A 288,358-nucleotide genomic window follows, 5' to 3' on the forward strand; every position below is an offset into this window, starting at 1 on the left:
GATAATTATTCTGAAAAGAACAAGCTTTAAAGAATTTTCTAGTTTACTTGAGACTTTCTCTCATTTTCCTCAGTGCTTTCTTTAGCCCTGGGCCTTTATCTTTCCCAGAACCTTTCAAGCTTCCTGCAACACTTTTCTCAAAAATCAGGTGAATACACCTATACCTAAGAGCCAGAGAGTTCCTGAATTTGGAAAGATTCTGCCACTTTCAACTTGGTGGACCTGGGGAGCATTTCTTAACCTAATTTGGTCTCAATTTCATTACCTAAAAAAATCTTTTTATTACAACAAAATGAAATTAAAAGGTTTTTTTGTGGAGAAGAAATGCAATAATGCATAACAAAACACCCAATAGAGTGACTAATAAATATTAAACTCTCAACAAATGGTAGCTCCTTCTCTCCCATCCTGCACATGTCAGTAGTAATTCCTAGTACTGATAAGGACCCTTCAGTGGAGCAGTACTGAATTCCAAGCACCAGGATGCATCAAAACCTGCATCCTAGTCCTAGGTGAGCTATTTAGTCGGTTATGACCCTGGCTAGCTTCTCAACTAGGGCCTTCATTAGCATGACTGTTGGCCAAGAGCAGTGGTTGCTAATTTCTACCACCAAGGAATGTTTTGTCCTCTCTTCATGCCCTCCGTCTTTTGAAAGATTTTTCTACTGATCTGCAGTTTGTTAAATCATTGATTCATTTCTTATGTGATCACCAAAATTACAAAACTGGATTGATAGAGGTATCAAAGCAGATTAGATAGACTTGATATAAGAAATTGTGCAATAGCTATTAGGATCTTAAAACAAGAAATATGGCATATGGACACAATGACAATAGCTTGGAATGTTAGATTCCAGGTGGACACCACTAGACAAGATAAGTTGATCTCAATGTTTCCCTCTAATGCTCTCTGAATCCATAAAGGAGTTTAGGGTTCCTGCTATATGCCTTTTGGAGGACTCAATTATTGGTTTTACTCTTAAAGGCAGTAATTTAATGTAGTAGACAAAACATCTAAACATTCAGTATGATGGGCAATCAGAACAGATATTAGTGTGGGGTAGAGTAGTCAGATACAATAGATGTTTACAGGAAGTAGAGTTTTCACCAGTTTTTTAATGATGGTTAAATTTTAAGTAGCCTGAAAAGGAAAGGGAGGCAAAGACTGGGGAAGGAAAAGTATCATAATAGGATGTACAGAAAAGAGAGGCCAATGGGAAAGAATCATTGTTCTCATTCTCCCAAATAAAAAAAAAGCATCTACCTCTGCACCCTTAGTTTTGGACTCAGAAGTCCTTACTTCTGGATTCAGAGGAAAAAGCCCCAAATGCTTTGTGATTGAAGTCATTCTTTCTCTCTAGCTTCATTTCTAGCCTCTTTCTTCCCAAACTCCATGCTCTAGCCATGTCAGAAGATAATAACCCATCCACCAAGTATCTCCAGTCAATACTAGGGGGGGTCTTGATTGGAGGGGACTGGATCATCTTGATTCCTCCCTTACCCTATCCCCTCCTCCCCAATCAATCTTCCAGAGAGACCTATATATTCCATCTCTAGAATTTCCACCTCATGTTTATAAAATGCAAACCCGATCAGTCATTTCTCTGCTTAAAATATTTAATGGCTCTCCATCAGCTACAGAATTAAGTCAAAACTTCTTATCCTGGCATGCAGACTGTTTATAATCTAGTCACTGATTACCTTTCCAACATTATCTCCTTTGATTTCTTTGCTCCATGGAAAAATCTATTGGATAGGAAGCTTGAAATGTCTGGAAAAGACATAGGGGCTAAGAGCTAAACCTCTTCAAGTATCATACTTTCCAAGTATTAAAGAGACAATGAGAGCTTAAAGTAACATAACAGTAATAAGGACAGTGATGAGAATATGGATTTAAGAAATATTTAGAATACAGGGTAGAACAGAGATGATTTAATGATGAGTTAGATTTAAGGATAAAAAGAAAAAGGCAAAGCTGGGATGATGACGATGATGGTGGTGGTGGCGATGATGATGATGGTGATGATGGCAACATCCAGAGATGTCTGCAACAATAACATTTTCTGTGCACTTACAATATACAAAGCATTATTCTAAAGGTGACATGTGTTAACTCATTAAATCTCCAAATTACTCCTATCAGATAGAATCTGTTTTTATCCACATTTTACATGTAGGAAAACAGAGGCACAGAGAGGTTAAATAACTTGTCTAAAATCACACAGGGAGTAAGAGCCAAATTTGTACCCATATAGTTTGGCTTTGGATCCTGCACAATTAAGCACAACACAAAACTGCCTATTTTGTCTTGTCAGACCAACTGCCATCTCCAAAATATGTCATACTCCTTTGGGTCTTCAAGTCCTCCCCATTCTTTGTGTATGAAATGCCCTTATCTTTTCCTTGGAGTAGAAAACTTCTGTAGGACACAGATCGATTGTTACTTCCCCTGAGAATCTCTGTGTTCTCCCCCAAGTGCAGCTATTTACTCCTTATTCCATTGTACCATAATACAGTTTGCATAATTCCACTGGTGCATTACATGACGTGGCAATTACTTGTTAATGTGTCTATCTCCCCTAACTATACTGTGAACTGCTCAACAGCAGAACCTGTGTCATATTCATCTCTCAACCCCCAGGCTCTAGGATCCTACTATGGCCTCTGGTTCTTGATCCACAGTAGGCATTCAATGTTTCTTTTTTTTTTTTTAATTTTTTTAATGTTTATTTATTTTTGAGAAAGAGAGAGACAGAGCATGAGCAGGGGAGGGGCAGAGAAAGAAGGAGACAGAATCTGAAGCAGGCTCCAGGCTCTGAGCTGTCAGCACAGAGCCCAACACGGAGCTTGAACCCACAGACTGCGAGATCATGACCTGAGCTGAAGTCAGTTGCTTTACCGACTGAGCCACCCAGGCGCCCCAGCACTCAATGTTTAAGTGAATGGATAAGTGAATGAATATATGAATAAAAATATGGAGGTGAGAATTGCTCCACACTGCCCTGTACTGATTGGTGATGGTGTGAGCTCTTAATGCAAAACTGGGCCAGAGATGGATAGTAGTGTAGTGATCAGTTAGAGTGGAGAGGTCAGAGATGAACTTGAGACTGGGCATGCCTGAAGAGATTAGCAACATGACCTCCAGAATAGCCAAGTAGAGGAATATTTTTCCATTTTTTTGTGTGTGTCTTCTTCAATTTCTTTCATGAGCTTTCTATAGTTTTCAGTGTATAGATATTTCACCTCTTTGATTATGTTTATTCCTAGGTATTTTATGGTTTTTGGTGCAATTGTAAATGGGATCGATTCCTTGATTTCTCTTTCTGTTGTTTCATTATTGGTGTATAAGAATGCAAACAATTTTTGGGCACTGATTTTATATCCTGTGACTTTGCTGAATTAATGGATCAGTTCTAGAAGTCATTGTTAAAATGTTGATACTACCCAAAGCAATCTACATATTCAATGCAATACCTATCAAAATAACACCAGCATTCTTCACAGAGCTAGAACAAATATTCCTAAAATTTGTATGGAACCAGAAAAGATCCTGAATAGCCAAAGCAATCTTGAAAAAGAAAACTGAAGCTGAAGAATCACACTCCCAGACTTCAAGACATATTACAAAGCTGTAATCATCAAGACAGTATGGTACTGGCACAAGAACAGACACTCAGATCAATGGAACAGAATAGAGAACCCAGAAATGGACCCACAAACGCAGGGCCAACTAATCTTTGACAAAGCAGGAAAGAAGGCCCAATGGAATAAAGACAGTCTCTTCAGCAAGTGGTGCTGGGAAAACTGGACAGCAACATGCAGAAAAATGAACCTGGGCCACTTTTTTACACCATACACAGAAAGAAACTCAAAATGGATGAAAAACCTGAATGTAAGAGAGGAAGCCATCAAACTCCTAGAGGAGAAAGCAGGCAAAAGCCTGTTGACCTCAGCTGCAGCAACTTCTTACTCAACATGTCTCTGGAGGCAAGGGAAACAAAAGCAAAAATGAACTATTGGGACTTCATCAAAATAAAAGCTTCTGCACAGAGAACGAAACAATCAGCAAAACTAAAAGGCAACCGACGGGATGGGAGAAGATATTTGCAAATGACATATCAGATAAAGGCTTAGTATCCAAAATCTATAAAGAACTTTTCAAACTCAACACCCAAAAAACAAATAATCCAATGAAGAAATGGGCAAAAGACATGAATAGACACTTCTTCAAATAAGACATCCAGAGGGCCAACTGACACATGAAAAAATGCTCAACATCACTCATCATCAGGGAAATACAAATCAAAACCACAATAAGATACCACCTTACACCTGTCAGAATGGCTAACATTAACAACTCGGGCAACAACAGATGTAGGTGAGGATGCAGAGAAAGAGGATCTCTTTTGCATTGTTGGTGGGAATGCAAGCTGGTGCAGCCACTCTGGAAAACAGTATGGAGGTTCCTCAAAAAATTGAAAATAGGATTACCCTACGACCCAGCAATTGCACTACTAGGTATTTATCCAAGGGATAAATAAAACAGGTGTGCTGTTTTGAAGGAGCACATGCACCCCAATGTTTACAGCAGCGCTATTGACAATAGCCAAAGTATGGAAAGAGCCCAAATGTCCATCGACGGATGAATGGATAAAGAAGATGTGGTATGTATATACAATGGAGTATTACTTGGCAATCCAAAAGAATGAAATCTTGCCATTTGCAACTACATGGATGGAACTGGAGAGTATTATGCTAAGCAAAATTAGCCAGTCAGAGAAAGACAAATATCATATGACTTCATTCATATGAGGACTTTAAGATATAAAACAGATGAACACAAGGGCAGGGAAGCAAAAATAATACAAAAACAGGGAGGGGGACAAAACATAAGAGACTCTTAAATATAGAGAACAAACAGAGGGTTACTGGAGGGGTTGTGGGACAGGGGTTGGTCTAAATGGGTAAGAGGCTTTAAGGAATCTACTCCTGAAATCAATTTTGCACCATATGCTAACTAACTTGGATGTAAATTAAGCAATAAATGAATTTAAAAAAAAATAGCCAAGTAGAGGATGCTAAAGTCTGAGGAGGCAACTTGGGGAAGTAGGCGCATTGAGAGCATCTTAAGATCAAGTCTGAAAGGAGGGAAAAAACTGATATTATTCTGGTTTCTGGACATTGGTTTCACCAATTCCCCTGCCATTTACTACCTGGAATATGACTGTCGTTTGCTTATTTCCTCTTTTCCAGAGCTTCTGAAAATATGTGAACTGTGGAATAGACACCATTACCAAAATTATCTGGAGAAGAAATCAACCAACTTTTGGAACTATCATGTAACAACCATCAAGTCAACATTTCCAGATGGAAGCCAAAATTGCTTGGATCCCCAAATATAATATCTGATCATTCATTTTACTCTCATGGCTGAATGGGCAGGATGCTCCTTTGGGCAGTCTTTATCTTCCATATCTCTCCACCCACTACTGTGGACACCATCTTATAGGACTTTCTAAGATCTTAAATGACCATTGTTTGTGAAAGGACCTTCCTTGTGTGCTTGGCTGCTGGAGCCATTTTGTAATCTGTTTCTCAAACTTTTCAGAAGAAGTAGGTTAGCTCCCTTTCTCTGTGCGTGTTAATATCATCTTCCTTTCTCTCCATCGATTTTATCAGTGCTGGCAACAGAGTCACTTTGGATCCCCATTTGGAACTCTCTTCTGTTACTGGAATTCTAAGAATTTTTCTGCACAGCCCTCTACCCAAATGCCCCTGTGTAGTAAACATGTCTGTGCAAGAACTAGGGTTTAGTCCTAGTCCAGTGGTTCTCAAAATGAAATCCCTGTGCTAGCAGCATCAGTATCACCTGAACTTATACAACGGAATATTACTCAGCCATCAAACAGAATGAAATCTTGCCATTTGCAACAATGTGGATGGAGCTAGAGTGTATTATGCTAAGCAAAATAAATCAGTCAGAGAAAGGCAAATATCAGATGATTTCACTTATTTGTGGAATTTAAGAAACAAAACAGATGAACATAGGGGAAAGGAAGCAAAACTAAGATAAAAACAGAGAAGGAGAAATATCATAAGAGACTCTTAAATACAGAGAACAGACTGAGGGTTGCTGGCAGGGTGTTGGGTGGGGGGATGGGCTAAAAGGGGCCCTTAAGAAGGGCACTTGTTGGGATGAGCACTGGGTGTTATATGTAAGCGATGAATCACTAAATTCTCTTCCTGAAAAAAAAAATCAAAAGAAAGAGAGAGAGGGAGAGAGAGAGAGAGAGAAAAAAAAGAAAGAGAAAGAAAGAAAAAGAGAGAAAGAAGGAAAGAAAGAAAGAAGGAAAGAAAGAAGGAAAGAAAGAAGGAAAAGAAAGAAAGAAAGAAAGATAGAAGGAAAAGAAAGAAAGAAAGAAAGAAAGAGAAAGAAAGAAAGGAAGAAAAGAAGGAAGGAAAGAAGGAAGGAAGGAAGGAAGGAAGGAAGGAAGGAAGGAAGGAAGGAAGGAAGAAATGTCAATTCTCTGGCCCCATCCCAGAGACATGCCAAAGACAGGGACAGGTGATTCTGAGGTGGCCTAAAATTTGACAGCTGCTTCCTTCATCAAGGTACTCTCCCACTCTCTGAGACAATTTTACACTTTTCTCTCTCCTCCAACGTCAAATAGCCCCTCCCTCAATGCATTCACAACTTCTTAGATTCTTAATTCGTTAAGAAAATTTGAAGAGAACTTTCGCGTGCTCCCAGCCCCAATTCCCCTGAGGAACCTGTGCCAGTACTCACACGTGGCTCCCTCCCTGCCACGGTGACCGGCCCAGCACTCACCAGTTCTGCAAAGAGGACCCCAGCCTCACCTGCTTGAGCTTGTAAGGTCCTGCCTTTGTCCTTCTCTCCCTTCCTACTGAGATGTTCCTGTCAGCACTGTGTATCTCCCGAGCTCTTTTTAAAAAGAAAAGGAAAGAAAAACAGAACTGTTCCCTTAACTCCACATCCGCCTTCAGCTACTGTTCATTTCTGTGATGCCCTTTAAGCAAGACTTCATGGGCTTATCTTTGACACAGTGGCTTGCACACAAGAGGCTCTTAATAACCCACTGTTAAGTGAACGGCTGTGTGAGTACACGTGAACCAACTGGGAAGGGGGAAACTGCCATTTCAAGCAAACAAAAGAAAATCTGGCCGTAGGTGCTTCCAGCTTCTTAAGAGGTGGCGTATTCTTTATTACGGAAGAATAGACTTTTATCCTGCTCCCTTCCCACTTAAGAAGACTGATGTGCCAACGAGTTTGATCTTACTCGAGCAAAGACTAATTTCTCAGCCTCTATGGGTACTCTGTGCTACTAAAGGGCAAATATCCTGAGAGAATGGTCTTTTGTTTAGAAAAGAGGCTTAATGAGGTTAAGGATTTACCAAGGGAGGCTTTCACGAGTTCAGAGCAGTGAAGTGGAGAATAAAACTGTTCTACATTAAAATGAGCGGTGTCTTACTTTGCTCGGGCTGCCATAACAAAGTAAAACAGACCGGGTGGATTTAAATAACAGAAATTTCTTTTCTCACAGTTCTGGAGGCGAAGTCCAAGATTAGTGTGCCAGCAGGCTTGGCTTCTTCTGAGGCCTCTCATCGGCTCGTACATGACCATCTTTTCGCTGTGTCTTCACATGGTCTTTCCTTTGCATATGCCTGTGTCCTAATTACCTCTTCTTATAAGGACACCAGTCATATTGAATTAGGACCCACTTTAATGACCTCATTTTAACTTGATTGCCTCGTTAAAGACCCTATCTTGCCTTCTGTGACTGGCTTATTTCACTTACCATGAAATCCTTCAGGTTGACCATATGAACCTGGATTTGGTTGTTGCATATGACAGGGTTTCCTTCTTTTAAAAGGCTGAATAATATGCCATTGTATGCATATGTTGGAGGAGGTCATCAAGAGGCTGTGACTGTCAGTTGACCCATGAACCGGCCCTGGGCAACTGGAGGCTTCTTACAGCCCTCTCTGGTTCTTACAACGTGGGTTCTGCTTGCCTTCCCTGCTCTCAGAGGCTTCCCCAAGGACATACCCTTGTGATAATGTTGTGCTATTGAGACCATCTGGATGGTATATATGACTGAACCCAGTTAAGCCTCTATATAAACTTTAAGGATTTGGTAGGTGGGTGCAGAAATTTAGTTATCTTGCTGCAGCCCAGGACAAGCCTTGTATGTAAGTTTCCGTGCTTATTAAATCTGCCACCTACCAATCTGAAGTGGCCTGCCTCTTTTTTCCCTCTCTCCCTGCCCTTCACTATGGGGGCCAATTTCAGATTACACCTGGGGAGCTTGCAAATCAACAATATAAACAACATTTTCTTTATCCATTCAACCATCAGCAGACACTTAGGTAGTTTCTGTATTTTGGCTATTATAAATAACGCTGCAATATACATGAGAATTTAGATATCTCTTTGAGATCCTGATGCCAATTCTTTTGGGTATATACTGAAAAGTGGGATTGCTGAATTATATGGTAGTTCTATTTTTAATTTTGTTGAGGAGCTTCCATACTGTTTTCTATAACAGCTGTAACCAGTTTTACATTCCCCCCCCCACACACACCATACAAGCATTCCAGTTTCTCCACATCCTCACCAACATTTGTCTTTTGGTTTTTTTGTTTTGGTTTTTTTGTTTGTTTGTTTTTTGTTTGTTTGTTTGTTTGTTTGTTTTGGTAATAGCCAACCTCACAGTTGGGAGGTGATATCTCACTATGATCCCAGTATATAAAGAGTCTAAAATAGTCAAATACATAGGAGCAAAGTAGAATGGTGACCACCAGGGGTGGGAGGGAGGAGGAAATGGGGAGTTGTTGCTCAAGGGGTATAAACTTTCAGTTATGCAAGACGAATAAATTCTAGAGCTCTGCTGTACAACATAGTGTCTGTAGCTAACAATACTGTAATATACACTGAAAAATTTGTTAAGAGGGTAGACTCAAGACTGTTATGCAAGAGTGTAACAAACATGTACCTCATCAGTCCTGTGTTTTGGAGACTGTCGTGGCAGTCTGTTACCTAACTGACAAAGACAGCAAAATATCTTCATGATCTCGTGATCAATGTATTTTTTAAACTCTTATGAAAACTATATAACTTAAATAAAAATCACAAAAATGGTATAATTAACCCTATGTAACCATCTAGTTTTAGACTTTATCAACTTTTCACCACATTTACTGCATCTATTTTTCCCCCAGGTTTTTTAAGAGGAGGATTTTTTTTTTTTTTGAGAGAAAGCGAGAGCATGAGCAGGGGAGGGGCAGACAGAGAGAGAGAGAGAGAGGGAGAGAGAATCCCATGCCCAGCGTGGAGCCCAACGCAGGACTTGATCTCACCACCCCGTGATCATAACCTGAGCCAAAATCAAGAGTCGGATGCTTAAGTGACTGAGCTGACCAGGCACCCCAAGAAGAAGCATGTTTTATCTTGAAATCATCTGCTGTGCTGTTTGGCATCATGCACGTACTGGTTATCTTAAACTTTGATAAATGCCTTGCTACATATGAACTTTTGGCATTGATGAGAAAATCAGAGAAACGTGTACTGTTTTTCCCTTATACAGTAACAAAGGATGGAGAGGAGAGAAGAACCACAGAAATGGAATGTAAGGTGGACTGAGAGTTTAGTGGGACCAGGAAGTCTGGGCAAGGAGTGAGCACAGCAATGGTTGCAGCTTGGGGTTTGCAGAAATCTTGGGAAAGGCACTGAACTCTCCACAGTGTAAGATAGAGACTCGAGCCACTTCTGTTTCAACATTAAATATATAAGCAACTACATAGACTAGAGGACTTAGGGACACCAAGATGACAGTCAGCATGTGTTTAGGATGTACACTAATGAAGAAATGGATGATAGAAAGGACCTACTGGTGTGCTACTGAGTACCATACCAACTTTGGTATTTAAGCCCAGAGGGCCATCCCAGAACAAGAGAAAAGCATACTAAGTGGGGCATACGTGTACAATTCCTCTCAGTATGGAGACCTGTAATCTAGAATTTTATCTGATGCTCCTTCACCTGGGTCTGTAGTGAAACTTCATTTGGCTTGGCCTTTGCAATCACTGACCCTCAGCTTCTGTCTCCACCTCTGTCACAGCTATGAAGTGGGAAGCTATCTAGGAGGCTGAACTTCCACCTGTTTGTAATGTTCAATTTTCCTCATTTGACCAATTTATCTCCCGTTTGCGAGTAAATACATCCACCATGAGCTCTCAGGAGCAATCCCACCAGATCATGAATATTTTTATTTCCTTTTTTTTTTTAATTTTTTTAATTAAAAAATTTTTTTAATGTTTATTTTTGATAGGGAGAGAGAGAGACAGAGCACAAGTGGGGGAGGGACAGAGAGAGAGGGAGAAACAGAATCGGAAGCAGGCTCCAGGCTCTGATCTGTCCACACACAACCCCACGCAGGGCTTGAACTCACAAACTGTGAGATCATGACCTGAGCTGAAATCAGATGTTCAATGGACTGAGCCACCCCATGAATATTTTTATTTCTCATCTTTACTGAACCAAAAGTGATACATCAGGCTTCCTAATATAAAGTGTTAGGATGAAATATCCAAATAGAAGCACAATGTGTCCAAGAGACAGGTGGGGGCCAGATAACAGGGGTATTGGTTTTTACAGGTTTTTTTTTCCCCATGATTTTCAGGCTTTCCTACTTGGGGCTATAAAGTCCATAATCAGATGTGTGTTTGTCTGATTTTGAAATCCAAAACCGATTCCTTCCTACAGAAACCCTAGCTTCTGAGTAGCAGCCCATTTGCACATCCATCTCAAGTTGGGGAGCCAAAGGCTTGTGACAAGGTTTCCCGGACGACGCGCCTGGCTAACCTGCCACAATTACAATCCATGGGGAAAACCAGAAATTCCAGTGCCTATTATGTTGTTCCAATGCCCACGAATTGGGTTGGGGGACTGTCTGAAAACAGTATTTTTAGTTTGGCAGTAGTTTATAGTGTCATTTGGCAGGAAATGTCTGAAATTCAGTTATTCAAATTCACTTTTTAAGCCAGTCAGTAGAGCCTGTGTAGAGGATCAGATTGTACAGATGGAATTCTTGGCAAAATCTCTGGAAACTTCCAGGATTATCTGATTCTACAGGGGTCTGTGTCTTTCACTGCCCTTGACTATTTTGCCAGTCTGTAGAGACTGAAGTTAACCTGTAAAAGGCTGACAGAGATGCAAATAATTCCCACCTAAGGAATGCAAATGAATTTTGTCCAATGAGGATGTATTGATTTCTACTTATTGCAAGAGGCCAGTTTTGCCTCTATCAGCAAATTCAATTCAATATTCCAGATTACCTGTAGATATGTTTTCCTTGGAGTCTCCTTAGAATGAGTTTTTTATTTTTATTTATTTTATTTATTTATTTATTTTTAATGTTTATTTATTTTTTAGAGAGAGAGAGAGAGAGAGAGAGAGAGAGAGAGAACATGAGCAGAGGAGGGGCAGAGAGAGAGGGAGACACAGAATCAGAGGCAGGCTCCAGGCTAGGCTCCGAGCTGTCAGCACAGAGCCCGACACGGGGCTCGAACTCACGAACTGTGAGATCATGACCTGAGCCAAAGTCGGACACTCAACCGACTGAGCCACCCAGGTGCCCCTCCTTAGAACGAGTTTTTATTTCTTACTAGTTTCCTCATTAAAGAATGAGTAAAATAAAATCTTTGACACGTACTCATTTCATATTTGTATGAATCACATTTTTATTTTTTTTTATTTTTTTAATTTTTTTTTAACGTTTATTTATTTTTGAGACAGAGAGAGACAGAGCATGAATGGGGGAGGGTCAGAGAGAGAGGGAGACACAGAATCCGAAGCAGGCTCCAGGTTCTGAGCCATCAGCCCAGAGCCCGACACGGGGCTCGAACTCACGGACCGTGAGATCGTGACCTGAGCTGAAGTCGGATGCTTAACCAACTGAGCCACCCAGGCGCCCCTGTATGAATCACATTTTTAAAAATTACCTTTAACACCTTGGTTCTCTAGCAACTTAGTTCATCCCCAAAAGTGAGGTCAAGGAGCACCTGGGTGGCTCAGTTGGTTAAGCTTCCGACTTGTGCTCAGGTCATGAGCTTGCAGTTAATGAGTTGGAGTCCCACATTAGGCTCTCTGCTATCAGCGTGAAGACTGCTTCAGATCCTCTGTCCCCCTCTCTCTCTGCCCCACCCCACATCCACTTGCATCCTTTTTCTCTCTCTCAAAAAATAAACTTAAAAAAAAATCAAAAGTGGGGTTGACAAGGAGTGAGGGGAGAACCCTGAATTTTTGACTGAGTATTTACCCAGAAGTGACTAGTGGAATGAGCTACTTGAAAAAATAAGATAATATTTACCCTTATTCCTGGATATAGAGGTTCTAGATTTGGGTTGATTTCAGTATAGAATTATAAAAGCATTTTATGTTTGTATAGGCAAATTTGAGGACTGCTGTGATTCTCCTTTTTTTTTTTTTAAATCCTACCATTTTAACTTGTTCACTTATATAACAAAAAAAAAATGGTAATAACAGATGTGCTAGGCTTAAGAAGCAGGATGGAAACTTGAACACCATTGGATATCACTCTGTCTCTGCCTCCATCTCTGCGGCCTGCCCCCCCTCACCTCTCCAGCACCTGTTCCCGTGTTAATTTCACTCTCCCAGGCTGCCTTCTCCATCAGTTGTGGTCCGGCTGCTAGCATCTCAGCACCTCTTACTCATATTCTCTGTGGAAAAAAACAAGAGCACCATTAGCATAAGTCTTTTTCAAAACTGTCGGCATGAGAAGGAGCGTTCTAACTTGAGAAGGAGGTGGAATCTTGTATAAGGCTTCAGCAGGCAGGGTCAGCTGAAGTTCAGCTAGTTTCAAGAATATTTGTTCAAGGGTGGTACTCAGGGAAGGGAGCAATTATTCTGGTTAATGAACAGCCGTGTTTGGACAATTTGGATTTTACGAAGAGAAGTGGAAGGAACAGTGAGGGGCTGAGGTCATGTGCAAGAGGGGGTGCAAGCTACAGTGGACAGGGACACGGAGGGCCACAATGGACACGTTAGAGTTCTTCAGTGTCTCTTACACCTCATAGTCCTCAGACCAGAGAGACCATTTTCCCCACATGCAATTGGCTAAATCCTAGGGATGAATTTTGATTGATCGTGCTTATTTCTGGACCACTCACTGTGCTCAGGGAGTCAGAGCCAAGAATGAAGAGGCTGTTCCTAGGCAGATCCAAAGGCTAGAACAAGGGAGGAACAGCTCTTATAAGGAAGGAGTAGCCCAGACCTGGCCCATGGGGGCATCACAGTGAGTGGGACAGCCCCCACCCCTCATCCTCATCTGTGTTCACAAAACCTCCTTTTCCTCCTTCCAGGTGAACAGCTCAATTTTGCCTTTAGAGGACACTGCTTAGGGGAGGACCACTCAGAGATCTATTTGCCTAATGCGCAGAGATGAAAATCCTTCTGAGAGCAGCCCTAAGCATAAAAGCTGGACTCGGCCCTCATGCCCAGATTTCTTCCACAATCCTGAGAACTGTCTAAATGATCACCATGGACACTTAGGGAAGATAAACAAGTTTGGTTTAAATAAACATCCCAATATTGGCAGTGTTCCCCGCCTCTTCATTCTTTTCTCTCTCCCCTTTCAGGTATTCAGTGCCCATAACCCCTTCTCTCCTATTATAGGGGCCAAGGGCAGGCTGCCCCAAGATGGGCCACTTTGGCATAAAGATTATTTTGAGTTAAAAGTAATCAAAACCCAACAGATGCAGGAAAAGCTCTCTGCCTCCCCCTCAGCTGCCTAAATTTATATTGAAAAGGAGAGTCTGTACCAGGAAGAGAGCTATTAAGAGACTCTCCTTTACCTAAGAAACTTATCTGCATAATAGAGCAAACTTGCTTTTCCAAACATCTTTCACCTTCCTGCTAATGGGTTTTCTCCCCTTTGCATCCTCAGACTCTACCCCATCTTTAGCTCATATAAACTCCACGTTGCCTCATCGTCTTTGCAATTTCATGTTTGGGTGGATTCCTTATATGTGTTCCTATTAAATTTGATTTTCTCCTGTTAATCTGTCTCATGTCAATTTGCTTCTAAGTCCAGCTGGGGCAGAGCAAGGCCTTCCTTCCCAACACGGTAAAAGTAAGACAGATCTACCCTACAAACATAGTTAAAACAATTAAGATTCAGGGGAAGGAAATATTTGTCCTTATTATTTATATTTTGCTAGAAGAACAAGTTGGTGACATATCATGGACTTTAAAGTTCAAATCCCCAGAATATGAATCTTAACTTCCCACTTACTTGCTCCATGATTGTGGGCAAATACTTAACCTCAGTAAGTTCCAGTATTCTCATTTGGGAAATGGATAGTAGTGCCCACCTCACAATTTAAAGGGATTATGGATATAAAGAATATATGGAGTATATTAAAATCCAGTCACTATCATTTTTTTCTGGTGATGATGTGGTGATAATTATGAAGGCACTAAAACCTACTCACCTATATGTTTTCATCCCCACTTACTATTTTTAAAATGGAATTTCGGGAATAGAAAGGAACTTGCAGATGACCTCAGCCAGTGGTCAAGCCTTTCTCAAGAGATCTCTGTCGCTCCAGGGCCAGGAAGGAGGGGAATAGGGTAAGGACTCATGGATGGAGAAGAGTAAACCTCTGTCCTGCAGAGCGGTGCTAGTGAGCCAGGGACAAAGGAATGCTCATTTTAGAGAATTGGATCCAGACTTGCTCTGTGTGTGTGTGTGTGTGTGTGTGTGTGTGTGCGCGCGCCCACGCGCGCACGTGCGTGATCATGGTGTATGTATCCATGTATGCCTGTGTGTCTGGATCTGTGTATGTTCACAGGACGTGGCTGTTAAATGGAATAGGACATCAAGAAGTTATCAACACTGACACTGATTACAGATACTGGCAAATTAGCAGTATAGAAAGGGGAAATGAAATTTGGCTTAGCTGTGTAAAAGTAATACTAATTATAGTCACTTACATCAGCCCCTCACCATTTATGCCTAATTACTGTGCAGCACAATCATAATCATGTGTGACATTAAGTATATGCCCAGTTAACTTTCATGTAACCTGTCTTGGTTAGGATCAACATATCTGTTCCACTTAGACACCTGCTTGGAGATACACCGCCTATAGTCTTTGCTACTTTCGGGGCTAACAAGAGGGACTTGACTCCCTGGAGTTCTAGAACTGCCTACCAGGTTGTACTGACAGTTACTCTAGTTTGGGAAAGCAGTCCTCTCAAACATACCCGAATGCAGGAGGAGGCACAAAGGATCTGAGGTTTTTTCCCTCTCCTTCCACACCAGAAGGTCTTCAGAGGGCCCAGGGAGTTCATCTCCCACAGCTGAGGGGACAGAGACAGAGAGAGTGAGAGAGTATGAGCAAGAGATAGCAACAGAGAGATATAGAGATAAACAAAGACACGCAGGCCAAGAAACAAGGAGCCGGTCAGAAAAAGGCGAAGGAGATTCAGAGACACAGACAGAGGTGGCGACAGAGGAGAAAGTAGACAGAGATAGATATAAAAAGTGGGGGTAGAGGCCCAGAGTCAGTTCAGTGAGGAGAGTGAATTCAGATGCCTCTGCAGGCCTGGTTGATTTTCTCTGATAATTTATGATACAAAATAGTTCCCAGAAGCAGGCTCAGACAATTCATTGGAGGGTCCCTCATTGTCCTGGATGGTGAGGAAACAGGAGGAGCAAGGTGAAAAGAAATGGGAGGTAGAGAGAAGATAGACAAAGACAGAAAAACAGAGAGATGGGGTAAGACCGATAGACATGGAGGGGTCAGGGAAAGGGAAGAGGGGAGTGAGGGGGTTAGTGACTCTTCTGGATGCTTGGTCAGTACCAGGCTGTGGAGACAGAGAAACGGGGATATATTCATGACTTCCTTGTGGTGATAAAAATTTCCATGTCCTTAATGCACAGTGGGGATATGATTCGTTTATTGGGCATCAACTATGCACTGGAACCAGGCTAAATGTTTTTACCTATACTGACTCATTGAATCCTCAAAATGACACTAGCTGGCAGGTACTATCATGATGCCCATATTATAGAAAAGGAAACTGAGGCATGTAACCCGCCCAAAGTCACCCAGGTAGTAAATGAGATTCAAATCCTGCCATCTGGCTGTAGATCCTATGTTCTCAGCCATGACGTATCACCAGCAAAGCTAGCAGTAAAAACCAGTTAAGGGATCCATGATTTCAAAACATTCTTGCTTAATGATAATTAATTTTTAACTTTTAGAGAGAAAGAGCTAGTGGGGTAGGGGAGCAGAGGGAGAGGGAGAATCTTAAGCAGGCTTCACGCTCAATGCAGAGCCCAATGTGGGGCTCAAACACAAAACCCTGGGATCGTGACCTGAGCCAAAATTAAGAGTCAGATGCTAGGGGCGCCTGGGTGGCGCAGTCGGTTAAGTGTCCGACTTCAGCCAGGTCACGATCTCACGGTCCGTGGGTTCGAGCCCCGCGTCGGGCTCTGGGCTGATGGCTCAGAGCCTGGAGCCTGCTTCCGATTCTGTGTCTCCCTCTCTCTCTGCCCCTCTCCCGTTCATGCTCTGTCTCTCTCTGTCCCAAAAATAAATAAACGTTGAAAAAAAAAAAAAAAGAGTCAGATGCTCAACTGACTGAGCCACCCAGGTGTTCCAATTTTATTAATTTAATATGCAAGTCAATCAACATTTCCAGAATGTAACATTTCATTCGCATGAAGACTTCAAATCTTGTTAGCAAGAGAAGCAGGGGCAGAACCCTAGTGTTGTGGCTGACAAAGAAATAGAAGGCTGTAGGGGTCTTATTCCCTCATGACTTTCACACAGTGAGATGGGCAGATTGCCGTGTCTCACCTCGGTAGGTCCTACTTCCGCAGTGCGTGTGGCTCCTGTTGCTTTTCCATTAAGTGACCTTGAAGAGACTGGAATTTGGTTTCTCAGTGACTCCAGTTTTCCCTGTGGAAACTCAAGCAAAATCTCTTCATCAGCTTTCTGATCTGGTAATAAATAATGATAATTTGTAAAAGAACTCATTTGGTTATCATCCTTGGAGATTGAGTAATTAATTTTAACCAAGTGCTTATGAAATATAAAGTGCTTCATAACTCTTAAGGATTTATGCTCCAGTGTTCTTATTAGGCCGGCAGGGCAGAGATCCTCTGCTTCGAAATGAGAAGCTGATTATGAATGCCCCTGATCAGGGCTGTTTCTCACTAGACTGCACCAATCCCCACTCAAGAACTCATCGGGAAGGCAGATGATTGTCATTTTTTACTTGCCAGACTGAAACTCTGAGCACTGAACTGCAAATTGGAAGGAACCAGAGAGAATTTGGCTTCCTGGTTACTCAATTGCTGGTCGCGTGTGCACCATATTGATTTTTCAGTAGGGGGGATCTTTTCTGGGAGTGGTGGTGCTGGTGTAAATGGCTTCCTATGTCCGCGGAACCCTTGCCACACCAAGCACCAGGGGATACTGGCATGATTGTAGCCCGTGCTTCCTTTCCATCACTGCTCACTTTTGAACATACTGACAACTAACACACACAAAAGGCAAGAAGGTGACCGTATTAGTTAGTGATTGAAACATAAACTTTGGAGTCATACAGGCTGGGTTTGAATCTGGCATAACTGTTCCCCACCTCCCACCGTTTCTTCTGTGCAGATAACGCCTCAGTTCAACTTATATTATTGTAAAAAATGACTATGCTAGAATCTTTAGAGAACTTGGTGACTGTGGTAGACAGAGCCAAAAAGATCTGTCCACGTCTGAATCCCCAGAACCTGTGAATATTATACGGCAAAAACATATATGGGTTACCCGATCATGGCAAACGATGTGATTATGTTAAGGGTTTTTTTAAGGAGGTGTTTACCTAGGATTATCCACGTGGGCTGTAAATAATCCAGTGGCAAGTGTCCTTATAAGAGTGAGGCAGAGGGAGATTTGACAGAAGAGGAGGAAGCGGCAATGTGACCATGGAAGCAAGGATTGGAGTACTGTGGTCACAAACCAAGAAAGCCCTGGAGCCACTAGAAGCTGGAAGGGGTAAAGGACAGATTATCCCTGGAGTCTCCAGAGGGAGCACAGCCCTCTTGCCCCCTTGACTTCAGACTTCTGAGCTCCACAGCTGCAAGACAATACATTTCTGTTGTCTTATGCCATTCAATTCGTGGTAGTTTAGGGCAGCCACAGGAAACTAACACGGTGACTAATGGGATGAGGGAAGTGGTAACAGGGAAACTCGTTTTGCTTGGTACCTGTTAGTGGCGTTGCAACGAAATAGTGGTCTCTTAAATACGCTGTGAAGTATTCTTGTTGATCTTAGAACGGCATTCACACAACAATGTCTTTTCAGAATAAAGATAGAGCAACCAAAAAGTCAGCATTTACATTAGAGCGACTTGATTTATTACCTTTGAAATTTTCCCTCCCTTCAGGCGTCACATCGTTGTGAGGACATGTTCCTTAAAATGCCAAAAATGATACTATATGTAGTTGACTTTGATATGTGTTTATTCCCCCTGCAGAACACACACACTCACATTGAACTCACTCCTACGGACTGTGTGCAGGGTTTAGCTACAGCACTGCTAGATAGGTTAAATTTCCTTAGGACACTCTTCTGTTGATATTGCAGGCGTTAAACTTGTTGGGGAGAAATCCAAACCCATATGGTAGAAAAATTCAATGTTATGGTACCCCTCCATTAAAGTGCCTGCATAAAAGCATATTTTTTTTAACTCAGGTTTATTGAGATGTAATTTATATGTAGCAAAACTTACCCTCTTTAGTCTACAGTTCTGTGAGTTTGAACAAATGCATAGTCTTATAACCACCACTGCAATCAAGATACAGAACAGTCTGTCATCCCCAAAAGTTCTTTCACACCCCTTTGCGGTCAGCTCTGCTTCCTAGCAACCAGGGTCTCATGACAGACACAGATAAGCAGGTGAGTTACCTCTCCTGCCTTCGTGCACAGTGCTTCCTTGGCCATGGCCACACCAGCCTTATTGGGTCCCTTGTCCTCTCCACGCCTCCACCCTCAAGTTTTACCCCTCTTGTCCCTTTCAGCTGGAATACTCTTCTCTTTCTTCTGCACCTAGGCAGCCCCTACTCATCCTTGAGATCTCAGCTTTGACACCTTTTCCTCAGAGAAGGCTTTCCTGAGTAGTTCCAATCCCTCTCTGTTGCACTGAACACATGTCAAATGGCGATTTCACATTTGTTTGTGTATTCTTTGGTTAGTCTTCCCTTTAAACCGTAAGCTTCCTGAGGGCGGGGACTGGGTTTTGCTCACGATCTAATGCTTAGCATATAATACAGTAGTAGGGGGGCACCTGGGTGGCTCAGTCGGTTAAGCGTCCTACTTCAGCTCAGGTCACGATCTCGCAGTCGGTGAGTTCGAGCCCCGCATTGGGCTCTGGGCTGATGGCTCAGAACCTGGAGCCTGCTTCGGATTCTGTGTCTCCCTCTCTCTCTGCCCCTCCCCCATTCATGCTCTGTCTCTGTCTCAAAAATAAATAAACGTTAAAAAAAATTAAAAAAAATACAGTAGTAGGTACTCAATAAATACTAAGTAAATGAATCCATACTTTGAAACTAGTAATGTTCTAGATGTTTACTTTTGATTCTTTAAGATCAATATTATCATTGCTGTTTCATGATTTTTTTTCTGATGTGATGATCTTAAACCATACATTGTTAGACATTCCTCCTTTTACAAGGTGGACTCTAATTCCTCTCCCACTGGATGTAAGCTGACTCAGTGACTCACTTCTAATAAACAGAATACAGCAGAAGCGACAGTATCATAAAAGGTATGGCACTTTCTCCTTGCTTCCTCTGGGGACACTCAGCCTGCGGTAAGCCAGCTGCCATGTCATGCAGACAATTCAGCAGGCTTATGAAGCCCGCGCAGTGAGTAACGGAGGCCGTCTGCCAACAGCCATGTCGGGGAGGGAATTGGATCCTTCAGGCCCCCGTCAAGCCTTCACACGGCAGCCCTGGCTGTAACCTCACTGTCACCTCATGAAAGACCCTGAGCCAGAACAACCCAGCTAAGGCCCCTCCCAGATTCCTAACCCAAGGAAACTGTGTGAGAGGATAAATGTTGGCTGTTCCACGCTAGTAAGTTTGAAGATGATTTGTTACACAAGAGAAGCTGAAAGAGGTGATGAGGGAAGAAAAGAACAGCAAGCGTAAGTAACTTGTTTTAAGGTCACACAACCAGTAAATGGCAGGTGCGAGATCCAAACACAGGTCACGTGGCTCCAAAGCGTGCTTCTCTGTGTCACACCATGCTGCCTCCTAAAGGTGCTTAGCATGACAAACGCAAAATCGTTGGGCTGCTTTACAAAATCTTTGCAGATTTGTTCATGTTACAGTTTCAGGAGGCTGCTTTCTGGATTTCCAAAGAAGCTGCTGACTGGAGGAGTTTCTCAGAGAAGAGTAAGTCAAAAGGCAATTCTAATGGAGAAGTTTAAGTGTACTGAACTATTTAAAGACGTTCTGTTGGATGAATGAATTGAAGCAAGTTTGTTATAAATTTAAAAAGAGAAAGTTTAAAAACCTGAAAGTAACTTTTTTTTCCTTTAGCTCACTATTGTGGTGTAGTAAAATAGTTTTCACACTGTGAATGCATTATACTAGATTGCTCAATTTTTCATATATTCTACGTATTGATGTGTTTAATATTTTATATACTACACATCTTTAATAAATATTTATAAATATATATGGTATATATGATATATATATATGGTGTATATATATATGGTGTGTGTATATATATATATATATGATGTGCATATATATATGTATATATATATGGTATACATGAGGGAGTAACTGAAATTTGGTATTTCACTCAGATTTCCTAGTTATTATTCCAAAGGTCCATACCTTGCAGTAGGCAAAGATTTCTTCAACAGGACACGAAAGCAGGGATCTCAACATACAACCTTATTTAGCCATTGCAAGCTATTTACATGCCTGGTGCCCAGTGGTTTTGCAGTCTATGCTGATTAGAACTAATATCTTCATTCCATCACCCTGGAACAACTCATTTCCCTTTCTCCTTCTATTCCTTCCCTCTTCTCAAATTAACAAAACATTTTTTTCATCTAATCACTCCACTCATCTTTACTGTCTTTCTTTATTAAAGCATTGTCACTAGTTTCCTCCTCACGAGTATTGGACTCTTTAAGCTAATTTATGACGAGATCCCCTGGCACCTGAAGCAGGAATGTTGCTGCTCCATGGAAAGTTCTGCAATTGTGAACCAGAGAGATGTCTCTCTATCCCTTGTATGTGATGCCATCTTCATGTCTGTGCAGGAGATTTAACTTGAGAATTGCTCCTCGGTGGCAAGGAACATGGAACACTTTGGTTCTCCCAATAACTTTGCTTTTTAAGAATCTCAAATCACCCTGGAGCTGGAAAAAAAAATTAATAATGCCAAGTAACAGCACCTAGGTCTCCTTGGCTAAATAAAGCCCATTCCAGTGGTTGCTTTTTTTTTAGTTTTTAAAAATATTTTACTTATTTTTGAGAGCGAGAGACAGAGGCAGAGTATGAGCACAGAGAGGGAGATGCAGAATCTGAAGCAAGCTCCAGGCTCTGAGCTGTCAGCACACTGCACAATGCGGGCTCGAACTCGTGAACTGTGAGATCATGACCTGAACTGAAGGCAGACGCTCACCCGACTAAGCTACCCAGGCGCCCTCCAGTGGTTACTTTTGGAGCCGATAACTAAAATCTCAGAATCCTGTCCTCTTCACAGCCCATTCCCCAACGGGAGCTCAGTTGTCTGTGACGTGGAGTTTGGCCTCTCTTTTCCACTCCTCTCCTGGGGCCTACTTCCCAGCTGGTGGGGTGAGGAGAGGTGGGAGAGGGTTCAGGCACGTGTAGATGTGAGTGCTGGCACACTGGAGGTGATGGTGGGGACATGAGTAGTTCCAATTGGTCCTCACTGCTTATTTACTGACCCTTGGCAATAAAAAGCTGGTGATGTCTCTGGCAGGGATGGGACTTTTGGGGACTCAGTAAACAACTCCCCTCTCACTGGGAGGCAGACCTGGGACTCAGGCTGGGGGAGACAGGAACACCTGATAATGCTTATACTGGTCTGCAGGGCTTAAGGAGCTAAGTGAAGCAGACGAATGGATACTCCATCTCTGCCTCAGACACATGGACCCAGTCTCGATCCCCAGCCTTGCCGATTTCTGTTGCAGGCCTGCAGGGGTGAGGCTGACCATGCTTCCTTTCTCATAACCAAGAGAAAGAAAGGGAGTGCTGAGTAAACACATAAAATTCTTCTACCCACACTCACCAGTCGGGCAAGTCCCTCTGCCTCCTGGGATGGGCAGTGAGTGAGACAAGAGCTGAGGGAAGTCTCAACCAAGAAAGTAAAAAACAATCCGAAGGCACATGTAGGAATATGTATGCACATTTTTATCTGGTTTTGTAAGCAGCAGAGTGAGAGATATGGAAGTATACCTGGTAAGTAGTTCATAGGATTGCCCAGTTTGGCGGGTGGTGGCTGGGATACAATGTGAAAGGAGAAGAGGAACAGAGTATAGAGAGATAAGCAAAATGGGAAAAATCACCAAAACCCAATATTACGGTGTCACCACAATATATATATTATTGTAGTAAGAAGTGATATTCAGGGCACCTGGTTGGCTCAGTCAGAAGAGCATGCGACTCTTGATCTCAAGATCATGAGTTCAAGCCCCATGTTGGGTGTAGAGCTTAAATAAATTTTTAAAAATCTTAAAAAAAACAAAAAACAAAAAAAGAAGTGATATTCACAATATTTCAACCTGTATGGCATGATTAATACTCTACCAATTAAAGTAGATACCAGGGGCGCCTGGGTGGCTCAGTCAGTTAAGCATCCAACTTTGGCTCAGGTCATGATCTCATGGTACATGAGTTTGGGCCTCACGTTGGGCTCTTTGCTGTCAGCGCAGAGCCTACTTCAGATCCTCTGTCTCCCTCTCTCTCTGCCCCTCCCATGACCATGCACACGGTGCTTTCTCTCTCTTTCTCTCTCAAAAAATAAACATTAAAAGAATAAATAAAATGATGTTTAAAAAAATAGAGTAGATACTGAAAAACTGGGGCAGGATCCCTGAAAATTCCCTCACTGAACCAGGCGTTAATCTGAATTGTAGGGTGCTCCAAGGGGTCCTGGGAGGAGACCGGGAGACCAGGGTGGTAGGACGTGATTTTAAGGATTGCAGGGAGGGTGGCAGCACTTGAAAGGCTCAAGACCATAGCTATTTACTAAACCACTTCAGAAGCACGTCAATGTTTTGACAACGTGTACAGCTCTATCAAGGCATTCCACTTAAATAACATACTTGTTGACTTACTCATAAATTAACAGCAAATCCTTAAAATATAACTGGAAAGTTTTCTTCCTATACTATGTTATCTAATTCAACTGGGAATAGGCATAGCTTGTATGAAGAAAACCTTTGAATTCTGGGTGCTGGAGGATCACTTTAAAGCCTCACTCAAATGACTGGAAAGTTGATGCTTCGCTGTTGGCTGGAAACTTCATCAGGGCTGTGGATTAGGCCTTAGTTCTTCTCCATCTGGGCCTCTCCTCAAGCTGCTTGAGCTTCCTTACAGCATGGTGGTTGGGTTCCAAGAGAACCAGGAGGTGGCCTTTTATAATCTAAGAAGTCACACAGTGTCAGTTCATTATAGTCTATTGGGCAGGGTAATCACAAGGGCTCGTCCAATTTTTAGGGGAGGGGACCACTCCATGGGAAGAGTGTCAAGGTCTTACCATAAGAAGAGCATATGGCTTCAGATTCTGTGTCCCTCTCCCTCCCCACCCCACACACTCTTATCTCTCAAAAATAAATAAACATAAAAAAAAAATAAAGAAGAGCATATGGCAAGGAAAATATGGGAGGAAATACAATACGCCACAACAAATTTCTGCTATGTCTGTGATATCCATAGTCCATGCTGGCATGGGTCCCAAAAGTCTCTGCTTTTTTCCATGCTGCCACATGAAGGGCAGCGATTAGCTTGTATAATTGAAAAATTGGAGGAAGAAGGGAAAAGTTAGTATTTTATAGTCAACCAAAGGAAGAAATAAAGTTAACATTTGTTAAGTTCCTATTTAACAACATGGCAGGCTTTGTGTTGGGCACCTGTCATGGATCTTTATTAATTTCAAGATCCTTATTAATCTTTACCATATAATATGTACTATTACTACTTCATAGATGAGGAAATTAAGATAGAAGAGGTATTTAGCAACTTGTCCAGCTATACAACCAGTAACTGATGGAGTCAGGATGGCAATACTGGTCTGCTTGACTTCAAAGACTATGTTCTTTCTGCCATGCTGTGCCTCAGAATGTAGACTATAAACACAGTCTGTAAAATGTCCCTATTTTGTTTTTTCTATGTAGTTAATTTTGTTTCTTCTTATGCATACATAAAAGATCTTTTCTTACTTCTCAAAAGGGTTAGAGTAAAATATGGCAAATAGTATAAATGTATGAATGGACTTCTTTTTTCTAAATAACCAACAAAGTCTTCTCAAGGAGCATTTAATATAACTCCCTTCTCAATTAATGCCCACGTTATCATTTGTCCATGTAGGAAAGTAGAAATTACTACATGGGGGAATTCTATGAGAAACCCACATTAAGGGCACCTGGGTAGCTCAGCTGGTTAAGTGTTCGACTTTGGCTCAGGTCATGATCTCATGGTCAGTGTGTTGAAGCCCTGTGTTGGGCTCTGTGTTGACAGCTCAGAGCCTGGAACCTGCTTCAGAGTCTGTGTCTCCCTCTCTCCCTGCCCCTCCCCCACTCTCACTCTGTCTCTCTCTCTCAAAAATAAATAAACATTAAAAAAAAAAAATAGAAACCTATGCTAATTATTATGCTAATTATATTGTAAGGTAATGTAAATTTTAAGACATATAGAGGAATTCAGTATGGGAGTTAATTAAGTACAAAATGATGGGTAAATTGAGATACAACTTCCACGTTTTGTACATATGTACTTTAGGAATACATATTAATATTAAATATACCATGGGACACCCTGTGTAGAGAAAATGGACATTTCTGTTGTTGCAGCAGAGATTTCCCTATAGTGGGGCACAGATAATGGAGTTCATCATAATTAGAACCCCTCAGTCATCAATTAGGTGTGTTTAATCTGGGTGTAAGGACCTCTGTTGCAATGATCAGGGAGGTTTTCACTCAGATATCTATTTATAAGATCTGGCACTGGTGATGGCGGGGATAAGAATGCCCCTCTCTTACGTGGTGCTAAATCCAAATCTAAAGGAGTAGTGAATGACAGAGACTGAAAGAATTACACATACTTTACCATACTGTTAACCCAAGCAGGAATGCGATTCAACCGTAACACAGTATGTCATCAATCCATGCTGCTGAGAGGCTTTTGACACTGACTTGGAAATAAAATTTCCTACTGAAACCTACTCTTTATTTTATTTATTTATTTTTTTATGTTTATTTATTTTGAGACAGAGAAAGAGAGCAGGGGAGGGGCAGAGAGAGAGGGAGAGAGAGAGAATCCGAAGCAGGTTCTGTGCCATTAGCACAGAGCTCTATGTGGGGCTCAATCTCACACACGGTGAGATTATGACTTGAGCGGAAATCAAGAGTCAGACGCTTAACCAATGGAACCGTTAGGCACCCCGTGGTCTACTCTTTAAAATGAATAAATGATTGTTCGGAATGGCGATATGCTAAGTCACTTGGAGGGAACAGAATGGCTTCCAGGCCAGCAGGGCTTTGCGGTGATTTACTGTTTTACGAAAACACCATCGTCCATCAGAATTTAGGCGGCTTTGAACACAAACAAAAATGGTCATTGAGGCAAATGTTGGTTGGGTCTATTTGATCATTGTTCAGGAGGAGGAAGCCTTAGTCTTTTAAATGGTCCACTCTTATTCATTCATTAACTGAACTTTATCAAGAGCCTACCCGGTCAGGTATTACCCTAAATGATGGAAACATGGAAGTAAAGAAGTCAAAGTCCTTATGGAGTCTACATTCTAGTGGGGAAGGCAGTCAATACAAAAAAATAAACACACATACCAATAACATGTGCTCCGAAAAAAAGCTTAAGAAGGTAGGAAGACTGTGAATGAGGGCAGTGATGAGGAAGGAAATGGCATTATTTTAGATTAAAAGGTCAAGAAAGGCACATCTGAACAGGTAACCTTAAGGCAGAGATTCTTGAATTAAATAAGAAAATGAGCCATATAAAGATTAGTGGGGAAGAGAGTTCTAAGTAAACACAACAGCAAGTAGAAAGCTCAGAGGTTGGAATGAATTTGTATGTTCAAGGAACAGAAAGGCCAGTTTGGGTACTCATTAGTGCTATTTGCCAAATGTGCTGGTTCTCTCTCCTTCTAGGTACAAGGTAAGATTGCATTAGCTAGTTCTTCTGTGCATAGGTAGGACCATATGACTTATTTTAGACAGCGAATCATGAGCAGAAATGACATGTGCCATTTAACGGACAGGGTGAATGCAAGGCTGTCTACAACTCTTTTTTCTCTTTCTGGCATGATGATTGGAAATACTTCAGACAGTGACTGCTCCATCATCCAGAATCTAAGAATGAGGAAGAAAACAATGGGGGCAAAGTTCCCAGCTGACCCCTAATAGACATAAATATGAGCAAGAAACAAATTGTATTGCGCCAAGCCTCTGAGATTTGGAGTTTTTGCCTCAGTATAGCATAACCTGTCCTAGTTGATATAGTCGGCATAACTGATGGAAGAAAGCTAGAGGGAGAGAGGTAGGAGATGTCATCTAAAGGATAAGCGGTGGGCAGATCATGTGGAGCCTTGTAGATTATGATACATTTGGATTTCATTCTGCATGAAAGAAAACTCTTTGGAGAGCTTCAAGCTGGAGAATGACATAACGACTTGCATTTTAAAAGAATCATTGGGAGCATCTGGGTGGCTCAGTCAGTTAAGCATCTGACTCTTGATTTCAGCTCAGGTCATGATCTCACAGTCATGGGATCAAGCCCCACGTTGGGCTGTGTGCTGAGGGTGGAGCCTGCTTGGGATTCTCTCCCTCTCCATCTGCCCCTTCCTTCCTAAAAAAAAAAAAAAAAACAAAAAAACAAAAACAAAAAGAACCATGCAGTCATGTAGGGGAGTCCTTATTCATGGGAAATACATAGTGAGGTATTTAGGGATAAAGTATAATGTCCTCAACTTACTTTCAGTATGTTCAGTATGGTTTAGTAAAACGTGTGTTTGCATGTATGTGCATGTGCACGTGGACAAAGGGGTAAAATGGCAGTTGGGAAATCTAGATGAAGGGTATGTAGGTGTTCATTGTATGGTTTTTTCAACATTTTTGTGGATTAAACATTTTTAAATCAGGGTGCCTGGGTGGCTCAGTCGGTTAAGCGCCAACTTCGGCTCAGGTCATGATCTCGTGGTTCATGAGTTCGAGCCTTGCATCAGGCTCTGTCCTGCAGCCTGCTTCGGCTTCTGTCTCCCTCTCTCTGCTCCTTCCCTACTTGTGCTCTGTCTCTCTCTGTCTCTCAAAAATAAACATTAAACAGAATTTTAAAAATAAATAAAAAATTTTAAATAAAAAAATTGGGGGGAAATAACTCAAGAGAAGTACAAGATGAGACAGAAACAAAGGCTGTAGGAGGCTGCTGCAGGTCAGAGATGAGGTGATTTGGGCCGCACCAACAATTGTGAGGATCTGAAATCTATTTTATATGTGGAACCAGAGGATTTGCTGATAGACTGGCTGTGGGATGTGAAGTTTAGAGTCAAGTTGTCTCTTCAGGTTTTGTCCTGAGCATTGTGGACAGGTGGTGGATACCATTAACTTACGACAGGACAGCAGGGAGAGAACCAGGTTTAGGGGATGGGAAATAGCAATCCTGTTTTGGACAAGTTAAGGGTGAGTCTTCAAGTAGAGACTAGGTTGGCAGTTCAGTGAGTGAGCCGAGGCTTCAGAGAAGAGGCTGGCTGGGAAAACAAAATTTGTAATAACCAGCACATAGTGGCATACTGAGAAACTACCTTTCTACCTCTTCCCTATGTATGTTCCTCCCCAAATTACTGCCCCTACCCCTTTTAGTTTGTGTATCCACTTAGAGTTTAGATTGTCACCAATCTCTTTCTTACAAAGCTGCAAGGGGTAACTATAACATGATAGACAGACAGATAGATGGCTCCTGAGCTGTAGTTTTTGTTTTCTCTGCTGCGCTGTGATGATGGGAAAGACATATTCTATTCCTTTTGAGAGGGGGTAAGTAGTATCTGATGAAAGTTCAGGCTGCAATTGCATTCCTCTTCCCTCCCCTAGCGTGACACATGGACACCATGCCACTCCACTTCCAGTGTAAAGTGATTAAATAGCTCCCTTGGCTTCAAAGAGTTAGGGCTATTCAACAATCTAATGCCTATTGTTTAGGGGATAAAAATAGCTTGTGCTGGCCCAGTGGAAAAAAATCAGGAGGTTCACAAAAGTTATCAGGGAAATGCATTTGTGGGAAGGGGTCATGTAACTTCAGGACACAATAATAAAAATCCCAGTTGAGAAGTTAGCACGTATTTGTCCTTTTCTCCCTTCCATGGTGTGGCAGATTGTATTTTCCAAAGATAGCTGCCTCAACGTATCTCATCCCACATGATCTTCTAATAATGTGACATTGACACTCTTGCCATTGAGTGGTGGGGCCTGTGTTCCCTCTCCTTGAACTTCAGCTGAACTTTGTGATTGCCTGAACCAACAGAATACAGTGGAAGCTGTCCAGCTAAGGTTGGGTAACCCCCACAACCATGGGAGGTAATAATATAGTAGTTCAAATCTAGTTAGTTTTAAGTTATTCACTATGCAGCAACAGAAAATAGGAACATGGGCTTGACTTCATCTTTGATATTTTCTTTGGTCTTGATTCTTTAATTTATATTCAGATTTTACAGTAATTTTGTCTGCTCTTGCTGCAGGCAGGCCATCTCAAATTCTTTGTGGAAGAGGGTTTAAATACAATGTAATTACATTTTTAAAAGTGCTCTCCTGTCTAACCCGGTGATGTAAACTCCCTGGTGTTATTCTGTTAAACGATAAAGACAACCCATGAAAGCTCTATCACCATTTTTAAGGGATATTTTTTTAAAGAGATTAGAAGAGATTTAAAAGAAAAAAGATTGCTTCGTGTAGACCTGTTCTACATTTTCTGCTCTTTCTCCCCCAAAACAGATTCTTTCCCATGAATCTTTGACAGAAATAATTATGACCTCATCTATGAGGATCAAATGACTGATTCAGTCAACAAATAGTTCTTCAACAGACATTTATTGGCTACTATTGTGTGCCAGATATTAGACCAGGTGCCAAACATACAAAGACCCAGGCCCAGCTTACAAAGGGGCTTCTGGACTCCTGATTATTTATAGCTATAAAATGCCTACCATATGCAAGGACATATGTCTGGGCAAGGACATATGTCTGGGCACGGCTAGAAAAGCCTTTGAATGCCTTCAATGACGGTGTATTTAAAATAGCAACAATAAAATAAAGTAAAACTATCTAATGATCTAACAGGCAATTTAAAAAGTGAATGGAAAAAATTGTACAGCAATATTACAGTAGGTTCATACATCTATGAATTCAGTACAAGAAACAGAATTAATTTACTCTCTCCATCTCAGAAATGAAATAATGCTATCATATGGCATAAACCTTAAAAAAATGAAATTACAGTTAATTTAAAAGATCATGAGATACTGCAAGATGTTAGTTTAATATGTTCTTAGTCATCGCTTTTTCAAGTTTTACTGTAATTAAAATTTTTAAATCAGGTTTCCTAAATTCAGTATCAATCCAAGATAGTGTCATTACCTTTTCAGGAAAGGGGTATGGAGGCAGGAACTACAGTTTACCACAGTGGAGTCAGCATTTGGCACATGAAAAGCACTCATTAAGAATTTGTTGACTTTGTGAGGTGCCTGCGTGGCTCAGTGGGCTAAGTGACCAACTTCAGCTCAGGTCATGATCTCGTGGTTCCTGAGTTCGAGCCTCGCATCTGGCTCTGTGCTGATAGCTCGGAGCCTGGAGCCTGCTTCAGATTCTGTCTCCCTCTCTCTCTGCCCCTTCCCCACTTGTGCTCTGTTTCTCTCTGTCTCTTGAAAATAAATAAAAACATTAAAAAAAAAAAAAGAATTTGTTGACTTCATAAGTTGGAAACATGTACTTAGGAGAATGGATTAAGGTAACAGTTTTATTCAACAGGCACTTCTGAATACTTGGTATAAACATAGTGGTGTTTTGGGTGTTACAGAGAACTATTAAAAGTAGAGGACACTGTCCTTATCTACGGCTAGATGCACATCATTCGCACTTATAAACCTTTATAATAAAATATAAATATATGAAATTCACATTAGAAATAAATAATTTTCAAATTCTTTATTACAAATGAACTCTGGCTATGCACCAAATATAAGAAAAACCAGCAAATACGTGAATTATTTTTACAAGCTCTTAGAGAACAGGAGAAAATACAGTATGAATTTCATAAGCTTTCTGAAATTAACTTTTAACTACAGAAATGAAAGCAAGTTTGCAATGCACAAAGTCATATTTCTAGTTACATATTCAGTGGTGTATGGACAGTGAAAAAAATATATCCAGGCTTTTCCACATAAAACAGAAATAAATAAGGGGATATATAAAAGTAAAAACTAATTTAGTTTATATGCTTCTTGAGAAAAGAAATCAAGACTTTTTATTCATTGCTTTTTAGAAATTAGGAATAGAGAAAATACATTATTTTAAATGAAGCAAATAATGTTTAATATTATAAACAATTAGAATAGGATGACATTTGAAGACCTTATCCAAATCTCAGATTAAATAATCCTATGAACTAAATAAATACAGAAAGGCAAGGAGGACAGATGAAGAGAGTGAAAAAATGTACAGAAAAGTAAGAAGGACTATAAAGGAACACCCTCTCGCATATACACGGACTAACACAGAGCTGAGACACAGGGAAATTTAAGGGGAAGAAAGACACACAGTCATATCTTGGCTTCCATCATGTGGAAGGCTTCCTCCTCAGAACAGTTCCAGAATGTTGTCTAATATTTGGTCTGAATGTCTGCTAGCCTCTTACTGTAGTTCTTCTAAAGATTTTTTTTAAGTTTTGATGTTTTCCTAACTAGACCAAATTGATTTGAGAATCAGTGGTCACATTTTGTACTTTATGGCTTGAGTTGGGTTAAAATTTTGGTTAATAAAAAAACTTCCAATTTTATACTTCCTCTTCTGAATCTTGATCATAAACTTCCTGAGGTTGTCTCTTAATATTGATTACCAAATCAATGGTTAAAATTTTTGTTAAACATTGAAGAACGGAAGTTAGTAATTGGTATTTACTAGCTACCGATTCCAAACCTGTCTGACTGCTTACCATGGGTTGATGGGTTTGTATCGCATGGAGAGTTCTTACATATATTTGTGGAAAGCTATAGTTTCCCTTCTTAGACTTATACAGGATTTTGGGAATGCCTAAAAGAGCATTAGCTATTATCACGCTAACCATAGTTTCTTCTGATTGGTGACATTTTTTGGCGTAGTTAAGAAGATAGTAATGTAACAAAAACTCAAAATTACCACCCGCTGGCAAAACACAACCTGCTGGTATAGATGAGAAGCAGTAACCGTGGGATGTACACATCTCCAGTGACTTCTCTCTCACTGCTAACATGCTTCCCCTTCCAGCAATTTCTGTGACTTGTAAATTTTCATAAGAAATTTCTATTCTAGTGTTTTCTGTTGTTGAATTAGCAGAATTACTCTCCATAAATGGTTCACTGTCATCAACTATCCTGGTTTTGGCTAGAGATAAATATCTCAATGTTTCATCTGTCTGGTATGTATCTGTTGGTGTCACTTTTGGTATTGAACGTGGAATATGTGTTTCTAATTCTATACTTGGAACTACAAAATTTGAATAGACTTTTAAATATGTTTGAGTTGTTGCCAGCTTACCTTTGTTCTCTACAACTGTGCCCTGATATGGGCTTTGCATTGAGCCATTAACAATTTCTGGCAATGGCGTACTTTCTCTGTTATTCTTGTAGGTAAGAGGACTTGATGCATAATTTTGATCACTGGCTTGTAACATGTAATTTAGATCAAGGTCTTTAAATAACTGCCGAAGCATTTTAAATGCTCCATGTAAAGCACTTTTATGCTGTTCCACAAGACCCTGCACTGGTGCACAAAGTACTATACAGTGTGGTATAAACGAACATGTGCCAATCAAGCCAAGATGAACATACCTTTTGGATCTAAGGATAAGGGGCTTACAAAAATTCATCAAAGCAGTGTTACAGATTTCATACCGCAAAGAGGTATGCGGCAATACAAAGGGAGAAAGACCAACAACCCTCTGGATAAGAGATACTTCTTCAGAGGATAAACACTCCACGACAGATATGCCATTCAGTCCTGCATAATAAATAACTAAATCTGGTTGTTTCACACTAGACAGCAGCAATTTTACATTCTGACTCTGTAAATGTTTCATGATTGCTTTTGTCCTTTCCATAATCCAAAACTGAGATGTCCGAAACTGTGCTTCTGAATTTAAAATAAACTCTGATCCAGAAGTTGAAAAAGGGGGCTGAATAGTCTCTGTTACTATCACTATTCTTATGTCACCATCTGCTGGACAGTAGACAGAAAAGTCTCTATGAAGCACAAGCCCAGCTATGATCCTGGAATCTGAGACAGGAAGGCCAGTGACACCAACGTTCAACTCTATAAAATAGTCATCCACTAACTCAAATACTTCTTCACATCCACTTTCACAAGCCATACACTTGAAAAAGTAGTCACACATCAATTGTGAAATAAAGTTTTGATTATTTCTTCCCACTCTTCCACAAAAGTATGCTTCTAAGAGCAACTCTAAAGAGCTTCTACACAATGTTCTCTCTTTAGTGGATGAAGAAAAGATGGACAAAAAGTGTTTGCTTAAGTAGTGGCCCATAATATAATCTAATACTTGTGTCTGAAACTTCAGAAGAGCCTGAGAAATAAATTTCCACTGACAACAATTTTTCCAATGCCTTCTATGGGTTTGAATATTTTTGGAAATCAAAGAATCCTGTTCTTTGTCTGTTACTGCATGAAGTCCTCTGAGTAAGTGACAAAGAAAGATAATAAATGTTTTAGCACCATCTCCTGTTTTTCTTAGATGACTGGAAACACAGGCTACCATCATCCTGTACAAAAAAAGAAATAAAGCAACTCAGAATTTCAGCGGGCTGCCTTCTTACAAATAAATCAAGTCGAAACCATGGCTTCACAGGTAAAGGCATAAAATAATACTGTCCTTTTGATGTCTTTAGTATTACTTTTTCCTTTTTTTCAAGTTACTTTGTTCTATTTCAAGATTCTGGGGTTAGGTGGAACAGGGAGGAGGGGGAATCAATGTTCTTGGAAGTTTGGTAAGATTTGACGTCCCCAAGAACATTCCATTGCACACCGCTCGAACCCTGAGCATACAATAGTCTCACCCGAGGTCAGTCTTCCCAATAGTACATTCTAAGGAAGGGTCAGGAGATAGGCTGCGGTGCCCGGCTCTGGGCAGGAGAATGGGACAATAGTACCTGGCTAAGGGACACTATAACGAGCTGGAACGCGGGACACGGGTACCTGGCTATGGGATGTTCTAAGTGTAGCGCCTCCAGAAGGCAGCCTCCATCCCGACTGATCAGCACCTCGCCGGTGGGCTTCGTACACAGAACTTGCCGCCCCTCAGGGCCCACGCAGCAGCTCACGATGGTCTCCAGCACTTCCGCCACCCGCAACGCCACCTTCGCGGACCCCGCGGCGGCCATAGGGCGTAAGAGCTGCGTGGCTTCCGGCCGCCGGCGGCGAAGCCCTAGCACCACCAGGAGGGAGGAGCCCGACGGAAGCGGAAGGGGCGGGGAGGGGGCTGTCAGCTGGCCCAGCTGGGCTCACTCCCCCCTATGACCCACTAGCGGAGTAGCCTGCTGTTCGGCCACCTGGGACTAGCGTTCCAATAGCTCGCGAAGCTAGGAAAGAGGTCAAGACTTCCCGGGAGCTAGCTGTTCCTGGAGCGGAAACTGCTGGCCCTTTCCCAGTTCCCTGGGTAAATTCATTCCCTGCAGCGGCTTCAGCTGCCACCAAATCTCTCCGTCTCCCAGGAAACGTCCTTCCTCTCTGGAAGTCGGCACGCCTGGGGAGCGTATGTGAAGGAGGGAATGGGCACCGCGGGCGGACCTGGGCTCGTGCCCCACCCCTGACAAAACCTCCGCGTTGGACTCATGAATATTATGTCCACAGTATCATCAGTTGCTTTTCTTCCCATCACAGAGGCCGGCTCGGGATGCAGGACGGATGGGCAAAGGCCTGGCCTTCACGGTCACGAGCTGCAGGCTTCATGCTTTCCGCAGGGGGCTTTGCCAGATTTCCTTGACGTGGATATCACTTTAAGTCCCCCAGTCACCACAACTTACTTTTTCTTTAGCAGAAGGGATAGATGGGAAGACTTAGCTACACTAGTGATCACTAGTATGCCTTTAAAGCACATAAAGCACAGGGGCGCCTGGGTGGCTCAGTCGGCTCAGGTCATGATCTCATGGTCCGTGGGTTCAAGCCCCGCGTAGGGCTCTGTGCTGACAGCTCAGAGTCTGGAGCCTGTTTCAGATTCTGTGTCTCCCTCTGTCTCTGACCCTCCCCTGTTCATGCTCTGTCTCAAAAATAAATAACTGTTTAAAAAAAAATTAAAGAAAGCACAGTGGCCTAAGATTGTTGGGTGCAACTGCAGAAGAAAACAGGCAGAAAGAACATACACCTGGGTTTGCGATGACACTTATCTGCGACATTCAGTAAGTAACCTCTTCCATCTCCAGTTTAAAAAAAAAAAAAAGATAGTAGTATATAAAAGAAAACCTCACGAAGAGTGACAATGTTTGCAAAGAGCTTTTTTTTTTTTTCATGGTGCCTGGCATATATTAAGCACTCAACGATTATTTACAGCACCCTCCCCCCCCAATAACTGTGATATTCAGTCGCGTATTGACCCACTCTCTCTACAAGAAAAGGATATTTTGTAAATTGCAGAAGAGCCAATTAGGATGATAGCACAACACAGGACGCCTATTACAGTGCAGTCAATATTAGTAACAAAATTACTTACCTTGCAGCTTTTTCATTGAGGTTGAAGAATGAGGGGCTGTTCTCCTTTCCTCTCATTCCTATACATAGGCTAGGGAAAATCTGTAATGCCCTCCTTTCCATTCCCCCCAATTAGTAAGACAGAACCAACTATTAGCCAGAAGCAAGTGGATTCTGAGGAGAGAGCGAAAATGGAAGGGGAGAAGGACAGAGGAAAAGAGAGGAAAACCAGGCAGGAATGATTTGGAACTCACCTGATGTTGACTCAGTATGGACTAGTAAGTGATTTGAGGGGGGTGGGGGGAGAAAAAACTTCTATATAGGTTTTGTATATATACTTGTTTAATGGTAACATTTTTTCTGGTTCTACCCACCACAAAGCAGCAGTGGATATAGCTAATAGTATACTGATTGAAGCAGTGGATTAATCTAAACATTTAAAAGTGCTACCATCAGAGTTCTACTTAAGCATACAGTGGAAGGAGAGTGGATATTGATGTCAGACATGGACTCAAACTTATGCTTGCTATCACTTTTACTGTATAGCTTTTGGAGTCATTTAACTTCTCTGAGTCTCAGACTCTTCATCTATAAAGTCGGGCTAACTTCCACTTAGCTTAAGGTTATTATGAGTAGTTAAGAAGAATGAATATAAAGCACCAAGGAAAGCATACAGTAGGGATTCTAACTATTAAATCCCTTCCCAGCCCTTCACCCTCCTTCACAACTACCCCTACAAAAAAAGATTTTTTTTTTCAATTTAAAAATTAGGATGAAGTAATTCAGTCACTATATGTTATATTCAAAGTCATTTGATCACAGTTTACTCTTTTTAAGAATTTTATTCAGAATGCCTACCTGTAGAAGTTAGCATAATTTTACAGATTAGAAAAATTCAATTCTTTTGTCTCTGCAAACATTTATAATAGGTTAGGAATAACAGATTAGAAATGTAATACATTACAAAACAGTTGCCTATGACTATCTGTACATCTACTATGCACCTTAGGGAAAGGATGTGACAGTGTGCTGTACTTACACTGCAGATAACACACTTTTTATTCTATTATACAAAACTGACCAGTGGTAGTGTCTGAATTTATAAATGGCTATTAAACAGGATATTTAACTTAAATGTATATTTAGCATGCTAAAAAGTGAAAAATTTTTCAACTGAAGTAATTCTGTGGCTCATCAATTCAAATGTTTCATGGCATTTTTCTTTAAATAAACATCAATATTGTAATACTAAATAATTTTACATGATAAATGCAAAAAGATAAAATTTTCTAAACATTTTAGAAAGTATGTTCACATTCATTTTGTCATGGGTTTCTTGTGGCTCTTCTAAATATGTTAATCATATTAAGGAGACACTGGTCCTATACGATTTTAACAGTCCATCTTCAATTAAAAACTGTAACCAAACAAACAGTATATTAAAGAGTAACAAAAAGTAACTTAAATACACTAAATTCACACACTATACGTAAACAAAATCAAGTCAAATTACATAAAGTCAAATGACACAATAGTGGCAGGTTATACATTTTAAAGAATTTCTTTATCCATGTAGTCACATGAAATAGAAGCTGAAATGTAAACTCAGTGATTTGTGTGGTGTTACCCCTTACTGGTTCAAATTGGAAAATTTGGTATAAATGCTAATATTAGTATTTTATTTCTGTACATTTAACATAATTCAAAATCATCTACAGCATCAGGTATGGCTCATCAATTTTGCCATCATCACCGTATATCAACCAAAAAAAAAAAAACTCAAAAATATATTCATTGCTCGTTAGAAATGCTAAACACCGGAAAAAAATGGAATTTTGTTTTCTTAAATAGTTGACTAAGATATTCTTCAAAAAGTTAAAACTGCCTTCCACAGAATTTTATGTGTAGTATGGCACAAGTTGACACCCAAAACAGTGTGAATTCCATCAAAAAGGCACTGTTTACAATACTCAGAATAATCTGACAAATCTACTTCAATGATGTCTGAGAGTGAAGAATATACTTGAAATAGTTAAATAGACAAACCCTTATAAAAGTACAGCATTACTGTTTAAATATACTATAGCTATATAAAAGGAAATAAAATGACACAGAGAAATGACCCTTTATGGCAGTTAAGCCTATAAACACTTAGAATCATATTGTAGTTCTGTAACACAAAAATAACAAAAAGTAGTTTCTTAAAGGCACAAAAGCGTGAATACTAAATGAGTGTTGTATTTTACAAGGCCAACTTTTTCAATGGAATGGTGACAAAGATTACACTGTACCTTTATAAGTGATGCAAAAAAGTACTGACATGAAATACAAGTGAAGTAGCTATTGCTGAAACTTACTTATTTCACATGCCCTATTTATTATCTGTTCCTGGGCCAGCTACACCTCACTAAATGGTGGATAATTGAAGGCATAGTACATTTCATAACTAAAACAAATGCACATGTCGATAATTATTACTCATGTAAATTTTCATGTGAAAAAATAAAATTTTTGATCAAATGAAAAAAAAAGTGGTCATAAGATCTTAAATCCTAGAAACCATCATGAGGCTCTCAAACAACTGGGAACTGTAAATCACAATTTTTATGAATCCATGTTTGAAGGAGTATTAATCTCAGGTAGGGAACATTCAAAGTCAATTACATATATGGCTACATACAAAGTTAATTACGTGTCTTAAAGGATTCACATACTAAGCCTAGTATAACCACTGATCTAAAAACTAAGCCACCAATTCCTGAGTTTTGTGTTCAGTTCACAGAAAGGAACTCATACAACTAAAAGCATAAGAAGACTATTAGATTAGATGTATGCTTTCAGTGTATAAGAAACAGTCATGAGTAACCCTGCTCTTTTTCATGAAAGTTTTTGACTCCTTGGGTAATAAGAACCCAAAACATCTGCTCTAAAAAGAAAAACATAAAGAACATAACTACCTTCCCAGTCTTAGAAGATACCTATACAAATAAAACACTATTTCGACCAAATGAAAAGAACACACAAGTGGGTAGGACTAAAACCCCAAAAGGGGGTTATCAGCAAAAAATTTTAAGTTTTCAGGGTTTAATGATGAAATTATTTTTGTGATCAGCCAATCAACTTATATATAAATACTAATTGAAACCATAAAAAGGATCAAATTGTACAATATTTACAAAATATCATATATCAATCAATAGGCAGTTGAGCATGACATTGGTAACAGAGTGAGGACAAAAACGACACAAGTATGAAATACAAACAAATCTCACCTGTTCTAGTGTAGACATATCTATACTTATACCAGGTATAGGTATCTTATTTATATTTCAGTCAATTAAAAAAAGTGCTTTCACATGTACATATGGAATACAGCATTATTTTGCCCAAACTATATGGCTCTTCTTAAAACCGAAGACTATTAAGATAGCTAAATTGGTAAGGGAGAAAAAAAGCAGGCTCTTTATCACTTTCAATTTTTGTAATTTAGCAATCATTCCTTGACTGTATATATCTTGGCATAAACAGTTGATTGTAATTTTGCTAGTGTCTCACAGTCTCTTCTTAGTCAAAGGCAAATGTAGTCAGAATAATTATTCTGACTTTTCATTAATAACCATTCCAAAAGGTATACTTTCAGGATTCTAAGACATATCTTAGGACAACATGTTCCTAAACTTAGCTACATTTGCAAAAATTGCTTCTGAGGGCTATAAATATTTATGACAAACATTAAAATATTAACCTGAAAAAAAATTAGGAAAAAGTGTGCCTGAGTTCGAACAAAAAAATCTTGAAGTGTGGTTTGTCACAGAATGAAGTTACTGAGAACAAAGGAATAAAGAATTAAACCTCAGAACTTGATGCTCTTCTTAGATGCTCAACTTATTGCACATTTTAAAGAAATAAATTTTAATGTACACATAAATGCTACGACACAAAGTTTTTCTTACTGCCTTTCTCTTATTTGGCTTTTGAAGTAAAATATTGGTTATAATTTTTTCTATTCTATTTACTCACTGAATACACTAAGTTCTAAACGAAAGCTAAAATAAGTTTTTCATAATGAAAAACATAAATTATCATATGCCCTATAAACAACTCTAGAATTTGGCCTATGCTACTGGACCAACAGGGTTACAAGAAACAAAAATAAGAAAAAAGGACAGCAATTTTGACCACAATTTTTTAAGCAAGTGCTTAAGGTGGTATTATATAGGTATAAGAAAGATATAATCAATAGATCCAAATAGCTGCATATCGGTTTTTTATGTCGATAAACACACACACAGATTTATACCTGTCTCTATAAATATTAAAATTCTAGGGGTTAAAAAAACTGTGTGTAAACCTTTAAAAAAGCAATCTGCCACCTTGTCTCTCTCAGTACACCAATTTCGACTACACTTTTTTCTTGCTGTTTCTAAGAACACAATTGAGCTGGGTGCTTTGGAAATGATATTTCTAACAGGACAGTGTTTTGAACTATTTATAATATGTCTATTATGCCATCATTTCCCATTCTGTAATTCCTTATTGATAAAAGTCTTGTGCCTGTTGTATGAAGAAAATAGATTGCTATGTATATATTTTATAAGATTGATAGCATTTTTGTTATGAATGTTAATGTTATATCTCAGAACACACTATAGAATACAAAGACTACTGTCAGGTATACATAAGACACAATTGTGTATACATGTGGACTTATTATACTCACATGTAAACACACTGTCACAAAAGCTAGAAATGTTCTGGCACTTAACACATAGCTCACTTTAATGACCAAGAGTTCTTATTTCAGGTTAAGGAAAAAAGGTATGAAAGGTCAACACCTCTACATTTATCTCTAAATGTATTTTTGTTTTAGAAATATTGTGACATTTTAACAAAGACCAAACCAACTTGAACATTGGTCCCAGGCCAAATTTGATCATTCCAGTTCATTGATTCAACTGTAAGGAACTTCTACTTAAACATGAAGTTTATTATGACTTGAAGCAAAATCAGGAGGAAAATGATGAAGTAGTCTTTTTGTTGCAGAAAATAATCTGTGGCAGGTGTGCTTGAAACTAAATGATTTCGAAGAGCCATAATATTTCTACAAAAATAAGAAACAATAAATTTTAAAATTATTTGTCAAAATGTTAGCATATAAATCACAATTTGATACGTGAGACTTAATTAGTAAAGTCTTAGTTAAGAGAACACTTAATTACATTATCTAAGGTAACTTGTTTAATCAATTACTACTACAACATCAACAGGAAGCTGATTATGTTACGTGAAGCCGTTATTAGGTCTTGTCTAAATCTACATTCCACATTGTACCAAATATATTACTCGATGATGTGCATCAAACAGAATTATTAAAGTTAGAGGATATAAAAATATACCACTTTTCTCTGTTATCACAGTGGTTTTAAAACAAAAATTGTGTTTCTTAGTTGGTCTAGTAAAGTTCTTTTATCTTTACTTTGGGGAAGATAGAAGTAGATTTGGAGAAAAATTCTAAAATCTCTAAGAAAACATAATACAACAGATTTCATGACATTCCTAATTTGAAAAATGCTACATAGGCATTTCATATACTAATGAAAATAAAATGTTAATTTAGTCATTAAATGAGCTTACATTATCCTCATGCCATCCTAAATGCTTTTGGATAAAAAAAAAAAAAAAAAAAAAAAAAGCTGATTTCATTCCGCCCCCCCTGACTTCTACACTGGTATACCAGTATACCAGAAAGGAGGCAAATGAACAAGTAGGCTCATTAATTTATAAAGATGATTAAACTAGGAAATGAGCATTTTATATAAGGGCTGATGATATCAAGATGCAGAAGACATGTTCCCTCCTCTAAAGGAGCTCATTGTCCAGTTGCGGGAGGGGGTGGTGGTCGTGTGGTAAACAGACACACACAATAACAACTCTGTAATCCAATAAACGCTCAAAAGTAGCATGCATAGGGAACTGTACAAGGACAGTGCAGGGATTAATAACTCTACAGGGCAATGTGGGTAATTAGAAATGTTACAAAAAGGGTGGCATTTGAATTATATTCTGAAGGATAAACAGGGATTTTCTTGATGGGCAGGGTGGGAGGAAGAACAATCTAAAAAGTGGATTCAGTGTGGGCAAAGCTCCAAAGATGAGACAGTACAGTATATTCTGGAGGTGTAAGGAGTTTCACAGAACTGGAGCATGGGCCAGGCACAGGGGAATGGCAGGAGATAAGGCTATAAATGAAAAAAACAACTAAATGTAAGCTGTAAGATCACTAAGAACTGAGAAAATCTTTTTCTTTTTTTTAATCCTCTAATATAGTAATGGGAGGAAACCAATCTACACTCCTACTAGCCTTAGCAATGGGGCAGAAAGAATCAGGAGTTCTCCTCCAAGGAGTTTTCTTTTCTTTTCTTTTTTTTTTTTTAATGTTTATTTATTTTTGAGAGAGAAAGAGAGAGAGAATATGAATGAGTTGGGAGGGGCAGAGAGAGAGGGAGACAGGGAGTCCCAAGCAGGCTCTGGGATGTCAGTACAGAGCCCAATGTAGGGCTCGATCTCATGAACTGTGAGATCATGACCTGAGCCCACTTAACTGACTGAGCCACTCAGGTGCCTCCTTCAAAGAACCTTCCTAAGTGTTAATGATTTTTTGTTGCTGGATCTGGGGAGGAATGTGTGAGGAAGGGTCTAGGACTACAAAAAGAGCCCTCAAAGGTCTCAGGGTGGTGGCTATTTACCCCTTGCTATGGAAGCATTTCAATATGTCAACACATGATGCACTCCTATTAAATATTAGCCAGGTACAAAGGGACTGCAGAAACCTTTGCTAGCCAACTTTCTCAGAAACCACCCCTCTACCACATCCAACACACCTACATTTCTAGGTATGCTACAGCAGTAAGATAAAGAGATTCCACTTGTATAATCACAGAGGAGAAATCACCACTCTCCCCCAATATTTGAATGGTGATGGAATTTCACAAGTTGCAGTCGTCAGGCGACAGAAGCCAATCTATCTTAATAGCTCAACAATGTTATAAAAATGTAAAGTTTGCATATGATTTCCTACATAACAGATTCTTAACTACCTCTCTAGACTTAAATAGCCACTGTCCATATATATTACCTTTTAATTTCTTCCTGCGTTTGTTTTATAGATTCGATGGAATTTTGAATGTCTCCCAGTTCTATCCCTTTCTTTCTTCTCGTATTTGGTTTTACTGATTGAGCTAAAAAGACATTTGGAATAAAGTTGATGAAAATAGCAAACACATTTAATTATAAACAATTTACATTTCAGCTTAATGAGTCTTATATAATAACATTTTTCCTAGGCATTATTTTTATGGCTTAGAATGTAACATAATAATAGTAATACTCTGCATTTAAAAAAAATGTTTAGTTTTGAGGGGGTGGGGGAGAGGGGTGGAGAGAGAGACAGAATCTGAAGCAGGCTCCAGGCTCTGAGCTGTCAGCACAGAGCCTGATGCAGGGCTCAAACCCACGAGCCATGAGATTATGACCCGAGCTGAAGTCAGACGCTTAACTGACTGAGCCACCCAGGCACCCCAATCCTCTGCATTTTTAAAGTTTCAATCATTAGTTGAATTTTTTTGTGGCATCAGTTTCATTTTTTTTAACTAAATGAAATAGACAACAAACAGTTCATTAAAAATACATATATTAATTTGGGGGAAGGTATTATTCTCGTGTCTCTTGTCCATTTGCTTACTTCTGAAGAAGTCAGCTTCTTAAGTTCCCTTTTCAGTGTTTCATTAATTGTTATCTTTATTTCCCTGGTCACCCCAATTTTAAGGCTTTTCAGTTGTTTTGCTACCTCTTCTACAAATTTTTACCTTCAACCAGTAAACTTTTTTTTTTTTTTTTTTTTACCTTCAAACCTCTCATATCATTCCTTCCTTTCCATTTTTGTTCGTTTTGGTTCTCATTTGTAAAATAGGGATAATAATACTACTCAAACTCCACATGGTTGTGGTATGGTATGTTAAACATCTAGCTTGGCACATGTTAAGTGTTATTTACCTTATAAATTACAGGTAAATAGTGCAGTGGATAAGAGAGTGAATTAAGGAGCCGAAATATCTTCATATATTACATGTATATATACTGTCTTATGGGATATGTGACCTTGTGCAGGTTAACCTGTATCTCAATTTCCTTTTCTGTAAAATGGGAACAAAACAGCGTAACTAATATTCCCCGTCTAGCACATTGGTTCCATATGACTCCTACTTTTAAACTTTTATTCCTTTTTGACTGCAGTATCTCTTGATCCCACCCACATCCCTCAAGCTTAGACTGCTGTAATCCATTAGAAATCCTAATAATTCATCAGGGTTCTTTTAAAAACTGCCCTCAAAGTGAATTCAGCTCCCTCTGCTTTAAACTATTATTTGTTATCTACTCATTTCCCGGCATTTATCATGTATTCACTTCTATTGTCATCTCTGTAAAAATAAGCTCCCAGCTTAGAGTGAGCTTAGTAGAGAACTATGGCTTTAAAAAACTGTATTTTCTCAGACATTCATTACTTTAATCCTTTCTTGATTATATGTCAGTGTAATTCAAGACATTTTACACATTATCTGGCTTGTACAAGAATGGCATACTAGTTAATCTAGTTCATAATTTTGATATATTTTTACTTGTCTGTGACTTATAAACACTACAATAATTTAATCTAAAAGTGAAAATTTTTTTTGAAGCATGGAACTGAGTTCAAAGCTCAAAAACTGGTCCCTGCATTGAATCTAGGAAACCATCAACAACTTTTCAGGAGCTAACAAGATGTAAAAAGAACTAGTACTACAATGTGGTTCTTGATTTGCATGTTTTCCCTCACCTTTCCCTTGTGGCCTGGTCTTGCAATTTATCTATAATCTAAAACTGCTTTTTAGGCACACCATCTCTGTCCCCACCAAAACTCCCAAATTATCTTGAGTTAATATGAAAAATGCTTTTTTATACATTAAACATAATACAGTAATATCCTTTTAAAAGTTTAGACGCTTATAGTGAATAGTCTGCAGTAAACATTTTTACCTTCACTTCCAGATGAGTCTTGGATATCAGGTTCTGGGGAAGAATAGCCTTTTGCCACTTTCTTCTGTTGCCTGGTTGGCTTATGTTTCATTTTTGGGACACTAACCTGAAGAAAAAGCCCAAACTATAATGTGAATTTGCAATGAGTTTTGTAATTAAATACCATTGTTGTAAAACTGTCAAAACTATCAGTTCATGGGCACTTTAAGTATACTGAAATAAAAACAAAGATGAAATAGTCTAATTAAAATCTAACAAGAGGTGGTAACACTTATACAATCATTTAATCTTAATAGGAAATATTAATTCAGCACAAACAAGAAAAATATTAAAAAATATACAATGAAGAGTTTCCCTTCACTCCTGACCTCTACTAGCAATGCAGTATCTCCATCACAAAATAGATACTGCTATTAGTTTGTATATCCTTCAAAAGACAATTTTATGTACAAATGTGAATACAGATGCCACCCCCCCCCCCCCCGCCAAGCTTCTAATTGCACCAGTCAGTACCTTTTTCAGTCATACTTATCTTATTCCCAACATTAGAAACATTCCCATTGGATGATGTTGGGTTTCCAATAAAATTATTTATTTACTTTTAATAATATCTGGATATTGCAGAAAGCATCTTATAATAAATAAAAATATTATTTGGCAGAGCATGATTTAAACCTACAGAAAGCATTTGAGTGCATGCACAAGATTCAGAAGTATATTAAATGTTCAACTAGGACTAAATTTTTCTTAAAATAATATACTTCAGAGTCTACCCTATTAATAGGCTTGCAATTCTGAAGGTCAATCCTAAATATAAAAATTCAAATTCAAGAGGAGAAACTAGAATTAGAAGGGTAAGGTAATTTACATGCTTAGAAAGAGGGAACCAGTCATCGTAAGTCTTTAACTCTATTCAGACCTGTTTACTATTCTAAATAGGAATTATCCTCTATTACCTATTCTTTTACAAAATTTTATTCAAAAGATTGAAATTAAAATAAAATTTCTATAATTTTATTATAGAAAATAAACAATGAGCAGGTAAGTTCTGGATTCAGCCTGTATTATGCCCTGTTACTTCAAGTCATAGAGACCGAACACTGTTACATTAGAATCCAAATCCACCTTAGAGTAGGTTCAAATTGGAGATTGATGAAGACCGGTGAGAAGTATTTAAAATGGCAAAGGGAGTCAATAAGCTATGTCTCTGTATGCAAAGATTTACTGTCATCAATAAACTCTACTTTTAGGAGGAAATACAGAAGCCCTGTCTGTCTCTACCATGTTAGTGTTGTTGAAGGAAGAAACAAAATTTTAAAATGTTTTAAAGTTTCTAAATTGTCATTAACATGTGTGTGTGTACATATATATATATATATATATATATATATATATATACGTACACACAATAAATTTTGTCATCTTAGCCATTTTTAAGTGTACAATTCAGTAGTATTAAGTAGATTCACAATATTGTGTAAATATCACAGCTACTTCCAAAACATTTTCATCATCCCAAAGAAAGACTGTTAACAATTAAGCAATGACTTCCCATTCCCTCTTCCCTATAGTCAATAGTAACCTCTTTTTCACTTTAGTTATTGTATTTTTGAACCTCAGAAGTTGTTTGGTTCCTTTATATATTTTCTCTTTGTTGATATCCTAATTTTGTTTATGTATCTTTTTCTTGATTTTCTTTTGTTCTTTGTTCCTGTTTCATTTAACTCTTTGGCCACATTTAAGACAACTGTTTTTGAAGTCCTTGTCTGCTAAGTCTCGTGTCTAGATTTCATCAGGGATGGTTTCTGTCAATTTACTTTGTCCCGTTTAATGGGTCATGCTTTCATGCTTCTTTCTATGCCTTGTAATTCTTCATGGAAAACCCTGGACATCTGAGTGTGATAATGTGGTAACTCTGGAAATCAGATTCTCCACCTTCCCCAGGGTTTTTCTGTTTCCTGGATTGATGAAAGCTATAGTACTCCATTTGTTCACAGAAGTTCCTAAACTATTTCTGCAAAGACTGTAATGTTGTTCATGGTTACTGAAATTTCTGTTCTTTAGCTTATGTTCGGTTAGCATTTTGACAGAAACTTCCTTGAACACCAGTAGCCAAATAAACCAAAACAAAAGACAAAAACGAAAACAAAAAAATACTCTCCCACTCTTAGCAGACTGTTCAGTGTAGGGGCACTAAGCCAGGCTTGCACTGAGCTTAGGTGTTAGCTCAGTGTTCTTTCACTGTTCTTTTCTGAGCATAAGCACCTTACCTTGGACATTTGGTTTTCTAAAATCCCTGGTGCCCCAGTTTTCCAAACAATCTCTCCCCAGCTTTTGTTCCTAGGCCTTACACAGTCTATTGTATTGTTTCAACGACAGTCTTTTGCCCCAAGTGTGTGCAGGATGTCAGTATGGTTCATAGCACTTCCAAGAAATGCCTGCAGCCTTTCTGCCTGGGCTCTGAGTTATCAGCAAAAACAGAAATGCCTGCCCTGTCAGCATACTTAAAGTAGCCCCTAGACAGGTTAAAATAGACGTACACAATTTGTGAATAAGATCTACTCTGTTCCCTCTGGAGCCAGGGCTCTCATTGAGAATGTGGGGGCCCTTCAAGACAACCAGTGCATCAGTGAGGAGTTGGGGCAAGGGCAAGTAAAAATAACTGCTTTGAAGTCACTTCTCTCTTGATTCATTATTCACTCTGTTGCTGCAAACCTGACTATTTTCCATAGTTTTGGCAAATTTGGTTCTGACAGCTCCTGCTTGCTTTTTTGTTTCTTTGAAGGGAAAAGACCTTGGAGCTGCCTATTCTGCCATTTTGCTGACTCAACATTTTAAATTTTGAAGTTAAATTTTAAACATTGGCTGCCAAAGATACTATGGGTTTGAAAAGTTCATATGCCTTGCAGATCTTGTTATTTTTTTTATTACATACCATTGGAGTGCGATGTTTCACTTTGGTCTGGATAACACCATCTTTTTCAAACTGTATCATATCATTAAGTGGGTCCCACGGTCTAGTACTGCATAAATGAAAAAAAAACCATTTATCTAATAACTAAACACTCAAATACTTTTCCAAAAATGTTGTCTATAATTAGATTTTCATTAGTAATTATGAACCTAGCTGTAAGATTAAGAATTGTCATATCTAATCTTCTGATCCTCAGCTTACTTTATAGACCACTCTCATGGCATCAAATTTACAATGAATGAAACATCAAATTTAAAATCTCATACTAATTTATAGATAGGGCTTAATAAAAAAAATACCCCAACAGTAAAAATTCTAGAAATAAAGGCAAAAAACAATGCTCATATACTGTTTGTTATTTATGTTTTAATTACTTACTCTGCAAACTTGTAATGCCATTCTCCTGTGAGTGAATCAAGCTCAAATAACTTGCACGCCCACTCTTCACTTTTTGTTTTCCGATCTCTGGCAGCTTGTCTTTGAGCTTCTTCTAAAACGTACTTCTCTTGAGTAGCTTCTGTTTGGTCTTTGGCATTTATGGCTCGAGTTACCCGCTGCCAGAGTCTAATACGTGTGCAAAAATAGCATTAAAAAAGCAAAAGAAAATCAAATCTACATAGAATAGACTTGAATCTCCTTGAGAGAAAAATGATGCCTACGTGGGTTTTTGGTTTTGACAAAGCTTATGCTCACAGGCTTAGAAATGAGTCAAGATATAAAAAGTGGTGTCTTGAGTAGAAATACACAGTGGAAACTAAGTTTCTTCTTGCCAAGGAAAAGTTTTTACCTGGGTTCTTAAACATATGGTGATGAATGGTGCTGATCCAAGATAATAAGAATGTACTGAACGCTCAAGAATCTACATTTTTAAGTTCTTTGGATGATTCTTATACACACTGTGTAAGATCCACTAGCCTCACTGTAATGCCATGCTTTTCAACTTTGAATGTAGGAATTATCAGAGAACTTTAAAAATCAGAATCTTGGAAGTAGGCCCAAGTACTGGTTTTTTAAATGTTTTCTGGGTGATTTTAACGTGTAGCCAATGTTGAGAATCACTGACTGAGGTAAAATCTTTTCCCCTACTAAAGTTTAGTTTTTTATTAGACAAATAAAACTATGACATCTATATTACTCTACCTGTGAAGACAGCATGTTGTGACTGAAAGAACACAGGTTTTGGAATCAGACAGACTTGGGTTGAATCCTGTTTCTGTCACTGCTTGGCTGGTGAACTAAAAGTTACTTATCCTAAGACTTGTTTCCTCATCTTTAAAATATGTGAAATTACATTCACACCTCAAAAATTGTTGTATGCTTTGCAAAGCTTCACCCTGGATAGAGGGCATCATGTGGTTACAGCTGAAACCATTTTTAGAAATGCCGCATGCATATTCTTTCATTTCTGACAGCCCCAATTTTGGGTGCAAAAGAAAAGTACACAGACTTGAATCGCCATGACAAAGAATGATATGCATGTGAGAACATGTAGTGAGGACTAAACTAATGTGTAAAAAGTACCTGGTAGAGTGTGTTTTACACAGAAAACTTCTAACACAAATAAATATAGTAAGAATAAAACTGGGCAATATTCATATAATTTTTTGGTTCAAAAGCATAAGAGATCCAGCAAGAATTCCATGACTTAAGAACAGAAACTATGTCTTTAATTATTGCTCAACTAATGGAAGTCCTCTAGAAGCCTGCATATCCAGTGACATAGTTCATATATTTTGCAAATCAAGAATAGTGGCGCAGTCGGTTAAGCGTCCGACTTCAGCCAGGTCACGATCTCGCGGTCCGTGAGTTCGAGCCCCGCGTCAGGCTCTGGGCTGATGGCTCAGAGCCTGGAGCCTGTTTCCGATTCTGTGTCTCCCTCTCTCTCTGCCCCTCCCCCGTTCATGCTCTGTCTCTCTCTGTCCCAAAAATAAATAAACGTTGAAAAAAAAAAATTTTAAAAAAAGAATAATTAGTCCCATAATTTTATACAAACAAAAGCTTTTGTTTTTAAATAGGCCCTGGAGCAGATAAGAGAAAGGAAAAAATGGGAAGTTTTAGTTTAGAGCTGCAGAAAACCAGTACGATTTTTTTAACTAGTATGATTTGCATATTTATTTGACATTCACATATACAAAAAAAAAAAATCCTGTCACATCGCACAAATGTTAAACTATTTTTGCTGAATTAAAATGTGACTGAAAAGTGACAGAGAAAAGTGGCCAACTATTGAGGGGTTAAAAAATACTCTTCGATGCTCATGAAGTTGGCTGAAAAATGGTATACTTACTTCTCTGATTCAAAATCTCCCTGCTCTTCAAATTTTACAGTGTGCCTTATTAATCTCCACTGCTTAATGTCTGGTGTTGGATTCCAGAAGACCTCTGAATTATCAGTCTTTTTGTCATTAATAAAAACTTCACTGTCCTGTATTTAAAGAAATTAAAAATTAAAGAACTATCATTATTTAAATTAGGATTATTTAGTATAGTAATATAAAAATTTTTTCCTGTATTTAATCCCACAGTTAAACACATTTCTAAAACAAATACAACTAGCACTTTTCTAAAAGCTCCAAATGTCTTGTCATTTCATAAAACCATTAAATAAGTACTTCTAGTCATTTAAAACTTTTGGTTGAACACACAAAAAAGTTCAGGAGATTTCACAAGTTTTACTTAATAAACAAATTTCCAACAATTACTTGCAAAACCTCAACAACGATTTCTGAATTGTCACAGAGGAGCACAGTATTTGCTAACAGCTACAATGAGATGCTGCTATCTACGTACTCAACACAAACCTCAAAGAACCTTTCTTAGCATTAAAAATTTGAGTACAATGTTAGAAATTTCATTTTTTAAAAAAAGATAGTTCTATCTTTTTTTCCAAATGATTTTTAGATAGAAGTAAAATTTTAAAATTACAGAGCATATGCTACAGAGCATATGCGGCCTCTTGGTTGAATCTCCAGATCCAGTTTCACTTTCTCATCACATTTCTCATCATTTTCTGATTATAATGCAGAAAACAGCATACACTCAGTGTTCACAGTGACAGTGCATCTAGGCAGTACCATGATATACCCTTTTTCATTTAAAATCCTCTTAACAAAATTAGGTAAGTGCGAATTTAGGTCAGCAGAGAAATAAATAAAAGCTGTTGCTTCCAAATACCACTATACCCTTTCCATGTCCCTGAAAAGGAACTGTAACTCTAAATGGAAATGCCTCTTTCTTCTAGGTGAGGGGCAGGACACTGCTCCGAGAAGCAGCCAGCCCTGGAGCCAGAGTGCACAGGCTGGAACTCTTGCTCCATCACTTTGAGCAAACTGTTTAAACTCTCTGTGCCTCAGTGTCCTCCTCTGTAATACGGAAACAGTATTACCCACTTCATACAGTTATTCAGTATCAAATGAGTCAATACGAGTAACATTTTTAAACAATGCAGTATATTCTAAATGATAAGTGTTAGCTATTTTTATTGAATTAAACTTTTGGAAAGGTAAAGTATTATTACAAGACACTAAATATTGTTGATAACAGATCAATGCCAAAATATTTGTTAAGCTGAAGCTTATAGTGAATAGTGATGTTTTTAGCAATGGAATAAGTGAACTTTTAAAATGTGATTTTTAATTTTTTTCACAGAATAAAATTCTTTTTGTTAAAGCTAAAATAGAAAAATACTTACCCAATGGCCTTCCAAAGTAGCTAGGACTTCTTTTCCCAATTTAAGTTTCCCTGATATTTGATTAACACAGTCACTACTACCTAGAAATGGCTTTTAAAAGAGAAAATGTTACAGAAAGAGTTTACTTTTATCTTATATTTACATATAATGTAGACAAAAACAAACAAAAGAAGTAAGTATATAGTTACAGTGCTACTAAAGCATGAAGGGTGAAATGCTGACTCAAATTTTAGTCAGAAACGTTCAATGAAATCGGAATTTGTTGCTGTGGAAAAAATAGGTAAAAATAAACAGACTGTGTGAAGTCCAAATAAACATGTTGAGAAAGATCACAAATGATAACTCATGCTCTCTGCTCTCTCCTGACTCAACTGAGCTGTCAATGCTACGGTATGTTTAAGCAATAACAATTCAGTAGACTTAAGGGACTTAACTCATCTGTTAGAAGTAATAATACCCCTGCCTTCAAAACTAAACAGTAAAACAATACTTAACCAAAAATCCTCCAAAATTAAGTTATAAGGAAAACACTTTGAGTTACTATATTGCCTTACTAATGTCGCTCATCTGTGACAAAATTTTTTTTTTTTTTTTAATTTTTTTTTTTTTCAACGTTTATTTATTTTTGGGACAGAGAGAGACAGAGCATGAACGGGGGAGGGGCAGAGAGAGAGGGAGACACAGAATCAGAAACAGGCTCCAGGCTCTGAGCCATCAGCCCAGAGCCTGACGCGGGGCTCGAACTCCCGGACCGCGAGATCGTGACCTGGCTGAAGTCGGACGCTTAACCGACTGCGCCACCCAGGCGCCCCTGTGACAAAATTTTGATGTTCCAATCTAACCCTTAAAAGTATCATAAATTACTTAAAACATCTTTTAGTCATGATTTTCAAATAACACTATCACCATACAAAAAAAAAATTGCTAAGATTAAAAAAAAAAAAACAACAAAGGGCACTGCACCAAATAATACTTAAAAGAGATACTTTTTATTAGAATAAAGTTGCTGATCGGCTAGATAGCAACATAGGAGAAATTTAACAAATATTAAACAGTTCATAGAAATATTCTTTGAATATAATATATTGTCCTATACCAATAGCAGCCATGGTGAAAAGGTCTTAAATTTCCCTTTCACTCAGAGGCAGAGAGAATTTTCCAAAGATGGCCATCTTCCCACTGAGAAGTGGGGTCCATATCTCTTCCCCTTGAAGTTTTTTTTTTTTTAATTTATTTATTTTGAGAGAGAAAGTGCAAGTGGGGGAGGGTCAGGGACAGAGAATCCCAAGCAGGCCCTGTACTGTCAGCGCAGAGCCTGACATGGGGCTCAAACTCATGAAGCGTGAGATCATGACCTGAGCCGAAGTTGGATGCTTAACCAACTGAGCCACCCAGGTGCCCCTTCCCCTTGAATCTGAGTGAGCTTATAACTCTTCAACTAATAGAAAATGGTGGAAGTGATGTAATTTGACTTCTGAGACCAGGTCATGGATGGCAATACAGCTTCCACCCTGGTCACAACAACACTTGCACTTGGAACCCTGAGCCACCAAGTAAGAAGTCTGACTACCTTGAAGCCACTATGCTGTAAGGAAGCCAAGCCAAATGGAAAGGCCATATATACTAGGTGCTCAGATCAGTAGTTCCAGTCTTTTAGTCTTCCCAGTCCAGGCACCAGACATGGAAGTGACTGAGCCTTCAGATTATTGGCCCCAGTTGCTGAGTCACTCACAACCTGCAAGGCTTCCCAACTAAGGCCCCAAACATGATGTGGCAGAGATAAGCCATCCGCAATATGCCCTGTCCAAATTATAGAACCCCTATGGATCAGAACAAGGTTGTTTTTAAGGCTGTGAGTTTTGGAGTAAATTGTTAGGCATACAATTCTTAGTGTACACAACTATAGCTCAAGCTGATACATGCTTGGTGGTATTTTGTAATGTTTTAATTTACTGAGAAATTTCTATCCATTTACTCAATATATCTCATTTGTTATATTATACCAACAGTTTTATTAATTAAAATTAAAACAAAAAAAAAATGATGGTTTTGTGTGGATTTGGATCTGCCACGGCTGTCTTTTGATGAATTCTGTGTTCTTATATTTATTTATTTATTTATTTATTTATTTATTTTATTTTTTTTTTTAAATTTTTTTTCAATGTTTATTTATTTTTGGGACAGAGAGAGACAGAGCATGAACGGGGGAGGGGCAGAGAGAGAGGGAGACACAGAATCGGAAGCAGGCTCCAGGCTCCGAGCCATCAGCCCGGAGCCTGACGCGGGGCTCGAACTCCCGGACCGCGAGATCGTGACCTGGCTGAAGTCGGACGCTTAACCGACTGCGCCACCCAGGCGCCCCATTATATTTATTTTTTAATAAGGAACTAAACTGTGCTCTTTGTTCAATATTTATAGCACAGATCTTCTTTAATTGGGTGATACCTTTTATCCCTACTAACCTTTAGTTTGAATTCAAGTATTGCACTGTATCCAGTTTTTTGACACGTAATATTGACTATTCCACCAAGCTCCAGTGTCATTGTGCCATAAAGAATTCCTAAAGAAAAAAAACAATTTCGACAAAAGGTTGGAGAGACAGCAACACTGGCTAGTAACCAGCAGAACTTTATAATCTAATCTCCTTCTAGGAAAAACCAATAATTCAAGAGCATTCTGTCCCACCCAATAACAATCAGTAGCATACACATAAAGTTGTTTCTGTAGGACTTAAATACAGGATATAATTATTTACAGATTCCATTCCATTTGTAGATGGAACTATTTCAGAATTCACATTCTTACTAAAATATATTAGCAATCCCCAAATAAATACTCACAGCACTTTTGTAATCATTCATGGACATGCACAGAGTGGTGAAAAATTTGAGTTGTCCAATGTGCAAACTGCCAGCTGAGGTTGAACAAGGTAACACTGCCTTCTGGTTTCATCTCTCATTTGGTAAACAAGTGCCTTTTTTGCAGTATATTTAAGTGCCACATTTTTCACATTTTGGTGCTTTTTGTTGGGGATTTTGTTGTTTAAAAATGACCCCCAAATGGAGTGCTAATGTACTGTATAGCATTTCTAAGTACAGAAGGCTATAATGTATCTTGTTAAAGCTTGACTCAGGCATGAGTTATAGTGCTGTTGGCTGTCAGTTCAATGTTAATGAATCAATAATATACAATAAGGTGTCTTTGAATAGAAACAAGGTTAGGTATTGACTGATTGATGAAAATGTGTCAAGAGGCTCACAGGAACCTAGCCTTGCGTTTCCCCTAGGATCAATAGTTTAGTATTCTTTAAAACAGTGTTTGTGATGACTTTATGGAACATAGCTATTACAAATAACAAGAATCAACTGTATAAATAAGACAAACATATAAAAAATTCCCTCAAAAATAGGTTCTGTGGTGAAAAATTGAGAAAATTCATTTAACTCTGTTAAACCGTGTGTGTTCTTGTATGAAACTGTTAAAGCTGCCTTTAATATGCAAATGTACAATGTTAATTTCCAAGAGGGGACCAGACTATGCAACGTTTCTCATACTTATTTGGCTATGGAACTCCTTTTGTAAAGCAATTTGTGAGATTAATGATTTGGGGAACACATCTTAGAAAATACACAAGGATAGAAAGCAATCATTATTTCCTATGCTCATTCACAAAGGGGTTATTATAATCTCCTTTTTCATGCCAAAAAAAAAAGCCACTGGCATTGGGTATCTATATAAAATATCATTTTGTTTATTCTAAATGATATAAAATTTAAAAATATATTTCTTATCAATTCCATTCATAATTTCAGATATTTCACTTCATGTCTATTTTAAGAATCACACATGAAGCTCTAAGAGTTATCCAGCCTGAGGCCACAAGGTGGCCACTCCTGTACTTCACACAAAGTAGGTCCATGTTACAGTTGATAGGAGTCAACAAGCCTAGAGTTTAGTCTCAACGTTCTTACTAAGTAGCTGATTTGGCCTTAGGTAAGATTCTTAAAACTCTCGGTTTTTGTTTCTGTGAAATGAGGCCACATTAAATAATTTCCATGTTTACATGAATCAGTCCCTAAAAGAGGATAAGTACCCAAAAAAGTTATTTTTAAAAAATGGGCTGGAAAGGAGTATACAGATAATGACCAAGCTGATGCCCTATAGTGTAGTAGTGCAGGTCACAAAGATCTTGACTCTGCAACATCCTAGCTATGTGATCTCTGGCAAATTAACTTCTGTGTGCCTCATTTTCCACATCCATAAAACAGAGACAATATTATCTACTTTATAGGGCTGCTGGAATGATTAAATGAGTTGATAAATGTAAATGCACAGAATGGCCGGGTACCTGGCCTGTTGTAAATGATAGTTTAGTATCTTTATTTTAATTTTAACTATCTTTAACAATGGGGGGAAAGTATAATACATTAGTTTTTAAGAAATTGCCAAATGAGAATAAGAAACATTTTTAAAGTATTTAGTACACTGAGAAGCAGGAAATTAAAATTTTAATAGGGGGTGGTAGTACAAGAAAATGAAAATCACTTTTGAAGATTTTGAAATAATGGGCAGTTTCATCAATTTTAAAACCTGCACATTAGGCAAATGAAATTCGATTATTATAAATCAGCCTCTTCCAACTAGGTATGTTTTATAAAAAGTCTGATGTAGGTGAATTAATTCACCACAGAAATATTCAGCAGATGATAGCAATAATCTTCAGTACCTATAAACCAAGGACACTTTCAAATGAAAGGCTGACTCCATCAATCAGAAAACACAACAGATTACAGCCATATACATTTACTTAAACAGGTTTAAGGAATATCTAACTCAAGCATGGGAAATACTTACCTTTACAATGAGCATACGGCATTGTCATGACATAATCTTCGCCTCTATTCAAGAAAGTTAATCGTGCTTCTCCTTCTAATATTGCGGATAATGAATTTCCTAAATTAAATATTATTTATTAAATTTAACAAAACCAATGCAACCAATTCAAAATAAAATATATTTAGGACACCCTTCATAGATCTACAGTGGAATGTCTTAAAAACGTCTCAATCTCAATGTGCCCAAATATATATTTGTTATCTTATATCCAAAACATACATGACCCATATTCCTGGTCTTATAAAATGAGCACGTTAAAAAGGTACAGTTATGTGCTTATTATGTTATTTTATATGAGGCTCTTAAAAATCTTAGAAGTGTGGGACATGCAATAAAACATTGCTTTATGGTATGGCTTAATGTATCTAATATTTAAATAAAAACATTATTACTTATCTGCAAGTTACATAGTTAAGTCCCAAGCTTTAAGTACTAAAACGGACACAATACTACTATAGATAATTTAGAAAAAGAAAACATAAGCACAAACCATCAAAATGCAATTGATGATAGAATTTCATGGTATTTTCTTCTAGCTTTTCTCCCAAGTGTATTTTTCTTTTCCCCTATCATCAGTTTTATTGAGGTACAATTTACATACAATAAGTGACCCACTTTAAGTGTGTATTTTGATACTCTTGACAACTGTATACAGTCACGTAACCATCACCATCACAATCAAGATATGGAACTTTGCATCAGCCCCATAGAGTTCCCCCTTCCTCCAGTCTCAGGAAAAGACTGGTCTGTTTTTTATCACTGTAGTTTTACCTATTCTAGAATTTGTATAGATGGAATCATAAAATAGTTTACAGTGTCTGACTTCTTTTACTTAGCAAAATGTTTCCCAGATTCATCCATGCTGTCGTACCAACATTTCATACCATTTTAACAACATTTATTTAAATTCTCTTTAATTTCCTCACCAATGCTTTTTAGTTTTTCAGTGTACAAGTCTTATACATCTATTATTTTATTCCTGAATATTTTATTTTCACATAGTATTATAATTAATGAGTTGTTTTTTAAATTTCATTCTGCAAGTGTTCATTTTGAGTATACAGAAATACAACTGACTTTTTATTTTGGCCTTGTATCCAGCAACCTTACTAAACTCATTTATTAGTTCTAGTAGTGCTTGGTATACTCTTGAGAATTTTCTATATAGATTAGGTATGCATATGGTTTTTAACTTCCTCCTTTCTAATCTGTATGCTTTTTCTTTAACTTGCCTACTGCATTGGCTACAACCTCTAATAACAATTTTATAAAGAAGTAGTGAGAGTCAACATCTTTGCCTTGTTCCTGGTCTTAAGTAAAAATTATTTAATTTTCACCTTAAGAGTATGAAGCTGGCTATTATTTTTCACAGATACCTTTAATCTAGTCCTAGTTTGTTAAGAGATTTGATTATGAGTGGGTGTTGAAATTTGTCGAATGCTTTTTCTGCGTTTATTAAAATATAGTTTTCTTTTATTCTATTAACATGAACTACACCAATTTTCAATGATATACCAACCTGTGCCTTTAAGATAAATCCCACTTGATAAACTGATCACGATATGTATCATTTTAATATATCCTTTTATGTGTATACTACTCTTCATAAATACTGATTTGTTACTAATTTGGTAAGGATTTTTGCATGTACTATATATTCATGAGAGATAATCATATGTACTTTTCCTATAATATCTGGTTTTGGGATTAGGGTATATAGGCCTCATAAAATGAGCTGAGAAACATTTCCTCTTATTTTCTATAAACAGTTGTATAGAACTGGGTTTTTTTTTTGTTTTTGATATTATTTCTTTGGTATATATTTTGGCATTATATACATTAAAATTTTTTAATGATTTTTAATTTTTTTCTTCCAAAAATTTTTTTTTTTTTTTAAATTTTTTTTTTTCAACGTTTATTTATTTTTGGGACAGAGACAGACAGAGCATGAATGGGGGAGGGGCAGAGAGAGAGGGAGACACAGAATCGGAAACAGGCTCCAGGCTCCGAGCCATCAGCCCAGAGCCCGACGCGGGGCTCGAACTCACGGACCGCGAGATCGTGACCTGGCTGAAGTCGGACCCTTAACCGACTGCGCCACCCAGGCGCCCCTCAAAAATTTTTTTAATGTTTATATATTTTTGAGACACAGGGTGCCAGTGGGGAAGGGGAAGAGAGAGAAGGAGACACAGAATCTGAAGCAGGCTCCAGGCTTCAAGCTGTCAGCACAGAGTCTGATGAGGGACTCGAACCCATGAACCATGAGATCATGACCTGAGCCGAAGTCTGATGCTTAACTGACTGAGCCACCTAGGTGCCCCATAATGTTTATTTTTGAGACAGAGAGAGACAAAGAGCATGAGCAGGCAAGGGGCAGAGAAAGATGGAGACACAGAATCCGAAGCAGGCTCCAGACTCAGAGCTGGCAGCACAGAGCCCGATGTGGGGCTCAAATTCATGAGCCGTGAGATCATGATCTGAGCCGAATTCGGATGTTCAACTGAGCCACCCAGATGCCGTGGTGTAATTTCTTCTTTAAATGTTTAGAAGAACTGAAAACATCTGGAACTGGAATATATCTCTGAAGGAAGACTTTAAATTACTAATTCAATTTCTTTCCCTGATTTAAGACTATTAAAATTTTATGCCTTTTTTGGGTCAGTTTGGTAATTTTTATTTTTCAAGGGATTTGCCCAATTCATCTAAGCTGTTCTAAGGAACATTATTGTTCATAATGTTTCCTTATCATTCTTTCAGTATCTGTAGGATCAGTAGTGATTCTGCTCATTTATTCCTGATTTGTACCTTTTTTTTGATCAGTCTACAATCAACTCTTATAATTTCTGATTTTCTGTACTGTTTGTCTACATTCTACACTGACGTCTGCTCTTATTTCCTTTCTTCTACTTAGTTTGAACTTAACTAGCTCTTTTTCTAATTTCATAGGGTAGATCACTGATTTAGATCTTTCTTCTTTTCTAACTTAAAGTTATAAATTCCCCTCTCAACACCACTTTTGCCGCATCTCACCAATTTTGGTATGTTGCATTTTTATTATCATTTAGTTTAAAATACCTTCTAATTTCTCTTGCAATTTCTTCTTTGGTCCATGGATTGTAGAAGTGTGTTGTTGAATTACTAAATATTTGGAGCTTAACTTGGTATCTTATTATTCATTTCTAATTCTATTTCCTTGAGGGGCGCCTGGGTGGCGTCCGACTTTGGCTCAGGTCATGATCTCACAGCTCATGAGTTAGAGCCCCATGTCGGGCTCTGTGCTGACAGCTCGGAACCTGGATGAAGCCTGCTTCGGATTCTGTGTCTCCCTTTCTCTCTGCCCCTAACCCACTCGCATTCTGTCTCCATCTCTCTCAAAAATAAACATTAAAAAAAATTAATTCTATTTCCTTGAGGTTGCAAAACATACTCTGTATGAATTCTTTTAAAATTTATGGAGAGTTATTTTGTCATCAAATATCATCATTACCAGTGAAAATACCATATATATACTTAAAAATAATGTGTATTCTGTCATTGTCTGTTGTAATATTTTAGAAATATCAATTAGGGTAAGGTGGTTGATAGTGTTCTTCAGGTCTTACATGTCTTTGCTGATCTTTTATCTAGTTGTCTCATGTTCTAGAATTGCCTATTTCTCCCCTTAATTCTATTTTTGCTTCATGTATTTTGAAGTTCTGTGGTTAGGCATACATTTATTATTATGGTGATGTATTAAACCTTTTATCTTTATGAAATGTTCTTACTCTGTTAATACTTTGTCTTAAAATGTATTAATATAGCCACTCAACTGTACTTAATGCTTGCGTAACACACCTTTTAAATTTTTCATTAACTACAAAACGTCAAGAAAGAAACAGAAACTACATGTTAAGAGGAATACACTCTATCCAGATTTAGATGGAAAATAGCTAAGAAGAAATATTGGGATGGGAGAATTAAATTTAAAAATAATGAGGCCAAAAAGTACAGTATCCGGTTACCTAGTTGTGAATGCACAGACAGGTCTAATTACTGCCAAAGGTTCAGAAAGGCATCAAATTTGAGATTAATTTAGAAAGATAAGGAAGACCTTGAATGCCAGACAAACAGGTGTAAAATCTGATTTAGGGACTAGGAAAAAAAAATGAATTCCTAGACCAATATAAACTATCAACTCACCTAGCAGTTTCTGTACAAACAATTCAAAAACCAAATGGAAGAAGGAAGTTATCAAAAAAGTGCCCCTACAAGGCCTGAATTTTGTAAATTTTTTCAAAATATAAAGTAACAGAGAGCTCTGATATACACAAATCATAATGTAACAGAAAAAAACAAGGCTAACTGCTGAAGTAATCCCAGAAAGTGAGCGATGCACTTGGTACTCATAAAAATTTCTCAAGTGCAGAACACATGCTCATAAAAGTCATTTATGTTATAATCAGAGGAGGGGCATGGAGGGACGGGAGGTAAGCGGGGAGAGAACAACCTAAATATAGAAGAAAAAAAATCATCTTCTGAAACAAGCAAAATGTAAAACTAGGCAAAAAACCAAAATCAAGACCCCAAACATCAAAACACATAAAGGATACCTTAAAGAAAAATAAAGGCATATACCATATTCTTTTATCAAAAACTATTGTTAGATTTCCCTGTTATAGACCCATCTATGGTTCTCCACTCTATCAGGTAACCAGACCCTTAGTTTCTGTTGACATATTTTCCCAATCTTACAATAATTATTTTTTTTCTCTCAGATTTAAAATTCTTCATTTAATTCATTGATTTTTCTCCATTTAAAAATTAATTTTAAAAAACAAAAGCAATTAAGGTTAAATACGTTCTACTAGTATACAGCTTTAGCCATTTGCTTGTTTGAATTGTCATAGTTTTTAGATTAAGGTTTCCTACAGTAACCATATTTCACTATTTTCCCTTATACTAATGAAAGTTTTTATTAGTATGTTGTTTGGTCCAAGATTAATTATCATTACTGACTGACCCTGGACCAAGTATTCTAACTGTACTTGTATTCTTTCCCTCTTTATTCAAAGACTAAATAGAATGACCAACCCCTCAGATACAATGAGATAGAACAAAAACCTTCAGTGGGACTAAAAGCAAAAAAATACATTATGCACTAAAATGGCTAAGAGTGGTCATTCTGTCTTTTGATAAATGGTGCTTGTGATGAATTTACATATATGTGAATACTTAGACAAAATGAGTCCTATTTATGAATCATACTTATGAATGGGCAAAGAAAAACACTACAAAGGAAAGACCATTATCCAAGTAAAGATGATACTTAAAATGACATATAAATTCCTTTCTGAAAACAACCCAAGACATTGTCTATAGAAAAGCTCACCAGGAAATACTACCTTCCAGAAAAAAGGGGCAGACTGAGACAAGGGGAAACTCACCATAGAACTTGGACTTAGCCAGGATACTACCACTAAGGCAAAATCCATCCTTTCGGTTACTAACATAAAAGGCAGATATTGGTGGATGATGGGACACCTATTGAACACAGAAAAAAACATAAAATACAGTAACATAAGCATATTATTGTACTATTGTCAAAGTTCAAGTCTTAACTGTATACTCTAATAATTAGTACGAAGAAATGTTTGGTAAGTGGTAAAATTAAACATTGATTATAGTAACCAGCCTCCAAGATATCTCCCAAGGAAACCACCTTCTGGTATTCACACATTAGATAGGCTCCTCTTACAGTGTACCAAACCAAGTTTGTATAAAAGTGATAGTATGTCACTTCTGAAATTAAGCTATAATGCACCATCCATTTTGGTCTCTTTCTCTCTCAGATCATTAGCTCTGAGCAGCCAGCTTCCATGTTGTGAACAACTCTACAGAGAAGCCCATATGGAGGGGAACTGAGTGCTCTTGTCAAAAGCCACATGATGAGCTTGGAAGTGATATCTTTCAGCCCAGCTAAGTCTTTAGATGACTGCAAAGCTGGCTGACATCTTGACTGCACACTCATGAGAGACCCTGAGCCAGAACCACCCGGCTAAGCAGCTCTCAGATTGGTAAACCTCACTGTAGGAGCTAATAAATGTTTGTTTTGAGCCATTAAATTTTGGAAGCCATTTATTTATACAGCAATGGATAACTAATACAGTGGCTATTTTTGTATAGATTACTTAATAGGCTGTAGGAAACAAAAGTTTTAACAAATGTTACTTCAGTAATCTAATATTTTCAAATATATATACACATTGTTTTCTGAAATGAGTCAAAGCTAAAATCAAACTCTTCTCAAGCTTCTCAATTTAGCAAGGATTTACAATGAACTAAAATGCAAGGTGGCATAATCAATAATTAAAAAATTAATACACAGATAAGTGGTTTCAATTTGAAAGGTATATCAAAATTTCTAGGGAAGAGGAAGGTTTTTCAAATGAAACATAGTCTCCTCATTCTTCTTAAACTTCTCGTGAGAATTATTATAGTAAGGGGTCACTGTTATTGAGAAATAATGTCATATTCCTCAGGACCAGGGAGCAAAGGGGAGGACAGGGGAAAGATTGAGAATCATGAGTAAGATGTATATATGTCTAAATTAATGAAAGATTAAAACCAAGAAAAAAATTTGAAAGATATTTTATCTCTACCCTCAACGTGGGGCTCGAACTCACAACCCTATGGTCAAGAGTTGCATGCTTCACTGACAGAGCCAGCCAGGAGTCCCAAAATTAAGAAATATTTTTGACTCCCTACTATGTATACAACAAAAAGAGAGATTTGTAGGAAGGGCATTCCTTCGAGGAGCTGACAATTTGATTAGGGAAATAAATATTCTGCAAAAAGTTAATGTAAGTGTTAAAATAACAGCTTAATGGAGATCACAAAAAAGAATACAGAAGAGAGAAATCAGTGGTAGGTGTAGTCACTTGGATCATGAAAGAGGAGTAGGTTAGGGTTGATTTAGATGGAAAATAGCTAAGAAGAAATATTGGGATGGGAGAATTAAATTTAAAAATAATGAGGCCAAAAAGTACAGTATCCGGTTACCTAGTTGTGAATGCACAGACAGGTCTAATTACTGCCAAAGGTTCAGAAAGGCATCAAATTTGAGATTAATTTAGAAAGATAAGGAAGACCTTGAATGCCAGACAAACAGGTGTAAAATCTGATTTAGGGACTAGGAAACCACTAAACAATTTTGGTCACAAAGAAGACAAAACCAGTGTGGGAGGATGGCTCAGGAAACATAAAGATTTATTTTTGGTCACAGGATTCCATGACCATAATAGTAATACCTGTAAGTATGGTATTTAGTCATATTCAGTACTAAATGATTAAATGCTTACCAAATGTTCACTAATAAGAAAGGTTAATAATCAACAGTGAGTTTACTGAGTTAATATTTTTTATTAAAATATCCCAGTAACTTCTGAACCAGTTTTGTTTCTGTAACATGCACTTCTAATACCTGTTCAGCAATATAAAATGTTTTGCTGTTTGTTCTGGGATGAATCCATAAACAACGGAAAGTCTCACCAAGTATAGGATTGTAAGGTTTCTTCAGTCCCTAGGAAAAAAACATACAAGTTTCAAAATACACATCTGGAAGATTTCACCTCCTCCCAGTCAAAATGGGTTTAACTCTTATCCTTATAAAATTTCACAGTAGAGACAGGAAATAAAGTGAAGTAACTTCAATCATAATATAGGTCTAAATGATTAAGTATTTTACAATTTTTCTAACTCAGAGGCCCTGAAATGCTTTTCAATAGATAAAGATAACATAAAAATAAAGAACTCATATTAGGCTAAAGAAAGTTAAATATAAACATTACCTTTGGCTTTTTATAGAATCCTGACAAATACCATTTCACTACTTTCTTCAAACGGAAGTAAGGATTTTCTTCAAGGGCAGCCCTAAAAACACAAAATGGTATAAACAAAACCTTTACAAAATATCTCACAAATTCTCCCTCGTATTTATCAAGTAAACCAACTGAGTATATGATTGGAAAGTGTAAGTCATATTTAAAAAAAATTTTTTTTTTTTAAACATTTATTTATTTTTGAGAGACAGAGGGAGACAGAGTACAAGTGGAGGAGCGGCAGAGAGAGAAGGAGACACAGAATCCGAAGCAGGCTCCAGGCTCGGAGCTGTCAGCACAGAGCCCGATGCAGGGCTCAAACTCACAAACCATAAGATCATGACCTGAGCCACCCAGGCGCCCCAAGTATAAGTCATATTTAAAACAGATGGCAAAAACAACCATGTAAATCAGTCTGTAAGAATAACTTTTCATAATCTGGTTATTTTTCTCCCCATTTTTCCCCATTGTTTGATACACTGCCCAGGTCTTTGTTCAAGTAGTTTTTACAAATTCTCCAAACCAAGGTTTTTCAAGTGGGGTTCTGGAGAGCCTTAGATATTGCCAGGGGTTCTGTGAGAAATTATGATTGAAAAAAATGAATGTATTTTGAGATTCAAGAACTGCGTGATGCCTAGTATTTGCAATGATGGGGCAATGGCCAAGCAGCCTCATCAACAATTTTGTGAGAGGTGTTCAGTTCCATATGTCAGAGAAGGATCACGTTCATTTGATTTAGTCTATTCTCAGTCACTTATTTCAATTAGAGGAGATTAAGGATAACTGGTGAATGCTGCCCTACAAGAAGGGAGGACAAGAGGTTGATATTAGCCTCTCCCATGCAAAATGCCCCCCTAGGAATAGGACTGTATATCCCTTGAGCTCCTATTACAAAATAGAGAAGTTTCAAATCACAAATATGAAGTTTTAAGATAATTTAAGTCAATCAGCGCTATTTTTAGCCTTCAACCCTAAGTGCTACCAAATGATTTTCCAGAGTAAATAAATTCGATCATTGTAACAGATAATCAAAGAACAATTTTCATTTTAAAGAAATTTTTAGAAGCCATGACTCAGCTACCCCTTTACCCTTTTGCTATTGCTCTAAACTGCAAAATGTTGCAAAACATTGTAGATGTCAGAAGTGAATTCTGAGTTTTCACATGTATACGTATGCATATATAATACATATAATATATACATTACAACTTCGTACATACGTATATTACAATTTAATTATTTATTATTTCCTTCAAGCATGTCTGAAGGTTCAGTGTGTGATTTTTGAAGATGAAGTGTGAAATGGAAGAGACCAGGCTTAGGTTTACTGACCACTGTGCCAAGTTGAAACGCTTCTCTTTTTTTTTTTTTTTTTTTTAAAGTTTTTTAACGTTTATTTATTTTTGGGACAGAGAGAGACAGAGCATGAACGGGGGAGGGGCAGAGAGAGAGGGAGACACAGAATCGGAAACAGGCTCCAGGCTCTGAGCCATCAGCCCAGAGCCTGACGCGGGGCTTGAACTCACGGACCGCAAGATCGTGACCTGGCTGAAGTCGGACGTTTAACCGACTGCGCCACCCAGGCGCCCCGAAACGCTTCTCTTAAAGGGAGTAGCAACCTTCTGTGCTCTTCCTATCTTGATTTAAATTCTCTTGCTATTCAACTTTACTTACTATTTTGTATTTGCATAGTTCAGAACGCAAAGCAACATGGAGAAGTATACATGTCTTGCTATTGTCCCATCTCTGCATATAGGCAACTTTTTTCTTTTTTTAGCTTTTTTTAATAAACAGTTTTCTTTAAGCATAAAGAAGCAAATAAAAATACGCAGCCTTCCTTTTCTTAAAAAGATAAAAAAGGAAACAAACCACGTATTTTTTGTACCTTGCCTTTTTCACATACACATAATCCTGGAGATCCCTCCAAATCAGGTTACAAACTTCTTCCTTATATGTAAATGCACCGTATGTTATTAACCCACCAGTCAACTGTGGCTCAATACTTGAGTTATCTAATCTTTTTCTATTACAAGCCCTACCACAACAATCTTGTATATATGTCATTTTGAATATGTAGAGATATATTTGTAGGGGCTATTCCCAGAAGCAGAATTACTGGAGCAAAGGACTGACTGCATCTATAATTCTGGTAAATACTGCCAGGTTCTTTTCAAAAGCACTGTGCTGGTTTGTGTCACGCAGCGTGGCAGCAGCAGCAGCATACAAGTGCCTGCTGCCCCACAGAGCCTTGGCAACAGGGTGTGTAGCCACAAAACTGCAACCTTTCAACTTAGGAAAGTGGGCATCTCTCAGGAAGATCTCACTGTCATTCATAGGAACCTGCCTCACACTCAGAGAAATGAATTTCTACAGAGATAAAAGAACTATAATATATAAAGCAAAACTGGGGTATAAAAGCTTTTGGATTTTGGTCATTGTGATTGATAAAAAACTATCTTTTTGTTTGAATCTGCACTTTTCATATTTTGAGTGAGATTTACACATTTAAGCACTGTTTCTATTCATCTTTGAAGTACCTGGTCATTTCCTCTACTCCTTTTTCTATTAGGTTGCTGGTCATTTTCATTAAATTTCTAAGAGCCCTTTTTATTTTAGGGAGATTAACAATTTGGGTATGCCTTAATTTGCAAAAAATCTCCCAGTTTTTCAATTATCTTTTGATTCAGCTTATGACTTTTGCAACGTTCACTAATGCAACTAATAGCCTAATAAAGCAACTAATAAATTTAATACAGATATTGATAAAGAATCTAAAAGCCAGGCCACAGGACCAGAACCTAGCATCTCAGAACACGCAGTGTCTTGAACAGCTGGAATGGGGGCAGCATGTGAAACCTGGAAAGGTGTACATAAAGTTGATGTCTTTTACTGGTTCCCCAAGAAACCGCTGGGAAAGAGATCGGCAGCTCCTCCTCCACCTCCTTTACGCCTGCCTTCCCCAGAATTACATCCAGGATCAGCTGGCAGGAAACAAAGCAAAGATGAAAGTGGGGATTTATACTGTGAGCCAGCAACTGGCGGAGAATTCTGGTTGTGGAAAGCAGCACATCCCTCATGAGCATGCAGACAGGATAAGCACAAACAGAAGCACAAGCCCCAGGATGGGACCTGAACAAGAGCTTAGGTGACCTGGGGGAGAACAAGGAATGCTACCACCTCTCCCCATGTTAGGTCAGGAAACAGGTCAGGGAGCCTGTGAAAGCAGTACTGTCTGTCAGGTAAGGGACAGACTCCTTGTCTTCCTCACACTTGTGATCCCTCAATTCAACTGCATAAATGGAAACATTAGAGCAAAGTATTAAGTATTCTTCTTATTAAGGTCAACTGTAGAACTGGTGGAGAGAGGGACATCTCATTAGAGCCTAGTTTTGGTAAGGCATAACCACTGTAATTTGCACTCTGAAAAAAAAAATCTCTTAAAACCATGAAACATCTTTCATTTTAAGAAATGAGAATCTACTTACTCAGATAAGAAATCTGCATGATAGTAATAATCTGAAAGTTTATCCAGGAAAGAACGAGGTTCCAAAATAAATGTCGGCAGAACCACCCTGGACAGGTCCATGCCAGGACGGACTTGTTTCAACAGTGTCCAGATAAGGCTTTTGTTTTCTTCAGACACAGTTTCTGTTTGAGAAGCCTCACCCGCCTTTAGCAATTGACAAAAAAATACTCAAATATCATATTTATCTCAGACACATTAGATATGTAAAAAAACAGCTGATGTTGAAATATGCATATGTAAGACTATCCCAAGCATTCTTAAAATGGGAAATAACGCATTAGGTAATAAGTCTATAGCTATAAAACTTAGGTAAAAAGAGTAGTCGTTAAGAGACATCAAAGTGAAGGATATACACAAAGAATTCATTACAAAAAATATTACATGCAATTATTTTATACCATATTCACTTCTAAGAATTAGCGATACCAGGAACATTACAAACTCATGTGTCCTTGCAATTCACATTGTACCTGGCAATGACATTAAGGAGTACTAGTACTATCCTATTTCAAAAACAAACCTGAAGAAAATGTAAACTTTAAATTTAATAGAATTTATTGGTACTCATGTGAGTACACATGTTATTTATAAATCCTGAGATATTTCACGTGTATGCAATTTTTAAAATAAAATAGGTATCATCTAAATGTTCTCTTTCAGAAAAATAAGCAATAGGTCAAAGAAACGTCTTCAATTTCAGCTGAAAATTTCCAAGGATCAGAAAACCAATATCCCTGAAAATCATAGACTTTTACCTCTCCTAGTTCTTCATGGCTCTGTTCAGTGTAGGTAGTCTCCTTTAAAGGCTCCACGGGCTCAGGTTCGATATAAGAGTCATCTTGCCTTTCGGATGTATCTGTGTCACTTTCTTCACTTTTCCCCATCACCTCATTGTCAGACTCATCATGTTCTTGATCATTTTCTTTATCAGATTTATCAGAATACATATCTTGGTCCTTAAAATGCTGCCGTTCAATTTCACTATCATTTAACCTTGAAGGTAAGAAATATTAAGAGAAAGAATAAAAGAGACAAAGAATATTTAATTTATAAATCAGAATGATATGAACATTTATTCAGAATTTGAGTGTCAGGCACTGTTCTGTGTTTTAGATAATTTTACTCAGTTAACACTCAAAAATAATCCTATGAGATAAGTAATATTATTATTCTCACTTTACAGATTAATAAATAAAAGCACAGAGAAATTAAATAACCTGGGAAATATTACAAAAGAACACTCTGAACTCTGCCTCTTTACCATTTAGGGCAAAAAGCTTTCAACAGTAAAGTTTTGGACTTTGCCTTGCTAGATTTTTTTCTTGGTTTTACAAACATCATCACTTGAATCAACCTGTCACTTCTGGCCTAAAGAAAAACTTCCAAGTCAAGATTATCAGATTCTCAAGTGAACTCAAATGAATTATGACTTTCCCTCTGTAAAGGTCTCTCCAAAGTCACTTGAAGTGAGTGAAAATGTAAAAGGTAAGTAATTATATCTCTTTAATACTTGACTCACAGGTTTAATCTTGAGAAAAAAAATCCAAGGAGAACTAGAAATGGATATTTCAGTTTATGGAAATAAACCTATAGCCTAAACAGATTAAGATGCTACCCCCACCCTATTCATACAGTGATTAGGGTTAATAATCTGTACAAAATAGAACTTATAAAAAAACTCACTTCCAGCTTCAAAAAATTAAAAAAACTTTTTCCAAAATCTTCATTTGGATTCTAACCAAAGAATTTCTAATAGAAATTCATTCTTATGGTAATTATTTTCTTTCTTTCCCTTTATAATCATGTATTTTTTTTAAGTTTCTTTATGTATTTTGAGAGAAAACAAGCATGTGTGTGAGGGAGGGGGAGAGAGACAGGGAGAGAGAATCCCAAGTAGGTTCCTCGCTGTCAGCAGAGATCCCAATGCAGGGATCGATCTCACAAACCGGGAGATCATGAACTGAGCCAGTTAAGAGTCGGATGCTTAACCCACTGAGCCATCTAGGCACCCCTATAATCATATATTTTAAAATAGCAGTCTAAAATTGCTGTCTCTGCTTTCTTATCACCTATTCACTCTTTAATCTCTCATGATCTGGTTTTCACTCCCCTAAATCCACTGAATCTGTTCCTTTAAAGGTAACTAATGACAGCTTAGTTGACAAATCCAGTGGCCTTGTATAATCTTCACCTTCTGTGACTTCTCTGCATTACAGGATTGTGACAATTATTTTTCTTAAAATGGTATTAGTGCCTCGGTTCCATGTAACTGTGGTTTGACTTTTTGAGCTCTCTGATCCTTTTTACTTCCTTCCATCTGTAAGGTATTTTAATCTTCCTTGACCCTCTTTTATTTTCTCTGTCCTCTCTCCCCTTTGGCAGGCTTGCCAGTTGCAAGCCTTCACCATCATTTGTTTGATTTTCAAACCCATGCATGCAGAAATAAGCTTCAGACCCATGTTTTTAAACGCTTGGCTGATATCACTTATATGTCCTGGGGCCAATGCATCCTCAACATGTGCAATTATTTAATATATTATCATCTCCCAACATGGTCCTTTATTTTACTATCATCTGAGATTTAAAACTTGTAATCTTCTTTAATTTTACCCACTCCCTGTCCCTTACATCTAGGCAGACTATGTATCTCAAAGGTAGGCCTCCACTTCCCTGGTCTCTGCATCTCTTAGCTCATGTTTTGTCATACAGCCAAATGAAAATGTTGCTATGTTGACTACCTTTGTAAAAATCTGTTATACTGATCTTCCCTCTGATTCCCTAGCTGAATGTTATCTTTCCAACTTCTAAATTCTCCTGACCCTGTATTACCCTACAGCATCTCTCCTTTGGTTGTTTGTGTCATTCTTATCTTCCTATCATTTATAGTTGCCTGGCATTTTATAGGTTTTAAACAAAATAAAACATCTCTCCAGGATCAGAAAGCTAGTATGCTGTTGCACTGTATTCAAATTTAGGATCATATCTGATACATCTCCCTATTTATAATGCAGTGAATAATACAGCAAAGTGTATGTCTCATACACAAAAGAGGCTCAAAAATTTAAACGAATAAATATGTGCAGATGAATTTTTAAGATTCCAAAATAAGAGCATTTAAAAATTATCTTGTATTCAATAAAAATAATGGACTATTTACAGCTGAAGAGCTTCAAGGGAAAAATCTTGGGAAGGGGCGCCAACAAACACCCATTCCTAACTTTGAGGAAAGTAACCTCAGTGCTGTTGGGAATAAGTAGCTTCAGAGCAGAGGCTGAATACTGGGGCAAGGGAGGAGAAGTCTAAGTTTCCCTCCAAAGCAACAAAAGAGATTTGAACCTCAACTAAGGTACTTGTTTGTTTCCCAAGGGAAATATTTTTTTTTAGTATTAACTACAATGAATGTTTCAGGGTATAAAACCACAAATAGGATACAGTTCCAACTTGAAACACCTGTGGTATAACAGGAGCATTCCACAAATACCAAGCAGAGCAAGTCAAGTGTCATTACAAAAAAAATTAAAAAGTGCTACAAAACAGTAATAGAAGAACAGATTATATCTCACTATTGTGAAGCAAGAAACGCTTTGCATTTGATGTAATATTTGAGATTGGTCTTGAAGAATGGGATTATGAAAGGAAAAAAGAGCAAGGAGGACTAGAAAACATTCTTTTTTTTTTTTAACGTTTATTTATTTTTGAGACAGAGAGAGACAGAGCATGAACAGGGGAGGGGCAGAGAGAGAGGGAGACACAGAATCGGAAGCAGGCTCCAGGCTCTGAGCCGTCAGCCCAGAGCCCGACGCGGGGCTCGAACTCACGGACCGCGAGATCGTGACCTGAGCCGAAGTCGGACGCTTAACCGACTGAGCCACCCAGGTGCCCCTAGAAAACATTCTTAATGGAGGGAACACCATGTATAAAGAAAAGGTATGTATTTGGGAAAGAACAACTACTTCACATTAGCTGAAATAAAGGAAATAACTTTCTATACCTTATTACAGCAAATAAGCAAATAGTAAATCAGGCCTCAGACCATATAATGGGAAGAAAACAGCCATGTTGAATTCTAGATACACCATAAAAATTCTAGGCCTGCCACTAACCTAGTGAATAACATCGTCCCTTCTAAAAACCACCAAATTAGTGGCAATAGCTACTTACTGAAAGTTGTCACCACTGTGGAGATTGTTAGCACGTAATAAGCCATACAAAGTCACATGTGTGCTCTCTGATGAAATGCTCAGGTCATGTTCCTTTCCTTCTCTGATCATTGTACGTTTAAGAAGACTAGAACATTTCAAGGCCAACTCCAAAGCATCCATCCAGCACCTTCCTAGAAGAACACAGATTCATAAGCAATATAGTTCAAGAAACTATAAAAACAAGGATCCATCTTAATTTACTACTGTTAACCTTTAATCATACTATTATTTCTTTGAGAAACATTCACTGGAAAAGTTCACGTGAATATAAAATCTTGCAAGGATTTTTTAATGCAGTTTTTCAGTTTAGCAAGTGCTTTTCACAGACCAAGCATCTAAAAACCATGGGTAAATGAACAGTATATAGAACACATTAGAAAGTACACCTAATCTAAAATAAACACACTTTACTTCTAAAATCTTAGAACATTAACAGGTAGTATAATTCGTAGCTACCAACAAAGGTACAGAAAATACACTAAAGGGGTTATGCTTCTACTATAAACAAACTTATCAAATTAATATTTTGTTTCTGATAAAAGGTCTAACCTCAGGTTTACTACCATCCACTTTACTTATAGGTACGAAAATCTGAAGTCATGGAAATAAATGCCTGTACAATATTGTCATTAACTGCTGCATTAGTAGAAACACTAGTAACTTTATTTTTAAATTAAAATTTAGAACTGTATTAGCAAAATAAAAGTTAGTTGCTCTTAAAATGTATATATATATTTCCATATCTGTTGAAAACATCAGCCAAGTAAAGCGCTTTTCATAACATAAGCTTGTGCCTATGACATTTTAAAAATAGTCATCAGGTAAAAGTAAACTCTAAAAGGCTACAAGATTCCCTAGGTTAAGTTAGTCTAAACTATAAAACATAAAAGTGAGGAAGAAATCCATTATCAATTATTAAGGTTTTAAAGTTAGTGTGGCTTTCCCATTAAATAAGTTTTACCCTCTCCATATTGCTTCAAGAATTAAATATTAAGTTACTAACTGCAGAAAAATTTGTATTTGAATCTTCTATATAAAAAAACTCAAAACAGTATATACGTGTATAAATGTTAATTTTTAATAACAAAATACAAATAATATTAAATGTACCTCTAAAAGTACAAAACCTAGTGAGTTACCACAAAGAACACTAACGAAAGTAAAAAGAGTGTTAACATATCAATGGAGGATGAAGAAGAAAACTTTCGCTAATTCATCACTCAATTATACAGTGCTTCCTTCCTATCAGATTTTTGTCTACAAAGTTAATGTTTTTAGTATTATAAGCAATTTATAATTACAATATGTCTGCTCCAGTACCATACTAAAGAGATTTTCCCCAAAGGAAAATACACAGTGGCATATAAAATAAACCCTTAAAAAAAATGAGGGCCAAAATCAAATCCATCAAAATCTGTATTTACCATCTGACTCTGAAGTAGCTCGGATGATCAAGTAACTGCTAGGTAAGGGTTGAGTTATAGATCCAACTGCTTCGCCTTTGGGGCCCTGCAAAGCAAAGCAAAGCAAAGCAAAGCAAAGCAAAGCAAAGGTGTACAGTTCATATTATGAAATCTCAACTTCATATTATCCACTATTACCTACAATAATCTAAAAGCAAACAAGCTTTAATTTTATGCTTAAAAAATATTAGGTAAAGTTTTAAGAAAGTAAGTATTAAGGAAAGTTTTCCTCCTCCAGCAAGTATACATCTTTAATAGAAAGTTGAACAACTTAGAGCTATCATTAAACATGATCTCTATTTATGGTTCACATAGTAAAGAAAAACTTGCAACTTATTATACTAGACCAAAGTTTAATTTAACAGAGAATTTCCATCCAAAAGATACTAAGTAACATTAAATTTCTAGAGGCCTAAAAAAAAGCTGGAAATAAAATTTATAAGAAAAAGAGAAATGAATTTTGAATAGGTCTAGGGGAAAAAAAATCTCTGTTTTACAACCATTGATATACTTGTTATAAAATACTTGTTATGAAATACTAATTAAAAAAGTTAATTTTATTTTTCCAGAAATAAAATGGAATTTTTTTCTTTGTTGTTGTTGGCAAGGGTTATTTGTTTTAGGAGTATACAACACCAAGAACCCTAAATAATTAGTATCACCAAGGCTAATCTTAGGTGAACACAGTTATTCTTTGGGAAGGAAATCTGAGGATGAACTCACAGTATAATTTTGATAGTAAAGCATAATTTTAAGTTGTAAGATCAAAGAATAAAATGAATTTGAGAAGCATAAACATAAAGAAGGTAAAGATTCAAAATGAAAAAGTAGAAAAAGTCAATTTTAACTAATACTGTAATATCCCTTGGGTATTTTCAAATAGCTTTCTAATTTATGGGCCAGTTCCTAGAACCATCACAGAGTAGGATTTGGTCACACTGCTTAGGTTTCAAGCTGTTCCATGCTAGAAAAATTTCTTAGGTAAACTCTTTAGGCCTTAATCTCTTTACCTAGGTAACAGGGGAAAATTATAACCTCCTTAAAGGTATGAGAATTAAAAAAGAGTCCATATAAAATGTTCGAGTCCCTAATACAAAGTAAAAACTCACAAATATTACTTTTACTTAATCATAGATACTGACTTTGAAGGTGTTTAAACAATATCCTGAGCATATTTTGCTTGTGGAAAATATTCTGATGATTGTCTAACTGTACAAATTTTCCTCCCACCAGTATTGGGAATTCAATAAATTTGACATTAAAAATTTTTAATAATTTAAAAATTCATTAAAATTCTGGGGCACCTGGGAGGCTCAGCTGGTTGAGCATTCGACCTTGGCTCAGGTCATGATCTCACGGTTTGTGGGTTTAAGCCCTGCATTAGGCTCTCTCTGCTGTCACCAGAGAACCTGCTTCAAATCCTCTGTCCCCTTCCCCAGTCACATGCTCTCAAAAATAAATAAAACATTAAAAAAAAATAAAAATTCATTATAATCCTTACAATTCCTAAGAGTAGTAGTAAAGAATACTGTACATAAAAGGTTTTGAAAGTGGTTTTTTTTTTTTTTCTTACTTGAGAATCACATGATATATAGTTAACAGAGGTTCTATGGGTTAAATTCTTTCCCTATGGGAAGTACCTAATTCCAGAATGAAACTAACTCTCTAATCCTAAATTTATTCCTGGTATGACTACAGACTACTGAAATAAAGGTTAAAAGTCCAGGTTTTTAAGAGGTGTATGTATACTGCCTAATTAAGCAACACTAAAAAAAAAAAAAAAATTAAGCTGAAGCTATTTTAACTCTATATCTCAATTAGGTGGTTTTCCTTAAGGGAGAACATCTAAACCCTTTATTCATGTATAACTGATCTTCTTAGAAACTGAAACAATTATTGCTTTGTAAGAATTTAACTAAATTCATTATTTCCGTTAGCGTATATGGAATGTCTAATGTTTGTAGAATCCCTTGGTAGTTAATCAAATAAGGCGTTTCTATTTTCCTGATTAAGTTTCTGCTTTTATAACACAGGAGGGATCACAGTTATGATTTTAGCTTTATTATTTTTTAAATATTTTTATTTATTTTTGAGAGAGCATGAGTGGGGCAGGGGCAGAGAGAAACCAAGACACAGAATCTGAAGCAGGCTCTAGGTTCTGAGCTATCTGCATAGATCCTGACGTGGGGCTTGAATCCACAAACTGTGAGATCATGAACTGAGTCGAAGTTGGACACCTAACCAATTGAGCCACGCAGGTGCTCTGGTAATTGCAAATTTTTAAAAACACACTACAAACTGAATCCCCATGGATAAGAGTTTATAAGGTACAGAGTAAATTTGGGAAACATTTTCCTCAAAAAATTTTAAGTCAGATCTTTTTATAGTTTTTTTTAATGCTTATTTATTTTTGAAAGAAAGAGAGACAGCTTGCTCACATGCAAGTGGGGGAGGGGCAGAGAGACAGGGAGACACAAAATCTGAAGCAGGCTCCAGGTTCTGAGCTGTCAGCACAAAGCCCCATGTGTGGCTTGAACTCACGAACCACGAGATCATGCCCTAGCTGAAGTCGGACACTTAACTGACTGAGTCACCCAGGTGGCTTAAGATCCCTTAAGTTAGATCTTAATGGTAAACAAAGCCTTTTGGTACACAATTCATTGTGGGTAGAGAAAAAAGAGGAATAATGCACTTGAAAACAAGCAAATTTAGAAGTGCTTGCAGAGGTTAACAGTCATTAGGTTAATTGATTTATCTCCATTCTACTCACAGATTGTCATCTTTACCTTTCACCTATATAACAGAGTGCTTACCTTCACTGCCCAAATAGACTGCTCCAAAGGATGAAAAAGTTTGAAACAAAAGCCGTCCTTTTTTGATGGACGCTCAATGATTTCACAGGCATTCAGAAGGACTGTTCCTACCCACTGACCATTTTTCTGGGTTTTATAAATCAGTAGCACCCCAGGTTTCAAAACACACCACAACTTGGTCCAACTCTTTAAAGTACCACGAATCTACAGAAAGATAAGTTAATTTAGGAAATAAAGCTGTTTTTATCTTTTTTGCTCCACAAGATACAAATTCAGTAATGGCAAATATCTAACATTTCTACAACATATACACTTAAGATTCAATAGATTTTTTTTTTTAAGCTACTAGATGTCAAGGACTGCACAGAAAGACAAAAAGCATGGCTCCTGCTTCTGAAGAACTTAAAGTCTACCTAGAGGCTAGGTCAACAGTTTCAAAGTAATGTGCCAAGTAGAATAGAATGCTTTTCCTAACCCTCCACGCCAGCTCAGGGGCCATTAAAATATACTTTTCCTAGTCCCAAGATTCTTTTCTTCTTACCGTCTATTGTAATTTTATTTGTGGGAGTATAAGATTATTCCATCTTTTAAGATTCTTTCCCCTTTTACCCCCTACATCGACAGTACTGAAGTCACTGCCAGCATGCACACCAGGCATTCCCTAAATATTCACTGAGTGGTAGGAAGAGGGAAGAACCTCCTTCGAGCCCCTAAAATTACCTTTTTTAAGTTACTTTGTTCTTAGTAATTACATAAAATGTGCCATTTAAGTTCTTGGAAAAATTTTAAAACACAGTTACATGAATCTCTCTCTAGTCTCAAAATGTTCCTCATCCCAGGGTTTAAGGCTATGTCAATAGTAGGTCTATAATTGGTTTTTCCTATCAATGTCTATTTCTGTCATCCGTCAAAAATGTTTCTATGCAAATCACTGAATTCACAATACTGAAAAGAATGCTAATCTACTTAGAATAAAAACTAGGATTATCCTCACTTTTATTTACTATAAAACATCTGCTCTCTCAAAGCACTTACCTGAATTATGAAATAAATATAGGGCTCCCTAACCCCTGAAATAGGCATACCACAATAACTCTAAACAAGAAAAAGTTAGAAATGGGGAGTTTGGAGTCAGGAATGAAGAAGAGAGAAAATCTTTGAGAAAAGTACATGTTTTGTAAAAGAAACGGAGAGATAAGAGAAGCAAATGGAAGAGTTACCCTGAGATAACATTTTGTATTTGGGACATGTGACAGTATAACATGGATGGAAAATGATCAGAATGAAGGTTATGATTTAGAAAGTCAGCCAGGGGATGTGTTAGGGACACTTTAGGGGGTTGGCTGCAGAAATCCTATGTCAGAAGAGGAAGCTTAGCTCTGAAAAACCCACATGAGATATACAGCATAAAGATTTCCAAGTAGAGTCAATATAAGTCAGAACGTGTCTTTAGCACAACACTGAAGAAGATCCCAGCACTACCTGAACTAACAAGGAAACTATCATTGGGCTCCCATTTTAGTAAGAGAACTTTGACAAAAGATCTCATAAGGATTATACGTTGGAGGCTGGACCAATGTTTTGGGAGAATAGAAAGCTTTCAGGGCTGGGGTGACTTTTAGATTAATGCCAGATACTAAAATTTGCTGGGAGACAGAGTCTCATTAGATCATTCTTACACTTTGCATTTAGTCTGAAAGATTCCTACCAAAGAAGAATGAGAAAGAAAGAGTAGGATGATAAAAAAGTAAATAAAAGTAAGTGGAAATAACCAGAGGCCAAAACAAGGTATGGAAACAGCAATATGCATGTTTTTCCGAAAATTAATCCTTTCCAAATAACAATTTTTATATTAACTTTGTTTCATATCTTCTCAATAATGCATGCCACACCTATAAAAATACTAATAATTTAAACAGCAAAATTAGATTATATAAATGTCACACAAATCAAAAAGCCCTTTAAAAAGAACTGCTATCCATTTTCAATGTTAAGACAATATTAAGTTTCCTTCTCCCCATTATGACTAGAACATAGAACCTCTGGGATACAATTCATAGTTTGCCAGTGAAAAACAATCATCCCAGGAGTTGTTTTTGTCTCGTAGGCTGTAGGTGCTCTTTGGGCTTTCCTATTCCTGTAGGTAAACATCCAGCAATTTGAATTCAAGCTTCAATACAAACTGACCTTCAACCAATCAGCCATAACAATAACAGAAGGATCTGTGATTGTACTGAGTAACTCCTTTGTGGCTCTTTTCTTTTCTTCTCGGTAATTTTTCTTTTGCACCTATTTTACAGAAATAATAGAAAAATTAAAAATTCACTAGAAATGGGCAATTTCTTTCCAAATTTTTTTAGGTCTATAGAATGTAGAGCATACAATTCTAAACCTCTTTTAGAATTCTAGCTTCTTAGGATAAAAGAACTTTTAAAGAGCTGATAGGAATTTTTAGAGTTTAGAATCTTGTTTTTCTGATCACTAGCTCTGTATGTTTTTGAGGAATTTTACTTTTAGTTACACAATACTACATGAATCCAATCTCATGGTTAGAATTTCAAACAACACAAATAAAACTAAAGCTGTCTTTATTATACCCTATCCTATTCCAATCCTCAGAACTGACCACTGTTAACACTTCCAGAAAACACTATCCTTTCAGGCTTTTTCTATGTATACAACCTAAAAAATATACAGCTTTTGTGGTTCTGCCTTTTTAAACACATTTTTTAAAAAGGTTCTTCTATTCAATATTTTTTGGAGCATTTCCATGCCTATCTCAGTAAGAGCTAATATTTACTGGGCATATTCTGTGCACCAATAACTGTGCTAATAAGCACTTTACATGTACTACCTCATTTAATCTTTGAAATAACCTCGGAAGTAGGCCAATTATTATCTTTATTTTACAGATGAGAGAACTGAGGCACAGAGAGTAACTTGCCCAGGATCACACAGCTAGTAAGTCATGCAGGCACAACTCAGAGGCAGACTGGCTCTAAAAGACATGGTCTTAACCACCATGCTATACTGCTTCTATAATTTTTCTTAGTAAGTTCTCTCACTGATGGAAATCCACTCTGTTACCAGTTTTTCATTTTACAAACAATGCTATGATTATTTGCAACTGGCAATTTTGTTCTTTCTTTGTACTATGATGTAAGAAATAATTAAGAAACCACAAAGTGGTATTTATTCAATCAAAATATTAAAGTTTTACTTTCAGAAGTCACCTGTGAGATAGTCTAGGAAGGCAGGAGTGGATTAACATAGTCTCATTATTGCTCTGTTGTTATTACACAGATGAGAGAAGAGTAGTGGAAAACTCCCAGTGATGAACTTCTCTTAGCTATAAAACCTTCCTAGTTGCACTTAATAGTAAAGAAGTTTTAATAATTATACAACCAAAATACTTCAGACTTTGGTCTTTATTAATATTCATATCTGAATTAACAGATTTAATATGGGATTGCAAATACAAATGCATATAGGATCAGATATAAGGAAAAAAAGGGGGGTAAAATAGACCATGCAGGGACTTAGAGTGGACTGGAAAGCATGTTATTTCTTAAGGTCAAGGATCTGTGGTCATTCTGGAAGACAGTCCAAAGGCAGTATTTCTTAGACAGGGGCTGGAAATCTGAACTTGTAACTGTTACTGCAAATTTTTAAACCATTGTGTGGGTCAAACAAAATATCTATCTGTGGGCCAAATTCAGCCCATGACTTTTAGTAAACTTGAAAGTCAAAAAGCATCACAGCTTCCCATCATGTGTTCTACAACACAGTGATATGCCTAACTCAGGTACAATTGTGCAGATACACCAGTCCTCAGCCTCTGGACGGCAAGGTGAGGCCTGAAGCGGCACTGGATGGTCATCAAGTAGCCTTTTCAGTTGACTCCAGTGTGCCACACAAATAGTAACAGTTTTTATGTGTGCCTGTCTGACATTATTTTTCTTTCTTTAGGAGATACATCTCTTTCTGTTATCCTACTTTCAAAAGCACATGCAAAGCATAATGTTATTTATGAAATAGCTGTAGAAACTAACCTTGAGAGATTCTTTTTTTGTGAGCTTGCTTGAAGCTGAACTATCCTTCTCCGAGCCATTATAAAGTTTAGATTCAGACTGAAATCACAGGGAAATGAACAAAAAAGAAATAATAATTAAAACCTTCACTTATTCTATACATACAGCATATAAAAATTAATGTTAAAGCTATGTTTGTGACATTCTTCCCATTTATCACTGTGATACAGCCTATACAAATTATATACATTATACACAAATTATATACAGCATATACAGCCAAATACAAATTTTCAAATGTCAATTTTCCCTATAAAGCATTTGTGTTTAAAAACTAATCCATGTTAAACCCACAAAAGTACTAAAATAAATGCTAATCAGGGGCGCCTGGCTGGCTCAGTCAGAAAAGGATGCAACTCTTGATCTTGGGGTCTTGAGTCTGAGCCCCACATTGGGTGTGGAGATTACTAAAAAAACAGACTTAAAAAAAACCTAGTCAATAAATTAAACCACAATATAAGATTAAATAAGATCATTTGTAAATTTTTGCATTCTATTTTCTAGACAATTTCTAGGAAACATATGCAATTATTTATTCTTAAAACAAAAGTATCCAAAGGAATGTTAATTTTTTAACACTTAAAATATTCCAAATCAAAAAACCAAACCACGTGTATTCTAGCAAGTTACCGCACGTACTGCCCTATTGCTACTTCTCCAATGGAAAGAAATATATAGATCTTCAGAAATTAGTATTAAAACACTATCTCATTTGTAGTGTTTAAAAACCAATATTCCTAACATCTATTTCTTCCTACCTATCCAGTGCCCCTTGAGTATTATGGTCTTAAACTTGTTTCCAGACTTTGTTTATATTTGTTTTCATTTGATCTTCACAAGAACCTTGAAAAATACATTTAACAAGTGGTTTTATCTCCATTTTACAAATCATGATCTTCTAAACTAACAATAAAAAAATATACAGGGATATCTAGGTCTCTTAATCCAACATTCTTTTAAGGAAACTACATTCTTTAACCAGAATAAAAGAGCATAAACATGAAAACTGCTTCTGTAAATCTTGGAACAATACAATTAAACATGTTTAGTGCTTTGTGTTCTATGATTTTCATTTTTATCTATTGTTTTATCTATTGTTAGACACAGGTACTTAAAGTTCTAAGTGTGACTCCTAGTGCCAAGAAAGTATGGGGGGCTTGATCCAAATGGTGGTTTTCAAATGCTGAATTGCCAATGTGCATATCACTAGGTGTGCTCACGGATAAAAAAAAAAACAAAAAAACAAAAAACTTGGGGTATAAACTCCCTCACTCAATTTTAAAAACCATGAAGGCAGGGACCATATTTTTTCACCAATGATACCCAGGTAACACCTGGGGAAAAGAAAGGGCTCACCAAATACCTGATGAATTAATAAAATGAAAATTAAACTAGCATTTGCAACTCACTTCTTTTACCTCTCCTGAAAATGCTTCTGCTACTAGGTATAAAATATGGGTTATTACAGTGGTGGTAATAATAACTGGCTGAACTAGACAGAAGAGAACTACAAACTACTAGAGGTGGGGGTTAAACCAATTAAATTTTTGTTGAAGTCACTCCTTTCAGGACTAGACTTGAAACACCATACAATTTACTCTGAGAATGGCACAGATTATGATATCAAAACAATTTTACAAAATTCCTCAAGCCAAACAGGTCTCTGTCTTCTTCTTGCCACTGAGAACCCAAGGATGGCAAAGGTACTGTCAGAAGAACAGGATGATTTCTATTTCCCACAGTTTAAAAGGAAAATGTGTATTATAATGTACTTCTTAGATACTGGTAAATGAAGAATAAATGCTAATGAAAATTAATGACTACTTATTCTTTACCAAAAACTATTCTAAATACTTCATCCTCACAGCAACCCTATGAGATAGTAGTAGTATCTCCCCTTTGCTAATAAGGAAACCAAGACTAACCAACTAAAAATAACTTCTCAAAGTCACAGAGGCAGTAAGTAGATGAGCTGGGATTTGTTCCCTGGTCTACCTAATTCCCAGTCTCAGGCTCTTGGCCACCTTTTTAATGATTTCTCACCTTTTAAAATTATTCACACAGACTCTCAGCCAGACTCAAATTTAAGATTTATCTTCACGAACAACAGGAATTAATGATTCCTTTGATGATTAAATGAGGTAGTGTATATGATGTGTATAGCGTAGTTGTATGTACTGTGTTTCAGGTTTGTGACTATCTCCTAGATTGCAAATGCTGTCAAAAATTTGACCTTTAAATGAACATTATATGAGAATACTTTCAACTTGCTTTGAAAACTAAAAAATACTACATATATAAGGGATGATGATGATGATGATGGTGATGATGATGATAATAAGTTACTATGACTATATCAGATATTCTGATTTGGAAAGTCCTTTTAAATGTCCAAGTAAATATATTTTTTATAGCAAGTGATAGATGATTCAGAGTATCTATAGATGGGCAGATGTACGGCTGAGGGGAACATCAAGTCAATAAATAGATCTTGGCTCAAAAACCCACTATCCTTGTAAAAGGATTCCTTTTATCCCACTAGACACAGTACCCTTGCTGGTAACTCCTTCTGTTGAGATGGACAACATTTCTTTTAGGGGCGCCTGGGTGGCTCTGTCAGTTAAGCACCTGACTTCAGGTCAGATTATGATCTCAGGGTTCTTTAGTTGAAGTCCCACCTCTGGCTTCATGCTGACAATGCAGAGCCCGCTTGGGATTCTTTCTCTTTTCCTTCCTCTCTCTCTTTGCCCCTCCCCACTCCCCCTCTCTCAAAATAAATAAACTAAAAACAAATTTTTAAAGTAAAAATTCTTTTAAAAATGCTAACAGGGTGGCACCTGGGTGGCTCAGTTGGTTAAGCATCCAACTTTGGCTCAGGTCATGACCTCATGGTTCATGAGTTCAAGCCCCACATCGGGCTCTGTGCTGACAGCTCAGAGTCTTGAGCCTGTTTCAGATTCTGTGTCTCCCTCTCTCTCTGCCCCTCCCTCACTCGCGTTCGGTCTCTCTCTCAAAAGTAAATAAACATTAAAATAAAAATGCTAACAGGAAGATGGGATGACTTCATTAACTGACTTTTCCAATTCACACTCATTTACAGAATGCATGAGAAATAGAAACCGTATTTTTTTAAATGGGGGGGTGTAAAAAAATGCGGGGGTAAAAAAGGGTGTATTCCAAAAAAAGGGTATATTCCATTGTGCTCACTGGTCTTAATCATGTATTTTAAGAAATAACTTAATCCCAAATCTTATGATCAAAATGGCAGCATTATTACTTTTTGTATCAAGTTCAGAAAAGTATACAGTTAAAATTATGATGGGCTCAGTTACACATACTGATTTTTAAAAATTTTTTTAATGTTTATTTATTTTTGAAAGAGAGAGAGAGACAAAGTGCAAGTGGGGGAGGGGCAGAGAGGGAGACCCAGAATCCAAAGCACGCTCCAGGCTCTGAGCTGTTAGCATAACTCATAAATTTAAAAAAAAAAAATTTTTAATGTTTATTTTTGAGAGAGAGAGACAAAGTCAGTTATGCACACTGATTAAAGAAGGAATAACAAAACTTTAAGACTAAAATGTTCAGAATTCCATGTGAATGTAGTTTAATGACAAATGTATAAATTTTAAGATTGTTGTGAAAAACAAGAGAATAGGTTATGTGTTAAAATATTTAAGGACAAACTAGCAATTATGCATCTCTTCAGCTAACAGAATTAACAAGTATTAAACCTAAAGATGGAATCAATAGGTTCCAGCTTGGAAAATAACAGGATGAGTGTAATCTTACTTACACTAGTTATCACATTAAGAATCCCCAGTCATTCACTGTAATTCTTTTTTTGTTTTTTTTCTTTTCAAGTAAGCTCTATGTCCAAAGTGAGGCTTGAACTCACAACCACAAGCAAGAGTTGCACACTCTACCTACTGAGCCAGCCAGGTGCCCCTCACTGTAATTCTTATTCAAAGAAAGAAAATGAATTCTCAAATACCTACTATTAGGTACTCTGCCAGGCCCTTGCGGTATCACAGTCTGGGGTGTGGATCTTATTTGCCTTGCACAGGCAAGAAAACTAAAGCCACTTTGACTCTTGAGAGTTACTTAATTTCTCTAAGTTTCAGTCTGTTCACTTATAAAATGGGGCCGATAATACCCGTATCCTCAAGTATCGTTATGAGAGTTAAGAGGACACACAGTAAGCTCTTAATACAAAATAGCTATTAATATCACTGTAATTAGTATCTATATAGGTAACGTATGTAAGATTCAAACTCACACTTTTTATTCTAAAACAGTTCTGTCCAACAGAACTTTCTGAATGACAGAAATGCCATATGTGGCTACTGAGCACTTGAGATGTGGCTAGTGTAACTGAGGAACTAAATTTCTAATTTCAGTCCATTTTAGTTAATTCAAATTTAAAGAGTCACATATGATCAGTGCTGTTGTTCTCAAAGTGCATTTCTAAAGCCTGTGCTTTTTTCATTAATGCACCCTGCTCCAGTAAAGTATGTAAACTTTCTTTTCAGGCTCCCTGCGCTCTCTGCCGCCCACCTCCCAATTTAGAGACTTCATATGGGTGACTGTGATATGTAAGTATTTAAGTGTTTAGGCTTCTGAATAGGAATCCTGCTCTGCTACATATTCACCAATTCTGGCATTAACTGCCTGAAAATAGGTCTTTACAGTTCTATAAATTTCATTGTATTTCTAGCACTGAAGACCCAAGATATATTATTTCCTCTTTAATTTTCTTTAATAACACATCTCATATAAAATGATCAAGGAATTTCTCATTCATATGTTTTATATATATATGAATTACTATTAAACTTTCATCCCGAGTACTTTTACACATATGATATTTATGTAATGAATACTTGAAAAGTGTGGATAAAATTTATGTAAAATTATATATACATATCATGGACTCCTCCCAATCATTCCCATGAATGGAAACAAAAATGTAGGGTTTTTTTCATCTTCTGTTTGTCACACATATGCCCACTTCAATTTTGCTAAGAAAGAGGTGTTTAATCATGAAACAGTTTCTCTCCCACAGAGGTATGTCACAACTGCTACATAAGAACAGCTGCAGACCAGTAGCTGTGGAAGAAAAATAAGGGGTTTTAAAACCAAAATCCAGTGCTGAGAATAGCAGAGAATTTACTAGTTTAAGAAATAGGTTTTCTTACAGTCACTGAAGTTTGATTCCACAAACAAAAGCTGCTTCTGCTATTAAACCTGACCAGAAATAATAGTCAGAAGTCAAATTCCTTAACAAATTATAGCAAATCTAGTGAATTAAGAAAGGAAAACCAATGTGTTACACAATGTTTCTCAAATTTGAATATCTACCCTTTAAAGAACAAATTCTCAACAGTAAGAATATGCACAAGTATCCCAGTTTGAGAATCATTAATTTAGGAAACTTGATCTTATTCTATCTAAGAAGAGATCTTTCAACTGAAGGCTACTGCAGGAGATATTCAGCCTTTGGTAAAATGTATGTATTTTGATAGTCATTCAGATAAACTCAAAACACTTAAGAATTAAAACAAAACAAAACCACACACAAATCCTGAGAATTTACCTGAATGGAACCCTCAGACTTCGGTCTGTTACTATAATAGACATACCAGAAACAACAGAACTCTGGAGAGAACACACTGGTTACCAACAGACTGTATTCCCAAGTAATCAACAGCAGCCACATCAACCCCAGTGGATCATGGTTTAGATAAACCAACATAAAAACATGTCATAAAAATTGGATAGGATTTTAGTGTTAGTTCCTCATCCTAAATATTAGAAAAATGCCATAATAATGTATTTGGGGACAGCATATGCTTACCTTGCTCTTTGACATAGAAAGTGAAGATTCATCTTTATTTTGAGAAATGTCTTCCTTTCCTCTGTCAAAACCTTTAAAACACATTGTCATCATTTCAATATTACTATATAGCATGTAGGCATTAGAAAGTAGAGGCATATAAGTCATCCAATTTCAAATATACATTATATTTTATGAACACTGGTATAAAAAGCCTAGATCAAACATAGCGTTAAACTATTATAGTTTAAAAGATTTCTAAGGGATCGTACGTAGCTTAATAACTCTTTAAAATAAATTAAGGCTTACAAAGGCAATGAAGTCTTTTCCTGAATCCATCAACATCAAGCTCAAGACCTCTTTTCTGTGATCTCAGAACACTTTGTATAAATTCAGGCCTCGTGGAGCTTTTATTCTAGTGAGCTGTTTTCTAATGAAGAATCCTAACTGACAGAAACAACCCAACATACTTTTCACACCTCTTGCCAAATTGGAAACAACTCCAGAACTGGTTTTGAGAGACTAGGGAAATAAATCTAGGTTGAGGGACAGACTTAAAAAAATCTAACAATGTGCTTACTGTGAGAATTACATGAGGATCCATTAGAAAACACTTAGCATTAAAAAAAAAAAAAGAAAAAGAAAACACTTAGCATAGCATTTTCCACATAGTACACATTCAGTTAATATTGACTCTTAAGATGATTGTTGGCACTAATGCTGCACAAATTGTAAAAAGATAAATCTAAAATACACCAATGCACTGGGATGAACATGCACAGATCCCTGCACTCATGTAACACATTAATGTAACACTGTGCCAAGGCAATTAACAAATTAATGTTATTATAATACAATGAGAGAAATGTTAATACTGAAATTTTTGTGTCAAGTAAAAGGAGTACTCATTTTAATAATGTTCTTTCTACTTTTGAGGGAAAGTATTATTAACTCTTCCCTATAATTATTTGTTCTAAGTCCAATAAAAGCCTGTATTAAATAAATATATATATATAATTATTCATAAAGCAGCACTTAAAAAATCATCAGTAGCACCACTGCCTGAAGCATTTAGAAATCCGTTCTAACATACCAGTGATACCATTTATTCTGCATTTGGTTTATATTAGCTAACAACAAATCCATTCCAATTTCCTAATCCAGAGATTTGGTTGAATTATTTTCTGTAATATGAAGAAGGAATCTCCCCCTGTCCTCCCAACTATGGTAAGGAGAAGGATCACTCAAACCCAATACTAGGGGGGAAAGAACTTTCATAAATGCAACATGAAATTTTAAATAACCAAAATTTTAGACTTGAGTATAAAGCAAACTGAAGTTATATATTTACTGAGAATAATAACATTTTGTTAATATGTAATCCTTAATACTAACAAACTCACATAAGTTACTTCAAAGATTTTCTACATATATGTACAAAAGAACAAAATTTTCTAAAAGTATATATTATAAATATTAAAAAAAATGACGTCATTTATTCTCACAAGAACAGACTTTCACTTCAATTTCTCTACTGAGATCTTGGGTTTCAGCTGAATGTAGCCCAATCCATTTATTAGATTAACACCCATTTTGAAGTAGAAACCATTCTACTTTCACACATTATTTTAAAAGCGTAATAGTAAATTAAAACAAAAGTAAAAGTTATAAATCTGAATAGACCTTGACATGCAAATAAGTCTCACAGAAAGTTTCTAATGTTAAAAAAGGACAATCATAAACCTTTGTTGTATATTACCTGCCAAACCCAGTAAATGAATATACCACTTTAAAAGATTCTCTATACCTCAAACTTGCCAATCATTATTTTAAAAGCTGGCCCTGATGACTCCCAAGTTACTTAAAATTATAGCGGGATAAAGCAAGATGCCAAGTCTGGTCAAATACTTGGGAGTTTCAACTAAGGATAAATACAAGTAGATAATCAGCATAATGTGCAAGGAACATACAAAAATGTTCAAAAGCCTTAAAAAGGAAATATTGCCAGATTGTACACTAAGTTTTCAAGGGTAATTCCAAAATAAGCAAAGCACAAAGTGTCACTCTAGACACTTTAGTCTGTATAAAGCTGGTTTCCTAAAGATGTGTAAAATAAAAGCATATTTATTAGAAGCAAAAAGGGGTCTGCCAAAATACTTCTTAGGCTTTTATTTTCCAGCATGTGTGGTGATTCAAAATACTTTAAAATTACTCCTTTATTTTTAATATTTATTTATTTTTGAGAGAGAGACAGAGTGCGAGCGGGGAGGAACAGAGAGAGAGGGAGACAGAATCTGAAACAGGCTCCAGGCTCCGAGCTATCAGCACAGAGCCCATCGCGGGGCTCGGACTCACAAACTGTGAGACCATGACCTGAGCCAAAGTTGGCCGCTCAACCAACTGAGCCACCCAGGCACCCCACTCCTTTAATTTTTTAGAGTGATATTTATAGACAAAATCCTAAAGCCTATGACACATTATTATTGACCATAATTATTAATAATGCAGAACAGGGGCGCCTGGGTTGCTCAGTTGGTTAACTGTCTCACTCTTGATTTTGGCTCAGGTCATAATCTCCTGGTTTGTAAGATCCAGCCCAGTGTCTGGCTCTTCACTGACAGCACGGAGCCTGCTTGGGATTATTTCTCTCCCTCTGCCCCTCCCCTGTTCCTGTGCACCCACTCCTCAAAATCAATAAATAAACTTAAAAAAAAAAAGCAGAATGGTTTCAGATCATGACTTTTTACCAAGTTTGTGTATCAGTGACTTTAGCAGTAAATGATCTTCCTGCTATTCTCCCTACTGCCTCAATGATACAGAGACCTATATCCCCATCAAAATGCTAAAACTAAAAAGGCTAACACTTTCCAAGTACAGATGAGAATGTGGAGCCTCTGGAAGTCTACTTGTCATTGATGAGAGTATAAAGGGGCATAACTACTTTGGAAAACTATTTGAAAGTATGTACTTAATCTGAATATATGGGTATTCTACACAAACCAATTCTAATCCTAGATATACCTGAAAGAAATGGTTGTATATATATCAAAAGAAAGTACAAAAATATTCAAAGCAGCTTTATTCATAATAGCCAATATCTGAAACCAACTCAAATGGTTATTAATAGAATATATTGCAGTATATTTACACGATGGAATGCTGCACAGCAATGAAAAAGAGCCAATTATTATTACATAAAACAGACATAAATATTGAGTGAAAGAAGCCATGTCTTCCCATTAAAAAAAAAAAGCACACATTGTATGATTCCATTTATATAAAGTTCAGGAAATGGCAAATCTATAGTGTTAGAGGTTGTTACAGTGGTTTATCTTTGTTGTAGGAGGAACTGATTTGAGGGGCATGAGGGAGTCTTCTGCGGATTTGGGAACTGGTTACATGTGTCTATGTGTAACTTAAAATTCAAAAAGCTGTGCATTTAACTATATGTAAGTTATGCCTCAATTAAAAAATAAATAGGGGCACCTGGATGGCCCAGTCAGTTGAGTGTCCAACTCTTGTTTTCAGCTCCGGTCATGATCTCACAGTATGTGAGATCAAGCCCTATGTTGGGTTCTGTCGGGCTCTGCACTGACAGTGTGGAAGGAGCCTGCTTGGGATTCTTGCTCTCCTCTTTCTCTGCTGCTCCCCCACCAGCATTCTCTCTCTCTCTCTCTCTCAAAATAAATATTTTTTTTTTAATGGGGAAAAATAAAAATGAAAATAAAAACTCACTCAGCCTTCTCTATTCTATTAGTTTATTAGACTTCCACTTTGACATCCTTCCTCACTTAGTCTATATCCCTTTAACCAATTTGTTACCTGCCTAATTCTGATTCATTCATCAATAATGATAAGTAACACAGTATTAATGAAAACAATAAAGCAACCAATATCCATTTGTAAGAACATTTGTGATTATGACACTTATGCTAGTGCTTTAGTTTCTAATCTTTAAAACACCACAAAAAATTCCAAATGTTGGGGTGCCTGGGTGGCTCCATCAGTGAAGTGTCCAACTTCAGCTCAGGTCATGATCTCACAGCTCGTGAGTTCAAAGCTCACGCTGGGGTCTGTGCTTTGGATTCTTTGTCTCCCTCTCTCTGCCCCTCTCCTGCTTATGCTCTCTCTTTCTCTCAAAGATAAACATTACACAGAAAAATTATTAAAAAATCCCAAATATTAACTATTTTATAGAATTGAGGAAATCAAGGCTCCCAGAAATTAAGTAATTTGATTAATGTCACTAAGTCAAAGTGTCAGAGCGGATAGAAACTTAGGTCTAACTTTAAAATTCGTGCTGTTTTTATGGGGCACCTAGGTGATTCAGTCAGTTAAGTTTCAGACTCTTGATTTCCACTCAAGTCATGATCTCACAGTCATAAGATAGAGCTCTACATCAGGCTCTGCACTGGGTGTGGAAACTGCTGAAAGTCTCTTTCTCCCTCTCCCTCTGCTCCTCCCCTGCACGCACATGCCTCTCCCTCTCTCTCAAATTAAAAAAAATAAAAATAAAAAAAAATAGTAAAATAAAATTCATGCTGTTTTTAGAATGCCAGGGTACCTCTGAAGACCTAAGGCCACCTCTTCTGATAGGCCTTGCTTTGACTGTGTAGGCATAGTTAGCAGTCCTCTTCTCTGAGACATAGAGCATTTCATACATTTGTACTACCATATTTATCACAATATGCTTCAATTATTTTTCATGTTCATATTCCATACTTGACTGTGAATTCCTGAAAAGAAAGGTCTAATCCTTATTTACCCTTTCAAACACAGAAATTTGATAAATTGATCCAAAAAATAACAACAGTGTACTCTGTTACTTGCAATTATTTTATTAAATATGTGAAAGACAGCTTCAGAAAAATGCATAAAACATAAATGTGTAATTTAATGTATATAGTGAATATCTGCATAAATACCACCCAAATAAAAAAAAACAGAATTGTCAAAATCCTGTAAGATCCTCCCCACCTCCCAGTGCCATTCTTGATCACAATCCACTCTTCTCAAAAGTAACTACCTTGACTTTTGCAAACATTCTTTACCAGCATGTCAAGCAGGTATTTCATTCATTTGCATTGATGATTAGAATCCTATTGCATGACTATATCACCATTTATCCATTGATTGTAGATAAACATTTGGGTTGTTCCCAGTTTGTCTCTTTTATGAACAATGGTGCCACAAATATACTCTGAAATGTATCCTAGTCAACATATGTGTGTGTGTGTGTGTGTACACACACACACTGTATATATATATATGTATATGTATATATGTATGTATATATATACACACACAAATATATCCGTGAGTTTCCCTAAGTTTAAACCTAGAAGCAGAATTTTTGGGTTATAGTATATGTGTGTCTTCAATTTTAAAGATAACAAAATTGTTTATTTTTCTACTAATAGTGTGTAAGAGTTCTCCTTTCTCCTTATTCATGTCCACATCAATATTGACAAACATTATTTTTGCTAATCTGTTGGGTGTGTATTATCAATGTGTACATATATGTGTGTATATATGTGTGTGTGTATATATCCGTAAGGTTCTAGTTTGCAGGTCCCTGACTATTAACAATGTTGAGCATTTTCTCACCTTAGTCATTTTAACTTTCTCTTTGTGAAGGACCTCTTTAGATCGTTTGTGCATTAAAAAACAAACAAACAAAACACAACTTATTGCCTATCTTTTTCTTATTGATTTATATAGCAATTCTGATGTATTTCAGATACTGCCCTTTACCAACTGTGTTTTAAAAATAACTTCCTATTCTATGGCTTGTCTTTTTATTCCATGTATTTTTTTTTTTTTTATAAACAGCTCTTAATTTTAATGTAGTCAAATTTAGTCATCTCATCCTTTAATGGTTAGTGCTTTCTGGTCTTAAAGTCTTCCCTAAATCTATGGTCATAAAGATATTTCCAAGTAGTGTAGTAATACACAGAGTTTACTTCCTCCTACTAATCCAATGGAATATTCTTTTTTTTTAATTTTTCTAAATGCTTATTTATTTTTGAGAGATGGAGTGTGAGCAGGGTAGGGGCAGAGAGAGAGGGAGACACAAAATCCGAAACAGGCTCCAGGCTCTGAACTGGCAGCACAGAGCCTGATGTGGGGCTCAAACCCACAAACCGTGAGATCATGACCTGGGCCACTTAACTGACTGAGCCACCCAGGTGTCCCTGGAATATTATTCTTAAACAAATGAACACGCTGTCCTTAACTTCTACGTTGTTAACAAAATACAAGTGTTATCACCATTGATAAAGTATAATTTTTTACATACTTCCATAATAATTCCATATAATTCCAACATATTTGTTAAGGTACAAGTGACAAAAAAGTAATTTTTTTCCCAAGGAAACTAAAATGAAAAGAAGGTTATGCTCAAAATAGTAAGACAAAATTATCTTTCAATGTCACTAGTGGAGAACCTCTCCTCTAATAATGTCAGATAGACATTATTATGCATCTAATTATAATTATAAATGCATCTAAATTTATTTTTCAGTACAATGAAATGTCCCAGAAGAAATATATGTTTTGTTTTGTTTTATTTATTTATTTATTTATTTATTTATTTATTTATTTATTTATTTATATTAATTTGAGAGAGAGTGCATGTGCAAGTGGGAGAGAGGTGCAGAGGGAAGAGAGGCAGAGACAGAGACAGAGACAGAGAGAGAGAGAGAGAGAGAGAGAGAGAGAGAATATCTTAAGCAGGCTCCGTGCTCAGTGCAGAGCCTGACATGGGGCTTGATCCCATGATCCTGAGATCCTGACCTGAGCCAACATTAAAAGTCTGACGCTCAACTGAGTGAGCCACCCAGAAGCTCCTATGTTCTACTCTTGAACTGGAAAAACAACAACATAAAAAGCCACTTCTTTGAAGTACCTAATTCCATTCTATTTCTTAGCTGATAAAATATATTGAAAATTGCTTTCTATCATGGCTAGTTGCAATACAACTGTTGGTTGTAAAAAAGGGATGTGGAAGCATCCCTATGAATATGATTTTCTCTATTTCAAGAATCAGAAAACAAAGATAACCATTTACTTTTTCTTTCAAATAAATCGATCCAGGGTAAACTTTAGCATATTCTTTGACAAGATAAACAGACAATTCTGCCTTTAGTTACCTAATTAAGTAAATACCAAACTTTTAAAAAGTGAAGTTTTCTGTTGTTTAGTAGAGTCACATGATTATTCTTTAATATTAAGTAGACTCAGTGCATGAAGGTTAGCAAACATTTGCTAGCAACCTTGCTGGCTAAAAAATGAAATAGACAAATGCAGAAATAGAACTAAGTCACACTGTAAAAGCAAATAGAGCATTTAATAACATTAAAAAATTTCAGTACGTTGTATTTTAAAAGCCACTTCTGATAAATACAAATACTAAAAGGTATTTGTACACCATTTTGAGAACATAAGAAGCATGACAGTAACCATGCTATACTGAGAAGACTAAACACAGATTATGAATGCTATTTACAGCTTATGCTACTTAGTTCAGGCCTATGGTTTCCAATTCTTTTTTGAAACACTGTTGGACAAGAAAATGAAATCAGTGACTTTATAATAAGTTAATTGTCCAGGTAACACCTTCCATAAGGTATTTCAGTATTTCAAAATGATGCATATAACCACCTGTCAGCATGAATCTTCACAAAAAGCCAAGAAAAAATACTTGTGTGAAAGTAGAAAATATAATTCAAATTTAACAAAACGTGTCAGAAAAATATATAAATGGTCAAAGCAAGCACCAGTTTCAGTCAGTATTTCTTTGTCAGGAGTATTAAAAGAATATTTTTATTTTAAAAGAAAAATATAACCTCAAAAGAATAGATAAAATTATGAAAGGATTTAAAATTTTGAAAGGAAAACAAAGATTTTTTAAATATTTTAAAATCTATATCCAAATATTTGCTACAATAAATCTTTTTCATACAATAAAAGTCCAATTTATATCTACATCTTATTAATCATTTAATGTCTAAATCTTAACTGTCAAATGGCTAATTGCAATATTAAAAATATTACCTTAAAAATAACAATTTCTTAGCAAAACCTAATTATACACAAACACATCTAACAAGAAGGGAGGCATTTCAAAAATTATACTCAGGTAGAAAATTTCACTTTAGTCAGGACTTGAGCTAATTAAAGTTTAAACTAAACATCAATTGTAACGTAGCTACTATTCTGCAGAAAACAGCCAAACAAGCATCAATATTAAATATTTGGGTTTCATTTGCAAAAGCCTCAGAGATATTTGTTTATTTATAGAATTTTACATTTATCTCAAGTCCAGAAAATGTTTAAATTTTATCGAAGGGTCATGATATTTATTTTTACAATTAAACAAAGATTCATGCTATCAGCATGCCAGATTTGTACTTCACTGAATCACTAGTTCTCAAGTTTGAGATTAAGAGATTGTAAGAGAAAAAATGGAAAAGCCAAGCCATATAGCAGCAGTCACTAAAACTGAACCTTTCACTACATAATCTGTTTCATTTAAATGAAAGCAGTTTTTAGACTTTAAAATACTAGTTTAATGAAAAGTCGGCAAGAAATTAAGAAAAAAGTGCAAGATTAAACAAACAAACCTGGCAATGAAGGAGAAAGTTCATTGTATCCTCCAAATGAAGCATTCCGGACAAGCTTTCGGCCATCAATTCGTGGAGGAAATAAAACAGGCGAAAACACAGTACAAGAAGAAAATCTACGTTGTTGTGAGCTCTCTTCTTTCATGGCTTAGAAGGTCTATTTAACGTATACGTTCACCCAGAAGGCTAATTAGATCAGTACAGCAACAAGAGGCTTTTCTCTCAAATCCAAATGTAGCGAAACCCACCAGCACAAACAAAGGACACACACATTTAACAGCAAAGGAGAAGGACCAGAGACTGTCAGATCAGCAATAAACAGAAAAGGCATTAAGCCATGCTAGTGGGTTTTTTCTTTTTTTAATGAACTGATAAACAAGAAAGGCTATTCCCCTAATGTTTCTCCTTTTTATCAAACCAGCAATGCCCTGAACTGAATTGGTGTCTTAGTAAAACAAAGCAAGATCAATACTTAGAGATTCAGGATGAAGTAAAATGCAACCCTTTTCTCACATCCGTTATGTTTTTGTAGTATCCGCCACACTTCCCACCTCTTCCGATTCTTTCTAGTTTTTGCTTACTTTAGAAATGGATATAAACACAACACTGTTTATCTTTCCTGACACCTCTAGATCTATATCTAACCTACTGCTTGCCTCAGCCATGATTAAGAATTCATAAGGAAAGATACTCTTTCAAGTGCAATTTTGATGGATTCTAACAGCTAAAGCAGAAAATAAATATTTAAGTTTTACCTCTAGCAAAGATACAGGAGTCACTGACAGCGTTACTGCAAACCAATCAACAGAAAAGATTGAAAAGACACCATAATAATGCTGAATGCTCCAATACATTTTCCTTGAAACAGATAATGAGCTGCTATAGTTCGTCTTCACTGCATTTAAACTTTTCAAAATATATCATCTACCAATGAGGATTTTCCACTTAAAATTCTCCTATTTAAAGTAAAATGCAGCTTTATTATCACAATAATAAATGGAAATATCTTTCTTTACTAGGTTAATACTAAGTTACTAGTATTATCTCACATCATTAAATCTACAGGGAAGTACCAACAGCCAAAACAATACACTATGCTCTCTTTATAACTAACCTTTAACATTTCAATGAATTCTTTCCTAGTTATATTAAAATCCATTTTCCTTATTCTACCTTAATTGAAATTAAAAAGCTCTAGTCAATTACTTCCTCTACATATCCTGAATTTTTTCTGGTCAGAGTTCCAACCTAGAAATACACTCTCTTAGTTGAAAAACTAACTCAGTTACAACTGACTTAGTGGTTCATTTTTACAGGTACTTTACCATAAGATCTCAGTTCCCTTCCTTTTATTATGCATATGGCTCCAGGCTAGTTCTCCACTCCTATACAACAGCATCCTGTATAGTCCAAGACTGTTTCTCTTTACTAGACAAGACATTTAACAACAAACAAATTCAATTTCCTTTATGTAACGTGATCTTTCTTGGGCAAAGGCATTTCAAAATCAATTAGTGGTAAAAATAAGTTAATGGTTGATAATTACAACTACAACAGGGATTTGAGGGTTTTTTTTTCTTTTCTCCATGTCATGAAATATAAATGACCATTAATTATAGACAAGAGAGAAATAATTATAATTAATTCATGCAGTGGTGCTTGCCTCTCAAGGCATTACAGTGTAATGGTTAAGCAGGATTTGAAATTAAATTGCCTGGGTTCAAATCCCAGCTGGATGCATTGAAGCAATTAAGTTAATTTATGTGGGTCTCTGTCCTCTCATTTATAAAATACTACTACCTATATTATCAGATTGTTATAAGGATCAAACTGGAGAATATATATAAAATCTAGCAAAGTTCCAGATTAAAATGGCAGAATAAAGACACTAACCTAATGTGTTCCCTCCTAAAACTCAACTAAAATTATAATAAAGGGTTAATTTTTTAAAACCATAAAAAAGTATAGGTATGTATCCCACAAGTATGTATCCAGGACAGGATACATCAACAACATATATTTGACACTGGAAAGCATGAAATTAACAAAGAGTCATTGTTTTGCAGATCACACAAAGCTTAAATCACAAACCAGCAATGACAAAAACTGAGAACCAGCCCTATTTATGCCAAAGAATCCTTTTGCACATAATTGATAACAACAAGTTCCTCTAGATCAGAAATCAGATTAAGCTACTGACATCAGCAATTATTCTGGAATTAGGACAAAAATACAGTATAAGCAATGGTTTCAAGTTGGAAGGAAAATGACTTTCAACTTAGAATTCCATACCCAGCCAAACTATCAATTACATATTAGGGTAAAATAAAGATATTTTTACACATGCAAGACCAAAAATTCACTTTCCATGCATATTTTCAAATAATTTACTAGAGTAGTCCCTCTCACTTAGGGTTCATTAGGGCTAGTGCACTAAAATGTCCACTCTTCAAAATGATGTAATTTTTCTTCCATACATCTATAATAGCTCTAACCATGGACCATAATCCTTGGGAGAACTTAGAAAATACTCACTTAAATTATTTTCCACAGGCCTTACTTCCCTCAAAAGACACCACTTGAAAATGGCTGTACTACAATACATATTCTATCAAAAAGTGATAGCAAAAGGTGATACAAGAAACAGGATACTCAATATAAAAGAGCTGTCATCACCCAAAAAGTCCTGTACCATTGTACTATTTCTTTGTAAACCAAGGAAAAATTGTTTGGGTGAACTCTGCCCAATTTTTTTTCTGAATTTGGCTCTTGTCTTGATAGTACACTGGTGAAGTTTCTCCTCTTTGCCCCATGCCGTGATGTTTGGGTAAGGTGAGTATACTTCCAGTACACTGATTTTTTTTTTTTTTTAAGATTTTATTTTTTAGAGTTTTAGGTTCACAGCAAAATTGAGATCTCCCATATATCCACATGGCTCTCCACATATGTAGTCTCTCCTATTATCAATTTCCCTCACCAGAGTGATACATTTGTTATAACTGATGAACCTATATTGACATATCATAATCAAAGTCTATAGCTTATCTTAGGGTTCACTTTTTTTGATGTACATACCATGGGTTTGGACAAATGCATAATGACATGTATCCATCACTACAGTATCATCCTGAGTATTTTCACTGCCATAAAAACCTTCTGTGCTCTGCCTATTCATTGTTGCCTCCCTGCTAACTCCTGGAAACCAAGGATCTTTTTACTGTTTCCATAGTTTTGCCTTTAACACAATGTCATGTAGAGCTCTAACGAATAACATTATTTCTAAGTCTCTGTTGTATTTCATTTGTCTCTATTTCAGCACCAACACCTACTGTCTAACTTACCAGAGCATTATGGTAAGTACTAAATAACCCCTGACCCTTGCCTGGCTCTGATTCTTCAGGAGGGTCTTCACTCTTCTTTGCCCTTGGTTATCCTTAGACAGTTTAGGATAATCTTATCAAGTATCATGAAAAAATCCTGTTGAGATATGGATTCAAAATACATTGAACAGATAAAATCAATTTGGTAAGTGCCATACTAAATAATACTGAATTTTCCTACTGGAAACATGGTATGTCTATTTAACTGAAAATATATCTCTCCATTTATTGAGAATACATCATCTTAATGTTATACTTTTCTACATAAAGATATTCTGTTAGATTTATTAGATGTATGCCTACGTACACCTTATTTTCTGTTGTTTTAAGTGGCATTTTTTGAACTGCATCTTTCCAACCATTTGTTACTGGTACATAGAACTGGAGTTAACATATATTCAGTAATTTTTTAATGATTTTAATAATTTATCTGAATTTGGGAGAGGTTCTATATAAACAACTATACACTAGCTGCAAATAAATTTTGTTTCCTTCTTTATTTTTTTTACATTATTCACTAGCTAAATTTCAAGTACAATATCATAATGAAGTGTAGATGGTACACACTTTTTCCTTGTTCCTAATTGTTACTTTATAAGGTTAAGATAGCATTTGTTCCTATTTCTAATTTGCTACAGTTTTTTTTTTACCATAATGGATGTTAAAACTTTCAAATACATTTTGTTAATGGGATGACAACATAGTTTTTCTCCTATAATCTGTATGTTAAATGACAATCGCAGATTTTCTAATACCAAAGCCATCCTTATAATGCCTGAAATAACCCCACTGTGGTTATAATGTATTATTTCTTTATATCTTGCTTGATTCAACAGTTTGCTAATAATTTGTTAGAACTTCATCTAAATTGATGAGCAGGAATATCTTGTAGCTTTTCTTTGTAATGTCTGCTTTCCATATACAAGAATTTTTATTTGTCCATTTCTATTCTAAGATGCCATCAACTATCAGCTACATTCCTGACTTCAGAGATGTCATAAAAATATGAGGAGAAGGAGACTGATGGATATTATTACATTGTAAAAGAGATCCCAAATTCAGAGATGATATCAAGTGTTTAACAATTGCCAATGGAGATTGCAAAACACTATCAATTAAAGATCTAACCCAATTTCAGAGATGTTAAAGTCAGAGGACGGGTACTGTTTTAGACTTAATGAAATACAGTATTAATGTGATATTGGAATTATATTTTTCCCTAAACATTCAGTAGAACTTGTTTGTAAATTTATCTGAGCCTATGATGTCTTTGTAAAGATAATATATATTAGTAATTAGATAATAAAAATCACCAGAATTTCCTATTACTGAATAAATTTTGGGAAGTACTCTTTCTAGAAATTTGTTCATTTAGGGGCGCCTGGGTGGCGCAGTCGGTTAAGCGTCCGACTTCAGCCAGGTCACGATCTCGCGGTCCGTGAGTTCGAGCCCCGCGTCAGGCTCTGGGCTGATGGCTCGGAGCCTGGAGCCTGTTTCCGATTCTGTGTCTCCCTCTCTCTCTGCCCCTCCCCTGTTCATGCTCTGTCTCTCTCTGTCCCAAAAATAAATAAACGTTGAAAAAAAAATTTTTTTTAAAAAAAAAAAGAAATTTGTTCATTTAATCTAATTTTTCAAATTTATTGGCTAGAGTTGCTGCCTACATTTTTAGTTGTGTCTTTTTTTCCTAAAAATATTTCTACTTTTTTTCCCCTTAATCCTGCTCATTTTGATATTTCTTATTAGCCTTTTCAAACAACCAACTTTATCTTTCCTGATAACTCTCACCTATGTCTATTACCTTTATTATTTCCTTTCTTCTACCTACTTCAGGTTCATTCTATTATTTTTCTAACACTAAGTTAAATGCTTGCTTCATTACTTTTCAGCATTCCTGCTTGTCAAGTATTAGCATTGAAACTATTATTGTTGTTTAGATTTCCTGCTTGGGAATTGTGAGGCCTCCTTAATCAGAGGGTTGTTGTCTTTCATCAATTCTGAAAGGTTCCCAGCATTATCTTTCAATATTGCCTTCAACCCAGTAAATCACATTCTGTCATTTATAATTCCAGTTGGTGCAGATATTGGTTTGGATGGTAGGTAATTTGTGTAGATTCTGACGGTGCCTTGCCTCCTCATGTTTTTCCTCATTTTTCCATCTTTGCTAGCATTTGGTACTGTCAGTGTACCGGATTTTAGCTATTCTAATAGGTGCATGATGATCTCATTGCTATTTTGTTTACTGATTTTTAGTTATGAGCTCATATGTAATTTTTGGAGGCTTGTGCTTAAAACTCTCCTGTAACAAGTATCTGTGTTGATTCTTCTAGGCCCCTTTGAATACTAAAAACCCAAGATCATTTTAAACTAAATGGAGGGATGTTTTTGTTTTTGCCACAGAGACAGTGTGAATTCTGGCTCCAAGCCTACATGAGTATATTGTGTTTCTCAAAGTATTGAGTCTCTCTCTCTCTCCCCTGTTCTATCTAGAGTCACATCAAAGAAAGGCAAACACACTAGTGTCTTCCTCTATGGGTATGTTTTCCAAGTTTGTTTTTGTTTTTTGTTTTTTAACTAAGAAGGACTTGTAATTTCACATGGAGAGATCTCCAATCCAAATTTCCATCATGAATGGGCTGCAGGCCTTTTGTCCCTTTTTCTTGCTAAAACTCAAGTTTCAGACCTTCAGAAAACAGTAAGTGCTAGTCAGGACAAATGCTGGTTGCAGAGCTCATCATTTCTCTGGATTCCCACTCTCAATAACCCTGCCCCTCCTACTAATTCCCTTACTTTGCTGACAGTTCAATCACACATTAAACATAGAATTTTGAAACACTGTATCCGAGTCTGAAGGGGGTGGCCTGAGAAGGAGATATGCTACCTGGTAAGCGACAGCCTCAGCCAGCCTCAGCCTCTTCTCGGGTTATGCCTGGGACCTGCTGCCAGGGAGACTTTTATCCCCATGGCTCCGCTGGTGCAGTTTCAGCTTTCTTTACATCCAGAAAGAAAAAAAGTTGACACCTTGCATCCTGGAAGTTCATTTAAGACACTGAAAATTAGGGCCTTCTTTCAAATCTGGACATGGCTAATTAAGGAGCAACAAGACCCAACGGGCCAAATACTGGAAATAATATATGCCAGTTCACACTAGTACTTCTGGGAGAGTCTGCTGTTGGCAAATCAAGCCTGTAACTGCATTTTGTGAAGGGCCAATTTCATGAATTTCAAGAGAGTACCATAAGACACTGTTGTGCCTTGATGACACAACAGTAGAGTTTGACATATGGGATACAGCTGGTCAAGAACGCTACCATAGCCTAGCACCATGTACTACAGAGAAGCACAAGCAGCCATAGTTGTATATGATATCACAGATGAGTCCTCTGGCAGAGCCAAAAACTGGGCTAAAGAACTTCAGACACAAGCCAATCCAAGCAATGTAATAGTTTTATCAGGAAACAAGGCTGGCCTTGCAAATGAAAGGGCTGTCGATTTCCAGGAAGCACAGTCCTACGAAGATGACAACAGTTTATTATTCATGGAGACATCAGCTAAGACATCGATGAATGTAAATGAAATATTCATGGCAGTAGCTAAAATGCTGCCCAAGAATGAACCACAGAAACCAGGAGCAAATTCTGCCAGAGGAAAAAGGGTAGACCTTACTGAACCCATGCAGCCAACCAGGAGTCAGTGTTGTAGTTACTAAACCTCCAGTTTGAGCTTGCTGAAATAGTCTTCTGCTTCTTAAATGTTAAGGACAGTGGAATTAGAGCATTTAACCAGCCCAGTATGACTTTCAAAAAGAAGAGACCTATGACAGAGTCAAGTTTCTAATACAGAATTATTTTAAGTGTTTTGAACTTAATTTTTAATAACATGCAAGTGACCCTCTAATGTTTCAGAAGGAGGAGGGGGGAATGAGAGCTATGTATGTGCATATGTTTCTGTGGATGGTTAGGGGGAATCATTTCTTACCACCATGGATAGAGATAAATGATGATGTAAACCCACAGTTAACTAGCCAGTTCTATGAAAAAGATTTGGAACTTATCAATTAGGGTTTTTCAAAAAACTTTTTTTTAGAAAAGATTCTAAAAACATTTTTGTTTAACTACAGTATTCAGGCAACTGGTAATTTCTCTTAGTATGCACATTTAAAATGTACATTCCATATTTTAACAAATTAACCACAAGAAAACAAACCCACGTCTTTAGGGGGAATAAACGAACATTAGTGGGATCTAAATTATAGCCAGTCCTGGTATTTTTAATGGGGTAAAAAAAAGTCTAATGTAACCTCATCCTGTTTTAGGAATATGAAACCTAATAAATGCATCTTAACGGACAGTGTTCCTTTCAAACATGTGAACTCTTCAACAGAAATGCAACAAACCAGGTATCTGTGATTTCTGTTCAATCATTGTTGGCCATTATACACAGGTTTTGTTGTCTGGGAGCAGAGAAGGGGCTTTTGTTCCCCTTGGACATATTATTGTCAATGCACTAACAATTATGTACATTCAAACTTGATTATTTGAAATTTGATCTTCAGCCATACTATAAATAAGGTACTGCACTATAGTCTCCGTAAATGTTTATTACTCTTCTGTGATATTTACGAGTTGCTTAAAAGTATACAAAATTATGAAACAACTAATTTTTCCTTACTCTCCCTTTGAAAGGAAGGGGCTTAATTTGTTCCCACAAGGACTAGAACCATGATAAACAATGTACCAGTAATTTGTAACGTAAGTATTGCAGTATGTTAGCAAAAATCTTGCAGACTTGTTTTCCAAAGTTCATTTTACTTTGATCAGTTCAGTATTTGCACTGTTTTAGGTATTTTCCTTATAGTATGAAATCTACCATGTGTCAGAGATGATTTAATCTATTTAAGTGTTGAACTGGTAGCACAACTTGTACATTTATAGTAATTCAGAATTAGTAAGGAAAACCATTCACCAGTGTTTAGTTTTATATTGAAGACAACTCATGTTGTCCCTAAATTCCTAATTATAAATTAAACTCAAGGCAGGGGCTGAAAATATCATTTTTGGTTTGTCTTGTTTTCTAGTATAGAACTCTGTACCAAACAGAATAAATAAAGGCCAGCTTGATGGAGGAGACCCTTGGAAAATCCTGTACTCCATAGGAGGAAATGTCCATTTGTCACAAACATCCTTCCTTCACTTGGAAAACAGGAGTTTGCTAAACTTTCACTGTTGCATTCTTTCTTCTTTTTTAAAGTTTATGTATTTATTTTGAGAGAGAGAGAGAGAGAGAAAAGGAGAGAGAGAGAAAGAATGAATGAATGAATGAATGAGCAGGGGAGGGAAAGAGAGGGTGAGAGAATTCCAAGCCAGGCTCCACACTGTCAGCATAGAACCTGATGTGAGGTTCAAGCCCAGGAACAATGAGATCATGACCTGAGCTGAAATCAAGAGTTGGATGCTTAACTGACTGAGCCACCCAGGCCCCCCTTACTGCTTCACTCTTAAAACTTATGTATGTTCAAACTTACAACAACCAAAATGAAAACCGAAAAATTTCTATGAAACTGTTTATTTTCTCTCAGAAATTATGCAAATATTCCTTGGTAAATTAAATTCATATCATCTTGCTATAATAATACAGAAACGTGCCTCTCCATGCCTCAAATTAGGAAAGGAAAATTGTAGCAATCAACTCTATAGGTGAAACTATTTTACCAGTCTTGCTAAGAAGGTGATCTCAACCTCTCAGACTTTGGAAACAAATGGGAGGAAATCCCAACGGAAAAAGCACTGAGAAACTAGTGCAAGTAGTACCTTATAATTCTTTAATGTTATCTTAAGTAAACATACACACACACACACACACACACCTTTCTAAATATTTTTCTAGTTTTTATTTATTTTTGAGAGAGAGTGAGTGTGTGAGCAGGGGAGGGGCAGAGAGAGAGAGAGAGAGAGAGACAGAATCCGAAGCAGGCTCCAGGCTCTGAGCTGTCAGCACAGAGCCCGACATGGGACTCGAACTCAAGAGCCGTGAGATCATGACCTGAGCCAAAGTCGGGTGCTTACCCGACTGAGCTACCCAGGCGCCCCCACACACATACATATCTTAAGTAAATATAAATATGTACACACGCATGTATTTTAATTAAATACACACATGCATACACAAACACAGAGAACATTTATAGGAAAAACAGTGCTTTAGTACTCTTAATGTTAATCTTGCTGCTTTGTTAAAGAAGCAATTAACAAGGCCTGGCAATGGTAAGACAGACTCGTCTCATCTTTGCAAAGATGCTTAAAACAGGGCTAAATTATTTTCAATAAATGTTTTCAAACTATTTCAGTTTTATCTACAGGAGCATAGGAACATTTGAAAAACACAGATATAGCAACATTTCACAAGAGGGATTTAGAAAAACATTGCGTTCTCATTTTTTTAATTTGCCAAATATTTTAATTTTTTAATTATTTAATAACTTCCATACCTCTGAAGCAACTATCTGAACACAAGGAATTTCAAACAGAAAAGAATTCTGTCTTAAGAAATAACTTCAAAAGTCCAACAGTGAGGATTCAAAAACTCAGAAGAAAATTAACATAACCTCTAACTTATATACTATTTGTAATGAAAATGACCTATGTCTACTAACCAAAGCACAGCATTTAGGAGAAAAAAAAAAATAAAGATAGTGGGGATAAATTCAAATACTCCTTCAGGTAAAACAATTTTCATGAAATACAGCACATACGTTCAAGACACATTTGTTACGTGTCTTGAGTCTTATCAGTGTTTCAGAATTGATCCTAGGAATAGCTTACCAAGGAAGGAGGAACTGCTTCGATTCATGGAGGAAACTGACTTCTTGGTCTCCTTTCGTCTATAAACCACTTAAATGAAGGTGTCACCTGAGACTTATACCAGCGATGTCTAAAACTGTCACCCTGGGGAATACGGTACAACATCTTCGCACTAGTACACTCTGCAAAGAAAATCCCCCTTTACTTTGAAGTCTTCTATTAAGTAGTAGATATACACCCATCACATCATGTTTAATGCTACCAGGGCATTCAAGGTGAAGGGACTTTGAGGTTTAAGAGAATTTACTAAAGGATAACAGAAACTCATTGTACCTTTAATTCAAAGCATGTACCTTTTAATTCAAGTCTAGATAAACCAAGCATGGTCTAAATTATTTTAGCTAAAACTAGTTAAGCAGATAAATGATTAAATAGGTAACTTTTAGTTTTAAAAGTCTTAAAATTTTTAACATTTAAAAATTAATTTGAAACCTACTCCTTTAAGTTTTGACAAAACAACATTTCATATTCTCTCACAAAGCACTACAACTGAAAGATGGTTTTATAAAACTAAAAGTATGCAAAATCGCTTTTTATGACCAAAGAATGAAAGGGTAGCTACAGGATGAACTACAGTTAACTCATCAAGCTTCGATAACAACTGCAACTGCAGTTGCAACATTGCAGTTAATAACATTGCAACTGCAAATGTTCTCTAGAGGGAACAGAGTATATGTGAGATGAGCTATAATTTAGTCTCTAGGCTCCCTGGGCACTGTTCTTATTCGAAAGTAGAAAAAGAAAGGGGAGACAATAACCTAATAAATATACATATTTCTCTTTCTTGACAAACAACTGAATTACATAAAATATGTCAAAGAAGTCAGCATAAAACAAATACCATCCTATTTAAGAGACTGTAATCATTCTAAAGTTCAAACTATTTTTAAGGAAACTGGTATACTTAAGGTAAAAATCTGGCATGTAAATAAGTTCTGGAATAATCTCATTACCATAATTTAAACATATAACAAATAAAAGACTATCCTGATATGTGTGGGCTTTAGTGAGAAGAATCAGTCTCCCTAGTTTCTTCAAAAAAAAGAAAAGAAAATCCTAAATCAATGGAAGGAAACCACACCACAAAAAAAAAAAAAAACAAAAACAAAAACAAAAACAAAAAAACAAAAAAACTAACAACTTAACTGTTTTTAAGGGATAATGACTTACATTAAATTGGTATGAATCAATATGCATGAAGGAGACTCAGCCAGAAAACAGGAACAATCAGACTCTTTGCCATTCTAAAGTACCAGCAAAACAAACTTCTAACATGACAGCATGTATAAAACAAAAAGAAAACAGCTGACCCTGTAATTTACTCCTGCAGAGTGGAGTAGTAAGACTATAGGCTATGACAGTCCTGAGATTGAAAACTGCCTCTGACATTTACTAGTTTTGTGAATTTGAACAAATGTCTTAACATCCCTCCCTGATCCTTAGTTTTCTCATTTGTGAAGCAGAGTAACTGCTTCTATGTTTTATTGAGGTTGTTTCAACAGTTAAATATAATTTTGCACATAAGACTTTTAGCATATTAGCCAAACCTGGTAAGCGCTCAATAAATGGTAGCTAATAGCAAGAGTTCAGCAAATGGCACCAATATAATGCCATTTTTTCCTGATGCATTGTCATCCACTCTCTTGTGGGACTTTCTCTTTAGCAAACATGGGAACAATATCATAGATGAGATTCATGTTAGAGAACAGGTTCAAGTACATGAACATTGCCCCCAGAATTGCATCTATTCAGTAAAAAAAAAAAAAAAAAAAAAAAATGAGACTAAAGCTTCACAAGGGCAGGGACTAACACATAAAAGGTGCTCAATATAGGCATTCATTCAGTTATTCAACACAAAAGTACTTACCATGTTCAAGTTACTATGTATGCTAGGAACAGATGAGTATTTTTTTTTTTTTTAAAAGGACAATCTCTTTCCTGAGGAGCTTACTGACAATGCCATTTACTCTCCATACCTTTCTTCCATTTACATTAACCCTCCATTATTCTATCAATTCAGTATTCATCTGTTGGAGCTTGCCTCAGCCCCCAAAGTCACTTACTTACACACTGAGCTGTCCACTAATTCTGACATTTCCTCCTACAGATCCCACCCCCTCCACCGAAGCAATTAACCAAACTCATCCATTAAACCTCCACTCCCCTACCAGCATCCCATGCTTACTCTGCCACTTTTATTGCACACACCTAGTAAAGCCTAACCTCACAGAAGACAATCTCACACTGAGGCAGGTTAATATCAACCTCAACTGAGGCCCAAACACTATCTGGCACCCCACTACCATGGTTCTTCCACCTTCCAGCTGTGTTCCTAGGCCTGTCAACACCTCACCTTCACAATGAAACCCATCATGGTTGCCTCCTCTGAGACCTGCCCAACTAACTATGTATTTCTCTTTACTGACTTTGTCCTGTCAACATTTGGACATGCTCAAATATCGCCTTTCTTAAATCTCCTTTTTGCCCCATTGTCTTTCTCTAGCTACCATACACATTCCTCCCCTTCAAAGGCACAATTCCTGAAAGAGTTTGCCAACTGTCTTCAATTCCTTATCTTTCTTACTCATCCTATTGCTCTCATCTTCTGCCTTCATCACTGTCCCCAAAACTGAATTCACAAATGTTAGCAATGATATCTTGTCAATGGATCATTTTTCTTAACTGGCTTGACTTCTGAGCTGCACGTAAAACTACAGGTCACTCTTCCTCCCTCATAAAACCATCTGTTTCATTCTTCTGGGATACAACACTCCTTTACAAAGCTCCTCTGCCAATACTTTCTCCATCATATCCTTAAATGTTGACATTTTTTAGGATGGTATTCCAACTACTTTTCTCAAGCTTCAATTCTTCCCAAACTTTTTACAACTTACAATGAGAAATATATTTTACATAAGTACACGTATGAGTGTATGAAGATAAAAATTTCACAGATCACACAAGCTTTGATCTTTTGATTCTATTTTACTTCATTTAAAACACAATACTGTCTGGGAATCTCTAAACTGATGCATATGGTTATTTTAACCATCTCAATTACTCTATGCTGATGACTTCCAAATCTACACTTCCAGTGCAGAAGTGTCTACTAAACCCTGAACTCATAAAGCCAATCTCCTCCTTAACATGCCATGTGGATAGCTCTAACACACTTCAAACTCACCATGTCCAAAACTGGAATCCTCAGCATCTTTCCCCCAAACTTGGGTCTTCCTCCATAGTTCCCTATCTTGGTAAACTTTTAAACTAGTTTCCCAAGCAAAATATGTAGGAGTCATTGCGGATTCTTCCTTCCCTCTTTCCACTGTCGCCTCCACCCAAATCATTCACTAATCCGGGACAAATTTTCCTTTTTTTATTCCCACAACTGTCACTCCCATCCAGGCTGTATTCACCTTACCTAGATAGTACAGTCTAGTAGTGAATCTTCTCATTGGTACTATATTCTTCCCAATTTATGAATATAATTCTAATCACTGTGTTGCCTACTATTATAGTTATCTATTGCTGTACCTTAAACTACACAAAACTTAGTGCTTTAAAACATTAAATTATTTGCTCACAATGCTGCAATTAGGCAAGTTGAGGTTGGTGGTGGCTTGTCTCTGATCCACACAGTATCTGCCAGAACACCCAATATGGCTTGTCACTCTTACGGACCTTCAGCTGGGATGACTATAGCAAGCTGGGGCTAGCTATTTTGTGCTTCTAGATTAGCATGTTGAAAGGGTAGGGGTAAAGGAAGAATAAACTCCATTTCTTGATGGGAAAGTTGCAAGAACGCATAAAAAAAGGCATGTAAGATGAAAGATATTGTTGCAGTCATCTTTGAAAACGAAACACACCACAGTCCACTTAATTCACATTCCTTCTACATCCAAAATACACTCAATGTCTCTCCCAAGCCAAAATGTCATTCTATTATAGCACTGACTATAAGGCTGGGTCTAATTATTTAAATCAGGTGCAACTGCAAATGGTACTCCTTGGGTTTAGTTCCTCACATGTAGCTTCTCAGATGTACCTCCTCTGAAGCCAAAATCCCATCACCTCAAAAGATAGCTTCTCTGCCCCACTGTAGTAAGCCAGGGGTAGGACTACAATGGACACTGGGGTTCAAAAGATGAAGGGGATGAGGAGTTACACAGAAGGCACAATAAACAGTCCCACAGCTATTGTGAAATCTGCTTGGCACATGTCATCAGCAGTTTGATTAGAACAGTTATGGGGGTGCCTGGGCGGCTCAACCAGTTGAGCATCTGACTCTTAATTTTAGCTCAGGTCATGATCCCAGGGTCATTGGATCGAGCCCTCCATCATGCACTGAGAGTGGGGCTTGGTTGGGATTCTCTTTCTCCTTCTGCCCCCTCCTCCACTTGTACACTCTCTCTGAAAAATTAATTAAATAAAACAAACAAACAAAAAAGCACAGTTATGTTCTTTGAAAATAGTCCTTTGGGGCTCTTGACTCTGCCTTCTGGGTGGGCTCCTGGACCCATCCCCTGAGTCAGTCTTCCCATTTCATAAGAAATGGTCCATGTTTGCAACAGTGTAGTTTTCTCAGCCTGCTTCATGCCCACACAAGATTGGGATTCTCCCCACACACAAAGGCTCTTTTTAGTTGAACTATCCTTTTCCATCTACGCTGGTGGTGTTTCTATCAGCACCATTCTTGTAAAAACATTGTGAGTTTCTTATGCATTTTATTAGAATTAACTCAATTTAACAGATGCCACATCCACAGATTTCTTTGAGATAGCCAGTTCACTACTCTGGGCTATGTCATGGGGCTGTGGGATAGTGGACTTAAAAGCCTTAGAAGCTCTTCTGGCTAGCGGAGATATTCTGAAAGGTACACTTTTTAGACTCTTTAAAGCCCTTTTGAAAGGCTCCAACAGACATTGCCTTTCTGAACTCTCAACACAGAATCTTACAGAAGCCTGATCTTGATTGGATCCTTATTCTGAGGCCATTTTTTACTAATGGCACCCTGGGATTTGAGAAGTGTTTAGATAAGTAAAGGGAAGGGAGAAGGCATTCATTCCATTCCATAGTGGAGGATACCAGGATAAATAAAAGCACAGTCTTGCGGGAGAATAGCAAAGAAAGTCATCCCGCTGGGTTCATGATGAGGGGAAACACAAAATGAAATTGGAAAGGTAGAATAAAATCAGACAAATTAAGAGTCCTGATTACCAGATTATGGAATCTGGAATTTAAGCTCTCGACGGTTTGTCCAAATGTTACTACATCAGAGACACCTGGAGAGTTTTATAAATACAGAGCCTCACCCTAGAGGAAAAAACAGCTCCCAGAGCTTCTGAAAGGCTGGAGTAGAAATCTGTATCTAAGCAAAGCTCCCAGGTGATTGATTTTCAGACACAGCCAGACTCAGAAGCCACTGCTCTAGGCAATAGTCAACTGGTGACTTTTTGAGAATGGGAGGGACATAAATGCAGTTATCTAGTGAAATTTTTGGTTATAAATCTGAATAATAAAAATAAATTACCCTTACCAAGTGCTCAGTTTCCTCACTTGTGAAACAGGGAAAATGATTTATACACCATAAGGTTCTTGCAAGAATTCTAGGAGCTAATGCATGTAAAAAATCACTTAGAGACATGAAGAGCATTAAAAGTTAGTCATTATTACTGTAAGTTTCTAGAACTCTTAAGTCTTTCCATTCACAAGCTGATAATACAAAGCAAGAGTATTTGAGATATTGTAGACAAATCAAAGAGGTTTATAGAACATTTGTTAATCTCCTCCAGCAGTTTATCTTCCTCATAATCAAGAGTTAATGAATCTACCTTATTTCAAAACAAATCTGACACCTGGAAACTCTGATATGGAATTTCAGTAGGTAAACCCAAGATATTTTGCATTACACAAAGCCAATAGGTTGACTTTAATAAAAAGTATATTCAGCATGTAATTCACTCCATAAATATTAATCAGGTGCAAATCAAGATATAACTGACACTAGAGCTGCTTTAAATGCAAAAATTAGAGGTTTACATGGGTCACTAAAATAATTTCTAAATGAGCTTAAGATGCTTAAGTACAGCAACAGCTGAAATATCAGCTTACAACTCAAACAATAATTTATTTAAAATAATCATAATTATTATTTATTAAACATTTCCCACTGAAATAAAGTACAAAATGATCATGTAACTTACTATTTACCAATTAATATTCATTTAAAAAGAAGTCACTAAAGCCTACTTTCAAAGAATAATTCATAGTCACAATACCAAAACCTGAATAATTATAGAGACATTGTGATAGTTAAGACTCCAAATTAAATTTTTAAAATATTTGATAACCTAAGTATACATTAGCTTTAAAACACCAAACTTAAGTGCTTAGTTTTAAAAGCAGAAATCTTTCCACCATTGCTACTGTAGTACCGCAAGAGAGTTCAAAGCATCTGATTAAATAAACTGTGCTAAGAAGCAGAATTCAAGATATGAAATTTATCAAATATGAATTAGGAAGTGAGATCCATAATCCTTAGGAGTCCCCAAGACTCTTTTAGAGAGTCTGCAAGGTTAAAACTAGTTCCATAATAGATTTTCATTGTACTGACATTTGCACTGACAGCACAAAAGCAATGTTCAAAGTGCTAACACCTTAGCACAAATCAACGCAAAGAGACTAACTGTTGTAGGGTCACTGATTTCTTCACTGCCATGCACTTACAGTAAAAGGCCAGTTTCACTTACAGATGTTGTTGATTACAGATGAAGCATTAAAAATTATTCATCTTAAACCCTGATGGTTTTAACATTTCTGTGTGACAAGATGAGAAGTATGCATAAAGTACATCTTTGTATTGTATTTTAAAATGTGTCAACACTTAGTAGGTCTACGTAATTCAGTAACTATTTCCCAAATGACTAATGCTTGATGTTAAAAAAAATCATGCATGAGTAAAGAACCATTCAAAGTTCAAGAGAGATGAATGGACTTTAACTTAAGAGAGTACGAAAAGATTATTGATGCGGTTTCAGATTCTACTTTGCAACCAATATTTAAGAAACTACCACTTGTGGGGTGCCTGGATGGCACACTCTGTTAAGTGTCTACTCTTGATATAGGCTCAGGTCATGATCTCATGGTTCATGGGATCGAGCCCTGTGCCAGACTCTGCACAGACAGCACAGAGCCTGCGTGGGATTCTCTCTGTCCCCTTCTCTCTCTGCCACTCCCTCCCACCCTCCCTCCCTCCCTCCCTCTCTCTCAAAATAAATAAATAAACTTAAAAAAAAAAAAAAGAAACTACCACTTGTCAAATTTTGGTGTGTATCAAAGACTATTTGCATTTATGTATAAAGCTATTAACGTAATCCTCCCTTTTCCGACTATGTATGTGTGTGAGGCCAGATTTTGTTCATATACTTCAATCGAATCATTACATCATGATTGCAGAAGCAGATATGAAAATCTGGGTGTCTGTTTGTAAACTAGATATTAAAGAGATTTGCAAAAATTGTAAATAGTAGTTCTCAACCAATGACAATTTTGTCCCTCAAGGGACATTTGGCAAAGTGTCAGCTATTTCTGGTTGTATACAACTGGAGAAAACGCTATCGTCATCTAGTGGGTAGAGGCCAAAGATGCTGCTAAATACCCTACAATGCACAGGACATCCCCCGCAAGAATTATCCAGCCCATAATGTTAATAGTGGCAAGTCTGAAAGACCATGAGGGAAAAGAATACCACTCTTCTCAATACTTTTTTTTGAGGGAAAGGAAGGAGGAACATAGTTATTTTTAATAAAAACGTTATTCATATTAACCTGTAAAAGGCTTATTATTATAAATTTAAATGATTAAGTATAAACATTTTTAAAATTTCTTCCTTTATTTTACGATAAATACCGATAGGTTAATCCACATAAAAGTTCTTTGAGGTCTTCAATAATTTTTAACAGTGTAAAGGAGTCTTGAGACCACAAAGTTTGAGAATCACTCAATTAGAACAGTATAACTAACCAAGTACACTGGGGAATATAAGAGGAATTAAAAGGACTCTAAAGGAAAATAAACTCATTTCAAGAGTAAAATAGATGACCAAAGCAAACAAAAAACCCATAACACCAAATAGCTACAAAGAAAAAATTATGATAGACCTAAAATGTCATTCTCCCCTTATAACCACAACTAAATTAAAAGCACAATTTCTTACCCTGACTATGAGGACTTGCTGGACTAAAAGACGGCTGATACAAATCTTTGGTTGGTGTTGGATAAGCTTCTTTCCCTTGGCGCTGACTCATCTTTCCTGGTGTCAGATGTTGAGATTCGTCACTGTTTGCTACCACAGCTCAAGGAAAGAAGAAAAAAAGAATTAGTACTGATGTTACACATTTACATAATTACACAGTTAATAATACGGTATAGAACTATGATTGAAACAGCCTCAATAGTTATATTTGTTTTCCAACTCTGTACTTTAATAAATCTGCATAACTTTTATTTTCTTTTAATTGTAGTTTGCCATCAATCCAAGAGGAACTGATTGCTACGTATGGGTCCAATTACACAAAATTTAGACATTATAAAAATGAAAATAGTCAACTAAAAATGAAAGGTACTCCAAAGTTTACTATGGCCTTTTCATTTTGCTATTAACTCTTTACATTTGCCAATAAACCAATAAGCAAGAGACAAAGTCATTTCATTAAAAAAAAAAAATGGGGGCACCTGGGTGGCTCAGTCAGTTGAGAGTCTGACTTCAGCTCAGGTCATGATTTCACAGTTCGGGAGTTTGAGCCCCACATTGGGCTCTGTGCTGACAGCTCAGAGCCTGGAGCCTGCTTCAGATTCTGTCTGTTTGTCTGTCTGTCTCTCTCTGCCCCCCCCCCACACTCTGTCCCTCTCAAAAATAAACAAACGTTAAAAAAATTTTTTTTAAAAAGAAATACAAACGGTCACTAAACATATGAAATACTCAACCTTCATTAGTAATCAGAAAAAATACAAATTAGTAGCAATATAAAATATTCATATTCACTAGAATTTCTACTCTAATTCCTAATTTTCATGAAAAATAGGTATGATTCTTGTTTTAGAAATAGGAAAACTTGAGGTTCATTCAGAGACTGCTTTACCTAAGACTCAGTAATAGAGGTAAGATGTCTAACTCAGGAGCATTTGGTTCCAAAGTCTAATCTCTTAAAAGCTTGCTACCCCAATAATCAATTTAAATAGTGTTTAAAATCGTTATTCACCCATTTGCTAATGAAGAAGAGCAATGCCCACTTGCAGAGAGGGCAGAAAAGAGAAAAATATTCAAATGAAGGAATAGGGCAAATTGTGACAAAATCCACAGTGCCCTAGCCATCTCCATGTCCATTCATTTTATGTTTCTGTGCTTTCTGCCTACAAAAGCTTAGCTTTATCTTGAGAAAGAATGATTCTGTGTTCACTACAGATTTAATTTGTAACTTAACCAGAACATCATGTTCACATTTTTACCACTGTACCTTTTAAATCAACTCCTTTAAATTAAATTGTTTTCTATTGTGCTCAAGTTTTCAAGATCTATATTTTAGCTCTGTACATTTCAATGTAAAAACAAAAACAAAAACAAAAACAACAACAAAAAAACCCCAAAACACAAAAACCTTTCACTTAACATCCAAGTAAAGATATAAAAAGTCTATGTTCCCATCAAGTCCATAAAAAAAAGAATCTATACACTGAGGACTCCTGACTTTATCTCTTCCTGAACTAAACTCACCCGTCCAATTGCCTGCCTTATACTAGCCTCTACTTTTTAACAGGCATCTCAAATTTATCCAGAGCATAATTCTTGATTCTGTTTATCCTCCAAACCTACCACTCACTATTCTCCTCCACCACTTTCTCAGGCCAAAAACTCTAGATATATTCTTTTATTTTTCTCTTTCTTAAACACTTCACACCTGATTTATTTGTCAGATCTTTATAGTTTACCCTCAGAATTTATCTTGAGTCTTTTTACTTCTTCGCACTTCTACAACTATCACCCTATTCTAAGCCACCATTACCTGTCCACTGGATCACAGCAACAGATTTTTACCTAGTCTCCAGACTTATTGTCTTGCTCTTTGCTTGTTTAGAATTCATTCTCTACACAGAAACCTGAATAATCTTTGTAAATCATGAATCAGATCTGCGCCACACAGAAATATCCTCAATGTTTTCCATTATACTTGAATCCCATGGCATACGAACTGAAAAGTGTCTGGCCTCTGCTTACCTTTACAATCTCATTCTCTACTACTCTCCTTAGTCACTTGGCTACTTGGCTCTAGCTAGAATGGCCTTCGTGGTATTCCTTAAAACATGCCATTTTGCTCCAGTGTCTGGGTCTTTCTATCTCTTGTTCTCTCAACCTGGAAAACTCCTACTACAGAGGTTCACATTATTGACCCCTCTCTACGTGTTGTCTGTGCTCTAATGCCCTATCTTCAACAAAGCTCTTCATCATGCCTATGACATTTATCAATTCCTTTATTATTTTGGTTAGTGTGCACTCTGCCACGATTATACTCTATCACTTTATCATACATGATTTTCACTGTTGCTCTTATCACTATCTGAAATTATATCATTTGTTTATTGTCTGCCTTCTACAGGAGACCATTAAGTTCCATAAGAGAACGGAGTTTTATCTGCCTTATATTTCCATAAATCCTCAAGTCCTGGTATGGTTCTGACATAATGAAGGTGTTCAACAGAGTCTTGCTGAATGAACCAATCAACAAATTTTATACCTTTATCAAACTTTATTATCATAAAGTAAATGGCAGCTCCTTTGGTTACTAAATCCAAGATCCACTTAATTCCTAAAAATTACTATTAAAATTAAAGATGTATGGTATAGATGTAGGAAGAGACAAACTGACCTAAAGAACAAAACAGAGAGATCTCATAATCAAACACATGCATACGCTGAGCCTAGATATACAACAGAAGTAGGGACTACCTCCATTAATGATACTAGGAAAATTAAGTATTGGAAAATCAGGTCCCTACCCTCATACCATGCACAAAGAACAGTCTTAGGAAAATTAAAGACATCACTGTAAAAAGCAAAACTTAAAATCTTTTAGAAGAAAATATAAAAAAAAATCTTTATAAACTTGGGATAGGGAATGATTCCTTTAAAAAGACACAACAAAGCACTAACCAAAAATAAAGAACTGATAAATTCTACTATATTAAAATTAAGATTTTAATCAAAAGGTACCATAAAAAGTTAGAAAGAAAAACAGGATATTTGCAACATATATAATTAACAAAGGGTTGGTATCCAGAATATGTTAAGAAAGATAACAAGCCTATAAATCAATTAGAAAAAGACCAACAACACAGTAGAGAATGTAGGGATACATCAAAAAGAATAAAATACCTAGGAATACATTTAATCAAGAGGTGAAAGACATGTACAATGAAAACTATAAGACAGTGAGTGACAAAAGAAACTGAAAACACAAATAAATGGAAAGACAGTCCATTCTCATGGATTGGAATAATTAATACTGTTAGAATGTCCATACCACCTAAAGCAACCTACAGATTCGATGCAGCCCCTATGAAAATTCCAATGGCATTTTTCACAGAATTAGAACAAAAAATTCTAAAATTTGTGTGAAACCACAAAAGACTCTGAATAACCAAAATAATCTTGAAAAAGAAGAACAAAGCTGAAGGCATCATGTTCCCTGGTTTCAAACTATAAAACAGAGCTACAACAATCAAAACAGCATGGTGAACACATGTAAATTAATAAAACTGAATAGAGGGCCCATAAGTACACCTATGCATATATGGTCATATTAATTTGGGACAAAAAGGTCAAGAATATACAAGAAAATGGCAGTCTCTTCAATAAATGGTGCTGGGAAAACTGGACATCCATATGCAAAAGAAAGAAACTGAACCACTATCTTACATCATATATAAAAATTAACTCAAAATTAATCAAAGACTTGAATATAAGACCTAAAACCCTAAAACTCCAAAAAGAAAACATAGGCAGTAAGCATGAGACTTGGTGATGGTTTTCTGGACCTGACACCAAAAGCAGAGGCAACAAAAGCAAAAATAAACAAGTAGGACTACATATCAAACTAAAAAGCTTCTGCACCACAAAGGAAACCATCAACAAAAGGAAAAGACAACCTCCTGAATGGGAGAAAATATTTACAAGTCATATATCTGATAAGGGGTTCATGTCCAAAATACACTAAGAGCTCATATAACTCAACAGCAAAAAAAATAAGCAATTTGACTTAAAAATGGGCAGAAGATCTGAATAAACACTTTTCCAAAGACAGAATGGCCAACAGGTATATGGAAAGATGCTAAACATCACTAATCATCAGGGAAATGGAAATCAAAACCACAATGAGCTATTATCCCCTCACACCTGTTAGAATGGCTATTATCAAAAAGAAAGGAAATAACAAGTGTTGGCAAGGATATGGAGAAACATGACTCCCTGTGCACAGTCAGTAGGAATGTAACTTGGTGTAGCCAATTCACCACTGTGGAAAACAGTATGGAGAGTCCTCAAAAAGTTAAAAGAAACTACCATAGGATCCAGCAATTCCAGTTCTGTGTATTTTCCTGAAGAAAATGAAAACACAAATCTGGAAAGATATATGCACCCCTATGTTCACCATAGAATTACTTACAGCAGCCAAGACATGGAAACAACCTAAGTGTCCATTGACAAATGAATGGAATACTCAGCCATAAAAAAAGAATGAAATTTTTGCCATTTATGACATGGATGGACCTTGAGGGCATTATGGTGAGTGAAATAAGTCAGACAGAGAACGTCAAATACTGTATTATCCAAGTTGAAAAACCAAGTTCATAGATACACAGACTGGTGGTTGCCAGAAGCAGGGCGGTAGTGAGTGGGAAAAATGGGTGAAGGGAATCAAAGGTTACAAACTTTCAATTATAGATAAATAAGTCATATTAATGCAATGTACAGAATGATGATTAATAATACTATACTGCATATTTGAAAGTTGCTAAGAGAATAAATCTTGAAAAGTCCTCATCATAAAAAAAATTCTGTAACTATGTGTGATGATGGATATTAATTAGACTTACTGTGGTGATCATTTTGTAATATATACAAATATTGAATCATCACTGCATGCCTGAAACTAACATAAATTTGTATGTCAATTGTGTCTCAATAAAAGAAAATTTTTTTAATTAAAGAAAAAGAAAAATGGGGCAGGGACCTAAACAGTGAATTCATGGAAGAAAAAATGGAAATGGCCAATAAATATACAAAAAAGATGTTTATCCTCTTGGTAACCAGGAAAATACAAATCAAGATCCCAATGAAATAAATATTTTACACTCAGTAAAACTGACAAAAATTAGTAAGCCTGATAATACTAAGTGCTGATAAGGATGAGAATCAATGAGACATTTAAGCACTGCTGCTGGAGAATAAACTGATCTAAGCACTTTGGAAAAGAAATTTAGAACTACCTTATAAAACTGAATACCAGCATACCATAGGGATCCAACAATCCCACTTTTAGCTTTATACCTAGAAATAATACTCTTATATGTGTTTACCAAGAGACAATAAGCATGTTCAGAGTAAAAATCAAAACCATTTCAATATTCACCAACTGAAAATAAAATAGCTTTGTATACTGTGGTGTATGCATTTAATGGAATAGCATATAGCACTGAAAAGGAATGATCTATATCTATACCCCAAAACATGGCTGAATCTGGAACATAAAATATTAACTACAAAAAAAAAATCCTAGAAAATGACATACAGCACTCTCATAAAATTAAATACCAGCAAAACTTAGTGACATATATGGAATTTAAAAATAAGTGCCTGCTGCTAGGAATTTACCCAAGAGATACAGGAGTACTGATGCATAGGGGCACTTGTACCCCAATGTTTATAGCAGCACTCTCAACAATAGCCAAATTATGGAAAGAGACTAAATGTCCATCAACTGATGAATGGATAAAGAAATTGTGGTTTATATACGCAATGGAGTACTACGTGGCAATGAGAAAGAATGAAATATGGCCCTTTGTAGCAACGTGGATGGAACTGGAGAGTGTGATGCTAAGTGAAATAAGCCATAGAGAGAAAGACAGATACCATATGTTCTCACTCTTATGTGGATCCTGAGAAACTTAACAGAAACCCATGGGGGAGGGGAAGGAAAAAAAAAAAGAAAAAAAAGAGGTTAGAGTGGGAGAGAGAGCCAAAGCATAAGAGACTCTTAAAAACTGAGAACAAACTGAGGGTTGATGGGGGGTGGGAGGGAGGGGAGGGTGGGTGATGGGTATTGAGGAGGGCACCTTTTGGGATGAGCACTGGGTGTTGTATGGAAACCAACCTGACAATAAATTTCACATATTGAAAAAAAAAATAAGTGCCTGGCATCTCAGTCGGTTGAGCAGTCCGACTCTTGTTTTTGGCTCAGGTCATGATCCCAGGGTGGTGGGACGGAGCCCCGTGTTGAGCTTTGGCTGGGCGTAGAGCCTGCTTAAGATTCTTTTTTTCTCTCTCTCTCCCTCTGCCCCTCTCCCCCACTCGTGTACTCTCTCTAAAAAAACAAACAAACCCACAAACAAAAAACAAAAACACCCAAAAATAACAAAAAATACACTTTTTAAAAAAACAAAGAATGATGAAAAATAGAAACTAGTCATCACCTCTTGGGGGCAGGCACAGGGATAGACGAGAGAAGAAGTACATAGTTGAACATGAGGGATTTTTAAGACTCAGGTTCTTAAGTTGAGTAGTAGGTTCAACACATACTGGATGATTATGCTTTATAATCTACATATGCTACATAGATTCATTTGTAGTATCAGACAATACTTTTTAGGCTAATTTAAAATACATTATGAGAAGAACAACTAATAGAATTAAAGTATGTTTCAGGATTCCATCACTAAGATACAGGTATCTGTATCTTAAGTAACTTCACTATATAAAAAAGGAAATAGTCTGAGAATTGTAAATTTAGTTGTATTCACTTCTAACTCCTTACTAGTTGAGGTATTACTATTTATGATTTTGAGAACCTTGAAGTGGGAGGGTTTATAAAAGTACTTAGAAAAACAATTGTTTCCTACTTGTTCTCTCTTGCCCCATTCACAAGTATTAACAACTATACAGACAAGTGGATTTGCAGAATAGAAAAATCATTTTGATGTCCTACACCATTTGTACAATCTTAGACTATTTGAATGTAAGCTCAAGTAGGGAACTCACGGTTTTGATTTGTACCCTTTGGCATAAAACTGACAATAAATACTTGCCAAATCACTGGACAGATTTTGATAAATGAATCACTGCATGATTCCAATACAGTTTCTGACACTACAACTGCCTCATCCACTAAAGACAGCATAGCAGTGCCCTCTCCTGGTTCTACTTTGTAGTAGAAATAAAGTAACCTATTTTGCTATTCATATTGCATTACTATCTTAACTACTGTAGAAACTAACCACGCTGGAATAATTAATAGTAATATAATTAACTTACCAACTGCAACTTCTAAGGAGGATATGATTCTATAACTACTATCTTTACTTTCTGAATTCAATACATCAATATAAAATCTGAAGAATTTTCCAAGCTTCATAGCCTGGTATTGGTCCTTAATCTAAGGAAGCTAAAATCAAGTTAAGTAATTATTTTAAAGTCATAAATAATTTCTATGTAAATCCTAATATTCCCCTTACAGATGATGTATCTTTTCTCAAATACTTAAAGAATTTAAGTATGTTTGTATATATCGTTATAGCTTTTTCATTCAGGACAAATCCTAATATTAATGAAATTACTTTTCACTCTAAAAGATACGTGATCTCTAGTAAGTAATTATATATCCTCAGCTTTTTAAGAGTTGGCAGAATACGATATAAACTCACCTCTAATATATATTGTATATTTTATTTGTGTATCCAGAAAATGTATAACCACAATAAATTTTCTCTAGTCCAAGCAAAAATTAAAGACCTATTATAAAATCCAATTCCTAAAATAGGATCAATGTAGTTGGTATTAAAAATGCAACTGTAGGGCACCTGAATGATTCAGTCAGTTAAGCAACCATCTCTTGATTTCAGTTCAGATCATAATCCCAGGGTGATGGGATTGAGCCCCACGTTAGGTTCTGTACTGAGCATGAAGCCCACTTAAGATTCTCTCTCTCCCCAACTCGTGTGCATTATGTGAATGAATTAATGAATAAATAAAAATTATCTTTAAAAAAATGCAATTCTACTGGTCAGTTCATCACTGCCAATCAGTTCACCTGAGCCAACATCTAAATACATAAGGTAACTAAAGGAATTGAAAAACCCATTGAAAATATCTGCCAGGTATCACAAGCAAGGCTGACAAGAAAACATAAAAATGTTTTCATATTTGTATACTTTTTTCAACTTTTAAAATTTCTACTATTCTAGGGGTGCCTGGGTGGCTCAGTCAATTGAACATCCAACTCTTGGTTTTGGCTCAGGTTATGATCCCAGATTTGTGGGATCAAGCTCTGTGTCGGGCTCTGGACTGAGGGTGGAGCCTGCTTAAGATATTCTCTCTCTCTCTCTCTTTCTCTGCCCCTCTCTCCCACTCATGTGCTCTCTCAAAAAAAAAAAAAATTCTACTATTCTAATAATGCTGGTTGTATAATAAAAAATATATTTAAAATACTATGAATTGTTAAAATTAAGAATTTTAAAAAGGAATTTTAGCATATTACTTTAAATCATCTCTTTTTAGAAAAAAAATTACATTATATACTATAATCAATATTAGAGACAAATAGCAACCAATCCATACCAAAGAATTTTACAACTAGAAGAAAGCTTGCTATTTCACCTTGTTTAGTCAATGGGAAAAAAAATGAGTCCCAAAGCATTGAGCTGACTTACTGTGGTCAGATAACAGTTTAGGAAGAAATACTAAAACTTCCTAAATCAATATAATTTCTACATTATGCTTCAATAAAGTTTAATTTTTGTCTGATTTATGACAGTAATATTTTAATTATTTGGTCAGATTTGAATTTAGCAAACTGATGGTTTCATTATGATTTTTGAACTCAAAAGAATCTTGCTGAAGACACAGTGGCATAGTACCCATTTCTAACTCTTTTTGGTCATGTAAGTTCTTAGCTTCAGGCTCTTTGTCTAGAAAATTAATGCTTGAAGGGAAGTGGAAAAAATAGTTTCAAACAGAGAGGGAGGCAAACCATAAGAGACTCTTAAATACAGAGAAAAAACTGAGGGAGGGAGAGGGGAAAATGGTGATGGGCATTGAGGACGGCACTTGTTGGGATGAGCACTGGGTGTTGTATGTAAGTGATTAAGCATGGGAATCTACTCCCAAAGCCAAGAGCACACTGTATACCCTCTATGTCGACAATACACTCTAACTTGACAATAAATTATATTAGCAAAAAGATGATATTTTAGGTTTCTTTCACCTCAGTAATACTATGATTTTTTTTAAAAAAAGTTGTCCCTGTCACAATGCTCTAAAATTATCTATTCATGGGTGTAATCCCCCTGCTAGACTATAATGTAAGGGTACAGGCAGGGTGCATATTTTATTCATCATATATTCCCCAAAGCTAGCACAGTGTCTGGTCAAAAAAATTTTTTTTCAGACATAAATTTAATGGGTACATCTTTTAAATCACTAAGATGAAACACGCTTCACTTATAAAATCCCAGAGTAAAAATAAATGTGTTTCATAACCAAATTATCTATTATGTAAAGATTGTGACAAAATAAAACAATATTTCTCATTTTCATATGAAAGTGAATTTCTTTTATCATGTCTAGTCTCAAAGAAGTCTGATCTATGCTTTATGATGACTATAGAAAGGAAAACTATGAAGAGGTCTTTTTTTTTTTAACCCCTCCCACCATGCCTGAAGATGAGGTCTAAAATTATGAATTAGATAATTTAGCTAAGTATATAATCCATCTTTAGACAATCAAGAAGCAAATACACAAACATTATCAATCTCATATGGGCACTGACAACAGATGGGCACTGAATCACCATTTATATTCTTTGCATTTCAGTGCTTGGGGAGAAAAGTAGAAGACTTAATAAGAGAAATACTGTATGCCTTTTAGAAGTACACATCAAAACATTCTGTCTCCAAATATGCCATTCAAACTTTGGCTACTTACTTGATGGCCCAAGGACATCTTTGCTATCACCAAGAAGCTTTTAATGCAGGGTAATTGAGCAGCAAACAAATATAATCCAAACCAGGAAGAAGCAAAATGCATCAGGATTGAAGCAGCAGTGAAACAAAAGGACAAGGAAAATAAGCATTAGTTTATAAGTAGAAAGCACATGCAAATCAATCCTAATAATCATAATTCACAAGGAATTTCCTCTGCCACACATAAAAAGATCTTGGCTTAAGCATTATAAAATATTTGTTTAAATTTTGGAAAATAAAGATGGAAAGGCAAAACCAAAATCAACCAAGTACTTTGTTTTGAAAATTATTCAAGTCAAAAATTACTTTCAAATTTTAACTCATGATATGGGTTAGGAGTGGTAAAATTATTCAGAAATGTAAAGGACAGCCCAAAGTTATTCATTCTTTAAATGTAAGTGGTTTAAAAAATCTGTAACACCCATGCACTATTAAATATTAGTTCTGCATGCCATGAAAGCACTTAACACTACATAGAAATTCAGTCTGTTTCTTACATAAAAAGAAAGGAACATTTACTAAGTGCTTATTATATGCCAAGCATTGTGCAAAGAGCTTTTACAAAGACATCAACAAAGTAAATTTTTTCTCAAATACCAAAAAAAGAAGAAGAAAAAAACCGAAGAGGAATATTGATTAGAATGATACAATTTTATTGTCAGACAAAATTTTCTTGGGACCCACTAAATATGAAGTAAAGTAGCCCTGGAGCTACTGGGCTTTAAGAAGGAAGAAGACCCAATTCTTAAATGAATAACATGCAATCACCTAAAAGAAACTGGGAAAGACTGGTGACCTTTTGTCTGGAAACTGTCTTAACATACAACATTATGCTAAATGTTGCTTAGGCATAAGAGACTCTTAAAAACTGAGAACAAACTGAGGGTTGATGGGGGGTGGGAGGGAGGGGAGGGTGGGTGATGGGTATTGAGGAGGGCACCTTTTGGGATGAGCACTGGGTGTTGTATGGAAACCAATTTGACAATAAACTTCATATATTGAAAACACACACACACACACACACACAAAATTTAAAAAAAAAAAATGTTGCTTAGGGACAAGTGTTTTGGTCTCCCTTGGCAGAAACAGAGTCTTCAGCTTTGGGGTGCCTGGGTGTTCAGTCAGTTAAGTCAGTCTGACTCTTGATAATTGGCTCAGGTCATGATCTCGCAGTTTGTGAGATGGAGCCCCACATCAGGCTCTGCGCTGACATTGCAGAGCCTGCTTGGGTTTCTCCCTCATTCTCTGCCCTGCTCATGCGCTGTCTCTGTCTCTTTCAAAAATAAATATAAACTTAAAAAAATAAAAGAAACAGTCTTCAGTTTTACTTCAGCTCAAATACCAAGTACAGTAACATCAAACCTAAAGTAACATCAAAAATAAAAAATTCCCACTGATTACATTATTGCTTGCTCTTATTTGAAGGGAATGAAGCAAAATTATCTGTGACCAAAAAGAAAGGTAGCAGTTGTTCACTCTGCCTCCTAGGAAAAAACTCTTGGCCCTGTTGCTTCCCTAAAGTGATGGTTATTTCACAGTGCTTTAAACCATGTTCTAATTCCTTTAAATGCATTTGCTCTAGTCATTTTCTGTAGTTTCCTATTCTTCTATAGACTGGTTTCAGCTTCACAGATAAACTAAAAAAATACAACTGGAATGACAACAAACTAATTGTGCTCAAATCCTTATTACTGATGACCATGTTACCACAACTCTCAAGCATGTGGAAAAAGATTAAAGTATTTGTGGTAGGCAATCTCTGCAAAGGCTCCAGTGATCCCCATATCTTGGTGCATAATCCCCTCTCTTTGAGTGTTTCTGGACTTACTGAGTCACTTCTAATGAATAGAATATGGCAGAATTGAATGGATGTCACTTTCAAGATTAGACGGTAAAAAGACTATGACCTCCATCTTGTTTATAGTCTGTTACTCTCTCTCAGATAGATCACCCTGGGGAAAGCCAGCTGCTGAGTCATCAGGCAGCCTTGCAGGGAAGCCCATGAGGTGAAGGAATGATGTCTGTCAACAACCAGTGAGTTTGTAAATGAATCTCCTGCCTTGACCTTTCCTCCCTCCCTTACACCCAGTCAAGCTTTCAGATGAGACTGCAGCAGCCACACTCCCCAGTAGCTTGACCACAACCATAGAAGAGATTTTTGAGCTAGAGACACCTAGTAAACTGCTCTTAGATTCCTGACCCACAGAAACTGTAAAATAATAAATGTTTATTGTTTTATACCACTTAAATTTTGGAATATTTGTTATGCACCAATAAATAACTACTATGATATTGGAAAACTGAAAGAAGTTAGAAAACTGACAGAGATAACCATGGTAAGCTTGACAAATATTTCATAGACATCCTCTAAAAATATCTTTCTCTATTGATATGAATAATTACTAATTTCCCTGAATTTACCAGTAAATCTAAATTTCTTAAAGGAAAGCAATGGTTCTAACCATATATGCAAAGTTTGGAGTATTTAATTTCACAAGGCCAGTCATTTTTGAAGGTTTTTTAGTTGGTCTTCTATTTAGGGTAAGTGATTAAGTTCACTTTTATTGTACATATTCTCAAATTTTGTTAAGTAACAGCATTACGTCAACTTCTTTGTAGCTGTACTCCTTGCCTGTTTGCTCCCAGAAAATAATCCCTAGCATATACAGCAACTTCTGAATATTTGTTTCAGATTATGCTTTCAACATTATATCTTCAAGCATGTTTGGGTCATGTAAATCTGATTCTAATTTTTTTTCATATTGAGACACTGGAGAATAATCAAAATAAACACGGTCTATTCCTATTATTGAGCCATCCATTCAAATACTTGTGATATGATAGGTATCATATAGACAGTAATCATTTTAGGCACCAAAGGATACAGTGAACAAAAAAGACAAAAACTTGCCCTTTGTGGTAGTTATGTTCTAGTGGAAGATATGAGTAACAACATAGTAACAATTAAAAATTTGTTACATATTATATAGTAAAAATGCTAAGGAAAAAAGCAGAAAATGAGGACACATAAAATATTAAGGAAGGGGGGGTCATAATTGAAGATAGGGTGTCCTAAGAAATCTTCACTACAGAACTGAGTAAAATAAGGGAGTTCAGCATAAGGACATAAAAGAGAAGAGTATTCCAGGCAGAGAGAAGAACAAGTATAGAATGGAGGATTGGGATGAGAGCAAGTCTGAAGGGCTTGGAGAAGAGTAAAAAGGCCAGAGAGGCTGGACTAGAAGTACGAGAGAAGCAGGAAATAAAGTCAAAGAAGTAAATAAGTGCCAGATTGTGTAGGACCCAGACAGGACTTTGGCTTTTTTTCTGAATGAGATGGGGAGCCACTGGATTTCTGAGAAAAGGAGTGACATAATTTGAATATGTTTTAACAGGATTGTTCCAGCTGTAATGTTAAGAATAGACTAGAGGAACAAAGGTACAATCAATTAGGAGTTACCATAATAATCTACGGGAGAGATGAAGGAGACTTGGACCAAGGAAGTAGCAGTGAGGGTGAGAAGAAGTAGTTGAGTTCTGAATATTTTTGAAAAGAAAGTCAACAGGATTTCCAAACAGAGCAAGTATGAAATTAAAAAACAAAACAAAACAAAACAAACAAAAACCCTGGAGAAATCAAAATGGTGTCAAATGTTGGGGTCTGAGCACCTGGAAGGATGGAACTGTCACTGTCGGAGATGGAAAGGACAGTGAGAAGGACTAGTTTACAAAAAGAAATGTAAGTGCTAAGTTTGGGACAGGTTAAGTTTGAAGTGTTTGTTAGACATTCAAGTTGAAATGTCAAATAGGGAGTTGGACACACAGACCTGTACAGGGAAAGGTTCAGGTTTGTAAGAAACAGTGTAAATTATGATATGTATGAGAGTTAGGGTATATGACCTGAATGGCTATTCACAGAAGACTGAAAAATGCCACAGAATAAAAGAACAGGCAGGAACTAGAAAACATACGTTATAATGGAACAACGGAACTAAGAATTAAGCTGAAACACTCCAAACAAAAGTGGAAAAACTATAAAAAAAAATAAGCAAGACTTCAGAAACCTTCCCCAGAAGATTGTGGATGCAAAAGCATTAAACTGAGATACAAGTGAAATTATCTTCCCAGAATTGCCTGTAAGTGATGCCAATAGGAAAAGTGATTTAAGTAATTGAAGATTACATATTAATTTTACCATATAACTTACATCACTGGTCCTGTGTGCAAGGCTAAATCGCACGCTACACTTATTTTTACTGCTTTTAGGACATAGGCCTAATTCGCACAGTCCCATGTTGTGTAACACATGAATAAAGACAGTGTGAAGTTACTGATGTGGAAACATTCCATATAAGTATCTTGTAAGATAGTTTAAAAAATATAAAGCTAGCCAACTCTTCTTGGCTTTTGTTAGAGAACCAAAATACTACTAGAATCTTGGAAGAATCCAGGAACTTTTCCTCACCGTGTTCAAAAAACAAACAAAAAAAAAGACCATTAATATATGATGGAAACATTTCCCCTAATTGAGTAACATCGTATTTATCATTATCACTTCAACAATGTCCACACAGTCATTTCAACAATTTGTGTATCATATAAACAGATTCTCTATTTTGGCAGAAACTATGGATTGAAAATAGTAAAATAATACTAAGATGCCTAGCATTTTTCTATTTATTATTAATGAGTACACTATCAACTACTTTTAACTAAAAGCATGAAATATAGCCATTACCTAAATCTCTACCGGTTTTAGTCTACAAATCTCAGGAAAAGAGCATTATGCAAACATTGGGATTTTATTTTAATGTGCTTCTAAATATTTACCACGCCACCAACAACTAGCATACACCATCTTTCAGAAGTGTAAAGGAATAGGCAGAAAAAGTTCACAATCACACACTCATCCTGGGAAGCCCCTTAATCCCAAGCAATTCAGGACAGATGACCACCCTAAAACACAGAAACAATCCCATAAGAGCTAGAGCTTGAGTCCACTGCCAGTAGCATAGCATCTCCCTCTTAGCATACATATTGATGTGACTTAAGTCATCCTGTGAGCTTAAGCCAAAGTACAGCTCATCAAGCATTGATACAACTTGAAAATAAAGTTTCAAGCAAGTAGCGCCTCTTCCCTCAATGAAGTTGATCGAGCTGTACTCAGAGAAGCAATCCTGCTGCAGCTGGCTCTCAGGAGCCACAATTGGGAAGGAGGATTATATAACACATCCCAAAAGTACTGTATTTATTGTTATCTTTGGCCCTTAGAATAAGAATCTTCAGTGAGAGATGTTTGTTTGTTCTTCTGACAGGAGTCATCTCTCTCTACTTAACAGAACTTCTCCTATTCCTACAATCATCAGCAAAACACACACTGTGTACATTTTATCCCTGAGTTTTACAGGAGATATTTTACAGAAGTGCTTTTCTAGGAACTAGAGCTTATCACTGTTAGATAGAAAATATTAACTGGCCTGCCAAGCAGTTATTTTAAAATAACCTAATCATCCTTTTGACCCAGCAAATGCACTTCTAGGAAAGTATACCAAGATGATCATCTGAAATATCCAAAAAGATGTATCCATAGGTATTTATCACATCATTTGTAGTAATCTCCAACAGTAATCTATTATGAAATAAACAATAATACCTTCACACAATGAAATACTGTGTAGTCGTTAAATTTTTTTTTCACTGACTGAACAATTCATTATATATTAACTTTTAAAAATAGGCTACAAAAAAGTTTGTAGGACTCTGCTTTTATAAAATTACATATGTAAGATATACACATATGAATAAACTTAGTAAATTACAGAGACCACCAGAATATTAAAAGTAGTTGCCTCTAGAAAGTAGAATTTTATTTATTACATTCTTTTGTATTGTTTAAACATGCCACATTTGTATGCATTATTTTTACAGTAAAAAAAAAATTAAACCTATTTACATTTTGGAAAAAATGAAAATTTTAAAGCTGATCTTTTTAACTTATATTAGCTACCTTGTATAATGACATAATCATCTATGATAAAATACAGTGAAAAATATATTTTAAGAATCCAACTTTAAATCCTGAAAAAATATAAAAATGTTAACATTTCAAACATAGCACCATATATTACTCACTGTCTCTTGAACTTCAGCAACTTCTGAATATGGCAAGATCTAAAAAAAAAACAAATTTTCTCAGCAGTGATTTAATGTCATATACTTGAATCTGAATTTAGAGAGCACCCATGGTTTATCAAATGAATTAAGTGGTGCATTAATCTTTTAAGAAGTAGGAAAAAAGTGCAATAATATGTTTATATTGGAAACTAAATCCTTTAAAAAAAAAATTCTGAGGCTCCCGTAAATTCCAGTCAATCTGCCAATCTGTGAAGTCCTCTCTGGCCTGTTCTGGAGCTTTTCACAGTTCTGCCCTCCCGGTAGGCATATAATTCTACCAGCCTTTTCCCCATGCGAGCTTTCTCTTCCCTTGGTTCCTAAAGTACTCTACTCCTCTGGCTTCCCTTCTCCTATTTTCCTGCCTCTAGTTTGTTTTCTCATTTGGTAAGTGAATGGCCATCATCAGTGCTCAGTCCTCAACTATTTGTTGTTTTTTCTCTACCGCTCTTTTCCAGCAGACTGCATTCATTCTCTAGGCTTATTTATTACCTTTATTTAGACAACTGTCAAGTTTCCTCTTCAGACCTAGTCTATTTCCAAATCTTCACTCCAAAATATTGCTACCTGTATGTTCAAACATTGCAAATTGACTTCTGGTTCTAAAATTCTATAAACAAGGGCACCTGGGTGGCTCACTTGGCTAAGCATCCAACTCTTGATTTCACCTTAAGTCATGATCTCATGGTTTGTGACACTGAGCCCTGCATCAGGGTCTGCACTGACAGTGTTAAGCCTGTTTGGGATTCCCTCTCTCTCTGCCACTTCCCACTTGTTCAAGCATACTCTCTCTCAAAATAAATAAACTTGAAAATAATAAAATTCTGTAAGCCAATTTTAGAAATTATTTAGCTTGTTTTAGAAAGCATCTTTAAGTCAAAAACAGCACTCAGTAGCTTCCCTCTGAAATCAGCTTTGATGCCAATCTGCCCAAGTTTTCCAATGATAGCCTCTTTCTTTCATTCAGACCTAAACCCTTTAATAATCTGAGATTCTCTTTCCCCCCATCTTACGAAGTCATTATGTTGTGATGATTTTTACCTAGACAATGTCTACCTCACATCTAGTCTTTTCCTTCAATTCCCATCAATACTACTACCTAAGCCAGACCAATTATCACCTTTTCTCATATCCTTGCATTCAGTCTTACCTCCCTCATTCATTTACTATGCTAGGTACAGGAATTCAAAAACACAATAAAAACATGGTCCCCACTGCCAACAAGATCACTTGACTGAGGAGGTGAAAGACACTTCACTCACCTTTCTCCCTCGACACTTATAGCCTAACCACCATAGTCTGCCTAACAGACCTGCAAACTCCACACTTGGCTCTTATCATTGCCTAGAAAACTACTTTTAGGACTCTGTTCAAAAGTAACTTCATCAGAAGACTTTCATAATATTCCCAGAAAACAGCAATACCCATCCCCTATTCTGCCATTCTCTATCCATCTTACCATCACAACAATCACCACATAACAGTATATATTTATGTATTTTTTTTTTTTTTTTGTCTTCCTCCACTGGAATGTTAGCTCTACTGAAGTAGGAACTTAGTCTGTTTTGGTCACTGTTGTATCCCTTAAGACTAGAACAAAGCCTGGCACATGGCAGACACTCAACAAACACTGAATGATAAATGCACGAATGAAAAAAAGGTTTAGTCATTATTGTAACTCTAATCCCTAGCAAAGAATTTCTTGTATGTGGTTTGCTGAGTTCCTTTGTTTATGATATGAGTCAAATTCTCTTACAGCAAAAAGAAAAAAAAGAAAAAAAAAGTCTTACACATCTTTGTATTTTCCAAACTATGACATTCTGCATGCTTAATATACACAAAGAACTAATATGGACTTGAATTCTGAAATCTCAGTTTTAAGCCTAGCTCGATTCCCTGGGTAAATCTGAATAAATATTTTGAATTTAGTCTTCTTATTTGCTTATAAGATCTGTTCTAATCCTAAAATTCTGTTATACAAACAATTCAACATAGAAAATCACCTCATTACCTCAATTCTTAAGATTATTTTTAGTTGTAATGTAGAGCATATTCATATTTTCTTCTGCTATTAGTCTCTGGCCATCATAAGCCCAAATACCTTTGTTAGGAATTCCCCCATCCTTTTTCTTAAATAATTCTGTCCTTCATAAATAACACTATTATAGACTCACCACTGATTTTTGGTAATGGAGCATAAGTTATATTTCTTCTGGTAATGGTGGTCTCTTGTTATGATTAAAGCAACCTCCTTCATCAAGGACTTTATATACAAGGGAAGTTCAAAATCGACTGTGTCAGCTGTAACTAATGTCATGCATCTGGTGAGACTGCTTGGTGAAGTCTGTGGTTATAAAACCAAAAAAAAGTGAACTGCCCATTAAAAGAATGAAACCCACGACCTTGGCCTCTGACCTCATTAACATACTCTATATCTGACCTAACCATTCTTAATCACCTGAAAAGCACAAAAGAAACCATGTTAACACATCACAATCATGCCAAGTTAGATATGACAACTGGTTATAGGAGACAGCTCATATACGTAAATATTTCAGTATATGGCACTTAATCTTATGACCTATTTAAATAATTTTAATTTTCAGTCTGAAGTAAGAGTTTATTTTACTTGAAATTTCATTTTGGTCAATTCCTTACACAGATACATAAGCCTATATTCTATACTGAATCATGACTAGGATCTGAATTAAGACATAAGAACCATATAACAAATACCTTTTTTTCTTCTATAGTTCTATTTCTAACAAATCACTGATTAGGGTATCATGCTGTTCAGTATCAAGCCACAGGAAAGACTGATAATAATATTATGGAAACATCAATCTCCATGACTCATAATATCTACCATACATAAAAATGTAGTTAGCAACTGTTCTTTATGTTTTAGCAACAATATACTGCCTAAATGCCAAAATATGCACCCCAGCCAGAAAAATCAACATTAGTTACAGGAGAACAAAGCTTTGAGTTAAATAAAATAGATCACAGGGTGCCTGGGTGGCTCAGTCGGTGAAGTGTCTGACTTTTGGCTCAGGTTATGACCTCTCGTGAGGTTGAGTCCCGTGTTGGGCTTTGGGATGACAGCTTGGAGCCTGCTTTGGATTCTCTGTCTCCTTCTCTCTCTCCCTGACCCTCCCCTGTGTGCACGCTCATTCTCAAAAATAAACATTTAAAAATCAATAAATAAAATAGATCATGTATCAGATATTTTTCAAAGTACACATTAGGTAATGCACATACAAATTTTAAAAGGCTAGGTATGACACAGATCAATTTTTAATATAAAAACATTAGCCTCATTCAATGACAAGAATAACAAAATTAAGAGTATCTGTATTTAAATCCTAATATGTCCCACTGATTAGCTATGTGATCTTAGAAAAATTACTAACCCCTTCAGAGTCTCAGTTTCTTCATTTCTAAAAACAATAATATCTATCCCACAGTATTATGAAGAAGATTAAATGAGAAAGCATGTGAGACATCAAGCCAAGATCAGGATAACACAGTAAGTGTGCAAAAACTAATTTTTTTTCTCTCCACACTAATAAAGTAACCCAAATATGGAAAGTGCAAATTCTAGAACCAGGGAAAAAGGCAAAATCCAAAAGGGACATATTTTCCATTCAGCTACTACTACCCTACAGGTTAACCTAGATTATACAACTGCTTGCTTACTTGTTCTCTGAGCTAACTACCTCTATTTCTATAGATCTCAATTTTGCCCATGCATTGAAATCACCTAGGAGACTATAAAAAAGTACTGATGTCTGGGGTGCCTGGGGGGCTCAGTTGGTTGAGCATCTGACTTTGACTCAGGTCATGATCTCACAGTTCATGGGTTCAAGCCCTGCATCAGGCTCTGTGCTGACAGCTCAGAGCCTGGAGCCTGATTCGATTCTGTGTCTCCCTCTCTTTCTTTGCCCCTCCCCCTGCTCACACTCTCTCTCTCAAAAATAAATAAAAAAAAATAAAAAAATTTAAAGAAGTACTGATGTCTGCATCTCACCCTCTGAGATTTTAATTTAATTAAATAGGGGTGCAACCTGAGTACTGGGATTTTTCAAAACACCACAGATAACTCTATAATGTTCAGCTGGTTACCACTGCAATAGTCCATAATTCTGCCAAGATCATTTTCCCAAGTCACAACTCTAAACAGGTTGTTTCTTAGCTCAAAAACACCAAATTCAATGGTTTGACATTACATTAAAAAAAGAAAAATTCCAAACTGTAAAAATAGTATTCAAGGATTTGTATATGCTGATTCTAACATGGTTGAGTTGTAGTATAGAAAAATAATTAAAGCTTGGCCTGTGGAGCCAAAATGTAACCTAATTCTGCCACTTACTAGTTGTATGACCCTGAACTTATCTCTCTGTGTTCTCCTATATTAAATGAGGGTAGTAATACTACCCTATAGGGTTATGAGAAAATTACATAAGTATGCCTTCAAAGAACTTGCAATCGCTTCTGGCACATGATAGAAATTTAACAAATGTTAGTTGCTATTCATTTCCTATAGTTTTATTTTCTACTAATTCCCCTAAAGCAACAAACAATATTGCCTATGATCTTACCCAAGTGCAAGGTACCCTGTGCACAGATGTGCTCTGTGAAGGTAGGTTAGTTTTCTAAACCCAGTAAGTGTTTGACCAAAAAGTAAATTTTAGGTGTACACACACACACACACACACACACACACAAATTCATCTCCCCTCTCCTTTTCCTCATTGCTCCATCACTATTGTTTTTACCATATTAGACTTCTGAAGTAGTCTTAAGTTAATGAAAACCTACTAAGGTGATCTGAGGTCTGGATAAAAATCCTTCAATTGCTCTATTCTCCTAGACAGTTGAACAGGTAGAGATTTTCTTGAAATTTTAATCAAATTTCATCTCCATGTGTCTCTAACATGCTAAAATTCTAATCCTTCACATTCTAATCTGAGGTTTGATGGAACTCTCAGCTTATTTTTCTAAAAAGCAAGAAGAAATGTAAGATTCTTAATGGACATAATTTTTAATTAAGAGTTAAGTGTAGAGCAGTGGCTTTAATTATATTGTTTATAAAAAACTTAGGAGAAACAGGAAGTAAAAACATTCATGAAAAATCTCCAAACCACACTTTTAAAAACTGAATGACTAAATTATTTACAGATATTGAATAAATTATAAATTTTTAAGCCAGCTTTCCTCCTCAAGTCTAGTTTAGCAAAATAAATAGCTTTCTTTTTTGTTTATTTGTTTATTTGGGGGGGGGGACGAGCAGGGGAGGGGCAGAGAGAGAGGGAGAGCTGTCAGCACGGCTGATGTAAGATTCGATCTCATCACCATGAAATCATGACCTGAGCTGAAATCGAGTCAGATGCTGAACCTACTGAGCCACCCAGGAGACCAAAAACAAATAGATTCCTATTGGGTAAATTACATAATCTATTTACTTGTGAGTTAGTTGCCTTAATCATTCTACTTTTGCTTTTTAAACTATGGGCATGTCACAACTGCCAAAGATCTTAATAGGAAAGATAAGTTAAACAGTGCTGCTGTTCTTTTGATTTTTTGGTCCCGATTCAGCCACCACCTCAGCCATTCTACATACAGAGAACACAAAACCACAAAGAAAGTAACCAATTTATTTTGCAAATGGGAACTGAGTTACTTACGGGTGAAATAACCAATACGGTCCTTGAACCCATCCTTAAAAGTAGATAAATGCGAAGCAACCTCAGACTAGAAAGAGAATACAGTACGACAGATGGAGGTAAGACCAGGGGTCTGACAGTAGGAGGGAGGGTCGGAAGTCATCTTCCTGTGCCCTTTTCTCTCACTAGTAATAAGCAGACCATTATCTACCCTGTCTTTACTACCAGGGCAGAACATGATTTAATACCAACCAGAGACATTAAACACAGTTCGAAACACTTTTTTTTTAAACTGTGCATGTCTATAGAGTTGTAGCATGCACAAAACAACACATGCAGGCAAAAAGGCTGACCACTATCTCTCACTGCCCTTTTGCCCAAATGAACTGATTACAACTAGGGAGGCAGAGGAGATGGACAGAAAAGTTCCCTAAGAAAAAGAATATATTGGTGGGAGGAGCAAATGAAAAATAATGAAGCAATGATTTTAACAAGAGATTCTCTATCCTAAGACATATATTCCTAGATTGACCAAAAGAGTCCCTAGTCTCTTTCCTTTCTATCTAGATCAGTGTCAATCAGATAAAGCAATTAATATTCCTGAGAGAATATTATTTCCAAGGAAGTATAAACTCACAAAAATAATATCCTAAGGAGTCCAAATGCTATGAAAAAGAACTGAAGAATCTCAGCAGGAGAGAGAATTAGTGAACCAAGCCCATCAAAAACTTAAAATAACCATAATAAATATGCTCAAAAAGATGTGAGAGGATACTGAAAACAGGAAGTCTGACCAAACATCCACAGAGAAAACAGCTAGTAATACTGAGTATAAAAATACTATGATGGAATATATACCAGGTTTGAACAGCAAAACATGTACTACAATAAATGAGCTGGAAAAGTGATGAAGGAATTCAACACGAAGGCATAATGAAAAGAAAATATGGAAAACATGAGAGATAAAAGAAGCAAAAGGGCTACATTCCTAAAACAGGAGACCCCTACAGAGGACATGATGGATTTTAAAAAGTAACAAAATAGTCTATCTTAAATAATTTTGAAAGTTACACAAAACGGATGAGTTTCTGGAAATTAAAAGACTATATATAAACACTCTTCCAATTCCCACCCATAGACATACATACTGTATAAAGATTGGAAAGAAATAAAGTATTATTTGTAGATGATATGAATCAGACAAATCATTAAAACTCCTGAAGACAAAACACATGTATCTGTAAATGCCAAAATGAAAACAGCAACAAAACAAAAGCTCCTTGAAAGGTACAGCTCAGGGGCACCTGGGTTGCTCAGTTGGTTGAGTGTTGGTTGACTTCTGATACCAGCTCAGGTCATGATCTTGCAGTCATGAGATCAAGCCCTGCATTAGGCTCTGCATGGAGCATTGAGCCCGCTTGGAGTTTCTCTCTCTCTCTCTGCCCCTCCGCTGCTCCTACAACATGCACTAGCAGGCTTGTGCTCTCTCTTCCTCTCTAAATAAATAAAAACTTAAAAAGAGAAAGATGTAGATCATGTCTTAATGCTAGGTACAATTTTCAAATAGTCAAAGTTTAACTTGGTCACCACTCCCTCATTCCTGAAGGCCCTATCATTTCTTCTTCCTACCCTGCTCCCAACCCCCATCACCTTCTGGATCCCTCTTTTCCTATCAGGTAACAGTCAATTATTCTTCTTTAAAGTGCTAGTTCCTAAAGGTTTAACTGAGCAATTCTCAAACTTTTGGGTCTCCAGATCCCTTCACTCTCCTAGAAATTACTAAAGACTCCAAAGACCTGTTGTTTATGTAGATTATACCTACTGATATTTGCCCTATTATAAATTAATACGAGAAATTCACCATCTCAGCCAAGTGATGAAACTAACATCAGAAATGACAAGTCAGGTTGACAGTATATACCTTGACAATGATGTGATGAAATGGCATTTTACCTTTGTGGTCTCTTCCCCCAAACCCATAAGGACCAGTTTAATTAGAGAAAAACAGACAAATCTCAATTGAAGGACACCGTGCAAAATATCTATACCAGTACTCCTGAAAATTGTCAAGGTCATCACAGACAAGGAAATCATAGCCAAGAGGACCCTGAGCAGACATGACTACTAAATATTATGTGTTATTCCAGATGGGATCCTGGAACAGAAAAGGACACTAGGTAAAAACTAAGGAAATCTAAATCAAGTATGGACTTTAATTAATAATGTATCAATCTAGATTCATTAATTATATCAAATGTACAATAAATGGGTTAATAATAGAGGAAATTGGGTACAAAGTACATGGGGACTACAATTTTTCTGTATGCCTAAAGCTATTCTAAAAAATAAAGTTTATTTTAAAAAAACTGGTTAAGAAAAGAATTAAACTAAGAAAACCTGAAGACTAAGAATACACAAGCACACACTCCATTTCATTAGCCAGCAGATTATGACCTCATCACCTCACATAGTCTCTGGAAAAGTACACCATATACTCATGACAGAATGAGAAAAAAGGCAAATAAAATCAAATACCATTGTATTACTCAAAAAATTATTCTAATATCACAAACTTTCTGAAAGGGTCTTGAGGAGTTTCATAGTCATGTAAACATACTTGGACAAGTTCTCCAAACATAAAGGAAATACAAAAGATTGCTGGGTTAGAATTCTGCTAATGTACTGTGTAGATCACTGTTTATTTTTCTTTTTCAAAGATAACTCTTTCTCTGACTCCCATTAGAGTTTATTACAGTTCCATTATATCTGCAAATTTTTCACATTATATTATTCAAGCTTCTAATAAGTACAAGAATATTTAGCAAATCAAAAAAAAAAGATATAATAAGAATCTAAGTATTCATACAATAAGAAATAACTAAGTGAGGGGCACCTGGGTGGCTCAGTTGTTAAGCATCTGACTTTGGCTCAGGTCATGATCTTGTGGTGAGTTAGAGCCCCACATTGGGCTCTGTGCTGACAGCTGAGAGCCTAGAGCCTGCTTTGGATTCTGTGTCTCCCTCTCTCTGCCCCTCCCCCACGCATACTCTGTCTCTCAAAAATGAATAAATGTTAAAAAAAAAAATAGAGGGGCGCCTGGGTGGCGTAGTCGGTTAAGCGTCCGACTTCAGCCAGGTCACGATCTCGCGGTCCGTGGGTTCGAGCCCCGCGTCGGGCTCTGGGCTGATGGCTCAGAGCCTGGAGCCTGTTCCCGATTCTGTGTCTCCCTCTCTCTCTGCCCCTCCCCCATTCACGCTCTGTCTCTCTCTGTCCCAAAAATAAATAAAAAAAAAAAAAAAAAAAAAAAAATAGAAAGAAAGAAAAAAAAATAACTGAGTCATATTTTCCCCACTCAGGAAGTTCAAACATTACAAATATTTAAGTACTAATTTGTAACTTTCATAAGTAAAAGAAGATAATAAAGCATAAAGTATACTAATCACATTGTTTTATCCTTTTAAAAACTGTCTCCCTTTAGAAGTTTCAATAAAGTTGTAAAATGGCAAAAAGATTCATAGTCTAGAAGACAAAATACCTAACAAAATATAGGTTGGCTAGTTTGTTTGCTTGAAAAGTATGGACTAGGAGAGCCTGGGTGGGTCAGTCACTAAGCCTCAGAATTTAGCTCAGGTCATGATCTCACTGTCCGGGAGTTCAAGCCTCACGTGGAGTGCTGTAGGGCGTGGAGCCTGCTTCTGAGTCTGTGTCTGTGTCTGTGTGTGTGTGTGTGTGTGTGTGTGTGTGTCTCTCTCTCTCTGCCCTTCCCCTACTCACTCTCTCTCTCTCTCAAAAGTAAGCATTAAAAAAAAATTAATCAAAAAAAAAACAGTATGGACGAGTCACAGTTATTCTCTCGAGCCCCCATTTTTGTAAACCAGTTAGGATATTAATTTATACCTTAGTGAATTAACATATCTAGGCAATGATCATCAATGGCTGCTATTAATACAAGAAGAATGACTGACATCATATGCCTCCTGATGGTAACACACAATACCCTTAATGTATTCTTGTCAAAAAAAAAAAAAAATTGAACCTGAATTTGAGGAAGCCGTTCATTCTAATGACCAATTTGCAACAAACACAAGAGATTGATGAACACATGAAATAATCACCATAGGGGAAATCCACATTGTGGGAAATTTAACAAGACAAACTACCTTATTTATGTATTTCAATAAGTTGAAAAGGAAAAGTTAAAAAGAGATGCAAGGGAAACTTAAAAGATTAAAAAAATCTCAGTGACTTATCAACCAAGTCCAACATAAAAATTATAAAAAAATACTTAGGAGACAATCAGGAAAGTTTAAGCATCAATTAGTTATGTGACTAAAGAATTACTCATTTTTAGGATTCTAATGTTGTTTATGGTTAAAGTTTAAAGAAAAGTCTTTAGATTTTAGAGATACATACTGAAATACTTACAAATAAAATGATTTGTCCATAATTTGCTCCAAAAAAAATATGGAGTGGGAAGGTGGGACTACAGATGAAACAAGACTGACCTGAAATATTAATTGTTGAAGTGATGGGTACATGAGGATTCATTATATTAGTCCATCCTTTTCTAAATATATTTGAAATTTTCTATAATAAAAAGTTCAAGATAACACCATTCATGAATGTGTAATTAAAATACAAATTCTTATACTTAGCGAGCAGCTATTGGAAAGAGACAGAGCTGTATTAATATGAGAGAGAATGAGTACGTACATGACCAACTGGTGACTAAAATTTCTAGTTATTTTATTACTTCATAGAAGAAGATCTCTGGCCAACTAATCTTTGACAAAGCAGGAAGGAACATCCAGTGGGGGGTAAAAAAACAGTTTCTTCAGCAAATGGTATTGAGAAAACTGTGCATCAACATGCAGAAGAATGAACCTGGACCACTTTCTTACACCATACACAAAAATAAACTCAAAATGAATGAAAGACCTAAATGTAAGACAGAAAACCATAAAAATCCTAGAGGAGAAAACAGGCAACCACCTCTTTGACCTTGGCTGCAGCAACTTCTTATATGACATATATCCGGAGGCAAGGGATGAATGAAGCAAAAGCAAAAGCAAAAATGAACTACTGGGACCTCATCAAGATAAAAGTCTTCTGCACAGCAAAGGAAACAATCAGCAAAACTAAAAGGCAACCAACAGAATGGGAGAAGATATTTGCAAATGACGTATCAGATAAAGGCTTAGTATCCAAAATCTATAAAGGACTGAACAAACCCAACACTCAAAAACAAATAATCCAGTGAAGAAATGGGCAAAAGACATAAATAGACACTTTTCCAAAGAAGACATCCAGATGGCTAGCAGACACATGCAAAAGGTGCTCAACATCACTCATCATCAGGGAAATACAAATTAAAACCACAATGAGATACTACTCACACCTGTCAGAATGGCTAAATTAACAACTTGGGCAACAGATGTTGGCAAGGATGTGGAGAAAGGGGAATGCTTTTGCCCTAATAGGAATGCAAACTGGTGCAGCTATTCTGGAGAACAGTATGGAGGTTCCTCAAAAAATTAAAATCAGAGCTACCCAAGGCCCAGCAATTGCACTACTAGGTATTTATCCAATGGATTAAAAAAAATGCTGATTCGAAGGGGCACATGTACCCCAATGTTGAGAGCAGCACTATCGACAATAGCCAAAGTAAGGAAAGAGCCCAAATGTCCACCAGCTGATGAATGGATAAAGAAGATGTGATGTATATATATACAATGGAGTATATTACTCGGCAATCAAAAAGAATGAAATCTTGCCATTTGCAACAACATGGATGGCACTAAAGTGTATTATGCTAAGCAAAATCAGTCAGAGAAAGACAAATACAGGATTTCACTCATATGTGGAATAAAGAAACAAAACAGATGAACATAGGGGAAGGGAAGCAAAAACAAGAAAAACAGAGGGAGGCAAACCATAGAGTCTCTTATACAGAGAACAAACTGAGGGTTGCTGGAGGGGTGTTGGATGTGGAGGTGGGATAGATGATGGCCATTAAGGAGGGCACTTGTTGGGATGAGCACTGGGTGTTATATGTAAGTGATGAATCACTAAATTCTAATCCTGAAGTCATTATTACACTATATGCTAACTGGGATTTAAATAAAATTTTAAAAATTAAAAAAAAAAGTTTACTAATATTTTAAAAACCAGTGCATGCAATTTTTAAGAACACTACTAACTCATACTGACATGCTGCTCATATTTTCAAAGAACTTTCTGGTTTCACTAGATCATACTGTCCCTATCAAGTAGTCAGAATGAGTATGCCTGCCTATATATTTTTCTATTGTAGTAGAATATTTGCCTCAACATTTTAGGAAGGAAAACTGAGATTCTGAGAAAGTATAAAGCCAAAATTACTGAACAGCCTAGGCTTTTTTCAATGTTTTATTGCCTCTCCTGCCTTGTATTTACCTTTTTGGAGAGAAGGGTTAATATAGCTAGTTATATCAACAGTAGTAGCTTTTATTTATTGGATATTTATAATGTCTCTGACTTTGTAATAGGCACTTTATAGATATCTTATCTCAATTATAACTTAAAACAACTCTAGAAGGTAGATATTACTATCACCTTTATATAATAGATGAAAAAACTGAAAACCTGGAGAATTTAATTAATTACCCAAGTTATACAACTAAGCAACCGAGGTTAGATTTTAACATGCAGCTAAATGTCTACAGAGCCCATGTTCTTATCCACTTCTCCTAGATCTAATCAGTAACCAGCTTAGGCTGTGCAGTTCAAAGGTGATATTTTATAAATAGGTAATTCAAAAGTAACTCTCAAGATTAGTTTCAAAAACAGAATATTTCAGTAGTTTACAATGAAATTATTGGTAGTATTCTCCCTAAAATAAGCTACAATATTTCACAGAAACTTAATGAAGACAAAGAAAACTGTCTCATTGCTTTTTAAATATCTTGCTCAAACCTCTCAGTATCAACAGGAATTAGATTAAAAATGAATAAAACTTTATTAATACAGCACCAGTGTTCAGTACAGAATTTAATACTACCTGTTTAGATATTAGCTTAAAAGATAACAAATTTAAAGCAATTCTATTCAGAAAGACAGGTACGGAGTCAACACATTAGTGGCAAAGTACTCAGAGACACCTCTTAAGCTGTGAGCTCTTAGAGAAGATAATTAACCTCCAGCTTAGAGCCCATTTCTCTATCTACAAAAGTAAGGATAAACAAATACCTACCTTTAATGGCTGTTGTGAGGACAGTCTGACAAAGTATACACTTAGAGAATAGCAACTGTTGTTACTACTGGCATTTTTATTATCACTAAGAGATTAAAAATATTTCAGCTAAAAGAAGTTAAGAAAGCCCATTAGTTTTAAATAAAATATTTATGGCAAAGCAAACATGTTCTAAGAGAAGGCTTTAATCTTAACTTTTTGCTGAAATCATAGCGAAAATAAAATAAGCTACCATCAGTTTTCCTTTTATAATCGCTGTGATAATAACCTTCATAAAACAAATTACTTCCAGGTCCATTTTATTTTCTATTAACAAATTATTTTAAAGTTTAACTTTTTTTGACCCTTTAAGAAACTAAAACAAGTTTAAACCAGAAATCCAAAAAAGGCTGGGAACAAAGTAACACAAGTAAACAAAAGTGCATTTTGCTACCAATCATTAGACTATTCTTACATTTGAGCCTGAACGAAGGACATTCACTAAATTAAAATTTATAAACATCTTAATATAATAGTGACTTTCAATTCCACAGCAATATGAAACACAGAAAAATCAGCCTCTGCATTAACCCAAAGAACCTACCGTCCCAAGAGCTGGAACCAAGTCAATATAAGTAAGCAGAGAAAGATATAGGACAGAAATATCAGAAAACTGGGTTATGCTTCAATAAGTTTTAAAATATGTCATTTTCATATGAGCATAAGAGTTAAAGTGTTACTTTAAAATTCTTTTAAGTTTGTTTTAAATACTTTTTTAAAATAAAACGATGGCTTGTATCAAACACTTTACAGCTAGATGATAGTACCTTATTATGCTGTATTTGAACCACTCACCGAAGTTTGATCAGGTTCTCCATCAGCCAAACCTGCATCCATAGTGAAAGAAGGTAAGTTTACGCTTCTCTTTCCATTAATCTTTAGCCATCCTGTAAATATGGAAATCCTAGAAGAAAAAAATTACATATATTAGGACTAGTATAAAACCGTGATAAATGAGAAAAAAAAAGGATTAAGTATTTTAGGAGAGAGAAATTATTTTAGGCTGAGGTAATTGGGAAATCCAATAATGGGAAAAACAGATTTTGACATGGGCCTTGAAGAATGGTGAAGATTCAGAGAAAAATGGAAGAACGACAGACAATATTCCAAGTGAAGAGGCATAGCAAGAGCAAGGTTACAGGCATAAGACTGTTCAATGTTTAAAAAGATGTTTAAATCTACTTTACAATTAAGGAAATAAAATGTTCTTTTTTCATGATTATATTGGCAAAAACTTTTAAAAAGTGTGCTAATATCCAACACTGACAAGAATGTAGGAAAACAGATATTCTCATACTTGTGTGAGAAGAATATAAATCATAACAATTTTTAGAAAGATAATTTAAAATATGTACACTTTAATCCAGTAATTTAGAGGCTAATAATTATGCCATATGTACTTGTTTATATAAATGCACAAAGATATATAAATACATCCAACAAAGTAACAGATTTGATGAGAAGAACTGGAACAACCTTAATGTCAATCATTAGGAGTTTGCTTAAATTATACTATATACATACAATGGAACATCATGCCAGCAACTTCTAAAAATGAAGAAGGTGTTTTTACATACTCTTTATGTATTTACTTCATACAGAGAGAAGGCCACATTAGGTGGAAAAGGCAAATTACAGAACATTATTGATAAAATACTCTGCATTTTCCCAATTTTACAATGAACACGTATTACTTCATAGTTATTTTTATTTTGAAAGTCTTACAAGCATGTCTTTATCACAAGTCTTTTTCTTCCGAACTTTGTAAACAAAACCTCCAAGTTGAAGTCTTTTTTTTTTTAATGTGTATTTATTTTGAGAGAGAGAGCAAGCACAAATGGGAGAGGGGTAGAGAGGGAGAGAGAGAATCCCAAGCAGACACCATGCTGTCAGTGTAAAGCCTGACGCGGGGCTCAGATCTCACCAAATGCAAGATCATAACCTGAGCCAAAATCAAGAGTCAAGATGCTCAACCGATTGGGCTACCTGTGTGCCCCCAAGCTGAATTCTTATCATATAAAACTACATATATTCAAAAGCCTCTAATAAACTCTCTAATAATTCTTCCTTAAAAGAGCTAACGAAACCAAAATCAACAAGTCAGCAGAATTCTAGTCATTTCTTGAAGTTCTAAAATCATTTTGTTTCTGCGAGTATAAAAAAGCTTCACTGAAGCGTAAATGCTGGTGAAAATACTTCTTAACTGGGCTTTGGAGGGCTGTCATTTGGTTTCTCTCATATAAACAATACAATTAGCCCAAGCTAAGTGAACTTGCAGTTTATAAACCTTAAGTATACTTCCCCACTATATGTATTACAATGCACTGTAATTATTTATTCTCATGATCTAATTCTCTTCAGGGACAAAGACTGCATTTTACTGATCTGTCTACCCAGTGCTGGTTCATGGCAGACATTTCATAAACATTTGTTGCACTAAACTGTCACTTCAATTACCTGTATGAATAAAAAATAATCCAAAACAGATGATACAAAAATTATTTATGTCTATGTGATGCACACTATAATTCATATTTGAATACTGACACACATATTCTAGAAATTGGCAATATTAAAAACAAAACGATAAGACACCCACTGGAAGCTTCAACTTCAAAAATATTTTACTGGGGAGCCGGGGTGGCCCAGTCAGTTAAGTGTCCAACTTCAGCTCAAGTAATGATCTCACAGTTCGTGGGTTTGAGCCCGCATCAGGCTCTGTACTGACAGCTCAGAGCCCACAGCCTGCTTTGGATTCTGTGTCTCCCTCTCTCTCTCTGACCCTCCCCTGCTCATGCTCTGTCTGTTCTGTCTCTCTCTCTCTCTCTCTCAAAAATAAGTAAATATAATTTTTTTTTAAATTTTACCAATTTTTTCATCTTATCCATTCCATTCTAAGGATTCCTTTATTACTAGACATTATATTAGGCACTTAAAATGCATCAATGAAGGAGTTCCCCTCTACTTGGTAGATGGGATACTGCCTGATTCATAAATCATTTAGTAAAGCCAATTAGATCTATAAAATAAAATTAAAATAGAGATGCCCAGGTGGCTTAGTCAGTTGAGCATCTGACTTCAGCTCAGTTCATGATCTCACAGTTCGTGAGTTCAAGTCCCACATCAAGTTTTGCACTTATACTGCAGAGCCTGCTTTGGATTCTCTGTCTCCCTCTCTCTCTCTGCCCCTCCCCCACTCTCTCTCTCAAACATATATATTTTTAAAAATTATGTAAAATAAAAATACATCAATAAACAAAACAAAGCCCTACTCTCATGGAGCTTATATACTAGGAGACAAAACAATAAATACAATAAAAATAAAAGTTATATGTTAGAAAGTGATGCTATGAGGAGAGGCTTGGTGGCTCAGTCAGCCAAGCATCCAACTCTTGATTTTGGCTCAGGTCATAATCTTACGATTGTGAGATCAAGCCCTGCATCAGGCTCCAAGCTGGGTGTGGAGTCTGCCTGGGATTCATATTCTCTCTTTCTCTCTTTCTCCCTCTCTCTCTCTCCTTCTGCCCCTGCCCTTCTCTGGCACGCTCTCTCTCTCTCTCTCTCTTACACACACACACACACACACACACACAAGCACGCGCACGCTCTCTCCCTCTCTCCCTCAAAAAAGAAAAAAAAAAAGGTGATACTAGGAGAAAAAAATAAAGCAGGCTAAGAAAAACCAGGGAGGAAAGGGTTACAATTTTAAGTCAGATATTTATGGAAGGTCTCATTGAAAAGATGACATTTGACCGAAGATTTGAAGTAGGGAGGAAAATAGCCACGTAGATATCTGAAAAAGAGTTTTCAGGTCAGAGGAAATAGCCAGTGCAAATGTTGTAAGTGACTAACTTGTAAGTCTGAGGAAAAGCAAGAAAACCATGTGGCTAGAACAATGTGAGCAAAGGGAATAAAGAGCAGCAAGAGATATGATCACAGAGGTAAGGCCTGAGGGACTGAAAAGGTGGCCATCAGACAAGACGACAGATGGGAAAGTAAGGTTTTTTTCTTTGGGGGAATTTGGGAGGGGGTAAGCAGGTGTTTGGTTTGGGGCATGTTAAGTTTGAGAGGTCTATTTGATATTCAAGTGGGTATGTTGAGCAAGCAGTTGGAAAAAATATAGCACCGTGAAGATTCAGATAGCAAAATGAGGGGTAAAGTTTTTGAACACGTTTAGTTTTTAAAGACATGAATGTATTCTTGGTATCAGGTATGTGATAAATGTTTGTTAGCCTGTGAATAGCATATAGATACTATACTTCTCAAATGACTTTTTTAAACCAGTATTTGGTTTTGCAGTAAGTTTATAATGAGGAGATTTGATTCCATGAGGAGTATTTTATACTTTAGCAATAGGCAGCTCTCGAAAGCTTTATGAAAACAAAACAGTAACAAAACCATACATGACAAGGAATATGTAAAACAGAAGTCACAAAATGTAAGGCAACTGGCTGTGGTTTTGGTTCTTCTTTCCAAACCAGTATTTCAAAATGTATACATAACAATGGAGTTTTAAGACTAGTCCTAACACTATGGAAAATGTGGCAACACTGAGGAATGACTGATTACAGCTGAGCAGCAGCCAACTACTTGACACAGGTAAACATTCTCCAGTTTGCACCCACCTCTCACACAATATTTGCATCTGTACTTTTCATTGCTTCCCTCATTTTTTGCTACCTGCCTAGGTTCTGTAAGTGCTTGAGTTCTGACCACTCATTTAAGGTAACCTGTACAGAATCTTTGCTAACACAAAGAAACACATTCAATAACATACACAACTGCCTTTAGTAGAGCAATTTTATAAGCTCCCATTTTGGATTTCTTCTATCAGCCACCATCCTTTCTGTGACTAAGTTTTCTACCTATGCTTTCTGAGCTATCCCTTCTAGTACCTAATGATAGTAAAAGCCTTTACTTATATATCAAGAACTTGTCCTGTCAGTCCTTCTGCTTGTCCCCAATGCTCAAACCCCACTGATTGTTAAAAAGTCCTTTCTCAGTCCTACCTCCCTAAAAGCTACCCTCCTCTATTTTACCTCCATTGGAAATTTTCTTAAATATTCATGCTTCATTTCCTCTATTTCGTTCCCCTGACTTCATGACTACATGTATTATGTTGGTTCTACACCTAGGTTAATCTGAAGCACAGATGTATGTGCATATATGTGTGTGTTGTACGTATAGCTTTTGATGATTTTAATTAATGTTTTCTTGACTTTATCCCAATTTATGATTAAAACAAATACTATGCCTTCCTTGACCATCACTGCCTGGAAATATGGATTTCCTGCCAATATAATTTTCACTTAACTGTACCTTCCCATGCTATATTAAATAAAAGGGCAACAATGGACATCCTTGTCTTGTTGCTGATCTTAGGGGGAAAGCTTTCAGCTTTTCACCACCAAACAAGATGTTAGCTGTCGGCTTGTCATATATGGCCTTTATTATACTGAGGTACATTCCCTCTATATCTGCATGTTGAGATTAAACGGATGAACTTTGTCAAACACTTTTTCTGCATCTATGGAAATGACCATATGATTTGTATACTGGAGTTTATTAATATGGTATATCACAGTGACTGATTTGTAGATGTTAAACCATTCTTGCAGCCCTAGAATAAACCCACTTGATGATAGTGTATGATCCTTGTGATGTATTATTTCAGTTTGCTAATATATTTTTTTTTTTTTAATTTTTTTTTTTTTCAACGTTTATTTATTTTTGGGACAGAGAGAGACAGAGCATGAACGGGGGAGGGGCAGAGAGAGAGGGAGACACAGAATCGGAAGCAGGCTCCAGGCTCTGAGCCATCAGCCCAGAGCCCGACGCGGGGCTCGAACTCACGGACGGTGAGATCGTGACCTGGCTGAAGTCGGACGCTTAACCGACTGCGCCACCCAGGCGCCCCAGTTTGCTAATATTTTTTTGAGGATTTTTGCATCTATGTTCATCAGGGATATTGGCCTGTAATTTTTTCTTGTGGCATCTTTGTCTGGTTTTGGTATCAGGGCAATGCTGGCCATATAAAATGAATTTGGGGAAGAGTCCTCTCCTATACTTTGGAAGAGTTTGAGAAGGATTGACATTAACTCTTCTTTGAATGTTTGGTAGAATATACAAGTGAAGCCATCTGATCTTGGACTTTTGTTGGTAGGAGGTTTTTAAATCACTAATTTGATCTCTTTACTAGCAACTGATCTGTTCAGATATTCTATTTCATTAGGATTTAGTCTTGGTAGCTTGTATATTTTTAGAAATGTATTCATTTTTTTTTTCTAGATCGTCCAATTTGTTGGCATATAATTATAATTGTTCCTGGTAGTCTCTTACAATCCTTTGTATTTCTGTGGTGTCAGTTGTAATTTCTCCTCTTTCATTTCTAATTTTATTTATTTGAGTCCTTTTTTTTCTTAGTAAGTTTAGCTAAAGGCTTGCCAATTTTGTTGATCTTTTCAAAGATGCAGCTCTTAGTTTCAATGATCTTTTCTACTGTCTTTTTCAGTCTCCATTTCATTATTTCTGCCCTAATCTGTTAGTTCCTTCCTTCTACTAGTTTTGAGCTTACTTTGTTCTTTTTCTGTTTCCTTAAGTGTAAAGTTAGGTTGTTTATATGAGATTTTTTCTTATTTCTTCAGTGAGGCATTTATCACTATGAACTTCTCTCTTGGAATGACTTGCTGCATCCCACAAATTTTGGTATATTTCTGTTTTTGTTTCTCTTAGGTATTTTTTAATTTAAAAATTTTTTAAAAATATTTATTTATTTGAGAGAGAGAGAGAGAGAAAGTTCAAGTGGGGGAGGAGCAGAGAGAGAGGGAGACACAGAATCCGAAGCAGGCTCCAGGCTCCCAGCTGTCAGCACAGAGCCTCACATGGGGCTGGAACTCATGCACCATAAGATCATGACCTGAGCCAAAGTTGGACGCTCAACCAACTGAGCCACCCAGGCGCCCCTTGAGGTATTTTTTAAAATTTCTCCTTGACTCAAATGGTCAGTCAGTAGCATGTTGTTTAATCTCCACATATTTGTAAATTTTCCAGTTTTCTTCATGTAAATAATTTCTGGTTTCTAACCACTGTGGTAAAAATAATGCTTGATATGATTTCAATACTCTTAAATTGATTAAGACTTGTTTTATAGCCTAACATATGACTGATTTTGGAGAATGTTCCATGCGTACTTGAGAAGAATGTGCATTCTGTTGCTTTTGGATGGAATGTTCTATATGTCTACTAATTCCATCTGGTCTAAAATGTTTAAGGGCAATGTTTTCCTATTGATTTTCTGTCTGGATCATCCATCCATTGATATTGGAGTATTAAAGTCCCTTATTATCGTATTGCTGTCTACTTCTCTTTAGGTCTTGTTAATAGTTGCCTTTTACATACTTAAGTGCTCTCATGTTGGTGTATAAATATTCATAAATGTTACATCCTCCTGTTAGATTGATCCCTTTATCATTATATAATACTCATCTTTGTCTTATTACACTTTTTGTTTTAAAGTCTATTCTAAGTATAGCTACTCCAGTTTTTAGTTTCCATTTGCATGGAATACCTTTTTCCATCCCTTCCCTTTCAGACTCTGTGTGTCCTAACATCTAAAGTGAGTCTCTTACGGCAGCATGCAGATGGGTCTTGTATTTTGTTCTTTTTTTTTTTTTTTTAATCTATTCAGCCACTCTCCAATCTTTGGAGAATTTAATCCAATTACATTTAAAATAATCACTTTTTTAATTTTTAAAAAATAATTATTGATAAGTATTGTGCCTACTACCATTTTGTTAATGGTTTTCTGACTATTTTCATAATTCCTCTCCTCTCTTACTCTTCCTTTGTGGTTTGGTAACTTTGTTTTAATGGTATGCTTATATTCTTTTCATCTTTTGTGCATTTACTATCATTTTTTGCTTTGTGGTTATCATGAGGCTTACATATAACAACTTCTAACTACAGCAGTCTATTTTAAGTTGATAAGTTTGATCCAATTGTAAAGCTTAACATTTTTATACTCTTCCACAACCCTACCCCCCAAATTTAAAATTTAAAACCATGAGACTGGATGATATCTCCTGGGAATCTGTGCAGACAGAAATAAGGACCAAGGTCAGATCTCTGAGGTACTTCAATATTAAAGGATCAATATTTATAGAATGAATCCCATTTCAATTTGCAGAACTACTCACATAGTTTATGTAAAGACTGAATTAACTAATATAAAAGGCAAAGAAGATACATACACACACACACACACACACACAGTAAAAGTCAAATCATAACATGACTTTTTAAAAAGTGGGGGGGGGCACCTGAGTGGCTCAGTTAGTTAAGCATCCGACTTTGGCACAGGTCATGATCTGGCCGTTCAGAGTTTGAGCCCTGTGTTGGGCTCTGTGTTGACAGCTCAGGGCCTAGCCTGTTTCAGATTCTGTGTCTCCCTCTTTCTCTCTCTGCCCCTCCTCCATTCACTCTGTCTCTCTCTTTCTCTAAAATAAGAATAAACATTAAAAAAAATTTAAGGAATTAGGAAGCAGGAAAAGAAAGATAAAATTAAGGATAAGTGCCCTAAATTCCTTACCTTTGATAACAAGAAGTTGAGATAAGAGACCCTGCTAATAAGTCAAGAAACAAGTTTTTAGTGTTTTCTTTCAAGCCAAAGATTACAACTAAAAATATAAAACAAAAATCCTAGAGGAAAGGTTGACTGACTAGTGGCCTAAAGTATAAGCACAATAATTTTCTCATCGTTCAGAGGTGAAAGTCAAAAGATGTTTAAGTGATAATAAGTCTAAGAATTACAAAGTTTAGTTTTTTAAGTTAAAATGGTAATTAAACACAAATTTAATGGCAGGAGGCCCTAGGGAATAGGTTGAGAAGAAAGGCAATCTCTCCTGACACTTAAAAAAATTTTCAACAGTGTATGTTACTACTATAATCAAAAAGAAAGTCTAATAATTTTTTTTGCAGAAGAGTACAATATATCAAAATCCTGAAGGCTCCTTTCTCCAAATTGCCAGGCTAGAGGTAGGCCTGCATCCAAATTTAAACATAATTACTAGCTAAATTCAAAGTTTAAAGAAGACTTTGTTCTCTCTTTTGTTCTTTTTGTTATCAGTACTTTAGATGTTGTTTGGAAACCTGGTGCCTCGTTGTCTACACTTAAACTAAAAAAGTTCCTAGAAAAGGTAATTTTTATAATAATTCTTCTCTATTTTGGGCTTAAATTGCTATTTCAGTCACAGAAAAAAGGAATGATCAGCCACTAAGCAAAGCTAACATCTTTAACACATGTCATTTAATCGTTAACAACCTTCTGATGCTATAATGAATGATGGCTGCTTCTGAAGGCATTGACAGGTTGTGTACGATTGGTACGATCTCATAGGATGCCCCCAAGGTTTTTTGTTTTGTTAAAAATGTAGCAAAAACAAAAATTCTCAAAAGCAAGAATGCTTATCAATGAATACACCATACTTCCAAAGAATAACACACCGAAAAGTAGGATTGGATTCAAGAATTTTAATTTCACTCACTGCCAATTTGGCAATAATAGGTTGCAAATAAAAACAATTTGGTTTGGGGTGCCTGGGTACCTCCATCAGTTAAGCCTCTGGCTCTGGATTTCGGCTCAGGTCATGATCTCAGCGTTTCTGAGATGGAGCTCAGTGTTGGGCTTTGTGCTGACAGCGTGGAGCCTGTCAGGGATTCCCTGTCTCTCTCCGCCCCTCCCCTGTTCTCACTCTTTCAAAAAACAAAACAAAACAGAAAAACATTTTGATTTAGTTAGTTTGAACTAATCTACAGTATTTACACTAAGTCAAATCCTTAAGGTAAGCCTAATATGAGAAATTCATTACACAAATGTGATAGTTCCCCAAAAGCACGCCAGCACCAACACCCTATTCATAAGTACTTTGACAAGGATGCCTGGCTGGCTCAATCAGAAGAGCATGTGACTCTTGATCTGCGGGTTGTGAGTCCAAGCCCCACATGGGGCATAGAGATGACTTAAATAAAACTTAAAAAAAAAAAAGTACTTTGACAAAAAATAAAAATCATGTAAGTGAACTGCTCAATTAGAGCAGTCTGATATATCCAAATGGCTTTCATCTAAATTATTGCAAGATAGTGTAATATATACATTTCTTACAGTGTAATAATATTTTGGCACCTATGAATTATGTTAAAATTCCTTCCCCTCTAAAAATAACAAGAACAACAATGATGATGATGAAATACACAATATATAGAGTTCAGCCAAAACAATACCATTAGCAATTTGCCCAGAGGAAAACCAACAGCGTTGGACTAAGTTCAATGAAAAACAGAAAATCACTACTACCAAATTTCTAGCAAGTTACGAACCAAATTCTATTTCCCAATTTCTCTAGACCAACCATTAATATACCAACCATTAATATAATTCATAAAACTTATGGCTTATAAGCCTTTACTTATGTTGCTTCATGATCAATTATATGCCCTTTGTAGGGCTCAAAATACATTCATCAAATATTTATTTACTTCTTGTCACGTAGAGACACTATTCTGGATTCTGGACATATATAGAACAATAATCATCATTCCTGTCCTAGCTGAAAGAAAGCAAAATATACTGACTAGTACGCTACAACATAATGAGCCTATGACAAAGCTACATGCGTGATGTTACCTATAAAAACACATAAGGATATTAAACTCAGACTTTTGGAGGCAGTAGAGTAAGAATACAAAAAGCAAAAACAAAACAAAACACTTTGCAAAGCCTTTTTATATTAAATAAAACAAATTAACTACCAGAAATAGAATATATAAATAATCCTAACTAGAATTAATTAATGCAAAATCTTTTATAAATCTTATAATCTAATGGCTTTTTTAATTTATGCAGACTATTTTGAACTTAAGTTTTCTTTTTTTTTTTTTTTTTTTGAGATTCATCTGTTTGGCTTTGGACTTAGGGACAAACAAAACTAGTTTACATCATCTCCCAATATATACTTAATTCTACAAAAACAAACAAAAAAGAACTGAAGTGATCTCAAATAAATTACTATACAGTTTACAATCCGCCTAAAAAAATACATGTGGGAAAGGAATATATCAGAAATGTAACTGCCTAGTTTAAAAATAAATAAACTTTGGTTACAGCAAGACTCTATCACATATAAATCCCTGGACATTTTGCACAGTTGGATACAGGGAAGAACGTATGGATAGAGCTTGATACTTCCTTAAAAGTATCAAGCCAACCTGCAGAAAACTGCATAAGATACCTTTTACTATACATTCATACTTCCCTTTTAAAACTTCAAGAAAAAACTATTCTGAAGTGAAATATCTAGTTTTATAGGTTTTAAAGGAAATAGCAAAATAGCACCCAGTAGCAACCAGACCCACCACCCAGTCTGTGATCTCCAGTACTTCTCATTAAAAGACACCAGGGCTTCCTGGAGAAATGGCATATTCTAGGTCTAAGACAACAAATGTACAAGGTGAGTACATTCCAGTATCTTGCATATCCAAGCAAGAATGCTATGAAAGTCTACCAGAGTTATATAGTGAAGACTCAGGAGCCACCTGAAAAGGGCTCCCAGTAGCCAAAGACAGGACCACTTTGCAGAGAAAACTTATACCTACATAAGACAGTATGAAAGTCAAGGGGCTAATTATCCAATTCATATAGGGTTCAAAAACAAGACAAACTAATGGCATAGAAATCTAGATAATGGTTTATCTTTGAAGAAGCTGTAGGGGATAAAGATAAGGATGGGACAAGGAGGTTTCTGAGTGCTATCAATGTTCCATTTCTACGCTCTCTAGAATATGCTTCTGGAAATAATTACAATTTTAAAAATTTAGGTCTTAAAAACATTTTACGCTGATTATCTAATAGCTAAAATTCTAATGATAAAGCTGAGTTATTAGTGTTTTATCAAATACTACAACAAATATTAAATGTAAGTATTATCTACTTGTTGATGTATTCATTTATATTCTTCTATCATCTGGTACTTAAACTGTTTTCTAGTTTGTTTGTTTTTAATTTTAGAGGGAAAGAACATGCAAGCAAGGCAGAAGGGCAGAGGGAGAGAGAGAATCTCAAGCAGGCTCCACACTCAGCACAGAGCCCAACAGGGGGCTCAATCCCACGACCCTGGGATCATGACCTGAGCTGAAATCAAGAGTTGGACACTTAACCCACTGAGCCACCCATGCACCCTGAAACTTGAACTGTTTTAAGAATGGTAAATGATATCTAATTGTATATATAGTACAAAAAGGTTATTTTTTCTGAAGCAGATGAATATGGTAAATTTCAAATATTTGGCTTCAAGAACCTAAAAAAATCAAAATGACATACAAGGAGCTTGCTTATAAGTTTAATAAAGACCACTAAGAAAAAAGTATCAGTTTCCCCTATTACTTACCTTCCACATACTGTTCTATAAAATATCTCCGAGACAACAACTCAAAACAAAAGGCTACAAGACCCAAAATATGGGTAATTTGATCATTTTGAAAAGCTTTGTGATAAACTACTTGGCATTAACAGATACTATAAATGTTTTCAAATGAATTAATGCACTTGAAAAATACATACTAATATCACACTAATTTTAAAAAAAGAACAGACAAGACCAAATGGATTCCACTTCTTCTCTATTACAGAGGTATTTCCTCCTCTTTGCACTCAAAGTGCTTCTAGTACATCTGCCTTCTTCATTTTAGATCCAAAGCCCCATAAAGACAGTTTATACAGAGCGCATGGTAAGTGCCAAGCATTATACTACCCCCAGGAGAGCCAAAGTACACAAAATACCCATGGTCCATGACCTCAACGACTTTACATGAGGTTATGGAAAATTTCTCATAGAAAATGTTTTAAGTTGGGACCTAAAGCATTAGTGGCAGTTAGCTAAGTAAAGAATGGCAAGCAACACATTCTCACCAGAGAATATGCATAAGCCCTTAGGCAGGAGGCCACTCACATATTCTCCCATACTTCCAGTAATACAGTGCATAGTAAATATCTCACATTATTGATAATAATCTGATAGAGGAGCAGTGTGAGAAGATGGAAGGGGGCAACGTGTATTCTGAATTTGATAACTGACATTTAAACATGCTATTTAGTTAGACTTTTTAAGAAATGAAAATCAACTATTGGTTTGGGTCCATTCAGTAGCTATTTCTATTCGCCACAAGGTAATGTGGAAGAGAAGCAATTACAGTGGGTAAAATTTTGATGTTTTTCCTTCTCCAGAACAAGAAAGTTGTCAAAAAAATAATGTGTGAGGCAAAAAGAACTACATATTTCTTTCCATCACCTTATTCATTTGCCATTTTCTTCCTAAAAGCATTTCTTGTACTTTAAGAATCCAACAACAAGGTCCAAATCTTTCTTACACCTACTAAATCAGCACTTAAAATAGTGTGAATAACATCCTTAACTGTTTATAATACACACCTTGGGTTTTCACAGCGGCCAAATTCAATGCCTAATTATGCAAACATGCTGTGACTGTAAAGGAGTGTAAATAACAAGGCTAATGCTTCTGCCTACCAAAATGAGTTATTAAAAGTGGTGTGTGGCAGGGGGCATGTGGGTGGATCAGTTGGTTAAGTATCCAACTGTTGATTGTGGCTCAGGTCATGATCTCATGGTTGTGAGATCAAGCCCTCTGGCAGGGGCAAAGAGCCTACTAAGATCCTCTCTCTTCCTCTCCTTCTGCCCGACTCCCCAGCTCACGTGTGCGTGCACTCTCTCTGTCTCTAAATAAATAAATAAAGTGGTGTAGCAAATGTATTGAAACTGGAACCATTGTGCACCATTTGGTGAGAATGTCAAATGGTACAAATGCTGTCACAAAGAATATAGATGTTCCTCAAAGACATTAAAACTAGAATTACCACATAATCCAGCAATTCCTCTTCTGTGTATAAACTCAAAAGAACTCTAAGCAGAGTCTTGAACAGGTACCTGCACACATCCATGTTCACAGCAACATTATTCACAACAGCTAAAATATGTAAGTGTCCACTGAAGAATGGTTAAGCAAAATTGGTATATACAGTGGCCTATTATTCAGACTTAAAGAAGAAGGAAATTCTGGTACATATTACAACATGCATGAACCATGAAGACATTATGCTAAATGAAATAAATCAGTCACAAAAAACCCACAAATACTGTAGGATTCCACTTATATGAGTAGTCAAAATCATAGAGACAAAGAAGAAGGTAGGATGCAAGGAGCTGAGAGAAGGGGAAATAGAGAGTTACTGTTTAATAGTATACAGTTTTTGGTTTTGCAAGATGAGTTGTTCTGGAGATGAATGGTGGTGACGGCTGCACAAGCACTGAACTATCATACACTTAAAATGGTTAAGACCAGGGACCCTGGCTGGCTCAGCCGGTAAAGCATGCAACTCTTGATCTCAGGGTTGTGAGTTCAAGCCCCATTCTGGGCACGGAGCCTACTTAAAATACATACATACATATAAACATATATACAATTTTTTTAAAAAATGGTTAAGACAGCAAATTTTAGATCATGTGTATTTTACCACAATTTTTCTTAATTTGGTGGGAAAAAGCAGTGTGATTCCTTTCTTCCTATTTAGAAATACCTTAATTAGAGATCAGATTCAAGACCTATCAACTTTCCTCAAAGATGACAGGTTTGACTGGTTCTATTTAGAAAGAAATCAATTATGGTGGCACTGTGATCCCTTTCCATGATGCACTACTTATTCACACTGAATCATTTAAATCTAATGATCTCTTATCTCATTTGTGCACAAAAGATCCTCCCCTTCCTATTAACAGGTTAAATCTTAAATCTTTCAAGTAAACTGGACTGTAACTTTGCTGCTTTTTAAGGACTGCTCATAAATTAAGTATTTCTAGAACTCCTCAAGTTTTAGAAGAGAAAGAAAAGTTCTTAATAAACTAACACCTGAAAAAAAATGTCACAGGGTTAACGTACACTGATAAAGTCCTAAGCCACTATTTGACTTATGTGAACTTTAAAATGTCTACTTCCGGGGCACCTGGGTGGCTCAGTCAGTTAAGCGTCTGGCTCTTGATTTTGTCTCAGGTCATGAAGTCATGGTTCGTGGATTTATGCCTGGCAGCAGACTCTGTGTTAACAGCATGGAGCCTGCTTGGGATTCTCTCTCTCCCTCTCTCTCTCTCTCTCTCTGCCTCTGCCCTGCTTGTATGCACACACACTCACTCACTCTCAAAATAAACAAACTTTAAAAAATAAAAGTAAAAAAATAAAATAAAATGTGTACTTTCAAAGTGAAAAAAAATTGGGACCACAACAAAATTAACTGCAGATCGAGTAAGACAAACATTTTACGTTAAACTATGAGAAGAGGAATGAAAATGGAATATTTACCTAATGCATGAATAACTTATCTTTAAAGGTACATAAGAAATACAGGAAAATGGTTAGATGTTATAACATTTTAAACATTTAAAAATATATAAAAATTATGTAGGAAAAAATACAAAAGGAAAACAAACTGTTAAGTTTAATAATAATGTACAAAAAAATCCCTTCAAGTATATAAAATCTTAAGGCCTCATTCATTTAATTAACTAATATTTTTGAGTACTTACTATGTGCCAACCACTGTTCTAGGAGCTTAAGAATTAGAGTAAAGTGATTATCTTTGGAGGGGGAGTTACTGACAAGATGGGACATGAGAGAACCTACTGGGGGACTGGAAATGTTTTGTAGCCTGACCCAAGTGGTGGTAACCTGGGTTTACACATATGTAAACATTCACTGAGCTGTACACCTACAATTTGTGCAATTTAGTATATGTAAATTTTATATCAGTTTTTTGTTCAAGTTTATTCATACTGCCTTCCATTGTTGCTAACTGTTCTTATATATACTACTTCAATTTGAATTCAAAGAAGCTTGCAACAAATTCCTGGCATAGCCAGAGTACTACATGTTTCAGTGTGATGACAGATGTTTTAAATAACACAAGAGGAAAAAACAGATGTATATATTAAAAAGAATATTACTATTAATAGACAAATAATTAAAGCATTGGGTTCTATTAACAAATATAGCAAACAAAAGTATTAACTGAATTTTTTAAAATGTTTATTTCTCCATCAGCCACATAATTATGCTGCCAGATATGAACTTAACTATTTTTCTATCAGTGTTTCTCAATAGCCATTCGTATACCAACTTCACAATTTCTGCCAGTACTACTACCAGCATACAGTTATTTACTTAACTTTTTTACTTGTCTTTATTTTAAATCTAATTAGCCTTATCTAATAAAACCCATAAATCTATTGATTTGAGTCACAAGTTCCCATTTTCCTAATACACATAATACATAACTCTAAAAAGGTAAAATGCTCATCCATATACCAGTTGAAGTCATCCCACACCACCATACCAAATATAATGACATAATCACTGCAATACACTGCAAAAGAATATAAGTTGTAAGGTACCATCTCCACTTTAAGGTCCATACTAGAAGTATCTTCGGAGTGATTTATATATAGGGGAAAAAAGAATGTGAGGCATCTTACAATAACCTCAACCAATCAATAAAACTACATTACAGTTTTCTAAGTTTTTTCAAATTCACTTAAAAACTTTTTACCCTACATAAAAAAAAAAAGTTCAAGTAGGTAATTAGAGCAGTATTTATACATCTTAAATATTTTATTACAAGTGAAATACACACACACGCATACATCTCTAGGCTTCGAATGGAAAGGCATTTTCATTGAGTACACATGTGCATATTAAAGTTGAGCATCACCTTTCTTATTTAAATCACAGGTATGATACATATTATCTGAGATCTCTAGTGTTAGTTCTACAAATGAAGGAAAACTTAAAAATACTTGTACAGCAATCAATTTAGAAAATCCTAAATGTTTATCATTACCTTTCATATCTTTTCTAGTTATCTAAGCCCTACCAAGTCCCAAGGAAGCCATGTGCACAGGTCCAGAAAGATTCCTATAGGAACTGTGGGTTACAATGCAGGAGAACTCTGAGCTTAGAAAATCCATATTTTTTATAATGGTAATAAGTATGCCTGCCCTTTCCTTGGAAGACACTAGCTCTGTCTTCCAAGATTATTCACTACCAAAACATCCTTAAACAGTCCAGAACAAAGGGCAGTTAGTACTTAACTTGCAAGATATGTAAAAACACAAGACATCGATAGAGAATTGTCTTCTGTCTGTTCATCCCTATCTACTTCACTACTATCCGATACAATACTCTGCGCTAACATTTCACCTTGTACTATCTAGCTATCCGTAAACAAAAAACAGCTTTAGGAGAGATCTTATGTCCATTAAAAAACTTCAGCAACGAAACAGAAAAATGGAGAATAACTGCACAAAAAGGGAAGGTTTTATTTTGCCTGCATCACCCATTCCCCCAGGACAGCATTGCTCAGTACAAGAGGGAACTCCCTAGCTAGAAAGAGATCCCCTTGCCAGGAAAGGGAGAGCAAAGTGAACTATCAGGTTCCCCAGTCCTTCTGGGCACTGCACAAAGGGGCTGCTTCTATTTCACCCAAGTAGAGACCGGAAAAACTGAAACACATAGGCATGGCTAGGAACATAGGCATGGCTAGGAACATAGGCATGGCTAGGAACAAGGAAGAAAAGCAGGGGTTATCCAGCAGCCATACAATGGAAGCAACCACAGTTCCCAGTGACCTGCTGTGCAGAGGACCCTAGAAACTTTCTCCATTGAAAAAAACCAACAGTCAGCACAGATACCTGTCCCCTCCAGAGCCTGGAAACCACACCAGCAGCCAGCCCAGGCCTCGGTGGCTGCTGAGTGCAAGATACCAGCCCAGACCCCCAGTGCTCACCTCTAAGATTTGCATGTGTTCAGATTAGCCCCTCCAGTTGTGTACTTGCATACGACTGCCCTGACATCTGGTACCAGCTTTTATTACCATGTACAAGTACATGCACATTTGGGAGGAGATTGTAACTAAAGAAGAGCACACCAATAGCCAGAGCCACCGTAACTGCTGTGGGTCCAAATCAGGCCCTATCTTATGTCACTGGCCTATGCCATTGAACTCACCTGCAGCTAGCCTCCTGCATGCCATAGGTCCAACCATATCACTGTCCTCCACTGCCATGCATGCATAGCAAGACACAGTAAGCATGACAGTGCACACCTACAGCCAAGGTCCCTGCAGCCATCTATCTGCCCTGAGCCCCACCATTACATGTGTGTTTGCAAACACAACTACCACTAGCTGCACCTGTAGCTGGCCCTTGCAGCTGAAGGTGTTCCAGCCACAGGTTCCAGCCACTACCACTGCTTGCCCTGGACTCTAGCTGCTGAACCAGCAGGCCCTACTGAGGACCTCAATAGTCTTCAAAGACTCCACAGATCTCCCACAGAGCTAGCCAAAGACCCACACATTTGTTGATGCTGTGGACCCTAATGGCTTTAGCTAGTGAGCCAACATGGCCACTGAGGACCCAGTGCTGTCACATGCCTGTATACCACTAAACTCAGGGACACAGCATGCTCCAGTATGCCCCACCTGCAGATAAAAGTCTTCCTTACTGAAGTCAGTCTATAAAATCAGGAAGGGGTGACAGATTCTTCAAATGCACAGACACAAAGCTGTAAGGCTCACAAAATATCAAAAAAAACACAGCTCAACCAAAGGAATACAGTAAATCTCCAGTAACTAAGTGGCCCTAAAGAAATGGAGATCCAGGAATTGCCCAACAGTTCAAAATAGTCACTCTTTAGATGCTCAGAGAGCTACAAAAGAACAGAAAAACAATTTAACAATGTCAGGAAAATAATACAAGAAGATGAGAAGTCCAGGAAAGTAACAGAAAACAAAAAAGAGCAAATTTTGGAGCTTAAGAATATAATAACTAAACTGAAGATTTCAACAGAGACCTTCAACAGCAGTCTAGGGCACAGCAAAAGAAATAACCAATGAGCTTGAAGACAGATCTTTTGAAATTATGCAGAAAGAAGAGCAAGAAAGAAAGAAGAATGAAAAGGTATGCAGAAATCAATGGGCCTTGTAAGACACCATTAAGAGAATCAAGTACACATTATGGGAGTCCCCGAAAGAGAAGTAGGGGAAAATAGAGTAGAAAGTTTATTCAAAGAAATAATGGCTAAGAATTCCTCAAACTTGGAAGATATATGGACATCCAAGTTGACCCAAATTTTCAATCTAAAACAATGTTCTCCAAAACACATTATAATAAAATGGTCCAAAATCAAAGAGAATTTTAATTTTTGTAATGTTTATTTATTTTTGAGACAAAGAGAGAGCATGAACAGGAGAGGGTCAGAAAGAGAGGGAGACACAGAATCTGAAGCAGGCTCCAGGCTGTCAGCACAGAGCCCGACACAGGGCTCGAACTCACAGACCATGAGATCATGTGACCTGAGCCAAAGTCAGAAGCTCAACCAACTAAGCCACCCAGGTGCCCCAAAATCAAAGAGAATTTTAAAAGCACCAAGAGAAGCAAAACTCTTGCAAAGAAGGGAATCCCAATGTCTAGCAGTGGATTTCTCAGCAGAGACCTTGCAGACCAGGAGAAAATGGTGATATATTCAAAGTATGGAAAGAAATAAATTGCCAATCAGGAATGTTTTACCCAGCAAAGTTGTCCTTCAGAAATGAAGACAAGGTAAGACCTTCCCAAACAATCAAAACCTGAGAAGTTCTTCACCACTAGACCTGCCTTACAAGAAATACTGAAAGGAGTTTTTCAAGCTGAAATGAAAAAACACTAACTAGTAATAAGGGAAATTTATGAAAATAAAGAGTACATTGGTAAAGGCAAGTAAGAAGTCAAATACAGAATACTCTAATATTGTAATATGGTGGTGTATTAACTCAAATGTAAAGGTTAAGGGACAAAAATATCAAAAATAGTTATAGCTACAATAGTTTGTAAATGGACACAAAATATAAAAAGATGTAAAATGTGGTATCAAAAACACAAAATGTGAGGGAGAGCAATGAAAGAGCAGTTTTGTTTTGTTTTGTTTTTTAATGAGACCAAAGTTGTTATCAGCTTAAAATAGACTATAACATCTATAATATATTTCAGGTAAGCCTCAGAGTAACCACAAAACAAAAACTTAGAGAAGGTATACACAAAATAATGACAAAGTAATCAAGGTGTACCACTATGGAAAATCATCAATTTACAAAGAGAGAAAGAAAGGAACAAAGGAACTATAAAATATCCAGGAAACAATTAGCAAGATAGCAATAGTAAGTCCTTATCTCTCAATAATTACTTTAAATGTAAATAAACACCCCAATGGAAAAGCACAGAGTGGTGGACTTGATTTAAAAAAAAAAAAATGAGGCGCCTGGGTGGCTCAGTCAGTTAAGCATCTGACTCTTCATTTCAGCTTGGGTCATGATTTCAAGGTTTGTGAGACTGAGCCCTGCATCAGGCTCTGCACTAATAGCACAGGGCCTACTTGGGACTGTCTGTCTCCCTCTCTCTCTCTCTGCCCCTCCCCTGCTTGTGCTCCCCCCCACCCACCAAAATAAATAAACATTTTTTTTTTTTGTAGTGACTCAACTATATGCTGCCTACAAAAGACTCACTTCAGCTTCAAGAACACACATAAGCTCAAAAGAGAAGGAATGAAAAACATCTCATGCAAATGGAAACCAAAAGAGAGCAGAGGTAGCTAAAGTTACATAAGACAAAATAGACTTGAAGTCAAAAACTTTAACAAGAGACAAAAAAAAAAGGTCATTATATGATGATAAAGGGGTTAATTCATCATAAGGATTTAAAAACTGTGAATATATATGCATCCAACATTGAAGCAACTAAGAATATTAAGAAAACACTAACAAATCTGAAGAGAGTACCAGACAGCAATACAATACCCCACTTTCAAACATGGATGAATCATCCAAACAGAAAATCAAGAAGGAAACACTGGGCTTATATATATATTTCAAAACAAATATATAAACAAATAAATAAATATATATATATAAAACAAATAAACAAATATATATAGACCTAACAGACATATACAGAACATTCCACCCAACAGCAGCAGAATACACATTCTTCTCAAGTGCACATGGAACATTCTCCATGATAAATCTTATGTTAGGTTACAAAACAGGTCTTAACAAATTTAAAAAGACTGAAATCACGCCAGTGTTTCTTCTAACCACAAAGGCAAGAAACTATAAACCAATAATAAGAGAACTAGAAAATTCACAAATATGTAGAATTTAAACAACAGACTCCTGAAAAACCAATGAGTCAAAAAGGAAATTAACAGGGAAATAAAGAAATATCTTGAAGTAAATGAAAATATAAATACAACGTACCAAAATTTATGGAATCCAGCAAAAGTAGTGGTAAAAGAGAAGTTTATAGTGATAAATGCCTAAATTAAGAAAAAGAAATGATCTCCAACAACCTAACTTTACAACTGAAAGAATGAAAAAACAAGAACTAAGCCCAAAGTTAGCAGAAAGATCAGAGGTGAAGTAAATAGAGAACAGAAAGACAATATAAAGACCAATGAAATTAAGAACCAACTTTTTGAAAAAATAAAATTAAAAAGAAAAAAAATGAAAAAAGAGACAGTACAACAGACACCACAGAAATGCAAGGATCATAAAAGACTGAGATGAACAATTATACACCAAAAAATTGAACAATCTACAAGAAATGCAGAAATAAAAAAACAGAAAATCTGAGCAGACCAAATAACAAGTAAGGAGACTGAATCAATAATCAAAAGCCCTCAATTAAGAAGAGTCTAAGACTAAATACCTACGTGGGTAAATTCTACCAAATTTTTGAAGAATTACCACCAGTTTTTCTCAAACTTTTTCAAACTTATTTAATGAGGTTAGCATTATCCTGATACCAAAGATAAGGATACAAGAAAACAGCCAATATCCTGATGATTATAAATACAAAATTCCTCAACAAAATATTAGTAAACAGAATTCAACAGCATATTAAACAGATCATATACAATGATCAATAGGATTTATCCCTAGGATGCAAGGATAGTTCAACATATGCAAATCAACAAACGTTATATACCACACTACTAAAATGAAAGGCAAAAATCATATGATCATGTCAATAGCTGCAGAAAAAGCATTTGAAAAAATTCAACATTCTTCACAACTGAAAAAATTTTTAAAAATTCAACAAATTGGGTAGAGAAGGCACACATTTCAACACAAAGGCCATATATGAAAAACCCACAGGTAACATCATATTCATTGGTGAAAGGCTGAAAGTTTTCCTTGTAAGATCAGGAACAACACAAGGGTGGCCATTCTCACAGTATTAGAAGTCCTAGTCAGAGCAATTAGGCAAGAAAAAGAAATGAAAGGCATCCAAATTGGAAAGGAAAAATAAGTGTCTCTGTTTGCTGATGATATAATCCTGTATACAGAAAATCTTAAACACTCTATCTAAAAACCTGATAGACTTAATAAATAAATTCAGTAAAACTTGCAGGATACAAAAATCAGTAAAAAAAATCAGTTCCATTTCTATATCACAATAAGCTATCTGAAAAAGAAACAAATCAATCTCATTTATAATAGCATCAAAAAGAATAAAATAGTCGAGAATAACATTTTTTAAAGAATTGGCTTTATTTTATTTTTATTTTTTTCAAGTAAGGTCTACTGCCAAAGTGGTGCTTGAACTCACGACCCTGAGACCAAGAGTCTCTACTGACTGAGCCAGCCAGGCACCCCCCCTTAGGAATAAGTTTAACCAAGGAAGTGAAAGATCTAAATACTGAACACTGTAAGACACTGAAGAAAGAAATCGAACAAGACACAAAAAAGTGTAAAGACATCTCATGTTCATGGATCAGAAGAATTAATAGTTATATGTCCATAGCATCCAAAGCCATCTATTGATACAATGCAATCCCTATCATTATTTCAACGTTTTTTTTTTTTTTTTTTTTTTTTTTTATTTTTGGGACAGAGAGAGACAGAGCATGAACGGGGGAGGGGCAGAGAGAGAGGGAGACACAGACTCGGAAACAGGCTCCAGGCTCCGAGCCATCAGCCCAGAGCCCGACACGGGGCTCGAACTCACGGACCGCGAGATCGTGACCTGGCTGATGTCGGACGCTTAACCGACTGCGCCAGCCAGGCGCCCCGCCTATCATTATTTCAAAGGCACATTTTACAAAAGTAGAAAAAACAATCCTAAAATTCATATGGATCCACAAAACTCTCCAAATAACCAAAACAATTTTCAGAACAAAGGAAGAACAAAGGTAGAAGCATCACAATTTCCCTTTTCCAATTATATTACAAAGCTACAGTAATCAAAATAATATGGTCCAGGCATAAAAACAGACACAGACCCAATGGAACAGAATAGAGAACCCAACAATAAACTCAGACACATATGATCAACTAATATTTGACAAGGAAGCCAAAAACACTCAGTGGAGAAAGGTAGTAGTCCCTTCAGTAAATGATGTTGGGAAAACTGGATAGTCACATGCAAAAGAATGAAACTGGATCCCGATCTTATACCATACAAAAAATCAACTCAAAATGGATTAAAGACTTAAACATAAGACCTGAAACCAAATAACTCTTAGAAGAAAACATAGGGAAAATGCTCCTTGACATCAGTCTTGGCAATGAGTTTCTGGATATGTACCAAATACACAAGCAACAAAAGTAAAAATAAACAAGTTGGACTATATGAAACTAAAAAGCTTCTGCACAGCAAAAGAAACAATCAATATGAAAAGGCAATCTACAGAATGGGAGAAATTATTTGTGAACCATATGTCTGATAAAGGATTAATATCCAAAATACATAAGGCACTTATACAACTTGATAGCAAAAAAGTAAATAAATTTAAAAATCTGATTTAAACACAGGCAGAGGACTTGAATAGACATTTTTCCAAACACGTACAAATGGCCAACAGTTACACGAAAAGGTGCTCAACATCACTAATCATAGAGGAAATACAAATCAAAACCACAATGATATATCAACTCACACCGGCTAGAATGGCTGTTATCAAAAAAAACAAAGGTACAAACGTTGGTGAGGATATGGAGAAAAGGTAATTCTTGTGCACTGTTGCCAGGAATATAAATTGGTATACCCACTATGGAAAACAGTATGGAGGTTCCTCAAAAAGTTAAAAACAGGGGGCGCCTGGGTGGCTCAGTCGGTTAAGCGTCCGACTTCGGCTCAGGTCACGATCTCGCGGTCCGTGAGTTCGAGCCCCGCGTCGGGCTCTGGGCTGATGGCTCGGAGCCTGGAGCCTGCTTCCGATTCTGTGTCTCCCTCTCTCTCTGCCCTTCCCCCATTCATGCTCTGTCTCTCTCTGTCTCAAAAATAAAAAAAAAAAAAAAAAAAAGTTAAAAACAGGACTACCATACAATCCTGCAATTCCATGTTGGGGTATTTATCTGAAGGAAGTAAAATAACTATCTTGAAGAGATATCCCATATTCACTACAGCACTGCTCCCATGTTCATGCAACATTATTCACAACAGTCAAGACATGGAAACAACCTACGTGTACATCAACAGGCGATTAAAGAAAATGTGATATATGTGTATACATCTGTGTGTGTGTATAATGTATTTATAAAATTATTCAGCCATAAAAAAAGGAAATCCTGTCATTTGCAACAACATGGATAGACCCTAAGGGCATTATGCTAAGTTAAACTAAGCCAGAGAAAGACAAGTACTGTATCACCTCAATTATATGTGGAATCTAAAAACACTGAACTCATACAGAGCGCAGAATGATGGTTGCCAGGGGCCTGAGAGGTAGGGGAAATGAGGAGACGTCGGTCAAAGTGTACAAACTTCCAGGTATAAGATAAATAAGCTCCAGGGGCACCTGGGTGGCTCCGTCGGTTGAGCATCCAACTGTGGCTCAGGACATGATCTCCCAGTTTGTGAGTTCGAACCCCACATCGGGCTTGCTGCTATCAGCCTGTCAGGCAGAGCCCACTTTGGATCCTCTGTGCCCCTCTCTCTGCCCCTCCCCAACTTGATCCTCTATCCCCATCCCTCTGCCCCTCCCCCACATGTGCTCTCCCAAAATTAAATAAATATTTTAAAAAATAGGAAGATGAATAAATTCCAGGGATGTAACATACAGCATGGAGACTATAGTTGACAATACTCTATTGTATACTTGAAAGCTGCTGTAACAGCAGAGCTTTAATGATCTTACCACAACATAACAGAATGGTAATTACATGAGAATAAGGATGTGTTTAACACATAATTGTGGTAAACATTTTGTAGCATATACATGCATCAAATCATGACACTGTATACCTTAAACTTACACAATGTCAAATGGTATCTCAAAGCTGGGGGGAAGAAAGCATATTTGCTCTTACTTATTTTTGAAACCTCAGCTTCTTGTGCCAGGGCACATAGCAAGCGCCGAAAAAAAAATTCATTAAATGAATAGTGGAAACAAAAAACTTTCTTACAAATAATTAAGATTACATGGTTTAAACAGTCACTTAATAGTATGAACAAAAGATAGAGGAAAAGCAACTGAAGTATAAAGCAGACCAGTCTTCATGGGCATTTAATAAACGGTTTATTATGATCATGGCAAATTTATAAAGGCTGAAACGTCTGGGTTCAGCCAAGAAATAGTTAACACTGCATTATAAGATTAAAGAAATATTATGTCACCCAAGAAACTATAGCAGTAATTGATTTTTTTTTAACCTGTCCACATCCACTTCCCCTTCCTGTGGTAACATGCACCTTGATCTTCCTTAAAGAAAGCATCCCTTCTCTAGTGTATGCAATCCTGGTACCCTGCCCTCTCCTAGCAGAGAGTGAGCAATAAACCCAAACCAAGTCAATCAGTCCCCATCTGACTCACTGAGATATGTGAATCATGCGCAGAGTGATCACATGAATGGAAAAACAATTAGAGAACTATGTAGCTTAAGGGAGGCTCTACAAATGCAAGACTATTCATTGCTTCCTGCTCTCGAGATCCCTGGAGCTGCTTACATGCCTATTCTAAAACTTGGTTTTTCAACTTTTACTTCAGAAAATAAGCTTATCATTCTGGTATATTACTTAAGTCAGCCAAAGCTACCTGTTGCTTAACCCAAAGAACCCTAAATGGACTAAAATAGGCAAACTTTGAATAACAAAATGAAAGTTAACTCCAAAATACTTTTAAATGAATCCACAAAAGTGAAATGAATGTAGACCTGAAACATAAAACACCATATAAGCTATAAAGTAAAAAAGGCAACAATACCTATGTGTTTCACCTATGTGTTTCTAGCTAGATGTTTTAATTCTAGTAAATAAGACCTATCACATAAACATCATTAAGATCAGGTTTTGATCAGAATCATAAGGAGAAACAACTGTGTTTAATTGGAAATGTGATCTCTACCTCAATTTTAATTTGGTCTTAGTATCCAAAATGCTTCCTCTGGAGCTCTTGCTTCTTATTTTCTCATCCACTATCAAATGAAGGATTTGTGGTCAACTGCATGATTACTATCAAGAGGAGAAACATATCTAAAAATATCTATTTGAGCAGCTGACTGACAGTTCCATTTGTCTGATCTTATAATCTACTGCAGTCTTTCTGAAGCAAATAACAGGAGTGGAAACAAAGTGTATAACCAATCCTTCTAATGCCCTGGACCATAATCAATGTATCCCAGCAACCGAAAAAAAAAAGGGAAGCTATAAATCCCTATCTCATCACCTACCTGGTTTCCAAAATTCTAAGTTGTGTCAAGTGCAAAGCTTAGAAACATCCCTCAAGGATAAATGTCATCTCAATAGGAAGAAAAAATACGCACATATTTCTACCATAGCCTAGACTCATTATTCACAAGAACAAGTTCATTAAAAGGCATAATCAAGACTCATCATTTCCAATATATGCAAAGTAAAGAAAAAAGATACAAAATAAACAGATGATGAAGTCCCTAAGAAAGCATGCAATTGGAAGGACAAAAAAAAAAAAGACAAATTAAATAAAAGATTAATAAAAATATGTAATTGAATATGTTACATTTACCTTTTCTATTATTTTTATTCTAAAGTATGACAGCTTAAGAAAAATGAAAGCATCTGGGTGCTAATTTAAAACCACAAATAGTATTCGTTTTTTTACTTCCATTTACATGTAGTTAAACCAAATTAAATGCAATCTGCATCTAACATTTTTCTTCAATTCAACATGTTCCCACTTAGACACCCTTTAGTTTTGGCAACTGCCATTAGTGTTTCTCAAATATTCATGCAAAAGACTACTTTAGGTAAGGCTAAGATGTCTGTTAAGGAGAGACAGGAAAGGGAGAAAAAGAAACATGATTTTAAAGTAATTGAAAAGTGTTATAATTTCATATCCTGTCCAAATTCAGATTTGGTATTTAAACACTTGGCTTCTGTAGACCCTACTTCCTGACCTACTCCAAAATCATATAGATATACCACTGGAACCTAGAGTTGCTTACTACCAGTGATTTTGAACAAAGGGAAGAACATCAATTGCTGCCTAACTCCTTCTATCCAGCTCAAAGTACTTAATGTCTTCCTTAATATAAACAATATCTGCCTCGGAAAATATCATGCACAAAGCCCTGTTGGTGGCAACAAAAAGGGTAAATGAAAACAAAAATCAACATGTACAAAAACACAAGCAGTGAAAGCAAGAGAGTAAATTATGCAAAGACTTTTTTTTTCTATTTCCAAAATGATTTGGGGTTAAGGGATTTATATTACCTTCAAAACTTCTTATAAAGCAAAAGAGGTGATATTGGCATACCACAGTATACCAACAGAATAGCAAGTCCAGAAATGGACCACACATATATGGTCAATTAATTTGCAACAGAAGTGCCAAGAAAACCCAATAAAAAGATTTTAAATAAAAACTTCATTAAAAGGAAAAAAAAAAAAAACACCTGACTCTTATGCTAAACACAAAAATTAACTCTAAATGAATTAGAGATTTAACTATAAAAGCCAACATAGGTGTAAATATAAATATTTCAATATAAAGCTTTTAGAATAAAATAGGAGAGAAAATCTTCACAAATCTAGAGTAGGCAAAAATTTGTTAGGAGACTAAAAAACACAAAAGAAAAAATTGGTATGCTAGACTCCATAAAAGCTAAAAGCTTCTCTTCAAAAACAGAGTTAAGAAAATGAAAAGGTAAGCCACAGGCTAGGAGAAAACATGCACAATACATACATTTGACAAAGAACTAGGATCCAGACTATATTAAGAACTCTTAAAAGTCAATAATAAAAACAAAAGTTTTTAAATAAACAAAAGATTTAAACAATTTACCAAAAACAAACAATAATACAAATGACCAACAAACCCATGAAAAGATGCTCAATATACCACTGGTCATCAGTAAAACGTAAATGAAAAAAACCGTAATGAGATACTACTACACAACCACTAGAAACACTAAATTTTTTAAACTGACAATATCACTGTTGACATGGAGGAGGAACAACTAGAACTCTCATGTATTGTCAGTGGAAATGGAAAATGGTAGATTCATTCCTAGGTATTTACCCAAGAGAAATGGAAACATATCCAGCCAAAAACTTGCAAATGGGTTTTTCATAGAAGCTTTATTTGTAATAGCCAAAAACTAAAAACAAGTCAAATTTCTACCAATGGGTAAAATGAATGAACAAATTATAGTATATTCATTCATATAATGGAATACTATCCAGCAATAAAAAGGAACAACCTCAAAAATAATGCTGAGCAAAAGAAGCCACACAAGAGTACACATTCTATGCATATTTATATGAAATTCTAGAACATACAAAAACAATGTATAGTGGATAGAACCCAGATCAGTTGTTGCCTGAAGAAGAGCTGGGACAGTGGAGAAGGAGATCTATTAAGTGGGGAAAGGGCACAAGGGATTTGGGGGACTGATGAGTATGTTCTATATCTTGACTGTAGACATAGTTATGTGGGTGTATACATTTGTCAAAATGCATTAAATTTTATACATAAAATGGGTATATTTTACTCTATGCAAATTATATTAAATAAAACTTTTAAAGACCCAAAGCAAAAACTATTTTCAGTGCTGTTGGTCGGTTAAGTTGATAGCAAGAAAAGAAAGACTACAGAAATACATAAGGCAGAATGACACTGTAAAAAGCAATTTTTTTAGTGATAAGTTCAAATTCTAGCACAGCTAAAACTAGGATTCTCATGGAATTTAATTTCATCTGTAAAATGAGTATAACTCGGGGCACCTGGGTGGCTCAGTCGGTTAAGCGGCCGACATCAGCTCGGGTCATGATCTCGCGGTCCGTGAGTTCGAGCCCCGCGTCGGGCTCTGTGCTGACAGCTCAGAGCCTGGAGCCTGTTTCAAATTCTGTGTCTCCCTCTCTCTGACCTTCCCCCATTCATGCTCTGTCTCTGTCTCAAAAATAAATAAACATTAAAAAACATTTTTTTAAAAAATGAGTATAACTCACAGGACAGCTGTAAAAATTAAGTGAAGTTAACACTATACCTGGTATGTCAGAGAAACACAACTCAGATTGGTCCAATCTGTATCTATCCATGTTAAGTGTTAAGGTTAAACCAAGAAAACAAGTAACAGTTACATGGAATAAATCATGAAAGAACTTTCAGAGGAAATAACTTTAGATGCCAATTTTAAAAGGAGAAAAGGAAATGGATGAAAAAAAGAAGGGCATTGCGGGTGGAGGGAATGGTAATGTGCAGAAGAATACAGGCATAAAGGAGCAAGCATGTAGGAGAAAAATGAGCATGACTGTGGCAGCAAGTCCATCTACAGGAATAACAGGAAAAAAAAAACACAACAGGGCAATCTTCCCATCTGACATAAATATTCATTTAAATTTTACAGTAGGATCCAAAATAGTAACTTCATCCAATTGATGCCATGGCACAACATAAATAAACTCAACTTCACAAAAAAAATAAATTCAACTATTTAAAATAGGAAAAAAAAAAAAAGAAAAAGTTCTTTCTGTTGAAAAAAACATAAAAGATTACAACCATCAGCTTCAGTCTCTTGGAGGTTAGCCATAGTTCTTTCCCTAAAGAAAAAATTATTAAAATATAACTATAGCTAAGTAACATATGGACTTACTGTGCAGCTGTCCTTGCACTCCTAAAATTATGAAAGCTACATTTTCCAGTATGTAAAATCTGTGATTATTTTGAAAAACATGATATAAAAAATCTCAAAAGAATTATTCAGCTACAACAAAAATTATCGCATGGCATGCTACTTAAAAGACGTCAAAATGCTAAAATTATTTTTCAGAAGACCTAAAGCGACCAAGCTCAGGATTCTTGAGCATTTACAATTTTGGAGTGTTATTCCATATATGCATTTAAATATGTTTAATAAAAGAATGCAAAGTTAGCATTCTTATAGCATTCAAATCAATTTAAACCTTTATTAAGATTTTACATATTAACCAAAGTAACTCATTTCTATATTCTATGCATAGAACAGGAAAGTGTCATTTCAGGGTTTTAATTCTGGTAAGTGACAGCCAAGATGGCTAGTAACAACTTAAGCTAATTTAGTTCCCAGTTAAGACAGAAATGTACAGAAATGTAGAAAGAGAGTGAGATGCACAGTGAAAGAGGAAATATTAAAGGGCAATAACACTGACCTTTAGAGTAGCAGCAATGTAGCTATGGTGAGGACAACATAGCTACAGGACTAAATTAACTCAAGTCTCTTATTGAACAAGAATGTAATGTAGTGACAGTCAGATAACACAAAAGGTTTAATCTGTTCCATCTACACCAAAGCAATATCCAGTTAGAAGCCTTAGCTGAAAGAACATGTAGGGACTAAAGAATGACCTTATTATCTACTTTTGCTTTCTTGGGCTCACACGATATACATCAATGTAATACCTGAAATAATTATGAATGCATGAAAAAAATATTAATGTGTTATATCATTCAGAATCATGATTTTCCCTTTAAAATTTCCTTTGATGATTGTATTTTATACTATAAAATACTTTTTAAAGCATCTCATAAATACACACACATACACACTAAAAAAAAAGGAAGTTACTATTTTAAGAAATATAAAATAGAAAAAAAGCTTTTAATAATAAGATTAGCAATAAAATATTAGTTAAGTCCCAACACTGTTTCTTGCTGAAAGGAGATTTTCAGGAGGCTGAAACTGCTAAAAATTATTCTTTTTAAAATGAGGATTGTGAACTTTTTAAATTAAGCACCTTCAAAATGTCTAAAGGGATGACAATCAACATGAGAGCAGTCCCCTTCACATGTACTTCAAAGGCTTTATCACTGTAAATAATCTTACTTTATTTAGAGGTGGGAAATTTGCCCATCACACATCTGTATTATTCAGATTAAAGCTTTGAGGAAGAGGCTTAAAATTTAAAAGAATATGAAAGTCTCTTATGAGAAGCACTGAAAGCTACTTTTAGATAAATGGAAAGGGGTGGGGGGAGTTGCGTGAATCTCTTGCTGAGAGCATGAAGCATCTTTTTGTTTATCTTAGAAACAGCCACCCAACAGCCAGCTTTATAGAAAAAATAATATAACAATAAAAAGTAAATCTAAATTAAAGCTCTCCTTGGGCAAGCCATTGTTGGAGTCACTAGTTTTCTCAATGCTTCTTCTTGATAGCTTTTTGTGTCTCTGCCTTACTAAAGTCTTGTTTTAGAAAAAAAAATAACTAAATTTTAAAAAAGAGGTTAAAGCAAAAAATCAAATGAGAAGGCCAGATAAATTTAAAATATAAAAGGTAATATTAGAGAAATAAAAGCTGGGCACCTGGGTGGCTCAGTCGGTTAAGCATCTGACTTCGGCTCAAGTCATGATCTCAAAGTTGTGAGTTCAGGCTCCGCATGAGGCTCTGTGCTATCAGTTCAGAGCCTCGAGCTTGCTTCAGATTCTGTATCTCCCTCTCTCTCTGCCCCTCCCCTACTCAGGCTATGTCTCTGTCTCTCAAAAAATGAATAAACATTAAAAATTAAAATAAAAAAAAGAAAAAGAAAAGCTAAAGATTAGGAATAAGAGTGCAGATAACCGGGCACCAGATGGCTCAGTCAGTTAAAGGTCTTCCAACTTCGGCTCAGGTCATAATCTCTTGGTTTGGGAGTTCCAGCCTTGCATCAGGCTTTGCGCCGGCACAGATTTTTGTGATTTTTAGTCAAAAACCCAATAGGCTCTGAGAAAGTCTTTTTTTGGTTTTGTTTGTTTGTCTGGTCAGCACAATCCTAAAAGCAACAGGTATGCACACTGAGTACACTAGCAAATAATGGGATATCATTTTTTTGAATCTTGTTTCTAAAGTGCTCCCTCCCCCAACTATTGTGTTTTTAACTTGGCAAGAACTTACCCCATTGGGTGTAATAGGCAGGTTAACATAATCACTTTTCGTATAAAATTCAAGGAAACGTCTGCCCTGTGAAATCCTAGCATTCCTAAATAAATTTTAGAGCCATCAGAAATCTTCAAATCATCCATTCACCATCTCTAAATTTTACAGATAAGGAAACTAAAAACAGAAGGGCTAAGTGACTTGCCCAAGATCAGGAAGCCAAAAGAAACCAGAACCCAAGTCTCATAAGTTCCAGTCTAACGTTCTACAAACAAAAAATAAAGTCAATGGAAGGAATTATTAGGATTTGGCCTTTTATATTTAAGATGTACTGACTGGTGAAAAAACTGCAAAACAGTACTATAATACCACTTCTGTTTTTTAAAGAATTATATATACAAATACCCACACAGGGCATGGAGAGTGGGGAGTAAGGAGACTACCTAAAAGAATAACACCAAACTGCACATACATGGACTATTCTGGACATAAAATGGGGTCCAGTAGCAGCAGAGATTAACTTTATGAGTTTCTGTAGCTGTTGAATTTTATAGTCAGCACATGTTGATGTAATAACCTAATTTTTTCTTAAAAAAAAAAAATTAGGTCACCTGGCTAGCTTAATCCATAGAGCATGCAACTCTTGATCTTGGGGTCATTAGTTTGGGCCCCACATTGGGTGTGGAGCCCACTTAAAAAATAAAAATAAAATTTAGATAAATACATACTTCCAGAAAAGGAAATACATCTCAAAATGGTTTAAGTCTCAATCTCCCTCTCTCACTGTCTCTCCTCCACCCCACTCCTGAGTGTTAGTGTGTGCACACATATGCTTCAAAGATATTACTATGTAATTGGGGTTCACCTTCAAATTATCTTAATTTGTCTTCACATTAAATGTGGTCGTCCTTTAAAAAAATTTTTTTTTTTTTCAACGTTTATTTATTTTTGGGACAGAGAGAGACAGAGCATGAACGGGGGAGGGGCAGAGAGAGAGGGAGACACAGAATCGGAAACAGGCTCCAGGCTCTGAGCCATCAGCCCAGAGCCCGACGCGGGGCTCGAACTCACGGACCGCGAGATCGTGACCTGGCTGAAGTCGGACGCTTAACCGACTGCGCCACCCAGGCGCCCCTTTGGTCGTCCTTTAAGAATAGCACATTTATGTGTTAGAATAGTTCTAACATATAGGGTAATTTCAGTAAAAGACTGAATTATAAAACTCATTTAAAGACATTTTCCTTTAGATACATAGTAGTAATACAAAGTAAATTAATGTATTTGTAATAAATAAGAGTATTTGTAATTTAAAAATTATTTTTACATAAATGCATATTACTAAAGTGGTTTTAGTCATGCTAAAAACATTCTTGGGGCATGTGGGTGGCTCAGTCAGTTGTGCATCTGACTGTTGGTTTCCACTCAGGTCACGACCCCAGGGTCCTAGGATCGAGCCCCATGTCAGGCTCCACACTGAACATGGAGCCTGCTTGAGATTGTCTTTCTCTCTCTCCCTCTGCCCCTCTCTCCTGCTTGTGTTCTCTCTCTCTGTTGCTAAAATTAAAAAACAAAAAACAAAAAACATAATTCTTAGTAGGCTAAACATTCCTCCACATAGTTTATTATTTTACTATGGCATTCCTTGCAACATGGTAAAGACAATGGTAAACTTGAGCTCAGTCGTCTATGTAAATTATGAATTTCAGAATCAATGAGCTCAAAAAATGAGATTATATAGCTTTCCACAGACTCTCATGCTGTCTCTCAAGGTTATTTATGGTACTTCTCATGGTGTCCTCTATGTTATTTTTATTTCCCATAATGTTGGAATATTAAATATCTGTCCAAAGAGTAGGGTAGGTGTTAAATGAGTAAATTATATTTCCTTCACTCCTCTCCCCATTTCTTTTTCAACCTGTTGACACTGGTGCTCACCTGTAATTCCACTACAATCACATAAAGATCATTCATTGGTAAATTTAATGCTTGCTTTGCCACACCCTTATTCAAAGACTTTCCAGACATTCTAGTCCCTGTAGTCAATCCTTTCACTAGCTCCCTTCACTCTGTCCAAGACTTTTGAGTCTAAATTTAGTGTCTCAGGGTTTCATTCTGTTGGAACCTCTTCTCTACCCCCTCACTTTCAACTACCACTTTCATGCAGTAACTCCCTATTCATACCATCAGTCTAGAACTTTCTCCTACATTCAAAACAACATGTCTAATGACCTGCAGAAGTTCAAAAACGACCTGCATCAGAACCATCTGGAGGGCTTGCTCACAAAGAGATTTCCGAGCCCCACCTCCTAAGTTTTTGATTCAGTAGGTCTGAGCAGAAACCCAAGAATCTGCATTTCTAATTCTCAGGTAACACACTTTGAGAACCACTGGCCTACATGATTCTCCCTTGGATAAATTGCAGATACCTTAATTTCAACACAACCTAATATGTCTCCCAGCATCTGCCCTGGCTGCCTTCAAACCATTCTTTACATAGCATCCAGAGTGATCATTCTAAACCATGATCCTTTGTTTAGCATATTCTAATCATTTCCAAGAGATCTTAAGACAAAAATCAAAATCCTTAACATGATCTATCAAGCCTTACATGACCCAGTTTTTTGCCTACTGCACCACACTGCTATCAATCCTTCTGTTTTTTGTTTTTTTTTTTTTTTTTTACACACCCCTCCACAGTGGACTCTTTCAGTTCCTAGCAAAAGCCAAGTTCCTTGCTGTTCCAGGATATTTAAACAAAATGTTCTGCCAGAAATATTATTTTTTTCCCTCAGCTGAAGTCACCTTTCTTGGCTCCCCTCCCCCACTAGGTCAGCAAATTCTTGTATCACCCTATATTTCTTCCTCTTAGCACTCTCCACATGATAATTACAGTGAATTGTGCAATTAGCAGTTTACAGTCTATTCCCCATCCTTGCCCCTACCACAAGCTCAAAGAGGTCAATGTCTGCGTAGTCTCCTCTGAATTTTTTTAGCCACTTGCATAGTGACCTGTACTCAAATATCTGTTGAGTTAATGGTCCTATAACATTAAATTATTTTGAAATCCCAAAAGGAAAAGTATTATTAAAAAGGGATTACAGGCATTTTTTTACTATCCTCCAATGTCTACAAATGAGGAAGTTTCATTAAATTCCACTACCTGGAAATTTAAATCAAGAAAAATACCACCTTCAAAAGGTAAAATGAAATCTTCCTATCATAAGTTCCTCTACAACGAGATATATAGGCATATTGTTTATTAACTGCACTAATAAAGTACTGATATCCAAAACCTATTCACTAATATTTAAGCGTATAAGGCAGCCTAAGATAATTTTTGCACAAAAACTAATTTACATGTATACCTGCATCAAAGAGTACATCCAGGCTTAGCAACAGAAGTAGTTTTAGTTCATGCCAGGAAATGAGATGGGAGTAGCTGTTCAGAATTAAACCTATATATGGATAACCACAAATATTAATATGACCAAAAATTCAATTAGTGTGCAAAGAAATGTTCTATACACTCTGATCTCCTTTAAAACAGAAAGAATATCTGCTGTCTGTAATTCATTCAACTCTTCTTCTCTAAAGTACATGCTAAACACAAGGACCATGCTCTCAAGTGGTGTTCAGATGAAGGCCAGGACTGAGCATCAGGTGCCCAGGACCCAAGGGCACTGCTGCCCACCTTGCCTAGCCTGCCCCAGTGGCATTTTGGCCCCTGCGCCTCCCCAGAGCTTCAGCCCACAGCCAGGCGGGCTGACCTGGAAGGACCCTGTCTGGCTTACCTTGCCAACCACAGTGAGAATGAGGCCTCCTTGCCTGGGGCCTCAGCCCTGTCTCTGCACTTCTCCTCTGGGGAGAAAGGGCACTGCCTCCCCTACTAGTTGGGCCCACACTGCTGCCTTGTCCCACAGTGGAGGCATTTGGATCCTCAGACCCCAACCTCATTCAGCCAAGTGTCTTTCTGTGTCTGCGGGGAGGTGGGGGACAGACACTAGGTGGTTGAATGTACTTTGAAGCTCCTTGAGCAGGTGGGTCAGTGTCTGCATGAAGTGGATTAAACTGTGCCCACCACCAAAAGAAAATTAAAAATTAAAAAAGTAATAATAGGGGCGCCTGGGTGGCGCAGTCGGTTAAGCGTCCGACTTCAGCCAGGTCACGATCTCGCGGTCTGTGAGTTCGAGCCCCGCGTCAGGCTCTGGGCTGATGGCTCAGAGCCTGGAGCCTGTTTCCGATTCTGTGTCTCCCTCTCTCTCTGCCCCTCCCCCGTTCATGCTCTGTCTCTCTCTGTCCCAAAAATAAATAAACGTTGAAAAAAAAAAATTAAAAAAAAAAAAAAAGTAATAATAAAGTGCATGCTAAGTCGGCATAGTACTAACCTATGTGGCAAGCAGAACAGGTATAACTATCTTAAGATGAAACTTTAACAAAGCAGAATTTACATCCAAATAAAGGTTAACTCCATTCAGAGTAGTCATTTTTAGGGGATATTCCAAGTTGTCATCACACAAAACAATTTTGGAACTCCTCTTTTCTAATCTCTTTCTTAACCACCTTCCAAGTGACATTACAGTGATAGGTTTCATCCCTTTTGGTCTTCTGATTTTTAACTAAAAATGTCATTCCTTATTTTGATCCCTAATTTTATGTATGAGACTTGGTCTAGAATGACTTCCCACTGTTTCCGTGTATCAAATCCATCCTCAAAAAAATGTCATTTGCCACCACAGAATGTAGGTTAAAAGAATGTGACTGAGGAAACAAAAGAAACACAGAAAGAATAGTTCCAAAAGTGTTTTTGAACAACATTACTGAAATAAATCTAAATAACTGTGAACACCAGTTATCTCTTAGACACATAAGTTCTAGTATATTTAAAAATTGGTCACATTTCTACTTTAGGCACAATTCATGGATAGGCCTGACCCGTGACTTCTGGTTTTCTTGAATAACAGATGCTGTAAAGCATAAGCACATTTACTACGAACTAAAGATTAAAAAATGAAATAAATTTTAGGAATAAAATCTGGTGGTCTACTGTCACAACATGGCTTGCGGAGGCAGTTTGGTTCACTAAATAGAATATGAATATAAAATGAGATAGGCCAAGATTCAACTTCCGGCTTGGCCTCTTTGTAGCTACATGACTGAGCATGCTACTTAAATATGGAGTCTGTACAACATGAATCACGCCATTGCTAAAAATGGGAATAATGCCATCTATTTCACATCTATTATAAAGATTATATTACATAGTATATCATCTGACTAGAATTCTAGCCCTTAACATTTTCAAGGAATCCTCAAAAGAACTTAAACGGCTATCTGTTCCAAGCTCTCAATTTTACTAAGATCCACAGGACCAAGTGGTTTGCCAAGGTCACACAGTTACTTAGTAGGAAAGACAATACTTCTGGCAGGTTTCTTATTCTCCCAGTGCATTGGTTTACTAAATTAGTTGGTGTTTGTAATGTTATGTAGCCCAAGCCTGTGACAGAGGGTCTCAAAGAGCATTTTTGAGACAGTAATAAACCAAGACCACTTAAGGACAGTGCTTGCAAATAGGATACTGGCAATCATATATTAATAATTTAGTCCTACAGGTTAAATGTCTCTCTTGGATTTTAAGTCTTTGTTTTTAAAGTTAGGTACAATATTTTAAATTACAGTTAAAACTACTTGATTATGCATAAATTTCGTTTTCTTGAAAGGTTCTTTTCTAAGAAAAATATGAACCTTTTCTTAAATCAAGATACTAGGAAAAAATGAATGTGTTTCTCATTTATTAAGTATGGTAACTGGTTATAATAAACCAAAAGAGTTACCTAGTTTCCTACAAGTAAAATTAATGCCCATACTTAAGCTAAGAGTTCTTATCAAGGATCAACATTTTAAAATTCAAAATCTAGTTAATTCAAGACAATCTCAAAAAATTTTGGTATTGACTTTCTTATTCAATCCCAAAATCAGTTTCTTCATATTTTGATACAGACAGAGAATGGCTTTCTACCTTGGACATGAAAGAAAAATGAGTATCTGGGTGCCTAACTCTGGCCTAGATGCTTTTGGGTTTTGAATTGTAGGTATAAATTACCACAACCAAAGTACTCATCATCTTTAATTTATCATGTGAGAACCAAGACACATAATTATACTTTTGCATGCCAATTCAAAAGGAATCTATGAGAACCAACACAATTTTTAACACTTTAAGAATGACTACCAAAAATGAAAAACTATAAAGATAATTCTTACACTAAAATCCTGTTCCTAAAAGAAAACTAATAAATATGATGACAATGAAAACATTTTTAGAGAATACTAAAAAAGCATAGATTTTCTGAATTTAATTAAAATCATACTTTGCCCACAGACACAAAATGTTTCACTAATTTCAACTTTTGAGTTTGAAGAGGCTGTGAATTACAATACTGTGAATAAAGAAACCACAAAGATAACCAAATACATGAGACCTTGCTAGTTAAAATGTTAAATATGTTAAGCAATCAACCTTTTAAGTGTATCTCCATTTTTCCTGATGAATTTTTTGTCAGTAATGACAGGCTATTTTTTTTTTTAATTCCTACATCATAATCATAAATTCTTGGGAAAATAAATATATAAAAACCATAATCCCCCGAACAATAAAACCTTTGAAAACAGTTAAATATTATCTATATAATACTAAAGATTATATTTTGAAATTTCAGGAAGTGTAAGAAAAAGTACCAAAACTCTAAACATAATAGAAACAGTAAAGGACACCGTAACAAGCCAATCAAGAAGGAAATTGTGATAGTAGATACCTGAAAATGTTAAGGATATGTGAAAAAAGTAAAGCAAAAGACCTATAACCACTACCTAGTCCAATCTCTGAATTCTAAAAATCAAGAGTTTCAGAGAATATAAAAAAAGTTCACAAAATAATCAGTAAATAGATGTCCACTGTATTAGGGAATATTTACAACATTGACCTCCCCTGTATTAGGCAAATAAAGAGCCAACTTATTTCCTAAGCTACGTTAAATTTCAATTAAGTATTTACTGTGTAGTTCCCATAATATATAATCAGGCCAAATCTGGGGGTTTAAGCCTTCCATATCACAACCTTCTGACAGGATTTCAAATGCAAAGTAGTCAGCATTTTTAAAATCTAAATTGTAAAAACTTGATTGCAGGAGAATTATGACTCTAATCATACACACACATTTCAGCAGCAGATATCATAGATATAGAAGAAAGAATTACAAAGTCATAAGAGAAAACTTAACAAGAATAATGGGGAAATGCAGCAATACCACAGAAGAGAGGGGAAAGAAATAGATAAATTTAAATGTCTTTCCCCAGGATAATTTACAATCAATCAATCTGATATCTAAAGATTCAGTAAAGAATGGGAATAAAAAAGAGAACAGGTTAAAGAAATTTTATGACTATAAAATGAAAGAAGGAGATGAAAATTAAGGCCTTCAACGAACTAGCTAGGCAATTTAAGTTCAACATTTTTTTAAGTAAGTTTCACACCCAAAATGGGGCTTGAACTCACAACCCTGAGATCAAGACCTGAGCTGGAACCAAGAGTTGGATGCTTAATCAACTGAGCCACCTAGGCGCCCCTAAGTTCAACATTTAAAGCACCAAAGATTATAAGGTAGAAGTGAAGGAAAATAGAGAAAAATATCAGTAACTACTGAACCAAAGTAGCTATAACAATTAAGGGAGAGAAATAAATATAAAAGAATAAGCCCTCACCTATCTGGACACAGTGAAGACACAGAAAATAACATTTCTCAGTAATCAAAATATCACAAGAGCCATGGGCTTAAAGCTAATATGTTATTCTCTGGAGCAAAGTCAATATTTTATCCACAATTTTAAATGGTCTCATTCAGTTTCCAAATAACAAAGAAGAAATGGCAGAGAATCATAATGACATGTGCAAACCGGGATAGAGGACAACAAAAGGGGAATCAGAAAAACTAAGAAGCAAACAAGAATTCAAAAGGAGTACAAGTTTTAGGACCAACTGGCATACAGATATAAACACCTATACAAATTACTAATGAAGGAACATCATTATATTTTAACATAGTATCATGATCACAATTTCTATGAATAAGCCTGCATTTAAAAAAAATAATTCAATACTTCTACATATCTGACATTTAAGAAGCTAGAAAAGGACTCTAATAAAAGACGATGGACTAAATATAAAATTTCCCTCCAGTTACTCCATCCCATTGAAATAAAAATTCATACAGTTCATACAGAAAGAAGTAAAGCCATAAGAGCAAATAAATTTAAAATTGGAAATAGGGGTAGTGTGTGTGTGTGTGTATAGCTTGACATAACAAGCAGAGAAAACCACACGCCCGTTATACCCTTTAAGAGTGACACAAAAGGGTGGGAACCCATATGTGTGACAGGACCCAAGAGACGCATGATTGCAAACTAAACGATACAACAAAGGGTGAAAACTGTGGGGTAAAAAACAGAATTAAATGTTACTTGACTGTATGAGAACAACTACATTTCCCATCCCCCATCTCCAAGCAAGCACCTAAACAACTAAGGGCAACATTTGCCCCCAGGCAAAAAGACATTCTGCTTTTCTAGAAGATAAATGACTAGGAAAGACTAAAGTGAGGATGCTGGCAGAGTAATAAACCCTTTTCATCTGGCATTTAGAGGGCCAACAGGCTGGAAACTAGCTCCTCTCTCTCGTACCCTAAAACAATGCTTGCCAATAGACAGGCCCTACCTTGTACTGTCCAGCCCTGAAATGCTGTGGCTAGAGTTCCTATTCAAAGAAAAAACTAGTAGGGAAAACAGTCCAAGGAACAGGGTGGGAGAGGGGAGACTCAGACCAGAAGCCCAGTCCTTCTTTCTAAACATGAATGGACAACCAAGAAACACCAGGGATATCAGGAAAACTAATCATGAAAAATAATAATTACAAAAACAAACATAGAAAGTGACCAGAATGGAAAAAGAGATAATCGAAGCACAAAAGAACCTTATGTTTCAAAAACCTATCTTACATATTCTGAGACTAAGAGCAGCAAGTATTACAACATAAAACAGAGAAGAATGATAGGAAAAGAAAAACAGAACAAGAAAATTCACAGATTACCCACCCAAAAATATCAGACAAAAAAACTAGGGGAAAAAAATCCCCTGAACAAAGAATCACAAAATATGAAAATAAAATGAGACAAAGATGATCAATCCAAGAGAGAAAATACCTGCCTACCTAAGAGCACATAGGCAAACAAAAAAGTGAAGGTTGGAAAATAACCTAAGAGAATTTCTGAGAATTGAAGACTCTCATTTAGACAATAAGAACAACAGAGTGCCTAAAACAAATAACCAAAACAACCACCTAGGGGCACCTGGGTGGCTCAGCTGGTTAAGCATCCCTTGATTTCGGTTCATGATCTCAAGGTTCATGAGTTCAAGTCCAGCATGGGCTCTGTGCTGTCAGCTCTGTGCTTGGGATTCTCTCTCTCTCCCCCTCTCTCTCTGCCCCTCCCACCCTCTCAAAAATAAACTTTAACAACAACAACAACAAAACAAAAACAATATTAGGACAGAATAAAAAACAAATCATCTTTGAAAAAATAGTGAATTAGCCAACATATGGCTTCTAATCAGCACCCCTGGATGCTAGAAGACAACCAAGCAATACTTTCAGAGTTCTAAAGGAAAATTACTTGCAACCTACAATATTGTGCCCAGCTATCAGTCAAATGTTAGAATAGAATGGAGACAATTTGTACATAGAATAAGTTAGAAGTTTACCCATCAAACACACTTTTTCAGGAAGTTACTCAAGGACTCCAGAAAAAAGATCAAGTAAATTTAGAAAAAAAGATCTAAAATAGAATGGATTCAAGAGTACACCAAAAGGAAGTTCCCAGAAGAGACTTAAAAAGCAACTAGTGCAAACTGAAGCAGAATTAGAGGCAACTCCAGATAAATAGGGAATACAATATAAAGCACACTATGCCAAAGAATTGAGGGAAAGGGGAAACTGATTTTGACTCAGGTCATGATCCCAGGGTCATGGGATTAAGCCTTGCACTGGGCTCCATGCTGAGCTTGGAGTCTGCTTGGGATTCTCTCTCCCTCTCTCTCTGCCCCTCTCCCACTCACTCATTCTCTCTGTCTCTATCTCTGTCAAAATAAAATAAAAAGAAAACAAAAACAACATAGCTTCCTTTTTTGCATGTTCAGAAACAAACCTCTCCCATGAACTCTACCTCTCTCCTAAGAGGAGAAAAAATCTTTTAAATAAAGCTAAGTGTCTTTCAGTTTAAAGTAATTTCTTTCAGCTTAACTTGGTTAAGACAGTGGTTCTCTACCAGGGGCAATTTTGCCCCCAAGAGGACATTTAGCAATGTCTGGAGACATTTTTGGTTGTATGATCAAGGGGAGGTGCTAGTGGCATGTAATGGATAGAGGGATGCTGCTATACATACTACAATGCACAGGACAGCCACTCACAGCAAAGAATTATCCAGCTCAAAATATCAATAGTGCCAAGATGGAGAAACCTGTTTTGAGGGAACTCTTCAGACTTTTATAAAAGAACTTTCATAGTTTCTCATGGCTTCTCATTCTTATAATGGTGTCTGAGCACAGAGCATTCATGGGCACAGGAAGTATTATGATGGATCTAAATGTAGATCCATGCCCTCTGGGTCCTCATGGGCTTCAGAGTTTTAGGAGAGTCATAACGGCACATGCTGATGAGAATATTATAACAATATCCAGTGGATCTATTAACTTGGTCCCACCTCAGCTCTTGCTGGTATGTATATTCTTAGGAGCTCAACTACCTATCCTAGGCAGCCCAAGCTTACAGTTAAAGCAATACTAGCTGCTTAACAAACCCCAGATCTTCCATTAACTTTACACAATTAAAATCTCTCATTAAAATTACAATCTATTATGGGTACACTCCTCTTTGATGTACAGCTTTCTTCCACATGGTAATTTAAGGACTCTAAATCCTTCCAATCTCATGGCTCTACCACCCTCTTAAGTGCTCCTGGTTCCTTGGATCGGAAAAAAAACAGTTGGAGAAAGAACACCTGCTTTTCTGTCACTCTATGCTAAAGTGAAAACACATCATTCCATTCACATTCCACTAGTGAAAATCAGTCACGTACATGGCCCCACCTAGATGCAGGGAAGGATCACAAGGGTAGAGGAGAGAATAACAGAAATGCACTCCTAGCTGAGCAACTACTTCCCAGTGTTAACTATACTACAGCAAGAGGGAGTATCAACTGTGGTGGGCACTGAGCTGAATCTTGCAGAGCTGCCCTCCCCCCCCAACAATTACTGCATGGTCCCTCCCTTCACAATAGTAGCCTCATGACAAGCTTGCTGGCTCCCACTCTGTTAACTTCTATTTTTTTCACTAGGATTATGTGAGAACTTCTAGATCTCTTTCATACTACATAAGAACCATGGAAAACTCTGGGCCCTACTCTGCCTAAATATACCATCTTCTTCGGCCATGTCAGCACCAGACCACGTACAGGGCAATATGCTAATCAGAGGCTGTGCAGGTTGTGAACTTAAGTAGTCTGGCTCCAGAGCCTATGCTATTCGGCCTCCTTAGATTTATAAAATAATAGGTAGTAAGAGAGTAATTCTATGATCATTAATAAATATTTATAAAGCCCCCACATCTTGCAAAACAGGCTAGGAACTATTACAAACTCCCCACTATGATGCACAGCATTGTTTTTTCTTTACTTTTGACTTGCTGATTTTAAGTGCTATTACAGTCAAAACAGGCAAAAATATACAGTAGCAAGGCTGGTCTTCAGAATTTCCTCACCCCCAATCTGTACTTAAAAAATGTACCTGTGCCCTCATGTTCAAGGTGTTCTACCTGTTTACTCTTACCCAGATAATGCTACTTAGAGTGGACTGCTCTCTCCCCAGACCTACCATACTCCCACGCCATCAAAACTTACCTACCCAGATTTCATAATTTCCACAGGGGCCCGAGTCTTCTCTGTAAGAAATTATGTAATCTGATAAACTACTGTGGCACTTGGCAGTCAAAACACAAGTTGCTTTTTCAGTGGTGAAAAATTTCAATAGGATAGATTTCAATTACACAGATTTGTGACCCTCAAATATTACTATATAAATATCCTCTGTACTAAGTCTGTACGTCAGTCTTACCCTAAAAAACTATGAATTCAAAAAATTTTAACAAGTCACCTTAAAATACTATATCCATTATGTTCTTTTTTTTTTTTAATTTTTTTTAAATTTTTTTTTTTTCAACGTTTTTATTTATTTTTGGGACAGAGAGAGACAGAGCATGAACGGGGGAGGGGCAGAGAGAGAGGGAGACACAGAATCGGAAACAGGCTCCAGGCTCTGAGCCATCAGCCCAGAGCCTGATGCGGGGCTCGAACTCACGGACCGCAAGATCGTGACCTGGCTGAAGTCGGACGCTTAACCGACTGCGCCACCCAGGCGCCCCTTTAATTTTTTTTAACGTTTATTTATTTTTGAGACAGAAGGAGACAGAGTGTGAGTGGGGGAGGGGCAGAGAGAGAGACAGAGAGAGACAGAGACAGAGAGAGAGAGAGAGAGAGAGAGACAGAATGTGAAACAGGCTCCAGGCTCTGAGCTGTCAACACAGAGCTCGATGTGGGGCTCGAACCCACGAACCATGAGATCATGACCTGAGCCGAAGTCGGACGCTCAACTGACTGAGCCACCCAGGTACCCCAACATGGCAAATACTTCAAACTAGTAACTGGTACATAGCAATCAACACATATCAGCTGTTATTAGTAGTAGTATTACCAGCAACAACACCTACTAAGCTACCTGCAGGAGCTCTAACAATCTCCTTCTGAATCCATCATGTTTTTAACAATCCTAAATCAAAGGTTTCTCCTTTTTATGTGAAAAGAGTCTCCAACCCCAAAACCATTTCCTCTTTTCTTTGGTGGTTTGTGAATATGGAAGGTAGTAACTGGTGTCTTTATCATTTCAAAACTCCAGACTTTTTTTTAGTTTGTTTTTTTTTAATAATAAAATTCCCTTCCAAATATTATACAAAGGACAGATTGCTCCAAGGATTATAAACACTACAAAGAGTTCACAAAGTATAGTGAAAAATTGAGATTCATAACCAAATAGCTACCACAGCAAAAAGCTTAGATAAGAAATGATACAGAAGTCCATTAGCCTACTCAAAAAATACTGAATTCTAAAATAAAGCACACAGGTAGAGATCCACCATGGTTTATAGTCATTCAAATCACCAAAAACATAGAGGATGTTTTGGGTAATTTTTTTTTTCCTTAATAGCAGGAAAATCCCCTGTGTCTTCACAACAATGAACACATGACATGATAGGCATGGACTATTTCTTCAAAAACAAATTCTATAAAGAAGAAAAGCCTAAAGGCTCAGATTTTCAGCCACACGTATCCCTTACTTAAAGCTTTAAAAATTTAAGGCATCTAGCATTTTTCCTGGTAACATTAAAATGAAACAAGCCTCATTTCTGTCAGAAAACATTATGCTTGACTGAAAGAAAACTAAGCATCTGAAATTTTGATACTTATAAATTTAAAGGTAATTTAAAGGGTCAACTCAAAGATCAAGTAGATATGAGGTCATGATAAATACACCAAAATATTTTTTTTTCCACGTTTATTTATTTTTGGGACAGAGAGAGACAGAGCATGAACGGGGGAGGGGCAGAGAGAGAGGGAGACACAGAATCGGAAACAGGCTCCAGGCTCTGAGCCATCAGCCCAGAGCCTGACACGGGGCTCGAACTCACGGACCTCGAGATCATGACCTGGCTGAAGTCGGAGGCTTAACCGACTGCGCCACCCAGGCGCCCCTACACCAAAATATTTTTTAATAATCTAAAGACAAAGATCCATTTTAAACAATTTAACATAAAGTTCTACGTCTTAGATATTGAAGTAGGCACTTCCATACACATTATGAAACTTCATTCTCCCAATAACCATATGGGATAAGGATTATGGTCTTCCTTTTACAAATGAGATAACTAAGGCCCAGTGATTTGCCCCAAGGCACTTACTTGTATACGATTTAATCAGAAATCGTTTCAAATTTTCTGAACCCCCTAGTTCAATGCTCTTGCTTTCAGTATACCACTGTCACTTCCAAAACTCAAGTACTCTAAATCTTAGTTCTTATAAAGTGTGCCAATCTTTTTATCTGGGAGAGAGAACAGTTATAAGGGGAAGAAAAATTATTCATAATTTACCAAAAAAGACTCACTGTGCTTAATCCCATGATTACCCAGTCCAATTTAAATGCTTTGGTTCATGCTGTCTACCCCCTTAAAACACCTGCTTATCTTCAGATATACAGCTTTCTGCAAAACCTAACTCACGAATTACCTCCTCTAAGAAAGTTTCCCAGTTATGACCTGCTCCCTTCCTCCTAATCCAACATCCTTCCTTATCACCTCACTCCTTGTATCTACTTCGGACTACATTACCACACACTCCTTTTCATTCTCCTGTCCTATATCTGGAACTGTATGTTTTCATTCAGTAACTATTAAGCATTTGCAGAGTGGATGGAGAGCAAAAAAGACAGGCCCTTGCTATCATAGATGGTTTACATGGTTTGCAACTTTAAAAAAGGTAAAAATAACATGGGGTGTAAGAGTATGATCAAGGACAAGCATTCATTTCCTACAAGGCCTCTGAAGAAAGCTTTCTCCCTTGCATACTTGATAAAACTTTTCAGGGAGGAAGAAGTCTGGAAGGTCTCTCAGATCAGACCTTCAACTTCATGCCTTCGAGAAAATGAGGGAATGGAATGGGGAACCAAGATAGAAAGGACAGATCTAAAATCTCTCAGGGGTTTCCCACACGTGGACGTGAAATCTACCTCTACAGGTTAGTCCAGACATCTCTTCCTGAGTTGTATCCACAAGAAAATGATACTTTAGCTACACCTGCTCCAATCAAGCATCTCCACCAATCTCCTTGCACTCAGCCACCTTCATTATGCAGTACTCAGAGGCTTTTCAATTCAAATTGTATATATGCATTACATGTATGTCATATTCACAAGGCACAAGCAGGACTTACGCCTTCTACTTTTGAACTCTTGATGCTCCAAGATCATTGCTATAAGTGTGTTCAGCTTGGGGTATTACATTCAAATATAATACTTCAGGTGTTGCTATTAGCATAAGAATTTTCCACAAAATTTGAAAACTATATCTAAGCATCAATTCCTATTTTGTCACCCATGCTCTAAGGAACCTGCTCTTGAAGGATTATTTCTAAACCAAGTTTAAATGTAGGAGGAGTACTCACTAAAGAAATTCTGCAATTTGCTCTTTAACAAGGCCAAATTTATAAGTGCCATAAATGTGCTATAAGAAACACATCTGATTGCCTCCAAAATGTAATAATATTCTAACTGAAAAATGACAGCAGCATCTTTCCCATATCACAGATACCACACTAATATTCAATAAGAAATAAACCATAGCCATTTTTAATCAAACCATTTCTAAGCAGCTGTAACGTATTGTGGCTCAAACGGTTCACATGGAAATTGACCGCAACAACCTAATCTCCATAATTAAAGACCTAAAAAGTAATTCTTATGTTTCATCTATTCCCTTTCCCAGCACTTTGAACAGGCATATTGTAGTCATCTCATACACAGTTACTAACAAAAAAGGGGCAACAAATATGTAAAATTAGCTATATCTTCTATAAAGGACAAACTGCATACCCTTACTCTCCCTTCCCCAACCTGTTCTATAAAACTAGTATGACCTTAATTTCACTGTAAAACAGGTTCTAGCAAGCATAAAAATTGACCATAGTCGCTAAGCATGATCAACTTTAGATAACACCTGATGGAATGAAGAAGCCCTAACAAGCAATTCACCCATGTCTCTCCACAATCCTTGCTTTCTTTGGAATCCTAAGGGAGGCAAAAACAAAAAACCCAAAAAAACAAAACAAAAAAAAAAAAACGAAAAAAAACAACCACACACACACCAAACCTGTTTTAAATGATTATCTGAAAAGACCTAAAGTGGCATTAATTTGAGGCTAAGTTTCAGGGGGCATAAATAAAAACTAATAACCCTACCATACATAGGACATTCTAATACTAATTAGAAGTCAGCTCCTCTAGGATTAGAAAGGCAAAAACTTCATTAAACTATTGAACGCAAATATGCTTACACCATAAGTTAGAGAAGTTTTCCCATCTGTTTAAATAGGCGCCCAAGTTATCTATTATTTCAAACAGCATTTAGATAAAATGAAATTAGGCAAGTTCCCCAAGGCAGATGTCTTTCATAAGGAAGAGTGTGTTAAATGACTTTTGTGAATGGAAAATCTGCAAGTACTGTTGCTTCACTCAGCTGGTCTTGAGTGGGTGGCTCAATGAACCAGAAGCATGCTCCAATGGAAGCTCCTTAGAACCGGATTCCACCCTTGAGAAAAGGCTTGGAAACAAACAATACATTTAAAAGTACAGCAAAGGCTTCGCCTTCCTCCCATGTTACAAGGAGGCCACAGGAACTGAGTTGAGAGCAACAACACCGTGTCACCGTGTCGGCTCTGCAAGGGCGGGTGCGGTCTGCGGTGCGCGGCACAGCCTCCTCTAGGGCTGTCACAGGAAAACTGGAGCCTCGCCTTAACCGCACCAAGTGACAAAGCGCCAGCTCTCCCCCGGGCGGGTGCTTCCGGCGAGACCCCGAGGTCGGCCCAAACTTCGGGAAGAGTCACTCGGGGCAGTCAAAATGCTCTTACCAACCCCCCCCACCGCCCCTTCCGCGGCTATGTAAGGTTTGCAGACGCACGTCCTGTGGGCCCCAAAATACTCCACCCCCGCCAGCCTTTGGAATCCCCCACTCCGAAAAGGGACAAAGGAGCCAAAGAGGAACTCTCCCGCTCGGGGAGTCCCCACTGGCCCGAGCTCAGAACGTGGGGATGGGGGTGCAGTCTCCCGGAGGGGTGCGGACCCGCCACCACCCCCCCCCCCGACCCAGGGACCGGCGTGACACTCACCGGTGCGGAGCCCCCGGAGAGGCGGGGAGGAGCAGGCCGATTCCTCCGGGGCCCTGCACGCGCCCGGGCGGACCCCAACTTCTCTCGGCTGCTGTCGCCGGAGGCAGCTAGGGCGCGAGCCCAGACCGAGGGCGCTGGCTCGCGGCCGCGGAGGCGCTGCCGGCTCAGCCCGCGAGGGGGGCGGGAACTCGCGGCCCGCGGTCCTCTGGCCAGGGCGGGCTCCACTTTCCCTCCGTCCGCCGGCTACTGGCTGCGACCACTGCCGCGGCGAAAGCTAACGCTGCAGCCACTCGGGCTACAGCTCCCACCACCGCCTGGCCCCGAGCGCGTCGCGGCCTAATGTTGTCATGCGCCGCGTCGCCGCTTCTCTCAGCACCCACAGCCGCCAAGATCCTCTACATTCGGGCGCCCTCCCCCTCCAGGCCCCGCCCCCAGCTCGCGGGCTCCAGCCACCAGCCCCCCTCCCCTCTTTCCCGTCACGTGACGGCGCGCGGAGGCGGCCGCGGAGACGCCTCCCCGGCGGGCCGGGAGGGAGTCGCGCGGGAACAACTGTCAACACCTAGTTCTGCCAGAGTCTTATCGCATCCGAATTGCCTCCGCACACCCGAGGGCGGCTTCGGGATTCGAGCCCACCGCCGCCCGCCCGTGATCTACTGAGGCGTGGTCTGGACCGGTCTTGCAGGGCCCTGCCTAACCTGAGAAGACTGCACAATAGAGCTCACTGGTATTGGCCCAGGACCCCACGCCCACTCGGAGGCTCGGAGGCCCGGAGGCCCGAGCTTGAGACCCGCCTCTGCTTGACTAAAGTTTTAGACAAACAAAGGAAAAAAGAAGGCATCGTGGTGTCTGGCTTGAAAAGCAGTAACAAATTGTTCCTATTTCTAGTACCACGTTAATTGTGGCATTTAATTTTTACTGTCTTCCTCATTAGAGTTTGGTTTTTGTTTTTTTTTTTGTTTGTTTGTTTTGTTTTGTTTTAGGAAAGGATGGTGTGTCTCAATCACGCTGGGATGAAAATAGCCTAGCAAACTTATTTTTGTTCCTAGTCAGGTTCAGCATCCTTCGTGCCAGTTCTACAGTCATTAAGTCTCACAATGTGTTAGGTTGGTGGCAGTTTAAACAGATCCACAGGATTTGGCAATTCGTTGCAATTTTAAAATAAAGCCTAATCTTTTTTTTTTTTTTTAAGTACCTAACTTTTGGACGTAAACTTGCTTTCCTTTTAAACCCAGGTCCGAGGAACTCTCCCCGCCTACCGCTGGTGATGAGAGGAAAAGAATAGAAATGCCAATCGCCAGAGGAAAGAAAGTAACAATACAGAAATGAAGGAAGTAGAAAAGCAGAAAGATCATAATCAAACCCTGCCAACCATGCAAGCACATGAGAAAGTTTTCTCAGTTTGTAAGTCATTTTTCCTTCTGGCCCAGAACTCAGGGTTTTTGCTTAAGCATGTTTTATGCCCTCATTACGTTTTCTTAACAAGACCTCAAAAAGCATTCTGATCACCTGGATACTTGAATAACCAATAGAGTTTGGCCTATATGATCGTAATTATCAATGCATTTCATGACACACTAAGAAATAGACTTTAGGACTCACCGTTATTTCATGTGAAGAAAGAAAAATACTGCCATTTAAACTATGCAAAGCCACTGATATTTTTTAGGACACATCTTGAATTCAGAGATGTTAAAATGTGAGAAACAATGGGTCTTGGAATCTATGAGATACTGTAATGAGCTGGTGTTCCAATGAGGGAAAGATTCTACAGGTTCTGTTCTGAAGTCTGAGATACTGTATTTGTAGTTCAAATAAATACGAGAAAAGTTTTATTATTGTGTGAATGACACTAACTCAGTAACTTTGGAGTTTGGCATCAGATTGAAATGTCTTCTATTTTCTAGAGCACTATTTTTTAAATTGACTTAAAATTCAATTTTATTTTTTAACAAATAGGCTGGAATGGAATAGAATATAAAGATCAGAGTACACATTTAGTGTGGACAAGAAATTGCTTTGTGAAATTTTTGTTTCATTTGCGGGGAAGGATAAGAATGTGTCCTACGTTGTGATTTAAACTGTGTTTCTTAGTGTGAGTTGCAATCAAATAGATTTGAAAAAGAATGTTCTTGGAGCACAAATAACATGCAAAATATACCCTCTGGGCTCTGTTTCTCTGGTTCTTTTCCTTTACTCTGGGAACTGAAACTACAGATCAGTAAAATAAGGCAAATCTCCTTGACAATCCTCTCCTGCGTCAGCCCAAATTTCTTCTATTGGTTGTTGAAAATAAACAGTCTTTTGTTGGAACAGAAAGCACCGTTCTGGAAGCAAGGTGGTGGTGGTTTACAGACTCTGCTAATTAGATGTGTGACTGGATGAATTACTCTGCATATCAAGCTCTGATAAAAAGTAGGGAGTTGGGGGGGGCGCCTGGGTGGCTCAGTTGGTTAAAGCGTCCAACTCTTGGTTTTGGCACAGGTCTTGGTTTCAGCTCAGGTCATGATCTCACAGTTTGTGAGTTCAAGGCCTGCATCAGGCTCCACACTGATGGCTGAGAGTCTGCTTGGGATTCTCTCTCTCCCCACCCCCCCCCTCAAATAAATAAATTAATTTTTAAAAAAAGTAGGGAGTTGGACTATATGCTGTTTAACCAATGTTATTCAACCTTTTTTTTTTTTCAGTGAATGATATTCACATTGGAAACAAACAGCCAGAATTATGCAAATTATTGTCTGACTACCTATAACTCCTATCAACCACACTCAAAAAAAAAAGTCAATGCAAGTTCATGAAAGTGAAGATATTATGGGACAACAAATGTAAGTATATCTTTTGTAATTGTATTTTAACTGTTGCTAGTAATAGTTGCTTGTCATGAATGATGATTTTGACATACCTCACAATTGATTGCAACAAAATGATGTATCAATACATTGCAAATGAGAAATACATACTTTTCAGATCCTTTCACATCTAATATCGTATGATTTCAGGAAATGATCAAACTAGCATTTTGATGTAATCACAACATAAACAGAAACTGTAATGTGTGATCCTGTGCTATAACTGAAAAATATCCTAAAACTCCCATTTGCTATGTTTATATACCCTGCAAGTTTGCTACTCTTAAAATTATTTTGAGAATAATATTTTTAATAAAACTTTTTAATATAATTGTCCAATTTTATTATAACTATTCCATTTTAACTCCAGTAAGAATCTCTTATGCCTAGTGTTTAATTCATTGTACATTTCTGACAATCAGAAGTTCTTTTTCCAAATCAGTTAAAGCACTGACAGGCACGATAATTTTTCCCACAGAATATACATCATCCCTGACCTAGAATGAGAGAGATTGGCTTGAAGTTGTTTTCTGTTTTTTTGTTTACTTTTCCCTATCCATTTAGACATTTATGTTGCCAAAGATTGCTAATGAAGATTTTAGGTTAAAATCCTCATTTTCTCAGAGAAGATTGACAGTAACCTCAAACATAAATAAGGTATTCAATACAACTTTGAAGACTGTGGTAGATTATGTTATTACTCTTGGCCATGTAACTTGCTCTAACGAATGGCTTATGAGCAGATGTAACACATGCCAACTGCTTTTTTGAGTGCAACATTTAGGTCAATCTCTTGGTCTTGTGCTGCCTGGCCATGAGAAAGGCGTGTTCCAAATAGGGTCTCAGAATGAGAAAATACGTGGAGCAGACCTGAAACTGACCTTTAGAGCAGTACACCAGCAGCTGACCTGCAGCTACTAACATGAAGCAAGAGTGAATCATAAATATTTGTTGTTCTAAATCACAGAGATTTTTGAAATTGTTATATAGTATAATCTCACAAATCAGCTTAAGTGAATTTAAGCCAACAGATAAGTGGTTCTAAGGCTAAATGCACTGTAGAACAATAATAATCTTCAATGTAATTAAACAAAATAATAGACATCTACAAGGTGCCTGGCTGGCTCAGTCGGTTAAGTGTCCGCCTCTTGGTTTCCACTCAGGTAATGATCTCATGGTTTGTGGGTTCGAGCCCCATATCAAGCTCTGTGCTGACAGCACAGAGCCTGCTTAAGATTCTCTCTCTCTCTCTCTCTCTCTCTCTCTCTCCCTCTCCCTCTCCCTCTCCCTCTGCTCCTCCCCCACTCAAGCACATGTGCATCCCCAGACTCCCTAAATAAATAAATTAATTAATTAATTAATAGACATCAACTAGATATGTGGTAAGCACCCAACCAAAAATTTATATTAGGGGCTCCTGGGTGGCTCAGTCAGTTAAGCATCCGACTTCAGCTCAGGTCACAATCTCACAGTTCATGAGTTTGAGCCCTGTGTTGGGCTCTGTGCTGCCAACTCTGAGCCTGGAGCCAGCTTCAGATTCTGTGTCTCTTTCTCTCTCTGCCCCTTCCCCACTCGTACTCTTTCTCTCTCCCTCCCTAAAATGTAAGCATTAAAATAATTTAAATAAATTAAAAATTTTTTATATTAAAAAAGTAATCTGGGGTGCCTGGCTGACTCAGTTGGTTAAGCGTCCAATTCGGCCCAGGTCACGGTCTCGGGGTTCGTGAGTCTGAGCCCTGCGTCAGGCTCTGTGCTCACAGCTCAGGGCCAGGAGCCTGCTTCGTATTCTGTGTCTCCCTCTCTCTGTGCCCCTTCCCCAGCTCACACTCTGTCTCTCTCTGTCTCAAAAAGAAATAAACATTAAAAAAAAAAGTCTATTTGAAAAATCTACAGATTTTTTTGCCAAGTATTTACATATTGATTTTAAGTATTTCTGTTTAATATTATTTGTCTTAAATATCCCTCAATGAAAATTTGGATAATAAAATACAAAGAATATAGGCTTGTATTTCTGGCAATATCATGGCTTATATACCTCACTCAGTGATCACACTGGAAACAAAAATCCAGGAAAAATGTTTTAAATTCTATTAAATGTATTGATTAACTGGTAATAAAGAAATTAGTAGTTCAAAATTGGAATGAAGGCAGAAACCTAGATAGAGAGTTTCACTCCAAATGACCCCAAGGGCATTTGCCAAATCCAGTTAACATGAGCTTTGGTGTTCATGGCCTTATAAAAGACAAAACCCATGACCTGCCCTATGCCCACAGAAAGCTGCAGTTCCAAGGATTATTCACTTACTGTAAAGATGTATTAGAAATAAACTTGCCCCTTAGTAGCATACACACCTCTCCCCTATATTCTACAAAGAAAATTACTGTCTTAAACGTGGCACCTAGTGGAGAGGGGAAAAGCAAAATCATATCTGAGAATTTAGACTCACAATCCAGCTCTTATGCACACAAAAAAATATAACTTGAATTCATATTACCTGGATGATCCCAGAAGGTATTCAGCTGATAATTGAGAAGAATGTTTGACTGATAGTACTTTCAGACATCTGGCAGAAGCAAATGCCAGTCCTCTCTGGAGGAACCCATCTTCAATTTAAGCCTTAAAGAATAATAAGTAAAAGTCTTAGGAAAATAGCTCACATTTTAAAAAATAACAAGCACAGAAGAAAATAAGGCACCATTAGTGAGAAACAGTGAACATAAGATAGCAAAAATATTTAAAAAGACTTCAGATATTGAAATTACCAGACACAGACTATAAAATAACTATATAAAATATGAATAAGGGAATAAAAGATGACCTTGAAAATACATACACAAAACAAGAAAGTATAAAGAATAATCAAAGATATTTTTTAAATGGAACTTAAAGAATTAAAATATATAAGTTATTAAAATTTAAAACTCAGGGGACACATTTAATAGTCTATTTGACATAGCAGAAGTACAATTTAATGAACTGGGAGGTAGAGATGAAGAAGTTGCCCAAATGCAATAGAAAAAGAAAAAAATGAAAAATATAAAAGAGACTTTATGTGACATTGAAGACATTGTGAGAAAGCCTGAAATAAATTGATACTCCAAAAGAATAGGAAAGAAAAAAATGTGGCAGAAGCAATATTAGACATGATAATGGTTGAAAACTTTCCAGAACTGATGAAAGATTCCAATTCACAGGTTAAGAAGTCCCCCAGATCCCAAGCAAATTAAAGAATAATAAATCTACACTTATATACATTACAGCAAAACCATAAAACACCAAAAAACAAAAGGAAAAGAAAACTTTGAAATTAGTGGAGAAAAAAATAGATTATTCTCAAAGTGTCTGGTAATCGACCTTCATTAGTAACAACAGAATCAGAAGACCATGGAATAACACCTTCAGTGGGCTAAAAGAAAATCCAATGCCTATTTGAAGAGGTCTTTTAAGAAAGAGGCCAGGGGTGCCTGGGTGGCTCAGTTGGTTAAGCATTAGACTCTTGACTTTAGCTCAGGTCATGATCTCACGGTCATGAGATTGAGTCCTGCATCATGAGATCCAGCCCCAAGTTTGAATCAGGGCTGGGTGTGGAGCCTGCTTAAGATTCTCTCTCCTCTCCCTCTGCCCTTTCTCCCCCACCACAAAAAAAGAATGGGGCCAAAACAAAGGCATTTTTAGGCCGACAAAAGCAGAGTTTGCTGCTAATAGTGATTCTCACTAATAGAAAGTCTAAAGAAATTTCTCTTCAGACAAAAATAAAATGATCCCCCTATAAAAGATCTGGAGTTAAGACTGAAGTAAGAGCATTGAAAGTGGTAAATACTTGCATGAATCTAAAACCCACCAACTATGCAAAACAGAATTGTTAAAATTATTTAATAATATTTTTAAAAGAAAATATAGCTATCACTCATATTCCTAACATCAGAATAAGTCCAATCAGATTCTTACCTTATACCTACTATTAAACAGACCTCATCAGAGCAAGTATTTTTCCCATTTGTATTATTATTTCCATCTGGTATATGCCCTTAAAAGCAAAAACACTAGGGGCACCTGTGTAGCTCAGTCGGTTAAGCATCTGACTCTTGATTTCAGCTCAAGTCATGATTTCATGGTTGGTGGGATAGGGCTATGCATCTTGCTCTGTGCTGACTGCACTGAGCCTGCTTGGGATTCTCTCTCCCCATCTCTCTCTCTCTGCCCCTCTCCCACATGCTCTTTCTCTCTCTGTAAATAAATAAAAATTTTTTAATTGAAAAAAAGCAAAAGCACTAAACATTTTCATTTATTTTTTTCTCTTATCCATATAGGCAAAACTATATTAATATTTTATTGATATTCTCTTTTTAAATAACTGTACTGCTGTAGCATTTTAAGTGTTTTTCTTCATGACATTTTTATTTCAAATTTGCATAATGTACCAGCGGAGATGATTTATTAATAATCAGACTAAGAAATTAGCATATATTTAGGAGATCATGATTTAGAGTAATAGAGTATTAGAGTTATTTTTCACATATCTATGAAGAATTAATGAGTCCCACCATAGAAGTCTAAAAATGAAAGTTCATCATAACAAATTATATAATTATGTATTCACAGGTTAAGGGCAATTAAGTCTTATTGGAAAGCTCTGCCTACCCTTTCCACCCACATTGCCTATTCAAAATTAGATGCATGCTATGACTTTTAACACTATCTCTGGAAATAGTTAGAAAATTTATGCTCAGGCTGTAAAGATTGACTCCTGAGGTTTAAGTCAGCCCAGGGGGCATCCTGAATTCCAAATAAATTTTTAAATGAAGAAGAAGAACCCATTTCTTTCTGATATCTACCTGGACTACACATTCCCAGCTATAAGTATGGTTTTCATTTCAATTTCAAGAGAGCATAGGGGTGCCTGGCTGGCTCAGTTAATGGAGTATACAACTCTTGATCTCAGGGTTGTGAGTTCAAGTCCCATGTTGGGCATGGGACCTACTTAAAATAAGAAAAAGAATTTTTAAAAAGACAAAGTGTATAAAAAGCTGTTTGTCACAATTATGTAAACATGAAAAGCATAGGATGCATAATTCCTTAAATTTCCAGAGTTATGGTAACTACAATGCAGAGAAATTATAACTTACTTTTTTTTTTTTACCAAAGCTTTACTCTCTTTGTTTTCCTCAACCACATGAGATTATTTGAAACATACTTACTTCTTTAATGCTTTCTTGATGAAACCAAATCTATAATTTCACTGCAGAATGTCCAAATGAATTCCCTTTCTTTATAGTTTTTAATGTTCAAGAGATTCTATATTATACTAGTATAGATTATTCCAGTTAGCTTTGTCCAATCTGTATTATACATCTATAAACTTTCTGACAGTTCACAAGTAATTCATATAAACTAGATTGTACATTAATTCTTTCAATTTAATAAGTTATCAGTTTATACTGGGTCCAAGGCCCATCCTAGTTACAAAAAAAATTAAGTATCTGTAAGTTACTCCACCTCTTTTCTGAAATGAATAGGAAGCTATCAAGAGACTTGCCCTATAAACTAACAGTGTTTCAAAACTCTCATTTCTGTTGTTCTCTGCTGGGAATGAAAGTTCCATACACACAACATCATCAGGTAGAAATCTCCATACCACTCCCAACAAGGGCAGGTGTTACCTAGATGCCTTTTGTCAAATCTCCTAAGTATTTATTATCTTTCTAACTCCTCCAGAACACTGGTACCCAAAGGTGACAAGGTGAAGAAAGAAGACACCTATCCTATATTCCAGTAATGTCTGTCCAATGCATTCTTGTCAGGTTCATCCCTCTGTTCTAAGCCCTGTTGATATTTTCCCTTAGTTGTTTTCTGTCAATTCCCATGGGAGCCTAACTTTTGCCTGCTATTATATGCACAGACAGCTGAGACCAGACTCCCAATCCAATTCTGCCACCGGTTTCCTTTAACCCTTAATCCCTATAACACCCTCCTGGAAATGGACTGGAGTTGGGATACATCTATTTATGATTTCATTTTTAAATGTCAGCTCCTTTCCAGAGATGGCCAAATACTTCACTGCTTGTGGTCCTACGGTGTTGATTACTTCTGACTATCTTTTGCTGTCAGCCAATAGTCTTGGACCTGACATTGTTTGCATCCCAACCCCTCCTTCCTGAAGTTATTACAAAAGTAGTACACCATGAAGACAATTATCTCAACTAAGAACAGGGAAAATTATAGAGGAAAATGACCTTTATGCCAAAATAAGGTCAAGAAAAAAAAGGAAGTTACTATTAACGTATTAAAATAGACTCATTCGACATATCAACCAAATGCAATGCGTGGACCTCTTTTAGATTCTGATTCAAAGCACTTTTACAAAAGACATTAATGAGACAACCAGGGAAATATTAATACTAGTTGGATATTACCTGATATCAAGGAATTATTGTTAATTGTTTTAGATATGATAATGATATTTGATTACGGTGTTTTTAAATGTCTCATTATCTAGAGACACATGCTATATAATTGGGCCCATGCTTTAGGGAAAAAAAAATCCTTCATATTATGTCACTTTCTTTTCTCTACCTGTAGGTCAAATCCATGGGCATGTACTCTACACCTACTACTTGTTATTTTCTACCTGTAAGATAGTAATCATTTCCTCTTTGTCGTGTCTATGATTATTTTTTGGTAAAAGTATTCAAGTCAAAAGCAACTCATGCAATCTGTTATTTGCTCCAAACCTCTGTTAAGCCATGGTGAAAGGCCAAACATCATATGAACTGTGGTAAATAAATCTGATTAAGCACGTTAACATGTTCAAATTTATATAAAGCCTTCTGCAAATACAGATTAGAGATGCTAAGAAGCAGATGTACTGATCTCCTTGGCATTCACATGATTCAGCTACAAATAGAATTTGAACAGATTCCAAATGCACAACTGTCAAATTCATAAAAAGTAGCAACAAAAAGTCAAGTGAAAGTTTAAGCTTTGCCTGACTAGCACTGACTGTTTTCGGGGGGGGGGGGAGTTGAAAGTATTCTGTTAATGTTTTATTTCTTCAGTGCTAATATTTGACAAGAACTAAGTGCTTTCATTTTATGCATGGATGTTCCCATTAGGTTAGCAGTTATAATCCAGAAACTGTTATGAGTTAATATCACTATCAAGTCCAAAGAAAAATCTCAATCAATTTAATCAATGTTACAAAGCTTATCAATATAACTTTGACTCACTGTACTAGTACAGTATAGTGCAGTTAACCTCCACCTCTAAAGTCAGATATATCTCAGTTCTAATGTTAGCCCTGCCATTTACTAGCCCTGCCACCTCACCCAGCCTCTTTCCTCATCTGTAAAGTAGAGTTAAAATTTTTTTTATTTTACAGTGTTGTTATGAGAATTAACTCAAGAAACATAAATTATTATGATTACTATCTTTGGGGAATATTACATTGTACACAATTTTACTAACTGTATTTTCACTTTACTCAGTGGTAAAAACAATTACACACAGACTGTATACTCTACCAACCTTACGTTGATACCAAGGCTTTGTGGCAGCTGGCCCAGTTCTGAGAATTATAGAATATACATAGATGGGCATAACCTCAGGCTACAGAAGTAGATTTATCTAAGAATCTGTACATTCCCCGATTTAGGTATCAGTCTCACATGTGATGTAAGAATGAAAGCTTCTTCTACAGCAATCAGGAGATAGACTCAACTTCAGAGTTTTGTTTTCCATTCAAGTAAGACTTCAAACAGCCTTTAGAGTGTTGCAGTACATGGAGTCCACACTCTAAGCCAATCCCCTCTTGCCAAACTTATTTCTTAAGTTTACTATAATTCGGTTTACTATGAATCATAGTAAAAAAAATTTATCTTTAAGCACAATACAGGAATACATGCATTTCCTTATTCTTCTACCCTCACAATATTTCTGATATTCAATAGAATATCCAGGATATCTTGTTTATGATATTCAGTAGATGTAAAAATCGCTTTTTGAAATGTTTTAAAGATATCAGATGTAGAGATTTGGTGGATTCAAATTAAATATTTGGGGCTAGAATATTTATAGGTGATGTAGTATATTGTTTTTACAGCATCTTTCATGCTATTTGATTGATTCATAGTTATTGATGCTCAGACTGATGATTGAATTAATGATATGGCAGTCTCATTTCTACTTTATAAACTTGTGACTGGGAAGTAATTTGTTTGGTATTACTTTGATACTATGCATATGCCCAGTTCCCCTTCTATAAACCTCATGTTTTAACCCTTGTTGTAAACCCTTGAACAAGTCAATAGTCTAATAAAAATTGCAAAATAATTTTAATTCCATTATTCATTTTATATTCTGACATTTTTTCAGTAAAATAGAGCTTGCCTTTATACCTAGTACTATTTGGTTACCTTAAAATATGGTTTATGCAGGAAAGGAAAAATAAATAATTCCTTACTTTTAGTTAGTAATCTTCAGAGAAAAGATAACTTGGAGACTAATGGGAAAATCTGAATTTGGGTTTTAGGTAAGATTAAAATTCATTTATTGGAAAGTTAGAGATTGTTAATTTTTAAAAAGCAAGTTGTAAAACTGCACAAGTATGAAACTATTTTGGTTAAATATATATATATTTATACGCATATATAGGGATAAATAAAGGTATGCAAAGATATACAATAAGCTGTTAACAGTGGTAATAGATGGGAAATATGGATGTTTTTATTCTTCTATTTTACTTATATATAGTTTCCAACTTTCTGTCCTGCACGTACTACTTTTGTAGTAACAGAATTTTTTTTTTTTTTAAGAAAATCACTATTTCTTACTAAGCCTTAACATATAGCTTCTGAATCATCATCAACACGAGACTAAACATTCCAGCATTAAGAGGCTGTCAGGGCATCAACCTAGCCGCTTACTTTTTTTAAAACCTCTCTGCTTGCAGATTTTCCTTTGCCTTTTCATCTTACCCATGGTTCATAGGGCTCAGCTCTAGATTCATGTAGCCTTTTCACTGTAGCAGTCCTCACGAATTGGCAACTTCTTTGTATGCTTCTGCTGATCTTTGGCAGAAATTCACTTATTTATTATTTAGTTTTTATGTCGTTATATTAGTTTTCTTCTTACCTTTCTGACTCTTCCTCATTCTTTGCAAGTTTCTCTCTCTCTGCTATTTCTTCATTGCTCCAAAATTTCATACTCAGCCCTCTTCTCTTTTCACTCTATATCTTCTTCCTAGAAAAGAGAGGAGAAAATGGATCTTGTGTTCTCATTCTTTTTAGTCTATCTAATATGTATTTCTAGCCTAGTCCTCCCTCCTGAGCAACATAATCATATATATATAATCTCTAATTATTGTAATCTTCAGTTAGACATTTATGTATTTATAAGTTTATATACTTATATATTTAGGTGTTCTCCTACCTGGATCTTAAATTAGAAATATGCTACTTTCAGAACTTTAGGGAAGTGTACCTTCCACTTTTATTTCTGCTATATTCCCTAAGTAGAAAGAGCTATTTTATTTAAGTAGTGATTTAAGAAGAAGAAAATAAGACCTAGCCCCTTTCTTGCCATATTTTTCAAATCTACCTACCCACAACAGATTATGTTCTGTCCTGTTTCTCATTCTGTGTAATAAACTAAATACACATGGATCAGAGCCTGGGCTTGCTTTTACAGGCAGGCCTGAATCCTAACCCTCATTCTTTCTACATTTGACCTTACTGAGTGTGGAGCACTGATTCTGTCCAAGTTTATCTGTCCTGAAGACCCAAATTTTCCTTTTATTATGCCGTCTCCCATTTGGACCTGGGGAAAAGTATTGAAAAGCTTCATTGTGGCTGTACATTGAAGTCCTTTGTCTAAGCAGCTTTATCAGTAGGAAAGTGGTTTTCATCTTTATCTGACACCCTATCAATTGTTTCTGAATTCAGAAGAGAGTAAGATATATAAGGAGCTGTCACTGGCTAAGCCCCATTATTGATAGAACAATTATTGAGAAGCTAGGTCTAATAAAAAAAAAATGGAAAATGGAATCTTGCCAGTCTAACAAGAGAATAAAAGATCTCAGAAAAAAATGATAGCAATGATCAGATAATCAGCAAAACAAGAATTTGTTCATTTATTGCTGAATGCCTACTGTGTGTTAGGCAATGTTCCAAGGAGAAGTTCAAAGAGTTAGAATACTTTAAACAAAAGTTACCTGGTACTCTAATTTGACTGAGTTTTGAATCATTATAATAATCAACAACAGAGCAATGCTTTATATTCATTGATTCAATATCAATGATTGATTCAACATAATAATTACAATATTTGAGTTCTTATTGTTTATCAGACAAGCAATTCTCATACTATGATTGAATCATCAGAACAACTCCGACAGAACAGAATAGTCTAGGTTATTCTGCAGCTGGAAAATCAATGATTTAACTGAACAGAGATTTATGTCTAATTTCAAAATGTTGGCTCTGGCTCCAGGTTGGCTCTGGCTCATGTCTTCCATGTGATGACATAGTAATCTAGGCTCTTTAACCTTGTGGTGCCACCATCTTAATATGAGTCTTTTTCCATGATTGTCCCAGTAGGAGAATAAACACTAAAAAATTTCATATTGACCTTTCATGGCCTCATCTAGAAACTGACACGTGTCGATTGCACAGTATTTCATTGACCAGACAGAATCACATGTGCCCATCCAGTTGCAGGGGTGCTGAGAAATGACAGTCATTCTACTGAGCGCCCAGAAGAAAAAGAGAACTGAATATTGATTAACACTAGCAATTTGTACTATGAATAGCTATTATTACTGTCCTTTTTGTATAGGTGAGGAAATGGAGGATTAGCAAATTTAAGTAACTCATCCAATGTTACACAGAAAGTAAGTAGAGAAGGCATTATGTGAACCTGGATAATCTGACCCCTGAATGCTTAACCTTTATCCTATAGTACTTCCCAACTCCATACTGGAGCTCTGGCAGAACTCCACCACTACTAGACGTATTTAATTCAATTTATTTAAATTTAGTTTAAATTTAAACTAGTTGTGCCAGTTATTGTAGTTTTGTCTGGAGGAAGTTTGGATTATTTGACCATATAAGTCTCTTCTAACACAGTTGGTTCTGTTTCAATGGAGAACCATGACTAATATAACAACCTAAAAATTAGTCTTAAAAGAAGGTTAGGAAATGATACTTTATTAAATTTTAGGTTAAAAATGAGATTCTATGCAAATCTTAATTACTTTGATCTTAGAATATAGAGTGAAATCTCAGAATCCTAGAATAACCTACAGGTGTATGTCAATGTGTATTATATATTATATAACACAAAGTTAAAAAAAACTCAATGGTTATAAAATTCATAGATTTTTGCAAAGAACCTTGTAGACTGAAAAAACAACCAAAACAATCTGCCACATATAGGCCTTAGTATATAGATTTTACTTAGGGGAGTGTTCTAATTGTCTTCACAAATTCAATATTGTGAGAATGTGTGGCTAGGTGTTACTTATCATTTTAAAAAGAATTAAGTTCTGTACAACTGAGAATGTTCATAGTCTCCAATTTTAATTTGTTTTCCCGTATATGATGCTGTTTCTCAAGTATTTAGTTGCCCCCTGCTGGTCACATAATTATAAAATTCCTAAAAATATATATTTCTCAGATTGCTTGTGATGACAAACTTCTAATGAGATACATTAAACTTTTTCATTAAATGAATTCACCATGGATTTCCAATGCTCAACTGAGATAGGTAAGTTAACTGAGAGTTCTTAAATACAATCTTCTTCCTATAATATATATTTCATATTTTATGTCTCTTCAAGCCCTTTTTGAAACCATGTAGGGATAAATTATCAAACTGAGAGGGAAAAACAGTACTTTTTCAAGAATTTTTAAAACTATTTTATCCTGTCTCTGCTACCGCCTCTCTGGCTAATCTTGGACAAGGGACTTTAACTTCTTGATATCTATTTCCTCATCTGTAATATTAAGAATAACTGACACACAATAAACTGTACAATTTAAAGTATGATTTGATAAGTTTTGACATGTATTCAACTGTGAACTATCGCTACCATAGTTCAAAATAGTGAACATACTTATCATTCCTAAAAATTTTTTGTGCCACTTTGTATTTCCTTCTTCCTGTCTCCTGGCCCTCCCAACCCTCTCCCATCCTCCAGTAACCACTGATGTGCTTTCTGTCACTACAGATTAGTTTGCATCTTCCAGAAGAAAAACAAATTTTAAGTTCACTAGTTTAAGATAGACTAAAATGAGGTACGGAAAAACTTAAATTATTTTTAAATATTAAAAACTTTTTTGAGATTCCTCTATCTTGAAGCCTGAGGCAACACTGTAATGCAGTGGCTAAAGGCTTTAACTTCAGAGTCAGCAGGTATGCTCTGGCATCTTGGCTGTCTCATTTACTTGTTGTGTGACCTTGGGCAAGTTACTCAACATCCTAACTGAGATGAACAATTTCCCCATACTTAGGAGAAAGGATTGAAAATAGCATCTATCCCATAAAAATGTTGTGAAATTGTGGCCTGTACATACAATACATTCAACCAATGGTAGCCCTATTTCTTTAGACATTTCAAAGAACACTAACCCAATTTTAAGTAAAGGAAACAACCCTGACTATTTAGCCAGTATAATCTTAAGGTAACCATTTTAGAAGTTTTATGTGAGAATTTTAAAAATTCAGTGTGCTAGCCATGGTGTCAGATGACTCTGACTCAAGTCCTTTTCTTAAGTCCTCCATTGGTTTTCCTTCCTCATAACTATTTCCCCAAGTGTCATGATTTTCCTTTCTTTGTAATTCCATCCCTAGCCAACATGTGACCTGACAGTCATCTGATTTCATCTTTATGATTTGACAAATGACCAAAGTAAAGGGAATGATAGTCATTCTAGCAAAGTAGAATGAGTGGTGGCTACCACTTGAGGTGACAGACACCATGGAAATAGAGATAACTGAAGAAACTAGGTTTTTTGTGTGTGTGTGTGTGATAAATGTTCTTTAACAGTTTTCTCCTTTATTTTTAAAAAATTTTTTTTTCAACGTTTATTTTTGGGACAGAGAGAGACAGAGCATGAACGGGGGAGGGGCAGAGAGAGAGGGAGACACAGAATCGGAAACAGGCTCCAGGCTCTGAGCCATCAGCCCAGAGCCTGACGCGGGGCTCGAACTCACGGACCGCGAGATCGTGACCTGGCTGAAGTCGGACGCTTAACCGACTGCGCCACCCAGGTGCCCCAACAGTTTTCTCCTTTATATTCAATTACTTCTGTTGCTCTTTCTGAGTTGTCAAGATCTGCCAGGTTCATACTTGATAAAATGCTCTGTCTACAACAGAAACTAATTGAACTCCACTTACCAGCCTAGCCCAATCTAATACCCAGGGCAAGTTCTGCTTCTATGGAGGAGAGATACTGCATCTTGGAATTCCTTTGTGTGCTCTTTTCAGTGAAGTTTTAGCATTGCGTCATTAAAAATAGTCCTGAGAAATTATGTGTGTGTGGCAGATAGACCCTAAGGTAGCTCCCAGTGGTCTCTGTCTTCCAATATTAATGTCCTTCTTTAAGCTCCTACCCCTAAATATAGGTTGTAAACCTTAAAAATAAAAGGTATTTTGCCAGCCAAAAATGGATTTATTTTGGAAAAACAGAATTGCAATTCAGGACCGGCAAGTTATAGCAAAACTATTGATTGTCTAACAAAGGCAAAGAATGTTATTTTATGGAAAAGGAGGACATTGGGAGGGTTTGTTTTTGAACAAAAATCCATTGGAGAAAAGCACGAGTCTAGGGTAGTGGCAGTTTCTCATTGGCAGGGTTACAGGGGTAGTTAGTTTCTTGTAGCAGATGCAATGTACATCTTTCCCTCTTGGGGCCTGTGATTAATGATTCTTGCCTGTTGAGAGTGCTTGTTTCAGGGATCTGTAATTGACAATTCTTTCTATAATTGACACTAAGTGGTATGGCTTCCCATTCCAGCTTTTCCTTCTATTATCCCAAGTTCACTTTAGTGAGGTTTCCCTTTATTAATTTTCATAAGATGGAGCCTGTAAATTGCTTTGAACCAATATAATTTGGCAAAGGTGATAGGATATTATTCCCATAATTATATTATATTATAATATCATAGATGTGGTGGGATACATCACTCTCATCATTATGTTACATTATGTAAGAATCCATCTTAGTAGCAGAATTGTTCTTTCTCATTTTCCTGCTGGCTTTGATGAAGCAAGCTGCTGTGTTGTGAACTGCCTATGGAGAGGACCATGTGGCAAGAAACTCAGGTGGCCTCTAGAAACTGAAAACAGCCTCTGGATGGCAGCCAGCAAAAAACATCTAAAGCCCCGAGTCCTACAGCTGCAAGGAAATGGATTCTGCCAAAAATCTCAGAGAATCTGGAAGCAGATTCTTCTTTGCTTGAGCCTCCAAATGGGAACAGAGCCCACCCAAACATTCGGTGTAACCAGGAGAGACCCAAAAGTGGAAACCCCAACTAAGGTGTGCCTGGGCTCTTAACCCACACAGAAACAGAGATAATAAAGTGTATTGTTTTAAGCTGCTAAATTTATGGGATTTGTTGCACATAAATATAAAATATACAGATTTTGGTATCTAGAAGTGGGGTGCTCTTGTAACAAATACCTAAAAATATGTCCATGGTTTAGGAACTGAGCAGTGGGTGGAGGCTGGAAGAATGTTGAAAAGCATGATAAAGCATGAACAGATTATCAGTAGAAATATGAAAATGAGGACATTAACATTGAGAACTCAGAAGGAAATGAGGAACATGTTATTGGAAACTAGGGGAAAGGGAATCCTAGTTGCAGACAACTTAGTAAAATTACCTCCTGCCGTTATGTTGAAAGCAGAACTTGTAAATGATGAATTTGATTATACAGTTAAGGAGATTTCCAAGCAAAGTGTTGAAGGTGACTACTGGTTTATTCTTGCTACGTAAGAGTAAAATTCAAGAAAAGAGAGACAGTTTAGGGAAGAACTATTAAACAAAAAGGGATCAGGACTCGATAATTTTGAAAATCTTCATCCTCCCCAGATGGTAAAAATATTAACACTAGGAAATGGATTCTGAACACTATCAGGAAAGCTTGTTCTAGGGATGCCTGGGTGGCTCAGTTGGTTAAGCATCCAGGTTTCAGTTCAGGTCATGATCTCATGGTTTCATGGGTTCAAGCCCCATGTCAGGCTGTATGCAGGCAGTGGGGAGCCTGCTTGGGATTCTCTCTCTCTCTCTCTCTCTCTCTCTCTCTCTCCTTCCCTCCCTCCCTCTCTGTCTACTCCTCCCCTATTCACACTGTCTCTGTCTCTCTCAAATAAATAAACTTAAAAAAAAAAAAAAAAAAGGAAAGCTTACTCTAGAGAAAATTCCCAGGGAATAAGTCCACAACCTTTTGTTAAAACCTGAAAGAGATCAAAGGACAAGGTCTTTAATCACACAAAGGGCTTTTTCAGTAGAAGGGTGTGCCTCACATCTTCTCAATCAAACCTCTTGGCCTCTAAGAAGTTTAAAGATGCTATTTCTCAGCCCTAGGCTCTCAGCAGGAGCCAAAGATAGAGATGAGGTTATTTTGAAACAAACTATAGCTCGTGTGGTCTTTGTCTAATGGAGTAAACCTCACTGAAATACATGAAGACCCATCAAGTTCTTGAGGAACTTATTTCAGCAAAAACAATGCCAGTTTGGAATGAGAAAGACAGAATTATAAAACAAAAGGAGGCTGCCAGACCCCCCCAAATTTTACTGGCAGGAAATAGGCTGATAAACCTACTGATGTGTAAACATGCTACCTTACATAAAAAAGGAAAGATGACTCAGAGGGCTGAACCCAGAGGGCAGAATCAAGAGCCATGGAGGATTATCCCAAAGACAAAGAACCTAATCAAGGAACTCCCAACATTTACCTAGTTGTATTTCAAAATGTTATGGACCAAGGACTTCTTTTTACCTTTCATTTTCCCCCTTTTTGAACTGTAATGTTTATAAGTATTATACTAAATCTGTGCCACCATTGAATGTTGGGTATGTTGGAGGCAGATAACTTGTTTCTTTTAGTTTCTCAGGTCCATAAATGAAGAGTAATTGTACTCAGGAACTATCTTTTTCTGAGTCCACTCAACACTGGCAGCCTTCGGGGCGCCTGGGTGGCGCAGTCGGTTAAGCGTCCGACTTCAGCCAGGTCACGATCTCGCGGTCCATGAGTTCGAGCCCCGCGTCAGGCTCTGGGCTGATGGCTCAGAGCCTGGAGCCTGTTTCCGATTCTGTGTCTCCCTCTCTCTCTGCCCCTCCCCCGTTCATGCTCTGTCTCTCTCTGTCCCAAAAATAAATAAATGTTGAAAAAAAAAATTAAAAAAAAAAAAACTGGCAGCCTTCCAAGTGACAAGTGTTGTTGTATATGATGGTTTCCTGTGCCTTTTTCCTAGTGGTAAGATGCTTCTCCCTCATTTTCCCTTCTGATCTCCCACTACTACCTTCTATTTGCTGAAACTAACTAGTGACAGTTGGCAAACGGATACTGGGAAATATGGTTTAACCTGGCCATATCCTGTGATTCAGAGTGTAGAGCAAGGGAGAGCCTGGGAATGATGAATCTGAGAGAAAATAGGCCAGTGACCACCACAGAGTCTGCACTTAGAGTGCTTTTTACACCTGGAAATTTGCTACAACTCAACCCTAATTTGGTCTGTTCTCATGAAAGATTAGACCCTCTTTCCCATTTCTATCCTGTTTTTGTCAGTGTCTTTTTGCCTGTTAGGTCAACATTTACTTTTTCCTTTATTGACTTAGTCTAATTGACAGGACCATTGCCTACTATCAAGACAAATAATTAGATCATTTTTCCTTTTCATTACTGAATTCCCCCAATAGCAATAATATAACCTTCCATTTTATAATGGAACCTTCCCTTCCACATAAACTATATTTTCCATTTTCCTAGTGCTTCATCTCTTTCACTGTACTTTAGCCATGTACAAACCACTTAAACCATCTACAAACCATTTAAACAGATGCTCATTCATCAAATTGAAGCAATCCCCAAGGTCTAATCCAACTTATATCAGGGAAACTCTTGCATACAGGAAACTAAATTTAGGGTTGTTTATGAAATCTCATTCCTAAAGCCCTGTAAACATTATCCAATCTCTTCTTGGGTCTCCTCCCCACCATCAAGATCATAAAACTGAAGCTTCTCTTCATTTTCTATATCTATTCCATACTTCACCAATTTCTCCTCCTCTAAAGCAAAATAAGCACCCCAGTTTCTTGCAGCCCACATTCTCCACTTGCATCCTAGTGGATGATCTAGATTATGAGCTTAGACCACGTGATTACCTAACAATGGTGAAGATAACTGTCGTTTTCTTAACTAGGAAGGGTATGATTCGTAAGAACAGACCTAGGAGTTCTATTAATCTAGTTGTATTGCCAGTCTGTCCTTGAGAGGCTACGTTGAGGTGAGGATATCAGAACTCTGACAAAATAAAGCTAAAGTTTGGAATAGACATCAATAAACCAGGGGATGCAGGTAATCCTAACTTCATCTGACCTTAGATTCTCTTCTACTTTGGCCCAAGACAGATTTGAACAATTTCTGAACCAAAACACACAGCCACTTAAACAGGGGAGCTATCCATTCCTTAACCTCTGTTTCCTAACAGTCCTAAGAAGGCTGCCCTGGGCAGCTGTCAAGAGCAGCAGTTCTTAAATGTTTAATGTTAAAAAATTATGGAAAATTCCAAAGAGCTTTTGTTTATATGAATTAAATTTGTTGATATTTATCGTGTTAGAAATTATAGCAGGATTTTTAAAAAATTAATTCATTCCTGGGGCACCTGGGTGGCTCAGTTGGTTAAGCATCTGACTCTCGGTTTTGGCTCAGGTCATGATCTCACAGTTCATGGGTTCAAGCCCCAGATCAGGCTCTGCACTGGTAGCACAGAGCCTATTTGGGATTCTCTATTGCCCTCTGTCTTTGCCTCTCCCTCCCCCCAACTTCAAAATAAATAAATAAAACTTTAAAAAGAAATTGATCGATTTCTGGGGTGCCTAGGTAGCTCATTCAGTTAGGTGTCTGACTCTTGATCTCAGCTCAGGTCTTGATCTCAGGGTCATGAGTTCAGGCCCCGCGTTGTCTGTGCTGGGTGTGTGAAGCCTACTTAAAAAATTTTTTTGATTCCTTTAAAAATTACAATACCCATTATATTTTAACATAAATAACATTTTTTTATTAAATGTATTTTCCAAAATAATTTAGTGAGTACTATTGGTTTTACACTTTTGCAAATCCCTTTAATGGCTGGCTTTATAGAGGACAGCTCAGTTCTTTTTTTAATTTTAATTGAAGTATAATTGATATACAATATTAGTTTCATGTATACAATACAGTGTTTGACAATTATGTACATTACAAAATCCTCACCACAATCAGTTTAGTTGCTGTCTTTCACCATACAAAGTTATTACAATCTTATCGATGATATTCCCTGTGCTGTACTTTCCATTTCTGTGACTTATAACTGGAAATTTGTACCTGTTTTTAAATTTTTCAATATTTATTTTTGAGAGAGAGCGATAGAGCATGAGTGGAGAAGGGGGAGAGAGAGACACACACAGAAATCCAAAACAGGCTCCAGGCTCTGAGCCATCAGCACAGAGCCCAATGCAGGATCAAACTCACGAGCTGTGAGGTCATGACCTGAGCCGAAGTTGGACACTCAACCAATTGAGCCACGCAGACCCCCTGGCAGTTTGTACCTCTTAGTTCTCTTCCACTATTTCACCTATCCCATAATCCCTTCCCCTCTGGCACCCCCCAGTTGTTCTTTACATTATATGAGTCTCTTTCTGTTTGTTTGTTTTGTTTTTTAGATTTCACATGTAAGTAAAATCGTGTAATACTTGTCTTTCTCTGTCTGACTTATTTTACTCAGCATAAAACCCTCTATGTCCATCCATGTTGTTGTGAATGGCAAGATTTCATTCTTTCTTGTGGCTGACTAGTAATCCATAATCAATTGTGTATGTTTTTTTTTTTTTAACGTTTATTTATTTTTGAGAGCCAGAGACAGATAGAGACAGCACAAGTTGGGGAGGGGCAGAGAGAGAGGGAGACAAAGAATTTGAAGCAAGCTCCAGGCTCTGAGCTGTCAGCTTAGAGCCTGACACGGGGCTAGAACCCTGAGCCATGAGATCATGACCTCAGCTGAAGTCAGACGCTTAACCGATAAGCCACCCAGGTGCCCCCATTGTGTATGTTTATCACATCTTCTTTATCCATTCATCTATCTGTGGACACTTAGGTTCCTTGCACATCTTGACTATTGTAAATAGTGCTGTAATATGCAGAGCTGCATGTATCTTTTTGAATTAGTCTTTTTGTTTCTTCAGCTAAATACCCAGAAGTGGAATTACTGGGTTGTATGATATTTCTGTTTTTAATTTTTTGAGGTAACTCTGTACTGTTTCCATAGTGGTTGCACCATTAACAGTCCCACAAACAGACTGGTGTGAGGTAATACCTCACTGTGTTTTATTTGTTTGTTTTTATTTTAGAGAGAGAGAACACGGGGGAGTTGGGGAGAGGGGCAGAGGATGAGAGAGAGAGTCTTTTTTTTTTAATTTTTTTTTAACTTTTATTTATTTTTGAGACAGAGAGAGACAGAGCATGAATGGGGGAGGGTCAGAGAGAGGGAAACACAGAATCTGAAACAGGCTCCAGGCTCTGAGCTGTCAGCACAGAGCCCGACGCGGGGCTCGAACTCACGGACCACGAGATCATGAACTGAGCCGAAGTCGGCTGCTTAACCGACTGAGCCACCCAGGCGCCCCTGAGAGAGAGAATCTTAAGCAAACTCCATGACCAGCATGGAGCCTGACTCAGGGCTCAATTCCACAGCCACAAGATCATGACCTGAGCCGAAATCAAGAGTCAGACACTCAACTGACTGAGCCACTCAGGCACCCTCCTCACTGTAGTTTTGATTTGCAATTCCCTGATTATTAGTGATGTTGAGCATCTTTTCATGTGTCTGTTGGCTTCCTGCATGTCTTCTTTGTAAGAATGTCTATGCAAATCCTCTGCCCATTTTTAAAATTGGATTATTTGCTTTTATGTGTGTGTTGAGTTGTATGTGTGTGCTGAGAATGTGTTTTGAATATTAACCTCCTATTGAGTATATCATTTGCAAATATATTGTCTTTCAGTAGGTTGCCTTATCATTTTGTTGATCATTTCCCTCACTGTGCAAAAAAAAAAAAAAGTTTTTAATTTGATGTAGTCCCAATTTTTAATTTTTGCTTTTATTTCCCTTACTTGAGGGGACAGATCTAGAAAAATAGTGCTAAGGCCAGTGTCTAATAGTTTACTGTCTATGTTTTCCTTGAGGAGTTTTATGGTATCAGGTCTTACATTTAGGTCTTTAATCCATTTTGAATTTATTTTCATGTTCAGCATAAAAAAGTGGTCCCATTTCATTCTTTTGCATGTATCTGTTCAGTTTTGACAACACTATTTATTGAAGATACTGTCTTTTCCCCGTTGTATATTCTTGTCACATTTGTCATAAATTAATTGACAATATAAGCATGTGTTTATTTCTGGGCTTTCTGTTCTCTTGATCTATGTGTCTATTTTTGTACCAATACCATGCTGTTTTTATTACTATAGCTTTGTTGTATCGTTTGAAATCTGGGATTGTGATACCTTCAGCTTTGCTCTTTCTTTCTCAAGATTGCTTTGGCAATTCAATGTCTTCTTTGCACAGTTCCATACAAACTTTAGGATTACTTCTTTTAGTTCTGTGAAAAAAATATTATTGGTATTTTGATGAAGATAGCACTGAATCTGTTGATTGTTTTGGGTAAGTATGGACATTTGAACAGTATTAATTATTCCAGTCAATGAGCATATCTTTTCATTTGTGTCATTTTTCAATTTTTTTCATCAATGTTTTATAGTTTTCAGAGTGCAGATCTTTCACCTTCTTAGTTACATTTATTCCTAGGTATATTATTCTTTTTGGTGTAATTATAAACGGGATTATTTTCTTTATTTCTTTTTCTATTAGTGTATAGAAATTCAACAGACTTCTGTATAATTGATTTTGTATCCTGCAACTTTCCTGAATTTATTTATTAGTTCTAATAGTCTTTTGGTGGAGTCTTTAGGGTTTTCTACATACTGTGTCATGTCATCTGCAAATAATGACAGTTTGACTTTCCCCTAATAGTTTGGATGCTTTTTATTTCTTTTTCTTGTTTGATTTTTGTGGCTAGGACTTCCAGTACTATGTTCAGTAAAAGCAATGAGAGTAGACATCCTTGTCTTATTCCTATCTTAGAGAAAACACTTCCAGCCTTTCACCATTGAGTATGATGTTAGCTATGGGTTTGTCATATATGGCTTTTATTATGTTGAGGTATGTTCCCTCTAAACCCATTTTGTGAAAGTTTTTATCATGAATGTGAATGTTGTCAGATGTTTTTTCTGCATTTATTACAATGATCATATGATTTTTATCCTTCATTTTGTTAATGTGATGTATCACATTGATTGGTTTGCTGATATTGAGTCATCCTTGCATACACTGGACATCCTGAATGATTCTTTCAATGTATTTTTTTTTTCAGTTTTAATTTTAATTCCAGTTAGTTAACACACTAATGTATTTTTATTTTTTTATTTTTATTTTTTTTACATTTATTTATTTTTGAAAGACAGAGTGAGACAGAGTGCAAGTGGAGGAGGGGCAGAGAGAGAAGGAGACACAGAATCTGAAGCAGGCTCCAGGCTCTGAGCAAGCATTCAGCACAGAGCCTGATGCGGGGCTCGAACCCACGAACCATGAAATCATGACCTGAGCCAAAGTCGGACACTTAACCGACTGAGCCACCCAAGCGCCCCCACTAATATATTTTTAAATTCAGTTTGATAATATTTTGAGGATTTTTGCATCTATGTTCATCAGGAATATTGGTTTGTAATTTTGTTTTTTTGTACTTTGGTTCTGGTAGAATGAATTTGGAAGCAGGCCTTCCTCTTCTATTTTTAGAATAGTTTGAGAAGAATAGGTATTAATTCTTTTTTTAAAATTTATTTTCAATGTTTATTTATTTTTGAGAGAGGGAGAGCACAAGCAGGGAAGGGGCCGAGAGATGCTCTGAGCACAGAACCCAACTCAGGGCTTGGACTCACGAACTGTGAGATCATGACCTGAGCCAAAGTTGGACGCTTAACTGACTGAGCCACCCAGGTGCCCCTGATATGGCCTTCTCTTTATGACTTTACCTGTGGAAGGTCCATTCTGCTAGTCTTCAGGTCATTTTCACAATGAGTTGCATTACATGTAGTTGTTGCCTTGGTGTGTGTCCATGGGAGGAGGTGAGCTCAATCTTCCTTCTGTTGGTGAATCTTCCCCTGCCTGTTGGTGAACTCTACTTTCTGAAAATCTAAAATCATTCTTGTTCGGTACATTATGATTGTTACTATTTAAACAAGAGAGTACTATTAACATCAGCGAACGTTTTACTTCCAAAATGAGGCTACCTTCTGAGCGGGGTTGCCACAGAGCAAATACAGGACAACTCAATTCTTATATCTACTTCTATATTTAATCTGTTCTGATATGTTGTTTTAGTTGAATTAAATTTAGAGAATCCAGTCTCATACACATATGTAATTGGAGAAGGAAGGAGAATTTTAATAGTTTTTTTAAAAAGATAATTGTGAATATTCTTCTTTGATATCACACCTCCAAAACCCTACAAGTGATAGTTTCTTAAAGATTAGTAGCAATGTGGAATCTGAAGCTGTATGGATGGACATTTGTATACTGTAACATTAAAATCCACTGATGTATAATGGGGTATCTTGAACTTTGAATGGAACTATGCATTATTTTGTAACATCATGCATTGGTCATTTGGAAAATAGTGGTTCACTGAGGTATACGTATCTTCCAAATTCTGATACATCTCATTTTGAATTCTCAAAAACTCACATTTATTACCATTGTCACTGATCTCATCAGAAAAGTCCTTAAGAATTAGGAAATTGTCAGGGTGCCTAGGTGGCTCAGTCGGTTGGGTGTCCGACTTCAGCTCAGGTCATGATCTCACAGTCCATGAGTTTGAGCCCCGTGTCAAGGTCTGTGCTAACAGCTTGGAGCCTGGAGCCTGCTTCCGATTCTGTGTCTCCCTCTCTCTCTGCCCCTCCCCCGCTCATGCTCTGTCTCTCTCTCTTTCTCTCTGTCAAAAATAAATAAACATTAAACAAAAATTTTAAAAATAATAATAATAAATAAATAAAAGAATTAGGAAATTGTTAAACTCATGGATGGATACAAGTTTCCCAAAATTCTGAATTTCTCTTGAAAGCTCAAATTTTATCTTTAACAACAAATGCTGCAGTTTGTTTTCATTGAAGTGACAGACTTCACTAAGTTTTGAGACAATATCTGCCAAATACCCAAGTCTGAATAACTGTAGTTTGTCTGTCATTCTTTCAAGTAAAAATGGTGTTCCATATTAAAAAAATGGCTTGTTCAACTCACAACTGAATCACATAAATCCTTGTCCTCAGGACAACCATTGTGCCTAGGTATGCAGCAGGAATGCTGTATGCATTTTGTATCATAGAATTTTTAAAAGACATGGAATTAGTAGTTCATGTGAAATAAAATGAGTAATTATTGCTATTTTATCAAGCATATTATTAAATGAAACTTTTTTTTTCTTTGTGAGTATATAGCAGTGAAGAATGCAATGGCTATCAGTATAGGCTGGTATCACTGCGATGATTTCTGTTAAGGCACCAGCAATTTTACCACCATTGCCTTCGTATTATAGTACAAATGTCAACACAGTTTGAAAGGCAAGTAATGTCTTAGTATTATTTTGTAAATAGTTTTGACCCTGCGGTTACTTGAAAGGTTTTCAGGGAGTTCATGTCGTCCACAGACCACATTTTGAGAACTGCTGGCCATAAGCGAACCTAACTTGTAAGTGTGGTAGCAATCCATTTTCACATAATTTGCATTTATGCACAACTTTTCACACTCTCAGACGAGTCTATGCTATTATAACCAATACTGGCCTAACTGCTCTCACCAACTTACTGGTAATCATGACCCATCATAGTCTATTCTGGCTCCAGCTCAGTCCCCCATTTCTAACCCTCCGTTCTTCTTGCCAAAATAAAGACTCCTGGCCTCTATTTTTGTCTAACTAGTCAAACCCCCACACTAATTTTCTAATGATTTCATTTTATTCTTAATCTTGTTGCCAGGAACAAACCTAATCCTTCAGGGTAGAATTTTATTTCATTGTATGTGTTTAATGAATTAAACAAATTCATCGATTTTAAAATGAATTTTCTGTAAATCTATTTCACTTGCTAGAGAGATGGCATTTGGTTTGGCCTTAAAGAGTGACATGAGTTGGACAGGTGAAATGAGATTGTAGGTTTTTCAAAGTATGAGAAACAATAATAGATGTATGAAGGTAAAAAGGCACAGGGGCTTCTTGGGAAGAGGCAAGATGGATGCAAATAATAGAGTAATTAAAGATAAGGTCAGAAAGGTAGTAAGGGGTCATCTTGTGGAAGGGGTTGAAAGCCTAGAGTTTGGTAAGCAATGAGGAGCCACCAGAGGTGTTTCAGCAGAGGCAGAGGTAATGGGGTAAAACAGGTTCAATGATAGAAGCATTATTTGCTTAAGATTTATTTGGGAACTAGAGATGAAAAGAATTTGATGGCGAAAAGGGACTTGAGGCAAGAAAACCGGGTTGGAGGCCTGAACTAGGATGGTGACCCTAGAAGAGGAAATAGGTAGAAATAGAGTTTGAAAATACTGTGGGAACTATGATCAGTTAAGTGGTGGTGAGGGAGAAATGGTTGTGAAAAAAAATGATTAGAGCTTCAAGCACGAGTTACTGGGAAATGTTTGATGTTATTCACAGGAATCAGGAAGTCAGAAAGAGGAACGGTTTGTGTGAGGCAAAATGGTGTGTTCAGTTCTCTACCTATTAGGCAGATAAGTAGCATACTCAAGGGGGAACTAATTTGGTAGCACTTACAAGAACTGGAACCGAACACATATTAGAAGATTGTGGTTATTAGGCATATAAGTGGCTATCCTCAAGGGGAAACTAATTTTATAGTACTTACAAGAACTGAAAAGGTAATAGATAGTAGGATGTTAGAAAATGGTGGTGAGAGCTGGACTGGCTTTATATTGTCTCTTTACAATATAAACACAAAGGGGAAGATGCACTCAGTATTTTAATTCTCTGTAGAGTTTCTTTGTAGACATCTGTAGCTTTTCTGTGGTCCATATATCACAAAGACATCTGTAATAAAGTGATACATGTTTATTGAATGATTTGTATGTGTTCTTTATTATGCTAAATTGTGTCAGTTGATCCTCACAACCACACTTAGATATTTTTAATTGGATTTTCATAAGAGAAATCAAGGTGCAAAGAGGCTCAGTAACTTTCTCAAGGGCAAACGAGAATGACATTTAAAACCAGGTTCTGTACAGTTTCAAAGTTCTTGTTTCTTCTACTCTATATGGCTCAAGTATTTACTTGCCCTTGTGCTTTTTCCTTTTCACAAAATGAAAAGGAAGTAGTACCTTTTAGCATGGAGTATTGGTTTTTACTATCTGATTGCATCCAGAGATTCATGTAATTCCTGCTTAGGACATCTGTCTTAAGAAAGGCTTGTACTCAGGGACTCTTTTTTCTTACAGTTTTATTGAGATATATTTGACATAACATCACTGTATAAGTTTAAGGTTATAGCATAAAGATTATGTTATTAAATTATTACTGCAATAAGTTTAGTTAGCATCCATCATCTTATATACATAAAATAAAAGGAGAAAGTAAAAAAAAAAAATTTTTTTCCCTTGGTGATAAGAACTCTTTGAACAATTTTCCCATCTATCATACAGCCATGTTGACTATAGTCAGCATGCTGTATGTCACATCCCTAGTACTAATTTATCTTATAACTGGACCATCTTCCTTCAATTCCCCTCTCGTTACTCCCTGCCTCTGGTAACCACAAATATGATCTTTTTTTTTTTTTTATGTGTTTGATTTTTTAAAAAGATTCTGCATGTAAGTGAGGTCTTTCAGTATTTGTCTTTTTTAAAAAATATTTTTAATGTTTATTTTGGAGAGAGAGAGACAGAGACAGAGTGAGAGCAGGGAAGGGGCTGAGAGAGAGACAGGATACATAGCAGGCTCCAGCTCTGAGCTGTCAGCACAGAGCCCGACACAGGTTCTTGAACTCATGAACCAGGAGATCGTGACCAGGGCCGAAGTTGGATGCTTAACCAACTGAGCCACTCAGGCACTCCCTTACAGTGTTTGTCTTAATCTGTCTGACTAATTTCCCATAACATAATGTCCTCAAGGTCCACCCATGTTGTCCCAAATGGCAGGATTCCCTCATTTTTATGGCTAAATACAATTCTGTTGTATATAGATACCACAGTTTCTTTATCCATTCATCTACTGATGGACACTTAGGTTGTTTCCATATCTTGGCTATTGCAAACAATGCTATGATGAACATAGGGGTACAGATATCCTTTTGAGTTAGTGTTTTTGTTTCTTTCGATATATTCCCAGAAGTGAAATTGCTTGATCAAATGGTATTTCTATTTTTAATTTTTTGAGAAATCTCCATACTGTTTTTCATAGTGGTTGTAGCAGTTTACAGTCTCACCAACAGAGCACAAGGTTTCCCCTTTTCCCACATCCTTGCCAGCATTTGTTATCTCTTGTCTTTTTGGTGATAGCTATTCTAACAAGCTTGAGGAGAGATCTCATTGTGGTTTTCATTTGCATTTCCTTAATGATTAATGCTGTTGAACATCTTTTCATGTACTTGTTGGCCTTTCATGTATCTTCTTTAGAAAAATGTCTATTTAGATTTTTTGCCCACTTTTAATTGGATTATTATAATTATGGCTTTTACTCCCTGTTATCCCTAGGGTTGAATGGGTAACATTTTGTATTGCAAAAACATACCAGTTGTTTAATTTGACAGTTTTCAAAGAAAGTCTCATGGAGAGTCTTAGACATGAGGTGGAGATCAGGTTCCTTCAGTCTGTGAAAAGAAAAGGGAAGGAAAGCACAATGGTTTGAGTAACTGAGGGGAACCACAGATCTCATGTTCTCTAAAGGAGAGTAGGAGGGGGTACCTGGGTGGCTCAGTAGGTTAAGTGGGCAACTTTGGCTCAGCTCATGATCTCCCGGTTTGTGAGTTAGAACCCTATATCAGGCTCCCTGCTGTCAGCATAGAGCCCACTTTGGATCCTCTATCCCCCTCTCTTTCTGCCCTTTCCCCATTCACATTCTCTCTCCCTCTCTCCCTCCTTCTCTCCCTCTCTCTTCCCCCCTCTCTCTCTCTCTCTCCCCCTCCCTCCTTTCCTCTCCCCCTCCCCCTCCCTCTCAAAAATAAACATTAAAAAAAAAGTAGGAAGAGTTACTCCAAGAACATTGTGGGTAAATTGTTTTTTCCTCAACTAGTGTCTGACATGAGGAAACTAAGAAAATTTCCTTATTACACTAAATTCAGACCCTGCAAAATCAGAATCCTGTATATCATGAGATGGTTAAATTAGGCCTCCTAGTTGCTTTTATATAATCACCTATAAAAGACAAAATGGCATTCTGATAAGCCAGAATACCTGGAAAACAAATTTAAATGTATCTGCATTGGATCCAGTATCTATGTATCATACCTAATATCTATATTCTTTTAGTTCATTCAATCAATATGTATAAATTCCCTACTATATGCCAGCACTGAGGATACAGTGTTTATAAGACAGATATGATCCCTGAACTAATGGAACTTGCAGTCTCCTGGGGGAAAATAGGCATTAAATTAACAATGCATTCACTTTTACCTGCATAACAAACAAATATCTTTTGAGGTTTTATGCTAGGTGTAGGAGATACCAAAATTGCTGTCCTCAAGAAAGTGAAAGTTGAAGCTACTTGGTGGGAATGCGTTACATTGGTAAAACTTTTCTAATTACTACTTAAAAAAATTTTTTTTAAGATTTTATTTTTAAGCAATTTCTACACCCAACAGAGGGCTCGAACTCACACCTCTAAGATCAAGAGTTGCACACTGAGCCAACCAGGCACCCCTCTAATTGTTATTTTTAATGACCAGTAATGCTGGACATCTCCATTGCCTCATAACATGATCCAACTCAAATACCCTTTCTGTTCAAATCCCCGTCTCAATCCATTTGCACCTATTATGAAATACTATCACTTGTTACCACTGAAGGCTAATCGAAAGACCCTATGAATTCTTCCACTGAACAGAATTTCTCTGCCATATTGAACCTCAGCTGACATGAAACAGGCCTATTCATTTCTGTTTCAGAAAGCAGAAAGCTGCTTTTTCTTTGATCTGAGGGTTTATGGAATTCACAAGGTCTGAAAATCCCATTTTAGAAAATGGCATGGTAGAGGACCTGAACATAAAGACCCTGGTCCAATAGCTTTATGTGTAGGAGTTGTCCTTATGTGTTAACAAGAGATTGGATTGTAAGAAATGAATTACCTCACATTTATGGTTTAAAACGCCTCTTTAAGGCAATGTCACCTGAGGCAAAGGTAAGCTGATCACAGTGCTCTCAGAAAATATCAGAGGGACTGTTTCTGAGTCATCAGACAAATAAGAACTTCTATCCTTTGAGTTCACCCCTCTAAAAGGAAGGTCTCAAAGCATATAGAGCATTAGGTTTCTGGTCCCAATTTTGGAGCTATGTAGTTAATCATCACTCCTATTAGCTGACGATCGTCAGTACAAGGAATCCAAATGCCAGGACTGGTAAAGACTACAACAAGTTGAGATCTATTACCTTTATGCAATAATTTTAATAATGAATAACCTTTTAAAAGTTCACTCTGGTCTCCTCCAACTAAAAGAAAAATATAGAACTCAAATAGTATTTCCTAAAAAATTCCATAGTGTTCCAAAATTTGGAAATGTGTATTTAAGTAGAAACTTAAAGTTTTTAACCGCTTCATGGAATGCTTTTTTTTTTTTAATTGGTAGACTCAAGGGAGAACAGAGGTATGTATAGTATGCTGCTAAACTGATTTTCTGAAATAAAAGCAAAAACAAAAAGCCAACAACTCTGATTTCAAGTATCTCCTGATTTCTGTAGCAAAAATACCCCCACCATGGCCAGTTTCAAGTTACCAACCTGAAATCACTGAACTTAGAGTTGGGAAGAGATGTGCACAGTCAGCTCTCATGAGCCTATGGAAGCCAGCTCCCCAGCACCCACTGACTGTGATCTGGGGGAAAGATAAATATTAATTTATTTTTTGTTAAAGAGCCAAAAGGCTACATTTTTTTCCAAGGTAGTTCTTAGAAAATCCAGTTTTTGGAATTATACGTGTGTTTGGTTTTAATATTTTATCAAACTAAGGATTCCTCTTATAAATCTTTCCAGTACTGTATACTTTGATGTGATTTAGGTTTAAATGTTTTCCCTAATGAGAAATTCAAAGATGTAAATGTTTGTTAGCAAGACAGTGATGTTAGAAAGACTTATGTTGGTCAACTTGGCAGTAATGTTTCTATTCCATTGGATGAGAAAAATTTACATCTAAATTTATATTTATTTATGTCCACCAGATGGCAGACATTTCACAGCAACCTTACAAATAAGGCACATCTTCATTTCTACAAGACTGAACAATAATTTTTGAAGATTCTAAATGAAATTGAAAGCACTTTGATTAAACAACAAATGCAGGAGCACATTTGCAAACTGGATTGTTCTCTTATTTTCCCCACTCCAGCCCACACCTCTCTTTGGGTTCCAGAGGGCATTATCTGAGTGTTTTTTTCTGATATTTTCATTATGGAAACATCTGAATTTGAACATGGCTGAAACTGAACTTTGAATCTTTCCTTCCCCTCCACTTCTCTTTTAGCTTTTTCCTCCAGCTGCTCATTTCAGAAATCCTTGATAATTTCACATTTCCTGCTTTCTATATTGAAGTCATCATCAATCCTACTGATTTTTTTTGTTTATTTATTTATTCTGAGAGAGACAGAGACAGAGACAGAGACAGAGAGAGGAAATCCCAAGCAGGGCTCCACACTGTCAGCCCAGAGCCCAGCACTGGGCTTGAACTCACAAACCATGAGATCATGACCTGAGCTGAAGAAATCCAGAGCCAAACACTTAACCAACTGAACCACCCAGGTGCCCCAGTCCTACTGATTTTTGTCTTATCATCTTTCCTTGGGATGATTGCCATAGCCCTCCTATGGCATCGCCTTTCTATTCACACAACAGAAACAGCATAGTTTTAAAAATGTAAATCAGGGGCGCCTCGCCTTGGTGGCTCAGTTGGTTAAGCTTCTGACTTCGGCTCAGGTCACCATCTCACGGTTCCTGTGGTTCATGCAGTTCATGAGGTCAAGCCCCATGTTGGGCTCTGGGCTGACAGCTCAGAGCCTAGAGCCTCCTTCGGATTCTGTCTTTCCCTCTCTCTCTCTCTCTCTCTCTCTCTCTCTCTCTGCCCCTCCCGTGTTTGCAGTCTCTCAGAAATAAGCATTTAAGAAATTGTAAATCAGAACATGACATTCTTTTTAAATCCTTCAGTGACTTCCATGAACTTGAAAAAAATTTTTTTCTTTCACTGTTGACTGTTTTTTTCCTTTAAGGTATTTAGCATTGGCTTCCTACATATTAAAACAGAGTCTCAGAATGAACTAGTAAATGTGAGCAGATAAAAGGAAAAGCAATAAACTGCAGTAATTCCATTGGATGCACCTACTTGGTTCTGTAGTGTAGCACAGTTTCTGTCAACAGAAAATAAGTTGTTACTTTAGTGTCCTTAGAGTCATAATCTACATCCTACCTAAGACAGGAAAATTATTTGCTTGTTTACCTCAGAGAGGTTAAAGGCAGATCTTAGGATCTTATTTTGAAGGTATGAAAGTCTCTTGAGAGAAATTGTGAAGAGAACTTTAGGATGATGGTTAGATCTGAAGACAATAATACTAAGTGCTTTTACTAGAAAATGTTAAGAAAAAGCTGCCTCAGTTTCTTAGTAGAATTCTTCACTGTTCTAATTATCAATTAGACTGTGTGTAATAAACCACCTCAACTCAGTTGCCCAGAACGATAGTCTATTTATTTATTATTATTATCATCATCACTCATGGCTTTGGAGGCTAACTAGACTCAGTTAAGCCCAGGCTCTTGTGGCTACAGTCAGACTGTGGCTGGAGCTAGAGTCATCTTGAGGCTTCTGCACCCACATGTGTACAGGAGATGTGGGCTGTTGGCTGGGACCTCAGCAAGGGCTTTTGGCTAGAACATGTATACATGTCCTTTCTCTGTGGCTTGGGCTTCTTCAAAATAATTGATCAGTGTGGGAGTATAAAGATCTACTCTTTTTGGCCCACCTTAGGCAGTGCAGAAGGACCATTCCAGCTCTAGAGTTCCCTGTAGCATCAGGTCAGCCTGTCGTTGGGACTGCATCACAGCAGCATCAACTTCTCCCTCTGTCTACTCTTGCTTCCTTGCCTTCCCTTCCACAGTTGCTGATCCCAAGGCATCCCTTAATGAACATCATACACATTAACTTAGTCTTAGAGTTGGCTCCTGGGGTCCCAGCTTACGACAACATGGGAACTGTAAATTCAGAAGGGAAAGCTAGCTAGTGAGAGCCAAATGAGCTTTAACCATATGAGGCCAGTCAGTATTGGTGCCAGAATTTCCATTTGGGGACATTGGGAACAGCATTTGCTTTCATGCATGTGTGTTTGAAGATATTAGGATGGGGGAGGGGAACTCACTTTGGGCGCTTATTTTGAAGTTGCTTGTATATAAGTACACTATGACTTCATTGTATATTTATTTGTCAGGTTTGTCTGGGCAGCTGATAGAGATAAAGGGATGAGAATAAAAGTCCCTGCATACATATACACGTCCCCTTACTCCACCCTTACCACTCTTAGGATGACCATCTAAAGGTTGGCTGAAAGAGTTGTGCCATTCTCCAGAAAGTCTTGTAAAGAACCGAGGCACTTAGTATTGTTGGTGGTGTTTTGTAGCCCAAGATGAACAGGAGAATGATGGTGGGGGCAGAACCAGAGATTGCAGTGGCAGAGCTGATGGAGGGCACATGAACCAGTACATTCACTGCCTAAACTAAGATTGTCCTGTAGGAAAATTCACTTGATGACTTTAAGAAGCTTGTTGGAGTCTGTTTGGGAATCAACCACACTCAGAATTTCAAAACTCATTATCTCCCAAATATTAACATAGTTTACTCCTTTTATTTCCTTTAGATTCTTGTCAAGTATCACCTCAAAGAGGCTTCCTTGACCATTCACTCTATTTAAACTAGAACCTCTTGCACTCTTTCCCTTCATACTGTTTTTATTTTCCTTTATATTTCTTATCACCACCTGACATAATTTTATGGATTTACTTGTTTATTAACTGTCTCTCCCACTAGATGTAATCTCTGAAAGGGAAAGGAATCTGTCTGTTTTGTTGGTCACTGTATGCCAAGCACCAGACAATAGCAAAAACATAATAGATATTTGTCAATTGAATAAATGGGCATTTTCTTGAGTAATCAAAATTTTCTTCAATTCTTTATATTCCAAATTCTCCCACAGATGGAAAGCATAGGCAACACCAGCTTTTTACTGAGTGGTTCCTAAATAGTGCTTATCTCGTATCTATTTTTATGAAATTAGAAAAATAGATTATTATGATAAAATAGAAGAAAATAGATCATCTGATAAAAATCAAACATCCATACTCAGACTTTTGTAAATTGAACAATATCTTTTACTCCCCAAGTTTTCTCCCTTGTTTCTCTTCATAAGACAAGGTAAGACCATTGCTTCTCAGTGCTTATGAGCTTAAAAAGACACTTCTAACTTTTTAATGGATAGTTCATGTGAATCAGAATTGCATATTAGCATATAAACTTGTTTCTTGCAAATAAATCAGTTGAAATGGAAACACTAGTTTGAGTGAGCTTGTTATTACTGCTCTGAAAACACCATCACAAATAGGCAATGATAATAGCTTGAAATGTACTGATACAGAGTTTATTATATTTCCAATGTAATAGGGTTACTTAACCTATGAAATGTATAAAGGCAATCACCTGGAATGGAATCATTTTGCAAGAATGAGGGACATACACTCACCCTGGGGATCAAGATGGGCCAGTGAGACTCCTTCCCTGGGGATTTGGAATTAGGCCTGAGGATTTCAGCTGTCTTGAACTCTAGAAAAGGAGTTGTTGATGGTGGGTATTTTCTGTCCTGTGGCCTAGAGAGACAGCTAGTGTGCAGGAAGAGAGAAGAATGAAGACTTGGAGGGGAAGCAGAGACCTAGGGTAGAGAGCCTCTTTTGATTTCCCATTGGTGCTTGGGGCCCTGGCCCTGCATCTCTGCCATTTTCCCTTTCTGTGTAGCTCGGCTGGGTCTCTATCAGTTGCCGCCAGAAGTTCTAACAAACTTAAACTTTAAGTTTTGCCCTTTTCCTGCTAAGTATCCCTGGAATTTTTCAGAAAAACAAAGAAGGTGAGAAGTGTTCTTTCTTTTATTATAGAGAAGCAGACATTGTTCAGCAGTATAAAGGTATTTCTGATAAAAGGTTGAATCTAGAATGTTCAGAAAAGTATCAGTCTAATTTTCCTGTTCAGTTTGGGGACACTCATAAAAACATAATACCTAACTGTTTTCTGTTGTTATAAAACTCTCTTTGAAAGGTATTTATACAAAGGAGTCTTTTAAAGGAAGCCAGACCTGAGAGGTTGAAAAGTTCTCTACAACGTGCAACAGTCTGCGGGTCTAACTGGTTATCTTAATAATTTGCTTCCCCGGTAATTATTTTAAAAATGACATTTCTGGGGGCTCCTGGGTGGCTCAGTCAGTTAAGCATCCAACTTCGGCTCAGGTCATGATCTCACAATTCATGAGTTTGAGCCCCACATCTGGCTCTGTGCTGACAGCTCAGAGCCTGGAACCTGCTTCTGATTCTGTGTCTCCCTCTCTCTCTGCCCTTCCCCCACCTGTGCTCTGTCTCTCTATCTCTCAAAAATGAATAAACATTAAAAAAAATGTTAGTGACCTCTCTACTTTTTAAAAGGTAATTAAATATTTATGAGGTTCTTTGTTAAGAAGAATTTTAGCATGTCTTTTTCCCCTATGCACAAATGAATAACACATCTTTGACTCTTGGTTTCCTTATTCAAATAGGTGAGAGCTTTGTCTCATTAACTGGGACCAGTCAAGGTTGCAACTACTCCCCATTTCAAACTTACCTTAATTGTTATCACCTTAATTGTTATCACTCAGTTTATTTTCATTAAATAAATGAAATGAAATAAATTTTCATACTTTCCATCCCTAGTACTGGGGAAAGTATTTTAATTCCATGGATCTTTACTTCCTATTATTTCCCAAAGAATATTAAAAGACAGGGGTTTTCATATCTGTATTATAAACTAGCTGCTTATCAGGGTCTTAGGAGGCTGAGTATGAGTGCTACTTGAAGAAAAAATAATTTGATTTTCATAGTCTCTTAGAAAAGCATAAAACTCTGCAAAATCATTTTATCAGGAAAGCAGACTGGCTTTTGTGTACATATCCAAATATTTATCTTATCTCGTGTGCTTGAATGGTGTCTCCTGGATTTTAGAGATCTGCTTGGTTCCAGAATTGTTTGTTTTGTACATAGCCTAGGCCTGAGCAACACAAAGGAAGGAAGGGAGCTATGTTGCTGGTAAATTGAAGCCTTGTATCTTTGGTGAAACCAGTCAAAGGTATCCCTTAAATGGAGGTTGCCTACAATTTCTCAAATGCGGGTGTTGTTTTTATTTTTGCCATATCTATCCAAAGAATATTTTGTCTTCTCCTTTATTACTCTTGGTCCATACTGGGTCATCTGCCTGTTTTATCTTAGCCATGCAATTAAAGCACAAAACTTTTGTACTATATTTGAGGAAATCTTTGTACACATATTATATACAAAAAGGTAATCTGATTCAGAATCTAATTTCTTCATTTTCTTCCAGTCAATATAGAGAACTCTCTTACTTTTCTTGATTTCTTACAAAGTGAGATTTCTTTCCTTCATTATTTTTCTAGGTTAACTTTTAGATTCAAAATGAAGTTCATTTTATGGCAGCTTATAACATCCTGTATGTTTATATTTTTTAAGTCTCTTACTCATTGAAGCTTATTCTTAACCGGTCCCTCTTTCTCTGGGGCGGGTAGGCTCTGGGCAATTCCCTTGATTTTTTCTTTCTTTAAAAGGAATATCCCAATTGTTGGAATTTTAAAGCCACCTAACTAGTGGATGGAGAAGCCATAATTCAAAACCAGGCAGTCTTTCTAGAGCCTGGAATCTTAGTCACTGCAGTACCTCTACTAAAGAATGGACATGGGATGGGCATGAGACAGAGGACTGAGGCTAGGAGAGAGGTTCCAGTGCAGTTATTCTCAACACCTCAGGGATCCTCTTGAGAGTAGGTGGGGTAATTTTAAAGGCCAGTTTTAAAAAAACAAAACCAAAGTCAGGGTGGGTATAATTTTTGTCTCATCACTGTCTTGTAATAAGACTGTCTTGTAGTAAGTATTAATTGTGGAAAATACTATGATATCAATTCCAAATCTTCATATTTCGTCTTGTAGACTTTTGGGTCCATATGAAAATAGAATTCTTAGATAATCTTTTTTTTTGTTTAAGTTCCCAAAGTAGAGCGTGCAGATTGGTACCCTCCTCCCCGACTGGGCACATATCCATGAGTGCTTGTGTACGCTCACCACCCCCCACCCCCGCCACATACACAAACAAATCCATTCTCTATATGACATACGCTGTAATTAGCTCTTTAAAAACTACCGAAGTGCAGATTTCTCTCATTTTTACTTCTTTCCCTCCCAGGTCTTCCCAGTCCTTGTTTATTTCTTCCAGTAATATTAACTTACTTGCTCTCGTCACAGTGCTTTGTAATAAACCACCTCCAGCTTAGTGGAGTAAAACAACAGTCATTCTATTATGGTTTCTGTGAGTCAGGCTCAGGGACTCTCATGCTAGTGACATCAGACAGTGACAAGCTTTAACAGTATTAGGGGCACTTTAGGGCTATAAAACCAAAGTGTTCCAGCCAAAAAGACAGAAACTGCATCACCTTTAATGACCTAGCCTCAGAAGTCATATAGTGTCACTTCCACCATATCCTTTTGACTATAAGCAAGTCACAAGCCTGCCCAGATCGGCTATCCCATTGCTTTCTGCCACTCCATTGCTAATAAGGTCATGATGGAACCCTAGGTCCAAAAGGAACCTCAACAAGTGACTTAGTCCAATCCTCCATTTCATACAAAGGTTACTCTCTGAAAAAAAAGTTCTGTTGCTTACATTGACTTTCTCTTCAAATTTCAATCATTTTATTTAAATGTGATCTCTAACAAATTTTGCACTTCGTTTAATTTTAATGATCATATATGTTTTTGCAGAACTACTAAAAAATCTCCATAATATGGTAATAATTACTTTCAAGGAGTTGACAGTTTAGATGAAACAGGGTAACCGTATACACAGGAGAAGGACAAGCCCAGGCCCATACTGCAAATAAGAGCTCAAGGAAAGGACAGTTTAGGAAATAGTCAGAAACGTCTACTTACAGACCACATGAGGGTGGGGTTCTCATGATGAGATTAGTGTTTGTGCTCCTCTCTCTCTCCCCTAACTCCCCAACCCCCATATGAAGACACAGCAAGAAGGAACCATCCACAAACCGTGGAATCTACCAACCTTGATCTTGGAATCCCCTGATTCCAGAACTGTGAGAAATAAATGTCTGTTGTTTAAGCCACCAGTCTACAGTATTTTACTGGCATGAATCGACTGACACCAAGGAAATTGAATATTTGGATTTAAAAATGTAGTTTCCCATAGGAAAAGTTGATTTAAATAAGGATTCATTTCTGAGGTGATGTCATTAACTGAATCCATAATGTAGTTGAATATTAAATATTTCATGATAAAAACAGTTACAATATTGATTTTTAAATAAAATGGGTCAGGGGCACCTGGATAGTTCAGTGGGTTAAACACCTGACTCTTGATTTTGGCTCAGGTCATGATCCCAGGGTCCTGTGATCTGGTCCCATGCTGGGCTCTTCACTGAGTGTGAAGCCTGCTTAAGAGTCTCTCTCTCTGCCCCTCCCCCACTCACACATGCATGCACGCACACTCTCTATCAAAATACATAAAACATTTTTTAAAAGTCAAACAGGTAAATAAAGCGTTTGTCTATGAAGCAAGTACCCTGGGTTCAGTCCTTTGTTCTGCTCTTCTCTATCTGTGTGAATCCAACCAAATCATTTTATCTCTCTGTCCCTCAATTTCTTCACTTGTAAAATGAAAGGGTAAGAAAGGCCGTGGAAAAAGTACATTAAAAAAAAATTCCTTCCCATTCCATACCTACTAAAAGGAACTGAAAGAAGCCAATTAGAGAAGGGAACTTTGTCCACGCTGAAACTAAGAAATGCCCTAACCACATACTACAAACTCTGAAGAACATGACCCACGAGCTAGCTGAGAAGCCAGGCTGTGATGCAGGGTTCTCTTGCTCCTGCACATATGCAAACCATGTAGAGAAGATTGAGGTACCTCTAATTCTATTCAGTTTAGAAGAATGAGGGCTTCAAAGGATAGAATGTGGCCTTCAGGAAAAACAGCAAACTCCTGCTTTGAGTCATTGCCCTGATAAAGGTCTCCAGGAGACAATGGCATGTCCAGAAGTTCTATTTAGGATGGATGGGAGGCTGAAGTGTGGTTAGAAGGGGAGCCCTAAAGCTGATTTTGCAAAGCACTTTATATTAGACTGAGGAACTGTCAAAGGTCAATATTAAAGAATTGGGAAGAGGACATCCCTGAAATTATGGGACCAGCAATTCCTAGGTCCCTTTCAGCTCTGCCATTGCCAAAAATAATAGGATATGAGAAGAAAGCCTTCAATAAAGGAGATACTTATTTTTTCTTCTTAGAAACTACTTAGAGGGCGGTAGTGGGAAATAATGCTGAAACCCTAAGCTCAGAACAGCTGACAACTTTGCCATCCTTTGTGCCACTCTTGGCGTCCCTAGTGTAACAAGAGGAGTGGGGAATTGGGGCCCTGGAAGCCTAGCAGTTAATCCATCTCATGGTTAACTCCTGTCTAATGGAAGGACAGGAGAGTTGTGCAGGTTTTGGCGTCAGTCAACAAAATAATTATAACTGGTATTAGCAAAGAGTGAAGCCAAGTTCTAGCCCTGACAGGATTGCCTCTTTGGCAAATGATTTGAGCAACAGCGTAGCTATTGTTCTCTTTCCGGCTACAGCTGTGGCTGTAGTAGATGGAGCTGGATACCACCTTATTACTCAAGACACCCAGCTAAATCTTCAGTTACACCTGAGGAAACCACAGATCTTGGCTGAAAACTAAGATGAAAAGCTACTAGAAGATCCAAATCTTCATTTGAATATTGAGGAATTAAAGAGTTTATGGTGAAGCGTGTAGAACTCTACAGCTCCTTCATAAATTGCCACTGGCAGCCTCTGGATATACTTCACTCTAAAATCCCAGATGAGACCTCAGAGAAGCAAGATGTTCATTAAGCTACCCAACTATCATATTAACTGTTAATTGTATCTTGTTTTTGTTATATATATGTGTGTGTGTATATATATATATATATATGTACAGACTATGTGTGTATATATATGTATATACATATATATATAGTATTTTTCCAGGAATGTACTGGCTTCTGTTTATAAATACAAACTTCCAGGATTTAAATGTCATTGACATAATAGAATGTAATGTAAATAAACCAGTAGCACAACAACAAAGAAGTGAGACCTGCCAGAGGCATGGCATGCCTAATTATTGAAGGAGCCCATCCTAGCTACCAACATAGGCCTTCCTTTATGAATGACAGCAGGGGCTGTGGAGAAAAATGTAGAATCAGGAAGGAGATCCAGTCATACAATAAATAAAAGGCTCCCTATGAAATGGATTTTAGGTGGCAAACAGAGTAGAACCTTAAACAGAAGGGTTAAGTTCCAAATGGTCTCTGTGGCTCCCTCCAACTCTAATATCCTAAGACTAGATGGATGAGAAATCTTTATCTTGAATGTTGGTATTTAGCAAAATATGGATTTAAGTGAAAGAGAATGAAGTGGTCACTGAGGACTTCATGATGATTCTGAGAGGGAATGTGAACAACTTTTAAACACATTGGAGTCAAGTTTTCTGTTATCATTGATTTTACCCCCAGTATTGGGACTCTTCTGCAGGAAGGTCAAGAGCATGATCCTCAAGGTGGTAGACACATAGGAAGTACTCTTTGAGTTTGCAAATGGAGCAAAGAAAGTGGGAGTGAAATTTTTCTGTGAGTAAGCCAAGAATTGGAACTGAAAAGAAAGACCAGTTAAAAATGGTGTGTAGGCCACAGCCTGCCCCTTGCCTCCAGGAGGGTCCTCTGCTAAAGCCAAAGGTAGATCAAAGTGGCTGCAGAGATGAGAATGCTCTTGAGGAGGACTCTTCCATATCTTATCAGTGCTTACTCCCTCAGTGCCTTGCCCTCGCTCTCCTCTGTGTCCTCGTCCTGGAGCCCCACCAGCCCTGAATGCAGCCTGCACGCCAAAGAGAACAAAGAGTGATCCAGAAGGCGAAGCTGGCCGAGCAGGCTCAGTGCTCCAGCATACCCACCTGCATGAAGGCCATTATGGAGTCTGCTCTAGGTGGCCTATAAGAACATCTTCAGGGGCTTCAGGTGCCCCTGGAGGATCTTCTTGAACATAGAGCAGAAGAGCAACATGTCTGATAAGAAGTTGCTACTAATTAAGAACTACTGGGAGAAAGTAAAGTCTGAACTGAGATCCATCTGCACCACTGTCCTGCAGTTGTTGGATAAACACTTAACAGCCAATGCAACTAATCCAAAAAGAAAAGTCTTTTATCTGAAAATGGAGTTTACTTCTAGAAAACTTTGTTGCACATGGTGAAAACAGAAAACAAACTATAGATAATTCTGGAGAAGCTTCCCAAAAGGCATTGATATAAACAATAAAGAGATGCAACCCACACACCCATCCACCTTGGGTTGACTCTTAACTTTTCTGTACTTTACTATGAGATACTTAATAACCCGGAACTTGCCTGCACACTGGCAACACTTTTGTTGTTGTCGTTGTTGTTGTTTTATTGAAGTATTATTAACATATAGTGTTATATTAGTTTCAGGTGTATAACATAATAATTTGGCATTTCTATACATTACTCAGTGCTCATCACCATAGGTTACTCTTAAACCTCCGTATCTACCCCCCATTCTCCCCACCCACTTGCCCTCTGGCAACCACCAGATTGGTCTTTGTATTTAAGAGTCAGCTTTTTGGGGGCACCTGGGTGGATCAGTTGGTTTAGTGTCCTGACTCTCGATTTTGGCTCAGGTCATGATACCAGGGTCATGGGATTAAGCCCCATGTTGGGCTCTGCATGAAGTGTGGAGTCTTCTTAAGATTCTCTCTCTCTCTCTCTCTCTCTCTCTCTCTCTCTCTCTCTCTCTCTCCCCCTTTCCCCCACTCACTCTCTTTCTCTCTCTAACATAAATAAAATGAAGCCCAAATGTCCATTGACTGATGAATGGACAAAGAAGATGTGGTATATATACACAATGGAATATTATTTCGTGATCAAAAAGAATGAAATCTTGCCATTTACAACAATGTGGATGGAACTTGAGTGTATTATTCTAAGCAAGATAGGTCAGTCAGAGAAAGATACATGTCATATGATTTCACCCATATGTGGAATTTAAGAAATTAAACATGAACATAGGGAAGGGAAGGAAAAATAAGATAAAAACAGGGAGGCAAATCATAGGAAACTCTTAAATACTGAGAACAAACTGAGAGTTGTTGGAGGAGAGGAGAGTGGAGGGATGGGCCAAATGGGTGATGGGCATTAAGGAGGGCACTTGTTGGGATGAGCACTGGGTGTTGTATGTAGGTGATGAATCACTAAATACTACCCCTGAAACCAATACTACACTATATGTTAACTAACTTGAATTTAATTTTTTTAATGTTTATTTATTTTTGAGAGAGTGCAAGTGGGAGACAGAGGATCTGTCTAGGCTCTAGGCTAGACAGCTCTAGGCTCTAAGCTGTCATCACAGAGCCCCACACGGGGCTTGAACCAATGGAACTGTGAGCTCATGACCTGAGCTGAAGCCTGGTGCTTAACTGACTGAGCCACCCAGGCACCCCCACTAGCTTGAATTTAAATAAAAAATAAAATGGAAAAAACATTTTTTAAAAGAGTTTTCTTTGTCTTTTTTTTTCTTTCTTTATTTGGTATTTGTCTTTCTCTTATCTTTCACTTAGCATTATACCCTCTAGGTCCATCATCTATGTTGTTGCAAATGGCAAGATCTCATCTCATTCTTTTTTTTTTTTTTTTTGGCTGAGTAATATTTCACCCCACACATTCTTTATCCATTCATCTACTTTTTAAAGTTTATTTATTTACTTTTGAGAGAGAGAAAATGTGAACAGGGGAGGATCAGAGAGAGAGAGGGAGAGAGAGAATCCCAAGCTGATGGCACAGAGCCCGGCACAGGGCTCAATCCCATGAACAGTGAGATCATGACCTGTGCCGAAATCAAAAGTTGGATGCTTAACTGACTGAGCCACCCAGGCACCCCTACCCATTCATCTATTGATGGACACTTGTGTTGCTTCCATATCTTGGCTACTGTAAATAATGCTGCAAAGGACATAGGGGTGCATATAGACTTTGAATATCCAGTAGCGGAATTTCTGGATCACATAGTAATTCTATTTTTAATTTTTTTTTACATTTTTTTAATGTTTTTTTTTTTTTTTGAGACAGAGAGAGACAGAGCATGGATGGGGGAGGGGCAGAGAGAGAGGGAGACACAGAATCAGAAGCAGGCTCCAGGCTCCGAGCCATCAGCCCAGAGCCCGACGCGGGGCTCGAACTCACGGACCGCGAGATCATGACCTGAGTCGAAGTTGGATGCCTAACCAACTGAGCCACACAGGTGCCCCTATTTTTAATTTTTAAAGGAACCTCCAAACTGTTTTCCATAGTTACTGTACCAATTCACATTCCCATGAACAGTGTGTGAGGGTTCTTTCTTCTCTACATCTTCACAAACATTTGTTTCTTGTCTTTTTGATTCTGGTCGTTCTGACACATGTAGGGTAATGATATCACATTATGGTTTTGATTTGCATTTCTCTGATGATTAGTGATGTTGAGCATCTTTTTATGTGTCTGTTGCCCATCTCTATGACTTCTTTGGAAAAATGTCTATATGAGTCTTCTGCCTATTTTAGTCAGATTATTTGTTGTTTTCCTTTTTGGCATTCAGTTATATAAGCTCTTCATATCTTTTGGATATGAACCCTTTCTTGAATATATAATTTACAAATATCTTCTCCCATTCAGTAGGTTACCTTGTCATTTTGTTGATGGTTTTCTTTGCTGTGCAAAAGCTGTTTAGTTTGATGTAATCCCAACAGTTTATTTTTGCTTTTGTTTCCCTTGCTAGAGGAGACCCATATAGAAAAATATTTCTGTGGCCAGTATCAAATAAATTATGCCCTATGTTTTCTTTGAGGAGCTTTATGGTTTCAAGTCTCACATTTAGGTCTTAATCCATTTTAAGTTCATTTTTGTGTATGGTGTAAGTAACTGGTCCTATTTTATTCTTTTGCATGATGTAGATTAGTTGACCATATATGCATGGGTTTATTTCTGGGGTCTCTATTCTGCTCCATTAATCTATGTGTCTATTTTTGTGTCATAGCTAAAACCACTTTTGATGAAGCCATCACAGAACCTAATGTACTGAATCAAGACTCATACAAAGACAGAACTCTTATCATGCAGTAGCTTAGTGACAACCTAACATTATGGACATTAGACAATGCAGGAGAAGAATGTGAGGTACAGAAAACAAAATGTGTCCAGAGTATCATCCTTTTTTTCCTTTAAGAAACCTTTTTACGCATCTCCATTCCTCACTTGAATTCTCTATAGCAAAGAAACTCTTTCATGTTTCTGAAATCATCCATTTGGTATTTCACAGTGGATTAAATTTCTTAGAGTAAGTGTTTTACCATAGGTGTATCATAGCCATCTCTTCTTCAGATGTAAATGGTATGTGTTGAGTATTGTGTGGAATAAAGTGGATATTTAAAACTAGAAAAAAAAATGGGGGTGATGTAGGACAAAATCCCACCAGAATAGGATTATAGGAAAGGTACTGAGTCAGATAGATTCCCATGCTGGCCAACAGGTGGCATTAGAGTAGCTTGAATGCCAACTAGAACAGAGGATGGGAATATTTAGGATCAAGGCAGCTTTTGGGTGAATATATGGGGAGGCAGTGTGACTGGTTGTCTGTATTTAGGTATGTCTGATCTCTCTTTCTAAATTGTTTATTGCTTGAAGCTAAGAACATTTTCACATACAACAAAAAGTACTGAACTTTTCTGTGTTTTAGTTTTCTCCCTTTAAAATGGATGTAACCTACCTCATACTGTTATTGAGATCAATGAAGAGTTAATGCACATAAATAAACAGTGCAGATTACAGAATAAATATGCAACAAATGTTAGTCAGTATGACTGCACAATGACCATAAGGCACATAGTGACCACGTGTGATATCAACAGGTATTAGTGGATGCATAAATGCACAGGATACTCATAAGCCTGATATTTATAACTGAGACTACCTAGCATTAAAATATCCATAGAACATTTGGTAAGGGAATAATCATTCACATTGGTAATATGATACTTTATTTAAAAAAAGTATATAATCTCAGGGCCCCTAGCTGGCTTAGTTGGTAAAGCGTGTGACTGATCTGAGTTGTGAGTTCGAGGTCCCTGTTGGGTGTAGAGATTACATAAAAATAAAATCATTTAAAAAATTTTTTTATGTTTATTTATTTTTGAGAGAGAGAGCGCAAGCAGGGAAGGGGCTGAGAAAGAGGGAGACACAGAATCTGAAGCAGGCTCCAGGTTCTGAGCTGTCAGCACAGATCCCGACATAGGGCTCAAACCCACAAACCATGAGATCATGACCTATGCTCAAGTCGGACTCTTAACCAACTGAATCACCCAGTGATTCACCCCAAAATAAAATCTTTTTTAAAAAATATATAATTTCAAGAGTCCATTGAAATGGTATCTCTCTGAGTATCATTTAGTGTTCATGTATCTTTCATTGAATCTTTCAAGAGATGTGTTGTATCAATATTGCAAAGCTAAGGAAACCTATTTTGGTGTATTCCTTAGGTAAGAAGTGCCAGTCCCTACACTTTTGCCCAGACGCAGGTCTGATCAGCTTTATGAACTTAGTTCTATCTTTACCTAGAAGGCTACTCAGAAAAGAGGCTCAAACTCATCTTGCTGTTCTAAGCTTGATAGTCAGTGGACTAGATGAGGACTCTAGAGTACTTACTTAGCCATCAAGCTGCATTTTCCCTTCCTAAATTTTGACTCCAGGAGTTCAGGTCTTAGAATGGGGCTTCTAGGGGCGCCTGGGTGGCTCAGTCGGTTGGGCGTCCCACTTTGGCTCAGGTCATGATCTCGCGGTCTGTGAGTTCGAGCCCTGCGTCGGGCTCTGTGCTGACAGCTCAGAGCCTGGAGCCTGTTTCAGATTCTATGTCTCCCTCTCTCTGACCCTCCCTTGGTCATGCTCTCTCCCTGTCTCAAAAAATAAATAAAACGTTAAAAAAAAATTAAAAAAAAAAAAACAGAATGGGTCTTCTACCCAGATTCCTGTTTTTCTTGTCGATTTTTCCTGAGATTGGAATTTTTCCTGGACCTCAGCCAGGGCCCTGACAACCTGCCTGTTCATTTCTTACCCTCTTAACCTGATACCCCAAGTATTCCACTGTCCCTTAGATGCTGAGTGAGAGTTGCTTCAAACACCATGGATTCCTCTGGAACAACTATCATTGTCCCGCTGACAAAAACTTCTGTAGTCTAGGAGTCAGTAATAATCATCATATCCTCTCTTGGATGTGGACCCAAATTAGTCCTGCATTCTCCACACCACTTCAGACCCTGTTATTGAGATTCCTGACAGGCCAGCAAAGGTGGGCCAAACTGCTGGGTTATCCTTCCCTTCTCTTGTCCACGCCTATTTCCACTTTCCATACAGGCTCGGAAAGCTTCATTCATGGCTGACAAGAAGGTAAGATTGGAATGGAATAAGAGAAAGGCAGATATTTCAAGAAAGAAAAGTGATAAGAACCCTTTAGCTCCAGAGATATAAATGCTATGCATAAGAAATGAAAAATAAAGTGATTCTGAAATTTTAACATGAGGAGGGAAATATAATTTCAAAGAGGCAATATGGAAATAAAATGGGATTTAATTCTGTTTGAGTCCTTACTCTTTTATTTATAGATTATTTGACTTAATGCAAGCTTAAGCTCTCTGAGTCTCAGTTTCCTCATGTGTAAAATGGGATTATAAAAATGTTTATTTTGCAGGGTTGTGAGGATTAAATGAAATAAGGCATGGAAAAATGCTCCATTTTGGAGCGGTGCTTGTCCTGCCCATGACCAATTCTTAGATTAGAAGTTAAAAAGTAATATCCTGTGGACTGGACATGGCTCAAAGATAAGTTTTGTTTGGGCTTGTGTCAGGAGTCCTCAAGACCACCCCCAGGTTTGATGATTCACCAGGAGGACGTACAGGACTAAGCATATAGTCATACTCAAGGCTATGATTTATCATGGCAAAGGATATGCAGCCAAATCAGTGAAGGAAAAAAAAGCAGGTGGGAAAAGTCCAGGGTAAACCAGGCATAAGCTTTCAAGGGTCCTTTCCCGTAGAGTCACACATGATGTGCCTAGTTGCCCCCAGCAATAAGTTATGACAACACACATAGAATGCCGCCAGCCAAGAAGCTCGTTAGAGGCTCAGCACCCAGAATTTTATTGGGGACTGATCACGTAGGCAGCTTCTGCCAGGCATGTACCAAAATTCCAGACTCCAGAAAGAAAGCAATTGCTTGGCATAAACCATATTGTTTGTACAAACAGTTCAGGCACAGTGAGTCACTCTTATCAGTTTTAGGAATGGTGGGAACCCTCCCAAAGTTCAGGTTCCCAAATGCTAGCCAAGGGTCAATTATCAGTAGACCTTTCTAAGAATAAGCAGGTAGACCTGCTAAATTAACCATTTTTTGCATAGGATTTGTCCATGTAGGGTTTTCTTCTTCTTTTACTTTTTTTTTAAGATTTAAAAAAACGTTCATTTATTTTTGATAGCGAGTGGAGGGCAGAGAGAGAGGGAGACAGAGAATTTGCCCATTCAGGGTTTTCTTCTTTGCTTTTTTCTTTTTTTTTAAACTTAGTTGCCATCCTTCAAAAATTAAGAAATTTTGCTCAGGATTTCCAGCTCCTTGTAAAAAGTCAGACATTGTGGCAACAATAGATCCATATTCCCACATGGCAACGATTGTTAGTCCATTTTAAATAAGGCTTAAATTCCCCTAAATTCACCACCATCTCCACCACTGTCAATAGTCATTCCCACACTGAGTGCCGACTGCCATTTAATGTCATGTTTTTGTAACTCTGGCCATGAGCTGCTTGAACCAGGAGTGGCAGTTGACCAGAGTACAAGACAAGGAGGCAGGCATGTAGAATACCACTGAGTCATGGCAATTAACAATAATACATAAGGATCACATTTATGAATTTCTGCTGTTGGAGGTATCCAAAAATGCAGTGAATCCAGAACTCCTCTCTGGCACTATTACAGCAATTCTTTATGAGTGTTCTTAGATTGCTTTGACAACACTTCTTTGCAATATACTATAAAGCCTTTTCATGAAAGTTAACTTGAATAAGTTTTTGTTACTATTCACCCAAAGATTACTGACTGGAATAGTGGTAATATAAATAAAACACTGTGTATATTATCAGTTAGTAGTTTGTAAATCAAAATTATTGTTATCTCACTGCCAAGAATTGTTGGAATGGACTAAAGTATGTCAACAGAAAGGTAAATCTTGTTCAGAGGAAATAGATCCAGTGAATATTCAAGTAGTTCTGCATATCAGTGTATCCACTTATTTACCTACTCAACAAATGTTTATCAAACACCTACTATGTGTTAAGATAATGCTATTTAACAAAACAAAATTTCATCTTTATATTCCTAGCATCTAGAAAAATACGAGGTATGAAGTTTGGATTCAATAAATGTTTCCTGACTTCAAAAATAACGTTCACTTATAAGGAGATCTAAAAGTGCCAGGATAGAGATAATGAAAGGAATTTGATTGAATATAAAAAGGGGAAAATGCAAGTGATATTATTGTAGGATTATGCTGCTTGTCACCTAATCAGACAGATGTTCTAGAAGCTGCTTTCCAATTCCAGTTACAAAACTGACACAGAGGCAATTCAGAGGAGGAATGGCAACTCTTCCAATGTGTATCGAATGTTCCATTCTACTAAAGGCAAAGAATTAGAAAAAAAATTCTTTACTTTCCTACCTGATAATTTTATTACTCAGAAGACTAAGGAAGCAATTAGGGAATTGACTTTTACTAATTAATAAAAACCAGTTAGTGAAGTATACAGAAGCTACAAGAAGATTAAGAAAGAGAGGCAGTGTCACATTAGAGTTGAACACTGGGAGTAGAGTATGAATTTGTTAGTATTCTTTAGTTGTAAGTGGCAGAAATCTAATTCAAATGGACTCAGGCACAGTCAGATCCAGGTTTTCAAAATAAGTCATCAAGTAACAGTATTTTTCTTTTGTTATTATTTGCTTTTCGGTCTACTGTCTTCATTCTTAAGACAGGGTCACCATTCATAGTGGCAAGATGGCCTCCAATAGCTCTGAGCTTCTGTCTTTAAAGGTTAACAAGCTCATTAGAGATATCTCTTTCCCAGCATTTTCCACAGATTTCTGGGATTGGAGAGTCATTTGACAGGTTTGTGGTATGGGCCCATTTCTAAACCAATTATGTGACCCGTGTGAGGGGTGGGGGTAGGAATATACTAGGCACATACTAGGTCTGAAGCTGAGGAGCTGAAGTCAGTACTAATGGACTGAAAAGGAATCGTTCCATAAGGGAAAATTAAGGTTCTACTACAAGAATTACAGGTGCTGGGGATTCATTGCTTCAACAAATATTTACTGAGTGCCTACTATATGTAGGCTTAGTTTAGATTCCAGATACATAACAATGAATAATAAAAACAAAAATCCTTTCTTCATTGGACTTTGCATTCTAGTTGGGATGAGAGAGACAATAAACAGCTACATTAATAAAATATGTAATATTTCAGGTGGAGATATGTACTGTAGGAAAATATCAGGGAAGAGGAATAGGAATTGCTGCAGTTTTATGTAGGGTTATCAGAAAAGCCCTTATTGAGAAGGGGACGTTTGAGCCAAAGCAGATAAGAGAATGAGCTCTGTAGATATCTGGGTAAAAGGGGGGAAGGAACAGCAGTGCATATGTGGGTTTTTATCTTGCTCAAGTGGGCCAGGGAAGAGTAGGAGAGGAGGTCAAAGATTATAAAATGTCTTGAAGGCTATTGACTTTGATTTTAATGAGTCGAGAAGCCACTGGAGAGTTTGAACAGAGTAGTGATATCATATAGCTGACATTGAAAAACGTAGACCAGGGGCGCCTGGGTGGCTCAGTCGGTTAAGCGTCCGACTTCAGCTCAGGTCACAATCTCGCGGTCCGTGAGTTCGAGCCCCGCGTCGGGCTCTGGGCTGATGGCTCAGAGCCTAGAGCCTGCTTCCGATTCTGTGTCTCCCTCTCTCTCTGCCCCTCCCCCGTTCATGCTCTGTCTCTCTCTGTCCCCAAAATAAATAAACATTAAAAAAAAAAAAAAAAGGGGGCGCCTGGGTGGCGCAGTCGGTTAAGCGTCTGACTTCAGCCAGGTCACGATCTCGCGGTCCGTGAGTTCGAGCCCCGCGTCGGGCTCTGGGCTGATGGCTCAGAGCCTGGAGCCTGTTTCCGATTCTGTGTCTCCCTCTCTCTCTGCCCCTCCCCCGTTCATGCTCTGTCTCTCTCTGTCCCAAAAATAAATAAACATTGAAAAAAAAAAATTTAAAAAAAAAAAAAAAGAAAGAAAAACGTAGACCAAAGGGAAGAAGCAGGAGATTAGGTAAGAGATCAGTGCAATAATCCAGATTAGAAATATTAATAGTTTAGACCAAAATGATAACAGTGGACTGGGTTAAAAGTGGTCAGATTCTGGGGGTGCTTGGGTGGTTCAGTCAGTTAAGCGACCAACTCTTGATCTCACCTCAGGTCTTGATCTCAGGGTTGTGAGTTCAAGCCCCATGCTGGTTTCCATACTGGGCATGGAGCCTACTTTAAAAAAAAATGTGGTTGGATTCTGGATATATTTTCAAGGTAATGAATTGGGGGGAGGGCTGGAGAAGTAAAATAAAGTATCAAGGATAACTCTGAGGTTTTTGGTAAGAGTGATCAGGAAGGCTGGAGTTAACTAAGATGGAGAAAATTGTGAGAGGAACAGGTTTGTGGAAGAACTGGAGTTCCACTGCATCCTTATGAAATTTGAGATACTTGTTATGATTCAAAGTGGAGATATTGATGGCAGTGGAACATATGAGTCTAGGATTCAGGTAAGAGTTCTTGGCTGTGGAGTTTATCAGTATGTATATGATATTTAATGACATGAGACTGAATGAGATCACTGAAGGAAAGAGAGAGTATAGAAGAAAAGAACTCCAAGGATGAAGTACTTCAATGTTTAGATGTCAGGATGATAAGGGATCCCTAAAGAAGACTGGAGGATGAGAAGCAGCAGCCAATGAGATAAGAGGCAATCGAAGAGAATGTGATATCCTGGAAGGAAGGAGAATAAAATACTTCAAAGAGGGAGAGATCACTCTGTCAAATAAAGAGAGGTCAGGTGAGGGGCACCTGGGTGGCTCAGTCAGTTAAGCGTCCAACTTCAGCTCAGGTCATGATCTCATGGTTGGGGAGTTTGAGCCCCACGTTGGGTTCTATGCTGACAGCTCAGAGCCTGGAGCCTGCTTCAGATTCTGTGTCTCCCTCTCTTTCTGCCCCTCCCCTGCTCACACTCTGTCTCTCTCTCTCTCAAAAATAAATAAACATTAAAAAAATTTTTTTTAAAAAGAGAGAGATCAAGTGAAAATAAGGACTGACCTTTGTATTTAACTACTTGGAGGCTTTGTCATGAGCAGTTTAAATGTCTGAAGGTGAAAAAACCCTATAGAGTCTGTTCAAGAGAGATATCTTCATGAGAAGAGAATTTGGAGGCTACAAATATCAAAAACAACAATACAGGGGTACCTGGGTGGCTCAGTTGGTTAAGCCCCCAACTTTGGCTCAGGTCATGATCTCACAGTTTGTGGGTTCAAGCCCTGCATTGGGCTCTGTGCTGACAGCTCAGAGCCTGGAGCCTGCTTCAGATTCTGTGTCTCCCTCTGTCTCTGCCTTTCTCCTGCTCACACTGTCTCTCTCTTTCAAAAATAAACATTAAAAAAAAATTTAAACAAACAATACAGTTTATATCTGTGTTTTGCAATAAAACAGAACAGAGAAATGGAGCTGTAGCTAGAAGAGGGATGTCAAGAGAAGTTTTTTTTAATGGGAAAATTTTATATGTTGGTAGAATGATCTAGTGGAGAGAGGAAACTGATGATAATAGGAGAGTAAAGGCAGGATTGATGGAGCAGTGTTCTTGAGGAGACATGCAAAACAACAGATGTCCACTATAAAAACATATGGAAGATTTTAGAAAAACAGATTTCTAAAAGCTCAGAGTAAAGACAACTCTGGTTTTATGGCCAGCATCATTAAAAATGGACAACAGATTAAGAAAAATGAGAGAGACTAAGGGGTAGAATTCTTCCGATGCAGTGGAAGATACTGGCTTGAACCTAAATTTTAATCACCACTGGCATTCAGACATGCCTGCATGTGTAGTGTCAGGGCACGAGTCCTCCATTATTGTGCATGATAGGAAATGGAGTTTCCTGGGAAAGAATTCATTCTAAAGGAAGAGAAAGTAGTGCTCTTAGGTTTGGACCAATAACTGGCCACACAAGAGGGGCAATTAGTAGAGCACGGTGTCTATGTCTCAGGTCTAGCCTCTGACCCAGAGTCTGTAAACCCATGTTAGTGTCCTAAGGAGGGGGGAATACAAGAAATGAAATCTATGTTTCAACGAACTGTGTAAGATACTAGGATAACAAGACAATCCTATCTTGTTACTCATCTGTTAATGCTAACACACAGAGAGGAAGAGCTGTGATCCTACTTTGGTGCAGCAGTCTTCAGCACATTAAAGACTCTAAAAATTGCCTCCTCCAACTCTAACATTTAATGAGTCTACAATGGTGACCAGCCGGGATGGTGGTAGCAGCAGTAAAGGCCAGCCCTCATTACCCTGCAGCAGTGAGAACCAGTTTCAAGAGTGGGAGAGATTTTAATAGTTTGTAGCTATAGGAAAAAACACCCTTGGTATGGATATCACCTGCAGTAGAGGCAATGGCCAGGCACTATCAACTAACTTCATGGGAAGCAAAGGTTTGGACAGCAGATGTCATCAAAGAGGGCCTGAGTAGGAGAGAATCATGGCAGACAGAGGTGATAGCTGACATGACTTGTTTATGAGCACATGAGCTTCCTCACACCTCCTATGAGCTTCCTAGAGACAACTGGACGAGACTTTAAGAGCAGCGACAGGGGGCGCCAGGGTGGCTCAGTTGGTTAAAAGTCTGACTTCCGCTCAGGTCATGATCTCGTGGTTTGTGAGTTTGAGCCCCGCATTGGACTCTGTTCTAATAGCTCAGAGCCTGGAACCTGCTTCGGATTCTGTGTTTCTCTCTCTCTATCTCTACCTCTCCCCTGGTCACACTCTGTCTCTGTCTCTCTCTCTCTCTCTCTCAAAAATAAATAAACATTAAAAAAAATAAAAAATAAAAAAAGTTTAGCTACAAGTCCCACAATAGAGGGTTGGGATGAAAATCAGAAAAAAAATATTATTTATTACTGTTCTGTGATTCCATTTTATCCTTAGGTTTATCCCTTCCATAGGGAAGCATGGGTTGTAAGAAATTACAATCACATATAAAGCTGATAAGAAAATACCAAAGAAACAACATGTGGCTGAAAAGAATGGGGCTCTGCTAAGATAAATGCTGATGATAGAAAGAGGTGTGCACAACCAAGGACACACATTGGAAGAAAAACTCAGGAAGGATAAAGTGCAGAACCAGCTGAAGTTGAGGATAACAAATACAATTCAGTTAAAACAAAACAAAACAAAGCTATGTTTGGAGGTAGAAAATGATGTAATACTGACAGATGGCAGAGAAAGTGTAACCACTTAACTGTTGCTTTACTTCTTTTTTGTTTTTTCAGTAAAGAGAATAGTCTTCAAAGGGGAAGGTAGAAAACATAAGCAGGAACTGATATGAATGCTATCATTATGAGAGATTCTCATTATTTTTACTTTTCTCTGTTTTTTGAAAGTTTTAGAATGAGAATTACTTTACTTAAAAAAAGATTTTTCACATTTAATTGAAAATGAGAAAATTAAAATTTGATATATATGAAAGATTTAGTAAGAGTCTAAATCAAGGCTTTAGAGGGTGCCAAACCCACAGTTCCAGATGAATTATATCTATTGGGAGAGTACAGCTGTGATAATGGGACAATGGCTGATAGTCTTCAGGTCATGATGAAGAACAGGAAAGTTGCCAATAGATTATACCTAATGTTTACATTTTATAAATCAACGTTATATGTCTAATATTAGCTACTGTCATCTGCTATGTGCTAGGCATGGTAAGTAAAGTATGGCTTATAGGCCAGTTTCAGTCCACTGCCTGCTTCTGTGCCAAGAATGGTAAATTAAATGGTTTGAAAAATATTGAAAGGAGAATATTTCATGTCATGTGAAATTTATATGAAAACCAAACTTCAGTGTCCACAAAGGGTAGCAGGATTCTCGCACATTGAGTTGTGACACCGAGCCTTTTCTTTCCAGGAAGCAACTTTATTCCTGCTGGCACGGCTCAGTTTGGTTCGTACCCGAAGAACTGAGCCCCGAACGCCATGTGGGTTAGTTTTTTTTTTTCCTACTTCTTTGTCTCTCATATATGGTAGCACACAGACATGTAGTCTGATTAAATGGTCTCATGTTACAAGGTCATGAGGGATGTTGTCACATACGTGTATAGCCAGGTTGCCTTGAGGTTTGTTTTGTTTTTTTTCCCCTTAGGAGGGGACCCTACCACAAAAGTCTTATTAGAACACAGCCATTCCAGGGCACCTGGGTGGCTCAGTCAGTTGAGGGTCTGACTCTTTGTCTTGGGTACAATCTCACAGTTTGTGAGTTTGAGCCCCACATTGGGCTCTGTGCTCACAGCACAGAGCCTGTTTGGGATTTTCTCTCTGTCTCTGTCTCTGCCTTTCCCCCACTGTCTCTTGCTCAATAAATAAACAAATAAAACTTTTATTAAAAAAAAGAATACAGCCATGTCAATTTGTTTATATACTGTCTATGGTTGCATTTGTGCAACGATGGGAGAATTGGGTAGTTTGGCAGAGGCTTATGGCCTGCCAAGCCTAAAATATTTACTGTTCAGTCTTTATGAAAAAAATTCCCTGATTCATGGGCTAAATATATATCTGATGCTATCTTCAACCTATGCAACTATGAAAATTTATATTTCATTAGGTTCCCTCTAGGGCCTACCTAGGGAGGTGGGCTGTACAGCTACTATCATTCCTGTGATAAAACCAGAAGCTCAGAACATTTAAATGACTTGGGCAAGGTCACATAGCTCACATGGGACCTGTATTGGTCTTCTGTTCTCAAAACCCACACTTTTTATACTATACCATACTAGACAGCTAGAAGACTAGTGATGGCAAAATGTTTCTTTTATTTTTAGTGGAGAAAAGGACACTGTAGAAATTTTATTCTAATGAATTTCATTTTAAATCTCAGAAAAAGGGGAGCCTGGGTGGCTCAGTTGGTTAAGCATCTGATTTTGGCTCAGGTCATGATCTCACGGTCCATGAGTTTGAGCCCCACATCGGGCTCTGTGCTGACAGTTGGGAGCCTGGAGCCTACTCCAGATTGTGTCTCCCTCTCTCTCTGACCCTCCCCCATTCATGCTCTGTCTCTCTCTGTCTCAAAAATACATAAACATTAAATCTCAGAAAAAAATTAAATTGATAAGTAAGTGACTATAAAAATGTAAGAAAAGAAAGTATTCATTCAGAATACTTTCCTGCTTTGATCATATTTCTATTCTATAAAATATTTCATATAATTAAATGCATTAAAATAAGGTTTATAATAAGAGAAAACTATAAAAAAGGATTTTTGACTCTTTCTATTATATAGTGCTTTACAGTTTTCTAAAGCACATTTACATGTACTATTTTATTTGAGATCACAACTCTGTCAGCTTGGCAAGGCAGGGATCGTGAGCCCTGTTTTGCAGACAAAGCTCAGAAAGGCGAAATAGCTTACCTAAAGTTACAAAACTAGTGACAGAGCCAAGACTTGAACCCCGGTCTTCTGACTTCCAGTTCAGTGTTAGGGACGTAATAAAATAGTTATATTTATTGCCTTTTAAATTTGTGCCAGGAACTGTTCTAAATTCTTTACCATATTAACTTATTTGAGTATCACAATGATATTGTGAAATATGCTCTATTATTATTCCCATTTTACAGATGAGAAAATTGAGAGCAGAGTGATCCATTTACTTGCTTAAGACTGCAGAACTCATAGTAGATGATAGAGCCAGGATGTGAACTATATACTATCTGGCTCTAGAGTTAGAGCGCGTAGCCACTACAAACTCTGCTTCTTCCTGGGGTATCTGACATAGCTTCCCATGACAGCACTCTGGACTGATAGCAAACCTGTGTGCTGGATGAAAATGAAGTTACATGATTACACTGCCTACTGAATAACAATACTAAGAGTAGTAATTAAAGGTTTGCAGTATCCTGAGTGGTGGGTCCTCAGAGGACGAGGGTTATTATAGTGAAGTCTTAAGTTGATTGTTGATTTTTTGCCTATTGCATTGTATTGCACTGTATTACAAATATAGGAAGTGGATTTGATTGTATTATCTGCATTTATCTTCTCAAAACGAGAGGATTGTCTGAAAGGATCCATACGAAGAAAATGTGTGTAGTGAGTAGTTTATACCAATTTTGCACATTCTAATAATGCAAGCACAAGATGATAGCAGAGCTGCTACCTGTAAAGTGAGGGGTGATCCTTTGTGAACAGCAAAGACATAAAACAATTGATAATCTAAGCATATCTAATATATGCAGTTTTATTACTCTCTTTGGAAATATAATTAAAAATACAAATTATAGAGAATCATTAATAAAAATAATTTCATAGTCAAAACAGAGAACACTGACATACATCATATACAAAATAATACTGAACCTTGGGCAGTGAGCTGGATCATTGAGTTCAGTAAATAGCAGGAACATTTAGATAGTTTAATGTTTGGGGCTTGTTCCTGTGATCTGTACAATTTCTATCTTGTTCTTTGTTTTTCAGATGTTACAAGCAGAATGTCTAATTTGAGTATTGTAAACAACACCCTGAAGTTATTTGCTATCAGTCTAAACTAGTGATTCATGGCACATATACCTGGACCAACAAGAGTAGCATCACCTGGGAACTAGTAAGAAAGGCAAATTTTTGGACCCCACCCCAGATTTACCAAGAGAAAAACTGTGGGTATCAGGGTCCAAAAATCTGTTTGAACGAGCCCTCACGTGATTTTAAGAAATGTATATTGTATGTGTCTAGAACAGTTAAATTAGAAATAGCTGGGGGGCGCCTGGGTGGCGCAGTCGGTTAAGCGTCCGACTTCAGCCAGGTCACGATCTCGCGGTCCGGGAGTTCGAGCCCCGTGTCAGGCTCTGGGCTGATGGCTCAGAGCCTGGAGCCTGTTTCCGATTCTGTGTCTCCTTCTCTCTCTGCCCCTCCCCCGTTCATGCTCTGTCTCTCTCTGTCCCAAAAATAAATCAACGTTGAAAAATAAATAAATAAATAAATTAGAAATAGCTGGGAGGATAGAGAGGAGTTTCTTAATATTCAGAGATAATTAGTATTGAATAAAGGCCATGCAAAGTGAATCTACTGAAACCACAATTTTACAGTCTTATTTTTCAAGTAAGGGCCAGAGACTACCAGAATCAGCATTCCTGGGAGTTTGTTACAAATGCAGACTCTATGTCCCCTCTCCTGACCTGGTTGAATCATAATCTGTATTTTAACAAGATCTCCAGGTGATTCCTATGCACGTTAATATTTGAGCTACTATGTTATAGAAAAAATTTTTTAAATGGGAAAAAACTTAAAATGTTGAGATTTTAGCTTTTTTCTTTTTAATATAATTTTATCGTAGTATGTTATAATATTCTTCACCACTTTATGGCTGACATATATAGTACTATCATAACTTTTGTAACAAAAATAATTTGAGGGCTTCATTATTTTCCAAAGAGCCTCTTGTAATGTTTTTTTTTTTTTAAATTTTTTTTTTTCCAACGTTTTTATTTATTTTTGGGACAGAGAGAGACAGAGCATGAACGGGGGAGGGGCAGAGAGAGAGGGAGACACAGAATCGGAAACAGGCTCCAGGCTCCGAGCCATCAGCCCAGAGCCTGACGCGGGGCCCGAACTCCCGGAGTGCGAGATCGTGACCTGGCTGAAGTCGGACGCCCAACCGACTGCGCCACCCAGGCGCCCCTCTTGTAATGTTTAATAGTCGAATCATTCTCTTTTGAAGTGCTTATCATCAGACCTGTTTATTTTCTTTTAGTACAGGCACATCAGGTCGACTCCTTATTTTTTCATGGCTTTTACATGACCCAGCAGTTTTCCAACATTATGTTCACTGACTTTATGAAGTATACCTTGATTTTTTAAAAAATTATAATTCACTTTAGGTCAATTTCCATTACATTTGTGGATGTTTATATCCAACATTCAGGCAATGGCTGCCTGACCAGCACTTTGACAGGATGGGTGGGGATGAAACCTCATGTTAAGCTAGAGGATGTTGGGTGGGAACAAATTTTATAAGTGGTTGGGTCATTATGTCCATATTATGATAAATATTGCTTTATTAGGTAGCCTCCTAAATGGGATGGCAGGATGATGGAAACTCAGATAACAGTGACACAAACTGTTAAGGGTGATTATCTCTGGGCAATAAAAGTCCACATAATTTTTATTTCCTTCTTTGTGCTTATCAGTATTTTCTAAACTTTCTAGAATGAATGTATGTTATTTTTGCAACCACAAAGAAAATCTCTATTACTTAATAATTTTTTAAAAGTTTATTTATTTTGAGAGAGAGAGTGCATACAAGTTGGGGAGGGGCAGAAAGAGAGGGAGAGAGACAGAATCCCAAGCAGGCTCCACAGTGCAGAGACTGACTCTGGGCTCAAACTCATGGACGTGAGATTATGAACTGAGCCAAAATCAAGAGTCCAGCGCTTAACCAACTGAGCCACCCAGGAGTCTCTCTATTACTTAATAATTTTTCAAATTGAGTTATAATTTATTTGGCATGATCTGATAGGGTAGAGGCCAGAAGCACTGGTGGTGAAAGAATTCACCCAAGGCAGAACAAAGGAAACAGAAGTTTATTGAATACACTGCAAGGGAGCAGCGGGCTAGACAGCAAAGGAGAGACTGTCAGCCAGGAGGCAGTGGTGGGAGGCTGTAGTTAAGGTGGGGGGGGGGGGCGGAAAGTAAGAAGGTATGGGAACTTAAGGATGGGAACTTAAGGAATTTTCCTTTTTAGGTACCTGTGCCTGGGTATAAGTTGGTCAGCTAGGGCTTATGGATATTTTGAAGTGGGCCACCTGATGGGCCTGTTTGTATTCAGCCCCAGTGGCCACTATGGGATCTTTTAAACTTATTCAGGTTTCCATTGCTTAAGTTAGTTGCCTAAAAGCAGCCTCTACAATTTACATTCAATAAAATACACAGAGATCCTATGTGTTTAGTTCAGAGAGTTGTGGCAGTTGTATACACCCATGTAACCACCACTCCAACACGATATGAACTATTTCCATCACCCAGAAGGTTCCTTGGTGCACCCTTGAAACCAGAAATTACCTTAATATAGCACTCCTCCTGTAATACACACTGCTTCCAAGACTTTCTAACCTCTACAGTTTTTTTCAGCACATTACATCCAGATTTTAGCAAATACACATTTGTGTTGGCCTCAAGCATAGAACTTAGGTATGCAGAGGCAGTCTGCATTTCTTTCCATATATTCCCCTTTGTGTATTCCTAACTCAAATTTTAAGTAGAAAATGAGAAAAATGTTTTCCTCTCACAATCTCCCACAGCCATTCCTTTTACTGTTTTTCCTTCCTGCTTTGAAACAGCTACTTACTGCACTGCCAGCAGAGGATTCTATTAAGATGAAAGCTGTGTCCTTGCCAAGGCAGACAAAGGGCTCTAAATGGAGCCTGCTTGCCAGTGTCTAGGAGAGGAAGAGGTGTGTTTCGCCCCTCTCTCCCATATCATATCCCCACTGACACCCACATCTGCCCCTCAAGTGTCTCTTTCTTATTGTTCTGGTTCATGGTAACAATAAAAACAGCAAAAGTAATGCTGATTAAAAGATAATGAAGTTTAAAACACACAAAGCACTTTCATAAAGATTATCTCATTTTCTTGGGCATCCCTACAATACCACTTAAATTGTAGAGAAGTACCATCATTCGTTAACTCATTCCCTTGTTCATTCACAGAGCACATATTTATATATGTAGATATTATATGCCAGACAAAACACTAGGCAGTAAGTAACAAAGGCATAAAAAAAATAGTTCCTCCCAAAGCTTATTGTCCAGTGTAGGGAAACAGATGAGTAAATAGGCAATTCTGACTCAGAGTGTAACAATTTGTCTAGGAACATACTGAACCCAAGTCAATTTTACTGAAAAATTGGAAACAACCTAACTATCTTAACAATAGGAAGATGTCAAATTACTACACAGCTGCTTGATGAAATGTTTTGTAACCATTGAAAGTCATTTTGGGTGAAGACACATTTGAGGATATATTAATAGACACATATTTCTTTTATAATGAGATAAAAAAATTGTAATGTGAAAAACAGGATTGCTATAAATATGCCAATGTACTGGCTAGCACCTAGTGATGGAAATTTTTATCTTCATCAACATCTTAATTCTTTTAATTTTAATTTTTTCTTTTGAAAGAGAAAGAGTGCATGTGAGAGAGAGCAGGGAAGGGTCAGACAGAGAGGAAGAGGGAAAGAGAGAATCTCAAAAAGGCTCTACACTGCCAGTGCAGAGCCTGACACGGGGCTCAAACTCATGAACCACGAGACCATGACCTGAGCCAAAAGTCAGATGCTTAACCCACTGAGCTACTCAGGTGCCCCTATCTTCATATACATTTTAAATTGAAATATATTTTCTAATGAAATTTTAATTTTATTGTTTTTTGAAATTTTAATTTTAAAATGTGCCTTTATAATTCTTCTATTAATAGGTTATCTATAAGTATTTTTTGTTTTACTATCTAATATTTAAAACAGTTTTCAAATATATACCTGTATTTATATAACTGTTTACAGTGCTTTCATACATTATTTCACTTCATCTCAAAAATAATCCTGTGAGGTAAGCATTGTTACACCCCCTTTACAGAGGGAAACTGAGGCTCAGTGACGTTCAAGAACATAACCAACATCAGAGTTAGTGAGTGGCAGATTTAGAACTCCAATTTAGGCTTTTTTTTCTTTCTTTTTTTTCTTCCAAATCCGGAGTTTCTTGCATTTCACATTGGTACCTCACTGGTTTTATTTACATCCCAATGGACCCAGACATTTCAATCAAACAGGGGTGTTTGAACTAGCATAGTGTAACCACTCATGTTCTTAAATTTATTTTCACTGTTGCTTCTTAGAATTAATTACTGAAATAAAATCAAATACTTAATAAGTATAATACTTGTAAGTATAAAATGTAGAAGGACCGTATCAGTGAGTCCAACTCATCTATGCTTTATTTATGTATTTTAAAGTATTTTTAGTATGTATGTTTATTTTCCTGATTATAAAAGTAACAACTGTTCATGTAGAATTTTTTATACCTGGGATTATTCTGTCATATCTGTTAAAAAAAACTTTTTCCTCCTCAGTGTGGTGGGTCTGCCATATAGTTTTTTCAAATGTAATGTTTTATCAAAATAATGCATGGATGAAGATTAAAATAATAAGATGTCATGATTAAAATTGTAGTGAAAAAGAGCAGTCATTTTTCTATTCCTCCTAGTCCAATTCCCACTCTCCGAAAGATAACTTCTGCAATTTTTTAGCTGTATGGGGGTGTATACCTTGATAATCTGAAATAATACGTGAATTCCACTCCTTTCTGTCATTGTTGTTTTTAATTGCAGTATTAGCTTTTATATGCTGATTTCTGTTGGGGCCCTTCCTCTCTCTCTCCTCTGGCATTCCCTTCTCTATAGAGGAGGAGTGACTTAACTGGCTACTAAGGAGGCCTGCCTCAGCCCACTCTTCTTTCTCTTGTGTGCACCTGCCTGAGGCAGGGTGCCTTCTGCTTCCATTCTGTGAACATACTGAGGCAGAGTCTGCCCTCTGTGTGTGAGGCCAGTGATAGAGTGGCTAAGTAGGCCCAACTCACAGTTGAAATATTAGGAAGCTCACCCTTCATGGTTCAGTCCAGCGGATGTCTGACAGAAGCTGTTAGCACCCCACCCCTATGCAACACCCGTCTCTAAGCTTACCTGCCTATGGCTGTGGCGATGGCTTCCATCTGGCTGACCCCTCTGCATCTTTGCTTTTCCACAGAAGGGCTTTCTCTGGCCCCACAGGTGCACTTAGTGCTACTGGAAACAGAAATGCAGAGCAGTCAACACCATCTTCAGCTAGTGGGACCAGCTTCCCCATTCCCTGGTAGGACAATTCTAAGATGGGTTCCACACAGTTTCTCAGAAGTTTCCCTGGGGGATTGAGTTCCCTGACCCATGTTTTACTGGCTTTTCTCCCTTCCCTGTCTCTTTCCCACATCCTCACTCTACTTCCTAGGATCACTTCCCCCCCAAATCTTCCAGAACCCAAATCTTGTCTCTCAATAGGAAAGTTGATATTTTTATCTTAGTATGTCGGACTCTTACGTCCATCTCTCAATTCATTCTGAGCAACCTCTTATTATGAAAGATGAAGGTTGAAGCCTACCTCATCACTTTCTCCTCCCCACCACACACATGCTTTTCCAATTCCCATGCTTCAAATATAGTTTTATAACCTGTATTAGGTTAAATTAGTATTTATTAGTAATGACTTAATTAACATTAGATTAGATGATTACATTATTATGGCCATACATATAAATCTGATCTTATCTACATACATACTAGATTACAGTGTCTTTCTGCCACAACTTTTGTTTGTAAAACTCCTCTGACCTGGTCAAACACACTGATAATCAGTCCCAATTTTCTTTGGTGACATTGCTCCTGCCTCCTATTTCAGCTTGGACTGATTGCTGTTGGACCTATGCAGACTTAATTTGTCAGAAGGATTGTTTCAGTTTAAACTCACCCATGCTATAGGAACCATACCACTGCAACCATTGATGACCTCTCTCTGTCTTCCTCTCTCTCTCTCTCTCTTGTTTTTAATTCACAAATTAAAAAAAAATTGCACTAATTAGATACAACAATTTTTTGGGTGTTTATCAGCCATTACTACATCTTATTTTAGAAAATATCTTTCATGGGCGCCTGGGTGTCTCAGTCAGTTAAGTGTCTGATTCTTGGTTTTGGCTTAGGTCATGATCTCACAGTTTGTGAATTAGAGTCCCATGTTGGGCCCTGCACTGGCAGTGCAGAGAAATTCTCTCTCTCCCTCTCTCTGCCACTACCCTGCTCATGCTCTCTTTCAAAATAAATAAACTTAAAAAAATAGAAAATATCTTTCATAGTTTTTTTAGTAAGCAAGAAATTAAAAATAAATCAGAACAAATACTAAAATGCTTCTCTGGCTCACAGAGAAGGTTTTCTTCTTAATTGTATTTATTTAAAGACTTCTAAAGCTTTGCAAACTGAAGTCAAAATGATACATAACAACACAAAAATTCTCCAATTCCGCCAACCTAAGATTTTCTCTTTTTCTTCTGGCAGATTCTAGTATTTATAGTCTACATTTCTTTTAAAGAAGAGAATAAATTCCCATGAAATGCTTCTTACTATAATCATTACTACCAGATATCTTACAACATTTCTGTACTTCCGTGCTGCCAACAGAGGTATAAGGTCAAGTCCAGTATTTATTGATGAAACAATCCTTTAGCAAAGCAGCCATAGGCACCTTAAGTATGAGGGAACAAGTGCTTGACTTGAGCTAACAAAAATCACCTGCATAACTCTGGCAGTTATTTTTGAATTATGAAGACCTGATCAGAAGGTTAAGGAACAGCTGGAGACACTAAAAGGATCTTTCTAGGAAAATATTGTTCACAGGTGTATGCGTTGCTAGTTCTCCAAAACAGTGAGCAATCTGAATTTGATAACTGGGGTCCAAATTTTCCCCCCAGTGACTTGGCCTAGTGGTTTCCTGCTTCTTAGAAGATCCTAAAGGTGGGTGTTGTAGGGTATGAGTTAGCTGTCACTGACACACAGCCTCTGTTCAGCTCATTACCCCAGGGATGATTCAGCCGGACTCAGCTTGATCCCACTGAAGGGTAATGGCTGTGACCACATTTGTGAAATTGACCCCCAGAAGAGACTTCTTGCTAAAAGTAACTTTTCTTGGCACTAAGCAGCACAGAGGATGGTGATCAGGAGATAAAACAGAACTGTCTGAAAGGATTTAAAGACACAGAGAATATCAGGGAAAGTAGCTTGGGGTACATTTTTATAAGTGGATAGAAGACTCTAGTGTGTAAGATGTAAACCAAGTATTTCAGCAGTATTTGCCAGTGGCCTGTCTGGGTTGTTGAGAAATGTCCCTGATAGCTGAATATAGAGGTTTAAGAACTTGAGCTCTGGAATCTGACAGACATGGATTGAATTCCAGTTCTACCACATACCAGGGACAGGCCCTCTGGTAGTTTGCTCAACCACTTTGTTTCAGTCACTCATACAAAGATATTAAAACCTCATAGAGTTGTTTTTTTTTTTTTTTAACGTTTATTTATTTTTGAGACAGAGAGAGACAGAGCATGAATGGGGGAGGGTCAGAGAGAGAGGGAGACACAGAATCCGAAACAGGCTCCAGGCTCTGAGCGGTCAGCACAGAGCCCGACGCGGGGCTCGAACTCACGGACCGCGAGATCATGACCTGGGCTGAAGTCGGATGCTTAACCGACTGAGCCACCCAGGCGCCCCAAAACCTCATAGAGTTTTTATGAGGATCAAATGAGAGAACGCATGTGAATGTTAAAACACTGCTTTCTTTGCAAGTACAATAGTAACACCCTGCTTTGCTAGCAGTTTATATCCATTTATCAAGATTGTCATATAATTACTTAAAACTATAGCCTTTTAAATACCAAGAGAGACATGTGAGTGACTCAAATAACTTCTCCAGAGAAAGACAGAAATAAATATTTTGTTTGTCTCTTTGAAATAGCAAGTCTTAAATCTCAGCTTGTGAATCATCATTCTGGAGTCCAGCGTAGGACAGAGAAACCGGGCTTAGCAACAATCACAGTGGCACTTCACAAAGCTTCCCTGAGAGTGGGTGGTTCTTGTTTCTTCCCGGAGTACATTGTCAGTGACCAACCAGGAACAAAAAGTCTTCAGAGATTATAAATAATAATATTAATGACTAAAAGAAACAGGTGACAGAGGCAAAACAAGTTGGTTCTGAAACAAACTGACAGGGATGGATCCTGAAAAGTCTTGTACTTACAAGGAAGATATGGTGGGTGGGCAAAAAGGGGGGAAATCTACAAATGAAATCGTAAGGTTCTTTTAAATGATTATTGTTTGTGTTGCAGAGGGATTTAGGTAAAGCTGATAGATTTGTTGCTGATCTCCCTCAAAGTCAGATAGGAGACCTGCCCAGATTTTTTGCTTTGTCTCGGAGTCATTTGTTTTTGTTTCCAACAGCCTTGACAGAAGTAGGAGTGGAGGAATAAGAATCAAGAAGTGAGGAGCTCTTTCCTACTTAGATATTAGCATGTAAAGTAAATTAAAGTTAGGATGACAGAGATCTTTAGCACAGAACATTTATGAACTGTACAGTGATGAAAAAAACTGTAGGCCTTGTTTGAATTTTTATGTCTCAAACAACCCTAGTTTTATTAAGACAATGTTTTACCCTCAACAGTAATTGTCTTGTTGAGAAGAGAAATCTTGCAAATGTATAAAACAAATTGCTAGCACCGTGTCTGACTGCAGCATAGCATAGTAGTTACCAACTTGGAACCTGGAGTCAGACTCCCTGGGTTCAAGTCCAATTACTGGTTGTGTAACTTTTGGCAAGCTGTTCAACATCCTAGCATTTCTGTTTTCTCATCTGTAAAATGGGGATGATAATATCATCTACCTCATAGAGTTGCTCTGAAGATGAAATGAGTTTATACATGTAAAGTACCTAGAATATTATTATCCATGATAGTCTGGTATATGCACTTGGTATTTATTATTTTTTTAAGTCCTCATAACAATCCTATAAGTAGGTATTATTAACTCCATTTTTCAGTTGGAAACTACTAACCTTCGGGGCCTGAAAGACCTTGATTTGAATTCAACCTCTTAGATGTTTGGCCTGGCCAAGATATTTAAAAGTCCCTGAGCTAATATTCAGGGGATACTGCCTACGTCCCAGTATTCTGTTAGAATTGCATGAGTTGTTGAAGGTGAAGTGCCGTGCCTGGCAAATGTTACCAGGCCTGCTGCATTCCACATGTCTAGAAAACATTGTTCTTGTTACATTTTATTTCATTTCTAATACAGAAATCCTTATTTAATCACATTCAACCTTATTTGAAGTTTTTAGCGATGAAAAATTCATTACTTTATGTGGTCTACTGTTTTTGAGGATTTTTTAATTTTGGGGAGATTCTCCATTATGTTAACTGAAATTTGACTTAATTTTTTTTGCCTGTTATATAATCTTAGTATTTATTTCTAAAGTATTCATCAGAAATGAAACATACTGTTACCCAAATGTTTTTACTGGTAGATGTGGGCTTTTTTTAAAAAAAAGTTCCAGTGTGGTTAACATACAGTGTTATATTAGTTTCAGGCAAAAATCTGTCTTTCTTATAACATGAACCCAGAGCCTGGTTCTGCTCTTTTGAATGGCACAGAATAAGTCTAATACAGGGTCCTTATAGTCCTTACACAGGATGGGTGAAAGGAAGGCATGAGCCAGGGATAACTATGCATACATTTCAGGGTCTGTACACCTAGATAGGGAAAAAAAATGACATCTTTATTTTAATTTATCTCTAATTAAATTCATATTTCCTTCAATTATGAACGAAAGCAATGAACAAAAGTCTTTTTTTTTTTATCTCTGGTTCGTTCTTTCTTTCTTTCTTTCTTTCTTTCTTTCTTTCTTCCTTTCTTTCAGAGAGACCATGAGTGAGCAAGGGGTAGAGAGAAAGAGAGTGCAGACCCCAAGCCGGGCTCAGGCTCACCCAAAGCGGGGCTTGGGCTAACATATCTGTACTTTATTGACACTTACCAAGAGAGGCCCTTTTTTTTTTTTTTATGTAGCCTATCACTGAGTTTCATAATAGTCATTCAGTTCTATAATGGTCACAAGACCAGTGTAAGGGAAATGTCAAGATGTTTTAAGTGGAACCATATTATAACATGGTTTAGTATAAAGAAAACTCTGTGTGTGTGTTTGTGTGTGTGTGTGTGTGTGTGTGTATGTGTGTGTGTTATTGGTCAAACCACAGTCTGAAAAATTACCCCATAAAATAAAACCCCTTTATTTAACTGATTATGGTGTTAAGCATCTTTTTACATAATACCAAAAAGACTTTTATGGAATTAAAATCAATTTTCCTGTCTATATTAGTATGTGAACTTTCAACCACATAAATTAAAATTACTTTTATGTGTATTTGGAAATGGAAAGAGGTCGTTTAAACTGAAGCAGCCATGGCTTTCACCTTCAGAATATTTAATATTCCAATTAAAATGTAAATTAGGACTAGTTTGAAAACTGAAGCTTCTTCCTTAAAAATCATTTTTTTTGAATTTGAGTACTTGAATAAAATGGAAAATATACTTCACACTTAAAGCGATTTCTTCTTAAGGTTCACAGAGATTTACAAGTGTGAAATAATGTGCGAAAGCATTAGCTCTTGTTATTCATGACAATTCAGTTAAGGAAAGGTAAAAGAATAGTCTTCAGGACATCTCTTTTTAAAAATAAAGTTCTTTATTGATATTGTGAGTTGCAGTTAAGTGCCATATGTTGGGGTTAAGTTTTTAATCTTTCTTGTAATGCAGGTAAGCCCCAAGGAGCATGTAGGCTAAGGAAAAGTGGCTCAGAGGAGATGTGTAACAGTGACAGGGGAGCAATAAGATGTGAAGCTAGTCAGAGAGGAAATGCCCAGGCAACTGGAGCCCCTCCCAAGTTCCTCTAAGACTTAATACCTCATGTCCAGAACAATCCCAAATCCTGTGAGAACACACCTAGGACTACCATTTGCTTAAGGGCTAACTCCTGTGCCTCTTAAAGATGGGTACTGGATGCTGTGAAATATGTAAATGGAATGATGACAAGAAAGTGTCATTTCCTGAAGTGTGAATATGCCCTAGGCATTCTAAAAATTTAACAAATGATAACTCTCCAGCAGAACATTTCTTTAAGACTCATACTCTTTTAAACCATTTTATCCCTTGTTGTTTTGCCACCAGGCACCCACCAGAGGAAGGAAAAGAAAAAAAAACAAACAAACCCTGAAGTGTTATTCAAATAATATTCAATAACCATTAGCAGAAATCACAGTTCTAAAATATCAGTGTGATGTTAGATATTCCAGAGGCACATGAAAGTGTAATGTGAATATCAAACTTTGTCAAAATTTGGAGTTTTAGTAATAACTACAAACATTGTTAATTGAAGTAGATAAAAAAACAGCACCAGAAACCACCCCCCCCTTTTTGTAGGTCAGTGTTCACTGCTGAGTGTGCTGTAATTATGTACACTAAATGAGCTACAGCTTGAGCTAATAATACCATAGTGAGTATTAGAAAGCTGTAATTATGCAACTACATAATGTATGCTTGGCAAGATTTTCAGTATTGGAGAATCCACTGTCAAATAGCATCTGGCAGAGTTAAAAGTCCAAGTTGGAGGTTAGAATAATTGGTCTAGACTGAACTAATTCAGGGTATTGTGGCTCAAGCAGAGTAAGTCATATGCCTATTAGACAACCCAGTGATAGTGAATACATCTAGAAATAGTTCAAAGTCTTAAGTCATATAATCAGATCACTTGAAAACACAAAGCATTTCCAAGATTGAACACCTACTACACACCTATCCACCATGCTGAGTATAGGAAATTTTAAAACAAACAAACAAACAAAACAGGAGAGGAAGGGATAATTTCTGACTGCCAAGTGCTCAAAATTATGACATAGGGTGAACTTGTGTTTTCATAGAGATATACACAAAGTACAGTGAGTTAACAATACCATTGGTGGCTCTGCCGCCTTTAATGATGACCTACATTAAATCAGTACTGTTCTGTTTGAAAACGTTTCCATTAAATGTCACGTTCTCGTGTCTTAGAATTATACAGGATCATCTTCATAAAGATGTTTCTGTTATGATTTTCTCCCTTCTTGCTAAGCCATTATATTTTACTTTGAGTCCTACTCTACTAAAGGCAGCTAAGATTATCCCATTGTTACAAATTTGTCTATCTGTCCCACTTAATGGATACATAGAAGTCTGTTCTCTTAAATAAGAACTAATCTTAGTGTTTCTTTTGTATGCCTTAGCACTGTATTTAATTTAGCTTACAAAAAGCTTTGTGTAGAAATCCAAGTGATGCTGTTTAAAATACATATGCTTAGGGACACCTAGCTGGCTCAGTCAGTAGAGCATGTGACTCTTGATCTTAGGGTTGAGTTCAAGCCCCATGTTGGGCATAGAGCTTACTTTAAAAAAAGGTTTTTGTTTTTGTTTTTGTTTTTTTCATTAAAATACATATGTTTAAGTTTTTCCAAGTGCTACACTTTTATTCTGGTAGAAACTACTTGTTGGCCAAATGATTTCTTGGATTTTTTAGGTGGTGAAGAAATTTTCAGTCCCAATTGATTTAATCATTTTCAGGAACTTGTTTCTAAAGGCTTCTAGTTTTGGGGCACCGGGGTGGCTTAGTCAGTTGAGCATCCGACTTCAGCTCAGGTCATGATCTTGTAGTCTGTGGGTTCAAGCCCCATGTTGGACTCTGTGCTGGTAGCTCAGACCCTGGAGCTTGCTTCGGATTCTGTGTCTCCCTCTCTCTCTGACCCTCCCTTGCTCACACTCTGTCTCTGTCTCTCAAAAATAAATAAATATTAAAAACATCTTAAAAATATTTAAAGTCATCTAGTTTTTTCTTGTGATTATTTGGGGAAATTTTCAGATTATATAGTCATATGTTTGCATGGAAACTTTGTCCAAGTTTGTTGCAATGGAGCATAATTTCATTTTGTAGATAGTGTTCAATTTAGAGAATGGTATATTTTGATGCAACTAATCTCTTAAAGCTCTTATTAAGCAATAAATTTGGATCATCAGGCAAATAGGATCACTTTGACATAGCCATTTTTGATAGTCATCATTCAGGAAACTACTGAAGAGATTTTTTTCTTCCTCCAACCCATAGGACTAAATTTTTTCCTCATTTTGAGTACTGGTGAGAATGTTCAGAATTATTAATAATGACTGTTCAAAGAAAGACATAGAATATTGACTACTGTTCTGCTTGCCGAGATAAAGCAATACAAGTGGTTCTAATCTTTTGTAATAAAATACCTTTCTGAAATTCATAATTATAGAGGGCAAAAAGGACTGAGCATATGAATAAGGAAGCCAAAAGTAATTGTAAGTATTTATGAGGCAGAATTGAATAAGGTGATCATTGCAAATGCAAAGCAGAAATTGCCTGTGCCATTAAACACACCAGCTGATTATTACATAGTGTGTTCCACAAAGGTTCAATTCTCTGTTCTTCCTGCTACATATAGGTTACTAGATTTGCTCCTTATCTGCTTCAGAGAAAGTATTTCTTTTTCTTTCCTCTTCTTTTTTTTCTTTCCTTCTTCTCCCCTCTCTCTTTTGTTTTTGGATTGTTTTATTTTGTTTTGTTTTTTGGTGTGGTGGCACAGGGAGGGGAGAGCATGAACACAGTTCCCTACTACCACAAATTATGCAGTCAAGTTTCCCTCATTTGGGGAAATCCCAAGAGTCAAGACATCTGGAATGCAATGGATGAGCCTCATCCTGGGAAAACTACCTTTGTGATCATGGTGTCTCCCCTGCCATAGTATCTCCTCACTCTTCTTTTTTTTTTTCCAGTTGAGATAATCCCGAGTAAGTTAACAGAAAGATTATAGATCTCATAAGAGATTTCATAAGAATGTCAGATATAAGATCTATTTACAAAAGTCAGTAGTGTTCCTCTGCATCAGCAATAGCTAACTAAAAATATAACAGATTCTGTGATGCCATTCCCAATAACAATTAAAACTATACATTATGAATTTAACTGAATAAATAATGCATATGATCTCTAAGAAAAGAAAATTTAATTTATTAAGGGCATAAAGGCCTTAAATAAATGGGAGTGCTATACCATGCTCAAGAAATGGATGCCATCAGTGTAAAATGTCAGTTCTCCAAAATTAATCTGTAAATTCAGTTCAATCCCAATGAAAATTCCAGTAAGACTTTATTTTTTTATTATTTCTTATTTGTTTTTAGAGAGAGAGAGAGCATGCATGAGGAGGGGAGAGGAACAGAGAGAAAAGGAGAGAGAATCTCAAGCAGGCTCCATGCTCAGTGCAGAATCTGATGTGGGACTCAATCCCATTACTCTGGGATCATGAACTGAGGCAAAATCAAGAGTTGGACACGCAATCTACTGAGTCACCCAGGTTCACCCCAGTAGGACTTGTAAAAAAATGAATTCAACACACTTATTCTGCCGGGTATAAGAAGACTAAATATGTTAGGAATAATTAAAACAATTTTGAAAAAGGACCTGTGGGTGCTCAGGTATTATACAGCTGATATGTGCAGGTGGAGAAAGGATTGATGAAACATTTAATAGATAGTATTAGGAAAGTGTCATTTTATGGAGAAAAGTAATGCTGGATTCTTAACCTATAGCAGTGTTTCTCAACCCTTTTTCATATTGCCTACTTAAGAAACTTTTTTGAACTCCCCCCCCCAATTTTCCATCTTTTCCAATGACATTTTAATACCACAAGTATTATATATATATATGTATATATATATACACACATACACACACACATATATATGCATATATATATACATACATATATATGTGTGTGTGTGTGTGTGTGTATATATATATATATATATATATATATATATATATATATGTTTATGTCCCTTGGGAGAGTGAAATTTACTTGAATTAAAGTCGTAAATGGAAAATGTAAATCTGAAAAACTAATATAAAAGAAAAAACAGAAACGTAGATTATTTTTCTGACTTTGGGTATGGGAAAACTTCTTAAACTAACTCCAGAAAGCACAAACTCTAAGATAAAAAAGAAATGGATGGAAAAGACATTAAAATTAAAGGCTTTGCTTCATCAAAAGATATAATAAGGAAAATTCATATGCAGATTACAGATTGGAAAAGGATATGTGAAATAACTAAAGTCAACAAGGGATAAATATCTACAGTAAATAAGACATTTTGTTAATTGCAAGAAAATGATAAACCCAAGAGAAAAATGGGTAAAGGATATGAAAATGGCAGTCACATAAGTGAAATACTAATAACTAACATATGAAGTGATATTCAACTTCAGAAATAATCAGAAAATAGAGGTTAAGATTATTGAAGGAGAAGTCATGGAACCAAAAAGCTATGGTAGTAAAGGATCATCAATACACTGATTTCTTCAGAAATCTTCAGAAAATGAGAGAGAGTAACATAAAGTTTGTAAACAATTGCAACAAGAAAGAGTTATTTGATATTATAAGCTTTAGAGGGGTGTTTGAGAAAGAAGAAAATTGCTTATAAGGAGGTTTGGGAGACAATCTCCAAGGGTTCTCTTAAATTTTGCATATCTCATGAGTGGACTGCATTTGTTCTATCTTTAAAAGGATGCTTGTATAGTGAACAGCTTTGGAAGATAGATAACAAAGGACAAGTTTGTTTACTGTTCATTATAATAAAAATAATGTCTCTCTATATGGCAAAGATCAGGCAGGCTTATTATCAATTTTAAAAGATTTGTGTTCCCTAAGCTCAGGGTTCCTCTCGTGTAATGCATCCCCATGTGTGCAGGTATTACCTGACTCTGTGTCACCGTACAGGAATTGGTCTTTGACAAACTGGTATAAGAAAAAACAGTGATGGGGCACTGGGTGGCCCAGTCGGTTAAATGTCCGGCTTTGGCTCAGGTAATGATCTCACGGTTCACAAGTTCGAGCCCCACGCCAGGCTCTGGGCTGACAGGTCAGAGCCTGAAGCCTGCTTCGGATTCTGTGTCTCCCTCTCTCTCTGCCCACCCCCCCCCCTTTCACTCTCTCTCTCTCTCAAAAATAAATAAAACGTTAAAAAAAAAAGAATAAACAGTGATACTCTGGCAGTTGCTATTGCTGTGAATAATAAACTGTTCTTTGTCCCTGACCTAGGAGTCTCATGTCTTCTGCCAACATCTGTCAAACTATGCCAAGGTAGCTTTTAGCTTGCAAGTGGGGTAAAATCTCAGTCTCTTACAATTCTTTTTTTTTTTTTTTTTAGTTTATTTTTGAGGGTGTGTGCAGAGAATCTGAAGCGAGCTCTGCACTGACATCAGAGAGCCTGATGTGGGGCTTGAACTCATGAACCATGAGATCATGACCTGAGCCAAAATCAGTGTTCAACCAGCTGAGCCACCTAGGTGTCCCTCAGTCCATTACAGTTCTTGACATGAACATTCTTAGACACCTCCACGCCCAGTGGAGCATGGTATATGGGCCAGAAAAAAAACCTCACAAGTATTTGGCTCTGTTGGTCTATCTATAGGCAGATTGTGGTGAATGTGATAAGGTAAGGAGTGGGAATCTTTTCAGATGCACAGGGCTCTGGGAATGTGAAAATGAGGGACATTACTTTTCATTACTGGAGCACAGTATGTTCCTTTGGACATATTCGAATATTGACAATGAAGCTGTAAAAGTCAGGAGAAAGTGGGTCTTACCTAAATCATGTTGAAGTTCTTTCACATAGTTACTATACATAATTTGGAATTTACGAATTACAAATACAGACACAAAATAATACTATATGTTTTACGATGATATAAACATAGTTAAGGACGTGTATCGTTTATACGCTAGGGTGGGTCCTTGTGATGGAGAGGGGAACAAGAGTGGGAATCAAGGATTAAAGAAGAAAATCAAACAAAACCAAATAAAAGGGAGCCCTTGCCCAGACTGATAATAGCAGTGTGCCATCAGTAAATAAGTTCTCTCTTAGGTTCAAATCAAAAACAACAAAGTATAGGTTTGATTACATTCCAGCAAGCAACCTGAAATGGTCTGAAACATGTAACTTCCAACTTCAATTTGACTTGTTTTCATTCATTTTTTTTTTAGCTCTGTTGCCCTTTTATGATGTTACCTTAAATGCTCAAAGTCTGACTCTCTGCTCTCTCGAAAGGCTTTTTTATCAAACATATCCCTCATTTTCACAAATGCTTATTGTCTCAGGGTAGGATCCTCCTGGTCTTTGAGGGCCCAACGTGCCTCAGCCCACATGGCTGGCACTGTGCCAGGCTATAGAGGACCTATAAGTGGAACCACTCAGTACATGGAAAGTATCCTGGGTGAGCAAAGGTCGCAGAATTGGTTGTGGATATAAACACTTCCTGGGGATATTGTGAGCAAGTCTTTCTGGAACAAGGAGTGGTGGTGGTGGGTGGTAGGAAATAATTGATGTGTGGGAGACATAGGATTAAGGAATAAGGAGAGGAGCATAAAATAATGAGAGAGGAGTGAAGGAGGTGATTATGAAAGAAACTACAACTTGTTCTCATTACATTTGGTCAGAGGTCAGCATGTGATCTGTGAGTTTCATTGAGGGTAGGAAGCCAGCCACACTTGAATGACCTCAGGGCAACGGAAGGACAGGAACTAGAACATTTGACTTCAGCCTTTTGGAGTTGGACCAATGGATATTTACGTGGTTGACACGTGGCTGTGGAAATGATGAATGCTAAAGGGGAGATTTTTCTCTCATTTCACAATTGAAAGACTTAAAATATTAGAAATTTGATAGTTTATAAAAGAGATCCTGACAATTTCATATGCCAGCTACTGACTTATTACGGTTATTTAGATATTAAACTCCTTATTATTTTGTGCCAAGAGCATTTGTAAGGTATGATAAATAAGAAAATAACACTGACCGTTTCCTTGGAATGACTATTTTTATTTTTTTTTTTTTAAATTTTTTTTTTCAACGTTTATTTATTTTTGGGACAGAGAGAGACAGAGCATGAACGGGGGAGGGGCAGAGAGAGGGAGACACAGAATCGGAAACAGGCTCCAGGCTCTGAGCCATCAGCCCAGAGCCCGACGCGGGGCTCGAACTCACGGACCGCGAGATCGTGACCTGACTGAAGTCGGACGCTTAACCGACTGCGCCACCCAGGCGCCCCTGACTATTTTTATATACAGCACACACCAAAGTGATTATTCCATTATTTTAGTTAGATAGAAATTTATTTCTCCCTCACAGAATTTCATGGTTTAGAGGTGAGCAGTCCAGAGGTGTTGTGATGACTGTGTTGTCAGGTCCCAGGACCCTTTTAGCTGTTTTTTTCTACCATGTCTAGAGGGGGGCCTTTGTCTTTAAGGGTGGAGATGGTTCATCACCAAATCCATGATCCAAGATGCAGGATGTGGAGGAAGGAAGATATTCTCCTTCTGTTTCCTGGCACAGACTGGGAGTAACACTCAACACTTCACTCACAACCCAGTGGCAGGAACTACAGTATTTACTGGATTGTTTTAGGTCCGCCTAAGATTTTTATTACTCTTGAAAAGGAGGGAAATAGTGTTTGTGATAGCTGCTAGTCTTAGCCATGGTGTAGGATATTCACAAAAATATTTGATCTCAGTTTTTTGGGGGCGGCGGGGGCTGAGCTTACTCTGACAACGATGAAGGCTATGAAGAGTTCAGTTCAAATGTCTGATATAATCCCTGTCCCTGTAAGTTCCATCAAGAGCCTATAGCCTCACCAAGAGAGACAGGAATATAAACCAATTATTTAAATATAAAATAAAATTTTAAATTAAGTATACACAAAATACAATAGAAAACAAGCATGGAGAATTGATCCAGATCTGAGCTCTTTGAAGATTTTCTCATGGAACACCAGTGATAAACCAAGTCTCTCAAAAAAATAAACATATAAAGAGCTACAGAAATTAAATGTTAAAACAACTTTTCAACAATACTCCATAACATATTTGTGATAGCTGCTAGTCATAGCCATGTGTAGGATATTCACAAAAATATATGATCTCGGTTTTTTGGCAGGCGGGGCTTACTCTGACAACAATGAAGGCTATGAAGAGTTATGAAGAGTTAACTGTAGTTTAATTCCTTCAGTGGAGTGCTAAAATTATCAGTAGTCCTGGCAGTGTTCTCAATGACATCTTCTGTGGGTCAGCAGCACCCCAAAAACAAACAGCACATTCCACTTTTGCTACTCCTGGTGCCAAAGCACTTCAGGAGCTAGGCTTGGGCAACATGGCTCTCCATCTGTCCTTTGAAAGAAAAACCATCAAGAGTCTGTTCTCTTGGTTATTCCCTGCAAAGTAAAACCACACTTAGGAAAAGAATCAATTGTCTTCTTGCTTTCACTGGCTCTTGTTCCCATCTGCTAATACAAGATCTCAGTGTTCTGTAAAGGATCCTCTCAAACCAAGTATTTATGAAGGTCCCCAGGGTGTCACTCCAAACAAGGCTGTTCAGTTAACCTACAGAAACAGCCATTTTCGTTCCATCCTCTCACCTCTACTCATCATGTCAACCTCCTTCTCTAGATGGAACCAGTCTGTGAGACCCTGCTCTCACTTAACACTGGCTATGCCTGCTGGGCAATACAGATTCCTCACACTTGATACTTCTTATAGAGCAAATCCCTGTAGGTGCCAGTGATGTGTGCAAATTGTCTCTCCTTTTAGACGTTTGCCAAGACAGTTCTGGTGTCTCACCAAATTTTTGTGAACAAGCAATTTTTACTTAGAAGTTTTCTCAACTAGCCATCCCTACATCCTATATGGAATGTGAGTCTTTGGGGCCTGATCTGACTGCAAGACTGGGTTGAAGACACTATGTAGTACTCAGAATTGCCTCTCCCCTCCTACAGCTGTAATGTCTATTCTCTTTCCTCTGGGAATGATTCTCCCCAGAGCACTCCTCTTGCAAATTCTTGAAGCCCCACCCTTGTTGCTCACCAGGAGAGCCCTGAAATGTCTGAATTCCACTTGAGTTCAAAGTGCGGCACCTTCCAACAGCAAGTCAAGGAAGGAGGAGGCACATACTAAACTACACTCCCTATTTCCTGACATTGACTGTGAGCCACAACTCCTCCCCCAACCTAGCTGTAAATAGCAAATTTCATTGGAAACCTTGAAGCCCATTTCTTTGCTATTTGGGCACAGAACAGTCATCTAGAGATGTGCAATAAAGATTTAAGAACTAGCTCCTAATGTGTTTTCCCTTTGCCAAATGCCATTTTGTAAAAGAGAAGGATGGTGTGATGTGTGGACACTTCCTGTCGGACAGGAAAGGGAAATAGCCTTTCCTGTATTAGATGAGAGGGAAAAAAAAAGGAAGCAAAGTTTACACTGTCGGATGGGAGAATGCAAGCACCAGGAGAGAAAACAAACAGTTCACTTAGGTGAGCCAACAAAGGCCAGGAGGCAAGAAACAGGAGACTTCAAAAGCCCTTCTTTTTCATGCTAATAGACCCTTTGGGTGGGTGGTGCTGGTGGAGGTAGCTTTCTGCAGAGATAATTACTGTTTGTTTTGTTTTAGAAATCTCTGTGTCCTGTAGTGGAGCTTGAACTTGAGATCCTGAGATCAAGAGTCACCCGCTCTACAGCTCTACCGCTTGAGCAAACCAGGTGCCCCTTTTGTCTTTGATTCCAGCCAAAGCTGTTGGTATCTGGCTCTTGACAGCAGTTTAGCCTATTATCCCTGGAATTAATCTGAGTGATGCAAAGATAGAGTAAATCCACATTGGTTTAACAACATGGATTCATGACTTTTACCAGCAGCATAAGTCATGCTGGCAAGTAAAAATTTCTTCACTTCTTAGGTGATTTTAGAAGTGAGTTACTCAGAGAGCATCAGCTCTAACTCCCAGGGGTAGCCTATTAACCTTGTGCGGAATGGCAACAGATGCCCGCAGCGAATTGCAAACAGTGACTATGCAATCAGCTGTGCACTTTTAGAGCCCAGCTTCTGTGACCATTTAACCATTTACACTTCTGCCACATTTTTTTTCCAAGGAGATACTCGGTGTTTCATTTAGTTGGTCAAGACAACAAGGACCCTTAGCTGGAAAGAAAATAATGATTTAATAGTTTGTCTTATTCCTAGTGAGGGAGAAAAACATTGTATTAGTGAATTCAGCATTTAGAGCTGAATACGTAATTCCTGTCATGGCAACAAAGAACAATAAAAGCAATTCTACCTGTTCTGAAGCCTTGCTTTCCCCCCAACCCCTCCCTGAGGATTATCCTGAGGATTATAAAAGACTACTGGATGCTTTGTAAGATGGGGGAATCTGAATCCTTTAAATAGAAGAGATAATGGTCTCTGAATTTCATCAACAATCTATATTCCTCAAATAGAATTAGAACTGCTTCCTGTATAGAAAAATGTTTACTGAATGGAAATTTTATTACCTGAGTATTGAATTCAGTGATACCAAAGACATTCATTAATAGACAAAGGTCCTGTCCAGGTTTGATTTCTATCCTTTTACTAATGTAAGTACAATTTAATAATGCCTTTGAAATACTGTTCAATTTTTTTTTTTTAAGCCAGTTGAACATTTCTTTTGGAGCATCAGCCCCTTTTTTTTTTTAAATTTTTTTTAACGTTTATTTATTTTTGAGACAGAGAGAAACAGAGCATGAATGGGGGAGGGGCAGAGAGAGAGGGAGACACAGAATCTGAAACAGGCTCCAGGCTCTGAGCTGTCAGCACAGAGCCCGACATGGGGCTCTAACTCACAGACTGTGAGATCATGACCTGAGCCAAAGTCGGACGCTTAACCGACTGAGCCACCCAGGCGCCCCAACATCAGTCCTTTTTATACACGTTCCCTTTTTACCCACTAGTAAGGAGAGAGTTACTAAGGATCCATCATCTGAGGGAGCATGCCTTCCGCAGACACCTAGGGGTGAGTATAAGGAAGACCCCTCTCTTGGACTCTTTTCTTTCCTGATGTTGACGCTGCTTCTTCCAACATTTTGTCATCACGGTCTGAAAAGCAATGATTTGGGGGGACATTAAAACTGGTGAAAGTAAGTCACTACTGGAAAAGGTACTCAGGAGACAAGTGCAGTGCCCACTTTGTGGCTTCTTGCCTCCCTGCAGGCAAGCAAATTCAGACATGAATCATCCTTGTCTAGCACTGGTTTTTGACTAGATAGCTGGGACGATTCACTCTGATTCAAGTTTGCTTTGTTTTGATAACATAATTTTTCCCTGAATATTTTGAGCTATTTTGAATTGCTAGGGGGAGGAGGAACAAGTACTCAAAAAGAGATTAATATTTAACATGCATGCTGTAGATAAAATTATATCTGGATTGACAAAACATTTGAATTTGTGTTCAACTAATGACAGATTTCTGATATTTCTTTAACTGCCTGTGGGTTTGAGCAATCATATTTGAAATCCACTTCTTTCATGCCTCCCTTTACCTTTGTTGGCTTATGTAAGTGAACTGGAGATTTACTCTTACTGAGTCTTGTTATGTCCATTTCCAGGGTTTTTCAAAAACTCTCTCCTAAGAGCTTGAAATCCAATCATTTGCACCATCCCTAGGCCTGTATTGGCCCTAGGAAGTGGGGAGTGTAGATTGCCACTACTTCCACTGCTTGGTACCTTTGCTCTCCTCTTAGATTCTGCATTATTGACTTAGACTGCGTTCCTCCAGGTGGGTGGGACTTCTTGGCCATCTTGGGCAGGTGGGGCTACAGACTTCTCCAACATGGAGCCTTGTGATTTGGGTAGGAAATAATGGGAGTCTAAGCTGTGTTCCCCAAAACCAAATCCAGTACTCTTATCAGAAAACAAGGCTTCCTGGGGTGCCTGGGTGGCTCAGTCAGTGAGCGTCCGACTCTTGGTTTCAGCTCAGGTCATGATTCCAGGGTCATGGGATCAAGCCCTGCATCGGGCTCCATGCTGAGCATGGAGCCTGCTTGGGATTCTCTCTATATATCCCTCTGCCCCTTTCCCCTGCTTGTGTGCACTGTCTCTCCCTAAAAGAAGAAAAGAAAAGGAAAGGAAAAGAAAGGAAAGGAAAAGAAAAAGAGAAAGAAAGAAGGAAAGAAAGAAAGAAAGAAAGAAAGAAAGAAAGAAAGAAAGAAAAAGAAAGAAAGAAAAAGAAAACAAGACTTCCATTTCTGTAGTTTTCTTGGGCAAAGGATACTTCTCAAAAATTTAAAACCATGTTTTTCATACATAGAATGGGCAATGTCAGAGATTTGTTCAGTCACTAATGAAGGAGACAATAAAATGGCAAAGCTGATTCACAGAGGATTTAAGTAAATGGGTATTTAAAGACATTAGAAAAAAGAATATTAGATTAAGATTGTTAGGGTGCATATAAAACTGGTTAATGTCCTATAAGGCAATAAAACCATAAGTTTAGGATAATTCTTCCACTAGACAGAGATCATTTATATCTCTCCCAGAAGAAAAAAAAATCTGTAAGGTAAGATGTGACTTCACAAAATCTGGGTGGTTGTTTTTTTTAATCAGTGCTAGGTGGTGAGTCAAACAAAGATATAATCCCTTAGATACTTAAATAACCCTTGAGTGGCTTTGTTAAAATGTTTAATATTGAAAGAACATGGTGCTTTTCCTTTGCCTTATTTCTAAGTTTTGGATTTTTCTTTTTCTTTAAATGTATTTATTTATTTTGAGAGAGAGGGTGAGTATGAGAAGGAGAGGGGCAGAGAGAGAGGGGGAGAAAGAGAGAATCCCAAGAAGGCTCTGTGCTGTCAGGGCAGAGCCCAACACAGGGCTCAGTCTCACAGACTAAGGGATGATGACCTGAGCCATAATCAAGAGTCCGACTCTTAACCAACTGAGCCACCCAAGCACCCACTGGATCTTTTTTTTTCTTAACACCTCTTTCCTTCATTTTAAAGTAGTCCAGGTGTGGGGATTAAACACCCAGGGCTGTGTGACTTAGCTACATACGGTAACTATTTCTCAACACATCTGCTTGAAAGCTGTGATGACATGCTTCATGAGGTGGTCCACTGTGGGCCAAGGTATTATGGAAGTGTGGTGGGGAATGCACACTTCTGTGGATGACACAGAAGTCATCTCTTTGTCATAGCAATATTTTACCTTTAAAATTTTATTGTAAAGGAGCCAACTTTTGAATCTTATGCTCAAGCAGAACACATGTTACCACTGCATTTGGTCTGGTAGGTAGGTGAGAGAAGTATATAGGTCTTTATTCAGTAAAAGAGCATGAGCATGTTTCAAGTGCCTACACTGTATAGCAGCTAGAGAAGCAGATCATTTCTAGGTGTGGTAATTCAGAGAAGCTTTTGCTGAGAAAGGAAGGAAGGAAGGAAGGAAGGAAGAGACAGAGAGAGAAAGAAGGAAAGAAAGAAGAGAAAAAAGGAAGGAAGGAAGAAAGAAGAAAGAAAGAAAGAAGAAAAGGAAAAGAAAGAGAAAGAAAGAAAGGGAAAGAAAAGAAAGAAAGAAAAGATAGGTAAAATTCCAAACAATTTATAGAAACTATTAGTTCATATTTTAGACTCTTTACCATATTCAAACCCTAAATGTCTCATTGAGAAACAAAACAAAACTAACAGTTTTTGAGCTGGGCTTTAGGTAGCACTCAGTGACAGCTTCTTATGACAGCCCAAGCCAACTGCAAGGTACAATATCACAAGTCAAGCCTGGGTGGTGGCCCTTTTATAAACCAAAGCCTCTGAAGGTGATGGATGAAAAGAAATTCTTATTTTTATAGGATCTGCAAAATCTAGATGGTACAAGATCTCATGTGCCACACCTAGCAGAGTGCTGGACTTGTAGTCAACATTCAACCATTGTTGATTTCCTTGAACCAAATGTGCCTAAGGGTACTTTAGTTGTGACTTGCAGACACCTGAAGTGGGAGAGGCTGAACACAGATGAAGCAAATTGTGTCTCCTCTGTCCTCTGCAGTGAACTCTACTACAGATGCTTGGGGTAGAGGAAGGAGGCAGGGCAAAATGGTGCTGGAACTTACAAGCCAAAATATGACAGAGGTTAAATTTGGTCCCAGAATCAGAAGTGCCTGTGAGAAGCAATTATTTGGTAATACCACAGTATTTCCAGAAGAAGCCTTTGCCAAGTTTGTGCCAGAAGAGGGCTCCTCTCTGTGAGGCTCTGGAGAATGCCAAGAGTTGGGATTGGCCTGGCCACAACTAAAACCATTAAAGAGTGCAGTGATTCTCTGGTTTTCACAGCACAACATAGAGGTTAAAGAATATGGTCTTTGCAGCCAGACAGTCTGAGTGCAAATTTCAGTTCCTTTGTTAAGATTTGGAGCCACAATATCCAGATTAAAATCCTGGTTTAGCTACTTACCCCTGTGACCTTAGGCAAGTTCCTTACCTTCTCTGTGCCTCTGTATGTCCGTCATAAAATGGGGATAATCAGTGACTATCTCATTGGCTTCTTTGTGAGAATTAAATGAGTTAATAAATGTAAAGTGCTTACAGGATGCTGGCCACGATGTAAGTGGTAGATAAACGCTTGACCTTCCCTTTCTACCAGCTTAACTTAAACATCTTATGCAGAAACCATGTATAGCTAGCTGAAGCCAAACCAAAAAAGATGTGGGATTTATTATAAGGATATAACAATGACTTATAAAAACCTAAGGACAAGAATGAAGATGGGCCTCTGATGAAGATATAGGAACTGAGATGCCATCATAATATTTTTATCCAATGCTTTCACCCCAGTTTTAAATGACTAATTGACTTCTGAGTATAATATCCAATAACATTTTTTTTCCCATTTGGATCACCAAGTGTCTGAGCACTAGTTATTGAATATCTTTGTCCTTTTCCCACTGACTGACAATATCGCCCATATAATATGTCAGGAACATTACATGTGTGGATTTCTACTTGTAGGTTCTTCATTTTATTCATTGGTTGTCTATTCCTATATCAATATCATATTAATTAATGGTTTTATAATGATATCTACCAACAAAATTTCCATAATTTGTTATTCTTTTTTTTCAGGAGTGTCTTAGTTATCTTTGGGACTTTCTTCTTTGGGATAGTTTAAAAAATATGGGTGTAGATTCTTTAAATACTTCCCATTGAGAGGTAGGATCTATGTTTCTTCCCCTTGTCACATAGCATCACTTCTGTTATATTCTATTGGTTGAAGCAGTCACAAGCCCACCCATTTAATGTGTTATCCTGGACTAGAAAAGTACAATAGTGAAACAATTGGTAAAATTGAACAAAGTCTGTAAATTAGTTTATAGTTCTATATCAGTGTTTCCTGGTTTTAGTCATTGCACTATGATTAGGTAAAATGTTAACATTTGGGGAGAACTTTAGAACACCATAAATCTGATCACCTCCCTCCTGATTATAATGATCTTTTGTCCATTATTTTACCCTTTAAAAAAACCTCTACAATACCCTGAATAGCCAAAGTAATGTTGAAAAAGAACACTAAAACTGGAAGCATCACAATTCCAGACTTCAAGCTGTATTACAAAGCTACAATCCTCAAAACAATATGGTACTGGCACAAAAACAGACACATAGATTAATGGAACAGAATCGAGAACCCAGAAATGAACCCACAGTGTATGGGCAACTAATCTTCAACAAAGCAGGAAAGAATATCCAGTGGAAAAAAGACAGTGTCTTCAGCAAATAGTGTTAAGAAAACTGGACAACGACAGACAGAAGCATGAACCTGGACCACTTTCTTACACCATACACAAAAATAAGCTCAAAATGGATGAAAGACCTAAATGTAAGACAGGAAACCACCAAAATCCTAGAGGAGATAACAGGCAGCAACCTCTTTGACTTAGGCTGCAGTGACTTATTACTTGACATGGCTCCACAGGCAAGGGAAATAAAAGTAAAAATGAACTATTGGGACCTCATCAAAATAAAAAGCTTCTGCACAACAAAACTAAAAGGTAGCCAGCATAATGGGAGAAGATATTTGCAAATGACATATCGGATGAAGGATTAGTATCCAAAATCTATAAAGAACTTACCAAACTCAACACCCAAAAAACAAATAATCCAGTGAAGAAATGGACAAAAGACACGAATAGATACTTTAACAAAGAAGACACCAAGATGGCTAAGAGACACATGCAAAGGTGCTAAACATCACTCATCATCAGGGAAATACAAATCAAAACCACAATGAGATACCACCTCACACCTGTCAGAATAGCTAAAGTTAACAACTCAAGAAACAACAGATGTTGGTGAGGATGTAGAGAAAGGGGATCTCTTCTGCACTGCTGGTGGGAATGCAAACTGGTGCAGTCACTCTGGAAAACAGTATGGAGTTCCTCAACAAACTCAAAATAGAGCTACCCTACAACCTAGCAACTGAACTACTAAGTATTTATCCAAAGGATACAAACATGATGATTTGAAAGGGCACATGCACCCCAATGCTTATAGCAGCACTATTGACAATAGCCAAATTAGGGAAAGAGCCCAAATGTCCATCGACTGATGAATGGATAAAGAAGATGTGGTATATATATATATATATATATATATATATATATATATATATATACAATGAATGTTACTCAGTGATCAAAAAGAATGAAATCTTGCCATTTGCAACAATGTGCATGGAACTAGAGAGTGCTATGCTAAGCGAAATAAGTCAGAGAAAGAGAAATATCATATGATTTCACTCATATATGGAATTTAAGAAACAAAACAGATGAACATAGGGGAAGGGAAGGAAAAGTAAGATAAAAACAGAGAGGAAAGCAAACTGTAAGAGGCTCTTACATACAGAGAACAAACTGAAGGTTGCTGGAGGGGAGGTTGCTGAGGGGGGGATGGGCTAAATGAGTAATGGGCATTAAGGAGGGCACTTGTGATGAGCACTGGGTGTTATATGTAAGTGATGAATCACTGGATTCTACTCCTGAAACCATTACTACACTAAAAACTAGCTTGCATTAAAATTAAAATAAAATAAAATAAAATAAAATAAAATAAAATAAAATAAAATAAAATAAAATAAAATACCTCTACAAATTAGATGATAATATTTGTTTTTCACAGACAGTATTTAAATAGCTCTAGATGTTTACCAGGGTCTTTGCTTGCCATTTGTCTTGCATCTCAGACCCTCCTGGGATCATTTTCTTTCTAAAGAACCCTTTAAAAATTTCTATGGTAGAAGACGATAAATCATTTGTAATACCTGATTATTATTCTCATTTGAACAATGAGGCAAATACAGGGAGTAATTTGGTGTGGTGAAAAGATCCCTGAACTGGGCATATATTAATATAAATTCTAGTTTCAGCTTTGCTACCAATGGTTAAACTCTTGTGAGCCTCAACTTCCTTGCGCTTAAACTGGATGATTGCTACAGCCCTCTGCAACTGTAAAATGAAGCTCACAGTCAGATAAACTTTTAAAATGAAGTATTGGCCCTTCTGTCCTTATCACTTATATGCAACTTCTCTCAGAAAGTACAGTTGCAATACAAGATTCACGTATGATAACTTAGAATATTTCAGTAAGTATAGAAATGTGAGATATTTACTCGATTTCCCATTTTAGACATTTTCCCCATAAAGATCTGCCATTCATGTAAAAGTACTTGTCAGGTATTAAAAAGGACATTACATGTCTTCTCTCAAAATTGACAAAAAACGAAAACATCATATTCTCCTAAAAAGAAAATGCAGCCAATTTACCTCCCTATAAGTAGAAATAATGAATAAAGAGTAATGATATCCCCTGAAATATTACCATAGATACAATTAAATGTGAAAGAACTCAGAAAAGTCATGTCTTTGAGTTGGAGAAGCTTTGTGGTAAGCTTATTATAATTTTCCATCTCATGTTCCTTAGAGGGCTAGCAATGAGTATTTCTTGATGGATTTCTTTTTCCCTTTGCATATTTATGACTATTTCTGTCCACAATGAATTTTATGCATATTCTTCTTATTAAAAATATTCCTTATACTTTAGTCAGCTTCTCCAACCAGTCTTCAGATGGAACTTGGATGTGGAAATGGTCCCTCTCCAAGGGCCTTACTGCCTCTTTTTACATGGAAAAGAGAGTCTCTTCTCTGGAGGTACTTTCCAATCCTTGTTTCCTTTTCCTTTCCTTAATCAATTAAAGCTAATTTCACAGAAACAGAATAGAATATTGGTTGCTATGGAAGGGGAAATGTGATATTGGTCAAGGGTACAAATTTTCAGTTCTAAGAGGAATAAGTTCTGAGGATTTAATATACAGCATGGTGATTATAGTTACTATGGTATTGTAAACTTGAACGTTGCTGGAGGTAGATGTTAAAGCATTTTCACCACACGTACACAAAATTACTTTAACTATATGATGTGATGGATGTATTAATTATCTTCATGTTGGTAATGATTCTACAATGTGTATGTATATCAAATCATCACACACTTCAAATATATACAGTTACATTTGTCATTTATTTCTCAATAAAGTTTAAAAAAACTAGAGGAAAAGGATATAATTGCAGTCATTTGACAATTCGGTATGAACTTGAGTTAATATGTTACACTCTCTGAAAGTATCTGTATCTTATGATCTATAGCTTTATTATTTATTGTAGAAACACAAGTTTTATCTTTCTGATGATATCTTCTGATCTCTCCAGTTCCAGGCATCAGAAAAGTCTATATGGTGATGGGGTGCCTGGGTGGCTCAGTTTGTTAAGCGTCTGATTCTTGATTTTGGCTCAGGTCATGATCTCATGGTTCATTAGTTCAAGACCCACATCAGGCTCTGTGCTGACAGTCCAGAGCCTGCTTGAGATTCTCTCTTTCCCTCTTCCCTGCCCCTTTCCTGCTCTTGCTCTCTCAAAATAAATAAATAAACTTAAAAAAAATATTTTTAAAAAAGTCTATATGGTGAGACTTTTAAAATTTTGTTCTGACTCTTGTAAGAGTCGGGGGAACGGGAGGGTGGTCCCAACATGGTATCACATGGCACGTATAGCCCAGCACAGCTCTTTCCCTCCTGTGCTTGACATGTGAGTAGAAGCTAAACTTCCTCAATATCTGAGGAAGCTTTTTTTTTTCCTCCTGCCTATTTTGTGAGAACATTTCTACAGAGAATAAATCAATTAGGGTCTTAGAATTTGAGAACTGAAATTCATCAACTTTTTTTCTCCTGTCTCATGATGTTCATAGGTACAAGTCACCTTATGAATACAATCTCTCAAGGAAGTGGGGATAAGCATTCTCTGGTGGACTCTTACCCAAATAAATCTCCTCAGTACACAGATGGCGAATCCAATCTAGTGGAAAAACCTTATACGACGAAGGGGGGGGTGGGAATCTTCTTTAAGATAAAGAATACACAAATATGAATGAAACAACAGGCACACAAGCAAATATCTACTTATAATGAAAAAAAATTCACAACACGTAAATTTTTAAAAGCTGATAACTATCACAAATACTACAAAATCCAAAAAATATCAGAATATTCTTATTGACCATCTGCTCAACACACCTCTGTTATTCTTTCCTACCTTTTTTGACTGCATACTTCTTAGTCACCTCTCCAAATAATTGAAAGGTAATTTGATTTTTCCTCCAACATGGTTGACCAACGCTTATTTTTTATTATAGTTCTTAGAAAAGGTTTTTTTTCAGTTTTATAATTCTGATTAGTAGGATTGTGTAAATTTTTAGGATTGTCAAATTGGAAAAAAAAATCCTCTATCAAGTTTTTTTCATGTATAAACTGCAAGGTTCTCAGGACATTTAAATTTTCTTGAGAAATGACTAATTTTATACTCTTTAAATTGATAATAGCTGTTAACTACTTTATCATCAATGTTTTCCTTGTAGTTGTGTAGAATGAGTTTTGTGTTATTTTCATAGATACCAGCATTTCATATTGTCTCAGTCTGGGTCCAATCAGGAGAGAAAACCACACAGTAATTTGATAGGAAAAAGTTTAATAAAAAGACATAAAAAGAATAAACTAAAAATAATATAGAATATAGACATAGCAAATAATAGAGGCAGCTACTACCTTCAGGGCTGAGATAGAGCATCCCAAACCCCTTCGCCCCCCAGTCAAGACTGACATACATGGTCTGGCTGTAATTCACTGAATGGCAGAGAAGTTGCTATGGTGCCTCCTGGCGAAAATAGCTGGGTGTCTGGCTATGGAGTGCTGACGAAAGCTGATCGTGGATCTAGGTCGCACCTGAGGAACTCCTTAACAGAACTGCCCCAGAGGCTTGCGGGGGTGTGTGTGTGTGTGTGTGTGTGTGTGTGTGTGTGTGTGTGTGTGACGGCGAGGGCAGAGGGAGCTACAGGCTACAGTGCGTGGCAGGAGTTGGGTACTGGAGAAGCTAAAGCACTGTAGGAGCCCGATGGTGGCAAAACCACACACCGTAGGAGTCTAATGCTGGAAAAGCTGTGAGCACTTCCTGTGTGCTGCAGGAACCTGCCCAAGCACACCGGGAATTAGGAAGCAAAACTCTTTCCCTCCTGCGGTGCTTCTCCAGCACCCTCTACTGACAAAGACTCAATGCTAGCTAGGAAAGAAAAATTGTTTCAAGGGCCAACATCAGTTTTTCAAAGAGCGGACAAAAAAGGGTGATTTGAAACTGAGAGGCAGTACACCAGTAACCACGCATCTATCAAATAAGTGAGAAATTTCAAACTTTCTCCATGTGATCTTCTTTTGATGACAGTTATCAAACCCCTTTTCTTCCTTTTTCTTAACAAAAGTTATTGCTTTTGTTATGGTTTGAAAAAAATCTTGTTACCATTTGCCTCTCAATGTCAGAATAATTGCCATTGGTTTTGTTGTTATTCTTCATCCCTTTTGTTTCATGCTGCATTAAATTTTTACCAGAATTTTTTATCAGCTCTTTAATAAATTTAAAGCTGACAAAAGAAGGTACCTTTGTATATTTCCAAATTAAAAGTCTATCATTTCTGACTAGTTTTGCTAAAATGGCTTTCCAAATTGTAGTTAAAGTGGCCCCTTTCCAACTCAGCTTTCCTTAGCTGGATTCTAAAAATGCCTGTTGCCATTCCAATGCCATCTGACATGAGAGAAAATCTAACAAATGGGAATTCTGAGTGGAAATAAATAGTAGTTAAGTATCTTATTTTTCCTAATTTTAGAAAAACATATAATCATATAAAAACATGTGATCATGTAAAATTACATAGCTGCATAGCAGCAGAGCCTGACCACCAGTTCGTTCTTTTTTCCATCTTACTAAACTTTCTGCTCTACTCTGCACTTTTTAAAACACAGAACTTATATACTATTAAAAGCCCATGGTGGGACCAGGCAAAAAAAGTGATCTCAGATGGCTACATAGGTGTCTAGGCCTGCTCCCCACTGCTCCTTAGCTCCTGGCTTTCCAGATGCTTTGGATCCATTCCACACCACATTTTGGCCCCTGTTCTTTTACTAGCCCAGGGTTTGAAAATTTTCCAGAATTCAGAAGCAAGCAGGTATTGCAAATGAGAGTAGCTAGGTTAGGAAAGGAGGATTTATGAAGAGGAAAGACATTTCCTGTTGAAAAGAATCTTGTTGCCATGCAGACATACCCACCCAACATAATTCTATCTTCTGATTTTTCAAGGGAAGGTAAAAATGTAGATTTTTTGATGAAATCTCCCAAATATTAAAGATTGGAAATCAATTTAAAAATATTTAAAACACTGTGGATCAGTTTTCTCCTGGAGTCAATCTGACATCTGAAAGACCACTCAACCAAAAGTGGCCATCTTCTACCCTCCAGTCCCACCTTCTAATTATATGATCTTGTTTTATTATAACAATAGCACTTATTGCTATCTGATATTTATTATCTGAAACACACATACTCCATGCAAAGACAGCTCTGTAAGGACCCTGTATAAATTGTTAACAGATGTATCCCTAGCACCAAAAGAGCACTAGACATCCAATACACTCAATATGTCTGTTGAATCAATGAATGAATGATTTGTGATTTAATGCTTTTGAACTGGCCATCTTTGGTTTTTTTTGTTTTGTTTTGTTTTGTTTTAAGTTTATTTATTTATTTATTTGGAGAGAAAGAGCAGTGGAAGGGCAGAGAGAAGGGGACAGAGGATCTGAAGCAGGCTCTGCACTGATAGCAGAGAGCCCAATGCAGGGTTGGAACTCACAAACTGTGAGATCGTGACCTGAGCCAAAGTCAGATGCTTAATCAACTGAGCCACCCAGGCGCCCCTTTGTTTCTTTTCAATATGAGTGTAAGGATATTCCCTCTGGTTCTTAGAATACTGGCAGCACTTTCCCCTTCTGTCTAGGCCCCAAACTGACAGGAGAGGAAAAGCAAACATAATTATCATTATAACCATTTCAAAAAGGCATAAAGTTTTTAATATTGTTTCATATTAAATCAAGATTTTTAAATTTACATTTAAGTTAAATTTTATTTAAATTTTTAATTATATTTCAGTTAAGAATGTCAGTGTGTTGATCAAAAATACAAAAGATCACTGATAGAAAATACAATAAACATAAAAATCCAAAGTTCTTATAGTCCCATGAAAGTGGGTTTTTTTGTCGTTTTATTGTTTTTTAAGTTTATTTATTTTGAGAGAGAGAGAGAGAGAGGATGCTTGTGCAGGGGAGGGGCAGAAGGAAAGAGAGAGAATCCTAAGCAAGCTACACATTATCAGCATGGAGCCTGACATGGAGCTTGAACCCGTGAACCTTGAGATCATGACCTATGTCAAAATCAAGAGTTGGATGCTTAACTGACTGAGCCATCCAGAGACCTCATTTGTTTGTTTTCTTTCAGTGTTTTCATATAGGTGCTTCTCATCACAGGAGTTGAAATTTTAAGAAACTGAGGTTTGATGAAATATCTAGCATCCACTCTCCTAATTTGCTGTCTTACAAATATTCACATATTGATTATAGAGCCATATAGCATATATTAGATCCATTCTTTTTACAACAGAGCCAGGTAGACCAAAGAATTCATTTTATCTTCCGTTTTGGAAATGTAGGACAAAAGACTCCTATTGCCACTGGTTGGAATTTATCAAAGCAGTTTTAAGGCCAAAGATTTACATTTGCTGTGCTTAAACTGGTCTCTTTATAACTGAAGACCAATCCATAATATTGTATCTTGTGTGAATAGAACAGATGGATGATGACAGCTATCATAAGAAGGGACACTTCAAGTGTTGAGCAAGTGACTAGTTAGTTCTCCAGCACTAATCAGAAGAGGGTATCGTCCTAGGCATGTCAAGCCTGCTTAATTTGATATAATAACCCATCATTAGAAATACACATCTCACTCCATTTGTTTTGATTCTCTACCCAGTGAACTGTCCTCTCTGGCTTCCCACACACATTTGCTGCTCTAAAGCACATCGGGTTCTCAACCCAAGATGCCTGTCAGAATTACCTGGGGAACTTTTAAAAAGTAACAATACTAGAGCCTCTCCTGAGGCCAATGGAATCAGAATCTCTGGGGCCAGGAATAGTTGGGGTTTTTTTGTTGTTTTTTTTTTTAAAGTTTATTTACTTATTTTGAGAGAGAGAGTGAGAGAGAGAGAGAGTGAGAGAGAATGAGTGAGTAGCAGGGGCAGGTGGTAGAGAGAGAGGGAGAGAGAGAATTACAAGCAGCCTCCTCACTGCCAGCACAGAGCTTGATGCAGGACTTGCTGTCACAAAACATGACATCATGACCTGAGACGAAATCACTAGTTGGGCACTTAACCAACTAAGCAACCCAGGCACCCCAGCATAGGTATTTTTAAAAAGCCCCTTGGTGATTCTAAAATATAGCTAAACTCTAGAGAGCCACTGGCCTACAGGAGACAATATGCTGATTAGATTTCCCTACCCCAAATCCTCTAATGGAATAAAATCCCAAATCCTTACCATTGACTATCATTCCCTGTATGGTTTGAGCCCTGTCTACCTCTCTGAAGCCTAGCACCTACAGCATTCCCCTTGCTTCCTATTTTATAGCCATACTGGCTATATTAGTCATCTATTGCTGCATAACAAGTCACCCTAAAACTTAGAGGCTAAAAACAATAAACATTTATTATCTGACAGTTTCAGCAGGCCAGGAATCCAAGAAGTTTTGAACCAGGTGCCTCTGGTTCAAAGTCTCTCACAAGGCTGTAATCAAGGTGCAGGCTATGACAGCAGCTTCATCTGAAGGCTCAACTGGGGAAGGAGTCACTTCCAAGCTCACTCACATGGACTGCTGTTCCTTACTAGCTGTTGGACTGAAGGCCTCAGTTCCTCCTTGCCAGCTATAGGCCACAGGCTTCCCACATAGACCACTGCATAGAGAAGCTCATGGAAGCTTGCTTCATCAGAGCCAGTGTGTTGGAGATCCTCAAGACCACTTCCACATTTAGGGATGAGCTAGGAGGCACTCATGGGACTTAGCATGTAGTTGTACTCACACTAAGATTCATCAAAGGAATGTAGTAAGGATACACAGCTGGATCATAAAGGAAAAAGACACAAAGAGTCTGGAGGAATCCATTTACAGAATTCCTTATGCTCTCACTTTCCTATAAGGGCTCACACAGATCACACACTTCTCCTAGCAGAGAAAATGCAGCAATGTGTGTGCAGTATTTCTGCCCAGGGAAGCCCATTAAAGACCTAGCACTTGAATATTTTATTGGGGGCTTCTCATGCAGGCACCCTCTGCCTAATGCATACTGAAATTCCAGACTCCTGGGAGGAAAGCATATTGTTTGCACAATCAATCTAGACACAGTGAGCCACCTTATCAATTAGGGAAAGTTTTATAGCAGTGTAGGGAACTGCTAAATGCTAGCCAAGGGCCAGTCTTACAAGTTGGCCTTTCTAAGGATAGCAATCTCAGGTCTGCCATGTTAACTTTTTCTGCACAGTGAAAAAACAAGACCGTAAAAAATGCCCAAGACCAAAGCCACTGTCTTTTTGCAACACAATATCTACAGTGACATTCCATTACCTCTGCCACATTTTATTCATTAGAAGCTGGTTACTACATCTAGGTGACATCGAGGGGAGGGAATTTCATAAGGGTGTGAATACCAGTAGCCAGAGATCATGGAAAGCCATCTTAGATGCTGCCTACAACACTGACCTACTTTCTATTCCTCAAACACCCCCAGGATTATTTCTGCCTTAGAGTCTTTAAATGTAATGTTTCCCCTTTCTGGTATTTTCTTCCCTCACTTAATCCAGGTTTCAGTTTAAATGTCACTTCCTGAGGATACCTTCCCTGATTATCCAATTTAAAATAGCAAACACTCCTTCCTAACAATTTTAATCCTTTTATCCTGATATATATATAATATATATATAATATATATTATAATTACCATTATATGCAATTATATATTTGTTGACATAGTTGTGCAAATTGCCTGACAAGTAATGATCTTGTCTGTTTTGTTCACTGTTTATACAAAGGTATTGCAATACCTAACACATAGTAAACACTTAAGATTCATTAAATGAATAAATGAGCAGAATTCCAGACCACCCAAATGTAGTATTTCTTAGAGGAAATAAATATAGTTTATACACCAGACTCTTAAGAGTTTGTTTAGTCTGAGTCTACCTCCAAGAAAATAATCAACTTTGGCTAAGGCACAATATTGAGTTCCTAGGTCTGTGGAGCTGAGGACCTATCCTAGATCAAGCTACATCACTGAGATAACGCCAACCTAGTTGTCTGCCCAAGCCCCCAGCCACATACCTGTGAGATGCCACCTCTATCTCATTAAGAAGCTCACAATGTACCTCCTTCACAAATATTTAGTTAGGGTCCACCCGTGTCAAGCACTATGCCAGAAAATAAAATCTAATTGTGAACAAGACAGTCTCTGCTTTTAAGAAGCTTAAAGTCTAGTAAAAAGTCTCAGAATAATCAAGCTGTAATTCAGAATATAAGTAGACCATTTTAAAAAGGCATACCAATAAAGGCAATATTACATATAGTTCTTAAATGTGGATCAAAATCACTAAAGCATCATTATATAGTCCAGTATGTAGGGGTGCCTGGGTGGCTAAGTCAGTTAAGCATCCAACTTTGGCTCAGGTCATGATCTTGTGGTTTCTGAGTTCGAGCCCCACGTCAGGGTCTGTGCTGACAGCTTGGAGCCTGGAGCCTGCTTCACATTCTGTGTCTCCGTCTCTCTCTACCCCTCCCCTGCACTCACTCTCTCTCTCTCTCCCAAAAATAAACATTTAAAAAAATGTAATAAAATTAAATACCTAGATGAAATTAGGGACATGTTGTTAATGACTATTACTAATAGACCCATTTATTGAGTGCTCTCTGCTAGTCACTGTGCTGGGTACAACGAAATCAACCAAAGTTCTTGGTAGCCAGCAACCAAAGCTAACTCTGGCAGATAACACTAGAAGAGTGTAATCAATGGCTGTTGGTTGCTCATAGAATTGCCTGAAAACCTGGAGAAACAGGCTTTCCGCTGAATTTCCAGGAGCAATGGCAGGCACAACACAGGGCTGATAGAGGAAACTGCTGTCCCTGTCACAAAGCATCGGACGGTATGGTTTGCACTGATGCCAGTTCTGCCCCAGAGGCAGTTTTCATGCAGTCAGTGCTGCCCATGCCAGAGCTGTCTTTGCATCAGACCCCTGCCTGGTCGTCTCCGCTGCAACCACTGCTCTGCAGCTGTGCCGCTGGTCCTTCCTTCCTGTGCCGTTAACTCCTGCGTCAACAATTAATTACAGCTGCATGGTGAAGCCCAGAGTTCCATGTTTACGGCCTCCTTTCAAGGAAACCCAGGAAAACAAGGGTGAGCACTTAACACAGGGTAAGACGATCTTTGCCCCACCCAAACTCATTAATGGGAAGGAACTTCTACAACACAGAATTTAAATGCTGAGAAGCCTAAAAGAATAATAGCATTTCACTCAATCCTCACGACGACTCTGGACATGGGTATCATTTTCCAAAAAGTCAGAGTTGAGGAAATACCGTACCTAAGATCACACAGCTGATGAGTAGCCATGTTGGGACTCAGACTCTGATCTGTTTAGCTCCAAAGCTATATTC

At 37.2% G+C, this 288,358-nt stretch overlaps 2 protein-coding genes, 1 long non-coding RNA gene, 2 other non-coding genes and 2 pseudogenes across 11 annotated transcripts; 3 read left to right on the forward strand and 4 right to left on the reverse strand.

The window, feature by feature from the left end:
• Positions 1-30,293: 30,293 nt before the first annotated feature.
• On the reverse strand, positions 30,294-34,720 carry BBS10 (Bardet-Biedl syndrome 10). Its single transcript, XM_047067187.1, has 2 exons — positions 33,786-34,720; positions 30,294-33,352 (listed from the first exon to the last, which is right to left on the reverse strand). Exons 1-2 carry the CDS (start codon positions 33,968-33,970, stop codon positions 31,372-31,374), a joined length of 2,166 nt encoding a protein of 721 aa, XP_046923143.1. The 5' UTR covers positions 33,971-34,720; the 3' UTR covers positions 30,294-31,371.
• A 1,375-nt stretch (positions 34,721-36,095) lies between these two features.
• OSBPL8 (oxysterol binding protein like 8) lies at positions 36,096-191,863 on the reverse strand. 6 transcript variants are annotated; one of them, XM_047066290.1, is made up of 25 exons: positions 191,481-191,863; positions 142,738-142,846; positions 128,968-129,006; positions 122,798-122,834; positions 112,766-112,903; positions 85,711-85,781; positions 79,818-79,895; positions 77,953-78,054; positions 75,766-75,969; positions 72,914-72,998; positions 71,449-71,620; positions 68,043-68,280; positions 67,247-67,431; positions 63,732-63,813; positions 63,365-63,463; positions 61,329-61,425; positions 55,864-55,962; positions 53,472-53,569; positions 51,010-51,099; positions 49,607-49,743; positions 47,698-47,883; positions 47,281-47,368; positions 44,346-44,451; positions 42,409-42,511; positions 36,096-40,374 (listed from the first exon to the last, which is right to left on the reverse strand). In XM_047066290.1, exons 2-25 carry the CDS (start codon positions 142,777-142,779, stop codon positions 40,242-40,244), a joined length of 2,709 nt encoding a protein of 902 aa, XP_046922246.1. In that variant the 5' UTR covers positions 142,780-142,846; positions 191,481-191,863; the 3' UTR covers positions 36,096-40,241. The 6 variants fall into 6 exon arrangements, with proteins under 6 accessions (XP_046922246.1, XP_046922247.1, XP_046922249.1 ...); XM_047066291.1 differs by lacking the exon at positions 128,968-129,006; XM_047066293.1 differs by lacking the exons at positions 122,798-122,834; positions 128,968-129,006; positions 191,481-191,863 and having other exon boundaries at positions 142,738-142,819.
• On the reverse strand, positions 84,840-84,970 carry LOC124502801 (small nucleolar RNA SNORA41). Its single transcript, XR_006960049.1, has one exon. It is a non-coding gene; the product is annotated as a small nucleolar RNA SNORA41 (small nucleolar RNA).
• Positions 100,772-101,399, forward strand: LOC124501188 (ras-related protein Rab-5A-like; annotated as a pseudogene).
• Positions 191,864-192,060: 197 nt separating the features above from the next.
• LOC124502643 (uncharacterized) lies at positions 192,061-224,178 on the forward strand. 2 transcript variants are annotated; one of them, XR_006959963.1, is made up of 4 exons: positions 192,061-192,204; positions 192,713-192,881; positions 194,165-194,302; positions 224,062-224,178. It is a non-coding gene; the product is annotated as an uncharacterized LOC124502643 (long non-coding RNA). The 2 variants fall into 2 exon arrangements; XR_006959964.1 differs by lacking the exon at positions 224,062-224,178 and adding an exon at positions 205,998-206,084.
• Positions 224,179-234,099: 9,921 nt separating this feature from the next.
• Positions 234,100-239,795, forward strand: LOC124501970 (14-3-3 protein theta-like; annotated as a pseudogene).
• Positions 239,796-263,934: 24,139 nt separating this feature from the next.
• LOC124502824 (U1 spliceosomal RNA) lies at positions 263,935-264,095 on the reverse strand. The gene has a single exon (XR_006960072.1). It is a non-coding gene; the product is annotated as a U1 spliceosomal RNA (small nuclear RNA).
• Between the last annotated feature and the right edge of the window lie 24,263 nt (positions 264,096-288,358).

This window comes from Lynx rufus, unplaced genomic scaffold (genome assembly GCF_022079265.1).
Source record: "Lynx rufus isolate CCGP_SWC_20201006 ecotype Redwood Valley unplaced genomic scaffold, mLynRuf1.p SCAF_7, whole genome shotgun sequence".
NCBI lineage: Eukaryota > Metazoa > Chordata > Mammalia > Carnivora > Felidae > Lynx > Lynx rufus.

Coding starts and splice junctions, on each gene's coding strand:
- BBS10 (XM_047067187.1), bottom strand. CDS start 33,970: ATGGCCGCCGCGGGGTCCGCGAAGGTGGCGTTGCGGGTGGCGGAAGTG. Junction 33,353..33,785: donor TTAGAACATCCCATAGCCAG/GTACCCGTGTCC, acceptor TTTTTTGTACAG/GATGATGGTAGCCTGTGTTT.
- OSBPL8 (XM_047066290.1), bottom strand. CDS start 142,779: ATGGATGCAGGTTTGGCTGATGGAGAACCTGATCAAACTTCG. Junction 47,884..49,606: donor GGAGATTTTGAATCAGAGAA/GTAAGTATACCA, acceptor CACACGTATTAG/ACTCTGGCAGCGGGTAACTC. Junction 47,369..47,697: donor TGGCATTACAAGTTTGCAGA/GTAAGTAATTAA, acceptor TCATTTATGCAG/TACTAGACCGTGGGACCCAC.